This window comes from Uloborus diversus, chromosome 2, assembly GCF_026930045.1.
Source record: "Uloborus diversus isolate 005 chromosome 2, Udiv.v.3.1, whole genome shotgun sequence".
Taxonomy (NCBI): domain Eukaryota; kingdom Metazoa; phylum Arthropoda; class Arachnida; order Araneae; family Uloboridae; genus Uloborus; species Uloborus diversus.
Window position 1 is genome coordinate 31,352,253 of NC_072732.1, and position 202,661 is coordinate 31,554,913.

The 202,661-nt window shown below is 32.4% G+C and overlaps 2 protein-coding genes across 3 annotated transcripts; one reads left to right on the forward strand and one right to left on the reverse strand.

Annotated features, from left to right (window-relative positions):
• Positions 1–26,993: 26,993 nt before the first annotated feature.
• Positions 26,994–167,053, forward strand: LOC129235164 (transformation/transcription domain-associated protein-like). Its single transcript, XM_054868854.1, has 67 exons — positions 26,994–27,089; positions 30,605–30,654; positions 30,752–30,862; positions 32,754–32,858; positions 35,664–35,747; positions 36,560–36,754; positions 37,411–37,577; positions 37,828–37,924; positions 38,012–38,150; positions 40,778–40,856; positions 42,556–42,760; positions 42,856–42,947; positions 44,227–44,452; positions 44,569–44,698; positions 49,527–49,671; positions 52,362–52,419; positions 54,503–54,556; positions 54,646–54,684; positions 55,788–55,884; positions 58,448–58,542; positions 58,620–58,785; positions 59,944–60,110; positions 61,417–61,617; positions 63,979–64,068; positions 64,147–64,298; positions 65,595–65,695; positions 66,990–67,261; positions 68,172–68,257; positions 69,406–69,546; positions 70,568–70,718; positions 71,751–71,949; positions 72,729–73,018; positions 78,336–78,590; positions 83,548–83,745; positions 85,179–85,981; positions 90,164–90,317; positions 96,731–96,937; positions 97,471–97,662; positions 99,394–99,576; positions 99,741–99,890; positions 102,554–102,703; positions 103,880–104,034; positions 104,481–104,650; positions 106,365–106,686; positions 107,854–108,247; positions 113,647–113,931; positions 115,194–115,324; positions 127,741–128,145; positions 129,318–129,459; positions 131,258–131,453; positions 132,738–133,092; positions 133,854–133,965; positions 134,512–134,753; positions 136,685–136,778; positions 136,909–137,155; positions 138,100–138,195; positions 140,222–140,364; positions 147,910–148,220; positions 150,791–150,880; positions 155,739–155,832; positions 156,090–156,197; positions 156,289–156,513; positions 158,122–158,337; positions 161,776–161,917; positions 162,284–162,480; positions 164,191–164,296; positions 166,837–167,053. Exons 1-67 carry the CDS (start codon positions 27,014–27,016, stop codon positions 166,944–166,946), a joined length of 11,640 nt encoding a protein of 3,879 aa, XP_054724829.1. The 5' UTR covers positions 26,994–27,013; the 3' UTR covers positions 166,947–167,053.
• Positions 167,054–174,676: 7,623 nt separating this feature from the next.
• Positions 174,677–194,048, reverse strand: LOC129216950 (14-3-3 protein zeta; the record flags this gene model as incomplete). Of its 2 annotated transcripts, none has more annotated exon segments than XM_054851170.1 (4): positions 174,677–175,542; positions 182,990–183,085; positions 188,686–188,849; positions 193,925–194,048. In XM_054851170.1, coding segments are annotated over 4 exon segments (444 nt in total), but the record flags the coding sequence as incomplete, so codon positions are not given.
• Between the last annotated feature and the right edge of the window lie 8,613 nt (positions 194,049–202,661).

Here is a 202,661-nt window from a genome sequence, read left to right on the forward strand (position 1 = left end):
AGGGCCGGCTCCTGTGGTAGGCGGCCGTCTAGGGCAGCAGATTTTACGGGCGGTAAATTTCAATATGCAAAATTTACTTTAGAATTTAACTGGAAACTCACTTTAATTTCAAACACTTTACTTTTTTTAATTAATATTTTGTTAATTTATATTATTATTATTCAATGGGGGGGGGGGGGCACTTGTCAATATCGCCTAGGGCAGCAGAACTACTAGAGCCGGCCCTGATCAGCTACAGTGGTGTCGAACTGACCTGATATCCGCCTGATATCTGTTAGATTACTATAATTTATAGTACGATCTGTGCAGGAATTGTACATTTAGTCAAATAATTAGCGTACGTTTAGGGTACTAATAGTTCCGAACTTGTTACTGCAATTTAAAATTATGATTTAAGGGACTATTTTTTTAACTACAAATTTGATTCGGATAAACCACAGACCCGGATAAATGGGAGCTAGATAAACGAGTTTCTACTGTATTAGTTTGTAACTGTGACAAAGCTCAGCTTTGTTCGCTTTTAATGTCCAGCATAGCTTTTAGAAGATATATCAATTTTGAAATGAGCTCTAAAATTACGGTATGTGTGTGTTTTCTTTAAATATTGATTGTTAATAATCGATTTTTAACCATCGTTCCTCACTCGAATCATCCATCATATTTATTTTATTCACATTAAAAAGATGATATTGTTACAAGTTATAGAGTTCTCTTACTGCTGAGTTGTTGAAAAAGGTCAACTGTCCCACTGCCCATGAACAACGTTACGTCATTTTGTATCAGTAATTTTGTCTTGAATTTTCAAGCTTAAACATTTATGTATTTTCTCCGATCATTCTCTCTCTCTCTCCCTCATTCAGTTTTTTTTTTTTTTTTTTTTTTTATTGGCTTTTGAAGGAGAACTTCTTTCTCCATACTTAGCTATCTGTGTTATCCATTTAAACAATTTTATATTCATTGTTTCTTTTCCGCACAACGGGTATTTATATTTATGTGTTTATAAATATTTAACGGTTCCTGATTGTATTTTTGTATTTTGTGTGATTGAAAAATAAAGAAAAATAATTTTGTATTTAAACGTGTGAAAATATTTTTTTATTTGTTGAATATATACTTGAATACTCAAAATTCACCAGAATGTTCTACAATATTAAGTACATTACATTACACCCCAGGGTCCCCCGTACCTACCACAGAATTAAGAAAAAGTTACAGTAAGAATATTCTTTTGTTTACAATATTTGACAGAATTTTAAAGAAAAGAATTTTTTTAAATATGCACTTGAAATGTTTGGACAACAAGATTACAATATAGCAAAAAAAAAAAAAAAAAAAAAAATTCAAATGCCTGAAAGAATGAAACTTATCACAGAACTTACATGCATTTCTTTGAAGGTAAATTTGGATGGGAATTAGTTTTCATCTTAATTATCAGGGAATTCCATGTCAGATCATTATGTTCTTGACCTCACCATTTCTGATTTTAAAGAAAACTGGTGTGAGGGACACATATGACAAAATAAGTAATCCTGTCAATTAATAAAATTCTACTTTAAAAATTTTACGGAACATAAGGCTATTAAAAATTGAAAAAGTACGAAAAATAAACAAAGAATTTTGACATACAAATGACTCTAACTTCTCTCCTAGTTATAGTAAAATAAAAATTCAAAAACCATTGTAAAGCTAAAGTATAGAGCTTTCTAATGGTATAAAACGTGACTTTCATACTACAGGTTTAAGTTTCACGGTTATTCACCGTGACTTTTAATCTTGAATACCTCAAAACATGCCCCCTTAGAATTTCTTCGAAAAAATATATATTTTACAGCTCCAACACTATTTTTCCACTACACAAGGACGTAGCCAAGAGGGGGGTCCATGGGGTCTGGACCCCCCCCCCCTTCCGAAAGAACATTGTCTGCTTTTTCTCGGTTGTTGCACCTCACGTCAACAAAAATTTTCCAAAGAGAGAAATTTTATGAAACCCGGTATTTTCCCCTTAAATATTCCCATTAATCAGCAGTTTTCCCGCATCCGAGTCAATTCAGAACACGAGAACCTCGTGCAATAACTGCAGGTTCCCAGTTGCCGCCTGTCTTTTACTGTGTTGCGTACTGCGTCCGAAAACGAAGAATTTCCGTATTCTTTCAACCCAGCAGGGTTGTGACCTTGAAATTCGGCCCCTTTCCCTCAGTCCACCAGCTTGCCATCGGCAAAGTAATTGTCAACAAACATTCCCCAGTCTCTTTGGGGTAGTTTTCTTTCTTTCTTTCTTTTTTTTTGTTTCGACTCCTTTCCCGTTTGGAATTGATTTCCTAGACACATGCTGCACGAAGGACAGCCGGAGTGAGGTGCATCCCTGGTGAATCAGTAATTGAAATTCCTATTATTTTCTGTTTTAACACAGTATCTTTCTACCACACACTTACAGGAAACATATCTTGAACGAAATTGTAATCAGAAGAAAATTAAGTTTACACAAATTAGGTAAGTTGTAGTGTTTCCTTTTAAAGTTTTCTTAACAATACGAGCAATTTTATGTGTTAATTTGTTTTCCCACTTAAAAACTAAGTTCAGACAGCAACGAAAAAGAAATTCTACACATTTCGCGTGTCTGAGGATGAGAAAAAAATAAACATTAATTATTAATTAATTAATTTTTGTTCTTTATATTTTTGGTATGATTCATTTCAGATTTATTTTATATTTTGATTAATAATCCTATTTAAACTTTTAGTTTATTTTTAACAATAATAGATTAATTATCTCAGCGGAAGCTTACAACTTTTAAACTGTAATCCTGAAAAATTCTTTTTTTTTTGAACATTTGTGTCTTATCTTTAGCACAAACTAGATTTTTACGGATGTTTTTCCACTGAATATTTAAACATGACCGTGAAACATATTAAATGTCCAAAAAGTATTTGTGTTTGAAGGTAAAATAAGTGAATAAATAAAATTTGAAGTTGTTGCAACGAAATTACTTTTCGCTGTATCAAAATTTTATAAAGCGAAGAATGAAACTGAAAATTACTCAAATATTTTACTGTGATCAGTTTATGAAATTGCAAGTTCGGCCATATAAACACATGTAATTTAAAAGTAGTTATTTGAAATTCGTACTTTTAAATCTTACTGAATTGTGAGTCTATGGTCCCAAGAGAAGAGCGGTTAGTCATTTTTAACTGAAGAAAAAAATCTTTCTTCGATGTTGTTCCGTTTTTCAAGAGAAGCATATTTGTATTTGCTTCATTGGAATAAATTATCTAATCGTTATTTACCGCCATTGTACTGAGGATTTATTTACTAAGCATCTATGCATCCATCATTAGTAAATTGCGATGGTAGCATTAAATGTAACAAAAAACGGACATGTGCATTTAACTATAAATTGGTGAAAATTTCTGCTATTTACTGAGTTACAAGCAAATAATTAGAAAAAGGTGAATGCGAGGTAAATTTTCTTGTGTTTTTCACTTCTATATTAGATTTCTTTTTAACTCTTAATTTCTTCAAGTTAAAATTTTTTGCTATTTCTTGCAATAGAATATGTTTTACTAACATGACATAAAAGAAAGAAAAAAAAGTCAATACCTACGTTATAAAATATGATATGCTTTCGAGAATACAGGATGATTACAAAATTGCTTCTAAAATGGAAGTTATACCAATTTGAAAATGAGAGAATCAGAAGTGTTATTATTGTTATATGAATTTTGGAAGGTAGATTTAAATCATTATTGGATTTTTAACCACAATCATTCTTAGAATTTTTTACAAAAGATTGTCTTTAGACTTTGGAACATCAGATGACTGAGGAGCAAAAAATTTACAAACAGAGGCTATAAGAAACTTATAAGTTTTGATTCCAAAAATTGGCTAGCTTTATTCATATTGCATATAGTTGAAAATGTATCTAAGTTGATGCTACGGTATTATCGCAATCTCAAACGGGACGAAGATTACCTTAATGATCAAAATTTGACGTTTGACTCCAAATTATGAAATTTTCGAGTCTGACACTTGCTTACTGCTAATAAAGACAGTAAAGTAACCAGGTTATAATCAAATATTGTCACGATAATTCGTAATAGAGCATATTGCCATTTTCCCTGTAGTTGTTTACAATTATATTTTTAATTTGAAAAAGACTGATTTGTACAGAAGTTGTTTTGTATCAGCAGAATAAACAGAACTCGTGTTTGGTGGTGAGATAGGTGGGTGCGATGCCTCCTCTTGATCTTTTAAATGAAGCATCAAATTGAAAACATCAGAGGAAAATCGCCAATAATGTTCAAATCATTCATGACCTTATAAAAAACATTTATAAAAAGCAATCATTTGCATTTTTTCCAAAATGTTGTTAAAATAAAAATACACAGATGCTTAGTTTCATTCATTATACATTCCATTACTCGATAGGTAAAAGATCTCTCAGGTATTCGTTTGGCTTGACAAAATTGAACCCCTAGTGCAGTTTCGCATCGAAGAGAGCTCAAGTGTCTCCATCTGGTGGAAACTCGGCATCAAAATTTCTTGTGCCAGTCACATCTGCGCCTTAAAGGTAGCATTTGAAAGACTAGATGCCACATCGGTGGTTCGCACTAGGTCCGAAAAGGCTAAAGCCTCTTAACGAAGCCCCATTAGAAAAAATAATACCATAGCGGATCCTAAGATAGCTTATTTTACCAATTCGTTGCAAAAAAAAAAAAATAATAATAATAATAACGATTAAAAAAAAAAAGAAACGGCAATACGCCTTTTTTTAAAAAAAATGATTCCAGCAAAGGAAGTCTCCGTCCATCAAAGAGATACAATTGTTTGTTCAAGATTTTAAATGATGGTTAGAAATGATAATTAGAAAACGGATAAAATTAGAAATTTCATTCAATTTCGTATTATTAAAAGAATGTTATAAACGTAGATAAATAAAGAACTAGTTCAAGCTTTTTAAATGAAACCTTGCTAATATTTTCGTCGAGAGGGTGGTTGAATTTTGCCAGAAATCTTGATCAAATCGGGCAGGGTGGCGGAATTACGTTATTTAGCATTCATACAGTTATACATTCGACGCGATAGATATAGATTTCTTTATTTTTTCAAATAAAATGACTTGTACATATTTTGTTGAAATATATTACAAAGCTTTAATATTTTATTAAATTATCACCTGCATTTTCCAAGTAATCCCTAGAACAGTTTTCGTTTCCCGATTTTTTTTTATTGTGACTTTTTTATTAATAGGAATTATTATATCCCTCATTTTCAAAGCATCAGAACAGAGGAAGCTTATGTGATGGAATTTTTCTATCCATGTTTGGAAACTTAGTATGGGATAACTTTTAGTTTAACGTTAATTTTATAAACTGACAATAATTTCTTTGCCACTTAATGTAAAATTTTTGTTTACTAATTTTAACAATTGCTCCATCAATTTCAATTATTTAATTAATTTTAGTTAATTATCATATTTTAATAATTAGTTTTAATTGGATTTATTTTTTTAACGTGAATATGAGCTACTAATTTTGCTTTAGCATGCTTCCTCTTTTGAAGCTCGCTCAACCTTGGACCCCCCCCCCTTAACAAAGTTCTAGCTACGTGCCTGCACTACACCAAAATTTAGGCTGGGATCGCAATGGCAAGGTATCTGGGAAATAGCCACCGCACTCTGTATTTTCTCCTAACATCATCAAAAATAGCGTAAAAGGCATTTATATGATTTTAATGTCGAAAATTTCCTGAGGCTTGAGGTGAGAACCTTTACCTTTTCCTACAGTCGCTGCCATAGGTAGCCTTAAATAATGTCTTTAAGATTTCAATTTTGAATAATAACCCCAAGTTAAGTTCAGAGAACTTCCTTAGAAATTATTTTGAGATTCAAATCTTAAGAACGCTATTTTAGGCTACCTTTGGAGACGTTATAAAAGAAGCAGGGGGGGGGGGGGGGCGAAATTTTCCTTGGAAATGTTTTGAAATTAAACTTAATGGTGTAATTTTTGTCAATCTTAGGTGGTAAAGTTGGGGTAAGGATGGACGTTAGAATGGATGCTACAGGCAATTCGTTCTTTAGAATCATTCTGAGATATTTAATGCTTATCAACCACGCTGTATTTAAGGTTTATTATGAATTTAATTGTTTATTTAATTTTTCAGAATTGTACCTACATTAGTGTTAATTGAATATCATAGAAAGTGTAATTGTTATTGAGTTTTAGCATTCTTTAGCATAGCAAATAAAGAAATAAAAATTTTAAATAAAAGTAACTCTATTAATGAAATAATAAATAAATAAATGTAGGCACAATAAATTAAACAAAGAATAAAAAACCAAACTAACTTGTGCAACAAATTTATTACATTTCTATGACAAAGTTACCATGGCTTCAGACAATAAGAAGCCTGATTCTTATATCAGCTAATTTGCTAAGTAGAGCAACATGCTGTACCTTATCGAAAGCTTTTTGAAAATCAATGTAAACAACATCTACAGGCTGTTTACATGTTGTTTACATTGATTTTCAAAAAGCTTTCGATAAGGTACAGCATGTTGCTCTACTTAGCAAATTAGCTGATATAAGAATAGGAGGGAAAATTTTCATTTGAGTAAAAAACTGACTGACCGGAAGGAAAAAAAGGGTAGTTGTAAGGGTAAATTATTCTAAATGGAGTGAGGTTTTAAGCGGAGTTCCTCAGGGATCAGTGTTAGGGCCTGTTTTGTTCATTGTTTTTATGAACGATATTCACAAAAATATTTCTAGGAACATGAATTGTTTTGCTGATGATGTCAAAGTTATGGGGATTGTAGAAAATGAAGAACAAGCAAATCAGCTGCAAGAGGATCTAGATCATATTACGGAGTGGGCTGATAGATGGGGTGTTGGGAAATGTCAAGTGTTACATTTAGGTCCTGGAAATAAGTGTACAAGTTATTACTATTTGCAAAATTCAGTCATTAGTCAGGCAGAAAAAAAAACTGATCTGGGCGTTTTAATAAGTCAGGATTTAAAGTTTAGTCAACACTACAGCATAGCTAGTAACAAAGTCAATAAGATGTTCGGGCTTGTCAATAGATCTATTTCAAACAAATCTAAAGAAGTTCTTCTGCCCTTATATAGAAGTTTGGTAAGACTTCATTTGGAGTATGCTGTTCAGTTTTGGTCTCCTTATCTTAAGAAAGATATTAATGTATTGGAAAGGGTTCAAAGGTGGGTTACAAGGCTAATAAATGGACTTTCACATTTAGACTACGATTCCAGGCTTAGAATGCTAAAAATGTGCAGTCTTGAGCAAAGAAGAGACCGAGAGGACATGATTCAGTTGTTTAAATTTATTAAAATGAAAAGTGTTACGGGGCTAAAATTTAGCACTGAAAACAGGACAAGGGATCATTGTTTTAAGCAATTTAAATCTCAGCTAACATGGCTAATTATGCTAACATGGCTAATTATGCTAACATGGATATTAGGAAAAATTATTATTTTAGCAGGGTAGTGGAACCTTGGAACAGCTTACTGGAAAAGGTGGTAATGAACAAGGGAGTAGATAGTTTTAAGAGGGCCATTGATCTTCACTGGGGATTGTGAATTGACTAGGACCAGCCTAGCTGGGCCCAGAGCCTGTTGCTGGTCGTCACTTTTGTATTTGTATTTGTAAACGTGTTGGGAGTTCCAAAAATTTGGGGGCCTCGGGTCAGTTCCTGCTTTGCTCAATGCCCATGCGATAGTAAGTTCCTGGACTGTTGATCCACCACTTAACTGTTATGTTATTGCCCACCGTATTAATCTTAATATATAAAAATCAATGTCCTGAGATAACATATATACATATATATATATATACATATATATATATATATATATATATATATATATATATATATATATATATATATATATATATATATATATATATATATATATATATATATATATATATATATATATATATATATATATCAACGCACAGCCGAAACCGCTGAAGCTTCAGACTTGAAATTTGGCAGGCATGTACGCATGATTACGAAAGTAACCACTAAGAAAGGATTTTTTGAAATCTCAATTAGTTCAGGAGATATTAATTAAAACCTCTTAATTTCTGCGAAATTAAAACCTATCATTGAAATTCAAATTCCTTATTTTCGAAGGCTTTCCTCCATTCAAATCATTATTCAGTACTTCATCTCAACTTTTGGTCGATAGCGAACTATAAATTTGATATTGTTTTTGTTTCTCACGTGATTCTTCGAGGCTTTTCTCAAGTCAAATCATAATATTTCTGTCTTTTGCTTTTATTTTTTCAAAACTAGAAACGTAGTTTTTAAGAACATCATCACAGGCGGACTATCCTTTTGAAGTTAGAAGAGTGCAGTTTCCTGTTAAAGTTTGCTTTGCAATAACCATTAATAAGTCACAAGGACATACATTAAAAGTAGCAGGGATCGATTTAAGAGAAGACTTTTTTCACACGGCCAATGTTATAGCACCAGGAAAAAAAACTAAAAATGTTATATACAAAGAAGTTCTTGCTTAAACATAGGTATAACAATAAAATGTGGATGGTCTGTGTTTGCAAAGATAATCAATACTTTAAAAGGATCGTTAATAACAGTTAAAGATCGGTTACGGACAAGGGCATATATATAAGGAGTCCAGGGACCCCGGGATCCTCCCAAAATTAGGAAAAATTATAGGTAACTAGAGAACCTGACAGACGTTGTTCTGTTCAAACTTTGTAAATTGAAAAGTAAAAAAATTTCAATAAACTATCAAGTGTTTGAAGTAGTTTTGTTGAAAAAAAATAAGTAAAAAGAAAAGGTTTTAAGCTGCTTGGTGTCAGAATGCGTATATTTATTACAACTTGATTTATCTAATGCCCACTAAGCAGTTGTTTTATTAACTATTTTTTCTCCCGTACTTGATGGTTTGTTCTTTCAGCCATACTCAAAGGATAAAAAGCGTCCTCAGATATTAAGTGTAAAAAACTAACTACCCATCTAAAACAAACGGGAAATCCCGTTGCAACATCCCCCATATGAAAAAGAAGAAAACAATGAAAAAGATATCGTATAAAAAATGATAAAGGTAAAAACAGTTCTCTGAATAAGCGAAAATCACTCATCCCTCCCCCACCCATAACGATGTAAAATAAACGCTTTCTTCAACTAAAATGACTAAAAACTCTTTAAAAACGAAAAGCAACTCTTTGCAATTGGAAATAATTCGCCAAATAAACAAAATATACAATAAATTACATTAACAGTAGCTTTAAATTGTAAACAAATGATCACACAACTCTATTGTTTACAGCCAAAGTCGCCAAGCCACCACGTTACTGTAATCCAGCCGATAAGTGAGCGAAGCCAAGTCCGATCGATTAGCGCTCCGATCTTTTGAACGAAAACTTTTTAAACTTCATACAGTGGCTCCCAAAAGTCTTCGTACACCTACGACTTTCAACGAAATAGGCCTCTATCCATTGGTTAGAATTAATATTTCGGAATAGGTATTTAATTATAAGATCTATGATCAATTGTTAACAAAACTACATGAAAAGTTTTTAAAAAATATTAAAACTTATTTTTTTAAAAATCAAAAACCAAAAAGTGCCGGAAATTTTATCTCTTAAAAGTCTTCGTACACTTTACAAAATGTCTATATATTATTGAATAATCTAATTTTTGATTAAGTTATTAATAAATAGAATATCGTATAGTATTCATAACATCTTTAAAACCTCTGGGAATAGATTTCATTCTTTTTCTTTCTTTTTTTTGCGTAATTTCTGAGTAAATGTTCAACCACACTTCGAGTCGTACTGTTTCTGGCTCGATTTTCGTTTTAAAGCTCTATTTTCGTAATCTAGCCTCCAGATCTCTCTAAATACGTTACATTAAGTTAAAATCTGGAGATTGATGGGGTATTTTCTAAACTTTAGGACAATTTTCGAGGCACTAGACGCAAACGTTGAAAACCGTGTGCTTCTTATCGTTATCTTGATAAAAAACAAAGTTGTTTCCAATAACCAAATTTTTGGCTAAGAGTTCAAAATTGGTTTTTAAAATATTTAAAGGAACAGCATGATTCATTATTTCATCAAAAAATTACAAACTACCAAGTCCTGATGATGATATGCACCCTTACACTAGAACACCTCCACCGTCCTGATTAACTGATCCAACTAAGTTCTTAAGATTAAGTTCCCAATTTTTTCTTCTACTTAAAGTTATGCAACAATTTAACCAAAAATGTTGAATTAATTTTTATCTGTAAGTAAGACGTGAATCTACAACGTTTCTAGCTTATTTATCATTGATTTTGTGACGAAAAGCGTAAGCTTTCTGTTTTTCGCACGACCAAGAAAATTTCTGCGGGAAGAGGTCCCATTTAATCCAGCTAATCAGAGAACTTGGAGAACAATTTTAGGTGAAAATTAAATGTAAAATGTTTCATTTAACTCTGCAGAAACTTTTACAGATCTCAAATGTGTATTTTTCATAATTTTTTTTAACTTTAAATCTCCGATCACGTTTTGTCACCTTTGCCGGTTGACCTTTTCTTACCTTGTTTTCTGTCCGATTCCTTTCTTTAAAGCATTTTATCAAGCACTTTACTATACAAACAAATAAATTAACTAATTTAGAGACATTTCAAACCAATTTACCGCTACTGTGGGAAAAAAATTCAAATTTTGAATGGTGTTTGCGGTTTTTTACGCATAACAGCCATTTTACAGTAATAAGCGCAATATTAAGGAATAAATAAGCAAAAATTAAATCCAAATGACTTATGAGGGTCAACACAATGCAAAAATATTAATAAAACAGCATATGATAATTTTAACTATGAATTTATTCGAAAATATTTGAGTGTACAATGACTTTTGTGGCGTGTTATTTCTCTGTCTCTTCGTTTTCTGACCCATTTCAAAAAGAAGATCCATCAATATTTTAAAAAAACCAATGGGTTGCATTTAGAATGACATAGAGATGATGTGAAAAAATATTGGACTTCATATTCGAAATCAGCTTCGAGTTATTTTGGTTTTACTAAAAAATTTCAAAGTGTACGAACACTTTTGGGAGCCACTGTATATTGCCTAATTTGTTCTTTCCACCAAAGATAAAGATCGTCCACTGCACTGATCTTTTGTGTACAGAACTAGCCTGTTGTAATTTATCTGGACGAAACAGTGGCGGATCATGCGATTTCGGGGCCCCAGGCGCAACCTATCCGGAGGCCCCCTTTAATTGACACAACGAAAGTGATATGGTTTCCTATATTTACAATGTAAAAAATCATATTTTTTTTAATCAACATGCTTTGGGGGGGGGGGGGGATTATTCTTATTTAAAAAGGAAAAACAACGATATTTCTGACAAAAAAAGTTTACTGCGAAAAATTTTGTCTTTGTTTTTTGGTAATTTAGGTAGTGCAGGGTGTGAGATCCGAACCCCAATTTCAGACCATCTAGCAAAATCGCAGCTTTCCCCTGTTTTTCAATGCGCATCATTCAGTGGCGCAACCAGAGAGAAAAAAAATCTTAGGGGCGGGAGGTTTTTTTCATTTGGCCCAGAAAAAAAGAGAGAGGAGAAAGAGAACCTTTAATTGGATAGGAAAAATAAGGAGAGAGGGGGGTCCGGGGGAAAGTTCTCCCCCGGGAAAAATTTTAAACTCGTAGTTTTAAAAACGCAGTTTTAGACTTTCTTTGATGATGTTAGGGGGCACAAAGGTGCAGCTGCAGGCAGGTCCGGATCTGCGCACCCGCAGAACCCGTAGTGCGGGGGTGCACCTGTTTTTTTTACGGCCCAAGAAATTGAAGAAAAAACTGAAAAAATCTAGCACTCTAAGACTTATTAACGTTACAAATATACACTGCTGGCCTCTGAGGCCCTACAAATTTTGTTGTAGGGGGTCCGAAATTTATAGATCCGGTCCTGGGTGCAGGGGTCTCAGCGGAAAGTTGTTGAAATTGAAGTCCTAAAAACACGATTATAGGTTATATTTATTGACGTTAGGGTAAGGGATGGAGCTCAGGGACTGCCTTTAATCGATTTTTTTTTTCAAAACAATAGATAGAGATCAATTCCTCCTCCCCCCTTCCCAATTTTCGAAAATGTATAGTCTCAAAAATACAACAGTAGACAAACTTTACGGGATATTTAAAATGTGATGAAAACCTTTGTGAGAGATTTGCTTTTGTTTCTTTCTTGAAAATTGTACAGTATAATGCAATCCATACTTAAAGGATAACTTAATAGGCTAGACCGGTTATAGTTTAGACACATTTTACATTTTGATTTTTGTTATATTTGTTATTTTATATTTTTCTTTACGAGGGTTACGTACCAAATCAAAATTTCATCGGATTCAAGCAAAATTTTCTTATTAAATAATGATTTCAAACCTTTGTAGAGATAATGTATTCGCAACAATAATATCTTAAATTTCTTCTCGAAATTTATTAACTATACTCAACGTGAGTCAAGTAGATACACAAAAGAATAAACTGTTGCGCTGAAGTAATAAGCAAAATGAAGTTTTTAAGGGTTGTTTTGAAAAAAGATTTTTACAAAATATTTTGTTCGAGTGAGATGCTAAAAGTAAATTTGATTTAGTTAATGTAAATAAAGTATGGCTATCTTCTCCGAATTACGCTCTTTTAAATATTTCTAGAGTAATTTCATTCATTTGAGGGGTTTTTTTTTTTTTTTTTTTTTTTGAGCAATCACGATTGCTTATTGTTCTCATTTGACTGTTTTTGGCGTTACGCTGATTTTATTTTCCTACCAGCACTCTCTGCCAGCACCACCGTCGCACAGTGCGGCGAAAACGACAAAAACCGCTTAAAAGGGTAATTTTTTTTCTATACTCAACCAATTGCGAATAAATATATTTGCACAGGCCTATATCTTAGGCAATCAGAACTGGAATTTTAGAGCCCTTCGTCCACTACAAAGCTAAAGATAGCCTTTAGAAGGTGAAGAACCATGAACGAAGGGGATTTAAACAACTTAAAAATATATATAGATTGCTTTGAAGCAATCTATATATATTTTTTCTTATTAATGGCGGGTATATTTAATTTCTCTCGTGTCCGACGATAGTAAAAGAACAAAAAGAAAGAATAATCGAATATTCAAACAGTTAATTGGTTTTGATCAGTACCGAAAACTGGGGAATTCAAAGTTATTTTTTTCAAAACGCTCTACAAAAAAATGTCCTCTTATGTCCTCTTAGAAATTAATATTAATTAGTCACCAATGGTCTGTAGAAATACCCTGAAAAGGAATTAGCTGCGTAAACCTGCGAACTTTGGACTAAGAGCCCAAACAAATCGAGAAAAATCCATTATAACATGCCTGAGTAAACAAACAAGCGAGAGAGGTTTAAAAACACTTTTAAGCGCTTTTTGGCGTTTTCGCCCCACTGTGCGTCGCGTCGACCGGCCTCACGATGCTGCTCCTCTTGCGAAAACCGTCTCCAGGTTGCGTCCATGTCCTACACACACACGCCTACACACTCATGCCTGCGCACAGACACAAACACACACTCCTACACACATACACACACTCATGCCTGCACACAAACACATATGTCTACATACACACACACGAACACCTACACACACAGCAGTGCAGACACAACACGCACACACATGCATGCATACACACACACGCACCCACACACATGCGCCTACACAAACATACACGCCTGTGATTGCGAAAAACATAATTTGAATTCAAGATGCCAAAAATTCAATTTTTTTTTTTTTTTTTTGAGCAATCACGAATTGCTTATTGATTATTTACTTGACCAAAGTTGGTGTTGCTCTGATTTTTCAGATTACCATGGCGATGGCTGTTTTTATTATTTATTTAGAGAGCAAAATTTTCGTAGTCATAGTTACAAATCGTCTGAGGCCAGGGGCTTCAAATAGGGAGGGGGGTGAGAGGGGCGGTTGCACTCCCAAATTTTTCACTCAGAATAATAAAAAATGGTCAATTCATTTAAGATAACTTATAAAATCATTTGCCTGCATTTTCAGAACAGAAAAAACTGATTTAGAATAATTATTTTCCTTAACTAAAGAAGTAGTCTCTTCATATGGGTTAAATATGTCAAAAATGCGTAGTCTATGTTATGATCGGGCATCTTGTATGAGATGCTGGTACAGTGTTGAGACTGCGCAATTTTTACGCGTAAACTCCATGTCATTTTACATAAATATTAATGCTCATGTTATATTTTAATGTTTAGCTAGTAAGTATTCATTGACTCCTTGTACTAGAAACACATTTTAGTAACTCGATGTATTATATGCTTTCTTAGAAACTCTTTGTAAAGCTATGCTCTTTTTGAAAAACATCCTATATCAAAAAATACTTTCACGTCTACAAATATATCTTGATGCTCTTTACTTGAGAATCTCTGAGTGACACACGATGGTATTCAAGAGTTAAATCTATAAAAGTCCCCTGGACGAATTACTGGAAAGCGACTTTTTCAATGATAGGAAATCTGATGTCATTTTGATAGGTATGACTTTGTTTGAATTTTCGTTTACTGTACTTATATTGTGGAGCGTTTTTTTGATCAATGCTACACTCTATCACAAAACTTTCAATCCGTTAATCATAATTCATGGATTGACAATTGAAACTTAGTAATTTTCAAACAAAATGATTAATTCAGTTTCTCAAGAAATTGAGACAGGATTTGATTAGATACATTTATCATTGGTCTTAAGTTCAATATTACGTAGATCGGTTACATAAAACAAAAAAGAAAATATTACACTTATAAGTTAAATTTATAGCATGAGGGAAGAACTGTTTTGTGAATTGTGCGACTATACTTTTTAATGACGCAAAATAAATACTAGCCCAATTTAAAAAGTTTTCTTGGTTATTTTACAGAGAGGAATCTGAAGGAAATGTGTTTTTTAACATAACTTTCTTGCTTCCATTGTTTTTTGACTGTTTCAATCAGGTCAGTCATTTGAAAGATGACTTTTGTGTCTCGCTCTCAACATCAAAATTGCCTTATTATTCTTAACATTAAAACCATTTTATTATCACTTCCTGTTAACCAATATGTATTTTATACCATACTGAGGAAAATCCTGTTCAAGAAAATCGACCCCCCAAACGAAATGCTGAAAATACCGCCCCTGTCTGAGGCTTAGCTCAAGCAGACTTGGCATTTAAAAAAGGCTTTTTTTTGCGTAAAATTAAGTTTTTCAGAACAAAAAACTTATCTAGATGAAATTAAACAGTAAAAATTCATCTAAATACAAAATTTAAAGATTACTAATTCCCATCTTTTGAGATTGATAAGAAATAAAAATACATAACGTTATATGCTGCAAATAATCTTTATTATAAGTGTACCTACTGGTCGATATGGGCTATTTATTCTTCATCTGTATTACCGCATCCGAATCACCATTTCTTTTTTGTGGATATGTCTTGTATTACCAGGAGGGTGTACAGAAATTTTGGGACCCATCACAAATAAAACTTTTACGGGCCCCCTCCAAATTATTTACCCCTACTATTTGGGCCCCCATCAGGCTCGGGCCCGGGTCAACAAGTGTCCCTTCTCCCCCCCCCCCCCGTGTACTCCGCTAATGCGTATTACCATTTCTAGAAAATCCAAAGTCATAATATGACGGGTGTAACGTTCTTGACCATTTCCATTATCTTCCATTTGTAGAAACAAGAAACCCAACATGTAGGTACTTATCGCAATTCATGATTGTAAAAAGCGTAATTTGAATTCAAGAAGTCGAAATTCAAATGCGAATCCTGGATGTTCTTTTTTTGTGTGTGTGTGTGTGTGTGTGTGTGTGTGTGTGTATAGGGGGGGGGGGGGTCATTTCTAAGCCTTTCTGGAAAAAGAAAATAACTATTAAAATTTGTGAGCCTAAGTATAATTCGGTTTCAACTAGATCTAAACGCAATGTATCAACTTGACCGAAACAACACCATTACGTTAACTCAGAAACGTGGGAAAAAAACATCAGCGAATATCAGAAACTTCTGTTAGGAAAAATCATGTCTTCTATTCAAGGAACACAAATCTTGGTTTAATATGATATAACTACTTAAACACCCTACGCGACAGTTGAAAACAAACTATAAAAATTTACTTTTGTGCGCAAGAAAGCATTTTTTTTTACGGAAAACTTGCAAACAAAAAAAGACAGCTGTGGAATAATCATAACTCGGCGGCAGGGCTGTGGAGTCGGAGTCGGGCTCATTTTAGGGTAAAGGAGTCGGAGTCGTTTGAAAACATGTCGACTCCGACTCCGGGTTTCATTTTTTTTCTTTAATTTTTCCTGACTCTCCTTGCATTTTTTGAAAAATTAACTACCAATTAATTTGATTACATGTATAAATACCTACTAATAAGAAAATAACTCATTGGGGCAACCAGCTGGCTTGATTGTTTATCGAATTTTCTGTAACAGCTACCTACGCCGTCTCCTAGTTTGCTTATTTTCTAACTTAATTTAACTGATAGCAAACAATTTTGTTGCCTAACATTTTCTAAATAATTACTTTGAAATAAAAATAATATATTTTTTACCTCGATCTCTGTTATAAAATAGTAAAAGGAATGCATGTATCGCTTGAGCAAGTCGAGAAACTTTTCAGGATGCTTGGTAAATTCAAAAGAGTGTTGGTACGAAAGCACAAATACAAAAGATCCGATAAAATATAGGGGATAATGTTGTACCTTGGAACACTTTTCATATTTTAATTTTTAACGTCAATTATTTGAATCAAATTTAAAATCTCAAAGTCACATTAAAATAGCCCAACATACTTCTATAGAATATATATTTTTTAATTCAGACAATTTGAAAATAAAATGTTGCCAGCCATTTAAAGTATAACTTCCAAGCTACCCCAAGGTTCAACATCCTATTGTACCTTGGGACACATCCTGTTGTTCTATGGGAAAGTCTTCATGATTCAGGAAACAGCCTTTTTATACTTGAACCAATTTTCCACCAGAAAAGAAAAAGTTGTTTAAAAGACTACATATAAGATTAGAACATTGTTCCATGTTCCTAAACATATCTTAATTATTAAGAATCATGCATATGTTGTACCTTGGAACGTGTCCTAAGGTACAAAATGTTTGGCTTTCCTAAGGTACAATCACCAATTTAATGAAAACCAAAATGATGGTCAATCTAGAAGCACTATAAATAATTTGCTTATGAGAAAATAATGAAAGTACTTCTCTTTTATAACAGAATAAAATTCAGTTGACTAAATTTACAAATACATACAAAGACGGAAAATGAAATGAAAAAGAAGAAAATATTTACTTTTGAGTCATGAAATTCGCTTTCTCTCACAAAATCGTCAATTTTACTCATTTGATGCTGATTTTTACTATGGCACCATTTAGGGTGAAAGGTTACTATTAGAGATTATAAAAACACGGCTGCTAAAAATAGATTCTTAGAAATTAGCAGTGTCCCCAAGGTACAACACTCCCCCCCCCCCAAATGTTTTTTTAATTCTAAAAATTTTATCTAAGAAAGCTTGGTTAACACTGAAAAGTACAAAATAAAATTATTATATGATTTATTGTGATTTATTGCTTACAACACTCAATAATTATAATTAATCCTAAAATCTTCATATTAAGGTTCATTCTGAAGCCGTCAATTAAAAAATTAAAATTAAAAATTGAGCCAAGAAATGTAGGTATCTAGTTAAAGCTATTCGTACAAAGCTGTATACCGCCGCATTTTGTGTAAAATTTGCTCCAGACGTACATGTGCACGACCTCTCTCCGCAATATAGTGCAATATTTTTGTTGAAATTTTTAAGATGAAATTTAAGATTTATTATTGGGGAATTTTTTCAGAATTAAAGAATCTCAATTTGTATAAACTCTGAAATTAAGTTGAGGTGTCACCCACCAGATGAGTGCCACCCGGGAGGGAGGGGGAGGGGCGCCACCTCTCAAGAGAAAAGTTTTTGACTTAGCAAAAAAGTTTTTTTTCTTTCAAAACTCTTTCTCTCACTCTTCTCAGTGCTTTCAAAAATTGAAAGCACATGATTTGATCAGCATCTGTTAAACATTAAAGGGGAGCAAATTAATCTTTTTAATTTTTTTAAAAAATGGGACTTTTTAGTAATCTTACTTTAGAAATCGCACCTATCGGATAATTTGATTTTCATATTGAATTTCTAACGTTGTATGCATCTTAGGTTTACAATAAAATACAACGCGAAAATTTCATTAAAAAGGAATTAATATTTGAATCTCTATTTAGGAGTTTTCCCCCCTTCCCATAAGGGGGATTTGAAAAAATAAATTAAAAAAAATAAAAAAGCCGCAGTCGGAGTCGGATGTTTCAAAATCTTGGAGTCGGAGTCAACCATTTTCCTTCCGACTCCGCAGCCCTGCTCGGCAGCAGGAAAAATTCAGCATCGTAAAAAGAATGTTGCGTAGGAGCATTGCCTCAAAAAGAACTTTTCCCGACTCTTTTGAAACAATTTCGTTTTTGAACTTATGACCAAAAAGGAAAACGCATTGGAGAAAAAAAAGTGTGATTGCTCACCTAAATCCCAGGGCTGTTTTATTTTTGTAAATGCTTTTTTCTTTCATTAAACTAGCAAGATTCTGAACACTTACAAGACAACACTCACTGACTGAACTACTGAATTGGATTGAAATGTACCGGACAGAAAAGTTCTCGCGGCGATTTTCCAAGGTCAACCCAACTCCCCTGTCTTAGTGCCATAAAAATGCCTTTCCTTTTGTTACTTCTTATCTAACACCCCACTTTCTCAGGGACAAAATACGACCTTGAAGAAAAAAGCGGGAATTCTCCTATCTCAGAAAAATTGCTGAGTTACGGTACAGTGCGAAATATGCTAGATGAAGTTTTCCGGAGGAAAGAAACAAATATATATTTTGAAACTTTAAACCTTATACACATACAAAAAAAAAAAAAAATTGTCCAAAATTTCTCTATTGGAAAAATTTAAACAAAGCCACCAGAAGCCTGGGGCCCCTTTAGATGCAGGGGGAATTATTGGGAGCAATCAGCCAGCATCTAAAATCCATGACTAATTGTCAATTTCCAGTAGTTTTGAGCATTTTCCACTCAAAATTATGATTTTCCAAGGCATATCCACCAAAAAAAAAAAAAAAAAACAGTTTTTTCTTCCAGAAAAATCCAAACGAAGACAACTGAAGTCTGGGGGCCCTTTAGAGGCAGGGGGCCCTATTGGGAGCAACCAGCCCGCGCCTAAAATCCATGACAAACTGTCAATTTACAGGACTTTTGAGCATTTTCCACTCAAAATTTTGACTTTCCATGGTAAATTCTCAAAAGAAAGTTTTTGTCCCAGAAAAATTCTAACGAAGGCAGCTGAAGTCTGGGGCCCCTCTAGACGCAGGGGGCCCTATATTGGGAGCAATCAGCCCGCGCCTAAAATCCATGCTAACTGTCAATTCCATGTGTTTTGAGCATTTTTCACTCAAAATTATGACTTTCCATGGCAAATTCTCAAAAGAGAGTTTTTTCTCCCAAAAAAAAATTCAAACAAAGGCAGCTGAATCCTGGGGCTCCTTCAGACGCAGGGGGGTTCTATTGAGAGCAATCAACCCGCGCCTGAAATCCATGACTAACTGTCGATTTCCATGAGTTTTGAGCATTTTCCACTCAAAATTATGACTTTCCATGGCAAATTCTCAAAAGAAAGTTTTTTTCCCGGAAAAATTCAAACGAAGACAGCTGAAGCCTGGGGCCCCTTTAGACGCAGGGGGCCCTATAGGGAGCAATCAGCCCGCGCCTAAAATCCATGACTAACTGTCAATTTCCAGCAGTTTTGAGCATTTTCCACTCAAAATTTTGACTTTCCATCTTTTAGGAAGTGACGCGGCTCCGAGGCCTCTTGCTTTGCTGGAGGCCCCAGCTAGCGCCTCATGGGACGAAAATAAAATTTGTTTCGGCTTTAAATTCCATCATTTTATCCTTTAATAATGTACTGATTAATTAGATAATCCTTAAAGTATTTTTGACATTGGTGCCAAAACTCAGATGGATTTGAGCCGAGAAACAAATGTTGCTAGGTACGGTACTTTCTGATCATTTGGTTAAGAAAACCTAAAGCACCGATCCGGTCACATGGTTCAACTACGACGACAGAACACACGTTTTGCGTGAACCATCCAGTACTTTACTTTAAAATATATCACGGGACCTAAAATCGTTGCTTTTAAGAAATGGAAAGCTTCATTCTCTCTCTACGTTTTATCTATTCTCAATTGACATATCACAGTAGGAAATTTCATTCCAAAAAGCAGAACTGGCTTTCTTATTGTCCTTTGGCAACAGGTTAAATATTTATTTCAGTTCTCGCTCAACAATAGGTTAAAATAAATATTAATCATTTGGGAGGTATAACCATCCAATGTTCAAATTAATTAATTAATTAACAAAAACGTTTCCGATTCGATCCATCGCGCTTCGAAACCATGCTTGCACGCAAAAAATTTGATCAAAATTGATCCAGCCGTTTAAAAGCCTTATGGTGACAAACGTCCGCACAGAAGATTTTTATATATTAAAATAAGTAATTATTATTACAGGGGATTTTCGAAACTAGGTGCACCAAGCACTGTTAACCCCAGCTAATTCCACTACCCGAGCAATGCCGGGTACGGGAATGCTAGTTGATAATAATCATTAAAAAAATGAACATTGGGGCCCCATTTTCTAGTTCCTCTCTCTTGACCGGTGGTTATAGGATACAGTCGTTTGATAGTGGATATAGATTTTAAAATGTTTAACTGGACACATGATGCAGTGAGAAGCAAAGGAATCAAGGCCGTATCCAGAGGGGGGGGGGTAACGACGGGCCCGACAAAATGTTTTGTAACGTAAAATAGAAGAAAGTATTTTTTTTTTAACTTTCTAATGTCAGAAAAGGAAAATAACAAAGTTTTTGTTTTCCAAGAACCCCCCCCCCCTACCCCTAGGAATTTTTCAAAATTGTAACTTAAAAACGCGCATTTCGACTTCAGACGATCTTTGGTGATGCTAATAACAAAGAGGGAGGTTCGGTTCAAAGGCCCTCCCCCAGAAATGTTTCGAAATTTAACTCTCGAAAACGCGATTTCGGGCTAGCTTTGAGAAAAGGGACGGAATTGTGTTCTAAGAATAACTACCCCTGGAAATTCTTCAAAATGGTAGCTTAGCGATTAGCGATGCAAAGAGGCAGGGAGTTTCGGGCGAAATGGGAAGATTTGACGCCGCAAATAGGGTGCCGTCAATTGGGAATCGGGAACATTGGGCTCCGGAAACATTTGGCGCTGGGCACGGGCATATTGGGTGTTGGGAACATTGAGCCAAATGTGCTTGCCGCCCAATGGCCCAATGTTCCTCAAGTCCAAAGTGCTCGGCGCCCAAAGTTCCCGGCGTCCAATCTTCCTAGAACGGTTTCGGAAGCCCTCTCTGGAAAATGTTTGGAATCGAAATTTTAAAAACACGATTTTAGGCCATCTTTTCCATATTATGGGAATGAAGTTCAATGAATCACCCCCGGCAATTTTTAAAAATCATCGACTTAAAAGCGCAAGTAGACAGTAAAGCAAGTAGACAGTAAAGCAAGTAGACAGCAAGTGACAGTATCAAAGATCATTTAAATAAAATGATCTTTGATACTGTTAGAAAGCAATTTGTTGGAAGGAATGGAGTTTATGGAATCACCCCTAGCAGTTTTCCTAAATTGCAGGAGGGAAAAGGTTCGTGAGCCTTCTCCAGAGGACAGCGACAGAAACACCAACAAAAGAGCGAGACGTCACTGAAGTGCTGTAAATGAAACAGAAAAAAGGTCTAATGTTGATCATACATGACTGTGTTGGATGTTCATCAGTTATCTGTATTTAATATTCAAACACATATTTTAGAGTTTTTCCATATTAAACTTTTTTTTTTTTTTTTTTTTTTTGCATTTTGAAAACTTTTAAGCAGGTGTGTGTGAGCACACAAAATGTAATCCGCCAGAGATGCCTTAAAAAAGAAAACGTATCATCAAAAAGTTTATCAAAATGAATCAACAACAAACCAATTACATAAATTTGATGTTTATTGACAAATATTTTGTGAGATAAAAAAGAAAATTTTTTATGTAAATTTATTTTTCTTTTCGTTCATCACTACCACTTCAACTACTTCCACTTCTACTACAAATGTTTCATATTTTTCACATTTTCAGCGGTAAACAGCAATCAAGATGCATTGATTTTTAATGTTCTGCATACTGTTCGTTATTGGTAATTCTTTTCTGTTGTTTTTTTAAACTTTTTAAAACCTTTGTTTCATTAATTAGCTTTATGTGTGCTATCGCTACGTTGCAATGAACATTTTAAAGTCTGCCTTACCGTAGTTTCACATTTCTTAATTTCGCACTGTACACGGATTAAAGTTATCTCGTAAGCTCCTTGATTACTTCAAACAACTGCGAAGTTATCTTCCGTTTTAAAGGGCAAGTCTGGGGGAGGAGGATATATTAGAAATGTTATTCTTGAGTCAACTTTAGAAATGTGTTGATGATAGTCTTCACAGCCAAATGCATTTTAGTCTTTCTATGAGAATCTTTAACAAAACTCATTTCTGCAGGGATGCCTACACCCTAAGAGCAAAGGCGCCCCCCCCCCTTAATTTCGCAAAGAGCCCCCATCCTAAAAAAATAAAAAAACTCACCCCCCCCCCCCCCCCCGAAAAAAAAAAAGAATCAATGTTGCAGTCTGCGCCATGACCCTCTCCAGGTGGGCACCCCTGATCTTTGAACAAAATAATTCACAAAGTTAGTTTTATTTTTATACTGAAAAAACATGTTTTTCTTGCTTTTTTAATTTTAGGCGTTTTATGAAAAATAGATTTGAGACAAACTGATGTGGTGAAATGATTCTTTCTTGATTTGTGAACATACTTGTTTTTTACAGTAAATCTATTTTTTGTGGACAAGGTTTTTTTTCTTTCTTCCAAATACTTGAAAAAAGGTAGAGTTCCTATTTATTCGATTATACAGTAGGCGCCGCTTAATGTGATCATTTTGGGACAAATACAATTTGATAACAATAACCGAAAAGAATCCAGGAGACACAAAATAATGATTTTTTTTCCAATTAAGGTGCATTTATTTTGGCAACCTCAAATTAAAATCACAATGACTCAACTGAACGCAGTTTTAAATTATAAATTATTAAATTAACAGAATGGAAATATCTGAATTTTAAAAAGTTAAAGCTAAATTATGCAATTTTGAATCACCTAGTAATAGGTGAAGTAAAATATGACCGTTTTCCCTGATATTGGTAAACCAGTTTCAAAGCACATTCAGCTTTTCTATTTTTTCCAGCATGGTTTTGCTTGTTGTTTAAATTTTAATTTAACTTCGCTTTGTTTTCAATCTCGACACAATTCTTTAATAGTTTACAAAGTAATGACAACAATGGAGGGCCTACATCAATGCCTGCAACATGTCCAGCGACTGAATTTTTTTAGGTGCAAAAGAAAGTTTTCTAAAGGGGAGTCTGTGGTCACGGGGGGCGAACTTTCTGCAGCTTCATTCCTAGAAAAATTTTGAAATGTTATTGAAAACCATAAAATGCTACACAGAAAGTTAGTCTCGTCAGGGTTTGCCTATGTATTTCTGTTAATTGAGGAACAAAAATGGGGAAAAAATTGAAAGTTTATGAAAAAGTGATAACAATAAACAAAGATGCTGATTACAATATCCAACTTTTTTAACATGTGTGTTAAGGTAAAAGTGTTCCGGGACTTCGTGATTCTGATAACATTAAGTGAATGATAACATTAATTGTGATCACATTAAGCAGCGCCTACTGTACATTAAACGTTTAATAAGGATTTGTCTTCTGTACTATATCTTCAGTTTTTTTGTTTAATTCGGTTTAGTTGTCGGGATTCCCATCAGAGGGAAAAAAGTGGGTGAGAAAATTTTTCCCAGTGTTGAAATAAGACTAAGAAAATTGAGAGATTGATTTTTTTTTTTTTAAATTCAAATCTTCATTCCGTGAAATAACAATGTTTTAATTCAATATAGTGCAAATACCTGTTTTAGCATGTTGAAATTTATTAGGGTTCATATTCAAAATATGACAAAAAACTCTGGTACTTCTCTCCTATTAACACACTTGGCATTTTTGTAATGTCTTGTATGTTGGGTTTGTCATACAGGCTCGCTTATTTGGTTTTTGCAAAGAAAGCAAGAAAAAACTTCTAATTCTAACATTTCTCTATCATTATTAAGTTAGTATTTAATCTAAAATGAGTTTCTTCGAATACCTCAATCTTGCTTTATTTTGATTTCCATTTTGGAGTGGGAACCTTGTCTTAATGATTTTTTAAAACTTATTGTCGCCATATTTAGTCAAGGTTAGACACTTCTTGTTAGGTGATACCACACATTTTTTAAAAGTGACCTTTTAAAAAACTCATGCCTTCTGATTGCCCAAATGATGGGCATGCCTCCCAAAGCAGAATGCTACTAAATTTGCAACGTACGTCGCGGAACAATGCCTGAGCTGCAGTAAAATTCTGTTCAAATGTGAGAGGAAAACTCAGACAAATTTTCTGCATAAATTCTACAGATTTCTGCAGAAACTGCAGATTTTCTACAAATATCTTCCAACTCAAGACAGAATTTCAGACAAAAATTCTGCAGATTTCTTTAAATTAGAAGAACATCGAAAATTCTCAAATTACGATAATTCAGCAGAAAGCTCCCGAAAAATGTTGAATTTGATTAGTCATCTGCAGGAACTTTAGATTTACTTTAAACTTAAAGAAATCTGCAGAATTTTGTACAAAATTCTATCTTGAGTTGGAAGATATTTATAGAAAATCTGCATTTTCTGCAGAAATTTCGTATTCTAAATCTGAGAAGATTTGATTTTTCTAACGTTTTTGGCTCCCCTTTTAAAATTTCTATCCAATCGATCTTCATCCACTGCAATTTCCTTCATAAACATAAGTTTTAGAAATATGCCAACATCAAACATGTCCATCGCCTAAAATTGCGTGTCTTGTTTGAGATTTCAATCTTTTTGAATCCTAAAAGTATTTCAATTATTTAGAAAGTTTTGAAAAGTTTTATTGTATGCTACCCTAACTTGACTCTCATTTTATTCATTACTTTATTAACATTATTGTAATTGCTTCTTCACGCCATGTAAAATTAACCAAAAAAAAACCTGGTTTGACACCTAGGTTCGGATTTTTGTAAAATTCTTTCTATGCATTTTAGAAAGCAAAAATATGTTTTTAGAGAATCTCAATCGGTATAGATTCTACAGAAATGCATAGCAACAGTGAAATTTTAAAAACTTAAAGAAAGAAAAAAAAAAGTAAACCTCCTGTATGAAACGATTTTGATTTAAGGCTCCCGATTTGTAGAAAAGGTTAAGCTGGTTGCTTGTGTATATAATACTAGAAGTAGTTCCAGAACAATTTTGGTTAAGTGATTTTACTTTGCTGAACATCGCCAAGTATTCTTCTTTGGGGGGGAGGGGGGGCATGACCTTCTTTCCACGTTCAGCTAGATACGCCTTCGACTCTTTTGTTTTTGACAGTATAGTCCAAGGCTCAAAATTAACAGTGGTCTGCTGGTCCAGGACCACAAAACCATCCATCAGATAAGCTGATTATAAATTTTTGGTCCATGGGACCAGTGAAGATTTATTCTATTTAGAAATTTTGCGTAATGTTTTAAAACTGTTTCGAGAAAGTTTACACTTTTATTTGTAATGTTTAGGTTTCTTTTGCAAGAAAAGATTGATTATGAAATTTCTATTACTCAATTATAATTGATTGTTTTTGCCACCCTATTGCCATCTTTTCAAAACAATACAAAAGATTTTATTTGCATAATTCTTTTACCAGTATTGGTGAACAGAAAGATGTCTGTTTTTTCTTCTCTACCCCGGTCATTCAAACTTGTCTGGATTGAAAACTGCCAATTGATTCTATTTATCATGGTTTCACATATTTTTGTCTTTTTTCTTTAATTTTCATTATTTAAAACCAGGAAGCAAGAATGAGCAACTAAAAAGATGTATGGACCAGTGAAATTTTGTGGTTATTGGTCCATTGAACTAGTCTCCACTTTTTAGGATAATTTGAAATGTTCTGGTATTATTTTTATAAGTAATTCTGTGCCCCCTATCATGTTGACTACAAAAGTCATAGTTGGCTTGTCATGTCTCTTGCCTATAAGCAAATATCAAGCAGTGTTGAAAAGGGTTTTCCACTTCAGATAATTTCTACAGCTTTGTTTAATTTAAATTGTTTAGCATGTTAATTTTATATCAGGGCTAGAAAAATCTTTAAAATTTTACATGCCCTGCTGGGCATGTTTGTCTAAAAGATACATGCCTGAATTTTTACATGGCCAGTTTCCCTTATTGTATATATCAATAAAAGCATTGGAATTTATCATACAGCATTAATCAGACGAATTATTTTTATATAATCATAAAAAAATAGTTTGAATAAATAGTACATAATAAGACGTCGTTAAATTTAACAAACTTTAAATTATGTAACGGGAAGGATCGCTTCTACGCAAACCGGAAACAGCAAACCATCTTAGCAGTAGGGCTTGAAATAAATTTTGAGCTCCAAAGGATAGGGTAATTTTTCAATAAAATAGGAAATAATAAAGTTTTAAGGAAAAATATTTGATCAAAAAATTACACGCCCGGTTGAGAATAGAAGGGGAAAAGATTCATACCCGATTGGAATTTTTACATGCCCCAGGCATGTCGGGCAGTATGATTTTCGAGCACTGTTTTATCTACTTTTTAATATAGTTATTGGGTTTTAGAGTTTAGATGTAATTTATGTGTATAAAATTTTCTGTGCATTGTAACCAGTAAAATTTTCTTTTTATAGTTAATATAAGGCTTCCATGGCTCGCTTTCCAACTGCGGGTCCAGCAGGAATGCAAACAGATTCAGCGATGACACTCATGAATGCTTATCGTTCATATGTCTCGATGCTTGTAGACCCTGCAGCAAGTATGTTTTTTTATTTTAGTCAATGACCAAAGTAAATATTTCATTTAAATGTATAAGCTTTGCATTTATTATTATTTTTTTAAATTTTTTATTTATTTTTTAAATGTTTGAAAAAATTCATACTCCAGTTTAATTTTACTTAGTTTCATACTTTTCTGCTCAAATTTCTAAATTGTTAAAGCTTTAATTGTACTGCTAATACAATGATCAAGTGGTGACCATTTTAAGCATATTGTTGTGCTGCTAACCTTTCTCTCAACTAGAGAACATTTCTGTACATAATAGGTCAAAACTATTTTATGAAATTTATAACGCAGAGTGTAACATTGGCTTATCTCATCTGATTTAAATCATTTATTCTGATGTGTGTCATAACTACCAAATCATCCAACTTTATTATTCAAATTAAAAAAAATCTTTAAACCTGCCCTATTGATTTAACTTTAATTTCTATAATAAAATAAAGTTAAATTAAGCAATAAATACAAAATTAATGTTTAAAATAGGTTTTTAAAACAATCAAACCAAAAATAGAGTATTGCAGTCTTCTTTGCTTGCAATAAACAAACCATGAAAGAAGATAAATTTACTAATTTCATGCGTACTTACAGTTTCAAAATGATAATAAAAAACCATGTTAATCTATCCCTGAAAACAAAGTTATGATCTTTAAAACATCAATTATTAAGTGTCTCCCATTTTTTAAAAACTCATAAGTTGCTAGAAATCTGTTTTTTAAGCAATTGGAGAGGCTTTGTATTTCATGTTTCAACATTATCAATACATTCTTCACTTAAACCATTTTTTTAGAATTTGGCTCAACTGCAAAAAATTTTTTTATATCTTCACCTTGGAACAAAAGTAGGGTATCTTAGTGTTTCTGGGCTTAGATGTCTTACTGTTGCTCTGAGATGACAATCTGACTCATTAGTTCTATCCATCTATTTTCCTTTAACAGTCTAGCAAACTTCTGATTATTTTAATATGGAAGCTACAGTGATATTTTGAAACATCTATGACTCACTCTTGAGAAATTCAAAGATTTTTTAAATCTTTGAAGTGTCCAAAAAGTGTTTCAATGAGCAAAACTCAAGAAGTACTTCGCCGATTTTGCTGAAATTTTCAGTTTCTTTAAGCATGGAAAAGGTTTGCAGACCGGTATGAAAATTTTTTGAGTAGTAGCTCTTTTTAGTTCTAATTTAAGACCCAATTTTCTTATAAATGCCAAAATATGTGGGTAAAAAAATTACCCAAACATATTGATATTGTGTATCGTTGCAAAGGATTTTTCTGCGTTCTCTGCAATTTATTCCAATGGTGCTATAAAGTGCTTATTTTGGAATTAAATTTGTTTTCGCATGGCGCTTTATTAATTTAAGTCTTTTGAAGGAAGAAAACAAAAGAATTTTCCTTTCTTTTTTTTTCTTACCCTCTTTAAAAAAAAGTTTCAAAGGTTATTTTTATATCTATTGGTGAGATTTAAAAGGTCAATTAATGGCCTAGAGAGTAACTGCTTTAAAAGTTTTAATTTTTTTTCCATATTAACCATTTAAAAATCATCCTCATTTTGCCATTTTATCCATTTTGTTTTATCTTCTGAATTAATCTTTCTTTTTGAGATTTCAAATAATCGCTAAAGGAAATCGCCCATCTTTTTATTGATGCTTTGATTTAATGGAACAGTTATGGTGATTGATAGTTGTTTACCTACCTGCTTTTATATATTAAGCTTAAAATTTACATATTTTAGCTGCTAAAACTTTTATGCTTTGCTCTCGGCATTTTATTATGGTTTATAATTTTATGTATTTTTCTACGTATTTTGGGGATCTCAAAGTACCTAGTATTAATCCTAGAAATGTGTAAAATATGAAATTCTACATGTTCTTGTAAGCCAAAAAAAAAAAAAAAAAAAATAATAATAAAACCTTAGTAAACTTTTCTGCAAGGGTGAAGAAAAATGTGTTCTTTAATGATACAGTAAAGCACAGTTTATGTGTCATTCAGGGGACTCGAGTGAAACTACGTATAAATGAAAACTATGTATAGTAAAAATATTACTTTCATTTTTATGGTTAATCCCAGCAATGCCATTTTATTCAAATATAACAATTTTAAGGTTCTTATAAAAATTTTTATGTAACTTATTTTTTAATATGTAGTTCTACGATTAATGTAATTATATTATATGTTAATATATGTTCACATTCAGACATTTAGCTAAAGAAAATCTTTAATCGTTGTCTGACTTGTGATCGTCTTTGAGTATTGACTATGGCATTATAAATGAAGTGTAGTTCATGAACTGCTTCTTCACTCTTGTTTTGAAAAACAAAATCAGATTTAGGTTAATCAACACTTTATTATGTCTTTTTAAGGTAGGTGGTGTCACGTTATCCATACCATCACACCCGAGAAATTTAACCCCGCTATAGAAACTAAGAAAGATGGTGAAGTAGAACTTTTTTGAACTTTAGAAAGAGGGAAAAGATATCAATCAGATATTTCTCGATATATAAACAGTGCACTTTTACATCAAAGCATGGTTTGCTGATATATCTCATGATATGTTTCATAATATATATCCAATATTTATTTTGAAAATATCACGATATTTATTTTTCAGCTACAGTATTTTCAATATAAAAATTATTAATCATAGTAATATTGTTCATTAATTATTAAAAATCACCAAAACGTTATGCACAAAATTTTTATAATGTATTAATACATCATTAATGTAATAATGTTATATAATATTATGTTTTATTTTAATATTCATAAAAATATTAGTAATGTAGCAATTTTAATTCATGTTAAAGGTGCCTAGTTAAATATTAAATGTTGGTGAGAAAAAAAGAAAATGTCTAAAGACTGCACAGACTAATGAGCATTTTTTATTTATGAATCACATATAACTGTAAAAGTAGTTAACAGAAGAAAAATCAATAAAACAGCTAATGTTGAATTAAATCCATTAAAATTGACAAAAATGTAAAATGAAATATTAGATATTAATGATGAAAGAAACCTTTCTACATATTGTAATAAGAATATAAAAGAAAATAAAGAGTAATTTGAGGATGCGTTAATTATTTTGAAGACTTTAGTTTGATATATATCTGATATTTTCATTTAGCACAAAGTATCGTGATATCTTCGAATCCTGATTAAAGAGAATCTGATTGACCTGAGACTTAATGTAAAAGATGTATAATCGCATGACATATAAACCATGTTTTTTAAATTTGATTTCCACTTTGGTGTAAAAACACTGCATAAGAAGTAGTTGAAGCTTATTTTCATCTATCCATAACATGTTAAAAGGGTTTCATTAAAATTTTATAAAGTTGCATTGAAACTGAACTTATGTTTCTTAAATTTTTCACATTTTAATTTTATGAAATTGTATCAAATAATTTTGGTCAAGTAACCTAAGTTTTAGTTTTATGCTAAAGTATAATTCTTGCATATTTTTTCTATAATATGTTAATGACTTTTTTTTTTAATTTCAGAGGAAGATAGTAAATTAAAAGTTTTACAAGAATTGGGGAATGAACTTGAGGTGAGTAAAGTTGTAGTGCTGAAATATATTATAGGAGTTTCAGTTCAAAACTTAAGCTTAAAAATTGTTCAAATACTATTTTAATTTTTTCTTTTAGGCAATTGTGGTCAATTCGCAGTATCCCTCTTTCTTGGAGCATGCACTCAGAATTTTCTTAAAGATACTGCAGGATGGGGACCCATATTTTTTATCTGAACATACAACTCAGGTAGCTTTTTGAATCTTCTTTTAAAATATTTTAATGCTTAAGGATTGCAAATTTAAAAGTATTGGTGTTTGTTTTTCCTTGGCATTTCAGCTGATGTGTTTTTCACTAAACGACAGTTTGTGCACAAATAATAGCTTTCATTTTTGATTCAAAGTGCTTGTTTGTTCAGTGTTCATTTTTAAGGCCCGAAATAAACTTGTTTATGATTTAAAAAATAGTTGGATGGTTCTCCAAAAACATGAAATTTTCCAACCACAAATTTTTCAAAAATGAAAATTTTTGAAAAATCTGAAAAAATTATATTGACTTTTTATTAAAAACTTAAGAGAAAAATAGAGGGAACTCACTTTACCGAAACTACACCTCTCAAAACTGGGGGTCAAATTTTCCACCAGAAGTGGGACAAGCAGCACTAGGAGTGTGAAAAAATGAGTTTAATCAGTGGTTATTAAAAATTTAACTTGGTAACAAAGATGTAACTGTAACCTAAGTCAAAAAGTATGTTTATTGCCTGACGAAACAAAAATCTAAGTAAAACCTTCCTTAACGGACATTCCCAAATAACGAACATTTCTTAAAGTCCCAGACCTTTATATAGGTTTTTTCATATCGTTCCCTTTGAATAGTTTACACTCTGAATAACCTGTATTTTAACAAGAAAAAAAAATACTATTCGAAAATTTTAAACCAACAAATTAATATTAATTTTCACATTAAGTTGTATTGTTTGGTATTTCTATTTCTCTTATTTAGAAAAATGCTTACCAAATTGTAGAAAATTGTGCTCTAATTTATCTGCTTCAGAAATTTAAAGCAACTGCATTTACCTATTTGAGCAACATTAAAATTAAAAAATGCATAAGCAACAAATCTCTTTTTGAAAAATTGGTCTGAATAAGAAAAAACGAACAAAATAAATAAATTTTTTTTCTACTGCTACATTTTTTATCATTTGTCAAATTCAGCTGTTTTTTTATCAGTCTTATTTTTTATCTACTGTAATCCTATTCTACTGGATGTATTACTAGTGCTTCATAAATAATGCTAGGAGAGTGACTTTTTGTGCCAGGAGAATGACATTTTTCTTACAACTTGCCTATTACGTATTCCCAGGATTGTAATCATAGTAAAGAATTATTTTTGGGAGGGCCCTGGCCTTCCCAAGAATTTTCTTCAAGGCCTCTTTTTTTGGCCATGGCTTACCACTTTTTTACTTTTATGGTAAAAAATTCCCTATAGAGGCAGTCAACCTATCTGAGGTTAGGTTGCCCCTTGTTCTAACTCGTAGGTTTATGAAAAAAATTTTGTTTGTTGATCATTCTGTAATCTTATAATGTGGCCAGCCCATTTGAATCTCTGAATTTTTAGGAGTAGTGAAGCAGATGAACGGCAGAGTTTTGTAGTACAGCAGATTCAAAATTCTTTTTTCATGTCAAAAAAAAAACATTCTTAGGACAGGAGACTGACATGAAAACCTGGAGACAAACTTTAAAACGATGTACCTTGATTATTTAAATAATTAAATTTCTGTCAATGTTATTTTATATCTCTAAGTAGGCATAATTTAGTACTACAAATTGAATTTGGAATGTTGATATAAAATTTTTAAATACATTTGAGAAACTGATGGGGGCATGCCAAGGAAGTGACTTGTTTATTCAAAAATTTTTGTAGTAAAAAAATAAATGAGGTATTGTTCTAATAAGAATGGGGCAACATCGGAAAAGTTATTTCTAACTGTTAAAAAAAAGAAAGAAAAAAAACCTCTAGGTCGAACAATTCTCGTGTTAGGCTCCTGGGGCATAATATTGTTAGGATTTTAGAGAATCACCTAGTTATTTGAAATATATTAACAATGAAATATTTACTAAAATCCTTTACCTTATTTCAGCAACTGCGCAAGCTTATTCTGGAAATATTACACCGTTTACCTACCAATAATATCCTCATGCCTCATTCAAAATCCATTTTGTCTTTAATGTTCAAACTTCTAGAGGTGAGTTTTTTTTTTCCTGAGCTATTAAATTAACCAACATGTTGAATTTTCAATATGTATGATAAAATGTACTTTGAAATGAATAAATACCTTTGTGCAAGAAAGTAACAGTAAACAAATTAGCAAATCTATTGAAATCAATTTGCTAATTTGTGCTTGATAAACGTTGTTTACTATTGTTAAAAATGTACTTTGTTCACTTGAATTTCAATTTTGAGAAACTAATTTTCAGTGCCTTTAAATATTACTTGTACAAGAATAAATTTGAAACTTTCTGCTGACCTTTTACATTCAACAGATGATAGTAATTATGATGAATTGTTTTTGTTTTATAGTCATGAATATGATTTTGAAGAAGTTATCTACCTCAAAATTTTTTGATTTTAAATTGTTTTTCCTTGATCTTTGAATAATTTTAAGCTTGCTCAATTATATACCTTTTTAAAAATGATTTTTTAAAAATCATTTTTAATGAAGTAAAAACGTTATATTCTTCCCTAGTTTGATGTTCTTTATTGTTAGCTTAAAAATAACATTTATTATATCATTTAGCATTTTCAAACTTAGAGTGACTTTTGTTATTCCTTTGTGACATTTCCTGAAACATGAACCTTCATTGGTCAGTTTTGACACACTAAGCATTGCCGACAGGGTTCTCTTTCTGCCGGCAGAAACTAGTTTTTGCCGGCAGAAACTAGTTTTTGCCGTGCCAGTGGCAGAAACTGGTTATAACCGGTAAAAACCGGCATAAACTGGCAAAAACTTAAAAATGTCTTTAATACTTCAAGTAATTAGTAAATGATATTTGTTTGAATAAACTAAAAAATTAAACATCATTTAAAAAAAATAAAATCCTATGCTAGTGCTCTTGATTTAGTTCAGAAAGGGAACTTCCTAATTGCAGAGGCTTGTAGTATTTGGATTACTTTAACAAAGGATAAGAAATCATACAGGGGTGCTTAGGAAAGAAGAGTGACATGCAGAATTAAACAGGCATTGCTGATTGCAATTTGCTCACTTATATGCTTCCTCTTATTTGTGATTGAAATTATCATGTCATGTGCTTCAAGAAGAAAGTGCCTGAATTTTACTTGCCTAAATTTTGTACCTAATGTCACAGCTTTGCAAAACAAATTGGCCTCATTTCTCAAAACTTAAGTCAAATTTTTACCATAACCCCAGTTACTACATGGTGGATCAGTTATACAATAGATGAAAGTTTCACGAAAATTGCTTGCTCCTTGATGCATTGTCTGCTAGCTCTTCTGTTTTAAGAATATTCTAAAATTTCTCATTTGTGCGTAGTAAATTGAGAACCCTGAGATTTTTGAAACCACCTTTTCTAAGAGGCAATTGCAGGGTCCAAACAATGTAACATTTAATTTTGAATTGTGATAATTTTGTAATAAAATTACAGTACTTTGGTTAACAATTATTTTTTTTCCATGCATTTTGTGTTGTATATCAAGAAATAATTTTTCATTTTGCGAGTTTTGCCAGTTTCTGCCGCAAAGTGGCAGAAAGTGGTTTTTGCCATGCCGGTTTTAACCGCCTCGGCAGAAACTTGCCAACCCTGGTTGCCGACCCAGCAAATGAGTTAAGTTTTTTTTTGTAAGGAGTAGCACTTGGATTGAAATATAATTTTCTATTGGCGTGTGCATAATGAAAAAGACTTCTTCCCAAAATCAATATTACATTTTTGTTTGTAAAATATATATATATTTTTTTTAATTTGATATTTCATTAAACATTATATAAGAAATGTTGATTTTTTTATTTTGTACATTGTATATAAGTAAGTTTGGTTTATTACTAAGTTTTTCTCTTTACTGAGTGTTTTAAATTCCTTTTACATTTCGCATTGATTTTTGTAATTTTGTTACAGACTACATTCATTTCAAGAGCATGCTATGAAATACTCTTAAAATGAATGTATGTACCAAAATACAGTAAAACCTGTAAAGTTGACCACCTGTCTAAGTCGACCGCTATTTTCAGTCACAGAATTAGATCTACATCATATTTCAACCTCTATAAGTTGACCACTAAAGTAGTGCACTGCAAGTGGTCAACTTACACAGATTTCACTGTACATTCATTTCTGATTTACTTCCAAATCAAGTGTCCCAAACTTGAAGAGTCGATTAAAAAAAAAAAATTAAGAGTTACGAAGGGGATATTGACCAAATGTGGCAGATGAATTCTTGGAGTGAGTGGGAACCCAATTGCCTGGTCACTAAGATCTCCTGATGCGACAGATTTCTTCTTTTGGGACTATGTGAAAGGCAGTCTACTTAAGAAAGGTTGCAATATTGAAGATCTTAGTTCCTCAACCACTGCTATTGCTACTGTGACTACGGAAATGTTCCAACATGGCTGGAACTAGACTACTGGCTGGATATTATCATGGCTGCTAAAGGAGCTCAAGGAAGTAGGAAGCTGTGGAAGTAGTGTTTTTTTATGAAGTAATCTTTGAGTATTGGTGTCTAATTTTAGTTTTCTTATGTTTTTAAATGCTCTGTTTAGTAAAGTGACCTCTCCATATTCGGTACATTTGATTTGGTCATCCTGTACTTGATTTTACTGAGCAGAAAAACTTTTATCAAAGATTAAATAGTATAAAAAATAAAATTGAATTAAGAAAACTTGCAAGTTTCTAAGTACTAAGCAGTTTTTTGAAATAAACCATTTAATTGATGAGCGACTATTTTCTGTTTGTCAAAATGATGCTTTGAATGTTTTTCTCCTTTTAACTTTGTGTTGGTGTTTCAAGTGTTTAATTACCATTTAAACTTATATTTTTAGACTGAAAATGAGGAAAATGTTTTAGTTGTATTGAGAATAATAATTGAATTTCATAAGACTTACAGACCACCATTTTCTTCAGAAGTAAGTTTATTTATTTTTAAGAATAAATAGCATTGTTTTTACACTGTTCAATAACCTTTATAACTAGAGTTTTTCTATTGTTTTCAAAAGTAATTTCATAAATATGTATGTAAAAGTGTATATTTATTAAATTCTCTTTGGCATCTGTTGATCATGAAAATATTTCTTCCTTGGTTCATGTAGTTAATAACCACACCTCATGCATTTGAAATTACTATGATTTCCATTTGTATTTTAAACTTGAAGTTAGAAACAAATACAGTGAGGGGATGGGGGATATAAATTTAATATTAATCCTAAAAATATTTCAAATAAACTTTCTAATGTAAAATTCGAATTTGAAATAAAAATAATGTTCTTCGAATTTGAAATAAAAAGTTTATTTTTATATTATAGGGGTTAGCAAAATGTCAAACGAAGTGTGAAAATAAAAATTGTCAGCTGAATGTGTTGCTAAAAGTAGGGCTCCAGAGTGTGAGGGAAAATGACACTTGTACTTTTGGTGTTTTAAAGCCTCAAATTCTTTTATCCTAAATTTACTCAGTCTTCACATGTGGAACTACTAGTTTAGAACCACAACAGAGCTGCAGACTCGAAGAGAAAACAAGACCTGATTCCTGGAGTTAAAAAAACCTCGGGCTCAATCTTTGCATCAAAATTGGTCCGACTCTAACCCTATATAAAAGGGAATTTTGTCATTCACATTTGCAAACATTAAATTTTTTTTAATTTTAAATGGATGGATCAAAAATGCTATTGAAACTCTGTTAACTGTAAAGCTACTTTTTACCTCTACACCTTAATCATTACAGATTAGCCAGTTTTTAGCTTATGTAAAGAGAATCTACAAAGATTTGCCAAATCAGCTGAATAAGATTTTTGATCCTCGACCAGCTCCTAAAGTTAAGGATGTAAGTCAAGCTACTCTTGAACCGATACTTAATGAAACCTTCACCGGTACAGTTTTGTACTGTGAAAGACGAGGTCCGGACGGCAGCACTGCGCAAGTATAGAATTTTTTTACATCTGAATGTTTTTTTTACAGATTAATCAAATTTTAATTAAGTATATATTTTTGATTTAAAGATTTAATTTCTGACAATGAAGATTTTTATTTGAACAATTAGTTTTGATTCAAACAAAGGGTTCCTATGCACCTTAGCACATTACGTACTGTTCACTAATTTGCTCATGATTTGTGTGCCATATGTCTCTCAAGGACCGTTTAGAGTTATCTTGTGTTTCCTTTGCCATCTGTTAAGTACTTTAGATGTCCAAGTCCATGACAGTTCACGTATTCCAGCAGGTAGGAAGAAAAATTTCCTAAGAGGACCTGCTGACTGTGTACCTTCTATGGAAAAGGAACAAATCTAGATATTTATGTAAATATTATTTGGTTCCTCTTTTTAGAGGAAAATGCTTTACATAGTACCATGTGTTAAAGTACTAGGAAATTTAATTATTTTTATTGTTACGAAGTTTTATTGTTTGCCGACTTTGGATTTTTGTGTTCAAATACTGTAACTATTTTTTTTTGTTAAGTCTCTTCTTCAAGAATGTTACATGGTTTTGATTTTGTTTTTGAAAAATTATAATTTCATTTGAATAAAATAAATTTTTAAAAATTTGATACCAAAATTTGAAAACTCTTTTTTCCTCCTAGTATAACTTAATTCCAAAGGCTAGTTTGTCTCTAAAAGTACTGGCAGAATTGCCCATCATTGTGGTCCTGATGTATCAATTGTACAAGAATAATGTTCATAAGGAAGTTGAAGAATTCATTCCATTAATCATAGTTACTTTGACTCTTCAACCTACTGCTGCTCAAAGGTATTTATTGGTTTAAAAAACTTTTCCTACTTTTTTTTATTATTATTTATCAAAGTTAGATTACTGAAGTGCAAATTGATTATCATGTAATTAAAAATTTTCTGTGGCACTAAATGTGCTCATTAAAAAATTTCTCACTGTTATTTAACATTAGAAATGAAGTTAATACTATTAGATGCAATGTTTAAACAATGCTGTATTTATTGGTACACATATTGACATATTGTTTTATAATTTGTTTTTGTTTTAGAAATAATCCAAACTTCAACAAAGAAATATTTGTTGATTTTATGGCTGCCCAGATAAAAACTTTGTCTTTTTTGGCATATATTGTTCGCATATATCAGGCAAGTATTTTGCGATTCTTGATTAAAAAAAATATATATATATTTCAGAGTTTTTTTGTTTGTAACTGTATTTAATTTTGTTTTCAGACACTTGTGATGGAACATTCCACAGAATTATCAAAGGGAGTCATTGGACTCTTGTCACTCTGTCCACCTGAAGTAGCCCATTTACGAAAAGAGCTTCTAATTGCTGCTCGACATATTTTAGCTACTGAGTTGCGAGACAGTATGTAGTATTTCATCTGTTTTTCTAATCAATTTACCCTGCTACTTTGTTCAGATATATTTGACACAAAATATTTTCTGGATGTTTTGACCTAGTGAATTATTTCTATAAAATGCTTTTCTGTATATATTCAAAAAGTACTTTAAGCACACAACAGAATTGACTTAAAATTAAAGGTGTGCATTTGGCGACTGATTCAACAATAAAAGGTAGTCGAATTGGTCTATCTGCTTTGCTTGTTTTACAGCACCTGAAACTTTCAGTCACTTTTTAAAATTATTTTATATTTTGATTTTTATAGTGATTATCTGTAATAACAAAATTAAATTAAACCCCCTCCCCCCCCATAAATTCAGAGAGAAAGTAACTATTTTACAGAGGATTAATAATTCAATAAATTGAATCAAAAGTGAATGGGAGAAATATATTTTTGCCTCAATTTATTGTCTATATGAAACAACTATTAAGGATTAATGTGATTAAAATTAGGATTATTCTGAAATAAGTTGGTAAAAAAGTTCTCGAGTGTATGCATTTTCTATTTTTTTTATGAGACAAATTAAAGAAAATTTAGTTGAAAAAGCAATCTACATTGCAATCAAATTGAATTAATCAATGACTAATATGGAAACCAAAATAACTTAAATTACAAATTATGTTATCAAAAATAATGTTTAAAAATCTAACTAATTGGATGAACAATAGTATCATCAAAGCAATTTCAAATAAAGAAATTTTGACCTTGCAGTTATATGAATAAAGCTGAAAGAATGTAGGGAAGGAACGAAAGTTAGAAAAAATAGACCAGAAAATTAACCAGGGCAAAAAATAAATTCTACTTGACAGTTTTTATATTATAGTTTGAAACAAAGATTAAATATTTAACTTATTGTATTAAAAATATGAAATAATAAAAAAAGTAGGATCTCCGGAGTGACTGTTTTAGGTGACAGAGGGTAAAATGTCGGTTAAAAATATATTTTATCCGTCAACTGTTTGGTACTTTCATTATTTCTTTTTATTTTATTTCTGTATAAAAAAACCTATTCTGTCGGAAAATGCATGAAAAACTGCCCAAAACGGCAAACAAAGGCTTTTTTAGATAAAAATTTACAAGTGGGCATCCAAGGCACTTTAAACTGCTTGATATGCTACATGTATGTCATATTTTAAAGGCTGTAAGTGCAATAGTTCATGTGGAAATCTTGCATAAGCAGATTGTCGTGTATAATGAGAAGACATTTGTTTTGCCTAAACAAAATTTTAATAATTTGAGTTAGTGCAAAAGCTAAGATAAGAAGCTTTTTGGTAAGATAAGTGTGAAAATTAGTTTAAAAATTTTTATTAATAATGCGGGCTTATACAACCAAAAAACTGATTACAAACCAATAGCTGATTCTAATAGATTTTAGACTTCAGTAGAAATAATTTAGCTTTGCTCCCCCAATCAATAGTGTTATGATTTAGGAAAGGGATCAGCATTTTGTGTCATACATTGTCATTATGGCAATAGCTGAAGACTTTTCCATCTGTGAGGCAAAAAAAAGGAAAAAAAAATATATGTCCAAAAAAATCTTGTTTCAACAGTTATCTTAAAAGTAGCTCTAATTTGGAGTGAATATATTTAAAATCGCTATTAAAAGTCTGTTAGCATAAGGGGAATTTCATAAGAGTCGAGTATGACCAGAAATGATGAGACCCCTACTTTTCTCTACCCCACCCCCCTCTTATTTCACACTTCTGCTTAATTACTCTTTGATCTTTGAATGAAACTAGTCTGTGCAGAGCAGCGTGATTTTTATAAAGGTGTTAATATCTATGCACAGGGTTGTTTCACACAGCCAAAATATGTACGTTATTTAATGGTTTTTATGTTTAGAGTTTTAACCTATCCATTAAATATACTAAATAGTAACAAGTGTTTGTCTGAATTCACCCAACTCCTTTTGTTTTGTTTGCGGAGAATTGAGTGAAGAAGCATTGAAGAAATAGAACACATTTTGTCGGAGAATATTATGCATATTTCATTATAAAAGTTGGTAACTTGGCTAAGAATTGTGGGCTCCATCAAGTGTCACTCTTGTGTAGAGAGTTTGAGAACATGATCAAAAGGCACGTGAGCATTTTCGTGTTGGAAATGAAAAATTGCAGCAAAGATGCTATATTAACCAATGGTAACTGTTATAATTAAATTAATATATACATTTTTAATGTCTTTGCCAATCCGTTGATGCATAAATTAGTTCTTAAATAATAAACTTAGAGGTGTTTTGAAAAAACCCTCTTTCTCCCAGAATGTGCAAAATAGGCTTTTTTACTGACATAGCCCATTTTGTGAAAAATCTTCATGTCATTGAAAAAAAATAGGTGCCATAGCTGAAATTAGAGCACGAAATAGTACGAAGTCTCATTACTGTACAATCATTTTTTCATGACTCTAATTTTGCAGGCCTGTGCAGTTTAAACTCCTTTTGGATGCAAATTCAAAAATGGAATACTGTATATTGAAAATTGATTTTTTTTGTTAAGTAAAATATACTTTATATGTTGTCATTTACTTTGGCTCTTGTTTATTTGATAAATTTATTGGATATATTTGTTTCAACAAACATTTTTTCTTTCTCTAGAATTTGTTAATTCATTAGAAGAACTTTTTGATGAAAACATTCTGATTGGTCCTGGATGGACAGCTCATGAATCATTGAGGTAATATTTCATTGTTTTAGTAGATTTCATTTATATTTAATACTGTTTTTGCCATATGTTTTTAGCACATTCGATTTTCCATAAGTGCTTTACATGTATCAGGTGCAAGTATTGTTTAGTAATTTTAAGTTACACGTATATTAATACTTAAAGCGTTGTTCAATCGCAATATTATGGCACTGACGGGATTTTTAGGTAGTTTTTTTAGGTTAATTTAAAACAATGAATTGAAAAAAGTGCTTAATCTTGAAGATAGACATGAGGAAAATAATGGACTCTGTTAACAATATGTGGGCAGTTGTGAACCATTCATAGTAAAGCTTACTATCCTCACAGTATGTTTTTTTTTTATGTTGGGTCAGTTTGAGATAATGGAAACAAATTTCAGTGTTTTGACTTGAGATCCTCTCTTTTTGAATAAATTGACTTGACATTTTGTGCAATGAATTCAAGGCTATACTCAGTTATTGAGTATAACAAATTTAACTTTGACTTAGCAAATCAAATTCTGTTTCCATTTATCCCAGAGACTAGGGCATTGACAGAAGTAGTGATTTCTTCTGGTAACTGTTATAGTCTAGTATAGTCTAGTCTCTGTTGTCTAGATCTTTCCCCATGTAGGGAGGTAATTGTAATGTACCTCATTGCTTTCGAGGCTAAAGTTCTACACCAACAATACTTGATTTGTGGCTCATATATCCTTGGGTGACCCACTGAATCCTCCAACTGTTATCTGAAATTGTTTAGAAAGAAATGGTACAATAAAATTATATGGTAAATGCACATAAAAGTATCGTTTACACCAAATCTCATCTTCCAAAAAGATAACAAGCTTAATTGTATTTGTTAAATCCTATAGTGCAGTATGAAATGTCTAATCCTACATCAAAAATAGCAAGGAAGGTAAAATTCTTATCTATATTTTGAGACAAGAAAATTGAGTTCACGTGACAAAGGAAACTGGGTTATTTCTAGTTTGTAGATCTGCTGGAGAAGCAAATGTAACACTTTTTTTTAGCAGTGTCATCTTAAAAGCAATACTTTCACAACCATTTGGAAACATGCAAAACTCTGAAAGCTTCCCATTTATTGCTTTGTCTTCACACATCAATAGTAGAGTTTTAAAAATCGGCAAATATGGTAATATGGTTTGTTATGTACACAATGTTTCCATTGACTCTAACTGAGCCTAAACGTGTAAAGTTATTTGATTTTCTACAATCAATTTATAAATGTTGTTAGACAACTAGTCAACCTCTTTATGTTTCACAATGGTTGCAAACAGCAAAAAGAATGTTTCATTTTACTTAGCTTAAATGAATTTGTAAATATCTTCCCTCGTAAACTCATGTTGCAAATGTATATAAAATATTCTTTATTCTGCTGTTTCTCTGTTATTCCATTAGCCCTTTTTTACAGAAGTAACTAATAAAACCTAGAAAATAAGTGGCTTTTTTGTTTTGAAGATTCATAACAGGGAAACTCATACAACGATGTGTAAGAAAATTGTATAAAACTTATGTGATTTATACAAAAGTAATTTAAACTTTTCCTGAAAATGATCACACAGTGATAGTTGAGTGAACCTGAACCTTCTGGACATAATGGGTGTCTAGTAACCCTGTTTATGGGCAATATTTAAAATTTTGCTTACTCAAATTTATCCTTGTTATTTTATTATTGTTTACTTTCTTTTCAGACCTCTTGCGTACAGCACTTTAGCTGACCTAGTACATCATGTCCGTCAGCATTTGCCTTTCAAGGACTTAACCAGAGCTGTGAATTTGTTTTCAAAAAATGTTCATGATGAATCATTACTAACTACAATTCAAACAATGTCTTGCAAGTTACTTTTGAACCTTGTTGAGTGTATTAAACTTCAGGCTGAACGAGAAAATAAAAATGTAAGCAGGTTTTAATATTTTGAAAACTGATAAACACCGAAACAAAAATCTTATTGTAATTGGAACATCTTACTGACAAGTTTTTGGCTTTATAGGGAAGAGAATTATTGATGAGAATGATGGAAGTGTTGGTGCTGAAATTTAAAACAATTGCCAAACTCCAAATCCCAGTTTTGATTATGAAAGCGTAAGTATTTGAAAAAAAAAAAAACCAAACTTATATTGTTTTTAGAATAATGAAATACAGCTCAAGCTACCTTTCAAAATTTGAAAAATTCTACTTTACGCTTCATAAATCTGTTTTGAGAGTTTGTATTTAATTGCTTTAGAGAGAGAAAAATGTGAAATGTTTAGTCTTTAAGAACTAAAGGTTCTTTTGTTTAATCCAAATACCAAGTCGACTACAATTTTCACATTTAAAAAGTAGTTTTCTCATAAGTACATAATATAATTAACTGTCAGTGATGTCTTTAAAATTGATGGCTGTATTTTCAATTATGTTTTAATTGAACTTTCACTGCTATCTGTCTTTTCATCCTTTTTGAAATTAGTATTTTTAAAATGGAATTAACGATTATTATATTCTTCATGCTTCATGTATTTAACTCAACCGAAATAAATTTCATCCCTCTAAAAAATATCAGTATTTTTATTTAACCCTGATAATATTTTTGTATACTTGAATGCTCAACTAGTTAGTGTATGCTTATAATAAGATTATTATAGACAAGAAAGTCGTCCGTCAAGGTATGACGGGTGAAAATTGTACTAAATTTGAACAAAGGAATTGCCTGTTTGGTGATATTTTGATATTTGAAATTTTAACCCGAACTCCAATGGCTTAACCCTAAACTCTAGTGGATAGTGTTAATTTTCAACCACTTTTTTGACTCTTCATTCCCCTAAAATGACTGTTGTACCAGTAAAATAGTCGAGTTACCAGATAGAGTTCAGCCTTGTCTCAATAAAGCCTTTCCCTGCATGCTAAACATTACCAAAACATATAATCAAATTATCATGCCATGGCCCGAGTTTCATTGTTGAAACTCGCGGTTTACTCGATCATTGGTTATTATTTATATGAGGATTATATGTTTTGGTGACAGGGCCGGATTTGGAAGTGTGGAGGCCACAGGGTAACGAAGGAGTGGAGGCCCCTAATCAGGGTTCGAAAAGATCATCATATTTCCGAAAATATCAGATACTTTGACATACATCCAAAAATTTAGATGTGTATGTCTGATATTTTCGATCCGTGAAAGTTAGGATGTTTTGTAAAAATTTTATTGTGTAGGCCCCAGGGCAGTAGCCCCGCCCCGCTTGCCCTCCCCTAAATCCGGCCCTGTTTGGTGAGCAGAAGCGTACAGCTTTTTTTCTACAAAACTAATAAAGAGTAACTTCTTAAGAGTCTATAAAAGTTTAGCTTTTATTCCATTCGACCCGTTAATTGTATGATTATGTTTTAGTGCAAAGCAACAGCAGCACCAGCAACAACAGCAGGTTCTTGTTGCAAATGCATTACATCTGACAGCAGCTCAGTCTGCTACTGTGCAACATCCTGCTGTCTCTCCAGCTGTACCTATAAATATAAGTCATCCCGGGTTAGTTGAAGTTAAAACTGAGCCCAAAGATGGTGCAGAGCAGAAAGTGACGTTTCAGACCGGAGGACTATTGGATAATAAAGAAGAAAAGGTATGTACTTTTCATGAAATTAAATTTTTAAAGAAATGAAGACACAATTAATGTATAATGAAACATTGGCAAGAGATTATAATTAACTTAAACATTTCTTTTTTTTTTCATGTTAGACAAAATTTGGTTTCCCTGCTTCTCATGCTGCTGCTTATTCGATAGCCGATTGCAGAAGCCTTGTAAAGACTTTAGTTTGTGGAGTTAAAACTGTAACTTGGGGTGTTACAGCATGCAAAGTTCCTTCTGGTATGTTCATAAAATCTAAGCTGTAATTAGGGAATACAATACCAAATACCGGTATTTCGAGCAATTTTGCTATTTTGAAATACCGGTATTTGCTGAGGTAAAGTACCGGTATTTTCGGTATTAGCTAAAAATAATAGTTTCAATTAAAGAATTTTCAATTTGACTTATTTTTTCTTATATTTTAAATGAATTTCTCTTTTTCTATGATACAGAACCAAAATTAATCTATTGCTGTGAAAATTTAGCTTCAAAAGCACAAACTAATAGACTATCATTAAACAAAAGTAGCGAAAAGGTTGCAAAATGATATTGATTTTACTAAATGGCGAGATGAATTACATTTTTGTGCGTCCTGTTTTTATTATTTCTATTTCTCTGATCGCTCACTTCAGAGTGATTTTTTTCAAATTGATTGAGGTTTAACTTTTGTACTTTTTGACTCATTTTTATTTTCATTTCAAACTTCCAATATCTTAAATCAAATTCTAATTTTGAAAATTTCCACAATTGAAAGTGTGCATGTAGGACTAACGGTTGCAAAAATGGAGGTCTTGCAGGTTAAAACAGAACACCTTCTATAGTTCCTTGAAAATTTGTATAGAAGTAAAGCATACTGAATTGAAACATATTTTAAGATATGTTTGTTGTTGTTGTCGTGTCCAAAGAAGTGCAGAGTGCGAAAGGTTTAAATGACTCCAAAAGTCTTATAAACAAGATCCGCTAATTCTGGAGCCCGATGACTGTAAAGGATTTCATGTGGTGGTGCTCCAAGTTGGAGGAGGGAGTGAATAATGGCCTGGCAATTAAAGACATGGTCCGGGGTTAGTTGTGAATAGGGACAGTGCTTGCAGATGGGATAGGATTTAATATTATTTGGTAGAATCTTCATGCCCTTGAAATGTCCAGTACGTAGCCTAGCTATTGTAGAAGAGAGGTTTCTTGGGCAGTGGAGGTCAGGGATTGTTGCCTTGCTGAAAAGCCGATTATAGATCCTTCGCCTGGCTACAGCATTAACGTCTTTGAAGGTGGCTGTTAGTGGTTGATCTTGGTCACGTGCCTCTTTTGCAAGGGCATCTGCACACTCATTTCCCTCGATTCAGACATGAGCTGGGATCCACTGGAGAATGCAGGTTGTCTTGAGTGAGTGGAGAAAAAAATTAATTTCTTGTGTCAGTCTTGTCATACAGTTACGTATGGCTTCAAGTGCTGATTTTGAGTCGGAAAAAATCACGATTTCTTCTATTAGGTCTTCAGGAGTAGGGGAAGAAAGACAATGAGCAAGAGCCTCTTTAATAGCAACAAGTTCGCTAGTAAAGTTTGAGGCGATTTGGCCAGTGGGTATTTTAAGCTTGACATTATTTCCTGAGGGATAAATGATGGAGATTCCTGCGCCACCTCTATTACAGTCAATGTCAGAGGAACCATCTGTGTAGATTAATACACTGTTTTCTTTTGCAAGTGAACGAATAGTGTCTTCGCCTTTCTGTAATAACATTTGATTTGGTTCCTTCTTAGAGCATGGTTCAAGTAGGAAGATATTGATTTTAGTACTCTTTGGAGGTCTAAAAGTAGAGAGTGGTTCTTGAGTTATGTCCAGGGAGGAATGGGCAAGACCAATGGCTTTTCTGATATCCCTGTCTAACTGCAGCGTTGATAATCTCTGAAGCCTTGATGTGCCTGTCCAAGCGTTGAAGGCTCTGTGGGCAATGTGGTCTTTATTGTGGCTTCTGATTTTATTTGTAAACTTTACAGTAGCAAGTTTCCGTCTGTTCTCGAGGGAAACAAGACCACTTTCGAGTTCAGCCTTGGTGTTATTAGCAGAGGATACTGCACCAATGATGGATTTTGGAAGCTCTATATTGGACTGAGTCTAAAGTCTCTTTGGCAGATTCGGATGCATGTGCCCAAATGGGGGAACAGTACTCGAGTACTGGCCTGATGACGGTGCAGTAGGTACTTTTTAACGTTGATGATCTTGAGCCCCAGTTGGTGCCGCAGAGTTTGCGGAGGATGTTCAATTTCTTTAGACTTTTGTTTGCTGTGATTTTCGTATGTTTTGTAAATCTCAGTTCTGGATCTAGAAACACTCTCAGGTATTTGGGATTTTCGACGCGCTTAATAACGGAGTCTTCAATTCTTAAGTCCGGTTGGAAGGATCCACGATTTTTCCGATCAGTTGAAAAAACACAGTAGTTAGACTTATTGGGGTTAATAGTAAGTTTGAGATCTGTAGCCCATGTTGCAATGCCCTTAAGACTAAGATTCAGAAATTTCTGGGAGGTTTTAAGATCTTGACTTGTGCACCAAATGGCAATATCATCTGCATAGCAGGCGATTTTGGTATTCTTATGAATATAGGAGTCAACTGCGTTCATGTAAAGGAGAAACAGCAGAGGGCTCAAGACAGAGCCCTGTGGTACACCAGCCCGAGTTTTGCAGGTCTTAGAGAGTGCTCCATTGAATCTGACTGCGAAGCGTCTGTTTCTCAAGAAGTCATTTATCCATACAAGTGCGTTGCTCTCGATGCCAGCTTCATGGGCGATGTGGATGAGTTTTTGTCGCCAAACACGGTCAAAAGCAGAAGACAGGTCGAGAAAGACAGCGACAGTCTTTTCATGAGGTTTTTTCTGGAGTCCATCAATTATTGATTGGCAAAGGTAAAAGAGCTGATCCGCTGTGCTGTGATGGGCTCGGTAGGCCGTCTGGCAGAAGTGTAATTTTCTGTGTTGAATTAGCTCTTTCATGATTCTATAGTGAATCATTCGCTCCATAAGCTTGCACAGTGTGCTGGTAAGCGAAATCGGCCTGTAGCTCTTGCAGTCAGAGGCATTTTTGCTTGTCTTTAGAATCGGAATGACAATGGAGATTTTCCAAATCTTTGGGAGCTTGCCGGAAGTCCAGGAGAGATTGAAGATATCTAGTAGCTTTTTCTTGGCTTTGTGACCGAAGTGTTGGATCATGTAGCCGAAAATTAGGTCAGTGCCTGGAGCTTTCTTTGGATCGAGTTTTGAGATGGCAGACTCGAGTTCTTCATCTGTGAAATATGTTTATTATTATAATTGTATGGAGTTTTGAAAAGAAAGCGATAACGAATAAGATTAAAAGATCAAATTTAGGCAAGATTATTGTAAATGTGAAACCAAAGGGCGAATAAAGAGCAAACACAAACCTCTCCTGATCAAGAGAAAATGATGTTAAAGATGAGATGATGTTAGTGTGGTCTCAAAGAAAAATTAAAACTAGCTATAAATTCAAAAAAGAAATTGATAAATAAAATAATATTGCACACATATGCACAAACACTCTCAAAAGGATTTATCCAAAAATAACACGCAAGAGACCGTTTTATTTGAAAGACTTCCAGACAATTGGAGGTGTATCGCACATTGTTAACAGTACCACCAACCTACGTGAATTTGTAAAGAGTATTTTCAATTGTCGGAAAGATAAGCACTAAAATGAGTTCCTGGCTTAGGGACAATTCAATGCATTATGTTTTTTACTATAATTTTTTTTTATTATGACCTTTGTTCCTTCATTTCATAATTGTTCGCAGTACATTTTCATAAATAATACAATATTTGTTCAAAATTAGGATGTATGACAACAGGTTTTCAAGCATTTTTTGAGAAATTTCAAGTACTGATATAAATACCAGTATCAAGTTTTAAAAAAACTGAATACCGGTACTGCATTTTTGGTCCGGTATTGCAATCCCTAGCTGTAATGTGTTTAGTGTTCTTAAGTTTTAATAAACCTATTTAAAGTTTTAATAAATTCATTTGATTTTCTTAATTTTATTGTCCAAGTATTTAAACCCATAGAGAATTATGAGGGACCTTTTTCAATGTATATTTCTTTCATAGACTATTAACTTTGGGGTACAGGCTTAGTTGTCCATGAATGATCCTCACCGAAAACTTCTCTTTCGTCTATTGCTCGATTGAATGTTAATCCTAGTCATCCAACGCTTTTTCCTTTATAATTTTCATTAGGTCTGTTATGTTTTAACATTTAAATCGACTATGTATGGACATTTTTTCTAAGTATAAATACATTACAGAATAGATTTGGTTAGAATTTTATTAAAGTGCAGTGGTGGTAAAAAAAATTGCATTACCATCCCGACTGCATTCAGCACACAGCCGAGCATCCCGTATCCCAGATGATTTGGAGATGTATTTCTGATCAAGGAGTTGATGAGCTTCACTTTGTGCAAGAAACAGTAAACACTCATGTGTATATTGGCATTTTGGAGGATAAATTGCTTCCTACTATCCGGGATCACTGTACTTCAGTTCCAAACGTCATTTTCCAGAATGATTCTGCTCCATGCCATAGGGCAAAACTGGTAAGTAACAATTTAAAAACCTTTATCCTGCCATTAGACTTAAATTGACATTTTGTTAAGTAATTTTTTTTCTCTAAACTCGCGCGCAGATTCTATCATGGGGAAAAATATCATGGGGTCAGCATTTTACCTTGGCCTAGAAACAGCCCAGATCTATGTAAACAATTATCGGATTCCTGCTGTTCAATGTTTATTTCACAAGTTTTGCAGAATTTCACATACATTCATCGTTAATCAGTCGACCAAAACTTCTCGCATAATCCCATTATTGTGAAAATGCGAGGGTGATGCAATTTTTTTTACCAGCACTGTAGTATGCCCTTGTATATTTCATAAATTGGTATTTTAACAAGATTTGAAATTATTTTAGTGTTCATCAGCTGTTTTTGTATTTTAAAATTAGACTGAAACTTGAATTTATCCAGTAGAAAAAAATTTCTGAAAGTCACACAATGTTGTGATTTTTTTTTCTTGCAGAAAATGCTCAAGCTATTCCAAATAATCAATTTCAACCAAAGGAAACTTTAGTTTATATCAGGTTGATTAAGTATGCTCTTCAAGCTTTAGATATATATGCCTTGTCTCCTCCAATTCCTGGGCAAGTTGCACAGAGAACGATGCCGTAAGTATGCTGCAATTATTTCATATTTTGCAAGTACTTTTGCTTGCTTAATTCCTGTTTTCCTTTCTTTTAACTTGAAAATCTATTAGAGCATATTTGTAAATAGCAAAAAATATTTTAACTACAGCATAGATGTTATACTTTTTCCTGCTATTTAGCTAAATTCATATAGTTATCTTGAATTCTTTAAGGGAAAAATACAAAAGTTTATCAAAAACAAAAAATAGTTCCAGCTCAAAAAGAAAAGTTGTGTGGATATTATTTAGCTTTTGAAACATTGGAAGAATAATTTAATCTCATATGATTATTTTCCTTCTGTGTCTCATTGGTAATTTAAATAAATTTTATTTCTGTGCAATCATTTAGAAAATGAAAAAAAAAATGCTTATTTTTTGTTCAGTGTAATTCCTATTGTCTACCATTTAGTTTTTAGAAAATAAATTATGAAGGAAAACAGATGTGTAAAGCTTGTTGTTCAACTGTATAAATGTTTTAAAAATTAACTATTCCTACTTTCTATCTGAATCATTTTTGTATTGAAAAATGTAACTTATAGTTTAAACTTTATTCAAAAATATAAGTGCCGTAGTATAATGCTACTAAACCTTCTAAGCAGTCATTGATAAAGCAAGTAGCAGCTCCACTAACAAACATTATTCGGTGATATACATATATATACTTTTTTTCAAGTGTAAAAAATTAAATAAGATAACTCAAACCATAATATGCTCAAAAAGTAACAAATTATAACATGCTATGCTTATGTTCAACTGATTGGTGTACATGGCAGAGAAATATGTTGTTGACTTCTTGCTCATTACAGGCTGAGTCTAGATGTATTTAGTCAAGAGAAAAAAAAGTCAGCTTCTTTGTTTGAAAGAGTTTGAGAAACACTCATGTCATATTATATCACAAATGTACGCAAAATAGTAATGTTAAGTGGCTACTGTCTACCTTTTCAAAATATACTTTTACTAGGAGGAGTTTTCAGTTTTCCCTCATTTTTTGGCCTTATCTTCTTACTTCAAAATTGATTTGATATTGTCTGCATAAAGAACCTTTAAACTTTCACAATAAAAACAAGTTTTTATCTTGAGTTTTTCGCCTTTTTATGTATAATTTCTTATTGTTTTAAGTTCAAACCCGCGCTGTAAAGAACATTGTCCTCCAAAATATTTGTTACTTTTGTTGTGAAAATAATGCAAATGTAATATCAATTGGTTTCAAACCATTTCTTCGTTGGGTAAGTCCACCACCTCCTATACTGAAGGCCACAGGACCGGTTACCTTAAATAAGCGCTGTCGTACTAGAAAAAGGCCCGAGATCCTTATTGGGCTGTTTAGCACTCTCAACACTCTTTAACGCATGCGACAATCTCAAATTAAATTTTGAATTCTTTTCCTTTTTTTTCCCGCTTATGCTACTCTACAGCAGTGTTCACTCGTGTATTTAGGAAATCTCCTTTTTATAGTTTAATTCTGAAAATATAAAGGCATTTCTGGGTAATCTTACACTGTAAGGAAAAATAAAGAAGTGAAAATCTTTGAGCGAGAACCTTTTTAGCAATCTCTAATAGATATAATTTACAACATAAGAACAGGTAAGAATTTTGTTTTCTTTTTCAAGCCATCAATGACTCGTTCTTTCTCGCAAATTAAATTCTTGCAAAGAAAGAAATATTTACAGAACATTTTTGGTATTTTTTTACATTTTGCATAAAAACATTCTGATCACTAATTTTTTTTGTCATTGTTTCAATAATTTTAATAGAATGCAACTACTAAATTCACGAAAATTTGTAGAATAAAGCTAAAAACTTCTTTTAGTTGATTGGGAAAGTTGTCGCCAAGGAAAGTAAACAAGAAAATATTTCACTAACAACTGACAATTTTTCAATATATTGCTTCCTTTTTTGCATCGTATTTATTTGATTACTTTGTGTTGTAGACAGTGACGCTTGATTTACATTACTTCCCACGTATCTTTTCATATTTATGCAGAACACATTATTCAGTTATACAGTTTTTTAGAATACTTTATTGTGACAGCCATTGCGTTACTAAGAAACTTCTATGATAGCGGATGGGAAAATTTAAAGTAAGTTTCTGTTTAAGTATGAGTTTATGATAGTTAAAGTTTAAATTTTTCATATGTTTATTTCGTTATAATATTGATAACTAAGTCATTATTTTTCAAATCTAATAACTCTTTAAAAATTATGCGGATATGATACAATGTATTAAATTTTGGTTGCTGTAATCTTGTTGTTCCCTATGTTCTTTCTTATGTATTTGCTCAACTTAAAGTACGAAAGAGCATTAACTTGGAAAATAAACTTTTGATTTCTCCTTTGATCTATGTTAATATTTTTGGTGAACTAATGTTCTCAAAATAATAGCTGTTGTGTTTTACGGGACTTAAAAATAAAGCGATTTTCATCGCGAAATCTCCTCTCCCTCGGCATTTTTGGGTCAAGTGACGAAAACAGTGATTGGGCTTTCTATATAGGAGGTGGTGTTAGATCCCTCTCAAACCTCAAGGGGAGCCCCCAAATCAACTGCAGCACTGGTTTAAACATGTTAAAAAATATTCTGTTTATGGAGGAATTATTCTCCCACACTTTTTTTGTATAGACAATTGTTGCATTTGACCTTCCTGACTTTATAAAAAAAATTACCATGTTTTTCAGAGTTCAAAGTGTTCGATCAAAGGAAGAAAAAGAGGTTTTGGAGCATTTAGCTGGAGTGGTATGAACAGTTTCTGTATTGCAGTTTAATTTATATTTTACTTAAATATTAATTATTCAAAATAATGTTATTGTAACCAATTTTTTCATGTCAATGGTCAGAAATTTAAATTTTTGGCTTCTTTGCTAACCTCATTTTATAAGGATATTAAACTTTTTGAAAGGTTTTTCACTTTTTCAAGACAAAAGGTGTAATGAGTCTTTTGCAGTGTCTCGTATTTCTCCTGTTCTAAATTGTATTTTCCAATGTATCTCCAGTAGGGTGCATCTTAATTTTGAAGATGTTATTTTTTTCATGAGGCACCCTGTCATTTTGTTCCTTTGGATGAAAAAAAAAATTCATATATCTTTAAAAAAAAAATTGAATAAAATTTAGAGGTTGCTACCATTGTTGCAAAATTTGAAATCTTCCTTTTTTATTCTTTTTGCATCTATTATTATAATATTTATTTATGTTATCTTTTTGTCATTAATTTGAATTAGTAATAAACTAGATTGTTACTGACTTTGAAATTATTTTATATTTTATTAAATCATGTTAATTAACTGTAGCTACAATCAACTCTTAACTAACTGTTGGTTAGCAACTCAAAGAAACACAAGTTGTCAATTAAGATCTCAAAAAGAAAATTAAGAGTTCTATTTCAATAATCAAAAACAAAATTATTGAAATCCATCATTAGATTATTTGCTTGACCTTGCTCTTGCTGATGATACTTTACGCAAGACTTCACTTCCAGGTGAGAAATTATTTCTGACTGAAAGAAAACTAGGTCTCTATTTAAAAAGCAACAGAACTTGCGTGAAAAGAAGAAATTTTGAAAGAAAGAAAATCATAAAGAATATGACTCAACTGTAGTGAAAGCAGTTTTTTTTAGCTTCTATTGTAACTGAATGTACTTTGACTGATTCTGAAGAACAAGAATTTGCAGTCAAGTTTATCTAAATTTGGTCTTTTGTTGTTGAAAAGCATTTTCGAAGAAGGAAACTGTTGCTTCAAGTAATTTTATTTGACATCTATGTGTCATTTCTGAAGAGACAAACTCTAAATTGGTCTTTCTTAAAGAAACCTAAAAGAACAACTCCTCCAATGTAACACTGAACAGCAGATGTTGTAGAACTAAAACCAAAGGGGAAAAAAATAGAGGATTTGATTACTAACATTCATTTTTCACCATAAAGATCTTTTCATTAAGTTTCTTTGAAGAGATATTATCAAATAGTTTGGATGATGAGAAAGCAATCAGAAAAAGGCTTGTATATTTCACATTACTAGAAACAAAGGGGAAAAATTACAATATTGATGAATGTAAAAGACTGAAATTGTAAACCAATGATATGAATGGCATAGTGGAACTTTTGCATGATTTTTGTTTGACATTATTACACTGCATAGCAACCATGAAATGCTTATAATTTTTTTGTACGTATAGGAAATAAGTATTTCGGTTATGTTTCTACCCTAACCAACCCAATTTCATGTTAATGTCAAATATTCCAATAGAAAATTGGGAATATATTTTTACTCTATTTTTCATAATGAACGTAATTTTAATCGCTGGTAGCAACCTCTAAATTTTGTTCAAATTCTATGAAACTTTTAAGTAGGTGTTTTTTCATCAAAAGGAAGCAATTAAAGGGGTGCCCCATAAGAAATTTAAAGTTTTTTTAAAAAAGTGCATTATAAGCTGCACCCTAACTCCAGCCAACCTTGGTTTAATAAATGTTGAACCTCAAATAATTTGATGCTATTTGTATAGTATTTAAGCTTCCTAATGACAGATTTTCAATTCTTCTCTTACCACTGATGTAAGGAACAATTGTTTCAGAAATCAGTCTGCCATTTTTTAGTGATTTTTATTTGGCAATTTACGTTGCTTTTCCATTTTACTGGTGCAATATGACAAAATATCTGCGAAAGTAAATTCTTATATTTTTATAATACTGAAGGAAAAACTTAATTCTTTTTCACACATAAGAACAACTGCTCATGAAAAGAAAGCAGTTCAGATGCATGTAAAAACAAATTTGAAATGATATGCCTTAATTTTATCAATAATATTTTTTTTTTTTTTTTTTTGTAGTATACCATGATGCATCCTCTTACATTTCGTGAAGTGTTCTCAACTACTATTGATGTAAGTTTTCAAATTTTTCTTTTTTAAGTTATAATTTTTTCCCACAAGTATTTAATTTTAATTATAATTATTTATTTTATCTTTTGCAGTTTGTTGTTGATCGCATATCTAAGAATGTGGCTCTTCAAGTAAGATATAAATTACACATGCATTTCAATGAGTTTTTAAAAATGTATATTGCTACATTAGATAGATTATTAATGATACAATTTTTATGATAAATAACTGATCCATTCTAAAAGTAAATTACATGAATAAGAAAAAAAGCTTTTATGTTACATCTCTGCTTTTTTAAAAGTATGTTGTAGATCAGAAGAAACTCTGTAGAAATGTTCTTTACTAGCAGTCGCTTCCCATATTTTGAATTTCTTTTCCCCCTGTGAAAGTTGTGATATTGTAAATTTGTCTTTTAGCTGCATTGACTGTAAAATGCTTTCCTTTTCCGTTTTGAATTGATGTACTTTTTGAATATAAGGCAATTATTTTTGAAATTTAGGACCAAACATTACTAAATTATGTTATAATGAATAAAATCAATAAACGTATGTTATCATTCTTAAAAATTTAAAGAATTGGGTTGTTTGATATCGCTTAAAAGGCTAAAAATAAAATAAATCTGTTTTCAGGAGTATTAAGTTTGATACATTGCAACCATTTTAAAGCGAAACAATGTCAGCCAGTTACTGTATCAAGTGTCGGTCAGTTACCGAGGAATTTTCGGTGTTCTGGATGTAAACTTCCAATTCTACTTATTCAGCATTTAAATACTCTTGATGTAGGCAGAGAATATGAATTTTGGAAAATTTCCATATATAATTTTTATGCTGAGGGGAGAAAAGTTCATTTTTTATGGTAACTGACTGACATTCAAAATGATTGTTTCTGAATGAAACACTATCAAGATAGTTTTTTGATATAAGCTTCCATTATAAAATTGTATTATCAGTAAAACAAAATACACTAACATGTTTTCCTTTTAGTTAGAATTTATTTTAGAAAAAAATTTGACTACTACATGCCAAATTTTCCCCAAACAATCCGGAAAGGACATAGGCATTTGTTACGGCTTATTTTCAATACGAAAATTATAAATTACTTAGTACACTTTCAAAATATATATTTCAAGCTTTTAAATGATATACAATACTTATAGTTTTGTTAATATTGTAATTTTGATGCTCAGGTTGACATTTTTGTGGAATTGCCCATCTAATAAATATATTTTTTCCAGATTTTAGCTAACTCTTTTTTGGCCAATACTAATACTTCACCTATATTTGCCACAATATTAGTTGAATATCTTCTAAAAAGAATGGAGGAAATGGGATGTAAGTATAAATCAAAATACTTGAATTTGTTTTGAATGATGTTATTAGTTCTCTTAAAGAAATTAAGTTTTTGCCTTAAATTCTTGTTTATGTAGTTAAAACTTATTAAAATGTGATATATGTACCATTTAGCTCAACTCCATCCTAAAAAATTTTATTTTCAGCAAACTGAGTTGAGTAGGGTGGGGCAAATTTCATTTTTGGCCCAATTTCAAATTTTAAGTTCTATAGCTACAAAATGCCATTTTTTTTTTCCAGAAATTAAAAATATTAGAAATGAAAATGATCAGGGGAAGAAACTGAAAAAGAAATGTATTATTTCGCAAATAGGTTTTTGGATCAAAATGACTCTTTTAGGTGCGCCTACACATTTCTTGAAAAAATGTTAATTATTGGTTCCATCAAAGAAGAATTAGTGAACGAATTGCGACAATTTGTCCCCTTGAATTCGAAACCAGTGAATTAAATGTATTCTGCCACTCTAGGCCTCTGACTCCAGTATTACTTCTTTAGCAAACAAAAATGCTTTTATTCAAAATATGCTGTGTGTGTTTTGCGTTCTTTTTAATTAACTACTTAAAAAAATGCAAAAGAAAGGTCAATTAAAAAGTAATAAATAAAAAAATATAATAAATTCATCCTTTTGGGGGTGGGAGGCAACATGCCCCCTTGCCGCCCCACTCCTAAAATCTGCTACTGTACACAGAACAGAATTAGTATATATTACGGTCAGTTTGTAAAAATGTGTAAAAGTGAAAATTTTAATGTGTTTTCATTTAATGTATGTGTGTATATGTGAACATGTAAAATATCTTGTAGCAAATTTTGAGAATATAAAACTTTCAGTTTAAAATATTTTGATTTGTAAAAAAGAAAAAAAAATTATGTCACCAAATTTAATTTTGCAGTTTACAAAAATTGTTTTAATTAAAATTAATGGCTGATTGATTATTTGACTAGTTTTTAGATAATTTTAGCTCTTCTGAACAAAGAAAGTTACTTTTTTTCGAACAGTAAAAAGTTTAGGCACATTTTTGAAGGAAAAAAGTAACATGGATTGCATGTATCTTTGTTTGGCTTCATTTTTTGTTTTCTAAGAAAATGTTGTTCTTAAATACGTTTTATTTCAAAGAAAATCTTTCCCCCCCCCCCCCCCCAATATTTACAGAAAAAAAAAAGAAAAACAATTCCGCCGCCTGAAAATTTCCTGAAGTTTTAAATCTCTAAGAAATACTAAAATAAAAAAGATGGTGAAACAAAGCAAAAAAATATCAGCATCAATTCCTTAGCTTTGATATCGTTCGGGGAATTTAAAATAATACTTATTTTCTACTGTTTGGGTAATTGTTGGAATTGTTATGAAAAAAAAATCGTATATTTAATCTAAGTAGGTTTGTATAGATTTCTAAAGCCAAAGTTTTGGTTTAAAAAAAACTCTCTCTAGAGCAGCTATCAACAGCATGTTTCAAAAAAGATACACTTCTAATTAAACTCCATTCATTATTATTATTAACCACAGCCTTCTCCTGCCAATTTGCTGGGAAAACTGGCAGCCGATTTTAGTTAGCCTTTGCTCCACATGCTTGCTAAAACATACTGCTTTTCTCGCATTACTGTTGCAGTAGAAGATGCTTCTTTATTATTTTTTCCAATGTTGACAAGAATAAAATTGGCAAATTTTTATTAAATATCTATTAAAGGAAGTTATCTACCTGCATATCTGCAAATGTTAAAACTTTACAAAAGTTCATTTCACAGAATAAAATCATGAATTGGTACTTAATGAAAGTTCTGGTCATTTATGTAACAGAAACTCATTTAAAATATCCAAGATTATGAGAAAAATATTTCAAAGTAAAAGGTTCTTGATCTCCTGCCAAAATATTCTTAGAATACTGAACTTTTAAGAAATAGAAATTGAGCTTCTTGCTTTATTGTTGACATGAAGTAGTAAGTGGAACAAAATCATGTAATACGTAACTCATCTTATTGAAATATTTTTTAAAAGAATCATTGGATTAAAAAAAGTACAATTTCGACCCTCGTTAATCACAATTTACTAAGCAATTACCCTTAAAATTCCTGGTTCTTCTATTGAGTATACTTGACTCCCTCTAAGGATGGTTTTGTTATCAGCAGGGGAAAATTTGCTGCCTTCGTGACAATGGGCTTTGCTGCCTTTCAGAAGCATCTGCTTGAAGAGCCTGTGTACGAATGTTAAAAGAACAAGTTTATTTAAGAAAAGGTCTGTGGTGTGTGTGACATACTTTTGTATGCCTAGATTAAAGTTTATAAAATGAGACTCGTTCTATTTCTCAAACAAGCAATTCATTTGCTGTATACTGTTATCTTGTTACTGTGTTGCAATTTACTTTTATGCCATATTGGGGCAAACCTAACCTGGCAACTTACTGAACACTGCACAGATCATAATCACCGCTTTACTATGCTGTCAGGCTAGGTTTGCCGCAACTGTACATCTTTAGTTTCTTCCAAAGAGCTGTATTTACTCATAGTATTTTGATTGTTTTTCATCTATTTCTATTTGACTTTTTTTTCTCAGCTAACATGGAACGATCCAATTTGTACCTAAAACTCTTCAAGCTAGTTTTTGGATCGGTTTCACTGTTTCCGGCTGAGAATGAACAGATGTTAAAGGTAAAGTTTCAAGAATTAAAAATCTTTTTTAGCTAAAGCCAGGACTCTGACTAAATATATTTTTTCATGTTTTATAGCCATACCTTCATCAGATTGTCAACCGATCTATGGAATTGGCTTTAAGTGCGAAAGAACCATACAATTATTTTCTTCTCTTGCGAGCCTTATTTCGTTCTATTGGCGGAGGAAGTCATGATTTATTGTACCAGGAATTCCTGCCTCTTCTCCCTAATTTATTACAAGGTAATTCTTAAAAGAAGTCCTACCCCAAAATTAGCTAAAAGTATGCTTTTGCATAAATATAGTTTAAAAAGCTACTGCATATAAGGTTGATGGTGCTAAATCACTTTATAGGAGACTTGTGCCAGTTTACTTAATGACATACTGAGTAATGGTTTCGATAAAAATTTACATATGAGTAAAATTAGGAACTGCCTAAGCACATGTCCTTTCATAACATTTTAGTTTGGAATATTGAGTATATCAATCCCAAAAATTCAACCTAATTCTATCAAGTTTCAAGGATTCACAGATGTTTTGCCACAAAACATTTGCAAGAACATAGAATTCAAATGTTGTGACATGAATGGAGTTTAACTGACCATAAGAACAGGGTTTGTACGCTCCTTTAAAACTCCTCCAATACTAACAATACTACCAAAGTAATTTTGTGCATTTATTTTTTTCGATTTACAAATTGATCATAGTTAGTTCATAAAAGTTGAAGGTGAAAATTTTATTAGAAGACTAAGACATTTCATAAGTGAAGTAAAACATGCTTAAATGGTGCTTGGCTATTTTTTCAAGTTTTATGATTATTGTTTTTTCCTCCACCACACTCTCAGCAGCAAAAGTCAAGTTGTCTAATTATTATTTAAATATTTAAAACTACATAAGTAAATGTACTACATTAAGTGATTGCGTTAAAAAAAACCAATTGTTTAGTTAATTGCAGTTATGATATCGTAAAAAGGGTCATCCACAAATGATGTCATGCTTTGAGGAGAAGACGGGCTCATGAAATTGTGACAAGGGGAAGAGAGAGGGTGACAAAAAGTGACATCACACAGTTATTGTAACAATATGTTTGTAAAAAATATGACATGACAAGAGAAGTTTGGGGTGAAGCGTGACACTTTGTGATAAAGGGTGCTGATGGTCAAATATATTGAAAAAAGTGTGACATCATTTAATGACACTCCATTAGTACTCCTTCAAAATTTCATTTTACTCCTTCAAAACTCCTTCATTTTATTTCTGAAACTGAGTACGAACTCTGAAGAATTTCTGTGATCTTTACACTTTTCCATTTAGTTGGTGTGACAATAAGCATATGTGCTCAAAATGTAATCTCCTTTGTTTTTATAACTATAAAATAGTTTTGATTTTTTTCTCTTGTAGGTTTAAATAGTTTACAAAGTGGTCTTCATAAACAGCATATGAAAGATTTATTTGTTGAATTGTGCTTAACAGTTCCTGTAAGATTGAGTTCCTTGTTGCCTTATCTCCCAATGTTGATGGATCCACTTGTTTCTGCTTTAAATGGTTCTCAGACATTAGTGAGTCAGGTGAGTATTTATTCCTTTAATTTAATGTAAAAATGGATTAAAACTTTGAAATTGTTGAAAATCTTTATGTACTTAATACTTATATCAAGATGATGCTTCACTGTAATAATAAAACTAAGGACTCTGGCTTCTGCTTGCTGTTCTCACCAAGTTGTCTACAGCCACTAGGCAGCTTGCATTGGCTGTTAGAATTATTTTAATTTACAGCCCTTACCTGTAAGTTTTTACTTATATTAGAATGTCAGTTTTCTCACTGTCATAGATGATAAAAGGAAGGCGTTGCTTCCAGCAAGAACTTTAAATGCATGATACGTATATTAGTATGATATGAAATAAATATGAGAATTGTGTTGGCTAGTATGTTGTCGCTACAGAAGTTGTAGCCTTGTATGTTATTTTGTTTATATTTTGTGTAAAATAACGTTTAAAAAAGAAAGCAGTCTAAAGTTTACTCAAGGAACTGATATTCGATATCAGGGCACGTGTTTGAAGTGTTTGAGTTAACTAATCTAGCAGAAATATTCCTATGTTAAGCACCTGCTAGTCTTATTGGGTTTAATGCCAGGGAGCCTTGCTCCCTTGTGCATTTTCCAAGTGGGCTGTGCCCACTAAATAGTAGCCTTCGGCGGCTGTTTGGCGTTGAATATTATGTTAAATTTAGAGTTGCATCAGCAATATCTCGCCAAAATTTTGTGCTAACTTAGATGTCAACCCATAAGAGTCCTATTTGAAGTATTGGTTAAGTAGAGGAGCAGATTTAGTACATCTACTAGAATTCTATTTTTTATGCCTCTCCCCTTCTCTTAAATTTTTTTTTTCCATATATGTCTGAATTTCTTATATTCCATGACTGACAGCTATTTTGTTAGCCATAAACGTTTGCTTGTGAAATTTTGGAAAAAAAGCACATGTAAAAGGCTTTTATTAATCCTTAATTGGTATTATCATTTCTTTCTCTCTTTTTTTTGGGGGGGGGGGAGGGGGTGGTACTTTTCGAAAATTTTGAAGTGCAGAACTTACATGGGATTCAATATTTAAAAAAAATAACAAAAAAGTTAATAGCTGAATTTTGGTAGAGTACATGCAGAAGTAGAATTTTGGTGAACAACTTTTACCCAGTACCATCTTCAAACTATGGTGGCACAGACCCAATTGTTTAGCTGTATGATAACATGTATTTCCTTTGTTTTGGAAGTGCAACAAATTTGCTCTCTATACTAATTTTGATATTGTTAAATTTTCATTATTAAGATAGTATAATGAATTGTAGCTCCCTAATGTACAGCAATATCAAATGTATTTTTAGGGTTTACGAACTCTAGAACTCTGTGTAGATAATTTGCAACCGGATTTCCTCTATGACCACATTCAGCCCGTCCGAGCCGAGTTGATGCAAGCTTTATGGAGGACATTGAGGAATCCTACTGATCAAACAGCTCAAGTTGCCTTCCGAGTTCTGGGAAAATTTGGAGGAGGCAACAGAAAAATGATGGTTGAACCACAGAGGGTAATAAATATTATTATTTTTAAAAGAACTGGATAGTAAGAATTTCATAAAGTATGCTTTACAGTTCTATGTAAAAGAATAGCCTGTGCCTTCATCTCTACCTTATTGTCTGTCATTTCTATTAACCAATAATCGGGCACATATTGTCGCCTCAGAGCAACAGTAAGATATCTTAGTGTTATTTCTGGTATTAGGTATCTTGCTTTTGCTCCGAGGCTATATCTGAGGCCCATAGGCTATCTTTTACTTCAGTTTCTTGGAGGCACGTCACATCAGGATTATTTTAGTTAATGAATTTTATTTAGACTATTTTAGAATGATACAGATCCTATATACCCTTGCAGTTTTAAGAAAAAAAAATGCATTCTAGAGCCTTCTCTAAACTTCTTATATTCATTCAAGTGCCTTCTTCTTATTTCTTGCAAACCCAGTATATGAAATAGTGTATTTTGCTCTTCAACAGGGTGGCGACAGATCGGGGAAATCAGGGAGATCAGGGAAAAGTCGGGGAACTTTATTAATCAGGGAAAAGTCAGGGAAATATCAGGGAATTCTGAAAAGATAACAAAAAAATCAGGGAAAATTGATTTTGTGAAGAAAAATTTTTTTTTTTTTTGCTTTACAAAATTAAGTACTCTAATTCCCTACGCATTTTCCGCCAATTATCTGTTCAAAAAAAAAAAAGGAAAATAAATGAGGTGCGATTATACACTGCCGCATATTTGTGCATCTTTTTTACTAAACGTCAAAGTATTGAATCTTACTTAACCACAGGATGAACTTCCTAAGATTACTTCTGTGTTTGTTAGGTTGTTTATTTTACCTAGCTTGAAATTCCCTTATATGCTTTCAATGCTACGTAATATAAACAACCATACAGGCAAAGAGGAAGTCTTCATTAATACCTTAACTCCTTTGCCTTTATTTCATTGTCTCGAAGTAATTAGTGTACTGTAATCACGATTTCAAGAAGAAATCTTCGGTTTTTGAATTAAGACTTTAAAAGCTTAAAAGTTATTACTTCTTCGCATTTTTAATTTAATTGCTTAGAATTGAACTTTCAATTAAAAAAACTTCGTTTTTTGCCGTTATACTATTTGTTGTCACCGCAGATTATAAAGGTTTTCTTTTCTTCAGACTTATGGGATTCTTTAATTTTATAACCAAGTTGTATTCTTCTTTTATATATTTTGAAATTAAATAGTTGCTTTTTTTTCCCCTTGCATTTCAAAGTTGTTTGTTACAAAAGCAATCGAAGATTTTTTTTTCGTTACATACTGAAATCATTTGAAATAAAGTTAACTTGTGTACTTAAGTAAATATCTTTATTTTTTTATTGTTAAAATGCTGTATTCATTCATTAAAACCTATGTTTTTGATTAGAGAAAAGATCCCTATGAATGGATGTCAAATGGTTTCATCTGTTTTGCATAAATATGTCAATTAGTTATATAAGAACAACTACATTACTTCAATTCTTTCACTATTACTTGTTATTCTTGCAACAATTATTATACTGTTTGAAAACTTAGTTCAAAATAATTTCAATTACTTTTTAGTTCTATCATAAATACACGTGTTTTTAAGAGTAATTTTAATAGTTTCTTAAAATTCTTATGCTAAGTGGTTTCTGGAAGTAAAGTTTTTTTTTTAATTTTCTATAATCTTTCCATGTAGAAAAATTTAATATACTATTTTGTAGGGATTTTTCCCCCAAAAAAAATTGACTTGATATGTTTTTTAAAACCATTTTATTAAAAAAGTAGCATCTTTTTAAAATATCTTTAGTTCGGCAACTTTACACAACTTAAAACGTTTAAACTACTGCATTTTATACAAAGAAAGAAAACATTATCATTGGTAACATAAATCAGGGAAATTTGGTGAACCTAATCTGGGAAAAGTCAGGGAACTTTTTTTCACAGTTTCTGTCGCCACCCTGTTCAAGTACTTTATTTTATTGACTCAATTATTTTGCTTTATGTGGTTTATCGAACTAATTGAACTCTGCTATCGTAATCGTAGTGACGTCAGCCACTGACGTCAGTGGGGGAAAAACATCCTCTCGGAACAGAACAGATTGGAACGAACTCCGGAGACATGACATGCGCATTGGCGACACACTCTGTCTTGTATATAGTATTGTGTATATATAGTAAATGTAGCAATTAGAATAGTAAAGTCTAGTATTATAATGTCTGAATGATCAATAACTCATTACATGTCCCTGCGATCATGGGTTCTATAAAAGGGACCATAGCACTTTAAGCTTTATTATTTTCATTCTTTTAGAAAAAGTTGTCAGAATTCAGCTCAAATCACAGTTACAAATTCATAAAAGCATTTTTTCCCCCTTTTCAGTTGGAATATAATTCACGTGAAAGTATAGGACCTTGTATTTCCATCTATTTTCAAGAGCAAAAAACTAATGTATCACTACCAATTGGAAAAGTAAGTCTTCCTTAAGTTTTCATACAGCTCCAAAGCTTTTATTTCTGTGAAAACAATATTTTTCTCTTTATTTTATAGGTAATAGAAACAGCCTTTAATGCCCTAAAGACCAGTACTACTGATGCATTTTACCGCAGGCAATGTTGGGAAGTGATCCAAGGATTTCTTGCAGCCAATATAGAACAAGATGATGAGAAACATAATGTTCACCAGTTATTTCTTCATCCCAGGTAACGAGAAAAAAAAAAGTTTTTAGATGTTCTATTTTATTGGGTTTCAGTTTTAAAAGATGAATTTTAAAGTTTTATGATAATATTGTGCTATTAGTGGTTATCTTACTGTCGAAATTGTAAATGTAATAGCACAAAACAGGTGTATTATAGTGCATGCTTGTCATATTAGGGAATTTTTATTGGATGCCAAAATGTTTGAGAGATCAGTAACAAGAAATAATAAGTAAATAAAACGGCTGGAAGAATTCGTAAATTGTCACAAAATGAATGCTATTGCATTCGTTTCTAGTCTTTCACTTTTGAAAGACTAAAAACAGTCTAGCAGAGAACAACTCTGCCGCATGTATTACCCTTGGAAGAAAAAAACAATCGTAACAGCCTAATGTTAATTCTTGCAATTAATATAATAAATCGAAAAGGGTTTCTTAAATCATTGAGTAGTTAATTTAAATTATAACTATTGTTAAAACTGCATATTTTTTTGTTTTTCGAGTTGTTTGATAAATATTTATTTTGAGATTGTTTATCACAAATAAACAATAGATAGTATGTACTTGAAACAAATTATTGGTACTCAAATTTTAATTTCATTCAATTTTCTTGAAATTTGGCGTTTTGATAATGTTTTTTGCCCTCATCACTGGCATACGACTTAAACGCAAATTTCTGTTGTGTATTTGATATCTTTCAAGTATACAAAGTTAGTTTTTTTATACTTTGTTCCGTGTAGGTTTTTTTTTTTTAATTTGTTAACTACAAGGTATCATGATATTCTACAGTTACTGTTCGCCTAGCAATCTGTTTCCTTATAAGGTTTGAAGACCCTAAATCACCTTAACTTTACTGTGTGATATTGTTAAAAATATTTTTAAAATTATTTAATTTGTCATTTCTTTTTTTTTTTTTAATATTAAATCTTTCATGTGCCAAAACATTTTCAATTTGTTTTATCATAATTGAATTACTATGGCTGCATTAAAACCATGTTCTTAATTAATGCATTTTTATATCCTCCCAAAATTTAACCAACTTCTTTGGAACATTTTATGTGTTTTTGTTGTGTTATGTGAATTATATTCTCTATCTCTAAAAGAATGTTTTAAAACAAAAGATAATTTAGAATTTTGAAAATCTGTTATAAAAAGTTGGGTATTTTTTGGCCAAGGCATGACAAAGACAGTGGGATGTCACAATATATCTTGTTCTAATTTTTGCTTCAAATATTTATTTGTGTAAATATTACTGCAAAATCAATGTACTAAATTGTGAGGTGCTTTATTTTTCTGTTTTTAGTTTTACAACAGGTGTAATACCACCACAGCAAGGCCCATATTATCTCTGTCCAGATGCGGAGTCGCGAAAAATTCACGAAATGGCACTGACAGGGATGTTCGGTGAGAGCAGTTTAGTTGAATATTTCAATTTCAAATAGACAGCATTTTATTTACAGTTGATGTATCATTTTTAGGTGTTTACAATTGTTAACTTTTTGTACCTGATTATTATTTTTAAGTTCCATCATCAGTAACATTTGTTAGGTGTTTCAATTTCATTTATCATTGCACCATTAATTTTATTTTAAAACCTGAAAAAACTGAACAGTTAACTGGTTTTTTTTTTTTTTTTTTGACATTCTAAACTTAAAAAGATTTAGTGTTTTAAGAATTTCTACTGTGTACTTTAATGATTAAGAATTCAAATTATATGATGAAAGCTTTTATCAACTTCCACAAAAATACCTTTATTGTGGCTGGTAGCTTTTAAATTGAAATTTAAAATGTTTTGATACACTTTGCTTTTTGTTTGACCTAAACAACATTATGTCATCTGCAGGCGGACTTTCACGTCACCCTACTAATTTTAAATATAGTTTTGAAGAAATGATAATCTATAAAAATAAAACAGAATATGTATGAATGTATGTGTATGTTCTTTATCCAAATCCACAGTTTGCGCCGGATCTCGACCAAATTAGGTCCTTGGGCACCCGAGAAGGAACATAGGGGTTTTTTTAATGCTATAAAAGAACCAAACCATTAAAATTGTAATTTTGAAGCCCGAAAATGGCATAAAATGGCTCTTTCTACTCGAAATACTTATCCGATCAGCTCGATTTCTCCGCCATTCAAAAGCTCGTGAAAAACACCCAGAGATTTCCTTCATTTCCTTCGAATTTCAAAAAAAAAAAGGCCGTAAGATCACCGGGAAAAAATTAAAAAGCACTGCTGTGCCTAATGGAACAGAAATTTTAAACCGGAAAATTATTTTTTGCGCAATCTTATTTTAAATTAACGTTCAGAAGGTTGCAACTTTTTTTTTCTCTGTTGTGACTAAATAAAATGTTATTTTTGTTTCGAGGTAAAAATTTTACCCTTTCATTATTTGGGGCAGGGGGGAGGGAGATTCATCTTTTTTTTTTTTTAAGGATTTTAGTTGTGTTTATGGAAGGTTGCGTTTAATTTTTCAGGAACTTCTGATTTGCCATTTTCTTTCTTTGAGAATGATTATTCTGACGGGAAATGTTACAGTATTTTTTTTTCTCTAATTGAAGCCCGATTGTTGAACATGCGTCACTTGACATGACTTATTTTCGAGGTAGACCGTGCGAAGCCAGGCAATGCAGCTAGTATTTATTTTTATTTTATTTGTGTAAATTATGAAGAATTGAATCCATTTGTCTCTTTACAGTTGCTGCTGCTATTAAAGAACTTCGACCTGTTGTTGTCCCATTCATGATTGCTCTAGTAAGACATTATACTTTTGTGGCTATCAGCCAACAAGCTGGGCCCTTTGTAAGCAGTCAGAGACAAGTGAAACCACAGGGGATGGATCCTTTGGTTTTGGTCGATGCAACTGCAGCCGTTATGGGTCATGAAGAAAAAGAATTATGCAAGCCAGGCAACTTAGCGATGGTCATCTGCATAGAAACAGCACAAACTATTCTTCATTCAAAGCAGAGAGTATGTTCCTTATCTTGTTAGAGGATGATTAATATATCAATTTATAAGGTACTGAAAAATTATGTTAAATAGGAAAATTGTTTTCAATAAACAATTAAACGGATGCCAAACTAGAATGGTCAGGAGATTTCTGTAATTTTAGTGCGGAGATAAAGAGGTGATTTGCACAAGAAACAAAACGAATTGGGGGGGGGGGGAGCCCTCTTACATTCTTCATAGCATTGTTGTGCAGAATGAGACATATCCATCAAACCCAAGTACAAAACATCTTGGCTTTATTAGTCATAGTTCAGTAATATCTCTACAAAATTTCCTTTTAAAAAGGAATGCATAATAAGTTAAACTTCGTGGCTTTTTTTTTTTTTTTTTTGAGAATCCTTTTGGGCGAGAATGTATTGTATTTGATTGTTTGAGAAAATATTGCTTTATTAAATGAATATTTTGCATTATAAGTAAGATCCTGAAACATAGTGATGTGTTTGTATAAATATATTTTAAATTAAATTGTATCAAAAATGTCTAAACATATATAATTCAGAAATGTATGGTAATGGTATGTAAATGTGTCTTGAAACTGGCCACGGTTAACCAAAATTCCCCCTGAGAAATGAACTTTTTATAATAAGTGAAAGTAATTGTAGATAAAAATCAAAATATATCCATGTTTCCATGCAGTTCAGAAAAATAACGTAGTATCATGGTTTATAAGTAGTCTTCTTTGCCACCATCTGTTTTACTATATCTGAAACAAAGTTTCTCTAAAGTTAAAATAGTTTTCTTTTTCTTCGTAATGGTTAATTTTGATATTATTTGCATAAGTTACCTACAATATAGTGGGTACATACATTTTCATTGATGTCATGTGTTACATTTTACCATTTTTTGAAACCTGATTCAATTTTCATTTCAGGCTTGTTCATTGCCAATAATAGAATATTTAGCTGAAAAAATGTGTGCTCTTTGTTATGATAGAGCTTGGTATGCAAAACTTGGAGGGTAAGAATGTTTTCTATATACCCCGCCCCCCTTTTAAAAACACTTTCTAACAACTTATACAAATATTTTTCAAAAATCACATTAAGTTTCCAGACTTCAGATTATATAAACCAATGAAGTATAGATCTTCAAATAAATTCAAAAAACAAATAAAAATATTTAAATTTATGTAGAAAACTAATGTAAGTAAATACCTGTAAAAATTTTTTACTCTTATGTTTTCTTGTTATATACATATACAATGGTGGTCAAAAAAAAACTGCACTATGTGCAGAAATTCATGTGTTTACAAATTTCTCTCGAGAATAAGATCAAATGTTCTGTAACTTTTGTCATACAAAAGGTATGCTTCAGCTGGCAAGTTTCAATAAAAATTATATCACCCAAACATTTAGAGAACTAGCAAAAAATTGAAGAAACCAAAGTTATTTTTTTTATCATCCATCATTGTAAATAGCATGGAATGAGCTGTAAATTTCAGTAATTAGTTGACTTACTATGTAAGATTTTCATGAAAGTATCACATATATTCGCAAAGGCATAAGCATTTCTTTTAAAATATTAATTTTGCTTGCATGTTTTTAGCTCATAAAACAGTTTTCCGTCCTGGCTTATCAAATTTTCAGAAAGCTTGGCAGCTAGCAAGAGAATCATTATACTAAAGTTTGAAATTAAAATTTCAAAAATTTGATGAAATATGACCATTTAAAGCAATATCTCACTGCACATTCGTGAAAAGTAGCAATTTATAACTTTTAATACTTCATAGCCAAACAGATTGGTATCCTTTTTAAAAAAATCCAGTTGAGTATCATAAAAACTTAAAACTATATCTGCGACTGTATGAGCCACATTTCAGTTCTTCTCGGAGAGGCAACGAATCATACGCGAACGTGTTCATAAATTTGCAACACTTGCGTCTACAATCGTTTGGTGTGTAATTTGTGATAAAAACAGATTAAGTTCTTGTCAATGTAGTTAACTTTGAATCTTATCTTTTTGTAAATAAAATGTCTTGATTAAAAAATAAAGAACAATTTTTGGAAATATTAACTTTACAGTATTCCAAAACTAAATTTTATTACTTTTTGCCAATAACAAGTTATATTTCATATGAGATCAGTTGCTCATACGTTCTGTATTTTCAGGTGCTTTGCTATAAAAACATTGTTGGAAAAATGTCACCCCAGATGGATTTATTCCCATATGTACTCTTTTCTTAAAGCTTTGCTTTTTGTAATGATGGATCTGACTGGAGAAGTTTCCAGTGGAGCAGTAGATATGGCTAAGTAAAAAAAAACTGATCATTTTGTTTTGAAATTGTAAATAAAAGTGCAGATATGAAAGTACGCACTAGTAATACACTTTTTTATTATTAACAATTATAAAATATTTCATTCAGAAAAATAATAAATATAACTCTAGATTCTAAATTGGATATTTTTTTTTTTCAAAAAATAAAGTAATAACAAAGTAATTTTAGTATGATAAAGTATAAAATTTGAATTCAGTTCAGTATATGTTGCAGGGGGGGGGGGGGGGGGGGGGGGTTAGTGACATAGTGATAATTGACCCGATGTTGCAAAGGAGAGACTGCTACAAGATTGATAATTTTCTGTTCCACAATCTGATAAAAACTGCGAGGCTAATAGAAACCTTGTTTATGTGCACATATAATTTATTTCAAATTGTCTTGTTAATTTTTCCTTTAAACATTTACATGATTTGGCACGTGTTTACAGATAATAATTAATGTAATATTTAGTCAGTTAAAATGAAGAGCTCTCATGACCTAAAAAACTGTCATAGTTGTATTGGAGAACAAAAACATAAACTCTTCTTATAAATGACTTTAAACTGTTGTTACGCTATGACCTGACAATTAGTCATTTCAATTCAAATTCAAATGAGTGTTTAGTATCAAGACCATGACTAATGTGTGCTGCCATCTTAATCTGCTGATTTCAATGACAAAAATTGTCTATAATGTCAGTGTGTAAATCATTTGGTCAAGCATTATGAAGCCAGAAGCATTTTCATAATAATCCATCCTCATATTTTACAATATTGGAAAGAAATGTGGGACTTTTTAAGGAAATTAACAAAAGCTAAAACCCTCAAGAGTAAATTTTATGCCAGAGAAAATGTTTTAAAATGTATAGTTTAGTAAGGAAATCCTAGCCATTTTTTTTCTCTAACTTGGTAAATTTTGTTATCAAATATTCTGATAGTATTTTTTGTGAACTGGTTTTATTTATTTGATTGCACATATGCTAACTGAAGATTTGAAGCCTCCTTATTTTCTTTCAGAAACAATTTAGAATTGATGTTGAAGAATTATTGCAAACCTTGTAAAACTAATGATTTGACATTAGTTGAGGTCCAGAAAAAAGCCATTAGTGAATTAGTTCAAGAACTTGTCCGACAGTTAACTCAGCCAAATAATTGCGTGAGAGAGCAGGTGTGTAAAATGGTTCTGTAATGATTTTTTTAAGTACAATATTTACATTATGTCCAGCATTTTAAATCACTCTCGGTAGCTTTCTGTGTAACTTTAAATAATTTCTATCAGTTTATGTAGCTTTGTAGCTTTGATTCTAAATAGTTTTTTTATTAATTGGAGGTTAATAATTTAGAATAGCAGTTTGATTAAAAACATATTTTTTCTATTTTAAATGTCATACATAACTATCAATTACCTTTGGCACAGTAGTCTTCCTCCCCCCTCCCCCCAGGGGAAAAATGTTACCTGGTTGCTTTATAATTAAGACGCGATATAAAATGATGGAGATCTAATTATCAATTGCCTTGTTTTTGATTTATGCACAGTTGAAAATTAGCATATGATACGTTGGACGTAGTGTATCAGATATAACTACAAAAAAAAAAAAGTCATATGCCCTTTAGTTAATTAAAGATGAATTCAAACTCGTTATACACAAATTTGTTATTGTAATTGTTAAACTAATAAGCAAAGTTTGTAATCAGGACTAAGAAATTGTCGGTGAAGGAACTGTTTAAATTACTTTTAAAATTGGTATCATCGGTTTAAACTGAATTAAGGTGACAGTCTAGAGTACATATTTTGAAGATATGTTTGAGGTAATTTTCAAGGAATACTAATAATATGTAACATATAATGTATAAAGAGTTCTGAATTTCAGCTGACAGTTTCACGGATTTTTTTTTTGTATAATTTATTTTTGTAATCAATATAAACATGACATTTATATATGCAGTGTTTTTTCTTTTTCCCCAGTTTATTTAAACATACGTCATTCAAGTAATTTTTCTAATCTTTCTCAAAATTAAAAAATAATGCTGTTTTTCTTTTCACCGACTCAGATTATTTTGAGATTTTTGATTGTTTTGATCAATTATTTTGAAAACAACCTAACACTCAGTGTCAAATTATATGCAAGTATATGTTTTTATTGAATTATTTTATTGGATTAAAGCATTTAAGCTGATTCTCTTCTGCTCTTTTATATAGGCAATGCATTCATTGAAAGTGATTGCAGAAGTTGGAAATACCACTATTACTCAAATTATTGAACCTCACAAAGATTTACTTGCTGATTATGTGCCTCTTAGAAAACATATTCTTCGTCATCAGCCGGTTCTCTGTCAAATTGGATTACTGGATGGCAATACATTTTGCATTACTTTAGAGCCTCGTCTTTTTTCTTATGGTATATTTTCAAAAAATTAAACTAATACTTTTTTGTACTAATATCATCATAGAAAAAACTTTATTTGAGTAAAACTTAAAAGAAAAAAACTTAATCTTTACCCTATTTTTTAATTCGACATTTTTTTAAAATTCAACTTAATAAAATAATGTGCAGCAGTATTTTGATTTTGTTCAGTTATAGCCTATTAAGGCTCTTATGCCATAAAAACAAATAGAACCGAGCAGACATAAATTTTTAAGAAATATTCAAAGGTGACATGGTTAAAACAAAAGTTTCAAAAAGTCAGAGGTATAATTTATTGAAAAATGTTTTCAGCGTTTTGTATTGGTTAAATTGGCATGTTAGCATCCTAAAATTAAAAATAAAGTAACAACCTATAAATAACTTTCTTTTCCAGTCTTTTAAAGAAAAGTATTGTCTGCATTCGTTCTTTGAAACCTTCAAACTTGTCACTTTTACTTTTCTTAATTTTTGATGCTCTTTCATTCTAATAAATATGGATAGCTTGCTGTTAAGTACAAACTCAAAGATGCTCATTAATGTTCAGTGTACCTTACGGTGATATTGATATTTTTACCTAATGCTAATTGATTTATTCAATAATTTTTTGTTCTTTGCTCCTGATAATTGATAATATCCAAAGAATGTTAGGGAATGTATTGGGGTATGATAGATTTGTCAACTGTCGACCCCCAACCTTTTCTTGAAAATTTCCTGTGTGTGCCACTGCTCGTTTAACATATTTTTTCTTTGCTAAGTAACTGATTTATTTTTAGATTTAAACATTGCTGATCATAAACAGTTTTTTGATGAGCTGATGATGCTGTCTGAGCATGATGACGCAGCGCTATTGAAACTGCCTTGTTACAAATCACTCACCAATCTGATACCCATCCGCAAAGCTATGCTGAGACTCCTTTCAGCTTGCTGCTACATGCCAGATAAGAGGAATGATATTTTCCAGCTTTTATATAAAGCTCTAAGTTCTAATGTGCCAGAGTTACAGGAAGTGGGCTATTTATGTATTAAGGATATCATATCAAAATATGAAATTGATATTGATATGGTAAGAAATATTTATAGTGGAGTTATTCAATCATAAATATTAACATATCAAAAAGTGAAATGCATACTGTGCTGTATTATTCAAAAAATATTTTTTCCTTATGGGCTGTCTGTAAATGTTGTCACTTTTTTAAACAAGTTTGACCGCCTCCCTCCCTTTGTCAAAGTGTCGCACTTCACCTTGCCCTCTCTACTTATCACTTATCACACTTTTTCATAAACATATTGTTGTTACAAAATGCCATGTCACATCTAGTTTATCTGACACTTGCTTTTCAGTCGACACCTGTTGAACATTTAGCTTTCCTTCAAGGACCTTTTCCCGTACAAAGAAATGTCTTATTTCAATGTGTTTTGTCCGTCGATGGTACTCTGGGTTGTGTGAAAGCTTTACAGCTGCACTATTGTCCACTTGAAGTGTTGGCACTTCCCTTAGGTTGACAATACCTTGGAAGAGTCTGCGGAGCCAAATCACTTCTTTGGCTGCTTCTGATGCTGCTATTATTTCAGCTTCAGTGGTTGAGGTAGCAACAACGGCTTGTCTTTGACTACGCCAAGAGATAGCTCCTCCAGCATAAATCATTACATATCCGGAAGTTGATTTGCCTGTTACAGTGCATCCTCCATAGTCTGAGTCACTATAACACAGAAGCACGCCCTTCTTAACAGTTTCACGATATGTAATTCCATAGTTTACTGTAGCAACTAAGTAGCGAAACACTCTTTTTACTCTTACTATATCTTCTGCAGATGGGTTTTCAAGGGATCTTGACAGAAATCCTACACTGTAGGCTAAATCTGGCCTGGTTCCTACCATGAGGTACATTAGAGCACCAACAGCCTGTCTGTATGGAAAATCAATCATTGTACTAGATTCTTGTAATCCAGAGTCTTTCAACATTGGTGTAGCGACAGGTTTGCAATTTTCAAATCCGAAACGCTGAAGGATTCTTCTTGTGTATCCCTTCTGACTAACCGTAATTGAATGGTCATTATTGCGATTGATCTCCAGGCCTAAAAAGCAGGACACTTCTCCCTCTGAGATCTTGAATTTTTCTTTTAATTTTCGTAAGAATGTTTCAGCATCTTCTTGGTTAGTTGCTGCAACTAGGCCATCATCTACATATAAAACTATGAGCAATTTGCCCTTCTTGCTTTCCCTGATGTACAAGCATGGGTCAGCTTCGCTTGCTTTGAAGTTCAGATCTGTAAGGAACTGTCCGAAACATTTATTCCAGCAACGTGGTGATTGTTTCAGGCCGTACAAGCTATGCTTAAGTTTGCAGACTTTCTCTGTGCCGTCTTCAAAACCTTCTGGTTGCTGCATAAAAATTGTTTCTTCTAGGTTTCCATACAAAAATGCTGTTGAAACATCAAATTGTGTCAAATGCATTTTCTCTTCAGCTGCCATGCTTAGTACTGCACGTATTGTTGCCAACTTTGCTACAGGGCTAAACGTTTCGTTGTAATCAACTCCTTGACGTTGAGTGAAACCTTCTTGGTGATGGGGTCACCAAGACAAGCGTCATGTTAGAAGCATTCTCGAAAAAGAATTAGGCATTAGTGTAAACCTAGACAAAGAACTTTGCGAGCCTTGTGTTTATGGCAAAGCACACAGATTATCCTTTTCTTCTGAAACGACTCTTCAAAAGGTCCACAAACATCAGCCGTAATAAGCTCACCTGGCTCAGAGACCTTTTTTCTAGTGCCAAAGGATAATCTGTGTGCTTTGCCATAAACACAAGGCTCGCAAAGTTCTTTGTCTAGGTTTACACTAATGCCTAATTCTTTTTCGAGAATGCTTCTAACATGACGCTTGTCTTGGTGACCCCATCTCTCGTGATATAGCTGTAATAAGGAGCTGTCCACTTCAGCAGTATGCACTTCTATCGCCTTTTCAGGTAAGATGGGCTCAATTATCTGCTTTGAATAAAGAACCATTGATGCGCCGAGATCCATAAAGCACTACTTCTTTGTGGAGTTTTAACCAGCACTCTGTGGGGGTAGACAAAAATGTACTTTCCTGATTTCTGTCTTGTGCAGCGAGTACAGAAAATAAATTCCGACTAACTTGTGGAACGTACCACACATCTTTTAGAAAAACTTCTTGACATTTTCCATTTACTGTAGTTTTTATCTTGATAGTACCTTTCCCTAGTGCTTCTAATGTTTCATTTCCAGCAGCTCTAATACCACAAGGATTATTAAATTTCATAAAATCAATAAAGTACCTGGAACAGTTTGTGACATGTCTAGTTGCTCCATTGTCAATCCAGTATGCTGTTGAACTAGTCTCTGCTGCACAGGCTTCCTCACAAACGGACATCAGTGCTATGTTTGCCGATACTGGATCTTTGGATTGGTTCTTTGCAGGTTTTCCGTCAGAAATCCATTTTCTGCAGTCCTTTACCCAGTGGCCCCTGCGTTTACAGTAATTGCAGAAATCTCCTTTTCTTGTTTTAAACTTACTAGGCTTTGCTGCTACTAATGCTTCCTGAACTACTTTGCTATCTTCAGCTTTTGTAAAATTTCTTTCAAACATGCATAACTGTACTGTTAATTCTTCAAAAGATTTGTTGTCATCTTTTGCTAATAGCATCCAACTAGATCGAAAAGTTTGAAACTGACTTGGCAAAATATGCAAGATTTTACAGACTAGCATTAAATCAGGCAACTTACTCTCGTTTCTAGCTTCAAGGCCGTTATTTAGTTCATTCCAGAGACTTCTTAATTTTGCTATATGTGTAGAAACATCATCACCTTGGATCCAACTGAAAGCAAAAAACTCTGCATATCTTAAACAACTGGTCTTTTGAACTGGCTTCAAACTGTTGTTTTAAGGACTCCCAAGCTTCATAAGCTGTTTCTTTATCCATAATCTTCTGATATACAACATCGGTTACCGTGCTTGCGATCATAGATTTAGCGTAACTGTTCGCTTTTCGATATAAATCGCAGCGTTCTTTATACTGCTTCCTCTCTGACTCCTGTGCCGTGGCAGTAATGGCTTCTGGTTTTTTCAATTTTCCATCTATAACTTCAGTTGCACCTTCATGATAATCTAGCAGATCACGTATTTTCCGTTTCCACATCGGCCAATCTGCTTCACCGGAAAGAGGCTTGATCTGGCGGCTGAAATCCATTCTTCCAAGATGGCGGCGTACTAACGCTGTCTTCCCGCCGAACTACGAAATGGCGAAAAAACTTCCCGCGACGATCGTTGCCTCGTAAGTAGAAAAGAAATATTGCTTCTCTTATATCATGAGCAACTTTAAAGATTTCTTACACGCAGTTGTAAGCTCGTGCGAAGACCCATAACCTGTCAAGATTATTTATCTAAAGCAGAGTGACAGACACAACATGCTAGTTTGGTGTCAATAACAGGAGTGAATTTTTATTAGAGGGATAAGAAATATGTACAGATTGAATGGTGGCGCGATCTGGTGGAGCGAAACAAAAACCAAGTTTAACATTGTTTCAACAATCCCATCCTCTTTGTCACAACCTCACAAACCCCCTCCTTCCTCAAAGCGGGACATACTTTATGGATGTGCATTAAAGATATTGGTTTCTCTCAAAATGTTGTTGAGTGTACAATAGAAGAGAAATTAGAAATAACTAAATGCCTTGGCTAAAAAGTAAAAATATGATAAACAATGTTAAAAGTACAAATTTACAAAAAAAAAAAAAAAATGCTTGCAAGTTTTGGTTATTAGGCACTCCTTTTTAAATGTTAAAAGACGCAAGATTGTGGATTTAAAGATACACAACAAAAGATCAGGGTTTTGACTTTGTGTGAGCTTATAGATCTTTTTCATATAAAAAGCTCAGATCTTTTTATATTGAAAAAGCAGTTCCTAGTATCCGTGATACACAAGTCTGTCACGTTTTGTAAATTTGTGTTTTTTTTTAACATTGTTAGCATATTTTTAAACTTTAGTTTTTTATCAAGAAAATAGAAATGCATGGCTGCCAATTCTCCTAATTCGTTTGGGAGACTTTTGAAACGTGGTGCCTTCTGCCAAACTCCCTAATGCAGTAAATACCTCACAAATTTTCATAAAAACAAATTCTCCCAAAAAAAAATTTTTCAGTTATGTTTTTGGGGGGGAAAATACCTGGGGTGGGGGGGGGATTGGACTATCGCTGTCACAAAAAGAAAATATTTTCATGAGTATAAAAATTGTATATTGCCAATCATTTTAAAAATGTGTTTATTTCATTTTCAAGTTTTTTAAAACTTTTTTTTGAAAAATGAGGTAAAAAGTTCCCGATTTTTTTTCTGAACTTGCATTATTACCTGCTGCAAGTATTGTTTATTATCACTTGTAAGAAAACAAAAACTAATGCTTTAAAAACATACATATAACCCAAAAGTTAGTGTTGTTTTACTTGAAAAAAGTAAAAATAATTATTTCAGTTTCCCAAATTCATGTCCTGCTGAATTTTTAAACACAGAACTTTGCGTCTCAAAAGGCTTTAGTTTTTTAGGAAATTTCTACTTATACTTCAAAAATCTCTTTTATACTGAACTCTTTTTGCTAAATTTATTTAGTCTCCCTAATTTTTCACCTTTTAGTGTTGGCAGCTATAGAAATGCTTTAGCACCTCCAACTTATCTGGTTGTAGAACTGAATTTTTATTTCCATATAGTCTTGATATCAATGTTGAGCCTATGCAAATATGTTTTAAAGTAATAATTTAACCCTTCAAGCGGCCGTGATGTAAAATTCCTTCACCCCGCGATGTATCGAAGAGCGGCCGTGTCGAAAAATTTCACCATGAATATTCTTCCATAGAATTTTACGCCGCAGCCGTTCTCGGAGCAGAATATTCAAGGCCAAATTTTTCGACACGGCCGCTCTTCGATACATCGCTGGGTGAAGGAATTTTACATCACGGCCGCTTGAAGGGTTAAATGAAATTTTCACCTAGCGACTTATTTTTATTGTTGAAAAGTAGTTTTGTTTTTAATCAAGATTTAATTTTTCTTAGTATATTTTTTATTGTTGAAAAGTAGTTTTTTTTTTTTTTTCCCCAAGATTTGATTTTTCTTAGTATATGAATCATTCAAATTTGCAGCTCTTGAATCATGTCAGGAAATTTTTATATTTTTGTGGAAACTCATTTTTGTGGAAAATGGTTTCAAATGGCTCAAATTTTGTGGAAGTTTTTACTTTTGTAACACTAGTCTGAAAATTTTTGTCAGGTTTATATACTGAATTGGTTTAGCTAAATTCTCACAATTAAGTAAATATAATGATAAAATAAACTGTAGTGTTATATAAAATGTGCATAATATGAACTTTTACTTTTAGGTTCATACTACGATACGCCCTCTATTGTTAAAACTTGGCGATTACAGATCACTCAGCATTCCAGTAATTCAGCATCTAAGCTACTTGACCCTATTGTTTCGTAAAATCTTCAATGACAAACTATGTGATCAACTTCTTACACACTTGAACAAATGTCTAGAAGTTGCCGAGGCTACAGTAAAATCAAGTGATTGGAAAACAGCTGTTGCTACAGAAGTTAAAATTTGTTCGGGCATTATTGATATTTTCCACCAGGTAAAAATTTATAGTTTGAAAATTAGTGTTCTGTTTCAGTTTTGTTCATTGTATGATCTTGATCATATTGATCTATTTTGATTGTTCAAATTTTGAATAATTTCAAAAATGAGCAATGAAAATTAGTGAATGCTTTAGTGTGGAAATGTAATTGAGGCATTGACCTGGGAAAAAGAGTAAGTCTAAAAAAAAACCATATGAACTTACCTCTCCCAAAAAGCAGATGCATAAAAAAGTCAAAGGTATAAAAATTATATGTCATAACAAACTTTTTATTGAAGAATATATTAATAGTTTTTATATTCCTTAAAAATTTTCACTTTCTGACATTTCCCTTTCCCATGTCAACTTCTCAAATGTTCAGTCTAAAAAATTTGTTTCAGTTTTACAAGCAATACTTTTTTCTAGCTAAACGAAGTGAGCTTATGGACATCCTACAAAACAGCTTTTCTTTGATGTTAAGTATTTTCAGTGGCTTGGGCAAACTCAAACTTTATCTCTACATAAATGCAGTCGGGTAAATCTGGGTAAGATAGGCATATGAGGAAGGATGGCGCACATTCCCCAGTTACTTTTGATGCACAAGATGGCGTCACTGATCTCAGAAGTGAAGACAGGTTACACATTGACATCTGAACAGAAGCCCATGAATAAGTAATTGATTTTTCGAAGTGACATGAAACTGCATAAAAAAATGGTGGTATTGATAAACTCAAGAATTTTTTATTTTTATAAAAAAATTAGACTTGAATTACAAACCTTTTTTGCCCTTCTTCCTTCCATTTTTATGGACCTTTGGTGTCAAATCAAAACTTTGGAGCACTATCTCGCAAAGTACTATTGTGCCAGCAGTACCTACTTTTATCCCAACAATCAATCAAATACTAAACCTGTAATCTTTAGTTCCACAAATAGTGTGTCAGGCTCAAGGCTACAAGTATGTTTCTTGTGGTATTATAGTTGGTCTTGAATAGAAATACCTGCGATTGGTTGAGGCTCAAATGATTCCATTTGTTAAAATAGTGAAGAGGTGTTGCCAATAACGATTACTGGTGTTGTGCCAATTTAAGAATTCTTCCTCTTTCAACCAGAACAAAACTGAGCTTGTCCAAGGCCATAGATCTTTTGTACATATTCGGGTGCTCATGCAAGACAAGCGCATAGTAGATCTTCTAAAGTATCTTCGTCTCTGGTGCAATTCCTATTATAACATTCAAGATAGAAGTGCATACTCTTAGTAGGTTCAGTTTCTTTTAAAGTTATTTTGTAGTATTTTAAGAAAATAGCTTAGTAAGCCTATCTCCTCCCCCCCATACATCCTATGTATGTATGTAGATCAGTTGATGGACTGTTAATGATGGGCCGAAAATCTCTTTGGAATGCCTGTAGGTCTTTTCAGTACTATGACATGAAAGCACTTTTATATAGCTCTGATTTTGCATATTGATGAAAATGTTTTGTAATTGAGAAGTGTACAGCTCAGCTCAAGATTCTTGGCAGTCGGCCTTAGGAGAATCCTCAAAATCTGTTGAAAACAAGATAAGCATGAGTAGCTTTAAACAAGTCTTGAAGATTCAAGTTTTTCTTGAAGCGTCGTTGCTTGTTTGCAATGAGAAATAAATTTCAGAAGAATATTCACACCAAACTTTTTGATAGGGAGCACACTGTTGAAGCCTTGATTTTATGTTTACAGACTTCTCTATTTCCTACTGATTCAGTGTTTTGACTCTTCCATCATTCGCCATTAATCTGAGCCACACTACGAAGTGTGGTTATTAAATAACGAGACTGATGCTGCTACGGAATAACCATGCATGCGCCAAATGCAAACGACTGACAGCTGTGTACAGGGTTCGTACGGGTCATGGGAATCCTGGAAAGTCATGGAAAAAAAATAAGCAAATTTCAGACCTGGAAAAGTCATGGAAAAAAATAAGCAAATTTCAGACCTGGAAAAGTCATGGAAAATTGAAATTTTTAGTCTAAGTCATGGAAATTTATTTTCAGTCATAGAAAATTTTCTGGGAAAAAGTAACAGTAGCTAAAAAGAGTATTAGAAATCTTGAGTGATTTAGTATTGCACCATGAAAGCTATTTAAACTGGAAAATTGAACGATCTCAAAAAACATTGCATCCAAGTTCGTTTCCATCACTCCTAAATCTTTATTTTAAAATTTATCAGACGTTATCTCAATTTGTTGAAGGTTTTGGACAACCTTTAGTCAGGCGATAGAATACAGAAATAGGGGAATTCTAATGCTCAAAAACAGTAGTGCCCAATATACGGCCCGCAAAACTAATCCATGCGACCCACTGGTACGTTCAGTGTCATTATTCAAACATGTTCTGTAATTTCTGAACCTATTAATTTATATGCATTTGAAAATGTACAAATAAGTAAACAAGTACGTTTAAATCAAAAGATTTATTTATTATGAAATGGTTTTATTTATTTTTTTTAAATAAATATCTGGTTCAGAAACATGAATTTACTAAAGAATGTGGCTTTATTTTAAAGAAACAAAAATTGTGAAGTTGACACTAAAAGGCAACTTTTGAAGCAAATTTATTGAAACTTAGTAATGATTTATTCAACCTTTTCCCCAATCATTATCATTCTGCCGATTTATAAAAAAATAGTCGAAATTTAAGCATCATTCACTGTAGTTTTACTTAACTTAAACTTATATGATGATAACAGGTAAGAATTCTTCAGTTTTTTACACTTCAATCAAGTAGTGGCATTCACATAGAAGTTTTGCTAATGCTCATTTCCAAAAAAAAAAATTAGCAAGTTTGATATTAAATAGTACTATTCTCTTCATGTAACAAGATCATGAAAATTTTCATGAAGTCATAAAAAAGTCCTGGAAAAGTCATGGAATTTTTTCATCCAAATAGAGTATGAACCCTGTGTGTAGCCTAAAGCCTTCTCTTTCGAGTGCAACACCTCCCGTATATGTAGAGAAATCAGTCTGGACATGACCATTGTGAACGTAAGAGGTGTTTGTTTCGTTTTGCCGGAAAAATAAGTGTAGTAGACGAGCAACAAATTGTCGTGAAGTTTGTTAGTATTTTTGTCAAATTTTCATTTAGAGAAATAAAGTAAAATTTAAAAAAAAGGAAATAACCCACCGTTATTTGTTCTAAAATACGTTTTTGCCCCATGCAGATCATGTTCAGACAAATTGCTCCGATGTAAACAACATTGAATCAATTGTGACGCCATTCGGGCGATTCATTCATCTGAACTAGATTGGGTTTTGGTTAGTTCCTGCATGTGATAACCGTGAGATGTTTTTAAAAGTTTTCGTGAATTTCAACTTTGCTTGTTATTTTGCATAAGCAATTGAAATTTCGAATGTTGGTTGTTCCACCATGTGTTTTCACGGTATTTAATGCTGCATGTTTGAGAGCTCGCTCTCTCTCCCTTATTTTTGTTGTGTGTGTTATCTGCACGTTCGTTTTGTCCTATCCAGTTCAAATGAAAATGGCATAATAGTTTAGAATGTTTTATTTTGTGTAAATGCATCTATTCTAAAGTAATTCGAAATAAGTTCTTAGCCATTTTTGACGAGATGTTGTTCGTTTCAGTGTAATAATATATTTTTAATGTTCCTGTTGAACTAGATTCAATGTAAGTCAAATAGATTGTCGAAGTATTAGCTCATTCAACGTGCTAAAATAAAAGGATATTTTTCTTCGGGACTTTGTTCGCCATGAGTTTATTTAAACTACTACTCTGCTAAATTTTTCCGAGGTCTGAAATGCTTCTTTCAGCCCTACAAAGTTTAGCATGAAACTTGGTAAAACCGCTACTAAAACTTATCGTTTATTAAAGCAAGTTTATGATGATGAGTGTCTATCACGTTAGCGAGTTTTGAGTGGTTCAAGAGTCCGAAATGGCTAAGAAGACGTCGGAGTTGATGACAATCTGGGTCGCCCTTTGACGTCCAAAACGGATGAAAATATCGAAAAGGTCGATAATCTGGTTCAATCCGATCGTAGGTTAACAATTCCTGCAATTGCTGAAACTGTTGGAATTGACAAAGAATGCGTAAGGAAAATTTTACGTAACAATTTGAACGTAAAAAAAGAATGCGTGAAAGTGGTGCCTGAAATTCTCACAATCGAACCAAGAGGAACTCTTAAAAGTTTGTGCACTGACACTTCAGATGCCATTACAACTGACCTGAACTTCTTGAAAAGAGTCATAACATATGATGAATCTTGGTTTTTCACTTTAATCCTGAAACAAAACGTCAATCCGTGCATTGGAAGTGTTCAACCTCACCAAAAGCTAAAAAAGCTTGAATGCTCAAATCAAAATTCAATGCGATGATGATCGTTTTTTTCGATATTCATGGGATTATGTACTTTCACTGGGTTCTTGAAGGTCAAACTATTAATCAAAATTACTACCATGAGGTGCTTGCTCAAGTTTGTGAAAGAATAAGGAAAAGACGACCGGAATTCTGGAAGAACAAGTCGTGAGTTCTCCATCGAGACAATGCACTGGCACATTGTCAAGACATTTCTAGCCAAGTACAACATTCCAGTTTTAGACCATCCGCCTGACCTGGCACCATGTGACTTTTATCTGTTCCCCAAGATCAAATTTGCATTAAAAGGAACAAGATTCCAGTTTGTTGAAGCTGTGAAAGAAAAAGCGTCATGCAGGGGTTCACAGAACAATACTTCCAGCACTGTTTCGAACAATGGAAAACTCGCATGGAACATTATAAGGACAGAGGAGGGGTGTATGGTGCATATTGTAGGTGATAAAAACCAAATAGGTATAAATTTAAAATGTTTTATAGTAATAGTCTCGTTATTTAATAGCCACACCTCGTATACCTAAAATTTTTATTGCATATTTATTGTCTTATAGATTTGTTTTTTAACATGAAATGTTATGATCTTGGAGCTTAAGTTATGTTATGTTATATTTCTTTAGATACCTGCTGCTTCCACAAAATTTATTGAACCTCTTTTAACTGTTGTTCTGAAAACGGAAAAGAACTTGCTCATGGAGGCTGGTAGTCATTATCGAGGTCCTCTAGTGAAGTTCTTGAAGCGATACCCAAGTCAGACAGTAGAGTACCTGCTTTCAGAGCAGAATTTAAAAGATGCCCAGCTGACAAGATTCCTTGAAGTAAAAACATTCTTGCCTTTCTGATCTTTTTTTCCTTTGTGAAATTGATTATGCCGAAATGTTAAGAAAAAATACGATCATGACTTAAAAAAATTAACAAGTAAAATAGTAGATTTATTTAGAATTAAATTTTAAAAGTTGTATCTGAAAAGTTTTCTAATTAAAGTCATTGTTCACGGTAAAGTCATTTTATGAGCAATTAGGTCCAGTTTTCTTCTCAATTTTTTTAAAATAAGATGAGGTCTGACCTTCAGTTTGTTTACTTCTTGTAGTGCACTGAAAGGGGGGTGGGTTATTAGCACTGAAATGGGAGTCTAGTTATTCTTGCAGTTGTATTGTGAAAGTCTTCTTGTGTAAATCAGTGCTAATAACTGTTCTATTTTTGAACCCTCCCAGAAGGAATCTTTCATCACAATCCATCTGCATTCAGAATCTTAACTGTTGTTGCTGTCTTGCCATTTTCAGTATGCAACTGATAGCCCCTCCCCCTGTAAACTTGTAACTTTTTAAAATTTATTTCCATGCAAAATAAATAGTCACAAATTTATGGACATTCTGATTCTTGCAGATTGCAAGCATAATCCAATTTTATCTTTGAAACATGTACTTAGAACAGATCATTATTTGCTCCCACCCCATGCAAATTTTACTCCTGAAAATAAGTTTTGGCTTTTAACTTCATATTTAACAAATAACTGAGACTCAAAATTTGTTTGCTTTGCAAGTATTTGAGCAGAAAGAACAAATTCACTTAAAAGAAAACTGCTTTTTATTTTTTATTCAAAAATTGAACATTTTATTAAATGCAAAGAAAGTCATCCCGTATAAACATAAAAGGAAAAGCATGAAACAGTGCAAGTGATCCTAAATAACTTCAAGTCATGGAATAAAATGGTAAATAATTTACGCACTTAGTTCTCTAGTGTAGGTGAAAGAAGGGAGTTTTTCATGAATGCATAACGTACTTCATTAATTTAAAGGGTTCAGAAAGTAAGGGGAAAATGGTTTCCCCTCCCTATATTTTATTGATTTTTTACTTATACTACATCTAAACAAGCTAAGGGTCTGAAGAAAAGGGTGGGGCACTAAAATATCTGCTCAAAAATAGAAAATTTGCTGCTCTAAAACGTGTTTGCAGCAGTTGCAGCTGAAAGTTTAAGACATCTAATTCGGCACCCATTTGTTCAGGAATGTGTGAAAATAAAATATTTTGCTCCCAATTTTGCCTGCCGTAAATTCAGTTTTGCAGAGTTTTTACATATGTATGTGTTTGTATTAACTAGTTAGTTAAATCTCTAAATCGTAAATAGCTTAATTGAGTCATATGACCACTACTCAACAAAAGCTTTTTGATGAGATTGATTTGTAATAATTTTTTACAAATTTTATGGTATTTTCCTTCATTAAATCATGTGTCACTTTTCTCTCCCTAGTACTTGTTAAAAGGCGATAGAGGCAAGCTATTTAGAGAAGTTTTGCAACAAAAACATACTTCAAAACTCGTTTCAATGACCTTAGGCGTAAACCAATCTGCTACTGCCTTGGGTGCCAGTGCAACAGCCAATTTTGCAATTCAAGAAATACAATACCAAGCAATACGCATTGTTAGTCTTTTAGTGAAGTATGATGATCAATGGCTCTCTGAGCAACATCAGCTAGTTGCTTGCTTACGTAAGATATGGATTTCCAAAGAATTTCAAGAGCGTCATTTGAAGGCAGATTCTGTTGATTACTCTCAATGGAAAGAACCTAAACTTCTAGCGAAGTGCTTATTGAATTTTGTGAAACATCATCCTAATGAGATAGAACTTTTATTTCAACTCCTCAGAGCCTTTACCGGCCGCTTCATCCATGATTTTGAGTTCCTCAGGGACTTTCTGGAGAACACGGTTGCTAATAACTATACCGTAGATTGGAAAAGAATGGCCTTCTTTAAATTTGTGGAGCTGTTTTGTGATGCAAATTTCCCTCAAGACCTGAAAGCCAAAATTTTGCAATATATTCTCATTCCGTCTTTTGCAATCGCATTTGAAAAAGGCGAGGGAGAGAGACTCATAGGAGGACCTCCAGCTCCAGAGCAAGATTTAAATGAAAATGTGATGAGTGTGTTCATAAATAAAATTATAGACTCTGAAAGTCCCGTTACAACATCGGATGCTGTAAGAATTCTTCTGCTTCAGTTTTCATGCCTTCTTGTTGAACAAGCTTCACCTCACATTCATGATGCTGCAAATAAGTAAGTATAATGTTATTTAAAATTTTTTGGTTCATTAAAAATTTTAAGTTGTAGATCCTGAAATCTACTCTCTTAATTGCCAAGGAAGTATTTAAAATACTCTAGTTAAACATTTGTTTTTCCTTTTAAAAGTTTCTCATTTCATTCCTTATTGCTGTCGGAGAAGACTATTCAGTTTGTATATTTGATGTTATAACTTACAAAAACTCATAAAATAATAAATATGCAAAATAAATAAAATGCATAAAAAAAAAATATTGAGGTTGTAAAAAACAAAAAACTTTCTAATGAATTTAAATTGCATTTTCTGAAAGCACTAGAAAAAAAGACTGGTAAATATTTCTTGTTTCTGCCTCAGATTAGCAAAATCTTGATTGTTCTTTAATACTTCAAGTTAACAAAGGCATTAGCCCCCCCCCCCTTTTTTACATTTTTCACTTAATACAATTTTTTTGGATTATGATTAATTAAGAATATTGAATGCAATCAACTTTGTTAGATATAATAAATCTTAATTTGTAAATATCATTTCTATGTGTACTTTAAAGTTAATCCACTAGGTCATTTTTCTCGATCATTAATTAATGATCCCAATTAATTTACATGTGTGTGTGTGTCATGTATGGAAAACAATCTAGTAGTGTTATCTCTTAGTTTTCAAAAAAAAAAAAAGTTTAACATTATGCTGCAAATTAAAGCAATTTTGAAAATATTTTAGTTTTCAGCAGAAATATTATGTAAAAATTCTTAAGGATATCTCATGTAAGTGAGGTATTCAGATCTTTAAATACTTTTAGCCACAATGTATTCCTATTCATCCAAGAGGTTGAAATTTAGTAAACTTGCAGACTCCCTTTTGACTTGACTCTTTTGACCCAGTTGACTTGATTAGTCAACTTAGGACTTTTTGCAGGAAACATTGATCCAACAAATGAAAGGGTCAGTCAGTAGTACTACAGTAAAACCCCTCCTATAGTACAGTAAAAATAGGGGTCGGACCCAAACATCCAAAAAAAAGCTAAACCTGGTGCAAATTGTTTATTATCCTCCCAATAAGAACAGGTAAAAAGTCCCACCCCATTGTGCGTCGGGTTTTGGAATGGGGGGCATCTAAAAATTGCTGTTCTGGGTATTTTTCCAGAATTTTTAGAGAATTTAAAGTGAGTATATTTTATACTGAATTTAAAAGCATAAAATTAAAGGTGTTTGACCCCCAAGAGGGATGACATAACCCACCGATGCTACAGAGCCCTCCTATCCCCGTAAAACGAAGCAGTACCCCCTCCATACATTTCATATGGAAACATTATTTTATGCTAAGTTAAAGTTAGAAATCAAGTGTCCATCCTCCAAGAGCAATAGCATACCTCCTCTCAAAGCTACAGCAACCCCCCCTCCGACAAATAAAGTAAATCCTCAACCCCCCCCCTTTATTTCAAGTAGAAGTATTATTTCATGCAAATCTAAAATGCATTAAATCAGGACTGTCCACCCCATAAGAATAGTAGCTCACCTCCCAAAACGAAATTATATACTAAAATATTATCCTCCTCCCTCCCCCCACACCCTCTGATGGAGCACATTTGATTAAATAGCCAGAAAAATTACTCTGAACTGTTCTTTGCTTTCAAATGATTTCTCCTAAGCTTGAAACAAAAAGTCTTCGTTATCAAGATGTTTTTTGGAATCTAGATCCTCAGCAAAACCGTTATTGTTGCAGCTATATTTAACACAATTTGTGCATATAATTGAGCACTTCAGTCCACTTTCAGACTTTTCAAACATTCACTTTATCCAATGAACCCCTCAGAGCAAGCACAAGATTTGAGACGCAGAAAGTCTTCTAGAGCAGAAGGCTTGGCTGTTGTAGGACGCAGATTATATTTCTGTGGTGCTTTCTTTGCACCCATAAAAAATGACACTAGCTTTCCCATACTTATAAGTGACCACTGTAAGTATTCCACTGCATTGCTGGCATATTTCCTTGAAGCTTACAGATCATTACCAAAAATATGATCAAGCAGGTATCTTCCATCTATTAATTATGAGGCAGTGAGAAGCAAAGGGATGTAAGTGGCAAAATTAAAAATTTGGAGATAACCAGTACAAATGGTTGGTGAACCTCTCCTCTATCTTGGAGCAAGAGATGGTACTAGTAGACCTGGTAGTTGCTTCTATACAGCATGATTTAGAAAAGAAAATCAATGAAAGCCTACCTAGGATCTTATCTTTAAACGCGTTTTATTCAAAACTTGAAAATGTCCACTTACATCCCTTTTGCTTCTCACTGCCTCATATATGACACCAGCTGTTCATTCTCTGATGGTGGATGAACCTTTTGCTTCAGATAATAGCACTTTAACGATACAAGATTTCTTTCCTTCTGAAACCAGATTCATCGAATACTGATGGAGGATCAGCGCATAACTCGTACCAGAAGTTTTTAACATTTTGTTATTCCAATCTTTACTGTTCATACCATTCGGTGTAAAAGATGGTTTGGGCTTACACATATTTACAGATAGTAACTACTCTCGCAACAGAAGCTAAAGACATAACTGTTTACCTCCTTTTGCAAAGAAATGCCACAAAACTGTTTGCCTTCAATATCCTTTGATGTTACTACCCGAACGTTAAAGATCTCATTGTAACTCATCTTATCATCAGCGAGCAATACCACTACCAGCTTGAGAGGGAAGAAACTTCTGGGAGCTTTAGAGACGGATTGTGATTTCCAAAATGAGAGACAAAAAGGTGTAAATATTTAGCATTCTATTGTTGCATTGCTCATTGCTCTCATCAAGACTTGTTCTATCGTTGAATCACTATAGGTTCTAGACCACCTGAATTTGTCACTGTGTTAGATCGTTGGATAGCTGATTTTTGATGTGATCAAATCTTTTTTATCGCATAATGTATTCAAAAGTTTCAGATAGTGTTGCAAGTATATGTCCGCACATTTAACATAATTCACGTAACCAGCTGCGTAAAAGAGAGGTAGCTTGGTGTGGATTTAGAGAGTGCAGCATTGCCCGTCTCACTACTGGCAATTTCGGTTTGTCCCCCCTTACGGTGATGGCAAAAGATTGTACAAAGGTCGAAGTAAGTTAATCAAGAAAAAGTAGGGAAACTTTGGTCAATTTGAACTTTTTTTATGCTGCACAGGAATTGTTTTCCAGCGCTTTAAACAGTTTAATAACTCCAGTCAAAAATAATTTGGTTACTGAGCTCGCTTAGATCTTTTAGAATTATAATTCTGACATTACCATATCATTGTGTGGCATTTTGTACTTCGGAAAATTTTAAATCGGGGAAATTTTTTCGTGGACTTCACTGCAGTAGTTTATTTTAGAATGTAAATTCAGGGTTCTCCGCCCCCCCCAAAAAAAAGCGATGGCGCACCCCTTAAGTGTGACGGAGTACCCATCCAGAATAAAAGCCCTCAAAAAAGAAATACTCCTTGAAAAAACTGCCTTAAAAATTCCAATGACGCAAAGCTGCTTAATGGACCCCACCCCCATTCTCTTCCCCTGCCTGTGCACCCTTGTTAATTAGAATTTTTTTTCTGTGAGAGTTTATTATTTTACTATCATAGAGTGGGTCTCGGTGAGGTTTGAGAATTTTTTTTTAAGTAATAGAAATTATTTTTATTTAAATAGAGGATTATTTCGTCCCCCCCCCCTTCCCCCCAAAACCCGACGCGCAAAGTGCTGGGACTTTTTACCCCTTCTTGCTGGAAGGGTAAGAAGTAATTTGCAACAGGTTTCATCTTTTTTTTTTTTTTTTTTTGATGTTTGGGTTTGGCCATTTTTTGGCCTAATTTTACTGTACGACTAACAGACACTCCTCAAATGCGAACAATTTTTAATTCCCTGATTCCAAGGCAAGTAACATTATTAAACCCCTGTCCAGTGGACACCCCTCTTTTGGGGACAAAAAAAAAGTGTCCCGTTAGTGTCCACATTAGAGTGATTTTACTGTACCAGTAATAATTAAGTTAAGCCAGTGCTGGCCCCTTTTAGGCCCTTAAAGAAATAATCATTCTCCTATGCGTTAAAACAGTATAGACATTTTTTTTTGTCTGCTGGACCAATGTTACTCACAAAAAAACAGTTATCCCAATATATATATATGCAGTATATCACATGCAATTTTACTTTTATTCTCTCTATTGTGTTCTAGGCGGCAAGGTAACAAGCTTCGTAGATTAATGACTTTTGCATGGCCATGTTTATTGACAAAAAATTGTGTTGATCCTGCTACAAAGTATCATGGCCATTTGCTATTAGCTAATATTATAGCGAAGTTTGCTATTCATAAAAGAATTGTTTTACAAGTAAGTAATACAAATATTCGAGCAAATGTTTTTATATATATACTGGTAAAAATTAATATGTGCATATAACATATATTAAATATAAAAACTAAATGTAAAATGTCTTTAGGGAGAAGAAAATGTTAAACTACCTCAATTGGAAGCAAAATTTTGCTCCAAGTATTAATGATTTCACTTTTTTTTCTCTCCTTTTTTTTGAGGGGAAAAAATATACAGTTATGGAAACGGTAGAATGCACCTGTACATTCCCTGGCTAAATCATTAAGTACTGCATGGAGTTTTTTTTTAAAATCATTAAATGTTTAGTATTCAGCCTAGTATGAAACTCGGGGTTCGTACGGGTCATGGAAATCCTGGAAAGTCATGGAAAAAAAATAATTGAATTTCAGACCTGGAAAAGTCATGGAAAATTGAAATTTCCATTGAAAGTCATGGAATTTTTTTTAAGTCATGGAAAAATGTCCTGGACAGAGATAAAGTAACAGTAACTAAAAGAGCATTAGAAATCTTGAGAGATTTAACAGTATAGCACACAAAAGCTATTAAAAGTGGAAAATTGAACGATCCCAAAATCAAATCTGAGTTATTTTGAAAAATCATTGCATCCACTTCTGTCGCAACCGCTTGCCTGTTTTGTGATGGGATTTTACTGGCTTGGACATCTCTTATTTTGAATTTACTGTTATTTTCAACACTTCTTATGTTTTATATTCTCTAGTAGCGAACTTGCACATTCTTGGTTTTGCCACGCCCACTCAAAAAAAGCAATTCCATTGCATCACAGTTCGATTCCATCACTCATATAAACTTTGTGTTTAAATTTATCAGAGTTTATCTTAATTTGTTGAAGTTTTTAAAAAGTAAAGACATTTACTCAGGCGATAGAATACAGAAAGAGAGGAATTCTAATACTCTAAAACAGTAGTGTCCAACATACAGCCTGCAAAACCAATCCATGCGACCCTCTGCTACGTTCAATGTCAGGAATCAAACATGTTCTGGAATTTCTGAATCTATTAACTTTATATGCATTTAAAAATGTTGCAAATAAGTAAACAAAACAAGTACTTTTGAATCAGAAGATTGATTCATTACTGAATGGTTTTTTCAAAAAATATCTGATTTCGAAACATAAAGAACTAAACTATGTGGCTTTACTTTAAAGAACCAAAATACTGTCAAGTTATGTGGATGATTAAATGCACTGTTGACACTGAAAAGCAACTTTTGAAGCAAATTTATTGAAACTTAGTGATTACTTATTCAACCTTTGTCTCATTCCTTAATATTCTGCCTGTTTATAAAAAAAAATGTAGACATTTAAGCATACTTTTCGTTTCATCGCATTTTTACTTTACTTAAATTTAAATGATGAAGACAAATAAGAATAGTTCAGTTTTTTAAGTGTACATTCATATTTTTTCCATTAGAGGCTGTGGCATTCATGTATACGTTTTGCTAAAGCTCATTTCCAAAAATTAGCAAGTTTGAGATTAAATAGTGCTATTCTCTTTCTGAACAAGGTCATGAAAATTTTTATTCAAGTCATGAAAAAGTCTTGGAAAAGACATGGAATTTTTTCATCCAAACAGAGTATGAACCCTGGAAACTTCACATTTACACTCATGTAAATGTTTCATTAGCATGTCAACATGCTCATACATCTAAGAGTAAAAAGTATGGACCTGATTTAATGGTGCCACTTGCTACAAATGTGGATGCATTTTTGTAATTTTGTTTGTTCTGGCATGCTCTTGCATGCTGCTAGTGCAGGTTTTTTTTTTTTTTTTTTGAGTACTTATTTTTAATTTGGTGTCTTAAAAGTATGTTTTTCAGCATCTCAATTGCTCTATTTTTCAGTGATTTTGATATTTGTTACAGTATCTATACAATGAAGTAAATCATGATTACGTATTATAATCATTGTAATCTCTTATATAATTAAAAACGGAGCGTATCTATGTATGTCCAAGCTTCTTCTCCCGAACGACAGTGAACTGACCATCGAACCAGGTATCAATGGATTCGTAATCTTCCCGTTTTCATGTTTGGTAAACATAATCCTCCGATAATAATTAGCAGAGATATCAATTAAAAACTATTCATTAGGAAGCTTGGATTTCGACATAAAATTCCTGATTTTCGAAGACTTTCCTCCATTCAAATTATTTTTCAGTGAGAGTGCTACAACTCAACTTTCCGTCGATTGCTAATTTAACGTTTCATATTGTCTTTGTTTCATGCGTAATTTTTTGAGACTTTTCTCAAGTCAAATAATTAAGTAATGTTTCTTGCGGGAGTATTCGACCTAAAATACTTTAGGGAATCGTCACAAATACAATAAATGAAGCATTTAAGTTTTATTTCACGTCCTAAAGTAAATGAGTGATTTACATGAAATTTATTATTAGTTTACATAGCACTGATTTAGAATGTGAATTTTCCTGTTTTCGTGTGGACAATCTTCACAAACACTTCCCACTGATATAAATCTTGGTGGGAAGATTTTGATAATGGGGTTAATTCCTTCAAACAAGAGTACTACTTTTAGTCACAGAAATTGATGGAATAAGCAAAAAAAAAAAAACAGGACCCAGAGAATAATTTTATTTTCCTAACAGTTATTTTTTAATTACTTTTTTAAAATGTCCGATTTTTCAAACAAGGCGTGGTCTTTATACGTCACAAATGGATGAAGTTTTTGCCAAAAATATGTTTTACTGGTGTTTTGCAAACCTTGCATTACGCGCATTTATTTATTACTTAACACGTTAGAAACTAATATCAGGGTACTACGAAAACATCAACTGGACATCTTTCATTTTTTAGGTAACCCGTACAACGCCGGTCACGCAGCTAGTTAAGTATTAAAAACCACATTTTACTCTCAATGAAGATTATTGATTAAAAAAATCTATTTAATTATTTGGATAGAAACTGTGTGTCCCGTTGGTATTTTCAGAGGTAGTTGTCATCCTAATTTTCCTACAATTATTTTTTTTTAAAACTGACTCACCTAATATTATCCTAAAATAGTCCTAATATTTAAAATGTAGTACCCTAATATAGTCCTAATATTTTAAATTTTGTATAAGGTGTCCTAATAATCTTTATTTTACCTCGCATTTTTGCAGAAAAGGAGAAAATCCAGCTGAATTTATTCAAACTTTTTTTTTCTAGTTCTGTTTATTTATATTATTTACATCTCTCAAACTAGCTTGTGAAATGTCAAACACTAGATCTAAAAATTTGAATTTTTTGTTAGTGCACAATTAAGGGAGTGAGAAAAAAAGGGATGTAAGTGGACATTTTCAAGTTTTGAGTAAAATGCGTTTAAAAATAACATCCTAGGTAGGCTTTCATTGAAAGTTTTTTCTAAATCATGCTGTATAGCAGCAACTACCAGGGCTACTAGTACCATCTCTTGCCCCAAGACAGAGGAGTGGTTCACCTACCATGTGCACTGGTTATCTCCAAATTTTTAATTTTGCCACTTACATCCCTTTGCTTCTCACTGACTCAATTGACTTTTAAGCCACTTTATTATTAGAAGTAGCCATTTTGTCAGGTACATTCCAGTGAAAACAGAAGGCAATCTTAAAGCACTATAACATTCATCACTGCATTTGGCGCTTAATTTTTTTTTTTTTAAACTAGAAAATATGTATATAACAAGCCACAGGTTAGGCTAGACGATGTGTGTGAAACAAGAGCTTATGAAATAAAGTGCTCAAATTTTACGAATTCATCTTTATATGTTAGTAGGCAAGCCGTTTTCTTTCATACTGATTTCTCCTCTGTTTGTGAACTGATTTCCTTCATTCTTTTTTTGTTCAGTAGCTATTGCCGAGTTTTAGCGTCATCAATAAATTTTTTTGAAATAGAATGCTAATTAACAGAGATATTAATTAAAAATGCATTTTCATCCTAAATGACTCTTTCTACGCGAACGTGTGGTCCAATTTTTTCGAATTTGATCGAATTAGTTGGAAAGTTCTTTAAAAACTACTCTTAACAAAAATTTTCAGGGCAGCCAAGGTCCAATAACCTAAATTAACTAGAAAAAAAGTTATAAGCGTTTTTTAGTTAGCAAAACTCAAAGATTTTAATTTTATCTCTTTTTTATTGTTGAAATTCGTTGTTGGAAGCATGAAACATTAAGTTTTAATTCATTTTGTAAACCGCTTTCTCTACACGAAAAATGCATTTTTGTGTTTCGAGCTTGGTATGGTTAGAAAGCTCGCGAAAAATACTTTGAAACATGTTTCACCCGGTTACACCATACTAAAACGCAAACCCACTATATTGACCAGAAAATGCACTAGAAGCAATTATAAGTTAAGAAAAATTCATTTTTATTTGCTTTTTCACGCGACATAGTTAGCGTGAAGAAATTGCTGGATAATATTATGTGTTGCCACTTCTTGCTTGAGCATAAATGAAATTCTTACATTTGGTTCTATTATTGAGGCTTTTTGGATGACTATGGGGATTTAAAATATTTTCATTTTAATTATGATTTCGCAATTTTAACATAAATCATTTTTCAGAGTGAGCGTGGACTTTCAGTTTCAATAAAATCAACACACACACACAGCTCCCAATAATACCTGCATTTGCTATCGCCAAAAACAGATTTCAAGGTGAAACTTTTGATAAAATTGGCTTATTATTAGGACGCCCAGTGTTTTCGTATGGACAATTATGTTGCCATGAGTCGAGTTCGTTCATTTGACCATTAGAAATTTTATATTTCTAATAGCAAAGGTCATGTCTTTTTTACAAAGAATATTGTTTGTACAAAAGTTTTACGAATTAAAGAAGTTTTGCGGTATCATTTTATTCTGAAGGACTTCCATAATTGAAATTGGCGAACTTTATCCATTGGTGTCGAATTTTTGGTACCAATGCCAGGGCGAGAAATATTTTACTTTTGCGTTCCTAAAAAAAGAGTAGATAAATGTCTATTTGCAAGGAGCTGACTACAAATGAAGTCCCCCTTTAGGGTGGGGTTCATTAAATTGTAATCATCCGTGACAAGGGGGAGGAAATAAATGACAAGAGGTACATACAATGGGGAGAATGTGACAAGAAGCCTTTTTTGATAGGAACGTTTGTGAAAACATTTTGACATGTGGGGCAAAGGGAAGAGGGGGTATGGTGAAGTGTGAAACTTCGTGACACAGGTGACAGGGACCAAAAATTTTGAAAAGTGAGACATCCAGTGTTTTTGAATAGATAATTTTTAATGTAGCAAGTTGGATTCGTTCATTTGACTGTTTGAAATTTTATATTTCTAACGGCAGAGGTCAAGACAACTTTCTCAATAATATTAATTTTTTTAAAAGAAATATTGTTTATGCAGAAGTTTTACGTATAATCCGAGTTTTGCAGCATTTCATTTGGGAAGATTTCGATAATTGGGAAATTGGCGCTCTTCATCTATTGGCGTCAATTTTTTGGCACCAATTGAAGTGCGAGAAATATTTTTTCTTTGCATACGTAAACAAAGAGTAGGGAAATATATATTTGCATACAATTACCTCAAAACAGGGGTAGTCCACGAATGATGTCCCGCTTTAAGGTGGGATTTACGAAATAATAACAGTTTGTGACAAAGGAGAGGAAAGAAATAACGAGGGACACACAATAGGGAGAATGTGACAACAAGCCTTTTTTGAAAAACAGCTTGATATGTGTGAAATACACCGCCAGCTCAGTCATTTCCAGCCGAGGACTGCAGTTTCGTGCTTATTCGCACTCATCAGCCCGGCATAGGAAAGTGACTGAGCTGGAGATGGAAAACCTCTTAAGGAAGCCAAGAGTGTGAAACAAACTGGTAGCTAATATAGAATCAGCAGACCAGACGAGTGACCGAAACAATGGTTCAGTTCAAATCTAAGATTGAACGCGAGGCAAGGTATATTCAGTAAATTACATTACAGTCCTCGGCTGGAAATGACTGAGCTGGCGGTGTATTTCACGTATTTCTGCTTTAGCCCTGCCTAATGGGCGGTAATTTAGTATATATCTGTAGTATATATGTAGTATACATAGTTGATATATTTTACCAGCCGTTAACTCACCAGCTGGTTGAACTCTACTTTTAAAGAATTTCCTTTTTTAAGCTTAGGAATTATTCTTTTGAGGTGTGTGTAAATTTATAGTTAAATTTTTGATAAGTATGTTTCTAACCATGTAATACCAGTGGCCTGCTGTTTCCGCGGAAGGAACAATCTTATTTATCAGTTTTCTAAATTTCTATCTTGGTGAAGTAAATTTCATTGGTAACTGAACATGTTTTGGCATGCTTCTATTTTTCAAGTATATAATTGTATTTGATCATTTAAAACCACCAATAGAATTTAGTATCTATTAATTAAACTTTTACTGACCTTCCTTTTTTAATTTAGGTTTTTCATAGCTTGTTGAAAGCACATGCTGCTGAAGCCAGATCAGTGGTTAGGCAAGCGCTTGAAATTTTAACTCCTGCAATGCCAGTTCGAATGGAGGATGGGAACAATATGTTGACTCACTGGACCAAGAAAATAATAGTTGAAGAAGGACATATTTTAGCTCAGTTGGTTCATATGCTCCAGCTTGTTGTCCGTCATTACAAAGTATGACATTACTTAGTATTTTGAAGTTTTTTAAATGATAACTAAGTCATGATTTTGAATACGATGGAATCTGGTAGCTATTTGCATAACCGATACTATTACTTTCTTTGTTGAGCCAAATGTCATTGGTTGGCTTAATGATGTGGTAAAAGTGTTATATACTTTTGTTTTTCACATGGAAAGAAGATCAAATTTATTAACTTTTTACTTTCTTCAAAATCTTTTCACTAGTTGCATTTATAATGCAAATAGTAAAGATTTTGAGGAGGAGAATTGTGTATATTTTTATAAATATATAGTGTTGCTCATCGCTGTGAGTGACATTTAAAAAATGGCATTAAAGATAACTTAACAATTCCATTTGAATTAACTCACGCGAAAGGAAATCTTTCATTTAATTCTAGCAGTGTACTTTGATAAAAATTATTCATTCTATAAATTTAGGATTTGTGATATTGGAATTTTTTTTAATGAGATTGACATTAAACTAGTAAATTATAGAATGACAATGCATTTTAATATTTTCAATATAGGTTTACTTTCCTGTACGACATCATCTTGTTCGACATATGGTAAATTCAATTCAGCGCCTTGCATTCTCTCCAAATGGTACAATGGAACACAAAAGACTTGCAGTTGATTTAGCAGAAGTAATTATTCGTTGGGAAATCACGCGACAGAAAGAAGAACAAGAAAAACTGCATTCAGGCATTGATAAAAACGAGGTAAATATATCTATTTTTTTTTAAAAATATATTTTACTATTAGAAGAATAATCAATGCCTATCCTAATTGCATTTGAAATTATCCTGAATTTGTGTTGCTGTATTAAAATTAAAAAAAAAAAAAAAACGTGCTTCTCCAAATCATTGACAAGTGCAAGTATTTTTTACTTGATATCAGTACAGTTATGAAGTTGTGAAACAATTTTCTCATTTGATATGCGAGTGCAAAATGTCACAAGATACAAAAACTGATGATAAACTTTTTACTTGAGCTTTATCTGTGCAGCTTTGCTTCACTGCTCTTAACCGGTGCTCTCGGAGTTCTATAACTAAAGTTTAAAAAAATTAAAAGTACATGCCCCATATTCTCTGAATCTTAATGAACTATGTTAATGAACCATGGTTTCAAATTCCAAGTCCAATGCCCTGGTTGTTGTGGCCAAATTTTATTAGTTGATAATATAGAAAGTTAAATTGAAAATTTAGGATTAATTTATTTTTAAACCTCAAGCTTTGATAAGACTCGGATCTTTGATCTCAACTTCGGCTGTTTTTTTTACAGATAACATGAGTAAGATTTTGCACTTTTTTTTCTTAAGTGTGCTCAAGATAAATGTTCATATCTGGAATAAATTGATTGGATGCAATGGAAAAAGCATCAGTATTTTGGAATATCCATTGCCTCAGAGCAGCAGTAAGATATCTAAGCCAGGGAACAATAGTAAGATAACCTATGGTTGCTCTGAAGCGACAAACCCTAGATGTAGTTCTGATTTCAGTGAATTGACAAACTTAAAGACAATTACTTTGAACCAAAATCTCATAAACTGGGCCATGTGCTGTAATATCAATTTAGCTGTATCATGAGAGTTATTTTCCAATTTACTTCTGTTTCTGCAATTTAACTAAGGAAGACTATAATTTTTTTAATTTGAAGTAACTTTTGTTTTTAAACTTCATTTTCCTACATTAGAACTTTAGTAAAATACAGACAATGAATGGAAAGATGTGAAATGCTTTAAACCAGCACTATTAGGGTTCAGGTTTTGTGAATTAAGTTTTGTCAGAATGAGCATTTTAAAATGAAAATGATTTCATTTGGATTAGTGCGTAACTTCTATGTGAAGCATATTTTGGTGTACAGTGTGTAATAAATAGATAAAATTTGTCATTCTTTCAAAGTAGTAGATAATGTGATTTCTTAGTATAGATGTTTCTGGGTGCAGAGTCTATGCAGTTGTCATGTTCCTGAAGTAGTTCATTGATTCAATTATAAAGAATCTTGACCCTGGCGATTTTAACTTGAGTTTTTACTGTTTTTGTGTATGAAAATGGAGTGAATTTTAATTTAATAATGAAATGAGTTGCAAAAACAAGCTTTTAACTGACGAAAAGGTGTTCCCTTTTACAGAACCATTATTGTTTTTTCTTTCAGAGTTAAGATTGCTATTTATTTTAAGTGTTTTTTTATTGGTATACACTAATAAGTAACATTAAATGTGCTAGGATCCCCCTCCCCTGCTTTTTGTTGTACTTTAGGATGTAAATATAGAATTTTAAGTGAACATATTTTTTTTCATAGCTTGCTGCTCGTACTGTAGAAAGACATCCAACAAGTTGGAGTGCATCAGATATCCAAGCACAAGTAATTTTAAAGATTTTTTAAATTTTTTTAAAAAAGATTTTCGTAAGAAAAATTGAATTTATATTTTCATGTATTTTCTTCCCTAGAGTTCTGAAGCTATGCAGGCAAATATTATGGCTTTGAAGCAACGTAGTGTTGCAGATGGAACAGATAACAAGAGACTTAAAAATCTAATTGGAACTGTTGGAAAACATGCAGATCGAAACAAGCCAATAGAAAAAGAACATGCTGATGCTGTTGTTAATTTTCTTTTGAGAATGGCTTGTCAGGTAGTAATATACTTCAAAACCTTGATTCTGTAGTTCCAGAATTGTTTTCTATGAAGTTCCCTTACTTTAATTTTAATCACTTTAGCTAAATAACATGGCCCTTTTTGTAAAATTAATTATTGCCGTATGTATTTGCAATAATTTATTTCATTTAATATTTGTAGGTAAATGAATCTTCTACCGCAGTTGGCACAACTGGAGAAATATTATCACGTAGATGTGTTGCACTTTTGAAAACTGCTTTAAAGCCTGATGTTTGGCCTAATGCAGAGTTAAAATTAACATGGTTTGACAAGCTATTAAGCACAATAAAAGTAAGCATTTGTAGAAATTTGTTTTTGAAGTGTGTAAAGCTTTTCCTGCATGTTCATTTGCTAGAATAATGTGCAGGCTGAATGTTTTTAGTGTGTAATCACTTATCCAATAATAGTCTTAAGATTTTAACATAATTTAATTTTTAAAAAAATGTTCCACTTAAAATGTCAATGCCAGCCACAGGGTTCACCGATATATATCAGTCGATATATACAGGTAGTTATCAAAATAATGGAAACACCTGTGAATAAAAGTGACATTTTTCAATGCGCTTCATAAGAAATAAAGAATAAAACTAGGTGTCTGATTTTTTTATAAAGATCAATGTATATATTCTGGTAGTATGTGGTGGCCTAATTGAAGTTCTAGAAGTCTTGGATTTTTATGAAGTGCTTGAAATCTCGGACCTCTCAAATTTTAAGAGACCAAATTGTTAGAGCGCGTCTATCTGGAGCAAGTGTAACTGAAACATCTCAACTTTTTGGCGTTTCTAGAAGTACAGTATCTAAAGTCATGACAGCATTCACATAGCGCGGTTAGACAAGCTCGGCTAAGCAAAATAGTAGGCGGAAAGAGAAGCTCAGTGAAAGAGGTTAGCGGGTATTGAAGCGTATTGCAAGGTCCAAAAAGTGCACAACAGCAGAAAAAGTGACCATAGAACTCAATCACCATCTGGATTCACCAGTGTGAGTGATTACAGGTAGTAGGCACCTTTATAAACAGAGCATTTATGGAAGAATAGTGATTCCCAAAACCTTTGTCACAGATGTTAATGCTAACCGTCATCTATAGTGGTGCCACACTTGAAAATCCTGGTTGATTAATGAGTGGAACAGAGTAATAGGGTCTGAAGAATAGTCTTTGAAACTTTTCCCTACTACAAGGAGTACACGTTTGGAGGATACCAGCAAAAGCACATGATTGCGATTCTCTTCTTCCAACTGTGAAGCATGGAGGAGGATCTGTCATGATATGGGCTGTTAAGTCATGGGTTTTCGCTGGACCAATCGTAACCCTAAGAGGAAGGATCACTGGGGAGAAGTATAGAGAGATTTTAGCTCACCAGATCCATCCTATGTTGCAAACTTTGTTTCCTGGAGGATATGGAATTTTCCGAAGATGATACTGCACCAATCTATGCAGCGGGACTTGACCATTCATGGTTTGATGAACGCAAGGATGAAATTAAACATCTTCCTTTGCCAGCACTGTTGTCTGAACTTATTATAATTGAACCGTTATGGTCTATTTTCTAGCAATCGCCACGGAATCGATATCCTCCACCTACGTCTCTCCCAAAGCTTTCACAATATCTCCATGAAGAATGGTACAAATTCTGCTGAACATTATTGAGCTCTTGTATGAATTGATTTATCGGTGGATTCAAGCTGTATTACATGCCAAAGGTGGTACTACACCATACAAATAAAGAATTCTTTATAAATCTCAAGTGTTTCCATTATTTTGATAACTACCTGCATCACGATATGTATCCGATATTTATTTTGAAAATATCATATTTTGATATTTTCAGTATCTATTTTTTCAAGTACGTTATTTTTAATATAAATATATTAATCATAGGAATATTGTTCGTTTATTATTAAAAATAACCAAAAAAAATATGTACTTTATTTTATGATGTTTTAATGCATCATTAATGTAACAAAGTAATATAATATTCCTTTTTTATTTTATATTTATAAAATTATTAGTAATGTAACAATTTTTTAATTCATATTAAGAGTGCCTAACTTAAATATTAAACATTGGTCAGAAAAAATGAAACCGACTAAAGCATATTTTTTACTTCTGAATCCTATGACTGTGTAAAATTGCGTAACAGAAAAAAAAAAGTAAAATAGCTAATGCTTAATTAACTCCATTAAAGTTGATAAAAATGTCAAATGAAATATTAGATATAAATAATGATAGAAACCTTAATTTTAAGTCTACATACAACAGTAAAGGAAATTAAAGAGTGATTTGAGGATGGCATTTATTTTGAAGACTTTAGTTTGTGCTGATTGAAAAATATTGGATGTATATCAAAACATCCGATACATATCAAAATATCGGATATTTTCGAAAATATCATGATATTTTCGAACCCAGGCCAGCCATCTCATATTGAAGTATTCCCTTTTGAATGACTTCCTTCTCTCAGACTCCTGTAATGATTCGGAAGTATTTATTAGACAGTAAATTCTAAAAATATTTTTAAGACATTGAACTTTACTTTGCAACAATTTTGTCAACCATTATACATCCCTCAACTTAAGAACAAAGTTGTAACTTTTGCCAGTAATTATATTTATTTGGTGTTTATTTGTTTGATTAATGGTATAGGTGATAGATACCATACAAGCCTTAGTCATTTAATTTAAAATGGCATCGGTTTTAATCTAAAGTAACTGGCTACTTTTTTTCTCTTGAATTTATCATAACTTTTGTTTGAAAATAAATGTGTTTATCATATTCAGCTAATATGCATTGGTGTGGTATTGTCCGCTATTTGCTCATTTTTGGAACTTGTTGGTCTGAAATTTGTACTTGCTTTTTAAGGTTCTTGCATGTGTTTTTTTTCTGTAATTCTATATCATATGAAATAGTTTAAATAGCTAAAATTATTTTGGTTAACAATCTTGTTGCCTTCTTGCAGGAAAATCCTCAACCGAATTATGGAAATATATGTACCGCATTAGAGTTACTTGCGTTCTTACTTTCAATCTTGAGAAAGGAAATCGTATTGACAACATTTAGACCCTTACAAAGAGGGATTGCATCTTGTTTGAACTGTAATAATTCAAAAGTAAGACTTATAAATTTTCTGAATTTTTAATTAGCTTGTATTTCTTTAAAATTTCTTTTGCTTTATTGATAATCCTTTTAATAATTTATTTCTTCCTCAAAGGGAGCATGAACAGCAATAGGTTTTAGACTGCTTACAGCTCAATTTTTTCTCTTAACAGAAACTAGATTTCAATCTACCAACCAAAAGTCAAGTTTTATTTTACTACCGATACCTGTGTTAATCTACTGCGACTCACATTGCCTGTTATCACATTCAGCGTGGGAAATAAGTATTTCATTTTGAGGAGCAGTACTGCTCCTCAAATTCTGTTATTGAGGAGCAGTTTTATGACAATTGCTACATTACATTTTCGACAAGAACACAAATAAGATTTAAGATATGTAATATATTTATTGTGTGCTTTAAAAAAAATCAGAACAATATCCTGTTTATTAATTAAAAAAATTATCAAAAACCATTTAGTACTGTATTGACAAGTAATTTTGTCATTCACATGACATGAAATTAACTTCCTTCACATAAATCATAATTTATCACACATAATTTACAGTCTTCATGAATAGTTTATCATCATTTTCCACAAAGTCCAGCGGTTTCTTTTTCGAATCCAGTTCACTGATCCGTTTTTTAACAGTGAAGATTTTGACATATGTGCCAGTAGACATTATTACTTTCTAACGCACAAACCATAAAAATGCTATGCGCAAATCAAAAAACACAGATCTCACTCTGCTACTACGAAAAGCACGTGGATGAATAATCTAGCAAGCACTCGGTTGGAAGGGAGAGGCATGAGAAAGAGTGGAAAGGTCACATGGTATGAGAGAAGCAAAGCTACTATGCATGCTCTGCTCTTGTTCTATGGTGGCAGTGAACTTGTTCTACTCTGAACTTGGGTTCTCCTTTGTGATCGGACCGCTCTGCAAACTGTATGATTCAGCACTTACGTTCTACGAAAACCAGCTTGTATGTGTTGGCGCCATAGCCTTGGAACAAGATCATTCACATTTGGCTGGGAAAAGGAAGTATTTAAGAATGAACCAATGCTTGTAAGGGCACAGTAAACAAAAAATATAATTTCAAGGAGAATGATCGAGATAAAGTTGCATTACTTACATAAAGAAAAAACTTTTGGAGATTTTATCTATATCTATGCTTTTTTCCCTCCAATAGGTGATAAGATCTGTTCACAATTTGTTGTCACGTTTGATGAGCTTGTTCCCCACAGAGCCGACTAATTCAAGTGTTGCTTCTAAATATGAAGAGTTAGAATGCCTATATGCTGTTGTAAGCAATGTTGTTTTGGAAGGATTAAACACCTATGAAAAGTAATGCACTTATTCTTTCTTTTCATTCATCGTTTGAAACAGTAATGGTAACAAGGTTTGAAATAGGATGTTGAATTTGCCAAAACGTGGGCCTTTTAATACGCTGTGTGTAATCTCTCCCCCCTTCACTTTTTTCAGTTTTGGTAGTGAGTCTTAGCCAAGATCACTAAGAAGGTGATGACATTTCAATATTGACACTGTTTCATTTTATATTTTCAGGAAGCATGTCATTTGATAGTTAATTTGATTTATTTTTCTTTTATAAATACTGTGAATAATCATAAAAAATTTTTGAGTTGTCATAAAAATTAAAAATCCCCACCCCACTTCTAAGAATTCTCCTTGAAATGTGGACTAAAGGTGAATATTCCCCTCCTAAAATTTAAATCCTATTTCAAACCATAGCTTAAGTGGGAATTGACGCTAAATTTGAATTTGGTTTTTAGATCCACTACCAGTTCTTCACCTCAACCTCTTTTTGCCACACTCATGATACTGAAATCAGCTTGTGTCAACAATCCATGTTATATTGATCGTTTGATTTCTTCATTTATGAGAGTCCTTCAAAAAATGACTAAAGAGCATCTAGCAACGCAGCCTGAGCATCTGAATCCCAGTTAGTATTACTCTTTACTCAAAATCATAATTAATGCAGAACAGAAATCTTGCTTACTAATAGCAGGATATAACCAACATTTTTTAGCAACATACAGATTATTGCACATGTGTTTCGGGGTTTCAAGGAACCCCTTTTTTAATGCCAAGTAGTGAATTGTTGGCTGTAAAGACATCCAATAAATGTTTTGGTTTGGATGTGTTTACATCCAAAATCTCACTACTTTGCATTGAAAAGGGGGTTCCTCAAACCCCAAGTGTATGCAGTAAACTGTATATTTGTGCTAAACATTGGTTATTTCCTATTACTTCTCGGCTCAAAGGTATTTATTTCTTGTTAACTAGTGCTCAAGTGGTATTTTTAGAATTTTAAGTGATGTTGGAAAAATAATGAAATAAAAAATATTCCGTCAAACACCAGTAATTTTAAATCCTAAGAATCTCAATTTATTGAACATATAAAAATTTTAGTGTCATTAAGGAGTTAAATCTCCACCTCAGAGCAGCAGTAAGATATTTAAGCTTCAGGAGAACAATTGAATATTTTACTGCTGCTCTGGGATGACAAAACAAATGCTTTTAAAGCTCATGTAAAATACTGAAACATTATGTTGCTTATAAAATTTTAAGAAAATAAAGGGCATTTTTCAAGAAGATATCATTTTTGCTAGGAACAAAAATTCAAGTTTCATATTTGGTTTTTGATTGTAGATGCTCTCTTATGCACACAATCAATAGCTTCTCTAATAAGATTCCAACAGAGGTCAAGCATATTAATGGACCACTGGCCTTGATATCTGGTTTTTATTGCAGAACTATCTAGGTGTAAGGTTCTCATGCCCATCTGTTGCAACTCCTTACAAAAACGCTACACTTCACGCTTTTCGAATTGTATACTGTAGAAGACCATTATAACGCACACCTTGGGACCAAAGCTTTTGCGTTATCTTATACAGGTTTTGGCGTTATATAGGTCATTTCACAAATTTTGAAACTAATATTCAAAATATATCTGTATATTAGCACTTCAGAATAAATTTTATCTGTAGTGAGTATTAAAGCGCTAATTATACAATGAGTCATTCACAAATAAATGTTTCTTTATTACAAGAAAGTGAAATATCCTGCACTTCTGCTAGCCTCATGGTTTGCATAAAGCTGCATTTTCAAGAACCATCTAGTATTGTCATTTCACTGTGAATGCTAATTTTCATTTAAAAGCTTTAAATTGAGATGAAAAGACGATTCAAAATTTAATTTTCCTAACAATTTTTATGTTTGCAAGGCAAAACAGAGATTTTTTAAACTTCAAAACTTATTGTTTACTTCTGAAAAGTTGTGCAATTTATAGAGAATTGCGTTATACAGGTCGGCGTTATAAAGGTATTCTACCGTATTACTTCCAAGCTGGTTCAGGTGCACTAAAATCACCATCTTCCTTTCCGGTGACCAAAAAATACTTCAATTTTACTCTTCAAAATTTTTAAAAAGGGATTCTAATACATTCTTGTGTTCTCTCTATTCTCCCCCCACCCCCAACTGACTATGGAATCCGATAATTAGTTTCCCATCTTAGCAATGTATTATAAAGTTTTTTTAACTAGATTCTTAATCCGTGTTATTGATGAAGTTATTGTTATTCCTTATCAAAAATCAACTCTTATAATAAAACAAATGTGAACATGCTGAATAATGTACATATTTCTTCTCCCTAGTGGCTACTGATTTGCTGATTCTTAGTCTTGATCTCGTGAAAAATAGAGTTGGAGTCATGGGGCAAGACATGCGCAAGACATTTATTGGCAGTATTTTAGTTGGTTTACTTGAGAAATCCCCTGATGTTAAAATCTTGAAGGCAATAACTAAAATGGTAGAAGATTGGGTGAAAAGTAAATCCACCATAGCTGTTAATCAAAGTCCATCTATCAGAGAAAAATCTATTCTCCTAGTTAAAATGATGCAATTTATTGAAAAGAGGTTTCCTAATGAACTTGATCTCAATGCTCAGTTCCTGGAGCTTGTTCATTACGTGTACAAGTGAGTATCTTTTTTCATAATTAAGAACTATTGTGTGTGTATGTATATAGTGATAATAAAATAAGTACACAAGCGCTACACAATGCAACTCACATCAAGTACACAGTGCAATTCAAGCACTAAAAAAGAATTTAAAAAAAATTGATGAAACTAAACTCGTCAGCTGTAGAAGTTTTATCCGATGGTCTTGAAAAAGTTAAAGCTACAAACTAAGAGATAGAATCTTTAAGTACTAAATACATACCAAATTGTTGAATTAGGCAGAAGCAATACATGTTAAACTAAGCTATAATTTTGATCTTAAAACCCAAAATTAAGAGCAGGGATTTCGTCTTGATTATCAGAAACTAAGACGCTATCGACGATAATGCTCCACAGTATGACTTACTGCATGCATAACTAAAAGAAAAAAAAAATTACTTTAAAATCCTGATGTGATAAACCCAAATCATATTTAACAAATCCAAAATCATTTCCAGATCGACTTAAAAATAAAACTACACAAATAAAAATTCACAACCAAATGTCATGAACCAAAAAATCAGAGTTCCAATAAGGCACTTAGTCCACCCGTGCTTCAACGTATAACACCCCGGCAAAAAAATGGCACAATTCAAAATTCTGAAAAAAGGAAATAGCTATTGATTTGAAATTCAAATTTAATGCTCTTTCTTGCCACCAAATTGGTACAACTTTGTCTTACATAGCTGGTGCGCGGTGTCATAAAGATGGTATAATCAATAGTTGTAAACTATTAAATTTTCATAGTTTAGAAAAAATATTTTCAAATTTTAAGTATGCGTTAATAATTTAGACAACAAAACTGACCAGTAAACATCACATAATTTTTTTGCTGCATACTGTAATATTTGAAACCAAATTACTTTAAACTACTGTATTATGTAAAGCCTTGATTTTTCCAAATTCTGTTTTATTTCCCGAGTTGTGTCACTTTTCTTGCTGGTGTGCAACATGTTAAATGATCAACACATTTATATTTAGTTGAGATTTTTTTAATAGCATGATTTGGATGCACCTATATTAATTTTATTCTACATGTGTGTTCCAATACTAATTACAAAAGATTTTTTGTTCTTGATAGTGCACTTAAAAATTCGCAAATGTGGAAAAGTAATTTTTAAAACAAATTTATTTTCTTATTTTTAGAGATGAATCTCTAAAATCAACAGAGTTACAATCTAAGCTGGAACCTGCTTTCATGGCTGGATTGAGATGTGTACAACCACATATAAGGGCCAAATTCTTTGAGTTGTTCGACAACAGCATGAGACGTCGACTTCACGATCGGATGCTGTACATCATATGTGCCCAAAATTGGGAAACCATTGGCTCTCATTTCTGGATTAAGCAGTGTATAGAACTTCTCCTGGTCACTGCAGTAGATGGAATCCCCATCCAAACGTCTACTCCTAATGTGCTGTTACCTGCAATCACAGCTGTTATTGAGCAAGCTGATTCTCAAGAGCGAGCAACATATGCCATGTCAGCTTCAATCAAAGAAGAGCCAATGGATGTGGAATCGGTTGAGAATAAAGAGGAGGTACTTATTTATTTTTCTTTTTTCTGCCCTTTTCACAAAATTGTTATGTTTTGAAATGATAATTATGGCTAAAAATCTACTGTTGCAAAGCAGAAATTGCAGATAAAAAAATTGTAGCATTTTCAATTCATTGTCTTACTTGCCAACTCTACTGTTTTTAACGTGGAGCTCCCGTTTTTACTTCTATCTCCTGATTTCCCGTTTTTTACCATTTTCTCCCGTTTTTAGAGTTTTTTCTATCACTCGTCAAAAAGTTAATTTTTCTTAATAGATTTCGCCCGTTTCTAGTCATCCATCAATGCCAGGGGAAGGTAGAACTCCATATAGTGCAGAAGAATAAGAACTGAAACCAATTTTTTCCCTCACAAATAGGAATCGGGGTTTGAAATAGAGCGCGGGATTGCGCGAAATGCGCACGAAATCGGAGAATCCCGCGCAATCCAAAGGTCCGTGCGGGATTTTCCCCCCATTAAATTTTAAACCCGATAACAAATCCCAGACAGAGTGGAGTAGGAGGAAAAAAATTTTTCCTTTGAACGTAGTATTGCCGAAGAGCGAAAGATTTCCTCCCGCCTGCCGCCCCCTCCCCTCACCAGCACAATACGCATTTCCCCGTCTCATCAACTTTGAGAGCAACCCTACTGAAAAGTCCGCATTCTTCATTCATTCTAAAAGAGAGGAGGAAAATGTTGGCCAAGCTTTACATTATTTGGCAATTTATCGCTAGAACGGTGATTTCAAAATTTCCGCTTTCTCTTTTTTTTAAAGGGGGAAAAAAATTTTTTTTTCAAATCGAGTGGAAATTATAAAGGCATGTACGAGTACGATGGACTTACAAAATACCATGCAGGTTATACAATGCGTTTTCCGCTCTTATTTCGCCTGATTCATAAGAATGCTTGTAACATTTAGACTTTGTGCTTGGCATTCTTTCTGCCTGCATGTCCAAAGAAGTGGCAATTTCTGCAAGGTCAGAGGTTACAACGTAGTTCGTTGAGCATCGTCTCGCGTCTTTGTTTTTTTCGCCATTTTGTCTTTGAGTTTGATTCTAAACATGGATAAATTTTTAATAAAGCGTCCATCAAGCAATTCAAGTGCATCGACGAATTTCGATCCGCCAGCTTCAATGAATTCTGATCCTCCTGCTTCAATGAATTCCTATTCGCTGGCTTCAATGAATTGCAATCTGCCGGCATCAATGAGTTGCGATCCGCCAGCGAAAAGATCGAGGACTGAAGAAGCAGACATTGACTCGAAAACGACACGTAGGAAAAAAGACACTTTTCAAGAAAAGTGGTTAAAATCGTATGATTGGCTGGAAAAAGATGTGGATCAAGATGGGAAGATTCGTATGTATTGTACATTATGCAAAGCTGCTGGGAACGACACTCCATTTTCAACAGGCATGCAATTTTACTTTAACTTTTTGATCATCAGAAAAAAAAAGTCTTTGCAGAAGAAATCTAATCAATGGGAAACGAACCCCATTCAAATAATTAAATCTAAAAATGGAAATATTTTGTTTTAGGAAGGGTTGCAACATACAAATCATCAACTTTACAGAGACGTAGCCAAAGTCATGACCATGTATTTGTCATTCAAGCTTCCAAGTCAAGAAAAGACATGGATGTGGCAGTGGCTAAGACATCATTGACGAACAATGATTTTTTTGGTGACTTGCATGAAAAGTGCATTGTTTTTAGCAGTTAATGATTTGCCAATTTCTATGTTTGGAGCATTGCAGGATTTTGCAGAATCCCAAGGGTGTCCAAGTATTAGAAACATTGTTTCATCTGTGCAATGCAGAAACAATCATTCTGTAAATGAGCTTCAGGAAGCAATTGGCAAAGTTTTGTTAAATGACTTACAAGAAGATGTGCAGAACTGTAATTTTGTGGGACTAATTTATGATGAAAGTTGTGACCTCAACAATATCAAGCATTTAGGAATAAATTTACGGTTTGTGAAAAGTGGCAAAATTAAAGTAAAATTCCTTGAAAATATTCGCATTAGTGATAGAACCGCTGAAACAATGACAGAAGAAATTAAGAAAACTTTTCAAAAATTTGATATACCGTTTTCCAAAGTTGTGGCTCTGGGATGCAATGGCGCAAAATCCATGATTGGACACTAGGCTGGGGTGAGCGCCCGCATTCAATCGTTAAACTCGTACTTAGTTACTGTACATTGTTCTGCTTATAGATTAGCACTAGCCTTACAAGGAGCTACTAAAAGCTGTCAAAGTGTAAAATCATATAATGAAACTCTTAAAAGTATTTTTATATATTTTCATAAATCAGCTGTTTGTTGTGCGAAGTTAAGAGAAATTCGGGTGCTGTTGGAGAGCGCAGAATTAAAATATGCCGAACTCCACTCTGTTAGGTGGATGTCCCTCTACAATTGTGTTCATACGGTGTATAGAACTTTAGATAGCTTAATAATATTTCTAGAAAATGAAATAGCGACTGGGAGAGACACAATTGCTTCTGGGCTGCTTAGACACGTTAAATCCACCAGTTTCTTTTACATAACCCACATCCTAATGGATATACTCCCAATATTTAACACTTTCAGCAAGGTATTCCAGAAGGAAATTGCTGATTTCTCAATAATAAGTCCTTGCGTTCAGACTGCCAATGACAAACTAGATGCACCGAAAAAGAATCTTGGGAGTTTTGAAAATGATTTTATGCAGAAAATTTTGTCTTCTAATTATGATGGAAATAATATTTCTCCCACTTCTGGCAACGTTTCAAAATTATCAGAAAATAGTTATGAACAAATAAAAGATCATATAAATAATATTGATAACGTAAAATATCCCAAATTGCAGAAAATAAAAATAAATCTCCTAACATCTGGTATAGAAGGACTGAAAGATAGATTATGCACATAAAGCATGACCATCGTAGAATGTTTTTCAGTGTATGATCCACTGTTCATGAAGGTAACAGGTTTTGAAAAATGCCATGAACTGGTAAAAAAACTGAATCTCCATTTTGCTATTATAAAGGACATAGAAAATTTCAGAAGAATATACTGATGTTTATCAATTGCTAGTTAGAAACTATGATGCTCTGCCTTTTCTTGATGTTGCAAATATCTTTCTTTCAAAATATAAAGAAATGTATATCAGTACTGCTCGTATGTTTGAAATAGCCCTAGTTGTATCAGTCAGTTCGGCCTCAGTTGAAAGATCTTTTAGCAGTCAAAACCGTATTAAAACCAAGTATAGAAATAGGTTAAATTCTGTAAATTTATCTCATTTAATGCGCATTGTTGACTCAAAAACAACTGTTGATAGTTTTGACTATGCAAAAGCTGTAAAATTGTTCAATGAAAAAAATGTTAGACGCTATTGATCTTGATGCATTGTATGTTACATTACTATTTAATAAAGTCCTTATGTGATAAGTATTGTAATGATTACTGTTAATTTATGGCTGTACTAAACAAATTTTTAGTACTTACAAAAATAAAAATTCTCCGTACTTGCAAAAATAAAAATTCTCCCTCAAATTCAAAAAATGGAACCTAAAGTAAAGGGGGCATTCCCCCCCCCCCCAGAAATTGAACCCTATTTCAAACCCTGGGAATTCTATTACAATGAGGCTAGAGAAGGCCAAAATAGGTTTTCTGCACCAACTTGCACCAAAGCTACATTATGGGCGGTCCTGCGCCATTTCTTCCTAAGAATAATATGTAGGAATGCCAGAAAAGAGTACCAGCAAAGTACTCCATTTTCCCCGTATTCGTTTGTGTGCTGCGAAAATTCATTTTTTTATTTTGGAAAATCTGACGATTTCCGATTTTTATTCTTTTTTTGTTGGCGCCGAATTTAGTGTGCACTGGAGGAATTGGCTTGTTGAAGAGCTTTTATTTTTTCAAATCAATAACTTATTTAATAAAATTTATTTTTGGAAACTTTCCACATTGCATGTCACGAAGCACGTGCTTTGCCGCAAATTGCAGCAGATTTCAATCTTTTTGCATCTTGAAAATATTTCAGTTATTCTGAAAGTTGGAAGTTATTTCAACATGTGCTATCCTATACCAACTTATTTTACATTTTATTTGAAAAAAAAAAAAAAATTTCCTGGATTTTTGTAATTTATTTTAGTTTTTACAAGGGACTGGAGAACGTATCGAATTTTAGCAAATTTTGATATTTCATTCGAAGTATTTTTTATATTTTTTGTATTTGTATTAATTACTTTAAATGTTAGAAAAATTTCGATTTCATTTTAAATTAAATACTCACGGCATTTAAAAGCATAATAAAAAATATCAATGTGAAATATGTCGCTATTAAATCAGTTGTGTACGTCAAGTGGAATCTCATGTTTTGTTTTCTTCGAAGGTTGGCAAGTATGCATTGTAGTTATTGATATTTTTGCACATGTGAGGCAGTAAGAAGCAAAGGGATGTAAGTGGCAAAATTAAAAATTTGGAGATAACCAGTACACATGGTAGATGAACCTCTCCTCTGGTCTTGGGGCAAAAGATAGTACTAGTAGCCCTAGTAGTTGCTGCTATAAAGTATGATTTAGATAAAAAATTCAATGAAAGTCTACCTAGGATGTTATCTTTAAACGCGTTTTACTCAAAACTTGAAAATGATCACTTACAGCCCTTTGCTTCTCACTGCCTCATATATACTTGTGCTTTATTCCAGGAATTTTAAAGTTAAGCTTGACATTTGTGCCATCAAAACTCAAGGAGATATTAATGTTCAAAGTTTTAGGGACCATACAGAAGATCAGATTGGAACTTATCGCCCTTTCAGAAGAATGACACATTGTCAAAATAAAAAAAAAACATATATTTATATATTTTTCCTTGCTATGCAGATGTTATGCCATGATATGCAAAACATCACAAAAACTCAAACAAGTTGAAAAACTATTCTATGCACACATAATTTTAAACCCTTGTTAACTGCTATATTTTCCCTCAAGAGGTGTCATTGATGGCGAGTGTAAAATGGTTTAAGTTGCAAAACGCCGAGTTTCATATCTCGGTGAATATTGGTCGTAGTAATGTCAAACTTTTTGTGGTGGAATTCTTTTACAACGGCTAATATTTCCCTAAATATGAGTTAGAGGACCGTATTAAAAGTTAATTTTTTTTTTCACTCATTTTTATTTTTACTTCAAACTTTCAATGTTTTAACTCTGCACCTGATTTTGAACATTTTTGCAGTTAGAAGTATGCATCTAGGACTAATGGTTGTGAAAATATAGGTATTTGCAGGTTAAAACATGTATAACAATTAAAAGCCAAATTTTAAAATCTTGAAGTCAAGTGCCAATATATGCACAAAATTGTCACTCCTGTACAAATGGATTGAACTAGCAATTTTTCTTTTAATGGTAAATGTTTGTTTAATTTTTTATTAGGAGATTGATATAGAGCTTCCAAGTGCAGAAGATGGACAATTAAAAAGCACAATTGATGGCACACTGAGTTCTGTTTCTAGTCATCAGTTATTGGAATCAAGGCTAAGTGCCCAAACAATGCTTGCAAAACAGGCAAAATTCCATGAAGCTTTACGTGAGGTGAAAACCATGGCTTTCCTTAATGCTACTGCTCAGTTATGTCACATGGATACCACTTTAGCTCAACACTTGTTTATACAACTCTTTCCACGCCTGTGGAAGATACTCAGCGACAAACAGCAAACTGTAAGTAGATAGTGTTTCTTTTTTGTTTATTCTTTGCCTAAAGTTTCTTTATCTTTTACGAGTGTGATTAAGTGTGAATTTTAACAAAAGGTTGACAAATTCAAAATGTTTCATAAAAATTTGATTCATGTTATTGGTTGAAATGGTTTAACTTAAATTATAACTTATTTGAGTAGTTCTTGAATACAATTATCTGCAATAATCTGAAACAGGAAGGCATGAACAGTGACTTACTGGCCAAATGTACTCAAGAAATTAGAGTGACTCATGGATTCTTTAATATTTTTTTTGGAAGGGGGGGGGTAACACATTTTCGCTCTAAGTTTAATAATTCCTCTAGGTTGAGTCTACAAGAAAAATGGTTCAGTCGTCTAATGGCGAAAAAAAATAATAATAAAGCAGTAAAGGGGGGGGGGGGGAAATAAAGCAGTAAAATCTGATGAAGAAATTTATACTTTATCAGATTTTCAGGCCAAAATTTTCATTTTTTTTTTCTCATTTAAATGCATTCATTCTTATGTATTTTTTAAATGACATTCTTTGTTCATTGATATTCATTCTTTTCTTTGCTCATGGAAAACAAATACTAAGTAGTTTTAGGGCATTGTATATAATCCAATAGCAATCTTTAAGCATCAACTTTAGTTTTTTCTAGTCTTAAATTCCCCCCCCCCCCACCCCTAAAAGTGCTTCTTAAAATGGAAATTATCTACTTAAATAAAATTCCATGTTAAATTGAATTGAATATAAATATTATAAGCATATAGTTTCTCCCAATGATGTTTACTCCTTTGCAAAAAAAAAAATTAACATAACATGTAGCACATATTACCCCTTGTGCATGAAAAATTAGTTTACATAATCTTAGAGCTTTGCTTGCATATAAATTTGTAGCAATCTTTTATCATCTGACTTTGGTTTAATACATTTCTTAAAATTTTCAAAATGCTATTATTGAAGAGTAGAAAGCCATATCTTGCTAAAAGCCATATCTTGAAAGATTGCGAAAGGAAAAGATTTAACTTAACCTGTGTGAGTTAGAGCACCTCATGAAATTTTCTTTTTCTTTTTTTTTAGTACATTTGATTTTGAAAAACAGATGGCAATTCATTAATTACATTACTGGCACTGTGTTATCAGTTTTAATTTTCAAATATTCCAACCAAGTTGAACATCTTGATGGGTACATTTTTATGTAAAAAAAAACACTCCTCCCAAAAAAGTTTTTCAGTTTCTTTAATTGGGATCTTTATATATTTCAGGCAATTAGCAGTGACATAGTTCCTTTCATTGTGAGTGGGAGTCATAATATTCAAAAGGACTGTCATCCAAGTGCAGCTGGAACTCTGGTAGAAGCTATATCTCATTGCACACCTTCTATCCCTATGAAACCGTTTCCACTGAAAGTAAGGCTGTAAACAATTTATATCCTCTCATTTTGCATTCATTCTACATTTGAATATACAGTCGAACCTCCATATATCGAACTTCCACATATCAAAATTTTCTATATATCGAAAACCCAGCAAATTTCTATGTTCATTAGGTAGAAAAACTGTTTCTATATATCGAAAAAATCTCTATATATCGAAGTTTTTTTTAAGACATTCGTAGAAATTTTTCCACTTCAGACTGTTTGTCTCATGAAAAATGAAAGTTAGGGGAAAAAATTACGTTTACTAAAGGTTGCTATGAAACTCATAAGGAATCTGTGGTTGAGGGCTGTGTAGATAGGTCGTTGTTCCGTTCTGGAGTTGTTCAATTCCCTCAAGTTTATTTCAAATCTAAGCTGTAACCAGTAAAATAGTAAAATCAGTTTCAAGTTATCTTTTTTGTCTGTTGATCATCATTCCTAGTCTTTTTAGCTTCAGTAAAATTCATCCATGTTAAGTAGATTGATTTTTTACTTTTCTTTCGATTACACTGTCAAAACAAAACCCCCCTAATGTTGTGAATAAAGTTAATTTCCGAAGAATGAAGGTGTGTGAAAGCGCAAAAATGTAATTTCTGTTAATTTTTTATTTTTCAACTTTCATTTAATGATGCTGTTGTAAATTAGAAATTGTGTTTTGTACGCGAAAATTAGCTTTAATTTTAGTGTTTTAGGAGATCTGTACAATAAAATTAAATCGTTTCTATGTATCTAATTTTTTTCCGGAAATTTGATATATGGAGGTCCGACTGTATATTTACTTACAAATGTACAACTTTTTTTTTTCCCCAATAGAGTAAGTAAATTTCTGTTCTTCTACTGTGACTAATCTATCTAGCGCATACTTCCATGTATAAATGAAGAATTTTTATTACTTTGAACCAAAATTAAAGATGTCAGCTTATATGCAGATCCACTAGTTTTTCGAAATAAATTGGCTTTTCTGTGACCCATGCAAATGCAGTAAATAACTAAATATCTTTTAATGTAGAGCTTGTGAGTTTTATTTTTGAGTAAGTGAGTTATTTTATTTCCCATTTTAAAAAAAATGTGCTGCTTTGTTGAATTATCACCAAAACAACCGCAAACAGCCTTGATTTCTCTCAAATGTAATCACTTGCAGCTTAAAGTTTTCCACACAATCCTTCGTACTCGTAACTCAAACTAAAAAATGAGTGATACGATAAATGGGGCTAGCACAAATTAGCGGATTAGACTGTAATGCAAATGAATGAATAAAAATATATATACACTGTAAAAAAAATTCGGAAACGTTTCTGAGTATATCGTGCAGCTGCGGTTCATGAAATTTTCAAAAACGTTTCTGAGTATTTCGGAATTCTCTTTCTGTAATTTCCGGAAACGTGTCTGAGTATTTCGGAATCCTCTTTCTGTAATGTCCAGAAACGTGTCTGAGTATTTCGGAATCCTCTTTCTATAATTTCCAGAAATGTTTCCGAGTATTTCGGAATCCTCTTTCCGTAATTTCCAGAAATGTTTCTGAGTATTCTGTGCAGCTGTGGTTCATGAAAGTTTCGAAAACGTTTCCGAGTATTTCGGAATTCTCCAAACAATTTTCAAAAACGTTTCCGAGAATTTCGGAATCCTTTTTCCGTGATTTTTTCTAAAAAATAATTCTTTACTACACTGTAAAAAAAATTCGGAAACGTTTCTGAGTATATCGTGCAGCTGCGGTTCATGAAATTTTCAAAAACGTTTCTGAGTATTTCGGAATTCTCTTTCTGTAATTTCCGGAAACGTGTCTGAGTATTTCGGAATCCTCTTTCTGTAATGTCCAGAAACGTGTCTGAGTATTTCGGAATCCTCTTTCTATAATTTCCAGAAATGTTTCCGAGTATTTCGGAATCCTCTTTCCGTAATTTCCAGAAATGTTTCTGAGTATTCTGTGCAGCTGTGGTTCATGAAAGTTTCGAAAACGTTTCCGAGTATTTCGGAATTCTCCAAACAATTTTCAAAAACGTTTCCGAGAATTTCGGAATCCTTTTTCCGTGATTTTTTCTAAAAAATAATTCTTTACTATAGTATTGCATGCCATATCAGTTTCAATTCTTTCATATCTAAGAGCAATGAAACAAGCAATTTTAGAATCATTCGTGAATTTTTTTTTTCTGAATTTCTAATGACAAATAGCATGGTTAACAGCATAACATATGCACAGTTATAAATTTTTGAAAATTTATGAAATAATATAGTAGTTTCATTCATAATCACAAAATCGTCGGGGGAGGGAAGGGGAGTACTTTCTCAAAAGTGGGATTGTTTGTTAAACAATATTAAACTTCAGTTTTTCTCTCAATATTTTCAAGACAAAATTATCAACATATTGTATTTTTAATGCAGAACTTAAAAACATATCTTGTATCAAACTTGATAGCTTTTATTTTCGGATAAAATTTGACAAAACTTACCTACACTTTGCGTTCCGAAATTCGTTTAAGTCAATTTCTTTGACGAACAAAGGGTACCGAAAAGTACCAACAGAGAAATTGATGAATTTAAATATGACACCAAAGTCCCCCTGCTGGAACCATTCGGGTTTATTCTTCTGTTCTTGCCCTTTTCCAGTTTATCACAAATATAGATACTTAATCAAAATAGGTTACTGATTTTATTTTTAGAGTGTGCGCAAAATGCATTATATATTTTATTTATTAAAACATTGAACTCTATTAGATGATTATTCCATTTCATATATACGAGATTCCCCCTCCCACACCATAAGAGTGATGGTGCACCCATAAAATGATATAAAGCGACCCCCCCCCCCCTTAAAAAAGCAACCCCTTGAAAATGTCAATGGCACAGTCTGCGTGGTGAACGCCCCTCGTCTTCTCCTCATATGTGCATTGCATATTAATAACATAGTATTTAAAAAATGATCACTTTTAAAACGATGACATGAAATAATATTACTTTTTATTTCGGCATGTAAATGCAGCTGTTCCATTTTTGCCACTGACTCATTCCTCCTGACTGTCCTACATTAAACTAGTCTATCCACGAAGGAAATGTTATTTTCGAAACAACTAATGTCAAGGAATTTTTTTATTGTTAACCACATTTAACAAAATGAATAAGCAGATGAATTAATTGCATAACTATGTTCTTACTAATAGATAATATGGTCATTTTCTAATGGTATGAATATTTTTAAACAAATGAATAAATTATAATAAAAAAAGATAATACTGGCAAATTTTTGTGAAGCATATTACAATACTAGAAAATATTTGCATTACCATATTTTTAATGAATTAAACAATTGATTTTTTTTTTCTTTTTGAACCAAAATGTATGTACATCCAAGTATTTCGAAAAAACTTTTCTGTGATTGCTTCTCAAATATAAATCTTATTTCTTTTGCGTAATTAATCAGTTTCAGTTGGTTACAACAAATAGTACACCGCGCACATGTAGGATAACTTGAAATTAATTCGATAAACCCAAAAACAGTTACAATTTTAGCCTCATCAAATGCAAATCAACAAAAATATAAATGTATATAACAACATGTTTTAAAATATTCATTAATACTTACAAGTGAACATGAGCGGAAGAAAATCTAAGTACCTTCATTACAACTGAATAAGTAATCCAAAGGGTTTCGTTTCATTAAGTATAAACACGGGTGTTGAAACTATTCACGCTTGAACACACAATATATATCTAATTATGGTCGCATTGGAAATTATAAAGAAGCAAATGGTTATTAACTAACTTAATAGCTGCGTACATCGTCTAAAAAATCAAGGGCAGTCCAAAATGCAAAGACGTAAAATTAGTTTCGACACATTTACTACTCTCTAGACATGAAATAACAAGTAATCCAATGCCAAACAGTTGCTGACTGCAGCAACCATAGATAAGAAAAAAATAAGTTCTCGTTATTTCCGACTCATTGGCGCCCGGGTTGGAAGGATGAAATAGGTTTCGAAGCGTTGCGTCATCACTTCCGCTTCTAGATATCTTGAAATAACAAAAAGCTTTCTGAATATTGAGGTATTCGCTATTGGATGAAGGATTCCTACTATTTCGGAAACGTTTCCGATATATCCAGAAACGTTTCCGAAATTTGTTACAGTGTATATTTGCTTCAAATATGGTTTTACAACTTTACACACAGCACTTGATTGGAGAATATTCCACTAGAAAATCGCCTGTCAAGGTATGACGAGTAAAAATTGCTTTCTACATTTGAACAAAGCAATTGCCTGTTTGGTGATATTTTGATAGTTGAAATTTTAACTCTAACTCTACTGGATTAGCTGTTGGATGGGAAAGTATGATTGAAACTAACTCTTGCCCAAACAACGTAATACATTTAGCAGAGTGAAATTGGAGTTCGTGAATCAGTATAATTGAAGACCAATAGCTCATTAAACATCAATTAATTTATTAAAAGATAAAAAACAAAGTATATGGCTTTAACAAAAAGTAAATAAGGATAAGTATACCATTATTGCAAATACCCCGTTGACCTAGACTAATAAGTAATTATCAATTGACCCGACTATCGTTCTTGAGGAACGAAGTCTTCAATGGACAAACGTCATACTACTTCAATTAAACAAAAAAGGCTAACAGCCTAAGCTTGCTGAACAAACAGCAAGTTGGCTTGCCTGACATGAGCCAACGCGTCTAGGCTGTGCAAGAAGTGAGAGAGAGATCAACTGATAACAGCTTTGCTTATATTCAGAATCTCATTAGCATATCTTCACTTCAATGCTACCTGATCGTGATCTTCAGTGGCCAAGCCCGAAGCGTGTGCACGTGACGTCACATGTTCTAGAAGGATCGACGTCAAAGTAGTCATGTCATGGGCAACGCCCACTACACGTGCCGTTCTCTATTCCAAGACTAGTTACGTCACGGATTCTAGCGTTCGTTAAGGAACAGTGATATGAAAACTGCAAATATCTAAATGTTATCTAACATGATAAAAAATGATAATAAACCTTCACTTAGATTGACATACTATGTCTATCATTAGCCCTAAACTTCAGTAAAAAATGTTAACTGTTGGCCATTTTTGTTTCTTCACTCTCCTAAAATGACTACCAGTAAAACAGTGAAGTTACCGTATTCAGTTCAGCCTTGTCAAAATAAAGCATTTCCTTGCATGTCAAACAATACCAAAAATTATTATCAAATTATCATGCCATGGTGCGAGTTTCATTGTTGATGACGTCAGGAGCATTACTTGATCAGTCGCTATTATATATATGAGGATATTACTAATTCAGTGATATTTTTGCTCTCATGAGAGCAGCTTTTAGCATCACAGGATTCTATTTATTTGTTATTATGATTTTATTTTTTCATTTTTGTTTACACAGGATTTAACTTTTTGGGGAATTTTAAAAGAAAAGATTTATTCCATCACAATACACAGATTGGCATATTACATAGTTCTGGGAAAGTAAAACTTGTTATATATTTAGGAGAATTGTCACTTTTGTTTCATTGATGCAAATAGTAGGGTTCTTGGGAAAAAATGTCCTGCTCTTCCTATCCCTCCTAAATTATCTGAGTACTGTTCACTTTTATTTTACTGTAAATATTTTCATAAACATATCTATAAATATTTATACATAGGTATTGGTAAACATGTAGTTAAAAACTAAAGTGTTTTATTTGTTATACAATAAAAATGTACAAATTATATTGTTCATCATCTTTACATCATACAGCTGACTTACAATTTAATATTGTACTCTATATGGCACGGTTGTTTTGTAAATGTATTAGTTTTCTTTTATAGCATTAAATATGCAGCAGTAATTTTTTTCTGTAAAAGCAAGTTTATTGCTAGTTGTGTCTGTGATACCAATATTAGTAATCTGTAAATGTGAAATGTATTAAAGACCCTATTCCAGCTAGCTGTAGTGTTAAAATTAAAAAAATTATTTTAAAAGAACTTTTTTTTTGTATCTAATCTTGTTTAAAATGTTTCAAATATGTATCTATTTGCACTTTCATTTGTGCTTCAAGTTATAAATGTGACATTTTGTGCACAATGTTGAAAAATATGAGAATGCTTGCATTATCAATTTCTTTTTCTTTATTTCATTAAAAAGCTTTTGTTTGTAAAACAAATTTTTGTACTCTCTTATTAAATTTAAAGTTTGATTATTGGGAGAAATACAGGGTGTTTAAAAATGAATAGCGGGGTTTTAACATGTTATAATATTTATTACACCAAACTTACAGCCACAAGTGATATATCAAATGAAAGAGAAACTCAAACAGTTTTACATAATAGCCTACAAGTGTTCAATGTGAGCACCATTTGTCACTCGGCACACATCAAGACGATATCAGGCATCGCAGCGTTCCTATATTCCTATATTTTCCTATATTTCTGAAAAAGTTCCTATAATTCCTATATTTTCCTATATTTTCAGTTTCCGATTCCTTTTTTTTTTTACTTTTCCCCTCGACTTTTGGCTACCGCCTTTTCCGCGATCCACGTGCAGCCGCCATTTTATCTTTCCTACTGTGCAGGGCTCCCAAATGGTTCGCTTTTCCCGCCAAAGTCCGTGTTTTATGGTAAAGTCCGCTTTAGACTTTTAACATTATGGTCTGATTAGTTCGCTTTTATATTGTTTTTACTTAAATATCAGATTTTAAAAGTTTTTCATTTCGTTAAAAGTTACTGTTCTCCCAAGCACGCCGCCGCAGCGCGTGTTAAACAAAGTTCGTACGCCCATGAAAAACCTTGAAAGGTTCTTGGGGGGGGGGGGGGGGGGAGGTCACACACACACATTTTCTAGCGTTTGAAAACCTTGAAAAAGTATAAAAAGTTTCTTTATTGCTTGAATTTATTTATTGTTTGGATTGTGCTTGTAATTCTTTTAAAAATATTTCATTAGTGCAATTTTCTGAACATATATATTCGATATGATTTATCGCGAAAAATTGCTTTCGTGTTTGAGGTTTCAATCCTTTTGCATCTTGTTAATATTTTGATTCTTTTTACAATCCAAAGTGATTTTGACATGTGCTTACCTTAGCTTAGCTTATTTTTCGTTTAATTTCAATAATTAATGAAGGAATTATTTTGGAAACCATGGCAACATTGAACTTACTCGGCTCGGACGCGGAAAAATGCTTCTCGCTTTTGAAATTTCAATCCTTTTGCATCTTGTAAATATGTTGATGTTTTCCACAATTAGAAGTTATTTTAGTATATGCTACTTTAGTTTAGCTTATTTTTCGTTTGATTTTAATAATTAACGAAGGAAATATTTTGGAAACCATAACAATAACATTGAGCTTATTCGGACTTCGCAGAAAATTGCATCTCGCGTTTGAAATTTCAATCCTTTTGCATCTTGTGAACATTTTGATGTTTTTGGCAGTTTGAAGTTATTTTGACGTATGTTTCTATAGATTGGCTTATTTTTCGTTTAATTTCAATAGTTAACCAAGGAAATATTTTGGAAACCATAACAATAACATTGAGCTTATTCGGACTTCGCAGAAAATTGCATCTCGCGTTTGAAATTTCAATCCTTTTGCATCTTGTGAACATTTTGATGTTTTCCACAATTAGAAGTTATTTTAGTATATGCTACTTTAGTTTAGCTTATTTTTCGTTTGATTTTAATAATTAACGAAGGAAATATTTTGGAAACCATAACAATAACATTGAGCTTATTCGGACTTCGCAGAAAATTGCATCTCGCGTTTGAAATTTCAATCCTTTTGCATCTTGTAAATATTTTGATGTTTTCCACAATTGGAAGTTATTTTGACATATGCTACCTTAGTTTAGCTTATTTTTCGTTTAATTTCAATAATTAACGAAGGAAATATTTTGAAAACCATAACAACATTGAGCTTATTCGGAATTCGCGGAAAATAGTTTCAATCCTTTTGCACCTTGTAAACATTTTGATGCTTTTGACAATTGGAAGTTATTTTGACATATGCTACTATAGATTAGCTTATTTTTCGTTTAATTTCAATAATTAACGAAGGAATTATTTTGGAAGCCATGGCAACATTGAACTTAATCGGATTTCGCGGAAAAATGCTTCTCGCGTTGGAAATTTCAATCCTTTTGCATCTTGTGAACATTTTGATGTTTTTGGCAGTTTGAAGTTATTTTGACGTATGTTTCTATAGATTGGCTTATTTTTCGTTTAATTTCAATAGTTAACCAAGGAAATATTTTGGAAACCATAACAATAACATTGAGCTTATTCGGACTTCGCAGAAAATTGCATCTCGCGTTTGAAATTTCAATCCTTTTGCATCTTGTGAACATTTTGATGTTTTCCACAATTAGAAGTTATTTTAGTATATGCTACTTTAGTTTAGCTTATTTTTCGTTTGATTTTAATAATTAACGAAGGAAATATTTTGGAAACCATAACAATAACATTGAGCTTATTCGGACTTCGCAGAAAATTGCATCTCGCGTTTGAAATTTCAATCCTTTTGCATCTTGTAAATATTTTGATGTTTTCCACAATTGGAAGTTATTTTGACATATGCTACCTTAGTTTAGCTTATTTTTCGTTTAATTTCAATAATTAACGAAGGAAATATTTTGAAAACCATAACAACATTGAGCTTATTCGGAATTCGCGGAAAATAGTTTCAATCCTTTTGCACCTTGTAAACATTTTGATGCTTTTGACAATTGGAAGTTATTTTGACATATGCTACTATAGATTAGCTTATTTTTCGTTTAATTTCAATAATTAACGAAGGAATTATTTTGGAAGCCATGGCAACATTGAACTTAATCGGATTTCGCGGAAAAATGCTTCTCGCGTTGGAAATTTCAATCCTTTTGCATCTTGTAAATATTTTGATGTTTTCCACAATTGGAAGTTATTTTGACATATGCTACCTTAGTTTAGCTTATTTTTCGTTTAATTTCAATAATTAACGAAGGAAATATTTTGAAAACAATAACAACATTGAGCTTATTCGGACTTCGCGGAAAATAATTTCAATCCTTTTGCATCTTGTAAACATTTAGATGTTTTTGACAATTGGAAGTTATTTTGACATATACTACTTTAGATTAGCTTATTTTTCATTTAATTTCATAATTAACGTAGGAATTATTTTGGAAACCATGGTAACATTGAACTTGCTCGGACTTCGCGGAAAATTGCTTTTAATGTTTGAAATTTCAATCTTTTTGAATCATGTAAATATTAAAATATTTTGCCCAATCGAATGTTATTTTCCCATATTCCAACTTAGATTAGCATGTTTTAGGTTTAATTTAGTAGAAAATAAATAAATTTATTTTATGGGAAGCATGCCAACATTGAACTTGGTTCGTGAAAATTTGCTTCTCTGAGCTTTCAATCGTTTTGCATCTTATAAATATTTTTATATTTATGGCAATTAGAAGTTATTTTGACATGCTACGTCAGATTAACTCGATTAAATTTTTACTTAAATAACTAAAAAATTAATATTTTTTGTGTTGTTTAATTCAAGCTTATTTAGTTTTCCAAATATAATTTTGATTATCATTAGCTTATTTTCGGTTATTACTGTTTTTTGTGTGGGAGGGGGAGGGGTATTAAATTTAAACAATTGAGCACATAACATTTTAAAGTAGCGTCTGTATATGAAACAAAGTTGAATTATGTAATTATATGAAGTTGAATTTGTACATCATTTCATTGTCATGATGCCTGCTGCTGTTGTTGTCGTGTGCCAAGTAGGCTGGCAATTTGAGGTGCACTGCTTCACTTTTCCAACTGTAGAGTAATTTGGTGTGAAGTCCGACTTCTACAGTACACACATGCCATAGGGACCCGTTTATAGGAGACAAGGACAGGAGAGAGAAAAGTACGTCCATGCCCGAGCCGGGATTCGAACCCGGACCTTCCTATCGCAGTCAGACTTCTCTGACCACTAGACAAGGCAGGCGCTATGATGCCTGCTAAAGGGGGGAATTTGTTCTCCCCCCCCCCCATAAAAGTTCAAAGCACTCATGGCCCTGCAATCATGGATTATTTTTTTTAATGTAAGCTTTATGATTCTTGAAAATATACTTTGAATATGAAAATTGCAAAACTATGCCTCATGTGATCTGCTTCTCTTTGTGATTGAGAATTTCAGACATTTTTAGGGAAACTTTCAGTACAGTAGATCTGTTTGGTGTGTGATGGATTCATATCGGTGGAGAAGGGATATAAATGCTATTAAAGAAGCATTACAATACAGAAAAACAAAAAAATAATTTTAAACTATAGAAAAATGAAGCACAGCTTCATCTATCCTTCAGTGAGACTACCAGCATCCCTGGTTCAATTCAAAATGTATCATTACGCCCATTTAGTTCTATGGAGGCTGCCTTAAGTGCTGCACTAAGTGCCTCCCCCCCCTCCCATCCAAATGTTTGTGTAAATAATATTATTCAATGGATAAAAAGATCAGTTGTGCAGAAGGTGATAAAGAAATTGTATCATTAAAAATCAGTATTATGGTTAATTAACAAATTATTTTCAGGGATTTAGCAGCAGGCAGCTAATTTGCCTTTTGATGCTTCCTTGTGTTTAAATGAATGGTCCTCTCAAGATCCTCTTTTTAATCCTAACTGGTCCTCTTTAGTCCTCTTTTTGATTGAAATTGGTCCTCTTTTACCCTTTTCTAAAACTAAAATGTGTTGGGAGCCCTGCATTAGTTTCTAGAAAAGTGAAATTTTATCTGCACAATTGCATTCGATCCTCATTGATTTGGAGGCTTTGGTATGAACTTAAAGAAACGGTTTTGATTACTAAAATGCAGTTTCCTAACGACTTCTCATTTATTTATTTTGAAGTAATTTAAAAACCTATTTTAACTTAAATTTTCCAAAATGCATGTTTTTGTAAATCTAGTTCAAGGTTCTATTTATTAATTTTTTTTTATGAAAGTAGTAAAAACTAACCCCCCCACCCTCACTTTTTGTACTTTAAAACTTTGGGACAGTGGTGGCCACCAAGTTTTTTAGGTCTGGATTATTTTTCTTTAATGACCAAATATTTCTAAATCAAATATATATTTTACTGGGTGTCCTTCAAAGTCATGGGAAATCGTGGATTTCAACTATGATCGAATTTGGTACTGAAAAGTCAGGATTTTCAGGGGGGGGAAATGGTCAAAAAGTATTATATCAGATTTTTCTGAAGAAAAAAACACAGTATACATTTAAATTTTTAATTTGCATGCATTTAAATTTTTACCTGAACACTTTTTTCTAGAAAAGAAAAGGAAATTCACAATAATTTCTTTTTCACAAAAATAAAGAAAATTCACAAAAAATATTTTGTTTTTTCGCATAACGGGGACTTAAAAAATGAAACCTGGATTGACCCCTGATATTACTGTGACATGTGACTTTGATTTCAGCATAGCACATGTTTCAACAACTTATAAAACTTTAAGTTTGGCTTTTACTGCATTGTCAAGTGATAACATAAATTAGAACAGAACTTCACGAATTTCATTCTACTGCACAGCTTGCCCATCGCAGTATCGGATCATGCAAAATCTTTCATTAAAAATTAGATTAGTGACACAACTATTTTAAGAAAGATTTGTGTTCATCTACAAAAAGTTTCGTCTATTTTTTTTTTTTTTTAACTAAGTATGCCTTAATATGTTTAGTACAAATTACAGTTTTACGCTCTTTTACTGTTTGTAAAATTGATTTTGTGTGTATTTTTAGACTTATTTATGCGTATGTATTGCACTTATGTCAGGTAGTGTAATTACATGTTTTTAATCGAATAGTAGTACTGCATTTTGAAAAAAATGTCATACTGGCGAGCTTTGTTATCGAAATTCCTGTATATCCTTTTTTTTTCAAAATATTCCTTTATTATTCGAAAAATTCCTATATTGTTTGCAGAAAATTCCTATATTTTCCATCGAATTCCTATATTTTTTTCAGAAAATTCCTATATTTTCCTATATTTTTGTTGGCAAATGTCACTTTTATCCCTGCGATATGCAAGTTTTTGATCATCCCGTACTCTTGCCTTTACAAAGGCAGCCAGTGTCTTGAAACTGATGATACCATCTACGAATGTTGTTATCACCTGGTGGATCACAACCGAACTTAATCCGGAATGCACGTTGCGCAGTAACAATAGATTCTGCTTTGCAAACTGTAAAACACAAAACGCTTTCTGTTCTTTAGTCGCCATCTTTGCTACAAGCGCTTTCTAGCGGATTGCAGCAGAAACATTCCACGTGCATGCGCACTGATGCCAACATACAAAACTGCTTGAGTTTCTCTTTCATTTGATATATCACTTGTGGCTGTAAGTTTGGTGTAATAAATATAACATGTTAAAACCCCGCTATTCATTTGAAACACCCTGTACTTATAGAACATTATTGCAGTTTTTAGGTAAAAATCATAATCAATGGCACAGAGCTACTCTACTGTTAGAGCAAATCTGCTTCGATAAGGGCATTGGTGTTCAAGTGAAATCGAGGATTCCTTCGGATCTAGGAGATCCAGATTCGTCTCAAAATTTGCAACTTGATGCCTTGGATTACATTGCTGAGATGTACTCTAGTTTGAAAGAAGAGGACCTGTGGGGAGGATTGTGGCAAAAACGTTCAAAATTTCCTGAAACTGGTGTGGCTGTGGCTCTAGAACAACAAGGCCTCTTCATGCAAGCTCTTAGCGCATATGAGCGAGTTATCGGAAAGAGTCTTCAAGAGTATGGTGGTAGCACACCAATTTCATTGACTAGTGAACAAAACTTATGGTACAAACACTGGATTAGGTAATGTATGTTTTATCTCATGTTACCCAGTACTTTAGTTGGAGAAATGTAGGGGAACACTATCCCTCAAAATATTCGACTTATTGTAAAAATAATGCACAAATATAAAGGGTTTTTTTTAAATAAAAAAAAGTCTACTTTTTGAATTAAAGCAGGCTTGAGTTATATACTCTTTTTTTTTTTTTTTTTGACCTAAGAAAATTAGTCAACATTATATCTACCTAATAAAAAAAGTGCATTCCCTCACCTTCCCGATGCTCCTCCCCTCCAGAAAAAAAAATCAGAACCGCAGCACTGGTGGTTATATTTCATAAATGCATTTAAGTGACGAGCTTTCCTTTATATCTGTTTTATGTCACAGTGTTGAGGTGGGAACAAAGTGAGAAATAGTAAGTGCTGAAAAAAGCAGGAAAGTTGCTTTAAAGGTGTGCATTACTTAAAGACTGATTCAAATGATGGGTAATATTAAGGTCATGGTAGCTTTTGTCATGTAATATTTTGAATGGAGTAAAAATTATTTTTTAAAGAAGATCATTGTTTTAGATTCATATTTTTGTGATGTGGAACTATGTTAATTTAAATCCTCTGTCTTGCCTTTTATATTACAGAAAAAATGAACTGTATTATTGATATAGAGTCAATACCAATTTTAATATTTTTGAACTAAGTGATTTAAATCAAAAGCCAGCTAGCTTTTTTTTTGGCTTAGCTAAAATGCAGCAGCTTTGATTTAATAAAAACAAAGAATGTGTTGTGTAACTATAAAAGTGTTTTGAGTAAGCGCATGAATTTTCTTTCTTCGAATGTAAGGCACATTTTTTTGTGTATTTATTTCACTTGAATACTATTTCTCTTTAATTCTCTGAATTAATCTAGTTTTATGAGTAATTTTTGATAGCAATAGCTACAATTTTTCTATTTTTATAAATTTGATTTTTTTAAGGAAATCTGCACTTTTGTAAAAGGCTTTTTTTATGATAAAAGTTGAATGTTTTTTGTTTACAGGTTGTTCAAACTTTTTCACTTCTAAACCACCTAAAACTTTCTCATCTTTTGTCCAGAATTACTTACAAATAATAATCATCTTTATTCAGGTTTTCCATGTATTTTTTTTTTTTTTTTTTGCTGTTTAAATGCATCTATAAATAAGGAAATGCTTTACTTTTGTTTAGATGTTTGCGAGAATTGAACATGTGGGAGAATCTCTTGCAAATAGGCATGTCTCCGAATCAACAAATTGTGGACCCATATTTAGCTTTAGAGTTCGCATGGCGTCAACCAAATTGGCCAGTTATGAAAGAAGCTCTAGAATTTGTAAGTAGTTTTTTTTTTAAGTTAAAAGTAAAGCTAACGTAAAGTGTGAATATCAATTTGTTTTTATTTTACTTTTAGTTAAAAAAAAGTAATTTTATTTATTATCTCTTATGTCTTGGTTTTAGATAGCTAGTATTTTTGATACATTAATTATCCTTTTTGTACTGTAGAGAAATGATGCAGTGCAACTGTAATATGTTCCTATGCTTCATTAATGCAACCAGAACTTCTTCCTGGAGAGGAAAAAGAGTCTTGCAATTATTTGTTCTGTACATATATTAACATGCTAGAATTGACAGCATGGATTAAAATGAAGGGTTTTGCAGGGTTTTCCCCCTTCTCTGCATGCATGCAATGTGTGCATGCTAGTTTTGTTTTAATCCTACCCAAGGCATCAGATATTTCAGTCAGACCTCAATATAAGGTAATGGTCACCCTATATTGAGTTCTGACTGTATGCGTTCACTTTTCTTATGTCCTGGTTCATCAAAAAGGAACTCTTTGCTGTGAATTATTGGATATATGATCATTTAAAAAATGAAATGTGAATTAAAAAAATGTGTTTGAAAAATGAATTATTGGATGTGTTATCTTGAATACTATAATCACTTATAAGGTTGCTTTTGTCAGACTTTCTTTGAGTGATTTCAATGTCAGATTCAATTCCAGGAATTTTCTTTGGTGCAGTATCTTTTATCAGTGAAAAGTTATTTTTTAAAAGCATAGTATAAAGTCCTGGGAATGTAGTATAAGGTGGATGTAGTGACAGTGATGCTGAAGTGCAAACAAAGAAACTCACTCAGAGCGTAAATGTCATAAGATATTTTTTAAATGATATGAGAGAAAGTTTTTTACAGAAAATATAAAACTTTGAAAATATTACACAAAAATTGGAAAGAGATAGTTGCGATAGTGGACTGTATTTTTATGTGGTAAGGTGCTGGTAGATGAAGGGGGAGGAATGTTCATATTTATGCGATATGATGTACATAAAAAGACAACTGACTACACATCATGTTTGTTCCACCATTTATTGGGATCTTAAAACAAAAAACACAGAATGAAAAATGCATGATTTAAAAAATAGACTGCAGATAAAAATCGTCTGCACGTTATTATTCATTGCAGTGCAAGGCTAAACTTAAGCAGCAGAACTTTATCATTAAATACACAACAATTGCGGCAGTCTTGTATTCTGGATGATTTTGCGTAAGACAAAATGTACATCCATCCTTTGGTTGAGCATTCTTGTATTCAATTTTATTCCGAATTAAAAACATTAATATTTTCAATTGATTTCATTAGTTTTAATTTGTTTAACTTAATTTAAGTTTATAATAAACTGATAGTTTTGAATGTGTTAAATTTTACCCATAATTCTACTATTTATATACATACTTATCATGTTATGAAGTCAGTTTTGGTAAATTCTGAGATGTAACCTTATATCAAGGTTCGACTGTGGTCAAAAAAAAAATTTTTTTTTTGGAATATGTTAAAGTACTATAGTCAAAACTCTAAAATATTAACTCTTAAGTTTAAAATGTTTTTTAAGCAGAATATTGTAGAGTTTATACATATCGTCCCCTCAGAGCAACAGTGAGACATCAAATCCCAGAAATAACAGTAAGATATTTTACTGTTGCTTTGAGATGACAATATGCTCTCTTTTCTTCAAGCGAGATTGCATACATATGTTGTACCAGTGTGTGGATGATTGAGTGTTATATGTTTTCATAGTTAATTTTGTGCTTTTTTTCCCACTTTATATTCAATAACAAGAAATGTTTTCTTATAGGTTGAACAAAATTGCCCACGCGAATTGACGTGGAAAGTTCAGCTGTATAAGGGATATTTAGTCATATGCAATCCTGAAGACCGAGCCTTTAACATGATTGAAAGGATTGTTGAATTATGCACTAATATATGCATCCGTGAATGGCGAAGATTACCTCACATTGTATCTCATGTTCACTTACCAATCTTGCAGGCAAGTGCAAATTTAGTTTTTATGTTGACTAATTTACAAGAGTTGAAAAAATCATTTGTTTTGACCCAATAAAACTTCCTTAAAATGAATTTTTCTGCATGATAAAATTGTTAAGTGATTTCCCGATGATTGGTCATTTAAATGCTGGATGTAATTTTAAAAAAATATGTTGGTTCTTAAATAGTAATAATCAAATTGCATATTTCATTAAATCTTTCTTTTTTTTTCTAAATTTTTTTTTCTCCTTAAAATTTGAGGGGAACAGGGGTTATGTGGTGAACAATTTTTTCAAAAAGTATCAGTTTCTCTAAACATTTGAGGTATCTATTTTTGTAATCTTTCTTTGTTTTTTTAAAACCTTTGAATTAAAAAACTATTTCTTTGTTTTAATTTTTTTAATAGCTTCAATTATTTGCATATGCTCCTGTAATTAGAGGAAGTAGAATTTTGGAAATGTGAATATTCCAGGAGCACACATAAACAAATATACAAGAAAAAAAATCATACCCAAGGACTCAAAAAGATTTGCCCCCCCCCCCCCTACACACACACACATTCCCCCATTGAAATTTTTCCATTTTTTTTCCACCTTAGAATAACACTAAAATTAACCATAACCCCCTTTCAGAATATTTTTGCGATTATGGTATTAATGTATTGAGGAGTGCATGTAAACTCTTCACATCTGACCAAGGGCGCTCATAGGGGGCAAGGGGGGCTCGAGCCCCCCCCCCCCTTTAGAAACTAGAGCTTTCTCGCTATTAGTACTTTTTTCTTTGCAAAAATGTCAAAATATTTCTTCTCAAGTCATTAATAAATAAGTTAAATTTTAATGACTCTAATCTGTCCTGAGATCGGTTTCCATGGGGAAAATATCCTGCTAAAACATGGTTAAAATATCTGACCCCCCCCCCCCCTTGCAATTTTGTATATGGGCGCCCATGCATCTGACCCTCTGTTCGCAATTCTCCTATTATCTTTCTTAGGCTTAACTTTTATAAAAAAGAGTTCTTGAGTCTTTTTGAATGGGGCTTTTAAACATAAAAATATCCATTACATTTCTAATTAGTTTTAGCCATTAGTTACAGTAAAAGTGCATCTTGCCTTCATATAACCATATTCTGATGGTCATGTGTAAACATGTAACTTATAATATTAAAATTTGAAGTAGATTTGTGAAAAAGTTAGAGAATACCTGAAAGTGTCATGTTTATCTTCCTAGATTAAGGAACCCTATTTATTGATTCACTGTGCTAGGATTTTAAATTAGTATTTTTCTTTCAGGCAGCTCAGCAAATCATGGAACTTCAAGATGCAGTTCAGATACATCAGGGTCTAATGCCTGCAAATATTGGAAGAGTACCTAGTCTTCATGACATGAAGGCGATTGTAAAGACCTGGAGAAATCGCTTGCCTGTCATTAGCGATGATCTCTCTCATTGGAGTGAGATTTTTTACTGGCGTCAAGAACATTATAAGACAATTGTCTCTAGCTATGAGCCTATTCAAAACGGTCAGCAGATTGAAGCTCAGGCTAATCATGCAATGCTTGGAGTCCATGCATCTGCTCAGTCTATTATTCACTATGGAAAGATTGCCAGGAAGCATGGTTTGACCAGTGTTTGTCAAGAGGCACTGGGGAGGTAATATGATTTGCGTATTGGCAAAGATGTTGCTCAAAATTTTTACATGGCAATTTGATCATAGTCTTCTTCCTTTAAGTGGCATTAAGTTAGCGAACCTCTTGTCCCCATTGCATATATTTCAGATAACATCTGGCAACTCCTTTGCACATTCTAAAAGTTTTGGATAAATATTATCAGATTGTAATCTTAATTTGAAAAAAACTCCAAATGACCTCATAGAATCAAAAGGAGTTTGCTTTATTAAGCTTAACTCAGATGGTTTTTATATTAATGTTCATTAGCATCTTTTTATACAATTTAACCAGTACTTGTTCTATTTTCTTTAGTAAAGTGAGTACTTTGAACCCATAAATTAGTTTAAAATAGATTTCATTAATAGTCGTCATATTTATATTGTCATGGTCTTCCTTGCATTATTCACAGTGGATATAAATCTTGAATTATTTCATGAGAACATAAATCTTATATTAATTATGGTGTGAAATTTTACAAGATATATTAAGTTAGTGATGAGAGATTTCCAAATTATTTCTTATGAGTTTTAATACGGAAATGCTGTAGTGAAACTATTTCCCTCAAATTAAAATTTTATATTGAAGCCCTATAAAAGGTTTGATAATAAATGACAATAATATGTTGTCTTTTTGTCTGTAAAACATTTTTATGATGTTTCAAATGTCTAACCCAAGATGTGATTTGAAAATTTCAAGTTTTTATCAGATATGAAAAAAATTAATCAAAATTTTGGTTTTTTTTAGAATTCACTCAATCCCAAGTGTCCCTATTGTTGATTGCTTTCAAAAAATCCGTCAGCAGGTCAAATGCTTTTTACAAATGGCTCATGTATCTGGAAAAAATGATCTCCAAGAGGTATGTAAAATTTGCTTTTTTTTTAAACATTAATACCCCAGTCTTTTGTTTTTAAAAAATTGTAATTTTAAGTTTGAAATTTTGGGTGATCAAAATGATTAATCTTGATCATGCATGTCAGTGTATCTGCAATTGATCATTTATTATTACTTGATTTTTCAAGAACCAGTGTTATTGCCAGTTTCTTTTTCAATGCTACTAAAGAATCAAGTTTTAATTTTCTGTGCTATTTGTTTTCTTTTAAACTATTTTAATTAAAAACACATCCACATAATCAATTCCAACTTCATTGTTGGAGAGATTTAAACTGGCTTTCTTTCTTATTTAATATTTATGAATGGTTACAGCCATGCTGTTAGGTCTTTAACTGTAAAAAGTTCAAATAACAGTGTTTTAAACTTTGACTTTTCCCCCTTGGGACATATTTAAAAATCTTATGCAAGGCCTGAATTTTGCTTATAATTTTCCTCTCATCATTATAAATGTGTATGATTTGTCATTAGCATTTTCTTTGATTCTGAAAAATTTTGTTTTTTCCCTTTTCAGACGACTTATGCATTGCACGAAGGTTTGAATGTCATTGAATCGACAAATTTGAAATATTTCACTAAAGAAATGACTGCTGAATTCCATGCCTTGAAAGGCGTTTTCTTGGCCCAGATGGGTCGCTCAGAAGATGCCAACAAGGCTTTTAGTGCCGGATGCCAACTTCACGATACCTTAGTGAAAGCATGGGCTCTTTGGGGAGATTATACAGAACATATGTTTACAAAAGAGAAACCAGAGAAGTGAGAAATTACAGAAATTTATTTTAAGAACTGAGTGTAAAAAACATAGTTATTTTGGTAAACTGCATAAATATTGTTTTTGTATTTCACTTAAGGTGTGAAAAATAATGCATTAAAAACGAGAGATTTCTTAATGTCTTAAACTCTTGATTCAATACTAAACTTGAGACAAACCTAACCTGGCAGCATTGTGAAAGTTATTCAGATTCTAATCACAGCATTACGACGCTGTCAGATTTGGTGTGCCTCAACTGTAGTGTAAGAGAGAATGGCATATGTGCAAGATTTTTTTTCTTGCAATATTATTAGTGTCACGCCAAAAATGTCATATGTTCAGTCTTTTTTATCTTCGGCTTTTTAATTTTTTTTTTTTTTTTAAATATTTAACTTTTTCAAATTAAGAAATTCACTTCAATTTTCAAATGTGCCTCTATTGGCGGATACATGTGAACATGCCTAGGGCATACTACGGGTAAAGCGCAGTACCTGCGGAAATGGGGTTTTGAAATATTTAAAGAAACACATTTAGGATTCCATATTATCAATAAGGAACTGTTTAAATTTAATGTTTTTTTTTTTTCATGCTTAATTTTCAGCAGAAACCAAATGCGCAAGCTTGCACAGCAAAGCTTAAGTTCAATAGATGACAAAAATGCAAAAAAATGAAAAATTTGTAGATACTGTGCTCTATTTTCACACACCACTGTAAGTATACTTGATTTTAAAAGATATTTAAAAAAAAAAATTGGAAATTTTTTTTAAAATAAGACAGATGTAGGTACAGGTATGTATATCTTTGCTTTTGTCCGCCAATGGCACGTTTCAAAAGGGGAAGTGGAGTTCATAAAATTGAGAGTTTGTGATGAGGGGAGAGGGTAACAAATGTGACATCTTGCTTTTTTTTACAACAACATGCTTATGAAAAAGACTTGTATTGTTTAGAGGTGGTAAGGTGAAGAAGTGTGACAGTTTGTGACAGAGGGGGGGGGGGAGAAATGAAATTTGTTGAAGAAATGCTCTTATTTATGGACAACTCTTTTGCAAAGATTAAGGATCCTTAAAATGACCTTTTTTCTTATTTAAAAACCTTAAGAGTTGTTGGGGTTTAATAAAAACCTTTATTTAACCCCAATATTTGCTCATGCTTTAAATTTCACAAGGCCATTTTGTTTTGAACTTATGATAACTTTCTCATCAATCTTAACTGCCATACAATGTTTGGTCTTGAAAATTAAAAAGACATAGGAATCTCTCCTTTTTCTTGCTAGTAATGGGAAAACTAAAAAGTGTTGAATATGAAGTTTGCCGTTACTTTTTTATATTTCAAGCTGTATTTTAAGTGGTTAAATAAAAGAAAATTTATTTTTCAATGTTACAAATAAACCTTTTTATATGGAAAGTATGCAGCAAATTTTTTCGATATTTTGTTTAGTTTTGCAGATATTGTGTAATGTCATTCTGTTTTAATTTGTTCTATTATTATTGTATTAACATAGAAATTAATCAATAGGGTATTCTGATATTCTGAGATCAAGTTGAACCAACATTAAACTGGTGGTTATAAATACAATGGTCAGGGCTATCAATTCAATTTATATGTATATAAAGTTGTGTTCTTTTATTTCTTCCTAAAACTTTGTGCAGCGGATTTTGGATTCTGATTTCAATCTTCATGACAATTTTGTATTTGCTGTGCGGGGAGGGATGGGGGGGGGGGGGGGGACAAGCATTTCAATCCTATACATTAAAGAAGTTGAGTTTTTAATTTCAGGAAATAACTGCTAAAACCTTTCTTTAGCTGTGACATTGCATATTGTACGTGTATGTAATCATATGTATCGGGCGATTATAATTGGTCAGCACTGTGCTTTATAACTGCATAGCTTCTTTCATTAATGTTTTCTTTATATGACATTTTTCTATTTTTTCAGCCGAAATATGATGTTAGGAGTTACTGCATTGACATGTTTTCTGCATTCCTGTCGCCATCAGAATGAAAGCAAGGCTCGGAAGTATTTAGCAAAAGTAATATATAATTTCATCTACTTTCTCTAATGTGTTTTTTCTTTTATGTACAAAATGCATATTTTAGAAATAGTACAAAAGTTTCTGCCTTTGGATGCATACCTAACATAGTTTTTCTTTTCATATGAAGATCCTCTGGCTGCTAACGTATGATGATGAAACTCTTCAACTAACCGAGGCTGTCGATAAGTACAGTCCTGGAGTTCCACCTTTGCAGTGGTTACCTTGGGTGCCGCAGCTGTTGACTTGCCTTGTACGAAACGAAGGACAGAAAATGCTTAACATTATTAGTCAAGTTGGGAGGGCTTATCCTCAGGCTGTTTATTTTCCGATCAGAACATTATACTTAATTTTGAAAATAGAGCAGAGAGAAAAGTGTAAGTTGACATGTTTTAAATCCTTTTAATATGTTAAGTTTTTGTTAAAGATGTATTCAGGAACATGTTCTACATGAAATATTTTAATTTTCTATTAGTGAAAATCTTGAGCAGTAATTTTTAAATTTTATTCCTACATTTACAAAATTGAGGGAAAACATTGAAGGCCATCTACTATATGCTATACCAAAATATTTTTTAGTGAATGTTAAGTAAAATGTTGTGCTATTATAAAACACAATTAAAAAGACGAACTTTTCATATTTAAAACTTGGAGAGATGCAGCATTTCAGCCCAACATTTTGACTTGACAAAAATTGTTTGAATTGTAAAAAAAATCTTTCATTTTAAAAATAATTGAAGAAAATTTTGCCCTGAGTAATTGAGACCAAAATTCTTAGCACTAGTGCTGAACTAGGTTCCAGTCTTGTAGAGACTACTATAATTTTTGTACTGATACCTTTTACTTGGATAAGTAATTTTAAATTATGTATAAATTAACCATACTGCAACAAAAAGATTACCCAAAATCTTCCCTTTCATGCTCCACATTATATATGGTGCTGTCGTGCTTTGAGGAGGGAGGGGCTCGTGAAATTGTGATAGTTTGTGACAAGGGGGTTGCGAGAAGCGACGTCAGTCATTTTTTGTTCTGCTATGTTAATGAAAAGAAGCTTTACGTGTGACAAAAGGAGGGAAGGGTAAGGTGAAATGTCATTTTGTGACAAAGGGAAGGGGGTCAAAAATGGTGAAAAAATGTGACAGCCCCTATAAATAAAATTTGCAGCTCTGAAATGCTCTTATTTTTTACATTAAAATGATCTTGTGTTTAATGATAATGACAAGACTATAAGATACAAGAATATGAGATTTGTTAGTTTCATTATATATTTTTAATTTGGGAAAGTGAGATAAGAAATTTATTTCTCTCTTTCTAACCATAGATAAGAGTGGAAATGCTCAAGCTTTAATTCAGGCTGGAAATGCTACATTAACACAATCTAGTCCTGCAGTTTCTTTGTCAGAAACTTCTGGAACAGGTAATATATTTTAATTGTTGAATTTATGGCTTTAAACTTCTTTACGGGGATCTGATCTTTTGTAATGTAGGTTGTAGCGGACAGGAAAACCTTCCATCGAGTTAAAACATACAGAGAAGCCTTGCTGTATTTAGAGGTTGCAAAAAGAAAAGTAAAATAATAACTTCAACTTTTATTTTAGAATTCTATAAAAAAATTAACAAAGATAGCGGAATAAGTTTTGTAAGAGAAAAAGGTACTTGAATATTTTGGTGATTTATTAAAAATAAATTTATATATTTGTTTTTAAATTCTATGGCTTAATATTTTTATTTATTCAACCTTCTGATTAATTGTTTGATAATAATAATATTCCATTCGCCAACATAGGTCAGTGCACTGGGGACTAAAATTCCTACAATTGTCGTAAAAACTAAAGCTAAGTTTTTACTGAGTCAATTCAGGTTCAAAAGGTAGAGAGCAATGCATGTAAGGTATACACATACTTTCTAATGAATTACACAGATTCAAACGTAATATTTTTAAGCCGCAGGGGAGCCCTTTATTGTGCTATGAGGAGAGCAGAATTTTGGAAGGAAAATTAATGTGTGTATATTTGCTTTTCATCTTTCTTTGAAGTTGATGATAACAGCTAGAAATTAATAGAAATTTTCTAATTTCAATCAATTTCTAGCTTTGTGATGTGTACAAAAGAAATGCACTGAATGTACATTTTTCAAAAAATTGTTTTGACAATTGCATCAATTTTAAGATATGTCTTAATTAACGTAACATGTTTCAAAATAAGTTTTTATTTCATTGATGACTGAAGGTAATTGTAATGTTTAATGTAACCAATTACACAATGTTTTTTTTTTCACCATATTTCATTTTGAAACTAATTCATGCTTTAATCTTTATGATGCATAGAAATTTGAAAAAGAATCATTCTAATTTTATTTCATCGAAGTATTTTCTGCATCAGAGTTTCGATTGTTGCAAGAGAAATTCTAATTATAAAAATTCTTTTATTTTTAACTAGTGGCACCCGCACGGCTTCGCCCGTAATAGAAAAATTAAAGGTCTTTTGGTTCGCTTGTATATTTACAAATAATGTAAGGTGAATTTTCTCGCCAATTGGCTTGTACCGACGTTACGGTTCCACGCTATGATAATTTCGTATCTCGCCAATTGGCTTGTGCCCATGTTACGGTTCCACGTTATGATGATTTCGTAATTTGTGATAGTTTTTTTCTTAAAATTGGAATAAAAGAACCACATCGAATTTTCGAAAAATCGCTTCGAGGTGCACACCCCCATGCTACATACTAACTTTGTGCCAAATTTCATAAAAATCGGCCGAACGGTTTAGGCGCTATGCGCGTCACAGACATCCTACAGATATCCTACAGACATCCTACAGACATCCAGACATCCTCCGGACAGAGAGACTTTCTGCTTTATTATTAGTAAAGATAAAAGCAGTTTTTGACAAAAATAACCCCAGTTGTTTTAAAATTTATTAGAATTGATTAATTTTAATAAAATGAAAGTATTAGTTTAAATTGGTTTGTAATCTTTACTAATAATAAAGCAGTAAGTCTCTCTGTCCGGAGGATGTCTGTAGGATGTCTGTAGGATGTCTGTAGGATGTCCGTAGGATGTCTGTGACGCGCATAGCGCTTAAACCGTTCGGCCGATTTTCATGAAATTTGGCACAAAGTTAGTATGTAGCATGGGGGTGTGCACCTCGAAGCGATTTTTCGAAAATTCGATGTGGTTCTTTTTTTATTCAAATTTTAAGAAAAAAAAACTATCATAAGTTACAAAATTATCATAACGTGGAACCGTACCATGGGCACAAGCCAATTGGCGAGATACGAAATTATCATAACGTGGAACCGTAACGTTGGTACAAGCCAATTGGCGAGAAAATTCACCATACATTATTTGTAAATATACAAGCGAACCAAAAGACCTTTAATTTTTCTATTACGGGCGAAGCCGTGCGGGTACCACTAGTTTTTTAATATTGTGCACATTTTAGATTTTTCTGCTGCGACTGCACAGCCATCCGAGTCGGCTCCTATCCGGGCTACCCAACCCATGTGGCGTTGCAGTCGTATCATGCACATGCAGAGAGATATACATCCTACTATATTATTGTGCTTGGAAGGAATAGTTGATCAAGTAAGAAATTCTATGAATTATTAATATAATTGCCATATTAATGAAATGTAGCAATCTTTTTCCCTTGATGGCTTTTGCTGATCTGTTCTTGTCGAATTTTAATTATCTACTAGCTGCGTCGCCCGGCTTTGCACGGTCCACCTCAAATAAAAGTTATGTCAAGTGACGCGAGTTCAACACTCAGGCTTGAACCAAAAAAAAAAAGTCAGTGTAGTTTTGCGGCAGATTGCGGAAAACCCCCCAAAAAAGTAAACAATTTAAATCCCCTGATTACAGGAAAAGCCTCAAAACAAAAACAAGAATTTTACCTGTTCATATTCGAGAAAAAGAAATGGCAACAGATCTTTCATCTTAATGATTTTCTTCACGCTATACATTTTAATAAAAGCATTGTTGCCGAAAGTTGAGATGAAGCACTGAATAATAATTTGAATGGAGGAAAGCCTTCGAAAAATATGGATTTTATTTTGAAATCTGAGAGTCATAATTAATAATTTTTAATTGATATCTCCGCTAATTATTATCGGAGGATTATGTTAAATAGCCAAACATGAAGACGGGAAGATGACGAATCCATCGATACCTGGTTCGATGGTCAGTTCACTGTCGTTCGGGAGAAGAAGCTTGGACATAGATAGATAGATACTCGGATTTTATATGTATAAGATGCAACCTATACAGGAGTGCCTGAAAGTAACTATTAATAGAAATATATAATTGTTTTAGACTTTTGTCACTTTTATTTATTTATTTATTTTTTTATTTATTTATTATTTTTTTGAGCAATCACGATTGCTTATTGTTCTCATTTGACCATTTTTGGTGTCCGTGCCTTTTTCAGCTTGGACCAGGTAGTCTCAGCAGCAGCACCGCTCACCGTCCTCTGCAGGCACGGCTCCGAGCACTGCCTCCTGGAATCTGTTTCTCCTGGTCGATGTTGTCCATGTCCTACACACACACGCTCATACACAAGCCTTTACACACGCACATGCCTACGTGCATACACACATGCCTACATGTGTACACACAGTTCTACACACATACACAAGCCTACACATGCACACCTGCGCGCCTTCACACACACACAACTATACTGCCGTGCTAAGCACAGATGTGGTATCTGCATCAGAGTTCAAAATGATAAATTGATGATTAAAGTTTTACAACTCGTTTCTTTGATTTATGACTTAATTAAATGCTCAACTTGCGGTAGTTGTTTCGTAAATAACTTATCTAAAAAGCGTAAGAGAGTATTTTTGTAAAAACCTTAAATTAAAATTAATAAATGTAGTTACGACAAATTTTCTTCTCAAAACCTTTTCATATACTAAGCTATTTTCACCTTAAGTGACAATTACTAGGCATTTTTAGGGGTATCTGCACAGATACGACAAAAAATAGCTTAGTAAAACGTGCTCAATTTATCATAAAATAATACTGAAAACATCTGCTTTCTTTGGACTTACCTGTTTCGCTTTATTTTGTTAATACAAATCTAACAGAATCTACCTTCTGAAAGATACCATTTTCAAAACTCTGGACAGTTAAAACCGTAATCCATAACAATTTTTTGTTTTTTATATTCAAAGAATGTGTTTCTTATAGTGTTTTATTTTCTAGATTCATTTTTACCGAGCATGAAGATAATTTTGACAGCAGACGATACTTAAATAAAAATATTACTAGCCGTAGAATGAAATGCGTTTTTTTTTTTTTTTTTTTTTGCATAAAAGAGTAAGATATGAATATTTTACATGCATTTCATTTTTAGAATTTGCATTTCAAATAAATGTTTAAATAGAAAAAGCTGAATATTAACTTAAACAATTATGCAAAGTTGTATTAGTTTTTATTATCTACCTGTATCGACTATTGAACGGTAAACCAATTTTAATATTCTGTGTTACAATAAACTGCTACATTATTAAATATGCTGCTTTACTAAGGTATAAAAGTCGTATCTGCAAAAAATACTAAGGAAAAAAGTGGTAACTGCGCAGATACCACTTTAAAGGCTTAGCATTTGTCACTTACGTTCAAATTGCCTTAGCAAACTCCGCAAACTGTGCAGTTACGACTTTTTTCTTAAAGCTTTTTTAATATTTCGCGTTCACAAATCGCCAAAAAACTTGACATTCAGGTAAATTAAATTACTAACGACCACCTGGTGACAATAACTCAATTTTGATAAAATGTGCAGATACCACATCTGTGCTTAGCACGGCAGTATACACACGTGATTGCCCAGGAGGAGGGGCAGGCTTGGGCGGACAGGAGCCGTTTCTAGAAACAATAACCCCCAATGGTCTGTCGCAACTCGTGATTGCGAAAAACATAATTTGAATTCAAAATTTCAGAATTCAAGTTAATTTTCAATTTTTTTTTTTGACTTGACTTTCTTGTCTAATCTACGATGGATTCCAATCAAAAGCCAGATGGCAGTGTTCTCATCAGAGAGAACCTTTAACTGTCAGGGAGTTCTATTTTGACCAAAAAAAGTTACATAACAGTCCAGAGAAATTGCCGATTTTGTTGAGAACCTGGTAAACTGTGAAAACATCACCCTCAGCATCATTAACTGCTGCAGTAAGTAGGTTGTTATGTTCTTTAGCCAATGTGTCCAAACCAGAATAAATTTAGGTATTCACATGTGAAGTGAGTACTTACGCAAACCGGGGCTTGCACAGAAATGTTGGAGCCCATCACAAATGAATTTTTCGCCCCCCCCCCCCCACCTCCCATGGTTGTCCTATTTTGTCCACCACGGAAAAAACCTAGAAAAAACCGTCCCGGACAAATGTCATTTTGTCCACTTCATCAGTAAACTGGAAGTTTTGAGTTAAAATTTGAAGTTTGAAAATAATAAATAATTATATAGATTTTTCCTATTCAAATAATATTTTAATATAAAAATTGTATACATAAATATGTATATAAACAATTGATTATAAAATAGTTTAAAGTGAAAATAAAAAAAGTAAGATCAGTTGAAGTTTATGTAAGTGTGTTAATAAATCAAAGGAGTAATAAAATAAATTAAGCATGTAATAGCATTTATAAAACAAGCACATCAGCTGTAAATTTTAAGATGTTTATCTGTGATATGGAGGATTTATTGCCCATAATAAGTGCATTTATAAAATTAAAAAGTAGAAATAAAAAGTTTTTAAGGTTGGAGTTTCAAAACATTAAAAATCATATTTAAAAAAAAAAAAAAAAACTACTTGATACTAATAAAAGAAATGTTTCATGAAGTGAAATCTGTTCTTGCAATACAAATGTGATGATCAGCAACATGCTCTGACTAGGCTGTTCCAGGTCAATTGGTTAGTTCCCAATGAAGATTAATGGCCTTTTTAAAGCTATCTACGCTTTGCCTCTTCTGGTACACTGTTCTGAGTACCCACAATCCTACTAAAGTGGTAATTTTTCTTAAATTGTATGACATTAACATAACCATAAAATATGCCGAGTACATAGGGGTGACATCAATAAAAACTTGAAAAATATAACAGTTATAAAATATTTTCAGTCTAAGTTTTTTTTTGTATGTATGTCTCCAAGCATTTCACTTGACTTTCCCATTGAGTTTATTTTCTACTATTTTATATAATAGTCTAATCATGCCCAATAACTTATTCAAATTGTTAAATTTTATTACTTTTAAGTAAATTATGATCTAAAATTAGCTGCACCAATGTGTAATTAAAAATGTTTTTAGATTTATGAAATTCTAAAGCTAATGATTTGTCTTTAATTAAAAGAGTAATTCATAATAGAAAATGTATTAGAATAATATATTAATATTACACCATAACAATAAATTTATGTATGTATTGGTTTATTTTTCATTTTGGCCAGTTTTGTCCATTTTGTCCAGTTTCTTCCGGCGCACCGGACTTTATACAAAAAAGTGGACAAAATAGCAACCCTGCCCCCTCCATATTGTCTACCCCTATATTTCAGGCCTAGTTTTTAAAATATTGGGTCCCCTTTCAGGCTTGGGCCCAGGCCAATAGGTGTTAACGGAAAGAAGCATTAAAGAATGAAAATTAAAATATGTAATTGTTTGTTTGCTTATGTTTTAATTTGGGGTACCTCCCCCCCCCCAACTACCATTAAGACCCCTCCCCCTGAAAACAAGAGCTCCCCCTCAAAAAAAAAGTGGAAAATACCCTCAAAACAACCCTCTAAAAATGTCAATGCTGCAGTCTACATGACCTCCCCACCCCTTAGGTGGGCACCATTGTTTTAATGAAAGTCACAACTTTTAGATTCATATCAAAAATCGCAGTTTCAAAAATAAAGTCTGGAATTTAATGGATTTTTTCTGGAAAGGTCAAGAATTTTTTTCTGAAAGTGTTTGGTGACCCTTAAATGGTTATTCGCTCAAATTCTCGTGAGGCTTGCTTGTCAAAGCAACGTTGAACTACATCAAACTTATTTTGATGTAGTTCAATCTCTGATTAAGTTATTTCACATGCAGCTAAAGAATTGTGTTGTTCGACCTGAAAACCATAAAATCTCTATATGGATGAAGTTCAACTGTAGCCTACAACTAGCCTTATGTTTAACTTTGAGTTGCAATTCTTTTTCATTTTGCTTAAGGTTTGACCTGATACAGAAGAAACAAAAATCAGTGATATAATGTACTGCCCTTTTAAGCAAGAAGGAGAGATCTCAATCTTCTCTTTAAACACCTTTTTTATTTAAGAATAACTTGAAACTTACAATACAGCTGTAAATATTGTTAAATAAGGAAATATATGAGAATAATTGTTTTGAACATGAAAACTTTTATTAAGGGGGGAGGGGGCAACTCCTTTATTCACTGTGACAATCAAAAAATAGAAATTCTACACCTTGGAACTTAATTTTTCCTTCAGCATCTGTAAAAATAATGTATTTAAAGATTTAAAGAAATTAAATCTTATTTTTATTTCAAAAAATATTAACAAAAAAAGCTATATGTTTAAATACTGAAGAGATATTTACAAACTGTAGTTTTTCTTCCAATTTACAGAATCTGATTTAATAGTAGATTGTTCTAACATTTTAAATTGGTCATTATACTAGTTATTCTCCCCCCCCCCTCTCCCCACTTGTTACCTATTTGTTGGTACAGCTCTAGAACTCGTGTGATGTAAAGCCTAATAAAGTGAAGCAGTCCACACTTGATTTTAATGTTAAATGTTTTTATCTTGGAAACCAATGCAGATTTTAGGGACTTTTAAAATTTTAAGCATCCTGTGCTATATTTAGTTGTCTTTTAAACCTTTCTACTGAAAGCAAATAAAGTAAGAGGGTTTGACAATTAACCTCTGTTTGAAATGTTTAAGTTCATAAATTTTGCATTTATAACAAAGTGAAAATTAGCATATCTTTTAGATGTTATGTTGTGACATTGTTTCAAATCTTTCCATGGATTACAAAGACCTTTATTTTTTACTTTTAATGCATGATGAATTTATGATAATGTTTGATGTAAAAATGAAGATACCACCTTAATATTGATATTTTGAATATTGTATTAAAATGTTACTAAACTTAAAATTTTCATACATGTTTCTTTTTAAATTTGTGTTTGTAGCAAAAGCTGAAACTTGAAAATGTCTAACTTTTTTTCAAAATCACTTTTCTCATTTAACCCGTTCGCACCCAGCGTCACGCGGACGCTAAGCAACAATTCCTCTCTTATCAGCCCAGCGACACGTATTCGCTTCGCGCTCTGATCGACACTGACGTCCCAGCGTCACATATACGCTTTCTCGAAATGGAACGATTGAATATTTAAACGATAATAGATGGCGCTAGATGGCTATAACTTTGATCATATTCGAGTCACATGGTATTTGACCTTCATCTACACGCTTTAGTTTCTTATTTGGACCTCTCAATGGGATAGATTTTTTTTTTTTTATGTAAACAACAGTGAATCACTGCTCTGCGCATACGATTTATGAGGTCTCAATTGCTCTTGTTTATATCTTTGCTTCTCTTTTTTTGTTGCCAGTAATTGAAAGAGATAAACATCTAGCTGAATAAATTATGGGGGAGGGGGAGGAAGGTTAAAATATTTTTGCGTATGTGTTCCAGACTTTTGGGATTCCCCGTTCGATGAGAGTACAGGAATGATTTCAAGCGGCACTGAAGTTTATGATTATTTTTGAATCTTTTCTGATATTGTTCTTCTTTATTTATTCTTTTTTATTTTGAGACTGGAACATTGCAATAAAAATGATTAGCGAAGTGAGTGAAAGGGAATGTTTTCGAGAGAATTATGAAGCAATTTTGACACTTGTTGCGTGGGATTTAACTAGTTTAAATTCGTTGACCTAAGTTGTTTTAATTAAAATTACATAAGGAACATATTTTTTTGCTACATTTCTTTTTCTTTGATTGCACACTCACGATGTCTAACTCTAACTTTGTTTTTGTGCACATATTATTTAACTTCGTGCACATAGTTAAAGTTTTAGTATTCTACTTGTTTCACTCCTTTCTAATAATGTAATAGTCTTTATATTAATAATTAGTAATCAGTAGTACATTGTTTAAGCAAATTTAAAATTTAAAGTCATTATTTTGAAATGCTGATTTTATATGAATATTTTTGTTCAGTTAGGCTTAACTGCTGTAAATGCTCGGGCCGATGGCGGCGTTCCATTTCGGAACGTTCGGTCCTGTAGCAGCGCTTCGTTTTCCATGCGCTGATCCTCAAGGGGTTAAACTAGTTTTAATGCATCTAAAAGATTAAATTACTTTTCATTCATGGCATATTGATGCTGAATATATTATCATTAAGAACCAATGTTAGATTTGCCTACAGTAGCAAAGGAAAATAGACTGGAAGAAAGAGAATTTTATTGATAAACCGGAAATTAATCTGCTCAATTAGTGACCACTCTGACTTGGTGTTATTTATGTTGGTGAAAACCAAAATTAAAAATTGAAGACTTTTTCTTTCTTTTTCAAAAAGCAGTGGAGAGGGATAATATATATGGAAGACTGGTTCCGTTTTCCTTCAGTAGTGTAAATCTTCTATCATTAATGAAGTTCTCATGTATTTTAGTTGATAAAAGTATATATGAGGCAGTGAGAATCAAAGGGATGTAAGTGGCAGAACTAAAAATTTAGAGATGACCAGTACAAATGGTAGCTGAATTTCTCCTCTGTTTTGCGGCAAGATATAGTACTAGTAGCTCTGGTAGGTTCTGTTATACATCATGATTTAGGGAAAAATTTCAGTGAAAGCCTACCCAGGACCTTATCTTTAGACGCGTCTTACTCAAAACTTTAAAAAACCTACTTACATCCCTTTGCTTCTCACTGCCTCAGATTAGTTTATGCATGTTATATTGCACTTCTCACTGCCTCGGATTAGTTTATGCATGTTATACTGTACTTCTCACTGCCTCAGATTAGTTTATGCATGTTATACTGTACCTATTTTCATGTAAACAGTCCCCCCCCCCCCCTGTATTCTTAAAGTGTTTGTCTTTTCAAACTAAAATATGTTGACTCACCTTACCATTCCTTTTTTAGATGGTTTGGTTCCGTGAAAATGTATATGAAGAAGTTTTACGACAGTTGCGCCAAGCTTTAGCAAAGTGTTATGCAGTTGCTTATGAAACTGCTGGTGCAGTTTCAGATTCCACTGTAACTCCTCATACTTTGAACTTTGTTAAGAAACTTGTATCTACCTTTGGCATTGGAGTTGAAAATATTTCCACAACTGTATCTACTGCTATGTCTAGTTCAGTGTCAGAATCCTTAGCGAGGAGAGCGCAAGCTACCGCCCAGGATCCAGTTTTTCAGAAAATGAAGGGGCAGTTTACAGCCGATTTTGACTTCAGGTAGGGAACTGTTGTTCAATTTTTATATGAATATTAATGTTACACTTTCATGAAAGTGGTGTTTTTCTCTTTGTATTTACCTCTTTTGCTATTCAAAACTTACCAAAAAGATGCTTTGATGTAGCAGCTAACTTTATGTGTAATATTAGCTTTTGGCTCTGACTCTTTTGTTTTGTTTTATTGGAAGCTTTTTTTTTTTCCTTTAAATTCTCCTTCTGTAATTGCCACGCAACAACAGCAGCATGTGTAATATTCAACAAAAAACTTTTTGAGAAATTTCCTTTTACACCTAGTGCTATATTTCCATATGGGCCTACATTGCTGTGCTAGCACAGAAGTTGCACAATGGAGGCCGGTTAATTGAATCGACTGCTTTATTGAATCAGACGCTTTATGGAATCAAAACTATTTAGAACAAACATGATTCTTATAAGCGGCAGCCACTGCATTTGCAGCTGAGCTCAAAATGAGAAATGGTAGTTATAAGTTTTATGACTATGTATATTTAATTCAAGTGTTACTTTTTTACAAAGTTTTTTTTTCTCCTTCATTATTTCCCATTCAAAAATGAGCATAAAACATTGTACAGTAAAACCTGTAAAGTTGACCACCTTTGTAAGTTGACCATCTGCCTATGTTGACCGCTTTTGTCGGGAACGGAATTGGACCTATCTCATATAATGAAGGAAAACCTCTGTAACTTGACCACCTCTCTATCTTGACCACCTGTCTATCTTGACCACTAATGTAAACCAAATTTGGTTTAGGGTATTGTAAAAAACCCTTTGTAAGTTGACCACTTGTTTTTTTTTTTAACTTAATCAAGCAAATTATTTTCTTTTATTTTTTTTATAGTTTTTCAAGAATAATTTTGATGCTTTAGACCAGCATTTTACCAACTAAATAAAACAGCAGCATAAAACTTATGCTGCTCTTTATTCTCCGAAGTTTTTCTTTTGTTGTTCTATTTGAGATTGCTTTTTGTACTCTCCGTTCAATGAAAACAGAAAACTGGTGTCAGTAGAAAAAGTACAAAGTCTTTTCTTCCAGTAGCATTATTTTGAGGCAACACTGGAATTGTGCTAAAGAGAAAAGTTACTTATTTCTGGTGCAAGAGATTAAGAGATAGGAGATTTTCATTTTCAACTGCCTTTATGAACTAGGAGAGTCCAGCTTGTTGCTCTTTGTGTAAAAGTTGTACATAAAATGGTTTCAAAAAGAAAGTTAGTTGAACTTGAGATTGATAAAAGTATGATTAAAATTATATGAAAAGGTAGAAAGTCGGCGAAAATTAGCTGACACATACGGAATTTCTAAAACTAGTGTCTAATTTAGTAAAAAACGAGTAAAAAAAGCAAAAATATTTGAATAACATTTTAAATTATTGTTTCAAAGTAATGTTAAACAATAAAGTGAGTTAAACAGAAAGAGTAAGTACCAATTATTCCAGAAATGAATACATGGTCCATGGTGCAAGAAATGACAAAAAAATAAAATAAAATAAAAAAATCATCACCACCCTTTATAAGTTGACCACCTGTCTAAGTTGACCACCAAAGTACTGCACCACAAGCGGTCAACTTACACAGGTTTCACTGTATTTAGGTAAAACGTGTTACAAAGAGTCACCTGGTGATGAACAACTCAATTTTGCTAATGTGTTTAGTATGGCAGTATAGTCGAGCGTTGTAAGGGAGGCACAATGAAGTTTTTTAAATACATTGAAAATTAAAAAGAATTGAGCTATGTTTAATTTTAAAAATTGTATTATAACGTTTGTATATATTTTTTTTAATGGCTGCTATAATGAGGCAAAGTTCCAAATAATCCTAAAAAATAATCAAACTAAAAAAACTGGTTAAAAAACAAGTACAAATTACCACCATCTTTTTTTTCCTTTCATTTATTTATTTTTTCTTGTCTCATGTGTTTCTCAAATCAACTTCTTTCTGAGTAAAAAATTCCAAGATATCTGTATTCAGCATCACACTGAATATTTGTGTGCTTGATTGTTTGTTAATTAATAGGCAGAGAATTTTTTCTGCATTGCATACAATAAATAGTAGTTGCTGTCAGAAACACAACTAAATTGGTTTACTTTTCTTTGAATCAAAAGTAACTTACTGAGGAATATTGGCACTTCCAATATAATTTTGGTTTTGTCACCTCAAAGCAGTCTGGACTTTTTTTAATATGCCCACATATGTGTTTATTTATATTTAAAAACTCATGCTACAAAATAATATACTACAGTACTGTGTTATGACACAAAAATAGGATAACACAAAGCAATGAAAAAAAAATATTCATGATAAAATAATAAGAACACAACACATTTAGAAAAAACATATTAAAAAAGAGTAAACCTTTAAAAAAAAATTGCAAGAAATGTTAACTTGTATTAAGAAATTCTCAGCAGAATAAAATTTGGTTAACATTTATAATTAAAAATAGTAATTTTTAGAGTTAAATCTAAATTTTTGAATTAGTTATCTTAGATTTCAGGTGAATCATAACAATTTTTACTATCTTGGTTGAAAATTGTACTCATTGTGATTATTTTCATATAGTGTTCCAGGTGCTATGAAATTACATAATCTCATTATGAAGTTGAAGAAATGGGTTAAAATATTAGAAGGCAAAACTAAGTTACTCCATAAGTAAGTTAAATTTGTTTTATTTGTGTGTTTTCATTCCATCACTGTCAGGGTTGCTATTTTGTCCATTTTTTCGTAAAAAGTCCGGGACGCTGGAAGAAATGAAAAATAAACTGATTATACATGCATAAATTTATGGTGTAATAATATTAGTATATTATTCTAATACATTTTCTATTGTGAATTAATCATTTACTTAAAATAGAATAGTTAGCTTTCGAATTTCATTAATCTAAAAAAATTTTAATTACGCATTGGTGCAGCTAATTTAGATCATAATTTACTTAAAGAAATAAAATTTAACAATGAATAAGCTATTGGGCATGATTAGACTATTATATACAATAGTAGAAAATAAACTCAAAGGGAAAGTCAAATGAAATGCTTTCAGACATGCATACAAACCAAAGATTTATAGGCTTAAAAATATTTTATAACTGTTATATTTTTCGAGTTTTTGTCGATGTCACCCCATAGTAAAATATTTAAGTACTCATCATATTTAATGTATATGTTAATGTCACACAAATTAAGAAAAATTACTACTAGTAGGTTTGTGGGTACTCAGAACAGTGTACCGGAAGAGGCTATAATAGGCAAGAGAGTAGATAGCTTTAAAAGGGCCATTAATCTTCAGTGAGGACTAATTGACTAGGAACAGCCTAGTCAGAGCCTGTTACTGATCATCACATTTGTATTGCAAGAACAGATTTCACTTCATTTCAACATTTCTTTTATTAATATCAAGTGGTTTTTATATTTTTAATATGATTTTTAATGTTTTGAAACTCCAACCTTTAAAAACTTTTTATTTCTACTTTTTAATTTTATAAATGCACTTACTATGGACAATAAACCTCCATATCACAGATAAATATCTTAAAATTTACATCTGATGTGCTTGTTTTATAAATGCTATTACATGCATTATAATTTATTTTAACACTCATTTGATTTATTGACACATTTACATAAACTTCAATTGATCTTACACTGTAAAAACGATTCAGAAACGTAACGGGGAAATAATATTCAGCTGATATGCCCAATTTCTGCCAGTGACATGTCTTGAAAAAACCAGGAACGTTTTCCATTAAAAGTCAGTCGGGTCTCTGGAACTTTAGAGTAAACTTACGTAGGTATAATATAATAGCTTGGCACCTTCCTGATTTATCCAGAAAGTTCCAAATGCAATACTGCGCACATGGTCAAAGCTAAGATAGAATTGCAAGTAAGTATCAGGAATTTTTCTCTCCTGTAATTCTTGCAAAGCGACGTTGTCCATGGACCTAATCACTCCCTTTAGGAGCTTAATCAGCCTGGACGGGCTATAATTGAATTGAAGCTGATACTCTTTATAAATATGCACAGTTAATCTTTAAACGGGAAGCTAAAAATATTTTTCACAACAGTAAGAAGTCTGCATTTGTGCAACTTGTAACAATTCAGGAAACCTTTTGACAATGATACCTGGTTTTTCCAGGAAGTGGATAAAAACCATTGATATCCTGAATTGTTGCACGGAAATACTCAGTTACGTTTCGGATTTTTTTTTACAGTGTACTTTTTTTATTTTCACTTTGAAATATTTTACAATCAATTGTTTATATACATATTTATGTATGCTATTTTGATATTAAAATATTACTTGAATAGGAAAAAACTATGTAATTATTTATTATTTTCAAACTTCAAATTTTTAACTCAAAACTTTCAGCTTACTGATGAAGTGGACAAAATGACACTTTGTCCCTGATAGTCTTTCCAGGTTTTTTCCGGCGGTTTTTTTTCAGGGTGGACAAAATAGGACAACCCTGATCACTGTGTAATAAATACATTGAATTTCCTCATAAAGCAAACACTTAAAGCTGCTTTTGTTTTAAAATCAATTTAGTAGTGTACATTGACCATTGATGCTCATTTCATGCTGCTTAACACACATGCTGTGCTCTCAACTGGTCCCTTTTTTTTAGTTTTAAGTCCCTAAGAGTTGGTCTTTTCAAAATTTGGTCCCTTTTTCTTATTTTCAGTCTGATTTTGAATTTTCCAAGTAATCTTTTATCCATTTATATTCATTTTTTTTTTAGATTAAAAAAATGTGTTGTTCATGCCCTTACCACAGGCCGAGGAGTCGGTCACCTTTCTCACCTTTAGTCACCTTTTGAAAATTTGGTTACTTTTAGTCACCTTTTGCAACTTTTGTCACCTTTCTCACCTTTCTTGAAATGCGTCTTAGAATTTTTTTTTTAAAATAATTAAATCTTTGAAAAGTATCTGAATGATAGCTTTAACAGTGAAATCAATTAAAAAAATAGCCTTAAATGTGCCTTGTTGTACCTTGTTGTTGTTTAAGAAAAATAGCTATGCTACCGGGAAATCGGGGAATTTTTTTATCACTTGCAGTTGCACCCTATGAGCAGAACCAGTCTTTCTATCCCTTCTACAGATGGACTTGCTCCTTATTTTCGGGAATGCATGTTAAAAGAAGCATGTTTATTCTATTATACTTTGAGCTTTGATGAAACTACCAATGTCAAAGACAAAAAAGAATTGCAACGAACAATAAAATATTGGTCTGAAAGCTAATGTTGCATCACAACAAGGCATCTCAAAACTTTCTTCTTGGGCAAGGCAGTTGGTGAAATTTCAATTGAGAAGCTATGTGAAGCACTTACCGAGAGTAATTATTCTTGAATAAATGTCTCATGCTTTCCTTTGGATGGTCCTTATGTTAATAAAAAGGTTTTTAGGTTGTTTGACACTGTCATCCTTGTGAGACACGAGAAAAAAACCTAATAAAGATTGGTACTTGCAGTATTCATACAATGCATAATGCGCATGTCAAAGCATTGCAGTATTTAGGTGAAGAAGCATCTGAACTTCTTCTTAGTACTTATAGCTATTTTGATGGTTGGCCTTCCCATTAGGAGGACTTCGAAGAAGTGCAAACTCTACTAAATACACCTCATCACAAGTTCCTGAAACACACAACTACCCATTGGCTTACCCTTGGACCTGCAGCAAACAGACCACTGGAACAGTGGGATGCTCTTCAGTATTATTTTTTTAAACATGTGCCTTTAAAAAAGAACTCAGCTATGCTATGCAGGTCATATAAAGCTGTTGCAAATGTTTTGTAAAGACCTGTAAAAGCTGAGCTGCATTTTATCTTTTCATCTGCTGATTTGTTTATGCAGTTCAGGAAACGCTTTCAATGCCAAGCGCCTATGATACATAAATTGTACCATGAAATAGAGATCATTGTTCAGACTTTTATGGCTCGGGTTATAAAAGCCTCTGTCAGAAGGTAAGTTGATTTTTTAAACATAGACACGGATGCACTGTTTGCAGTTGGTAACAGACTACCTCTTGAAGAACTCGTTGTTAGTAGAGAGGTGACAGATGAAGTGTCAAAACTGAAAGAAAATGAAAAGGTTATGTTTTTAAGAGCTGTTAAAAAGCATTGTGTGACTGCATGCAAGTATGTAAAAGAAAAAAGTTGCATATCAAGCGGGTTACTGAAAAGTGTTAAATTTTTGGCAAAAGAGAAGTAAATCTAGAAGCTGTGCGAATTTGGTAAAGGTTGCCAAAATCATGCCTTTTAATGTTCCACTCGATAGGTTGCAAGATGAATGGAAGCTTTTGCAGCTGAAAAAGATGATGAGGCATCCGAAAACAAAACCATTGATAACTACTGGCAGCAGCACATTTCAAAAAAGGACTCAACTTCCAACGATCTAAAGTTTCCTAATGTTTCTAAGGTGATAAAAGCTTCACTTGCATTATCACATGGTAATGCTGACATTGAAAGACTATTTTCCATTTCAAAGCACCTTTATGGTGAAAATAAGACAGCAAGGACTGAAAGATTTTTAAACAGCATACTTATAGTTAAAGACGCTGTAAAAAAGAATATCCTCATTTGCTTTCTTTACCAATTGGTCCAGAAATGATTAAATGTGCACAACAAGCACACGCAAATTACACAACATACACGGAGAAATGAAAAAGGATTTGGAATTGAAACAGAAGCAAAAAGAAGAGCAAAAAAGAAAGGATTGTGAAGAAGAAACTAAGAAAATGGAAAAAATTAAAACATCTATTGAAAGTGAAACTGTAGAAATCTTTACAAAAAGCATATAGGCTATTTTGGTAAAAGTAGGTAAAAAGGGATAATCCTTTTCTGTTTTTTGAGTTCTTAACAAATTGCTTTTGGTCACCTTTTAGTTACTTTTTTTGTCACCTATGTTTTCAAATTTGTCACCTTTCTCACTTTATTCAAAGGCCATCAGCAGTCCTCGGCCTGCCTTACCATGATAATTTGAATTTTGAGTCAAAAGGAGCACGATAACTAGAGTTCAAAACTACTAGCTGTCGGTGGTGTTGTTGGGAAAAAATATTTGGGGAACTCACCTTGGGGTTGGTTGGACACACCAAAAGAAAAAAGCTTTCAAACCAATTTACATTTGTATCATTTTTACATTAAAATCTAGAATATTTTAGGCTATGGCCAGCCCTGTAATAAGGAGGAAGAGGTTGTTCGGAGAAAAACAACTTGTAATCGCACAACCCCTGTTATAAGTAGGATATAAGGTTTTTTTTTCTTAATAAGTTAAACATTTTTCCTTCCCGTCAACTGTTCATTTGTAGCTTCTGTGAATCAATGAACTTAAATGTCTTAAAATCTCACCTGAGAGTATTGAGAAGAAACAATTTGAGAACCTACATTTCTTAACTTAATAAATGTAAAAAATGACTCTTTTCCACACCTATAAATGATTCCACTTAGATTATAAATGCTCTGAAGTAGTGTTTTTTTCTCAGAAATAAAGCATTTACTATTCATTTCTTTCCATTTTAGATCTTTCCTCATCGAAGAAAAATGCAGATTTTTGAATAATTTTGCTCAACAAACTGCCGATGTTGAAATTCCTGGAGAGTTTTTGTTACCTAGGGTAAATTTCACTTGTAGCATGTTTAATTTTTTTCATCTTAAAAAGATAAAGAAATTAATAAAAATAAAAAAGAGCTGGAGCATAAAAATTTTAAAGTTTAGTGTTCACACTTTGATGTTCTGTCTTATTGATTGAAAAATACTCAAACCTGTCAAATTTAAATGAATTTGAAAATTAAATGATATTTTTCTAAGGCTTTGAATAATCTAACTTTGAGTTTTTTCAATTATATTTTAACATGAAATGTTTCATTTCAGCACAATCATTATTTTGTCAGAATTTCAAGGTTCATGCCCAGAGTAGACATAGTGCAAAAACACAATACTGCTGCACGTCGACTGTACATTAAGGGCCATAATGGAAAGGTAATTTATTTACTTTAAAGTGTATTTTGTAGTAGTTGTATTTGTAGTAATAGTTTTTGAACAAAACTTCAATTAAAACAATATTCTCTAGATCTATCCATATTTGGTTGTAAATGATGCGTGTCTGAGTGATGCTAGGAGAGAAGAGAGAGTGCTGCAACTCTTGCGTATGCTGAATCATTACTTGGGTAAACAGAAAGAAACTTCCAAGCGTTTCCTGAATTTCACAGTCCCTAGGATTGTTCCAGTTAGTCCTCAGTTGCGCCTGGTGGAGGATAATGAATCTTCTATTTCACTTTTAGATATATACAAGCAGGTATGCTTTCAAAAATTTAATGTTCGATGTGACTTTTTTTTATTGATATGTTTTTGTGAAAATTTTGTTTGTTTGGCCTAAATTTTATCTCTTTCTTCTTCCAGTCTTGAATAGAAATATAAAAAACCAAAAAAAATTTTTTGTTTCTTTCAAACAATCCATATAATTGCCTGACAAAACGAAAAGTAAAAGTTTATGGGACCATTCAACAAAAAGCAACCCTTTGTCCCGCTAATGACGGTTTCTATAGTTCATTAAAAGGTTATAATTTTAAAGGATAATGACGAAATTTTTTTCTTAAGAAATTTCACATAAGTTTGTAATTTGTTGAGCAGAAAAAATTATTCATTAATGTTTTTAAGTATTTTTAATGAAATATATGAGGCGTCACGTGCGGGACAAAATGACAGTTTTCCCATTAAATGACCCTTATGGAAATAAATAGAAAAGGAGTGTAATATACCATTACAGGTTTGCAATTAAATATGACTTTTAAATACCAGAGAACTTACCATATTCTATCATGTTCAAAATGAGTCATTTTCTTGAATTTTTAATTAAAAGCAACATTTAATTGTTTAAGCACTTGAAGTAAAATATCCTTCTTATTTAGAATGCTCTATATGTATAGTCTTGAGCTAGCTATAGTAAGAGTACAGTATCTTTCATTTTAATAAATTTATGGGATACACTCCATAAGTTTATTAAACCGAAAGATATTCATGGGTCAAATTTCTGTTCAGATAGCAAAGGTCATTGTTTACGCTTTACAAATCCCAAGTAAATCATGTAATCAAGGAAATTTACTACTTCAACAGGGTTGTAGGCACTTGGACTAGTTTACCAAATGCAGGAGTTACTTGCAATGGGGTGATATTTTAATAGGGCTCTTGATCTTCATTAGGGATCAATACATTGAATAGAACCGCAGACCAGCCTAGTTGGGCAAAGAGCCTGTTACTGGTCGTCACATTAATATTTGTATAGATAAGTTCCCAGAGCACTATATTAAATTATTTTTTTCTTATCTTTACTAATAATAAAGCTGAAAGTCTCTCTGTCTGGATATCAGGAGGATGTCTGGATCTCTGTGACGAGCATAGCACCTAGACCGTTTGGCCGATTTTCATGAAATTTAGCACAAAGTTAGTTTGTAGCATGGGGGTGTGCACCTGGAAGAGATTTTTTTCCGAAAATTCGATGTGGTTCTTTTTCTATTCCAATTTTAAGAACAAAACTATCATAAGATGGAGGAGTAAATTACGAAATTATCATATTATGGAACCTTAACATGGGCACAAGCCAATTGGCGAGATACGAAATTATCATAACGTAGAACCGTAACATGGGTACAAGCCAATTGGCGAGAAAATTCACCATACATTATTTGTAAATATACAAGCGAACCAAAAGACCTTTTAATTTTTTCTATTACGGGCAAAGCCCTGCGGGTACCACTAGTTAATAATAAAGTTATTTTTTTCAAAGAAAATTTCTATCAATGAAGTGTTGGGGCATGTTTAATGATGTAGACATTTCACCTCTATTCACTCTTGCACTCATTACAAAGTTTTAAAAATGCATTTGTATTTTACTCTCTTTTTCAAGCGATGTGCCAAACGTGGAATAGAGTATGATGCTCCTCTTCAGCGGTTTTATGAAAGGCTTGCAACTGTACAGGCTCGTGGTTCTCAAGCCAGTCATCAAGTTCTCCGGGACATCTTGAAAGATGTCCAAAGTATTATGGTGTCCAAGAGTTTGCTCAAAGACTGGGCTGAGCAAACATACCCTGTAGCTACTGATTATTGGACATTTAGAAAACAAGTGAGTTTTGTTTGTCATATTATTTAATGGAAAAATTTTATATGTGGGAATTCCACGGGTAACTGTTTTAAGCAAAACAATACGTACTTTGTAAGGTAAACGTAACAACGCAAAATATGTTATGCAAACGATCTTTTGGCCTGAAATACTGTGTTTTTAAAGCTGAAAATAATGATATAATTGAATTCCCGAAATACATTTTGGATGATTTTTAAATATTTATTGAAAACATGGTAACTGACTGATAATTTAAAAACAAGTATTTCAGTTGGTTACCATGCTTTTAACATTTTTTTAAAAATTGTCCAATATTTAGAGAATTAAATTTTTCCATTGAATTCAGCCTAAAAATAGGATATTCCACGAGAAGAGATTGTTTTTGCAATGTATAAATTTTGCATTGAATATTAGAAAATGCGTATTGTTTTGCTTCAAAAATGTCGGTCAGTTGAATTCAGCATAAAAAATACAATATTCCACAGCAAAATATTTTTTTACAATGTTTACCGTAAAACCACATTTAGACCACTTAATGTGTATGGTTCTTCATATTTTCATTATTCTTTGCAAAAAAGGTTGAGAATTTAACCATACGCTACCATAAATCTCAGCTATAGAGTGACACTTCGAAAAAAATTCTAAATTACACACAAAGGGAGAGGAAATTTTGTGTATAGTGGAATCAAGTTTGCTAAGAGTAATCAAAACCAATAGAATCAGATGGCTGGGGCATGTATTTAGGCGTGCAGATCTGGACCCGGTTAAAAAGCTAACTTTTTCAAAGATTGAGGGTACAAGGAGAAGGGGAAGACCAGCAACAAGGTGGCTGGATAGTGTTGAGAAGGACCTTAAAATTTTGGGAGTGAACAGGTGGAGAAACCTGGCAACGTGTCGTATAGCCTGGAGGAAGCAGATGGAGAAAGCCTTGGCCTGCACCAGGCTGTTGTGCTGATGAAGAAGAAGGAATAAAGTTTGCATATGATGGTGACAACTTTAGGCCACCTTTTTTTTTTTTTTTTTTGATATGCACCGCTAAACCGCTTCGGTTTAAAGTTACAGTGCATAGATTGTTCTGTTCCAATCCGGTACACTGCAAAAATTTATTTAAAAAAATTTTTGTACGTACTTTTTTCAATTTATAAATTTTTTTTATACTTTTTGAGTAAGTTTCAGGTTCTCTAATAAAATCAATTGCAAAAAATACAATATTTTATTCAGATATATAAAGATGAACGTTAGATGGTATGAAAAGCAATTAGTAGGTACCTACTTCTGGATTTTTCTTTTTTTTTTTTTTTACAAGGGCATTTTTGTTTATCATTTTTTACAGGGGCTTGATACAAATTTTGTCTCAATTGGATAGGGTTCTTGGTTCTCGCAATAATGTTTTTTTTTTTGTACCAAATGACATTGGGAGAATGAAGCCAACACCAAAATTCACCCTTTTTTTGCTTTCCTTGTTGAAATTTGGTTGCTTCTGATTTCTTGGATCACCTTTTCCATCAGTTCAGGCGAATAATTGAGGTAAGGACAGCTGTCTATCTTTCTTTTCCCTGGATTCATGTCTAAAACCAAAAAAAAACCCGAAAGCTAAAAAATTGCTCAAGACTGTTATAACTCGGTAGGCCATTCTAATAATAATTATCCATTTATATGAAATCAATTTAAATAAAACAAGATGATAATAGATAAGCAAAGAGCTTACCTTCATTTGTTCATCTGTAGTTCACGTTGGAACTGCTCTCTATAATCATTTTATATTTCTTTTAATTGTGTAGTGTTGTAATTGTTACATGCTTTATGTAGTCACTGCTCAATAATTCAACTAATGAAGAAATTAAATGCATTTATTAGCTAACGTTACATCACATATCTACACACTATGGTGGTTCGAGAGAGACTGACTGTTTTACAATATGGACGCAAACGCGGAACAAAAATGGAAAAAGTTTTGGTTTGTATTTGAAAGTTTGCGTTTCAGTTTAGTTTTGGTTTGCGTTTAGCAAGGTTCCTCTTCAGTTCACTTCAGAGATCACTATTGGAACGTCATTTCTAATAAAGACAGTACAAAATTGTTCACAAAATATTGGCCAACGATAGTAAAAATGGGTGGTTGCAACTCGAATTCCTGTATTTTGTTTATTTGGAAACGACAAGTAAACAAATTAACATCAGAATTCTCCGATAAAGGCTAAATCATCTTAGATACCTAAGTAATAAACTAACCTTCGGAGTATTCAATCAGCAAATATAGGTTGCAAAGGAGACTTTGAGTGCTAAAGCAAAAATTGCAAAAAACCTCCCAACACAAATGAATTTTGGCACGAGAATAACACTGGAGCTTTGGGTAAACAACTGAATTTTGCTGCGCAACACTTGCAAACCTACTGAATTTTTTTAACGACTTCAGCTTTACTCCAACGACCACTACATGGCACATACTACCAGATTCCTTCTATAGTGTTGGTTCTGCAGAGCAGAGAAACACATTGGAGAGCTCAAATGCTTTATTCCTAGATTACACATTCAACATCATGCATTGCTCGTTGGGGCTCTGTGCTGGAGCAGAGCGCATACACATAACTACTTTATTTAGTGGCGCCCTCTCTTGACACACCGTGCAAGCGAACACTTAATAACACCTTCAATTGCCTAAAGTTGCAACATTGGTATAAAGTTATGCAGTTTTACGGTATTTTGCCTTGAATATTACAAAATACGTATTGTTTTGCTTCAAAAATGTCAGTAACCTGCGGAATCGTCTATACATAGTTATACTGAGGGGCGGAGAAACTGTTCCTTTTATTTACTCAGCTTACAATCAGTACCTAAATCTGAAAGTCTTCCTACTAACCCAGTGGCCTTCCTTTGAACTCCTTCCAATAAGGTTAATAATTACAATATTGTTTTTATGACAAGGCGGCCTAAGCAGAACAGCCTTCTCCACAGGAGTCCTACCAGATTTCTGTAAACTTTGCAAGTTGTAATCAAACAGTTTACGGATTTTAACATTTTGTGAATTTAAGGCCACTTATTTGTTTGCATATTTCATAGCTTTATTCCAAAATTCTTACCATTATTTTCAAACAACAAGTTTTTTTTATGTATTTTAATTTATACTTTGTGTTATGCAAATATTTTTGGTTAGTTTGCTTACAGTTTCTGGTGATAACACAGCTCTTTTCTTCCTATTTTTTAGCATTTATATTGTAGGATAACGCCAGACACATATGTTCAGATAAAATATAAATGGTGAAATAAGTCTTCGCGAGAATTTATTTATAAAAAGGTAAACCAAAAAATTCTTAAAAGGGTGAAACTCATTAAAATCTATCAATCATACTCTAGTGTTTGAATTGGTTTAGCAAAATTTAGAAGGACATTTAAGTATTAAATATACTTGAATTGTAAGTTTTTTAAAATAACTTTGTTTTCTAGTTTACCCTTCAACTTGCTTTGGCTGGTTTTGTAGAATATGTGCTTCATCTGACTCGTTTGAATCCGGACATGATGTATATTCATCAAGATAGTGGACTGATGAACATATCCTACTTTCGCTTCAATGTTGACGATGCAAATGGTTTGTTCTTTTATTAATCTACTTATTTTCAAATGTGTACAATTGTTAATCTTTCAAAAATGGTTTAATTATGTGCTGTAAACATTAAAAATAGTTATTGTATGCTCATGTCTAGAATAGCTTGTAATAACCGATTATTGGAAGATGATGGAATTTATGCTCATGAGAGCACATTCCTTATGTGCATCTGTTTTCAATTTTGAACTATGTCACAGTAACTTCGCCATGATTTTGTATTGTCAATAATATATGTATTAAGATTCAATGATGTACACATACAAAAGTGTGGTCGATAAAAGAATGTTACTTTTTCTTTTTGCCTCGTACTAATTCTTATATGAAATTATAGTTTGTTATTTTTTACAGGTGAATTGGATGCCACACGACCTGTGCCATTCCGATTAACTCCCAATATTTCAGAATTCATTACGACAATTGGAATTTGCGGACCTATGACTGCATCGATGGTGGCTGTTGCCCGTTGTCTTGCAATACCTAATTTCAAAGTAGCATCACTTTTGAGAGCTATTTTAAGAGATGAAATGATTGCTTGGTATAAGAAAGTGAGTTTTTTTTGCTATTTTGTATCTAGAAGTCATGTACCATTGATCTAGAAATCATGTCTATGAATTGTCTCATCCTAAGTATTTTTCTATTTTTGAAAATTTTTAAATTTATTTTGGGGTTGTTTTTGGGGGAGGGGGGGGATTATAAACTTTAAAAAAATTCTTCAATACCTCTAGAGATATAGTGGCAATTTTATTACTCATAATATTATTGTTTTCCGCTAGGAGATATTGATTGTTGATAAAATTTGTTTTTATTTTCATTCTAAAGTTTAAATTATTTATTCAATTTTTGGCAAATGGAAATAAAGGAAAATTCAGGGTACTTTATTTTTTAACAGAATGAAAGTTCTGCACAGTCTAGTTTTTCTTCTTTTTTTGATGAACAGTATTTTAAGAGATCTTAATGCTTTTTATTTATTTTCTAAGTATATTAATTTATTAAACATAAAATTCAAAGCACTTTATTCTACTTAGAAGAAAGAGCGTAACAAACTTTTTTTTTGGGGGGGGGGGGCAATCACGACTTGCTTATTGTTTTCACTTGACTGTTGAATGACATCCATCTTTTGATTTTATTTTCCTATGCTTATAATGCAGGTGTCTGTTTACCTCAGAATCAAATTATTTATAAATGACCTTCTCAACTTTACACAATCCTTTTTATGTAAAAACAGTATCCAGTATGCAACATAAAGCCAACACATAGCACGCAGCCCCTGGCATTCATTTGAATTTTGACGTCTTGAATTCATATTATGGTTGCAATAAAAGCCATTGGTAGAAACAAGAAACCAAACGAGTAGGGCCCTATCGCAATTTGTGATTGCAAAAAACATAATTTGAATTCAAGATCTGAAAATTCAAAAAAATTTAATTTCCTTTTTGTGTTATGTATTTATTTTGATGAGGTTTTTTTTTATTAATAATGCATTTTTTTCCTTCTTGAAAGTGATTACTGTCTATACTTATACATATAAGTCAACCCAAACGTAGGAGAAAGATCGGGAAAAAATCGAAAACCTGCTTATAAGTAAAAACTCTGCTTTCTGAAAAAGTCGGGGAAACTTTTGCTGCTTATTTTGAATAAAAATTCATCAAAAGGAGGAATATAAAATGTATTGAACATTGTTATGTTAAAAGTCCAATTTTTAATTTTTTGCCAAAAAGGGGGTGGGGGTTACTTCTGTAATCTCGAAAGTGAGCATTAATTCGGGTCAATCAAGAATATTCACGAATATGGCTATTCCCGCGACTTATATATTGGCTGCATTGTATAAAAGATGCTAATAAATTTTTTTTGGTTTATTTTTACGTATCTTTCATCAGATGAGTGAGGTATATTTTGATTTTAAAAATCAGCTTAAAATGTTCAACAGGCATGTTTGACATAATTTGCAATTTCAGCTAATTTAGAGAATATAGATTAGATACTAGAACGTCTGTTGGTATACAGGAAAGTAGGCTCATACAGTTCTAGACAGAACTTCTTTTTCTCTCCAGCGAGTGCCACTCTCCCCAAAAATTTGATGCCCTAGATACTGGTAATTTGATGCCCAGACAGGTGTTTTCAGAATAATTATTAATATTCAGGATGGGGCATTTTTAATCATAAATTTACGTTATATGCAAAAGTCTGAACTCAATCGTCAATTTTAGCCCAAACTATCATAATCCTAGTACTTAATGTTATCAATTTTATTTCAGAGACAAGATGATTCTCAAGTAAATGATTCTAAGCCTGATGCTGATGGTGCAGTTATTATTCAAATGGTAACTAAAGCTGTGACATCAATAATGGCTAGGCTGCAAAGTAAGTGTTTGTCATTTCACTTATGAACAGATATTATAACATTGGTTCAGGCTTAGCTTTAAAAATTGACTTTTTAAAGTTAAGGGATTTTTCAAAGTTTAGAGGTAGTGCACATATGTATGACCAATATTCACCAAGGCATTTAAGTTCAAAATTTTGAGAGAATGCACTGAAAACAAGATGGGGACATATCGTCCTACCAGAAGAACACAGATCACAGCCATTATTAAAGCAAAGAATAGGATATATTTTTACTTTCATTGCTAATGAAAAAGAAATCTGGGACTGTGATACACAAAAATATAAAGGGTGTTTTTTTAAAGGTATAGAACTTTAAGTTGGCAACACTGTTTGATATGTGTGCCATTTTGATAGCTGTCACTTGTTTTGTGTTCAGTTCGGTTTGCCATTTCATCATGAATAGACAACAAGGTGGTGCAACATGCCACACAGCGCGTGTCACAATTGATTTATTGAAAGACACGTTTGGTGAATGAATAATTTTGCGTAATGGACCCGTGAATTGGCCTGAAAGATCATTCAATTTAACAACGCTGGACTACTTTTTGTTGGGCTATGTGAAGTCTCTGGTCTGCACCGATAAACCACAGACGATTTACGCCTTGGAGAGAACATTCGCCACCTTGTTACTGACTTACGGCCTCTATTGCAGCAAAAAGTGAGAAAATTGGACTTTCTCTGAGCCAGCCAAGGTGGCCATATGCCAGAAATCATATTTAAATAAAAATGGCAAAGAATCATCTTTCGAATAAAGTAACAATTATGGCAATTAACAACATTTAACTGTTTTATTTGAACCTGAAGTTCTCTACCGCTAAAAAAAACACCCTTTACTACAAAAGCTCCTACAATTTGAGAAAAAAATTGCATTTATTAATCTGCTGTATGGCTCTCGAAAACCAGAAGTGTAAAGTGGTATAAGTCACAAAATGTCGCCCTTCATACTCTGAATATTGGTAGTACTGATGTTTGTTTTTGTGTGTGTGTTCTAATTGTTTTTTTTTATGCTTGTGGTTTCTCTAAATATGAATGGGATAACATATGGATCATACAATAAGTTAAAATTGTGTATTTTTTCACTAAACCCTTTTTTCACTTCTTAAATTTCATATTTTAATTCTGCATCTCATTTTGACCATTTGTGCAATTAGAAGTACAGTAGGCTTCGCTTAATGTGATCACAGTTTGCTCTCATTTGCTTGATGTCATCAGAATCGCAAAGTCCCAGAACACTTGCATATTAACATGTGTTAAAAAAGTTGGATATTGTAATCAGTGTCTTTATTGTTTTTCCCCATTTTTGTTTCTCAATCAACAAAAATTTCAAGACAACCCTGGCAAGACTAACTTTCTGAGTGGCATTTTGAGGTTTTTAATACATTGCAAATTTTTTCTAGGAATGAAACAGGAATTTCGTTCTTAATGACCACAGACTCACCCTAAGATGCTTTTCATTTGCATATGTTACTCAGTAAGAAAGCACCTTTCATATAGTGAAGGAATTTTTCAAATAGGTGCAGTGGTTCCGGAGATTACCTCGAACATATAAACACACAAAAATCCGCCCTCTCTCTTTATAATATTGGTATAGATATGACGCGCAGTTTAATACCCTGTAGATCGACCTTACCTTTCAATGTTACGAAATGTAACAGTTTCTTTTTCAAAGAGAAAAAAGGAAATTTTCTGACACCATATTGTTGGAAAATTTTGTTTTTTATTCCATATTGATAATGTTTGCATTTTAGCCAATTCTTTAAAAGCTTTGATAAATACTGTCAGTATTGAATTTACAATGGGCTGCCATCAAAAAAAGCTGAATTCAAATGAAAATTTAATTCATTAGCATTAGTCTGATTACAACGCTTATTGTATGCTATGGCTGCCAACATTGAAAGCTGAAAAATTAGAGACTAATGCGTAAAATTCGAGAGACTTTGCATGAATAAACGTAGACAAAAATTAAAGTGCAAAAAGGATTTTTATAATATAAGTAGAGATTTCTTAAATCAGGCCAGTTTAGGAGTCGAAATTCGAAAGTTAAGATTACTATTATTACTTTTTTGAAGTTAAAAAAAAAACTTTAATGTTTAAAATATTTTTTTTAACCAGAGGCTTAAGTTTGTTTTCTCTTGTAAGTAATAATCAACATTTCTTACAACAAATAAGGATTTGGGAAATTCAGAGAAAAATTGGAATCATTTTACCTTTTCTTTTTTGAGAGGGGGGGATACAAATTTAAAAAGGAAAATGAAAAAAAACATAGCTCAAAAATGACTGCTTTTGCAACTGTGATCATTTTACTGTAGGGATTTTTACTGATTCTAATCACTAGAAAATCCCTTATTTAAGGAATTTCGTTGTTTTGATGAAATTTCGGGAGATTTTTACTTTGTTAGGGAGTTTGGGAAATGGTATCATAATTTGAGTCTCCCAAACGAATTTGGAAAATTGGCAGCTATGGTATACCATACACACTGATTGCATTATGGGTTCAAAATTAAATTGTATTTTTGCAGGTTTGGCTACATTTGAAGGTTCTGACAGCAAAGTGAGCACATTAGTTGCAGCAGCCAACAGTCACGATAATTTATGCAGAATGGACCCAGCATGGCACCCATGGCTGTAAAAAGTTCATCTTACCCATCAACAGCATATGTATTTTTTAAGCTGGGACATTTTGTACTGTATTTTTTAAACTCATCTCTCATTTTTTAAAATAAACTGTGATGCAACCATTTTGTATTGAATTCAATCAGTTTGAACGTTTACAAAACTTTCTTTCCTCAGCACTTTGTAGCAGTATTAAGAACTCCTCTTTAAACAACCGTCGTTTCCTAATTACTGAAACCAGTTAGAAAAAATCTTATCTAAATTTTTGATTTTTTTCCCACACCCATCCGTTCAATAAAGGGTGTTGGTGATTCAAAATTTGTGAAAATTTTGGGTTGCCGTTTCCAAAAATTTTGGTCTGGCAACGTTCTGAACTAAAAAAAAACTTTTTTTTTAAAAATAATTTCAATGATTTTTGTATGCACATTTGAAGAGTATTTACAGGGGCAAAAATTTTAAACGGCGCGAAACTGGGGTTAAACCATTAGCATATATTGCGTGACATATGAATAGACCTGCCATATGTCCCGATTTGCAGATAAAATTCCGGTGTCCCGACTGGTTTACTTCACGTCCCGGAAAATGATAAATTTGACTTTAGATGAACAAAAAAGTCGAAAAATAACCAACTACAAAGGATTATTTGGGATAATTACTTTGCCATTTGTAACATAAAAACGTAAAATAATTATTGAATTAGCTTGTGAAGGCATTTACAACAGTATTGAAACCTAAAGAGCTAGTGAAAAATACATGTAAATATTGTTCATTTTTTCCCCCCAAGTGTTTCTCCTTCCTTAAGTAACTTAAAAATATTAACATGTAGGAAATAAAATTTATCTGCTCGGATCATGTATTATTACTCATGATTTTGGTTCATAATTTAGTGACCATTTATTCATAGCATAGAAAATAAACTACCGTTTAACATACTGTAAAAACTAGCCAAGGGTGTGAACCCTTTTGAATACTCGTGACACTGAGGTGGAGGAAGGGGGAGGCTTCTCTTCCGGAGTGAACATGTAAGAAATTTGGCAAGCCTATATATGAAACTGTACGCATATGAATACGACACATATAACTTTTTAATGGAAAGCGAAAAATAGCACTTTTTTATTGATTTGCTTATTTTCCAAATCAATGCATTTTTCACAAACACATTATGAATTGAAAATGTATGAAATACATGTGTGGATATCCGTGCTTTGTAGTAATTTGTTAATAGACAAAATTTTTGCATTTTATTTAAGGAAGTCTTTTAATGAGTTTAGTCCCAGCGCATCATGCACAGTCGCTGCGGCGAATTTGGGATATCCGTGATTTGACGTCGAGTACAGTTGTATAGATCTTCCGACACATTTAAAATATTTAATGGCTTACTTTTTTTGCTTGGTGATAACATGCGTTATTTCGTCTTTTCAATGAACTTTTAAACAAATCTAAGTATTAAACAAGACAAAGACTTCCATCAAAAGAATAATAAATCTTCAAACAATGAAAATCATCCCATAAAACCCTAAAATAATCCACGATTTAAGAAAAGTCATTTAATAAAAAGTGAAAAGCTAGATTAAAATAGCCCCCCCCCCCCCCCCAAGCCGTAAAACATTTAAAGAAACCTTCATGAAAATGTTGAATAATCCGTCAAAGAAACTGGAATAGAATTAATTGCAAAGTTGTAAAATACTCAAAAACAATATAATTTAAAATATAGTATTTTATTATCCAAGAAGTTTTCTTTGCAACAGAGAGAATACAAGGATTGCAATAAAATTTAAGCCGCCCAATTCTCGCAAAATGAAAATAGAATCTTAATGGTCAGAAAATAACTTGACGTAAAATGAGGCTTGCCATTATTCTTCCTTAAAAACACAAAACAGTGTTGTTTCAATTGAAAATTTCCTGACTGAAGTTCTCAATTCTAAAAATACAGACAAAGTAATAATATCAATGCAAAAAGATGTGATCTCTCATCAAAAACAACCCTGTTGTAAAAATTTCCCCGCCAAGAAAACCTTTAACTTTTCCGCACAAAAAAGAAAACCTGCATCCTAAACCCAAAAACCCTCAGCCATAAAGAGTTATGATATCTAGTTTGCCCGCCAAGTATCTCTGCCAAATAATCGTCATCCCTGTTCTCTTTCATCACACCTACTTCCATTAGAACCTCCTCCCACCTTCAACTCCTCAGAAATATGGATAGATCCTTTAAATTGTTTATCTTGTTTGGCGGGAAGCTTTTTGCTCACCAAGCAACCACCTCAACCAGAAACTTGTTTGAAGTTGTATGAGAAAATACCTCAACTTGTTCTTACAGTGATTACTTATAGAGGGTGTTCCGTTTTAACCTGCAAGACCTTTATTTTCGCAACCGTTAGTCCTAGATATATACTTCCAATTGCATAAATGTTCAAAATTAAATTCAGGGTTAAGATATTGAAAGTTTGAAGTAAAAATCAAAATAAGTCAAAAGATACAAAATTTAACTTTTTGTAAGGGCCCCAGGTCCCCTAACTAATATTTATGGAAATAATCTCCATTGAAAAATAATTCCAACACGAGAAGTTTGAAATTAGTACGACCAATATTCACCGAGATATGAAACGCAGCGTTTTGTGACTTACACCACTTTTCACTCACAGAAAAGTTTAGAATTTATTAGAAGACACGACTAACAAAAATATAAACACTTTTTAACAAAACAAAATGATCCAAAAAATGAACAAACTGAATTCAATCGAATATACATCAATCAAGAAGGTTAAAGACACTAGGGTGCTAAAAGCATCTTCTAACAATTTAAAACTGTTCCAAAAATAACAGTAATTTTTAAGTGTTAAAAGGATGGAATGAAAGACCGAGTCGCAAAAACAAACGAAACTTAAAATCATCCATATGGAAAAATAAACTGTTGGAAACAAAGATACTAATTACAAAAATGAAATTCAAAAAAAAAAAAAGAAAAGAAACGCCTTTCAATAATACTTTTGTTACAAATTTGTTTTGTGTTGCAGAAGCGGAAACACTTTCCAGAGCATCCATTTATCATTTGAAAATACTAACTTTCAAATCTTGTAATGTTGTCATAAACTATGATACAAAAAGCAAAGCGAATATTAAATGTGTTTGTTAAAAATAATCAGCTGACATGCATTCTCGCCTAAATATGAGCAGAGGTTTGTGTTTAAAAAAAAGGAAAAAGGCTCAAAATGCAAAACTAAAAGAAATTCACTCATAAATATGGGACATAAAATTTATAATAAAATAATTAAACTAAATAGATAAAAGAAATAAGTGGACTAAAGGGCTTGTCCTATGTCTTTAAAGCATTCAACAAAAATTTTTGTTTCAGGCACGTCATTTTTGGGGATCAGTGGGTCAATTTCTCCCCTTCCTGCCTTTGGAAAATTAATGCTTTACTATACAAGTTAGAGAGGTTTTAGTTATTTTTAGATAAAAATTTCATGGAGTATATACGTCCTTTGCTACCCACCACGTGGGAAAAATCAAAATGACGGGCCAGTTTTAATTTTAACTAAGCAATTAAATAGGGGGGGGGGGGAATCCATGCATGGTAAACATAACATTTTCATCAAAGACAGATTAGTTACTAACGCTTCTCTGTGCATAAAGACTTGTAAAGGAAGGCATGTAGCTTCTCTCAATCCTCACCATACAGTTAAAATATTCATTCTGAAACTGTTCATGAAATTGCAAGTGTGGGGGGGGGGGGGAGCACCTAGCGTCAAATGCCCGCACATTCTCCCCCCCCCCCCCCCCCAATCAAGCACCATGAGTACAATACCTTACAGTAGATAGGCTGCAGTTTAATTAATGCACCCCGAAAAGAATCTGTCAAAAAAATTCTTAAATGCTCAGAAACACCGTATTGCCATAAACGCAGCACATAAAAACAATGATCAACTCGTGACATCCATGATATATCAGAGTAGAAAATACCCATTAAAAAGAAAAATTCAATGTATATTTGCTAGTAGCTTATATCCCCCAACTATTAAAGAAAAAGTGAAGGAATAAAATGGAATCTCGCGTTTAAATCGATTTTCAATTTTTCTCTAAAAATCGGGAATGTTTTACCCATCTAGGTTTTGCCCCCCTCCCCCTTTTTTTGCAAATACACTCATGTTTACGATTTAGAATGAACAATTATCATATTTACGCATGACAAAAGTTCGTTTCCCGCAATTATTTTTGAAGTGGTTAGTTTTTGCGAATTTCTGCAATCTGTCGCTTTTATTTTGCACTAACATCAATAAAATATATACAGACTTTTCATTTCTTGCTTCCTTATGCTCCTTTTACATCGACTTTTCTCTTTAAAACGAGCTCCATTTCACTTGCAATCGACTATACGAACAGGAGATTCGACTTTTCCCGCACTTTCTGAACAGTCGGGCCGCTTATTGTAACAAAAGCTTCTAATTAACGGGATAATACATAGTTGTATCAGAATGTGCCAGTATCTATTTTTTTTTTTCAATTGTTTCGTTTAAACAGTTGAGCTGAAGTCGGGGTGATAAAAAGTCGTATACTAAAAAAAGAAAGAGTAGGTTAAAAGTAGGGAAATAAGGAGAGAGCTCTAAATAGAAGGAACTCTTCGGGGTCTGGACCTACCCTGTAATAATTCTAGATTAAGCGAGTTATTTGTTTTTACTTCATTGTGCCAAAAAATCTAGTTTTATGATTCTGCCATATATTCAAATTACATCTAACTACTACTTCATTCGTATTTTGTGCAGAAAGGGTATCAGTCCGACACTTATGTCCTTTCTGGACTAAATGAAAAATGTGGTTACTAAATAGTTTGTTGTACAAGAATCAACTACCCTTCTACTGTGAGGCTCTGAGAAGGTGAGCTCCGATTAAGACAAATATTTAATGTCTCGGAAAATAGGAAGGGGTAATTGGAGCTAAATTGAGCTGAGAAACTTTTAAGTAGTTTTTCAAAAAGATACCAACTAAAATCTGAGCCAATATCACGTCAATTTTTCACGAAACTACCGTAAAATAGGTAAACGTAGTCAAGGTCACAGCTCAACTAACCAGAGCTGCACTTATATGCCAGTCGATTTCTCTAGCAAACAAATATGGTAAAACCACAGCTAACTCAGTTTTGTATGAAATGGGGCTTTTTTGCCCTTTCTTAAATAATCAGATTCAATAAGCTGAAAAATTAAAAATTTCCCTCGGTTCATATTTTGAATCACTGGTAGTTAGTTTCTCCCTTCGACAACTCCCCCTTTTTTTTCCAATCATTCTAGCAAGTGGCCAAAGCGGAAGCGACTAGTAGACTAAAGGTTTTTTTTTTTTTTTTTTTGTCAAGGCATGGGCCCATTAGATGGCCTTGACAACTTATGACTTTTCTGCGTTAAACCCATGAAACTGATCGGCTTATGCATCCACCAATCAATGTCAACGTTTCAAAGTTTATTTTTGATTGGATGCCGCCCATTTTGACCGCAGGAGGCGCTGAGTGGAACCCCTGTATCCATCAATCAATGTAATGGAAAGGGGTTCCTTGTAGCGCCCTTTTTGTTGACATGAGTTTCATCGATTGTCACAGCCCAACAAGAATTAAGCGGAGGCCATTGTCAAGGCTACGTTGATCGTGCCTCACTTGGGGCTTCGAAGAAGTCGAAGTAGTTGAATAGTTCAAGTTAAGGCCATAAGAGTCGATACATAAGCTTAAGATTTTTGATCAGAGCACGTATTGTTTTCATTGCGATGATTTATTTTTCTTTTCATTTGAAGAAATATAATTTACGTACCGAATAAGTAAATCAAATATCTTTTGCCAAGCAAATCAGTCTAATCTGCCTAACTTGCCCACCTATGTGTCTAGTGCTTTTATTAAAATGTGCCTAAAATGTTTAACTTAATGCACATAATTATAGCAATTTGTATATGCAAGGGATATTTCAACATTGTGGCAAACTTCCAATGTAAATACTGGAAATTTAGTCATCTTCAATTTAACCTTTTCAGTAACTGATTGAAGTATGTTAAACCGAATGGGACATTTCAAACACAATAACCAAGTGGAAAATAATGAAATAAAAATGTTTTAAAGTACCATGTTTTTTAAAATGAACTAAAAAGTATGAATTTCTCTAAGCTGCATGTAGATTTAAAGCCCTATATAGTTTCAAAATTGTTTACGGTTTGTCTGGAAAATTTGCATCTGTGAGTTTAACAGCTATCAAAGCACTTGTGAACTTTAAAAATGAAAAACATGGAGCACATGAACTAGAAGTGTAAAGAAAGGTTAACAATGAAAACGCCTATTATTGCTACTACTAGCTGTGTCGCCCAGCTTTGCACGGTCCACCTCGAAAATAAAAGTTATGTCAAGTGACGTGTGTTCAACACTCAGGCTTGAACCAAAAAAAAATAGTGAAATTGTGCTGCAGATTGCGGGAAAACCCCCAAAAAGTAAACATTTTAAATCCCCTGATTACAGGAAAAGCCTCGAAACAAAAACAAGATTTTTACCTGTTCATATTCGAGAAAAACATAGCAACAGATCTTTCATCTCGATGATTTTCTTCACCGCTATACATTAATAAAAAGCGTTGTTGCGGAAAGTTGAGATTAAGCACTGAATAATTTGAATGAAGGAAAGCCTTCGAAAAATAGGGATTATATGTCGAAATCTAAGTGTCATAATTAATAGTTTTTAATTGATATCTCGGCTAATTATTATCGGAGAATTATGTTAAATAGCCAAACATGAAGACGGGAAGATGACGAATCCATCGATACCTGGTTCGATGGTCAGTTCACTGTCGTTCGGGAGAAGAAGCTTGGACATGCATAGATATGCTCAGTTTTTAATTATATAAGAGATAGACTACTATACTATTTGCAGAGTAATAAAATTGTTAAATTACAAAAGCATAGCCTGTTGCATGCAGCCCATATTTTTCCTTTTAAAGCTTTCAAGTATTTTAATAGCTATTAAAAAACTCAATTGGAAAATTTCCAGACAATCTGCAAGAAGTTCTGAAACAGTATGGGGCTTTAAATCTGCATGAAGTTTAGAGAAATTATTTTACCCTTTAGTTAATTTTTAAAACATTGCACTTTAAAACTTAATTTCATTCATTGTTAATACTCTAATTTTTCAAAGACTCGAGAAATTCGTTCCAACTTTTTTATTTAAATTGACACAAGTGAAACAGCAAATTCATAAACAAAACAAACAGGATAAATTTTAAAATTTTATTCGAAAAGTTTAAGCTCTATAACTTAAAAAAGACAAGGGCATTCAATGATCGAGAACTAAGTTTTAATTGTTTCAAATACATTTTTAATACAATTAGCATTTTATGGAGACTGAATTTTCCCCCTTTATAAATACTTATCTCCTTTTACGCTATTTTAATAAAATTACAATTTACATTGCTCTGTAATAATAAAGCTTTAATACAAAAAGTTTAAAAATGAGATTAAACAATTTAAAAACTTTTCCTCTAGTCCCCAATATATAAATGAATTTTTTCCTTTGATTATATTTCTTTTTTAACTTAGAGCCAATGGGGAGAAAGGAAAGATTAAATAATGACAAGCATTGTAACTTTCTTTTTAGACTGCTGAAAATTTCATATTTGGCTGGGTATGTAATATACAGAAAAGTACAAATGAAGCTTTCAGCAGCAACTCTAGCAGATCAGAATTAATTTACCTGAAGTAGACAATTTGTTCTACACAGCATTTGATATTTAAAAAAAATGCAAGCACAAGATGTATGAGATGTGACATTGCTTTATTAAAATGCTCCAGCTAATTTTGATGTTATCTGCTAAGGCCAATAGTAGTTTTGTTATGTGGATCAATCAATAAAACGGATCAATCGTTAAAACACAAAATAAAACTAATACTGACCATATGGTTGTACAAAATATCAAATGACACTTTTTTACATTTTAATAAAATTAAAATCCCAAAGTTTAATTTTGGGCCAAACAGGAATTTATTAAAAATAACAAAGGATATTTGTCACGTCACAAACTGGTCAAAATAATTTAGCTACCACCACAGGATACAAGGTTAACGACATAGGTTAAAAGAAAACTGAAGTTATACATTTGGCCATAAAATTAAACCTAGAAACAATGACTATTGTATAACAAAAACATGAAACTTTCGGCTGTCGGGAGCTCCCGATTGCGTTTCACTCCAGACTAGGCAAGTTCTGCCAAGGTTGAGATTGGTTTCCACGAATATCTTGAGCATAAACCTGCAAGGTCTGGATAAGAGAAATGATACATGTAAAGAAAAAACCACCAGCTTTTCTTTTGAGTGGCTCAGTTCTAGCAAAGCCCAATTCATCTCTGCAGCAAATGAGCATCCACACACATTCTGACAAACTCGGTTTGAAGGCATCACTGTTAAGTCTTTCCATTTTAACATAAACTAATGGTCTTCAGTTTTGGGCTATGCTCAGTTGGTGGTGCAATCAATAACAATTAAAGGCTTTTTTGTTGTTTGAGGCTGGGGACGTGTTTGAAATAGGTAGTGCTTCATGACTATCAGTTGTCACCTGCTTCTGGTTGTTCTTCACCATCTCCTTGCGTGTCTGACGTCCACAGCTGCAAGAAAACAAGTTGTCAGTTTAAACCACACTATTATTTAAATCAGTGGTGTTTGGTTTAACTTGAGGGTTCATAAACTTGACACTACAGAATCTTACATGAAAAATACCTATATACTTTAACTATGAAAAACAAGGTCAAATTTTAACCCCTTGAGGACCAGCGCTCGAAAAACAAAGCGCAGCTACGGGACCGAACGTTCCGAAATGGAACGCCGCCATCGGCCCGAGCGTTTACAGCAGTTAAGCCTAACTGAACAAAAATATTCATATAAAATCAGCATCTCAAAATAATGGCTTGAAATTTTAATTTTGCTTAAACAATGTACTACTGATTACTAATTATTAATATAAACACCATTACATTATTAGAAGGAAGTGAAATAAGTAGAATACTAAAACTTTAACCATGTGCACAATATTAAATGATATGTGCACAAAAACAGAGTTAGAGTTTGACATCGTGAGTGTGGAATCAAAGAAAAAGAAATGTAGCAAAAAAACATGTTCCTTATGTAATTTTGATTAAAACAACTTAGGTCACCGAATTTAAACTAGTTATATTTCCCACGCTACAAGTTTCAAAACTGCTTCATAATTCACTCGAAAACATTCCTTTTCACTCACTTCGCTAATCATTTTTATTGCAGTTTCCCATCCCCAAATGAAAAAGAATAAATACAGAAGAACAATATCAGAAAGGATTCAAAAATAATCATAAACTTCAAGCCTCTTGAACTCATTCCTGTACTCTCATTGAACGGGGAATCCCAAAAGTCTGGAACACATACGCGAAAATATTTTAACCTTCCCTCCCTCCCCCATAATTTATTCAGCTAGATGTATATCTCTTTCAATTACTCGTGAAAAAAAGAGAAGTAAAGATATAAACAAGAGCAATTGAGACCTCACAAGTCATATGCGCAGAGCAGTGATTCACTGTTTACATAAAAAAAAAAAATCTATCCCATTGAGAGGCCCAAATAAGAAACTAAAGCGTGTACATGAAGGTCAAATACCATGTGACTCGAATATGACCAAAGTTATAGCCATTTAGCGCCATCTATTATCGTTTAAATATTCCATTCAATCGTTCCATTTCGAGAAAGCATATACGTGACACTGGGACATCAGCGTCGATCAGAGCGCGCAGCGGATAAGTGACGCTGGGCTGATAGGAGAGGAATCGTTGCGTAGCGTCCGCGTGACGCTGGGTGCGAACGGGTTAAGATTCTTAATTCATGTCACAAGAAATGCTAGAACAACAAAAATCATGAAGCACAAGTGATTAATATGCAGAATGTTCCATAAAACTTGCAGAATTGTAACTGATAACTTTGAGGTTGAACTAGCTGCAATCTGTTCAAGCTCAGTAGCCAAGCTCACATTTTTGGAAGCAGAATACAATGTTCTACAACATAAAATTAATTTACTCAAAATTGTTCTGCAAGTACTTCTAGCATTGTACACACAGAAACTTTGTAAAATAAACTGATCATGAAAACTGTAAAAATCCCAAAACTGTAGGGCATTAAAACCTAAGTCATGTAAGATTCTCCAAATGCATAGAAAAAGCGAGCATGTTAAAATTCCTAGTCTGAGTGTCACAAGTTTTTTTTCTTCTGGTTAATTTTACATAGTATGAATTAGCAATTAAAATAATGTTAATAAATAAATGAATTGCTAAAATAATATAGTAAACAAGTAGAGTTACTGCAGCATATAAAATACCTCAAAACTTTTTAAGTAACGAAAATATAGGGATGCAAAGGGATTCAAATCTCAAGCAAGATACGCCTTTTGGCAAGACAAATGTTTCAATGCTGCATGTTTCCGAAACATACACTTATGGCAAAAGTTGTGGTGAATGAAGATCGATTGGGGGAAAAATAAGGAAAATGAAACCAAAAATGCAAGAAAAAGTCTCTTCAGATTTATCAGAAATATAGGATAACTCTAAGGTCTCAAAAAGTGAAACAATGATGAAAATTTTACAAAACGAACATAAAAAGCTAAAAATTCCGGTAAAGGCCCCCGTATGGAGATTAAGCAGGTGCAGGCCGTCTGCAAAAAATCTGTAGAATTTCTGTAAAAATCTTAATGTACAAATTATACAGATGATAAGTATTTTTTAAGAGCTTTTCGCTGAAAAAGCGTAATCTGTGAGAATTTGAAGAAATTCTGCAGAATTATATCTGCAGTTGGCAGCATGAGCACCCTTATGCAAAATTGAAAAAAAAAAAAGGGGGGGGGGGGGCTCATTTTAACCATGGTTTAGTATGATATTTTCCCCATGAAAACCAATTTAGGACAGATTAGTCATTAAAATTTGACATTTTTAATAACTTATTCATTAATGGCTGGAGAAGAAATATTTTTACATTTAAAAAGTACTAAAAGGAAATGCTAATTTTTAAGGGGGGCTTGAACCCCCTTACTACTTATACGGGCACCCTTGGTTGGAAGATAGTTTAGTATTCTGCTTTGAGGGCGCAATTAAATTCAGGAATTATTCCTGGTATTTTTGCATGAGATTTTTTATGATTTGTGAAAAACTAATTGAATTGTATAAAAATGCTGATAGAGTGCTGTGAATTTTGGTTTTTAGAAAACATACCAACAGGGTTTTTGCTACGATCGCATTTTTCGCAAAATGCGAAAACACTATCTCAATTGCGAAAGTAAAGCAAAGCACTTTCGCTTTTTTGCTCAACTAAAAAATAAGTTAATTTAAAAAAAGGAAACTTATAATCCAAGACAGGAAGCACGCATGGCGATAGTCAACTTAATCTTTAAATCTCAGCAAAGATGCTTAAATTACAATCAAGTTCAATATTTTGTCTTATTCAGCATTACGTCCCCTCAAAAACTGCATTATTAGGAAGAGGAGAGTGCAATTTTCTAAAAACCAAACATATGTTTTCTTAATGATAAGCATAATCCAAGACTTATTTTATGTTTAAAAAAATGCTGCTGTACTTATTGCTTTAAAGATATCATAGAAGAAATTTTCAATTATTCTCAACTGGAGATGAAACATAGAGGCATTTAGAAAGATATGAGAATGTAAACATTTTTTAGCATTTTGCTAAAACTTTTCCCTTAATTTTAGCTTTTATGCTGAAGAACTTTTGAACCCAGCTTAAACCCTGCATATCAATAGTATAGAACCCAAAATTTCATGCTCGAAAACTCTATAGAACCCAAATTTCCATAACTTTGGAAATTAGCTTTTTTTTTTCAAATTAAAAAAGCAATTTCTATGCTTAAAAGAGAAAAACTTTGTGACCCAATTCCTTGTGGTAAGTGGAATTTATGCAGTTCAGAGAAAAATCAAGGAATTTATTTTTAAGAAATAGGGCAGAAATTTTTTTACTCTTTATGAAAATATTGTAATTAAATTCAGATTTTTGAAAAGAGTATTAGAGATCAGATTTTTTGTTGATTTTCTTGAAGGCTTATTAAATAGTGAAAACTTTCAACACAAAACTGAGTGGGCCAGGACTGTAACCAAAAAAAAATTTCGGGAGGGTTTAAAAACTTTCATGCGGAGCTTTGCGCTATTTGTGCTATCTATTATGAAAGCGTTATGCAATTAATATACAACTGAAAGACATTTGAGTTTTGGAACAATATTTTTCGGAAACTTAACAAACATTTAAATGTCAAACTAACTTTTTGGGGGGAAGGGGTCAAACCCTAAGATATGCCCCCTCCCCTGTATATGGCCCTGGAGGGGGCTGAAATAATCTTTCAGTTAAAAGAATTTAGTGTTAACAGGTGTGCATTAAATTGCACAATATACAGTCAGAACCATTACATAACTTTGTTTTTAAGGTACTTAACAATCTACAGTAAAGTCTGTCTAATGCGGACACTAACGCGACAATTTTTTTTGTTAGCAGTAGAGGTGTCCGCAGGACAGGGATTTAATAATGTTATTTGCATTGGAACCGGGGAATTAAAAATATTCTGCATAAGAGGAGTCTCCGTTAGGGGGGTTTACTGTACTATACAAATATTTTTTATAAGCAGCAATTCACAACATGGGTAACAATAGTAAATGTAAAATTCTTTTTTATTGATGAGAATAAATATTGAAGATTAATTTTTGGGGTTAACATTATATAATCAGTATCAAAAAATTTTAAAGCGGTTTCTTAACATTGATGATCACTTAAATGCAAGCCTTGCTATTAATAACAATGGAACATTAAACAATCGAAATCAATTTTGAATCTGTAAGAAACATTTTCTTCGAACTGGTGCAAAACATTGAGCAGACTTATTTTTAACACTACTAGGATGCCTCAAAACTGTGACCAAAAAAGAGATAGCAATCTTCAAAAAGGTGCTACTAAAATAGCATCCATCTACTCTCCACAGTGCTAATAAAATGGAGTATATTTACAGAATGCGAATAGCAATGTTTTAATTTCTGAATCTATTAACATTTAAATTTTTTCTGCAGGATTTACGACACTCGAGATTTAAAAATTGCAGCGATGGGGGGGGGGGGGACCTTGTTTAAATATAATTCTGTCCTTTTGAATAACATCTTGGGCAAAATTTAATTTGAAAACTAGCAACTTAGTCATTTTCTGAAATAAAACTACCGTATATACTCGTGTATAAGTCGAGAAATTTTGTCCGAAAAATGAGTTCAAAGAAAGGGGGGTCGACTTATACGTGGGTCAAATTTTCCGAAAAATTTTTTTCCGATCAACGAGAGCTGGGAAGCTACGAGAAATGCCGATGTGCGGTTACAGGTAGTTGTTGATAAGTTGATCGTGTGAAAAAGTAAACTTATTCAAAAATAATAACTAAAAAAATCTAAATAATACACATAAGTAAAGATCATTTTATTCCTCTTTATTAAGGATCAAATAAGCAATTAACAAATATCGTGAAACGTATGAAAATATTTATCGTCAACAGTCACGCCATTCAAATAATTAACTGCTATACTTTTTGTTTTAAGAGCGGCAACATACTTGCTTAATCATATCTTTTCAAAGCACGTGCGCACTTCTGTCTCCTGGTAATCAAATCCTTCAAAAAGTGCTGCATAAGCAATGAACTGGATGGCACAGAAGATGAACTGATATTTAATGACCATAGTGCCGACAGCGATTCAGACTGATATCATTGACGATTCTGCAGCCGCCGATGTATACGATGATGCGGTGATGACGGAAGCAGACTTTAATGAACTTTTTTTTGCGTTCGACTCTGAATCCGAGTTTGAAGGCTTTTAGAAATGTTTTCCTATTTAATGCTTATTTTATTTCTAAATAAATGTGTTCATTATTTTGAAATTTCTTTGAGAATAATTCGCGATGTTTTTGGAAAGTATGGGAGTCGACTTATACGCGGGTTTTAGATTTTTTTTCTCTGAAAAAGGAGGGGGTCGACTTATACGCGAAATCGACCTATACGCGAGTATATACGGTAAAACTTTTTGAAATTTCTCAAATGAAACACTAAAACTTACTGAAAATAAGTATTAATCTGTGGGATAACTAAGCTATCTTACATTATTCAGCATAAATGATTGTCATGTCTAAGCAATGTCTGTTGGCAAATCTTTGACATGAAGACTACAAAAAATAAAAGGCTTAACTGGTTCCAAAAATTTTAAACTTCAAAATCTTATTTTTATAATCTGCTGAAGAGAAATTTTTCTTTCTGCAAAAATTTCTCAAGCCAAATTCAGGCGCCTGGACCTAGTGAAACTTTACAAAGTCGTAACTTTGATAAGCAGACGTGAATATTGACTCCCGTCCATATGAATGGAGAACTTATTTTCAATAAGCTGAATTTTAGTCTAAATACTCAATAAGCAATTTTATTTCATGACGTGCGTCAAATTCCTTGCTAACGTAACTTTAAGTTAATAGTTTTTTTATTAGTACAAACAGAAAGGAGTGTGCACAGAAATTTCGGGACATGTTAAAAGTGACTTTTCGCGACCCTCTCCATGTCGTTTTACACCCCCCCCCCCATGTCCCAACATATATTTCACCCCTCATTTTAAAAACCTCTGGTAAAGTGACGCCCCCCTCCTTCCGAGTACAAACAAAAGAAATTGGAATTATCGCTTTTCATCAAAAGGTGTTGACAAAGTGGATCTAACACATCTCTATATAAATGGTATTTTTCACATGCGACTATTTATTTTAACTTATTGTTTACTTCATTTCTTTTGGCAGAAAGGAAAAAATTGAACAGCTTAGATTTAGGGAATCCCAAATGTGGGATCGAAACAATTAAAAAAAAGGGGGAGGAGGCACATGTTTGGGATTATAGGCAAAATTCCACTTTCGGTAGATAAGTGTGGGAGAGGGGTAGGGTTGTTACTCAACAGAAAGGATCCTTTTGGGATGCTTCTGTATTTTACCAAGCTGCAGGTCTTTCGAAAACTGGCTTTTTTTATATTTTAATGGAAAGTGAGTGTTTGTGGTGCTGTTTTCTGAACACTTGGGAAAGAACTTTAAACATGGCTAAGATAAAAACTTGAATAAGATTCTAACCTAATAAAAAAGGAAATTGCATTTACGTTTGTGCGTCTCCAAGCACACTTTATATTTTTTTAAAAATAGAGTAAACATTACAATTGGCTATGCAAGAAGAGCAGCATACGTATTGCAAGTTTTCATAGAATCCTATCTGAATGTTCATGCCTTGAAAGAATCAGAGGATTATTTAATGAAAAAAACAAATTTCTCCTCAGAAGCAATGTTTGACGACAGATTTTTAACATACATGCCCTTTTTTCGGTAAAATTTTATATCTACATAAAAATATAAATTTGTTTTCTAACCCTACAAACTCTTGAATTTATATGATACTTTGTGTCAATGTATATTATCTTGCATATTATTATTTTATATTTAATGAGGTAAGTAATAGTATTTTATTTTAATCTAGTCTTGCTATTGCATTACACAAGTCAAATTTTTGATAACTAATTTTTCCCCTTTTCCTGAAACTTTAACTTAACAAAGTTCACTGTATTTTGCACCCTTAGTCTAATTTAAAAACTCAAGAGAGATTTCTGAAGATTTAATTGAAAAACTATTTTTTATCAATGATGTAATGAAAAAAAAAAGCTACGATGAAAGAATAACTTGCACACATGTTACTGTACAAAAAAAAAATCTTATAGTCTTATCTTTATCTTTTAACCTTAACCCTAGTTCTCACCAAACCAATTGTTTACTTTTATATTTCATGGCTTTAAAAAATTTTTTTAAATAATGTATTATGAACTTAAAATCTTTTGAAAAATAGAAACAACAACCAGTTTCATGCTGATTCTTACAGCAGTTAGAATAATCAAAAATAGTCTTTCTTATAAATGCTACTTTAACTAAAATCTAGTCTAAAAATTTCCTTAAAAAACAGATTTCCTACCTGACATTAAACTACAGAATTATACATACCGTTAAATTGTCTCTTAGGAGTTGCATGATTAGTGTACTATCTTTATAAGAGTCTTCATTTAGTGTGTCTAATTCTGCTATTGCATCATCGAACGCCTATAAGATAGAAAACATAGTATTTATGTACATAATCTAAAAATAGGGGAAATGTAAGGCAAAATACTTGACTGTTGTCCAACATACAGTTTCAGTTTATTCTAATCAGAAACTATTAACCCATGAAGATAAAAGGTACATATTACACATAATTCATACATAAAATAAATGAAGTTTGTCAAGGATTATTTGAAAGAATGAACAGAGAGAACAAAACACAGATTTGCTTTTAGTATATAAGACACTAAGACAAAGTCTTAAGCAGTGTCGTTAAGAGTTTTAGAAATTGATAAAAAAATTTTATATCACACCATAAAAAGATTCAAAATCAATCAAATATTGAGCCATAAGGATCGGATTGAATACTATTCACCTAAAATAGTATAATATTCAAAACAAAAACTAATTGGGGAATGATTAAGGTGAAAAAACGTAAATAAAGCACAAATATTCGAGAAAATGCAGCATATAGCTATTTCAAGGCTACAATGGAGCCTCTTCATCAGTGCAAAAAGCTCACCAACACAACCAGAAGTTGCGAGAGAACTGACAAAAAACCAGGTGGACACCGGTATTTATACCGAAGAGAGCCAACCAATAAGAATGCAGGAACATGACAACAAACAACCAATCAGCGAACAGCATGTACACTCCGGGCTCAAAGCAAGGCAAGAGACAACCAATCAGAAGCCGGGAGACAAAAAGAGTGCGAGACACCAAAGAAACAGGAAAGGCAATTATAGAAATTGCTTCCAAATATCATGAAAAAATGGAGTGCTGGAAAAATCATTGACAAGCATTATCGAATATTTGTGCTTTATTTACGTTGTTTTTTCACCTTAATCATATTGTAGCACAAAGCTTATATGATAATTTTTCATTTAATTGGGGAATGTTTTCCCAATGTTCTTTGTTTATATATTAACAGTATAAGACTCCCGAATAAATAAATTAAAATACAATTATGCAATACTAACAAAGTATCTTGCCCCTCTGAAGAAAATAAATTAACATACACACATTTTAATGAGAACAAATTGAGAATCCCCTCCTCCCTACCAACAGAAATGAAGATTTAATCAAAAGACTCATTAATACATGGAAAACAAAACAAATCCAATAGTTTCTTTTGCTCAGAACACCAAAAATTTTCTATTAGTCAAATCATCAGCACATTAATTTCGAATAAAATGCGTTTCCATAAATTAAGATTTTAAACCAAAAGTTAAAAAAAAATTTACATGCATTTAGTAGTATACGTGCACACACACATTAAATAAAAATATTAAATTTTTGCTTAAGCATTTTCACTAATCGATATTAATATAAGAGTCATTCTTACAAAAATTGTCATTTTCATGTTCTTGTAATACTGTTCAGGAGAGTTTAACAAGAAAATTTTTACATTTTATTTTAAATGTCTTTAATGCAAGTCTAAAATACCATTCCCTCAAATGTCCTACTGTTAGTAAAAAAAACTAATTTGAATTCTGAAATTTTGAACTTTATGTCTTTCGCGATTATGAGTTCAGTCAGGACCCAATGGAGTTAGTTTCTAGAAATGCCCCCTGTCCCCTCAAGCCTGTCCTTCCTCTTGGGTAGTTACATATGTATAGTTGTGTGTGTGTAGGCCTGCGTGCATGTGTAGACTAGGCTTGTGTGCGTAGACCTGCGTGTATAAATGTAGGCATGAGTGTGTGTAAAGGTGGGTCTGTGTGGGTCAGCTCATATGTGTGTTGATGCGCAAAGGTGAGAGTGTGTATGAGTGGGCATGTGTGAAAGGATTTGCACGCCACTGGATTTCGGAGGACAGTGGTCAGGATCAGAAAAGGTGCACCCGCAGGGGCCGACGGGCAGCGGCGCTGCAAAGGCTCCAGGTTTAAGCCGAAAAAGGAACCACAACATCAAGGACAGTCAAATTAAAATCAGCAATCTTGATCGCTCAAAAAAAAAAAAAAAACCACAATTATACCTTAGCAAAAGAAAAACAAGTTTCTATTTATGGTTTTTTTTTAAATTATTGAATTTTAAAAAACATTTAAAAATAAATTTTCCTTAAAAGTTAGTTCCAGTGTTTTTTTAAAGATTGTCCCCAGTGGTTTTTTAAGTCTACTACCCTTTTAATTATATTTACCTTCCAAAATCTCAACAAAATACATCTTTTCAGCAAAAAGTATAGTGATTTACAGTTGGAAACCTAAAAATATTGGAGCATATTTGCGTCTTTAATTTGTCAGAAATTTTTATTTGGAACCTGTATGAAAGGATAAATTCAAGTTTTTTTTTTTTACATCTGTCATCCCTTATATCTATGTTTATAGAAGCATAAAGTAAAATGCATGAAAACTGAATAATCATAAGTTACTTTCTTGTTCGAAAATATTTCTTCAATAATCAGTTTTGCATAGAACCCAATTTCAATGAATTTGTCATTCCCTCACTAGAGAGGTAATAATGCCTAAATGAGGGTATGCTATTCAAACAATGTTATGTACCAATATTTTTTTTATATATACAGCTTTTATATATATCTTTCTCTATAAAATGTTTCAGATTCCAACCACTTTATTTTGAATTTAACAAGCGTGAAATGACTTAAATGACCCATATACTAATACTCTTAAGGTTCATACAGTTAGTGTCAGTGAGCAAAATAGCAAATAATATTTCGGTGTACATTCAAAAAATTAATGTCATGCAGGAAATAAAGTAAAAAAAAATATTAAAGTATCACATTTCTGGAATGTATAATTTTGGGCAAGAAAGTTCAAATTTCCCCTAACATAAACCAAGTTTTTTTTGGCCTAAAATTTCAGTTTTTCTCTAGCCAAACCTATTTTGAATCTACATTTAAAAAATATTTTCATTTTCAAAAACTTTTCCGTAGAAGAGAAATTTAGAATCTAATTACATCAAAAGACAAGGGTTTAAACAAGAAATGTTAATAAAAAGGAATGTCGGAAATTTGTTTTTCAAGTTTAAGAATTAAATATTTGTAATACAACAGGTATTTTGTTACATAAGTTAATTTTATCATTTAATATCAAAAACTAGATAAATGTCATAGTGATGTAAAATACCCGGGAATTTATTTTTAGGGGTAAATACCCAAGGTACATACCCGGGTATTTATTTCAAAAAATTGTATTCAACTAAAATACTTTTCTGTATATATTCCACTATGTATATATAACCAACCATATACAAAACTATAAATTTTTGCCCAAAAATATATTTATTGAATTTACATGCGGAACAACTTGGCAATATAATATGACATTTACATTAAATGTATTGGATATGCCTAATCAATGTTGCTTGCCAAATTTCAGAAATAAAAAACCAAAACCATTCTACAAAAAGTAAAAAGCTTAACTGGTTACAAAAAAAAAAAAAAAGCAAACATCAAATTAATGTTCTAGTTATTTATAACCCAGTAATATATCCCTGCATGACATCAAAATGTAACGACATATCGCTCAATTTATTATAACTATTTATTACTTCCTTTTACAAAAAAGGAAGTATTGTATTCGCGAAAAAATTTTCACTCAAAAATCGCCCTTAATTTCCATTTTGCTCACCCCCAAATGAATGTTGAGTTTTTTTTTCGATTCGACCACATGCGGAAAAGTGCCTAAGAATGTATAGACACGCGAAATATCCATTTTGACCATCACCGAGGTAATTACAACGACTTTTCTCGTGACGTCTGTATGTATGTGCGTATGTGTGTATGTGCGTATGTATCTCGCATAACTCAAAAATGGTATGTCCTAGAAAGTTGAAATTTGGTACATAGACTCGTAGTGGGATCTAGTTGTGCACCTCCTATTTTGGTTGCATTCGGGTGTTTCTAAAGGGGTCTTTTGCACCTTTTTGGGGGGAAATCATTGTTAATTTCGATGCAAACTCAAGTGGTGTTATAATTTGGCGGTCACTTGGCGATATATCGCCAGTCTTTTGGTTGCCAAGTTTTGTCGCTAACTTGGCGAAAAATTTGGCGATTTTTTTTTTTTTAAATCTGCTTTCAATGTGGCCATTGCTAGTGATATTTAAAGAGTTAGAGAGAGAATCCCATTAAAATTGCAATAATAGGGAAATAGCATTAAATTGATGTAAAAGGAAGTCATGTGATGCACACATCAGCTCGTTTACCAATATCTTTTGCAGAAATTTCCTCCAAAACTTGTTAAGTATGTGTGTGTGTGTATATATATAATATACAGAAACATTTAAAATTCAAAAATAGAAACAAACCAAAGATGTTCTGAAGAATGGACCTTGCGAACTAAGTGGCTGGTCTACTACCCCCTGATAACGTATTAATCCTTAGTTCGCTTATTTCATTTTGATTTTCTCTTTTTAATGTATTTCAAGCATATGTATTGAGTGTGAGAAAAAAAAAGACGTTACAGCTGTTTTAATTAAAAGATTAAAACTATTTAATACTAAAACTAAATGCAATACAACGTAAATGTTAGCATAAGAATACTTGATCAATCCTATTTCAGTAAAATGTGTTTGAATATTTTTAAATTTTTTTAAATTAATTCTAAAGGAAAGAAACTGCCGAGGTTTGTTTCAAAATGATAAAGAACTGTTAATGAGAAAGAAAAGTTAAAAATAGCTGCACTTGCAGTAGGAAGGAATTTTGATACTGTCTCAAATCTTTTAAAAAGTGTTTTAAAATGAAAATCATTGCCTTTTGATACCACCTATTTTTTTTTTGAAAAATGCGCAATTACTAGAGGATTTACCCTACCTTCGGATAAATACCCCCCCCCCCCCCCAAAATTACCTTCCCATCCAACATCACTAATTGATTTTATTAAAAATAGTTTGGACAAAGCTTCATCATGAAGTACCGGGGAGCAAATGCAAATGAGCAAGGCAACATAAAACAATATTTAGATTTTTTTGCTTATTAATGTGAAAACTTTCTATATTTGCCACGTCATCACTTAAACAGCAATAAAATAAATATCATATTCTTAATAACTTATCAGTTTATTTTTCTAAACATTCCTCATGCTTCCTTTTTTTTTCATTTTGGATATGACTAACCTAGATTGCGATTTTGAAATCCTGAATCATTGAATTGCTTATACTTCTCCAATTATGACATCGAAAAGAAAGGTTCTTTGGTTCACGATCTGTTTCTTTCAGTATTTCATCAATTCTTTCAAAAAAAAAAAAATTATAAACTGTAATACATGTATCAGTTACCAATTATTTCATATTTAGATTTTTTTTTAAAATTCACATTCACTTTTTGCATTTTTTTGTAATATACCCAGTTTTTGGGTATTTACCCAGACCTTTGGTAAATACCCAAAAAATATTTACCTACCTGCTGGGTATTTACCTGATCCACATCATTATAAATGTATGAAATTATTAGAAAGCTACCTAAACTTAATCCTTAACAGTTGGGTTCATTGCTTTTGTAAGATATTCATAAAAATTCATTATAAGAGAAATACTAATGAAGGATTGAAACATGCCATCTTCACTCTTCAGCATGCAATTAGTGGAAACAATTTTGATGTTAGAAAGTTGAACACTAGCAATAGTACCATGCTCCCAAAATATTTTACCTGCTTTGCAAGATGGCAAGCACGGTCTGGTGCATTCAGAATCTCAAAGTAAAATACAGAAAAGTTCAAAGCCAAACCCAACCTGATGGGATGGGTTGGCTGCATTTTATTTTTACTGATATCGAAAGCTTCTTGGTAAGATTTCTGAGATTCTTCAACAACACCTAAAAAAGAACAAAAGATTAGCCTATTTTAAATGAGTTGTTACCTGTTTTGCTAACTGGCATGCTTTGTCTGGAGAATTCAATATTTCAAAATAGAATACTGAAAAGTTCAAGGCCAGCCCCAAACGTATAGGATGAGTTGGTTGCATTTTACTTTTACTGATGTCAAATGCTTCTTGGTATGCCTTCTGTGATTCTTCAACAACACCTGAGGTATTGGCATAAATTAGATGAGCAATAAAAAAGTTGTAAAAAGTATTTAGATATTAAAAAGCTATATTTAACGTACAGGTAGTTCAGCAACAAACAATATAAGTTAATGAAAGTCTACTTGAAATTAAAATAGAAAAAACACATTTCCTTAAGAATTTAAAATATTAACAATTTTAGGAATTAAATTTTATGTCACAACAAAGTTTGCTTTTTTACAGAAATAATCTAATTAAATGAAAATCCTTGCCACTTTATAAAAACTTATAGCTAAACAGCTTTAAGTTTTTATTTTAATCACTGAATCAAATTAACGTTTATGAAAGTAAAAATCAGGAGTGATTGTGGACTCTTTTTTGAAACTATGAGGTTGCTGAATAAATATTGAAAATGAAGAAATAATCTATTTCCCCCAGCAGAAGCAAATTATCATTTTTTGAAACATGAATAAAATGATTTGATTTTCTATATTGTCATCCTAAATAACTACCAAACTCTTACTCATTAAAAAGCACCCGTTTCAATGTACTATAGCTCCTATTTGCAACCTTCAATAATACATTTCGTTAACGCAATTAGAGAACAGTACTTTTCCCTGTCAAAAAAATAAATATTGGAATTGATTTGAGTCTCAATTGATTTCAGTGTAGCTAAGCTTGCAGACGATTTTATAAGGCTGGAGACTAAATATTAGAGGAGTTGAGGATAAATTTAGGGGGATACTTTAGTATTTGAGAGTTTTAGCTCATTAGCTTTTATATAGCACCCATATAAATGGACAAAAAGTGAAGGGGAAATTTTTTCCTAAACTCTAGGTTTTCATAAAATTTGAACAAAAAGAATTCAGAACTTCGTACTTTGTTCAATAGACAAAATAGTTTTCTTAATGGGTTACAATTGCAAAACATGAATAATTCCGTTAAAGATATCCTCATCCGAAATGGCTATCACAATCCTTCACATCAAGAATAGCTTGTTTTCAATGTGAAGAAGCTTTAATTTAATACCACTAATTTACTTTTTATGAACACCATTAGAAAGTTTCTTTTAACCAAAATACCTTTTCCTTTTAATAGTTGAAAGCAAATTATTCTACAGGTTGAGAATTATGATAGCCCCGTTGTTTGACAATATCTATTATAAATTAAAATTTCAGCTTTGCAACTGTAACTCATTAAACACAGCTATTTTGTCAATATAATTAAGAACAAAATTTTGAATGATTTTTTTTTTTTTTTCAGAACTTATTAAAACAAAATTCAGGAATCTTCCCACTGCATTCCGTTAAAAGAGTTCACATGCATGCTACTATAGAAAAAGCTTATGAGCTTTGCTCAAATACTAGAACGTAGTAACAACGAAAAGCATTTAAGCTTCCAGCACAAACAAATGCTCTGCAAGCTTAGCTAAACATGGCAATTTGTTACGAAAGAAAGTATTAAGCTCATTTTTTCATCCTCATCGGAAAGAACACCATAAAAAATATTTTTTGGCCAGGAAAAAGCTCTAATAGTGCTGACAAAAAGAAATAAAATATCCAACATGTGCCAGACTAAAATTAGAATTCACACATAAAATGAAAACAAAACTAGTTTCTGAGACAAAGAAAAAAAGTTGTGTTACTCTAGATTTAAAATTCCCTGAAATGTCTTAATGTACGAACATTAAAGGTCCAAGATAATCAAATCACTAAGTTGTCTTTAATCTTGCAAAAATAAGATAGGATTTTTATTAATTGTTCAGTGACTTTTTTCGTCAGAAATGTTTTTTCTTATTAAAACACAAGAAATTTTTCGAATCCTTTTCAAGAACTAAATGAAAAATGCCATTAGTAAGCTTCATTTTGTCCATTATATTTTTTTAAAAATATTCAAGAACTAAATAGGTAGGGGCAAAAATAGATTTGTAGATTAGGGGAATTGTTATTAGTTTAATTACAAAAATCGCTTTTGGATAAATCACTTTTGCTTCCTAACAAGCAAAGAAACACATGTCACTGCTAAATTCTTAATTTTCAAAAAATAGAAATAATTGATATTGCATAAAACCATTACATTCTCAACTGAAAACATTTTTAGTACAACCTTGTTTATCAAGACTAACTGGGACCAGACAATCTGGGATAATACAAGAAATAAATACAGTTGGCTCTCTATTCAACGATTTTCAAGTGACCAGGATTGGTATAAAAATTTTAGGAAAATCATGAAGCTTTTATAAATTGTTACAGAATGTTTAATATTCATATTTGTACTTAATTTCTTTGTAATTAGGTATTTATTTAAGAGTAAAATCTTGTAATTTCATTTCCTCATACTTAACAAGATTTTTGTAGGAGAATATTGTTTGAAAATCTTGAACTATTATAAAAAATACAACACATAAATGGGTCTTGGTATAAATAAAAGAAATATTTTACTGTTTCGACATTTATTAAATACCCAAGAATAAATTCTTGCAAATAAATTTCTTCATAATCATAGCTATCTACTATAAATAAAAAAATTAGTCATGCATTTTTAAACATAGAAAATATTTTGCAGTATCTACAAATGAATCATAAGTCTGATGTACATTATAGAACTTTAAAAATCAAAAGATCGACGAATATTTAGTTTAAAGATTTAAAAAAGTTATAAATCATGTAATTTATTTACCTAATTTATCAGTGAACATCCAAATATAGAAACAGGACAAATAGGTTTTAAGAAAATCATTATGTTTGTCATTGTAAACATTATTCCTCCTGGTTTAATCCATTTAGGAATACAATTCTTTTACCAAAAAAAAAAAATTTAAAAGCCTCAGTACAAATTTAAATTAAAATACTCTTAAAAACGAAGACTGTCGTAAAAATTAAATTTTTATCGATTCTTCCACCATTCATACATGAGACTTCATTAAAATTTGGCATTATTATTTTTTTAACAAGAGCAGAGTTACCTGAATATTTTCAGTTTTCACAATTTTATATATTTTCTTTTCTTGCTCTGAAGGCATCGTCTATTGAGGATGCAAAAAGTTTGCAGGTATAAGCTCAATTTTATGCCTATTCTAAGTGTTGGACTTCTTTATTTTTCTCTTTAATTGTCATTTAAATATTCTAATATTAAGATATTTTTTCACTATGCATCGCTTCAGTGGTACATAATCCTATCTCAATAAAATACCTTAAAATAGGTTTATTTTTTTACTCAAGGGCCGCATTGTACATTTTTGACGACGAGGTGGGCCAACCATTGGCACAACTAGAGAATAGTTTTAGTTTGAGGCGCTTTTCTAAAATTTGTTCAATTTTGAAGCTGCTTTTAAACTATTTTTGGCAATATTAGGGAGTCAATAGCTTCTTCAGAAACTTTCAAAATTGGAAGATTTTAAAATTTAACTTTATGCTATGTTTGGAGACAGATGAAAAAATAGGAGCCTTGAGATTGATCTTGAAAAAAATTTTGAAGTTAAAACCTTAAAGGCATTTTATACCATTTTTGATAGCTAACAATTTGCATTATTTTTGGCAAGAAATAAAATTTTTCCTATAGTGGCTAACCAAGATAGGTAATAATGCTCAGATTAGATGTGAAAGTAATCGAGATTGAGAAGGTTATTTGTCGATTTTTTAAGTGACAAACTTGAAAGGTTTGAAAAGAAAATATCATGGAACCCCCCCCCAAGAGAGCTCAGTGAAAACTTGGGGGTTCCATAGCACAAAGTTTAAGAAAAACCTGCTGGTCTAAACCAATGGCTGGTTTGGCTTAAACTACCAGGATTTAAACCTAACAACCCTGCAAGAGCCAACAAAAAATCGTCCTTAAGTAGAATGCTTTTGAAACTACAATGGAACTTTCGGGACCGTGAAAAGTAGTCCAAATAGAGGAAGTCATTAAATAAAACATTGTTACGCAGAGAGCTAAATGTATGACAGGGTTCGTACTCAATTTCAGAAATTAAATGAAGGAGTTTTGGAGGAGTAAAATGGGATTTTGAAGGAGTACATACTAATGGGCTGTCCTTAAATGTCTTAATTTTTTTCAACATCTTTTACTCCTTCTGCCTTTGTCACAAAGTGCCAACTTCATCTTACTCCTCCTGATGTCACATGTCATTTTTATAAACATATTGTTATAATAACCGCGTGATGTCATTTCTTTTCACCCTCTCCCCCTTGTCACAATTTCATGAGCTCGTCTTCCCCTCAAGGCATGACATCACTTGTGGATGACCCATTTTACAATATTATTACTGCCATTTGCTAAAGAATTATGTTTTTAACACAATCACTGATCATCTGCTCATGTATATTTAAATAATATTCACCCTTATACCTTCGCTCTTGTGACAAAGTTAAGTTGTCGAGTCGATCAAAGTATTCGAAGTTACTGTCATAGAGAAAAACTATGTAGTCTTCAACTAAAAAAGAAGGAGTTCAAACTAAAATGAAGGAGTTTGAAGGGCCCCTTCAAAAAAATTTCTCAAAGGAAGGAGTATTGGAGGAGTTTTGAAGGAGCGTACGAACCCTGGTATGACCAATTCTTAAATGAGCAGACCCTATCTTTTATTACAGCAAAATCCATTCCTTGATAACAAAGTTACAAAGGATAGTTTTTAGAAAACCATTATCATTCACAGTTCAAGTGCATTGATGTATGCCATGTTTTTCAGATTACAAAAATTTATTTCATGATTTATGAAGGAGTGTTCCTTTTAAACAAAATAAAAAAGAATGTTTGACGTACTTTACAGTTCAGCTATCATAGTTTAAGATTATTCATAGGAATATAAAACTTTCTTTTTAACTTGACAAATTTTATCCATATAAACTAGGTTCTACTGTACTCTTAAATTACGTAACATTAAAAAATTCTTACTATTTTTTTGATCACCAGTAGCAACTTCTGCTAAGTACCTATAATAATCTCCTTTCATTTTCAGGTAAAAGACTTTACTTTCAGCATTGCTAGCTTTAGGAATAAGAAAATTGTCTAGCAGCCCCTGAAAATACAATAAAATAGTTTTATCACAAAATTGTTACAATTTAGTAAACAAAGATATGTTCCGTAACAAAAAATTACATCCATACGTTACAGAGACTTGACATGAGAATTCTTAATCTTCGAACCACGGTTTGCAAGTTTTTGCCATGGGCAAAGAAAAAGTTTTTTCCACCTTGCAAAAATAGTTTTTTGCCTAAGTGGCAAACATAGAATTTGCACGAACAATTTACGGAGAAGCAGTTTCACAATTTTTTTTTCATCAACAAGTTAATGAAAAACCATAAAATTTAAATTTCATTTTTTTCTAGTTTAAAACATAATTTGCTTTAAGAATAAACAATTATAAAACAAAATTTACAATTTATATTTAAGGTTATTATTAAGTAATTTGAAATAAGTGCATTTTTTCAATCTAGTCAATTGAAATTACAAAGAAAATACCTTGCAGTTGACAGATACATGATTGTTAAAGGTAACATACAAATCTTTATACATAAAGGTCTAATCTCTGTACGGATGTCTGGGGTGAACTTCAAAACTACTGGAGGGATTTTAACCATTTTTTCACCATAGATAGCTACATAATTGGGAAACAACTTAGGCTATAATTTGTTCCTTAAAAACTTAGTTTTAAAAAGTTATGATGGAAAACAGCAAATTTCATGTAATTTCTCCATTAAATGATTAAATATAAAATCCATTGTTAGGAAAATTCATTGCCTAACAGCAATATTAAAAGTAATCATAATGTAAATTTTGAATCAAGGCCTCCCTGGAGCAACCATGACATTTATTGCTTTCTTAGGAATTGCATCCTCATCTTTATACATAAAGGGCTAATTCTGCCCGGATGTCCAGGGTAAACTTCAAAACTACTGGACTGATTTTAACCATTTTTTCACCATAAATAGTTACATCACCATATATAGAGTAAAGAAATATGCATAGAGAGGCCCCGTCTATGGTAAAAAGGAGATGAAATTGAAGCCGGAATTGTGGGGTACAGCCGTGCAATGATTAGCGGGGTTATCATAACGTGATCGCTTCGCGAGTATGGTTTTCACCAATCTCGCAAAGAGACCGTATAAAGTAGCTGGCGGATTGGTTTGCATTTTAATTCATGTATTAATGCAATTTCAAAAACATGCTCCATAAACTTGCAACAATATCTAAGTTTAAATTAACAACGAATTGAGATTCAGTAATGGAATGTTTGGAATCAAGATGTATCATAAAATACTTAGCAAGAAGCTAAGGATCTTTGGATACAGCGGTGCAACTTCCGGCTTCAATTTCTTAGCATAGCAGGGCCTCTCTATGTAATTTCTTTACTCTGTGATTAAACATAAAACCCATTGTTACAAAAATTCGTTGCCTAACAGCAATATTGAAAGTAATCATAATGAAAATTTTGAATCAAGGCTTCTCTGGAACAAACATGAGTTTAAAGTCGTTTAAACATTTGGAAACTCTACTTTTCGCACCCTGAGGGTAGGAGAGCTTTAGTTCAGAGTTAAAGCTTATAGTAGAGTTTTGTTTGTTTTTTGTGTGTGTGTACTATTTAATTAAATGAAGCTCGCGCACGATTTTTTTAGTGATCTTTATTTTTGTTAGTTCATATTTTGGAAATTCTTCAAAATTTTAATATGCTTAAATTTGTGCTTTCGCTTCTAAATGAATATTCGTTAGTTCTTTACACTTATTGCTATTTTATTTTTATGGGTAAGGAAGAAGCTCGATTTTTAATCACGTCAAAGCGGTATGTTTTGAGTTCTTTCAGTTAAAACAGAAAACGAAAGAAAGTAGCGATTGTTTCTTACAATTATTACCTACCCAGGTAACCCCAGGTACATTTGCTAGTATTAAATAAATTTCTTCAGGGAAGTGTGGGCTTAGAGCAAAAAGCAATACCTAATTGTAGTAGGGTCATTCCATGTCAGATCATCACACGGTTTAGGACGGACCGTCACAGAACTGGATGAAACTTGGTACATGAAGAGATTTAGCCCAGTTATGAATGAAAATGCCAAAAAAAAAAAATTTCTTTCACCTCATTCAAAAGTTATTAAATATTAATTATTCAAATTTTCATCAAAAAATGCTACACTTTGAGACGGTTAAATCTCATTTTCTCAGAAACTATAACAGATACAAGCTTGAAATTGGTCTTGTTTTGAAGCTCTTTTAATGTGCTTTAATTTGATGTGCAACTTGATAAAATCAAAAAATAATAATTTTAAAATTAAATTAAATTAAATTTTAAAATTTTAATTTCTTAAAAATGGACAATTTTAAAATTCTGAAAAAATTTACAAAATTACTTTGTGTTATCCTCTAGCATATTACTAAGTTTCATAATGGGATCTTAATGGGATCAGATGATACAGGGAGGACAAGTTTTACATATATCAAAGTTTCTGCATTTTGGACAAAATACCTTTCTGATGGATTACTCAAATATTATTCTAAGTTATTAAATTAGCACAGGAAACTATAAATGAACTGCTAATAGTAATGTAAAACCTTCTAATGTCTTACACCTACTTTAAAATTGAATGAAATTAATATAATAATGGAAAAAAATAAATAAAACTCACACTAACTCATTTTTTTTTTTTAAAAAAGAGAACGTCAGCATTGTCCTACATTTGTCGGAGTTTTTTACTCTCTAAGCTGCAAAATATTTACAATATTGTTCTTTTCTTCAGCTGGTAGAGTATATGTCCTCCCTGTTGGCGTGATGGGATTTACTTTACAAATAATGTCCGACCACAGACACCAGAAAGAATCCACAGACACCAGAAAGAATCGCTCTATCCACCCCCCCCCCCCCCCATTTTTTTGTGGAAGGATCATTTTGCAATCCCAAATATACCCTCCCCCTCCCCTCTCCTAAAAATTTTCAGATCATCTGCATCCCTTCACCCCCCCCCCCCAAATAAATAAATAAAAATGAACATTTTATGCTCTATTTGGCAAGCATTTCTAGAGGTTTAGTTTCCCTCTTCATGTGCTGGTTTTCTTTTCTAAAAAAAGACAACAAGAAGAAAAGAAAACACTATGACTTAAACAAAAAAAAAAAAAAGAAAAAAAAAGGATCTTGCAAAAAAAAAAAAATAGCTTCAGTTTTATTTCTTCCAAAAGTTTAGACGCCTTTTGATGCAAGGGCACTTTTCTTTTTGTTCAGTTCATATGTGTTACAAAAGAAGTTCATGTGAGTGTACTGCTTTTGATTATTTTTGGAATTGGTTTTGGTAACTTAAGGTGCAAAATCCATTCCTTCAAAAAAATATTGTCCCCCCCCATGCCATAAAATTATGACAAGCTTTTATTAATTCATTTCTCCCTTTTCTTTAATATTAATAGTAACTATTATTTACTTATTTATTTTGTGTACTCTAAAATTAATATTGCTACAAACAATTATTTTGGCAAATTTTACAAAAACAAAATTTGATTATAACCTCCCTCCCCCCTTTTTTTGGAATTAGTAAGTTATCTTTTGAAACTAAGGGGGGGGGGGGTGCTTTTGAGATTTTATGGTACTGCTGACTGAACTCCACAAGCAAAAACATGAAACATGTTGAAAAATTGGTCAATCCCAAACCAGTGACAGGTGGAGAAAAAAGTAGTGAGGCAGAACGAACCATTGGATCTCATTCTCAATAGCCACCCCCAGTCTGTTTCATTTTGTTAGCAAAGGGGGTGAAAAGGGTAGCTTACTGTTTCAGATCTGAATTTGTAGTGGATTATTTTAAGTTCACATCCCCAGAGAAAATTATTTTCTTTTTTTCCCCTTTCTTCTTTTCCTTTTTTAAAATTTTATTTCTTTTTAATTTATTTTTCTCAATAAAATGAGATTTAGATGATTAATATTTTTATTAATGAGTTATTTTTCAGGAACAAATCGTACTAAGAAAAACTTCATTTCTAGTAGACAGTTCTGCATAAAAAAGTGAACATGTATGAAGCATATTTATTTATTTATTTATTTATTTTTTTGCACATAAAATAATAACTATTCAGCACAATAACCCATATTTTGGCAGATATTTGAAACTTGTCCTCCCTGTATCAACTGATCCCATTAAGATCCCAATATGAAACTTGGTGAGATGTGAGAGGATAACACAAAGTAATTTTGTAATTTTTTTCAAAATTTTAAAATTGTCCGTTTTTAAGAAATTTAAATTTTAAAATTTATTTAAATTTAATTTTAAATTAAAAAAAATTGAATTTTATTAAGTTGCATATCAAATTGAAGCAGATTAAAAGAGCTTTAAAACAAGACCAATATCAGGCTTGTATCTTTTATAGTTTCTGAGAAAACAAGGATTAACAGTCTCAAAGTGTAGCATTTTTTAACAAAAATTTGAATAATCAATAATTAATAACTGCTAAATGAGGAGAAAGAAAATTTTTTTTTTTAGCGTTTTCATTCATAACTAGGTTAAATCTCTTGGTGTACCAAGTTTCATCCAGATCTGTGACGGTGCGTCCTAAAATTGCTCCAAATTGTGTTGATTTGACGTGGAATGACCCAGTAAGAGTAACAAATTATTTCAATTATAATATGTTCTCTTTAATATAAAATTCTTTATCATTAAAAATCTCTGTGGGCTAGAAACAATAATTTAGAATGGTTAATTACTTTTGACAAGTATTATTTTTTAAAAAAAAGGGAGTGACCCATTATTGCCCCGATCCAGAATAATTATGGTCACTCATTTAATTTAAATAAAATGAATAATAATGCAATTTTAGGCAAGGGTATTATTTGAATTTCTAAATTATTTGAGCTTACTCCATGCCAAATTAAATCATTTTATCTTTTATACTTAAGAAAATATCAAGATGTTACGGTTTTTTGACCCATGTTTCTCCCGTTTGACCCTACATATCGACAGATATCAGCGAACCCTGTTGCCAAGTACCTGCAACATTTTGTGAATGGGGCCCGCTTTTACAATGTGGAATTTTGTGAAGGGCCGTAAAGCAGACCGAATTTCGACTCTGATCAACCCTATTTAATGTAAACTTATATGAAATTTACTGTTTACCATCCTAACCAAAATAATTTTACCACAGAATTTAATTTTTTAAGCCTAAAGTTGTGCCTTATTTAGTGAAATCCAGAAACCTCTAAGCGACCTAATTGCTAAGATATAAGCAAAAAATCCAGCTTCAGGATTTCCAGGACAAATATGGCAAGTGTAATAGGGTCAGGTGGGGTGAAATGGGTCATGCTGTGTATTTTTATTTATAAAAATTTTTGGTCTGGCTGAATTTTTCTCAAACTTTACACAAGTTATGAGGGGCTTTTTGGCTACAATTCTGATTTTTTAAAAGTTTCTGTGTAAATTGCTGGGAGCACTACACTGACATTTTGCTTCTCAAGTCACATGTGAATTTTTAGGAAGCCTGACAAACTTCTTAAAATCTTGCAATACATTTTTTTTCAATTGAAATTCTCAAGTGTTATCAGTTAGAACAGACTTTCATCTACAATTTGCAAAAAACAGGTAGAAAAAGTATCAGTTCATTCTTTTTTTGTTGCTATTTTCATGTGGTGGGGTGAAATGTGGCATAGTTAGGCTTAGCGAATTTTAATTCATAATGAAAGTAAATTGACTTTCAAAATCCATAAATAGGTCTTGAATGGAAATTTAGAAGATTTTTACATGTAACAAAAATAAAGTATGTATTATTAATGTGTAGAATTCAAAAGCTAAACTTGCCATCCATATTTACAACCTATTACCTACCTACTCTTTCCTAATTCAAATTTTTTATTTATTCAATGAAAATGCCTGGAGTGTATGTAAGAAAAAGGGAAAAGCAAAATTCAGACTATGATTTAGAGGCTGCACTAATTTTAAGTTGAAGGTGATTTAGCAATTCCTGCAGCTGCAAGGAAATATATGCCAAGAGAAACATCGAGGAGATGGGTCTCCGGTGCACAAAGTCGAAAAGGTTGGTTAGACGTACAACGCTAAGTGAAGAAGAAAAATATATTGCTTCAGCTCTACAAAGTACGATTCCCCATTTGATAGAAAGATACAATCGTTGTTGCTAAGGTATTTATAAAGACTAATTCTGAAAAATGCAATTGTGGCACTCTTGGCATAGAGTGAGCCAGGAATTTTGAAAAAAGATCGGCATGCCACTTATGTAAGAGCAAGCAAGAATTGCTCACGAAAGCAAGGGCCTGGATACCTTCTAAAAAGCAGCAACCGAATGAAACCCAACTCTTGGATGAAGAAATGTCTGAGTTACTTATGCAAGAACCAACACCTGGGAAGTGGGTTCTTGTCCAATACACGGGACAAGAAATAATCAAAAGAGTTTGTTGATCACTTGACACAAAGTTAATGAGCAAGATTACAACAGCGTAAATTTTCTACAAAAAGCCAACTCAGGCAAATACTACATCTTTCCTGAGTAGGAAGATACATACATTGTTTCTAGATGTCAAATTCTGAAGACATTGAATGAGCAGAATTCGATTGTTGCGGACATTATATTTTTGAGTTTTAGTTCAAAATATTTTGGTGTTGAATATGTTGAAATAAATAAATGGTTCTTTGGAAACTATTTCTCTCAGCTATTGTACGTGTTTTGGTAATAATTTCTTATTTATTGTATGTTTCTATTGCAATGACCCATTTCACCCCATTAAAACCCATTTCACCCCACCGTGGGGTGGAATGGGTCAGATACTTTAATTGCAATTTTCAGATTGTCAATGACAACAAATTTCAATGAGAAGCAGCTTAAATTAAAGGGAAAAAATCAGATGTAAAGAAGAAATTAAAAAAAAAATACAAAAAAAAGTTTATGGGTTTGCAAATGGCATCATTTTAAAAAATAGTCAAAATCCGCCCCATTTCACCCCACCTGACCCTAAGTTCCTAAAAAATGTATATTTTATAAGATAATTCAATATGGGTTATCAAAAGAAATCTCGAAAAACTATCCCAACTTTTATCAAATTGACCGTATTCAGTTTTCGTTTCTACAGGGGTAATATAGGCTAGTAAAATTTTCTGAAGACTGCGAATTTCTTCGAAACTGAAGAAACTATTTTAGCTTAGTACTGATATTAATTTACAATTACCAAGCGATGCACATATCTATAGCAAATGTATCTTCACAGCAGCATATGTATCCAAACAAAGCTATGCTTCTATATATAGCAATGGTATTTTCTTTTGGATCATGAAACACATGTGAATTATATCAATATGTACTCATTGTATTAAAAAAGTATTACAATGTACAGTTATAATCTAAATATTTCCTAAATTGGTGAAATGTGTGATCCGTATAAATTCAAAACCTATACACAACGCAAAGCCTCTGCTCTCAAGGTGAGTTCTATTATAAGTCGAACTGTATTTGTTTGATAAAATTTTGAAAACATTTTACACAGTGAAAGATTATTGATCTATGAAACACTCAAAGTTATAAACATTGATGACATAGAGGAAAAGTAAAATTTCCAAACAAATGAGGTGTCATTTTAAAGGGGAAGAGTTGTGTATTTTGAAATGCCCGTCTAAAATTTGATCACTTCAGTTATAAATAAGTTACGGGAGGTTAAACTGAGGTCAACATCTTTAGTATTTTGAAACCATATTTGGCGACTCTCTAAGAAATTCTGTTTTTTTCCAAAAAATACATACTAATATATTAATTGAGATGAATAACCATTTAATGATACAATGTGTTGCTGGTGATGTTGCAAAAATGTGTCAAAATATAATTCATTTTGATTTGTAAAAGAATTCCTTTGGGGCAGGGTTGGGTTTTGGACTGTCCAAAACTGGTTTAGGACAGGGCAGGTGTTTTTACCGTCCAAAACTGTCCAAAAGTATCCAAAACTGTCCAAAACTATGATAAAGTTAAAAGGGTGTAATCTAATCAAGTCGTATTGACTGCAAATATTCGTGATGCATAAATATAAACATAACCGAGGTTTAATTAATGAGTTTTTTATAATATTTTTTCTAAAATATTATTTTTAAAAAAATTTTACTTGAAAAAATTGGCAATAAAACTACTACATAAAAGCGTCCTTATAAAGGGTGTCCCAAAATTAACGCAAGATTCGATTTTGTTGCCATTTGTGCAAAATAGTGTTGGCATCTCTGAAAAAAAAAAATAAAAACAATTGATAGCTGAGGGGTTAGGGTTTAAAAAAAATAGAGCGTTATACGATACAATAACGCGCTTTCATTATTGAACAATTATTTCAAAAATAATGAAAGTTGAGGCTGGTCAAGCAGTTACTGTTATTGGCGCTTGGTATCGCAACACCATGGGTGCCACTCTGAAAATTGGACAGGACTGAAAAGCGCGTGGCTCCATTTCGCGACGCCAAAATATTAGCGCTCAGTTTGTTTGATGTTTTTGACATATATAATGCTAATTTTTGTAAGATTAAGTAAAAATTAAAACCTAAATAAAAAATAACATATCATTGTCCAAGATTTTTAGGAGGTAAAAACAGAAAAAGAACTTAACAATAAAAAAAACTTACTATTTGCTACTTCAGAAAAAAGCTTCAGATTTTATAGTTCATGTTATATAAATAGTTCATATTTCATAC

Bases quoted from the DNA above. Each gene is read 5' to 3' on its own strand.
- LOC129235164 (XM_054868854.1), top strand. From the start codon at position 27,014: ATGCAAACAGATTCAGCGATGACACTCATGAATGCTTATCGTTCATAT. The intron at 104,651-106,364 runs GTTAGTATTACT...TCTTCTCCCTAG, and splicing joins GCCTGAGCATCTGAATCCCA to TGGCTACTGATTTGCTGATT. The intron at 108,248-113,646 runs GTACTTATTTAT...ATTTTTTATTAG, and splicing joins CGGTTGAGAATAAAGAGGAG to GAGATTGATATAGAGCTTCC.